The following is a 235,790-nucleotide window of genomic DNA, read 5'->3' as shown; positions in this document are numbered from 1 at the left end:
TCTTATAACAAGCAACAGCTTGTTTCAGTCATGTGTAATTTTCTTCATATTCTTGAAATTCTAGTGTGAGATAAAATGACTGGTTAAGAGAGATGCTTTTTTACAGTGTAGCATTCACTTAAAGGTCCAGTGTATTAGTTTTAGTGGCGTCTAGCAGTGAGGGTTGCAAATTGCAACAAGCGGCTCAATGTGCATTCCTCGGATGTTCCCATTTCCCAAGCTGCGAAGTCGTTCTTCCAACTTCGTGTGCTCTTAAGTGGGTATGTGGAATCAACACGGACGCTACTACAAAGATGTGTTGGATTAGCGTTATCAGAGTGTATAACTTACTCGAATCAAAGTTCTGTATACTTCTTTATGTCCCATGTACACTTTATTTCTCTTTTTGCAATAAAGATTTAAGGAGGAAAAAAATATTCTGATTATTCTGCCCCATCAGTCACTGCTCATCTCTCCCTTTCTAAGCGTGTAGGAGAAGCTATGGTGTCAGCTCTTGTGCTAAATAATTTATGTGGTCCTCCGTTTTTCCATATTTCTCTTCTTTTCTTACTTCTAATAAACCAGTTGACTACTACTACTATTACTACTACTAACGTTATTGTTGTGGTCTTCTTTGTATGTATTCAACTTAGTGACGAAACGCGCTCTGTTGAGCAGTTTTTCCGTTTAGGCTACTGTAGAAACATGGCGGCGGTAACATTGCAACTTCCATGTAAGCGGTCCAGCAGTGTATGTAGATAGAAATGGCATAGTCTGGGGTAATAAAAGCATAATGGTTAATTTTGTAAGGTCTTTATACACCACTGAAAACATAGTTATGTGTGTTATATTTCATTTATTTCAATAGATCTTCCTCAATATTACACACTTAACATTTAAATTGTATTAATATAACTCATCTAGATCAATCCTTAGAGGCATCACTCATCAGAATCTTTGGATATTTCAAAATGTTCAAAATAGCTAATGTCTCTCAGGGTCACTGACAGTCGCTTGGCAGGTTACTGCGGTTCACTGTCAGTGGGACTGTAACTATAATCCACTCTCATGTAGCATCACAACTAAATAAATACTTGTGTTGGTCTGGGAGATGGGGAATGCACCATGGCCTTTTGAAAGCTGTTCTCTTTCCATCAGCTCGCCTGATTTGAAATGGCTTGATTTGAAATGAGCTTCATTTGAGATTGGCTGTGCCCTGTGCTGGCTCACTTACGCATGCAGGCATGATAGTGCAAAGGCAAACAAAGTGGCCACAAAATACCAGCCACTGCCTATCACATCTGTGGGTCCCCACGGAAAACTGTTTTAAACAGGCGAAACAGTCCAGCCATTCACTTCAGCTATGTTCTTCATTCTCTGTGTTCCTCTAGATATGCTGCTGCCATTTGTCACACATGTTGTTGTTGTTGATTTTCCAACATGGATGTGCTTTCCTCAGGAAAAAAATGTGTTCCCTCACAAGTGCCAGCACACACAAATACACACACACACACGCACACACACACACACACACACACACACACTGTACAATGTTGTTGCATCAATCTTGACACCTCATCTGTTGTATCTCACACAGAAAATCTGATTCCTCCCCAGTAACAGCTCACAGCTTTCCTTGAGACAGTGGTAAACTCCAACTGCAAATTGAAACATGAAAAATACAACCAAACTGCTACTTGACGCATAGCTGTGTCTGAGCAAAGACATCAGAGGATAGTGTTGTGTGTCACACCCATAGATCTGATTTCTCCCCACAACAAAACCTCGTTTGTATGTCTTTGTGTATCTTCTAGCAGCTGAAATATTTTTAGGATTTCACCACAAAAACTTAAGTTTCAAAATATATTATTCAAAAAATAATATAACTGTAGCATCTACAGCATATCCAATACCTGTAGTCAGGTTATCTGAGTTGTTATATGTGTTGTTAAAAAAACAATACTGGTTAGACCTCAGAATATTAATAATATAAAAATATTGTAATCTTATTACCCAAGGGACAACTCACTTAGGAATATTGCCTTGAATCACTGGCATAATTGGTCTCCTCCAGTCTCACTTTGATGTAAATAACATTAGCAATTTTCCAGTCATTTTGCATTGATCTTCTACTGCAGAATTCTGCCCCAAGAAGCAGCTGGAAATTGAATGTCTTAAACTGGAGATGTGAAGGGTGCATTTCATTCAAGTTGTCAGTGCTGCACTACCTGAAAGATGCAGCGTTGTTGGGATTGATTTTGTGCCTTGCCAGAGGCAATTTCCGTCCACCATATACTGACAGAAATGAGCGCATGAACACATGCACACACATTGCATTTGATGGCCGATGCAGCATTGAACATTTACATTATGACTTCACATTATACTGTAAACTGCCGCTCCAGGGCCAAGTCTTTATCAGAGTGTTTGCTTTCAAAACAATTCTTTTCATAAATCCACCATGTTACTTGACAATTTGACTTTTGTTTGGGATATGGTTGTTAGGGTTTGTTCTATTATATGTTCGTAACTCCTTTCTGTGTCACTACCTGTGACCTTCACCACACTGATTTGGAAATATATTGTTTGTACTTCCTCTGCAAGTCCTTGTTTGGAATGAATAGCTTGCAAGCGAAAGCACTGCTGGTAGAAATTGTAATTTGTTTCTCTGTCCTTTCTCTCACTAAGTTGGCTCCATTTGAGAAACTGATTATGAACATTACGTTCATTACATATGGTCAAAAATGTATTTTACAGCACTAGATAATGAAATAATAATCATTTACCACATTGTGCTGCAGATTTTCTTACAAAATTAATGGAAATAACTAATCAATAATTATGACTGCTTGCTTTTCCTTGCACACATGAAAAACAGTTTATAAATCACAAGATAGTATGAAATCACTCTAAACAAAAGCGAGCTAAATATGTGAAGGGGAAAAGCATTCCACTATAATTTTAGATCACTGGCTGATAAAGGTCATCTTCGTCATCTTCATATTCAGCTGTTGGAAGGTAATTAAAACAGCTATTTACATGCAGAGCAAAGTCATTTTCACCACTAGTTCTCTGCTCTGCCTTTTGGCTGATCGCATCACACTGCTAAATCCTTGAGCCCATAAACCCAGCCATGGTATATCATGGCATTAGAAAATACCCTGGGCACATTAAAGATTAGTTGGGATGAATAGAGATATAGAAGCCAGAGGTCTCATACAATTTCACACTGGTTTTAGCATGTGAAATTCTTCCCAGCAGCCATCACTCTGCCACGAGTCCCCTGTGTGCACAACACTGTTGCAGTATACCTGTTCAACCCAATACCTAAACAGGGAGGAATCCATTCCTTGGTATTAATAACATTATGGTAAGGATCTCTGTGGACTTGGTGCCTGTTTTCAGGTGTTCATTACAGCCTGGCATTGCTGCAGTTTGTCCATAAGCAAAATGGGAGGCAGGGTGACAATAGCCTCTGGAGCTGAACAGAGTATAAATATTTTCAAACTTAAAGAGATCATATTATGCTTTTTGGCTTTTTCCCTTTTTTTGTGCATGTAATAGGTTTGCAAAGCCAAAAGTCCACCCAAAGGGAGTTACCATCTCCAGCAGAAAAACTGCTCCTGAACTGCCTGAAAACAGCTCAGTTGTAGTCCAGCCTTTACTTCCGTAACCTATCTACCGTGACTATGTAACATGCGTCATAATGCTCGCCTAGCCAGTGTGGCACGCCCTTAAAATGCCCTAGTGTGGCATGCCCCTCTGAAACGTCTTGCACCAGTCTAGGTTGCAAAGCTGGTATGAGTTGTTCTGCCTGTGTTCTGGGATCATGTGCAGCTGAACCAAAGCCACAGTTAGGGGAGACCGGGTATGGTTGTAACATTTTTTGTTTCAGTAACTATAAGTCACTGAATTTTTTAGCTACAGTTCTCAATTTTTTATACAAAGTATCCACATTTGTTTGCTACAAATGGCACCCATTCAATCCTCTAGAAGAATACCACAGACCTCGTAAGTTGATGTCAAATGCCATATGTTCCCTTGTTACAACCTACACAATAGTAGGTTGCAACACATACTGGAGTAAGTTGTAACAATCACACAAAAGAATCAAAAATAGATGCCACACTATATGATATGCTTCCAAAACAGGTAGTTATATAAAAGAACCATGTTTCTCTCTTGCTGTAATAGACTTTGTCTGATGACTCATGCGCATGTACAGTATGTGCATATAAATTTATCTAAAGAATAAACTTACTTAAGTATACTTAATAAATACTACTAAAATTCAATAAATTAAAGAACATCTCTGTACATCCTAAGGTCTAACTAATAAGAGGTGTGTGTGTGTGTGTGTGTGTCAATGTGTGTATATTCCCAAATTATGCTTTTCCACATTTAATGACTTTCTACAATGTTATAATGATGGATGTTAAACATGGACAAAGCTTCAAAAAATGAGGTTAATGTATTTAAATTTTCTGCTTTTAGATTTCCTGCTGTTCTGAACACTGTTTTGAACTGCTTTTTCTACCACGGTCTCCGTTCTACATAATATGGAGCCAGGAGCTGGTGTTCCATATATGGGCATGTATTCCCATAGCAACAGCCCAGCAATGGCTCAGTCCAGGACCGTTAGATAAGAGAGTTACGACACTCCCACTGACTTCTGTTGGAACTGTGGAATGCGGAAGTAACAAGCGTCATGGGGCTGCCGACACTGAATAGTTCCAGTGCTGAGCCCTGTTCATTTCAGTGTTTCTGAAGTACGCTGCCTGGTAACATTTTAACTCATTAGCTGTCCTCTCATGAATCTAGTCAATAGTGGTATTTTATGTAGCCAGCTTTAGTCAAGGTTTATCGGAAGATATTAACTGTTAGATTATATAATTGCAGCTAGCTAACGTTAACGTGAGTAACATTAACACTTAACCAGCTAAAGTTACCATACCAAGATGTCAGTTTGCCAATATTTACCTCAAATGTAAAGTTATTAGTTAGTTAGCATACATCATTTATCTTTGGTTATTAGATTTGTTGTAACACAGTATAGCAGCACTTAGTTGCCGCTGTAGTAGTAACGTTACACGTGATTACGATGAACGGTAAGTTAGCTATCTCAGCTAGATAACATCAGAATCAGAAGGAGCTTTGTTGCCAAGTAGTGTTTTACACATACAATGAATTTGCTGTGGTGATAAGGTGCTACACGTAGACAAACATACAGTCAACATAAATAAATGAAGAAATATATAAATATGGAATGGAAGAACAACGTTGCAGATATATACATGTGCATTATTCTGGGTCTCTGCCGTGCAGTAGTAACGCAACGGAAGAGAATACATTACTTCTGCACGGCACACATGGCTAGCTTGTATCTAGCGAGGTTGTTCCTTGGTTAATTCAGTCATTACACACAATGTTTGTTAGACAGTGCATCGGTGACGGGTGATAAGATCAGTGGCATATGATGACCGAGGTCATATTTTGGACATCTGTAAGATAGAATACAATGATTTATTTTGCACACAACTCCTCATGTTAATGGCTCCCTGTGACTAATAAAGGTAAAAACGTGATACTGTAGTGATTCAGAATTATGATGAAAGTAGCACATGTACACTGCTGGTGACACTTTGATCTAACAGTCCCTTGTGTGTAAAGGAATCTATGAATAGGCGTTTGTTTCAGGTGTATGAACACCTGATATATCTATACCTAGATAAAGCAAGCCTCAAGTTCCAGCTGTCAGACAGCTGAGATTTAATTTGCAAGGCCGTCCAAAATCAACTATATGTGTGTGTTGTTGTTTTGTTTGTTTTCAGCAGGACAGATTTTGAGCAGAGAGTGGAGCGATGACCAGGCTGATGGAGCTTGCAGAAATGTCTGTCCACCAACCAGGGCACTCTTCAAGTTCTGAACCAGATGTGGGACATCTGGCATGAAATATAGCCCCCTGTGTGGTCTTGCAGGATGTGAGAATTAAAAAAGTGTTTCTTTGAAGACATCACATTCAAGGAAAACTTACCTATCCTCCTTTTGCACTGTTTACCAAAACTTCTTTCTTGACTTAAACTAAACAGCTTCTGGCATTCATTGATATTTACTTGTTGTGCGTGTGTATGTGAATGTGTCTTAACATAACATGAGAATGTCAGTAATTATGACAATAGAAGCATGAGAAAAAAACATCTCCATACTGTAATGTATTATACCTTATGGGAGCAGCCCCCCTTCCCTCCAATATTAAACAAAAAAATGTAATTCAATTTAAAGGGCTTTATTGGCATGAAGGTTTCAAGAACAGTTCATCAAAAGCATCAAAATACAATTTGGCAATACACACAGTATACAGTAAGTTAAAAATGGACATGTTATTAGTTATAAAACAAAATACAATGTGAATGGACAGAAGAAAAATTAAAGTTTGGTGGAACTCGTGGATTTTGTAAGGCATATCATCAGGTGATTAAACAAACAAAACAGGTGCTAATGATCATACATTCAGTATGTAGGTGGAAACAGCCTAACTCAGTTTACAAGGTAAGAGAAGACAGTTTACTGTCAGAGTCATACTGATACACCATGGCAAGAGAAAGCACAGTAGCCAGACACAAGGTAGAGCTACTGCATCAGCAAGGTCTTTCCCAGGCAGCAGGAGGTGTGGACTTATCAGTCAAAATGTGTCTGTGTCCTGGTTAATAGTTTAGCCTCTGTTTGGGGAAGGGTGAAAAGGTACATTAGCCATAATGAAATGAAACCCCAGTTAACAGTAATGTTATGAATCGTATTTAGGTAGGTAGTTAATTCATTCAGTAACCATCTCTCTAGTTACATTTCAACAGACCACACTGTGAATGCTGTCTGTCCATCACTCCCAGGATAGAATACACTAACTATAACTGTAGTCAACATCGTAATCAATGCACATTATGCATTAATATTTCCCGAAAATTGCTGCAAATTAAGTCGCTGCTGTAAATGTGTAACGTTACGTTATGGGAACAGCCGCTTTTCCTTCCAAAATTAAACACAAAAACTGATTAAATCTGTGTCTCCGCCACTCTCCAGAACAAATGTCATTATATGTATGTAATGTAAGTGTCAACTCAGTAACCAGTGTCATATTTTGTTAATATTTACCGATAATTGCTGTAAATATAGCTGCTTCTGGTGTCCATCCCGCCTAAACCCATGCAAACTGGTTGACAGCGCTGAGTTGTTTGGAACTATGGAGAGCTACATGAACCAAGTGACCGCGTAGCGGCGAGATCAAAAAGTGTCGTAACTCTCTTATTTAACGGCCCTGGCTCAGTCTGCCTGTTCTGCCCAGCAACAACAACAGCCTGGTAACATGTTTCAGGTCTTGGCCAATCAGAAGACAGTGGGCTTTGAGAGGGAGGGCCTTAAAGAGACAGGAGCATTTGCAGCTTGCTTCACACAGAGGCTGAAATGAAGCCCTACATGAAGATTCTCACAAGCTGCCCATATACTTTTCTACCCTCTCCACCAGCAGAGACTGAGTATGGAAAAAGTCGAGCGACGATACATACGCCAACATGTGTACAACATGTGAATGGGGAGTACTGGTCACAGTGCTGACAAATTAATGCTGGTACCTGGAGTGCGGGCTTGGTGGGCCCAGACTGCATAGGGCAATCTGGAATCAAGAAAGTACCTAGTTTTATGTATCGTGGATGGTTGTAACAGTGTTACAACCTACCCCACCCCTGTCAGCCAATGTTTAGCTAGCTGTATTACCATAGTAGGTTTGATATTAGAAAAGAAAAAATCCATCACATGTTGCCTAAGAAACTATATTTCAATCTAATATAAGCCAAACAATTCTATCTGCAGGAGTATAGATACTAAACAAAAAATAGTCTTGGTCAAAAACTTTACTTGAATGAAATGATCACCTAACTCCTATCTTATCTCTATTTGGTGGAATTGGTGTTGTTACAACCTCCCCATGTTACAACCATACCCGGTCTCCCCTACCGCTGAAGCAGCTTTGTTTTGGATCACATTACCATGCTTGTCAGGACCCGCCGTACTCTGCTTCTGATTGGCTAGTAGTTACTGCGCATAGAAGTGAGATGCCTCACTCGGTAGCTAACACGGAGCATTCAACACACAGGGTGAAAAGAGGGGCTGCAGCAATGTGCAGTAGGAAAAAATATGGTGTTTTTTGAAAACGAAACATTGTAAACCTATTCTGGTACAACCCCTAAATAAAATAATGAACCTAAAAATGAGCATAAAATTACGTCTTTAATGATTTCCAAAACCAGCACTTGTAAATGCACAGCTAGCAGAAATTCAAACGCATAAACAGCACATTTACCCAGCTTTGTCGCTCCCACAGAGATGAAACTATTGTCCGCTTAGCTTTGCACACATGCTGCATTTTCAACAAAGTGAATTATGAGGCAGAATGCTTGTAATCAGATCAATGGGTTTGAATTATTGACCGTATGGATGCCATTATACCATATTAGCTGGGTAAACTCAAGCAAATTGAATTGCCCAAGTAGCTTAGCTGTGACAAAGTGATTTATGTAGTTTTCAGGAGTTTTGGGCTGCAGTGTAATGTAAATGAATGTGGTAGAGAGCTGGAGTGCTCCCGTGTGCATTGGGCATTGTTTGTGGTGTCTAGAAAAGGTGTACACAAAAATTAAAATTCAGTCCAAATGCTCTCCGCCCTCTCCTTCTTATTGTCAACACAATCACAGTGTAAACGAGTTGACTATAAAATAAGGAGTGACTCCTCCAACTGCATGGCACTTTAGAACACAAGTTTTTATGTTAAGATGCATCAACTGTCAAATAAATCTGCAATGTCTGACATAAATCCCTGTTTCAACAAAATGATTATTGACATATGTCTTTGACATACCAATGATTGGTTAGATTGAGTAAGACGATTCTCACAGATGTCTTTCAAGAGAATTTACTGACTCTTATTAAGAAATTATCCTGTCCTGTAAATTAAGCTTGAAAAATTGCTCCTTTCCTAATGTAATTGGCCAGGAGATTAAATGACCCGTTAACAGTTTATTGACAGTATTTGTACGGTTTGCAATAAAATGACATAGATATTGATTTTCATAAAGCAACAATAAAGGATGCTGTAAAGTACATCCAACCATATAATGACATCGAAGCTGATGAGATTTGATGGAGCTGTTTAGGCTAAGGGTTTATATTCTTGATGTAATTTATCATTTTCAGCATGCAGCCCACATCCTCCACTGTTTAACACCTGAGTGTTAGAGCCACACAAGGTTAACAAAGCAAGACATCATTTTCATTAGAGAAGCCACTTGAGCTAATCATAGAGAGCTCTAAAGTGATTATATCAAAAACATAATTAATGTCCTTGTGACGTCAAGACATCATGTTTGAAATTGGACAGCTGCAGTAACTTCAGCAGACATATACTTATGATGGAGGTCATTTTTGTCATTAGGAGTATGGAGCCAAACCTTTTATCCTAGCACTGAATGTGGCTGCTCCATAAATTTGATACAGTGCCAACGGGCAATCATGTCCTTTAAGTCCATTAAGCATTAACCACCAAGCACGCCTGTGGTTGTCTTTTTGATGACAGTCTTGGATTGAATAGACTGAGCGCATTTCAGGTTCACATATATATTCCCCCTCAGGCAGTAAGAGAGGGGAGTCAGATATTATCTCCTGTTGATGCTACAGCCTGCATCAGCCTATACAGTCAGCCTCCAAACCCCCAGGAAGAATGCCTCTGGGCTTGAGTCCTTATCTATTCCCAAACGCAAAGTCTTTATGTTTCAGATTGGGGTTTACCACTGTCAAGGGATCAAACACATTAGAAACAGCTTTATCTTCATCATTTCTGATGTTTGTTTCTCCAGTATTATATACACACACGCCATGCAGCAACCCCCAAAACACTTTATTAGAAATGATCTTTAAGAGAGACTGGTGTGCTTCAGCTGATGTCATCCCCAAGTAGGTAAGAGCAAGTACTGATTCGTTAAAATAAAGTATAGTTAATTTATGCAAGACTGGCGACACAAAAGGGTAACTAGAAAAGTAGAAAAACTAGAGTGAGCTGCTCTTTCTTGCCTTCTTTCTGATCTTCCAGCTTAAGAGAGCTTCAGACAGGAGGAGCTGATTGGCGATGATGAAGACACTTGCCTGGCTCCCAGCCTGTTCAGCTTCAGTCTCGTCAGCCCAAACAACCCAACCCACTGCAATGACTCTCAGGCAGTATACGGAAGAATGGAGTAATGCCAGCTAGCCTGCTCCTGGGGCTCTTTCCATCCAGCCGAGACAAGCCTGAGTAGCTGTGGCAGAGACTGTCCCCAACCAAGAGTAGCCTCCTATGTTTTGGTGCTCACAGATGGCAAACAGGATGTGGGTAGTGTGCAGGCCACCGGCAGACTAATGGAAGTTGAACACCGATGTTGTGAGTCAGATTTGGACTCAATTTGGATGTGGACATGTGCCGCGAGGCTAAGCACCCACTGTCCTCTGTGGTTCTCTGTGTCACCTCACAGCAATTCACCCAGAGTGTATGTGACTGCATACACGCCATGGCCGAAAAGTCTTCTCCATGCTTTTTGTCACCTCTGTCAGATTTTCTAGCCATCCCAGCATGCCTTCTAAACCCAGGTGAGAAGGGCATCCTACCGCTGTGGTGCAGGCCATCTAGGGCATTCATGTTCTGTCCACTGTTTCCTCCTACAAGGCAAAATGACTGTCTTTTTAAAAGTTATATAAAAAGAGACCCAATGAGCAGCCCCATTGACTCAGCGCTCTTTTTCTTAATTCTGATGCGAAAGGTTGTGTAATATTTTACTAGAAGGTATATTCGTCAGCCATCTCCTCTTATTATGTAACATCTGAAGAAAAAGGTGCATTTCAGCCATTTTCGGAAACCAGATTCATTTGAGCTATCTGTGCATGCTCTTTTGAAACCACCAATTGGCGGAAAGTAACTAAGTACACATACTCAAGTACATGAGTACTATTTTGAAGTACTTGTACTTTAACTTAATAATTCCATTTTCTGCTACTTTTCTACACCACTGCAACTCAGAGACAAATGCTGTACTTTGTACTGTTACTTTGTGGATTGAGACCAATTATACAAAATATAATCAACAACTAAATGTATTATTATAGGTTAAGATAAGAGAAGTCTTTACTGATGTATTATTGCACCAAGAACTATCATCCAATATTATAATAAACATTATTCTGAAATGATCTACACTGCATAATGAGTACTTTTACTTTTGGTTCTTTAAGGAAAGTTTGATATTAATACTTTTGTACTTTTACTTAAGTAAAATGTTTTGAATGTATGACTTTTACTTATAACAAAGTATTTTAACACTGTGGTCTTGCTAAGTAGAAGAAGAAGTTGGTAAGACGAGTACTTCTTCCACCGCTGCCCATTGCATTTGTATACACCCTTCTGCAGATATGTGACATGCCATAAAACACATAAAAAGTGTTTTGTATAACTAAAACCCACTAGCTTCAAGACCACCGACACAAACAACAACATCTAATTATGTATGCTAGCATATGCAAGTTATATGCAAAATGTTAACTTACTTACAATTTAGAGGTCTGCTGCATTGCCTGAATATTCTTTTGTTTCTGTGTTTTTTTTATAGCCTACAGATGCATTGTTGATCCAAAGACAAGCTTAGAGGTTCAGTGTGTAAGATTTAGTGGCATCTAGTGGTGAGGGTTGTGAATTGCAACTAACTGTCCAGTCCACTGCCCCCTACGCTTTCAAAGGGTGTGGGACAGCTATGGTGACTGACACAGTACAAAAGGTGTCTCTTCTGAGACAGTCAAGAAAAGAGGTTTCTTTAGGTATATTTATTAAGAAATTATATTTGCTTAATAATTCAGTAAAACTATATGTTATTGTGACTTGGCCACATGACAGATAACATGGAAAATGTAAGCCAAGAGTGTGTAACATTGTTTCTGCACCACAGTCCATTATTAACCACACATTAGATTAGAAGTTTATACAAACATTGACAAGGGAAACACATTCATTCTCTCTGTGATTATGTATCGTCACCAAAACTGTCCACCAACAATAATATGGTGCTTTGATAGCGGCAAATAATATAAATAAATAAATAGGTACTTTGATAGTGGTGCTGAAATAGATCATGAAAGCAAAGGTTACTCACATAATCACTTCCTCTTTAGTGGTTTTAGTGGTATCACTGCCTGATACTAGAAGTAAAACAAGAACAATGTAGTGACAAAACACACTCTGTAGCACTGTTTGTTTGTATTCAGCTACTGTAGAAACATGTTGAAGCAATGTGGCAACGTCCATGGAAGGGGGGACCCGCGGTTGTGTAAATATAAATGGCTCTTTATAATGCAATAAAAACAAAATGGTTTTATTATGTAAGGTTTTTATACACCACTGAAAACATAGTTATGGATCTTATATTGCATTTCTGTTGATAGATCCTCAGAAATATTACACTCTGAACCTTTAATTGTGCTAAAATTTCTTCTTTGCCCTGTTGTTTAGCCAAAGTCTGACTTGATGTTTTCTACACATATCATAGCTATCACTGCTGCTGCAACAGTCAGAACTGAACACTGATGTGTAGTGTGCTGGCAGTCACTGGGATTCAACTTATAGGCTGCAGCCTCTGACCTGCTCAAAGAATGGGACCATGTAATCAGCCATAATGTGACAGTGGAACGTTGGAGGAAATTGGGGCTTTAATACCTGTCTTTTAGTCCACAGAACTAGTTTTTATTCGAAAGATTATCGAGTTCTTTCACTTTTGGTGGTTCATCTCACTGCCTTTGGAGAGGCAGTGAGAAAATGCTGATCCTCAGTGGGATCTGACCTCACATTAAAGATCATTGTAGGTGATTTTATTCAATGTCTAACATTATGCATAACATTAATGTTCCATTCACTTGTAGTACCACTATTTGACAGATGATTATCAAAAAACATCCTTCAAAAATAAAAGAAATGTGTTGATAAGTTAATAAACTGCTATAAATGAGTAATACTCCTCTTCATTCACAAGAAATTAGCTTTCCCAATCACATACTGCTTTTTTATATCTTGGACCAGCTCATGTCTCATTCATTCCTCATTCTCCCTCCACCTCTCTGTTGTTCCAATTTCCTGTTTTCCCCATCTCCAATTTTCTTTCACATTCTCTGTTCAAATGTCAAGTAGCAGCTGCCAGTGCCTTGCCATTGCAGTCTGCGGTCATAAATCTGGGCTAATTCTCCACCTCTCTTCCATGGTGTATAAATCTTCTCACTCACAAGAGCACTGGTCCTTTTTGATAAATGGGCTAGAGAAAGTGGTGGATGCCAAGCAAGCTCCAGTAGAGCGCATAGTCCACCAACACAAACAGAGAAGATTCAGTGTTAAAGTTAGCTGCAGCATGTCTGTCTTTCAATTCATTTGGTGCTTCCAAATGCTTCTAATGTAGAAAACAATACAGAGGTTTTCAAGCTTCTGAGACTCAAATGCGGTGGAACAGCTTAATTTGTTTTCTTTTTGGTCTGATCTTCTTTTTCCGATGTTTTTTGTGATTTAGGTTGGTTCAGAAAAAATGCACCTACAGTGTTTTATGCAAAAAAAAATACTAGAATATAATAATAAATAGAACCATATAAACCAATTTCAAGTAATTCACACACTAAATGAAGAAAAGATGTTGAGGTTAGCGTACAAAGCCATGAGCAATGGTTGAAGCTTGACCGAGTGTGACAGTGGATCGTCTAATTGCCATAACAACACATGCGTCAAGGATAGTTTGGTACAGAAGGCTAGTTTGTTGCCACACAAGCGCAGCCGTGAGTGGGTGTTTTTCTTAATGAGAGGGCTGGGCATGAGGATTTGCACAGCAACTAGCTAGAAAACAGATGTTAATTTGTGCTTCATTAATACCAGCTGCTTATAGGCTCAGTTGATCTCCATGTCAACACACATTACCAAGTCAATCTTGCAGCTTGACTACTTGCTGAGAAACCAATCATAATCGATCTCCGTGTCTCACCGTGGGCAAGAAAGAGACAGAAACACCCTGCCAGCTTGTCAAGTGCCAGAAACACTTCTTAAAAAAGACATCTTGATGACACGGTCCCTTGGCACACTCTGGGCATTTGTCCATCACTTTGAACAGTAAATGAAAGTGCAACAGATAACATCAGTCATTATGAAAAGCCTGTCATGGCACCTATCCATTGCAGCTCTCAGTATCAACTCCACCTGATACTTCACAGGTGGTGATGGAAATACTGTAGTCAGTCTCCAGCTGGCAAACTGAGAGAAATTGTTGTCTGAGCTGAACTGATAAATGACACATTAATGCTTAAAAAGATACATCACTGTCTTCAACATGTGAAGAGAAGATAATTTAGTGCCTGTTGACCAGAGAGTGCCCTGGTCAAGAGGCACTAAATTATCTTATCAGCAACTGCAAGATGAGTTCTGAAAAATATTGAAAGCCTTTATGCCACGTGTCGTAGGTGTATTTGGAAATTTGACACATGTAGAGAAAAATCTTCTTAGACATATACAAATCTTTAACATAAAGTTTGCCTCATGTATGCAATGTGATATTTCAACTGAAAAAAATAATGTCCACATTAGTCTGTACAGTATGTTACCTGGGTCTATGAAGAGAACAATGTACCAAAGTAAATGGGACTGCAAAGGAAGGTGTGACTCCAGAGATGGTGTAAATTGATGACCACGGCTCACAGGCATCACTGTAGACCCAGCCGTCCAGTCTAAATCAGGATAGCCAAACAGAATAGGCCACTTATTTATTAAATATTTAGTTGTGATGGAGTGATGCTCAAACAAGGCTAAGCTAAGCTAGCAGCTCTGTGAAGCTGTACTTGTGCACAGTGGTGCTTTGAACTGAATATTAACTTAAGCATGCTAACATGCTAAAGATGACAGTGTTAACATGCTGGTGTGAAACAGATGTCAAACACAATGCTACAGCTGAGGCTGATGGGAACGACAATACTTTTGCAGGTATTCGTAAACCAAAATATTCTCCAAAGAAAAACAACAGCATCAGCAAATGCACATGAAGGACACGTGCCAATCTTCATTTCCTAGCGACAGGCAGCATTGGTTTCTTTTTACCATAACCACAATCATTCTCTAATCTTAACCATGTAGTATTAATTTTGACACAACCATAATTAAGAGCATATTTTAACCGAAACAATATTTTTTTTTTCAAAGTGATATTTTGACCTTATGATTGTGCTAGTGACATTAAAGTCTTGACAATGTATTCAATAGTTGTTAATAAATTTAAGTAAAAACCAAAAGTGTCAACTTCATGGTGTCACCAAAGTAATTAGGAAACATAGTCTGGAAACCATGAATGACTGTACAAAATGTCATGCCAATCTATCAAGTAGATTAAACATATAAGGGAAAAATTTGACCTGCTGGTGACGCTAGATAAAACGTCGGGGATTGCCAAAGTCATTGGGATTCATCCTTAGTGCACCATAGATATCTGTACAAAATTGAACGGCAATCCATCCAATACAGGAGTTCTAATAATAAATGGTACCTTTACCAATACCTACAAAGTCTCCTCTCTGCTAATATTCTTTCCCCTTTTTCTCTTCTTTTTATTTTCTCTTTCACCCCTGTATGTGACATGCTACCTGCCAATTAGATCTTGCATCCCGCCCAGCTGATAGCAGTGATATAGAGATGCGGTGTGCTACAGCAGAGCCCTTGGGGGATGGCTGGGGTAAAATATGAGTGTCTTGCCAATCTCGATCAAATGCTGGAGTCGCCTGTTACGCAGTGTGCCCTCCTCGCCACCGTATATCTCCCAGCACTGCCACATCTTCTCCGACAAGTTCAGTAAATCTCTCACTGTTTTTACTGTTTAAACTGTTACTCATTGCTTATACTGACTCATCCTCCCATGGCAGGTTGTGAATGAACCCCGCTGTTGGGTCCAGTACTGAAGTGATGGAACTTTAAATACTCATTACCTTTATTAACTATCCAACATGTGATTTTTCAGGATCCTTCTTAGTCCTTAGAACGCACAGATTTGAATTCTGGAGCACAGCAAATCACTACTTTCAGAATTCAGAATGACTACTTTCATAGTCATGCTCATTTCAGATTTATGCACTTTCTTGTGTCTCCTACAAATAAAATGTTGGCCCACTCATAAACTCAATGCTCCATAGCACTATTTTAGTAGTCAAAAATGCCTCAGGGTACCTGTAAGTCAATGAAAAATAAAAAGCTCTAATTACCACTAGTCTCCCCTGCGCTTAGAGTATATCAATGCATCCCAATGTGTTGACAAGTTCATACAAGTCCATTATATAGACACGGTGTGTGTTTGTGGCAGGAGTGTGTATGTATAAGTTGGTATCTGCGAGTGTAGAAGTTATCAGCAGCAGTAATCTAATTATCCTGACACTAAGTGAAGGGCAAAAAGGGATTATGGAGGTTAAGTACTGCATTCCATTAGTGGTCTGACACTTATCACCCTTATCAATTCATTATTTATAATTATCATGATATCAGTTGAAGAGACCAACAAATTCTACTGGTGTGTAAGAACCCAAAACTGTGCTGTATGGTGCTTTGAATATAAGATGCTCGAATCGCTGAAATAGCCTCATTTCCACATTCACAACAATTCCCTAACAGGATGCGCTGCAGCAGGGGAAGCTGGGGATTAAGCTGAATTGTCATTGGGGTTTGTATCGCTGCATGAACCGGGGAAGAGAGTCAGAATGAGTGGGAGGTAAAAAAAAAAATGTAAGTCGCCCTCGGGTGCAGGGGGGTCTACTTAGCACATGAATAATGTAATGAAATGGCTGCCGATTTATTTTACAGTAAACACACCCTTTTGACAGAATGTCCTCAGACGGCAAGTGTTTGTAGGTGGTTGTGTGTTATGACACCTCTGTACATTGCTTGCATGCTTGTGTGCACATCAGTGTCTGTATGTAGTCGTCTGTGTATGTGCCATCGAGTGATGTTTAAGTGTGAACCCTGCGCGAGGTGCAGGCTGAGCTCATCACAGGTGAGGGCCGTGTGTGGGCTGCTGTCACCTGTCCTCCATCATTTCACCTCCCCTGCATGTCCCCGAATCTCACGGCTGTTTCATGTCATTCATTAATGAATGCCCCAGGGCCAACAATAGCTCACTACAGCCTTTTATTACTGTCACTTCACTCTCAGAGCCGTCAAGGTCAAATCTGCTTCACTGTCGTTCACCTGTCACACTCAGCTTGCTGACATTTGTGTTATAGAGAGCAGGGAGGAATGTGTGTGTGGGTGCCTAAAAAAGAGGAAGAGGGTGAAGGAGAGAAAGAGACAGAATGACAGAGAGGAGAAGGAAGGGAAATAATAAAACGTCAGGAGGGCTGCAGTGTGAACAGATGTAGCCTGTTCTCTGTCCTTGATTAACCGTGATGAGTATAGCTCCTATGAGAGTACAATATGTAAGTAAAATTATAACGGCAACTTGTTTCCTGGGGAGAATGTTTAATCACAGTGGGTTTTTTGGTGATCAGTTTTCAAAGACAGTTGAAGACTTTATAATGTTAAATGTTGCATCTGTCATAAACTGAAGGAGAGTTATTATAACTTTGATCAATTAACTTTAATTTAATTTCCTGTATGATAAATTTTGTACTGTATACACTATACAAAATGTAATGTGGACTAAGGCTCTGGTAAAAGACTGGTGTGAACAATGAGGTTGAAAAAAAGAAATATAGAATGAAGGATGAAAATGAAATACAAGTTAAACTATGAATTAAAATGTCTCAAACACTTGAGTGCAAATATGCAATGTGTATATACACATATGCATATATACACTAACCGGCCACTTCATTAGGTACACCTGTTCAGTTGCTTGTTAACACAAATATAGCTAATCAGCCAATAACATGGCAGCAACTCAATGCATTAAGGCAAGACAACTGTTCGGTCTCACATCCATGACAACAAAAATGGACCTTCAGATCACTGAGGAGCCTGTCTTTAAGGCTTTAGACAAAGAACAAGCTAAAGACAAAAAGGACAAGGCCATGCGGTTTGTCTTTTGCAAAGGGGTCAGAGAACAATGGAAAGCCCAGACGGGCCCTAGTCAGTTAATTCACAGCTACCTGTGAACTCTAACTTTAAAACCAAACCAAAGGTTTGTATTGGCCGAAGCTTCCAGGGGGCAGAGTAATCCCAGGAAGTACAGCCATTTTGTGAACAGAGGCTATAAAACCAAGGGGTTAAGCCAGAAATCGGACAGTGAGAGCGAGAAACTATATATAAAAAGAGTGAAGCCGACCAAAGCCTGCATGGAGGGATCCATGTAGGCCCAAAAAGGATGTCAAAACCCTGTGACTTGATGGTGATACCTTGCTCGGTGTCATTACTGGCCATTTTTTTCTCTTAATAAAATAAGAGCTGATCTAAGCCGGAATTGAACTTGAAGATTTCTCTCAAAGGAAGAAAACTCTGCCTCTTCACCATCAAGTTGTTGATCATTGACCTATGCTTGAGTTGAATTTTAAGAAGTCGTTGCCTGTGATTATTTGTGTATAATGTTGCAGTAAGAGTTGGTTACCATGGCCAGTGTACGAATTCACCCTTCTTTGTTTATATTTGGCTCATATTTGGTTATTGGCATGAACAACATGAAAGCATGGATCCATCCCGCCTTGTCAACGGTTCAGGCTGGTGGTGGTGTAATGGTGTGGAGGATATTTTCTTGGCACACTTCGGACCCATACCTGGGTATTGTTGTTGACCATGTCAATCCCTTGATGACCACAGTGTACCCATCTTCTGATGGCTACTTCCAGCAGGATAATGCACCATGTCACACAACTCAGATTATCTCAAACTGGTTTCTTGAACATGACAATGAGTTCACTGTACTCCAATCCAATAGAGCACCTTTGGGATGTGGTGAGTGGAGATTCATTTCATGGATGTGCAGCTGACAAATCTGCAGCAACTTGTGATGCTTTCATGTCAAGATGGAAAAGTCTCTGAGGAATGTTTCCAACACCTTATTGAAAGTATGCTACAAAGAATTAAGGCAGTTCTGAAGGCAAAAGTGGGTCCAACTCGGTACTAGCAAGCTGTATCTAATAAAGTGTCCAGTAAGTATATATACTGTACATACCATAAACACACAGATATATGTATAGCACTGGCCTGTATGAATCCACATTAACTGGTTAGCTGTGTGTTTTGACATGAATGTGATTGGCTTCAGACTGATTGTTGTAATGATGAGCAGGTGTTACAGATGTGACACTGCAGGATCTGTTTTGCATGTCCTGGGAAATTCCTAATTTGTCACCAACCTTCAGTGTGCAAAGCAAGTGCCTTTATTTGATGTGTAAAATGAGGATCATTACATCGGCACATTGTTTTCTCTTTAAAACGTGTCTTGGAGTAAAAACAAAAAAGTATTTTCTGTTTCAAATAGGTTCAAACATCTGGTTTTAGTAACTTTATTTTTCTCAGAAACGTGCTGTTGTTGTAATTAAATCAGTGTTTCCTCACTTGTGTTGCATTGCTCATTATCCTTGCCTACAACCATCTCGATTTTGAATGCCCCATGACAAGTGGGCCTGAGAAAGAGCTTCTCTTTTAAATTTTTATGCTCAGAACAGAAAAATGCTTCTTCTGTGTTACGAGGATTTGGGGTCTTTGTTAACAGAGAACAACTCTGTTCGTAGTGACGTTGTCGTGCTTTTTTGCTTTTTTTCTCAGAAATTGTTGTTCAGGCTGGCTTCATTCCTTGTCTTGTGAACTTTGGTGATGATGGAAAAGACTGGAGTAACGCCTCAGGGGGCAAAGTATGACATCAAGCAGTGTATATAAAAGTTGGTCAAAGTGCAGAGTACATCGGCAAGTACTGCATGTGGAAAGAACTATGGACTTAACACGAGATAGCAGGAACTTGTACGATGTTCTATACAGGCTGACAGTCAATCAGCATCTTTTTCTCCATAGAATTCATTTTGTATACACATCCTCAATTCCAATTCTCGTCTTGAAAAGAGGACCATTTTCCAGACAGTGATGTCCTCCCATAACTCGTCTCCCGGTGTCTGTGCGTGTTTTTAACAGGCAGACCCATGGGGCTACAGTCTAGCAAGCCTTGCAACTTGTGCCTACAAAGTAAGGACGAATGTAGACCGGCTGGTGTCTGCTCATGTGTGTGTGACAACTGGAGATATTGCTCTGACCGCTGCTGTGACATCTGCTGCCAGATGTGTGTGGACGTGTGCTCTGGCTTGTGTTCAGGAGACTGCAGCTACACCTTCTGTGCTTTCTGCCTCCGCCTGGCACAGAACTGTGTCTCACTTTTGACCACCCAGCAAACTGAAACATCAGAGGGACAACGTAAGTCTCTTATTCATAATGCAACCATTATACCGTGATCTTCGGCTAACCTAAATTGACCCTGCATGTTTTAATCTGGCTATGATGAATCCAAAACAGCATGCCAAGTGAACATGTGACAGACATGTGACCAAACCCAAAATATACCTTGATTTTAAGAGCCCGTAACTATAGGTAAATTAAATTTAGCTTTGGCATTTTTGTTTTGTCAGCTCCAGAGTCTTGACATATGCTGTGGGATTTTAATGCAACTAGGTCCATTGTTTCATCAAAGACAGGATTAATGCCAATTTCAGCTGCACTGTAACTAAATTAGGAGATATTTCATTTGAGCTATTTAATCCACATTGACCTCTAAAATTTCTGCCAAGCGCACTATGGAATAGATCCAGCCATTTGTATTGTTTGCTTCCAAGTGCATTTCAGTGATAGTGTAAGTGCATTTCAGTGGCGAAGAGCTCTTTGATCCCAAGACATGTCAACAATAACAGAAGTCTCAATGCATTTAACTACAAACAGTAATCGCTCTCTAACTAAAAGGGTCAACACAGGCCTGTGTATGTAAATCGTCTAAAGATAACTTGAGTTGACCTGTCAGTGTTAAATCTAAGTTTCAACAAACATGACCTTAATCCCCTCTATCACATTGCCAGGCTATGTTTTTTTCTTATGTTAAATAGGTTTTGTTCTGATGTTGTGCCTGTCACTGGGTTTTTCTGGGTTTTGAATAACCAGTATAGTGCTCCTTCACTCTGTGCGCGCTGATATGGTGACAAAAGAACAGCACTGTGCTGAGATGTATGAGGAGCATTGTGAGAGAAGAAAACTGTTCATTTTCTGAGTGCAGTATTTAGAGGAGAGTAAGTCCAGAAACTGAGCTACCAGCATGGAGGAAGAGCACTTAAGTTCAGGGGTGATAAAGGTCTTGACCATTAGAGTACCATAGAGAAAGAGAATAAGCATCTCTCCAGATTTCTGAAAGTGATGATTTAGTCTAGTGTTTTGTGTTAATTGAGATCAATTTTCCAAGTAAAAAGGAAAGGCGTTTTTGTGATGGGGACCCTGAGGTCAGTAGGACAGAGTGGATGAGGAGCAGCAGAGCAGACAGATCCAGGGCGTGACCATCTATTGTGTGTGGGGGAAGTAGACATGTTTGGTGTGTCATGTGGTGTTAAGTGAATAAGCTACAGTCCCAAAAGCCAGATGTTTTAAAAGTGTGCTTGACTGCTGAAGCCAACAAGCATCAAAGGGTTTGTTTATTCATCTATTGGTGTATTAACAGGGACACTGTCATGGCTTTGGTTTTGAGTGTTGTTATTTCCTGTTTAATGTTCACAAACTCCTCTTGAGTCTTGGTGCACTCCTCTCCCTATTTCTGTGTTTTCTTGTTGTCTTCATTGGATTATGTTTTTCCTTAAGTCTTTTCTTCATTTATTTTTTTTCCTCCTCTTTTATATTTATTTGATTAACTGTGATGAATTGTTGTGTGTGGACCATGTTGGTGTTTTGAATAGGCGAACAAATGCTATATATATAGCCCTAGTTTAGTCTAGTGCCACTTGCATATTGTGACTGACCTGGGGTCATAGTGCAATTAGACTCTGCCCATGTTTTCACTGACTTACCAGTTTATTAGGAACACCTGTGCAATCTGCTGCAATTCTGTGCAACAACAGCAACACTAATTGGATTTCTCTTTCCCCTTCCTCTTCCTCCTCGCAAATCAAAAAGGACCAAAGAGTGATTCATAAAGGTTGTTGACAAAGGCTTCTTCAGCTTACAAACAATAAGCATCTGGCAGCATGAAATTCCATAGGGCTATTTGACCCCCTCCATAACCTACAGACGACAGCAGTCAGTGGAATGATATCTCTCCTTTGCATCAGATTGATTGACAGGAATGTATTGAAGAGAGTCTGACTGCTTCCTTCCACAGCGACTGTGGAGCCACACTTTGGACTGCTGTCTAATGAAGATGAGGCTGAGAAGCACAGAGACTTTGACAGCGGGTGTAAAAAGAGCTGCAGTGTGTGAGTGACTTGTAAGTTCATGAAATCTTTTGTGTTAGAAGACAAATAATGTATTTATATCTAATTGTTTTGTACTTTAAAATATAACGTGAATATTTGAATTCAGTCAAAACATAATGTAGAAACATGATTTGCTGATGGACTACCAGAGGTATTACAAGTAGTATTTGTGTGTTTTTGTGTTTTCAGAACAATGGCCTTCACAATAAGCTCAAGCTAATCACCGCTATCATAGCTGAACAAAGGCTCTCTGAACAAAACAAGCTTTGCTTCTCTTGGGTAACACCAATGTGATGGTAGAGACTGTATACTACTTAACACTCATGTCACCACATTTCCAGCCCCATGCTGCACCTCATTTCATGCGGATGGATTTATTTCCTGTGTATCTGGGTGTTTTGGTTACAAGAAAAGGATAACTACTTCATCCATATTTTTCAGCACAGGACAGAGACAAACAGGATCCCCTCACACCAGCCAAGCCAAAGTGTTGCAATTTTCACATGTGGAAGATTAAACTACAATGTGGAAATAGCCTCATCCTGGCACACAAATGCACTACTTCAAAGCAGTCGTAAGATTGTTTTGCACTTTGAGGCAAACAAAAATACAATTTGGTTGCACACAGTGTACAATCTGATATCTCCTTGTAAGATAAGGGAGCCTGAGGACACAAGGTGCAATTTGCTTCCACTGAATTAGACCTTTTTATTATCCTCCATGAAATTGCTAGTTTATGGGAATTTAAATGATTGAGTGAGACATGTCCCAGAATCGAAAGCTAAGAATAAGGTCTCACGAGGAAAATCTATCAACAGAGTGCGATGGGCTGTGTTGTGTCCCCAACTGTACTGATCTCTGCTCCTGTTTTTCTCCTCCTCCTTGTCCCTCTTGACTCTGCAGTGCATTTAGTCTAACTCAAATTCGTTTCCCTCTCAAACTCAGAGGATATGTCGTGTGGCCTAGTTTACTCCTTGAACTGACCTTATCATCCTGAAAAGTTTTGCGTGTCTATATTTATAACATCTGCAGTAAATCCTGGGAGTCCAAAACAATTTGTATAGACTTTACTCACCTTGATTGAGCAATTGTCTCTGACTGTGATTTCATGGTGTATATTTTTGTTCTTGCTTATTTGCTTTAAATATCTAGGGAGTAGAGGACTAAAATGTTGAAGTCTTGATTTAATATCAGAAGTCCAGTAGGAGCTCTGATGGGAACTGAAATATTGTTCACAAATTTTGCACTGAGATCAATAAAGATTGGGTACTACTGCAGCAAACCTGGAATATTTTGTGTCAAAAGTATTTTGTGAATGTGTCTTATACTGTATTTATCCTTTTTTGTTAACACTGGGTTGAGTCGTCATCTTGTACAGTGTGGACTTGTGCACCATATCTTTAAATCCCGCGTCTCAGGGGGCCTGTCTTGAAAGATGTGTTCAGTTACAACCAGCAGAATGTTGGCACACATCATGCTAAGATAGAAAGTCAGCGCGAGGCCCCAAATAACTGGGGATCTGCCTCAAAAAAGTGTAGTGGGAAGAACACAATTTGATCTCTTGTGAGGATTTTTCCCCACCTTTGCTGTCTTTCATCTTCTTCCCTTTTTTTTTCTGTCTTTGTGGCTGAGTGCATTTCTCTCACCTCGCTCGCTGTCTGTGTTCTCTTCACATGAATTGCATTGCTTTTAGTGAATGTCTCCTGGTTAGGTGTGGAGAAAGGTATTGTGTGCTCCTGTCAGTCAACTAGATTACAGCTCTAGAGGATCCTTATTGCTCACCCTCCAAAAATAAGAAGATGGCTCCTAACTTTGTCGGCCAGATATATCTGAAGGTGTTTTTTTTGTGTTTTTTTTTCATTTTGGGGGTTGGTAGTACAAAAAACTCAACATGAGAGATAGAATTGGTAGACTAAATCTGAACATGATTCAACAAAGCTGCTATCAACGAATCCTAACATACTTTGTAACCCTGTATTTGCAAACATTGCCTGATCTGAAAAGCTCAAGACAACCAAACAGGCACGTCATTCAAACCTTCAGTTCTTTTTCATTTTATTTGTTTTGCAGCTCTCAAATTATATTTTTTTTTCAACAAGAGTTCTCTGTTCAACACGCCCACTGAGCTTTCAGCAGATTGGAAGTGATCATGTGAGGTGTACAGTAGCTTTGCTCGGTCATTGGCACTATGGACACACCACGCTTATTGCATGGAAAGTGATTTCAGCTGGCAAAGAGTTTATTACTACTCATCAGGTCAAATCAATTCTTCTGGTCAACACAAAGTTCACTCTAAAGAAACAGCATGAAGCCCCTTGAATGGCCTTCCTGTTTTCATTCATGATCTTTTAGTGCAAGTCTGGACTTGCGACTTTGAGCATTAGAAATTCTCTGGAGCACAGCTCCACCTCATACATTCTATTATGATATGAAGCAAGTAGTGGCTTTAAAAAAAAGGACAACGGTGTGTGTCCAATCTCAGTTGTGAGAGTGTGGAGGTGGGGTGGTGTATGGTCCCTCTCTTTTTGCCCTCCTGCTGCGCGTCAGGTTTTGAGATTCTGGAGATGTGCAGGTGAGACCTGCTGAGGATGGGCAGGCACAGCTAGGAGGGCTGCAGTTTGGGGAGGTGGGGGGTCAATTAGTTTTTTTTGTTATATATAGGAATTGGATTTTATTTTTGTCCACTCTGAGACCTCCATCTTATCCTGCAACACAGTCCTCCCACTCAATTTCCATCTCACCATGGAAAAAGTGGGGCGATATAAAGATGTGAGCTAGAGATGGAGAAGAGTCAGAGATGGGGAAAAAGGAGGGCAAGGGAATAGCAAAAGATACAGGCAGCGAGATATAGGGGAGAGAGTGAGATGGAGGGCGGACAAGGTGGCAGCACACAGATTTCAGTATTTCCAGTGCACAGCTGCAAATGTCTTGACCAGATTTCTTACGATAGCTTTTACTCATGTGGAGAAACAAACTATGTAGCTATCACACTCCAGTAAATTATTTACTTTGAGCTGTTTTCTTTTTGTATCAAAATATATACTGCTGAAAAGTAATGCATAAGAAACCAGCAGTTTAAAAAATGGTATACAGGTTGTTTGAGAAACAAAAATATAATCAGTTAAACAGTATTACAGCTTTAGAGATTGTGTATCTAATGTGTCTTTTGCCACTTAGTATTCGAAACATGGGTGTAATGAAACAAAGCCAGCCCTCCCCACTCTCCCCTCAGGTGGAGAGACGGAGACACTCATTCGTACATATAAATAGTGACAGACATATTGCTCATCTTGGATGCATTACACGTTGTGATTTGATAACAGGGTGGTCAAACAAAAATCTCTGCACTTCAAAAGCATTCCAGATCCTCTCTTTGAAGAATCTACAATAGAGAGTATTTAACAGATTCACCAGCATGCACAAAAAAGAGGGGGGGAATCATTAGCTAAAAGTAAAGAGAGAAATCAATGAATAGAAAAAAGCTTTAATAGCGACAGTGGGATGGGTTGTGTTCGGTTGGTTTGCATTCATAATGTATAGGTTGACAGCCCATTAGACAGCATTAAAAGGAAATCAGATTCTGGCCTTCCTCCAAGGCCATTAGCCAGTGGGGTCAGCCTGAAGACAAACTGGTAATTGACCAATAGATTCAGGTAAATTGCAGGTAAATTGTTGGTCCCTGGGAGGAACAATTATTTTGTTAATTGCATTTTTAACGGTGGATGAGAGGATTTTGGATTACAGGTGCGTAATGGCAATGGCCGCAGTCCTATTCCTTCCAGTTCTGTAAACACATGTCCTCGCAGCTCAAATGCAAACATCACAGTAATGCAGACACACCATATTATAGTGCATTCTGAGATGTTGTATTGGAGGAAATAGAGAGCCTAGAAAGATGTGAATAGAAATATAAAGACGTGGCTTTGGAAAGCATTTGTAAGAGAGAATGGACTGTTATATGTTCTGCATCAACGAAGGGTCAGGGTTTGTTCAAGTAGACGTACACTGAAGTGCACTGAATACAAACAAAACCTCAGGAGCCCACTGTCACTCACATTAATGGACACTAACAATAGTAAGGTCAGTGGTTTTGTTTGTGTGTGTGAGAGAGAGAGAGAGAGCGGACGGAGTCTTGTTAGTGGCTGCTACTGGCCTGCAAGTGTGAATTGATAAGCATGCTTGACTATGGTGTGGTTAAGCTTTTGTAAATTATTTGTTGATAAAGAGCCTTTTTTAATCTATTGATGCAGGCACATGGTTCAGTAATATTGTTAATACCAATGTGTGTTTAAACTAATATGTGGGTGTAGTGATTAATTCACCATTTCTGCTGAGTCTTTACCGGGGTAGAAAATCAAAACGACTCTAATTGTATCTCAGCAAACATGTCAATAAATGAAGTACAGTCTACAGAAGCTTCTATAGATATGTAAAGTACCTCTTTCACATAAACCATAATGCAGTATAAAGTGCTGTAATCATCAGTGACAGTTTTTTAGACACTGTAAAAAATAGTGGGGATTCGTGGAGAAGCTTTCACTTACAATACTGTAGCTTTCTTTCAGTCCGTGAAGGACAGTTAGTATGCCGAACACATCCACTAACAGCTGCCGACAACGGTTGTTCACAACACGTGCCAGTCATGTTACAGAGACTAAGTGAATTTCAGGCGTGGTGCCACAGGACTGAGTAGGAACTTGATCTCACAATAATGTGCAGGCTTGAATTTGATCAAAGCAAGAGAACCCAGGCGGCAGCTAAACAATTACCGTGGGGAAATCGGATCTGCACTCCAGAAGCTTCCACCTCCCTGACCCCTCTGCAGACAGACCCTCCTGGTCAAACATGGAGCAGCAGCCTGGTTGATGGGGAGGAGGAGGAGGAGGATGAGGAGGAGGGGGGTGGGAATGTGGACGCAGACCCCTTACCCTGTAGGTATGACTTTCGACAGTGGAAGAGACCTGCTGCTCAGTTATAGTGATGAACGACTTTGCCTTCCCTCTGATAATTGCTCACTCAGGGGCAGAGAGAGGTCCATTAATCAAAATGAGGTGAGGTGCTGTAGGACTCCTCCACCTATGGCAGACTCCAGCATGCCTCAATAATCCCGGGGCAAACCCGGAGGCATCGGCTTCAAAGGAATCTGGCTGGTCAGGACTCTGTCATTCTGCGATGACAGTCAATGCCACCACCTGACGGTCTGCAATCTAACCTGCTGAACAGAGCAGACACAGGTGGGAGAGGGGAGGGGTCTTCATTAAGTGACAAAAAGTAATGGCCCCTAAGCCTAAACTTGCACAATGCGCCTATGAGATTGTCACACAGACTTTGTGGGCATGTCTGAGAGTGAGATAAGGGGAGAGAGACCGATAAATGTGAGACAAAGACAGACCGAGAGAAGAAGAAGTGGGAGAGCCGTCTCCCTCCTGCTGTGACAAATTGAGGAAATACAGTGATAGTAAAGGTTTGCGATTGATTCTTGCAATAATGCATCATCTGGGATGTCTGTTTGTGGGTGGTGACAAAGTATTCATGTTTTATATAAACAAAGGAGCGGATGCAGCCAGATCACTTTGTCAAATCCATTAGATCAAGGTAATGTAATCTTGTTAGAGGACGATTCGGCTCCTTAAGTTAGAGTGACAGGAAATCTCAATCAAGGTCACAGTCTCATCTGTTTTGTGGTACTTCAGTGCTGTGATTTAACTGTTTGTGCAAGTAGAAAACAATATGCACAGATGCATAGCCAAGCTTTGCTGTCTTTGTTTACATCTCCTTCTGTTATACTTTGATTTACAGTATATGGGCGTTGAATGCTAGAATGCAAATTTTGTATTAACATTAGTTCTGCCATCATTCTACTTTATGCTGTTTTAATGCCAGACAAACTTTTGAGACTTATTTCTTCATGTGGGTTAGTTATTGTAGCAACTCTTCAATGCAGGTTAGTGTCTCCTGTAAAAACAGTATTCAAAATATCCCAGTCAGTTCTTTTATTGTTCTTAGATATTGACCAGTTCAAAGGACGTGTGAGCCTGTTTTGCAAACGTGTTGCAAATGTGTTTTTGTTATTATTAATTTCAGTACACATCCCTTGGGACACATTTGAACTTGAGCAACAGCTCAGGAAATCTTGTTGTTGTGTTCAAGCACATTTCTATTTTATCAGTGGACCATGGTTTCCAGATTTTATTTATGCAATATACAAAGCACCATAATCCTTGACCTAGACCTTGCATTTTTACCAACAATAAAACCATGATGCATCAAAAAAAGCAATTGTATTCTGGCCATTGTAGAAACACACATAGCTGTAAATTATTTTTTCAATTACTTAAGTTCAGTGGATGTAACAAAATTAATAAACTTTTCTAGAAGGTCAAAATCCTAATTAATGTCATTAAGCTCGAGATGACGAAAGTAAAATGGCTTTTTAATGAAGAATAATTCTATTTATTTCCCTGAAAGTCATTTTGACCCTGCTCATTGGAACTGTTGGGAATGTGAGTTCATACACACTAAAAGATTACTGAGCAAAAAAGAAAAATAAACACATTTTCTAACAAATTGTGGTCATTTGCATGATCCATTTCTAATATTTACAGTCAATACTTTTCAAATAACAATGCATCAAATGACAATGTGAAAAGGTTCGCTCATAGTGATGAACCTAGAGAATTATCACCTGAATCGGCAGCTCCTCTCAGCTTTATGTAGCTTTACAGCAATTTTCAGCACACTGTTCAGCTGTCTGGCTGCAACTTTATTGTTGTGGTTCACTCTCACTGCTCTCCTAGTGCTGTTTTTAGGTGTAGCAGGCAGCTGTTTTCTCCAAATAAGCTCTGATACACCCATTGTACGCTGCCAGCACCAAATGGCAGACAGACAAAGTTAGTGACTATCAGGTGAACACAGTTACCAGCTAAGGAGTCAGATATTTACCTCAGTAGTTTGTAAGAACAAAAACAAAGCTGAAAGAGAGTCAATTTTGAACTGACATTAGTGATGATATGCAGGGGCAGATTAGCCATCAGGCAATTCTGGCAAATTCCAGAGGGGCCGGACCATTTGTTTTAGAGTGGGCCAGTCAGATGTGTGTTTCCCACACATAGGCTTTAAAGAGGTGGTATTATGCTTTTTGGCTTTTGTCCTCTCCTTTATTGAGTTATATATCTTTTTTGTGCATGTAACAGGTTTGCAAAGTGAAAAAGCCCAAAGTCCAGCCCAAAGGGGGTTCCCATCTCCCACAGAAAGCTCTGCTCTGAACCGCTTGAAAACCGCTTTGGCTCCACTTGCCTTTGTTTGGGTTTCCATTGTAGAAATGTTGCACCTGTACCTGCTTCCACGTACTTTTTTTTGTATCACTTCACCTCCGTTGAGGTTCCAAGCGAGCTGAGGGATACTAAAATGTAACATGAAAACACGACAGACTGCTGACTGGTCAGAGAGAATATTCAATATTCACTGCATCATCATTGCGTGCGCCAGACAGGTTTCGTATGGAATTTCATCACTTAAACGCAGCTGGAAGATTTTCATACCGCTTATCTGTCTTTACATTCTGAGTAATATTGAAACGTTTTAACCGTAGATATATTTTAAGAGCTGGTGTGCATGTCGCATTGAACATTATGTCGCTGCAGTTGTGTGTGGCATCGCTATGATGACAAGCTACATACTATCTCTGGCTACTATCTGCAATGGAAAACAGAGCAGGGCCGAGTAGAGTCTATCGATTTGCGCTATGGTAGCATTTTTCGGCAAGGCAGCATAGATCGTCAGAACACCGGCAACAGTTCAAAATTTAGTCCTGATGGTAAGATGTGGAACAATGATGTTGTGTGGTTGTGGACTTGAGTAACTTATTCCATCTACTAGGTTACGGTCGCTGTCTGAAGCGACTTTGATTTGGATCACACTACCATGTTTCTTACGACCCGCCCTTCTCTGCTTCTGATTGGCTAGTAGTCCTTACCTGGGAACTCCGCATGTGCAACTCCCAACAAAGATTTTGTACAAGTAAGATGCATCACTCTGTAGTTCAAGAGCGGAGCGTACAACACACAGGGTGAAAAGAGGAGCTGCAGCAATGTGCAGTATGAGAAAAATATGGTGTTTTTTGAAAATGAAACCACGTAAACCTGTTCTGGTACAACCCCTAATTAAGATTTTGAACCTGAAAATGAGCATAATACCACCTCTTTAATTGGGCGGGCCACTCAGGTACATTGACGGCCGCCCGTCATATATATATATATATATTTGGTGACCCATTTAAGCATTTTGCAGAGGAATATTGACTGAGTCTTTTACATAATAAGACTCAGACAAGGTCGATATTTTACAAGCACAGACCTGGTAAAGCAACAATGAACACATTTATGCAGATGTAACTGGGTACAATGTTGGTTTCGGTTTTGATAGGCTTCCTCATTAACAACCCTCGGAATCGCAGGTCCACTGCTGATGGAGAAAGTCCGACTAATACGAGGAGAGAGAAAAAGGAAGAGGTAGGGCAAGCCTCTGTGTTTGCAGTAGAGGTGTATGTGCACACATGTGTGGGAATATTAGAACTGAAGGCAAAGAGAACAGATTCAAGTAGGCTAGTGAGTAAACACTAAAATAAAGGTGAAGAATGAAGTAGAATTAAAATGATTACATAAGAAATAACCTAAGCTTCTGGAAATAGAAATATGCTGTCATTCTGTGGGAAACTGCATATATGTAAATAAATTGTTTTTACAGGACAACGGTGCATGGGTATAATAAGAATATGTCTAATAATAATGATAAATATAAAGCATTTGACCCAGTTGGCAACGGCAGGCCTGGTCCTGAGATGGGCTGACCAACTCAATTAGGTTACTTAAATTGAGACATTCAGTCCAAATTAAACACTTCATCAGAGAGAGTAAAACATAATCTGATTGTCTGTAAAGTTACTTGTTTGTCAGAACAGAAAACCATAATCCTTTCTACTTCTTTACCAGACTTACTTGTTTTTATTAATTTGTATTCCAGTGTTGAGAGCAGTGTGTGAGAAAACATTTTTATGTTTATATCCTATCCTGTGTTCATGAACTAGGATGTTGCTGGAATCAGTTCAGCCAGAGACCCCTGGTCTTCTAGTACTAGTGCCGTGAGGGAGGATGCTACTGTGGGCCTAGCAGAGACGGGGAGGAGTGTGGTAGAGGTAGGAAGAAAACAGTGACACACAAATGTTCGGTTTGTAATTAACTCTGCAGTAAAGAAAGACAGTAACAGCAGACAAACAGACAGAGAGCAGACTCTTCAAACTCAGATGGACAGTGATTGTTTTAACTATATTTGTAAATTTATTGTAAACGTGTGCTCTTAAAAAACTATTAAGCATTGTGTGCCGGTCACATACATTAAATGTTACAAATCTGTTTTATCTCACCGTCTGCACACAAATGTAGCCTAAGTAGTGAATGTGTGTTCGCGAGTGGGGCTGCGTGGTAATGTAGGCTGGTGTGGCTACAGTGCCCAAGTAGCTAAACAAATCCGAAATTGCAGGATTGTGATGATATAACATACTGGTATGTTCTACCATTAATTGATAACTCTAGTTTTTAGATAATGAGGGCTCATAGATTGTGAATACATGGTGGGGATGACTGAGCCCAGCAGATTTCAGACCCCCGATCAGTGGTGTGAGATCACCCCTTCACCTCAAAAGCAGCTCCCACCAATCCTCAGTGACAAATCTTACCATTCATGTCAGTGGGAAACAGATCTTATCAGCCTTCCCAGCTGAAGGTTGGCATACTGATCCTGGACCACCACCTCCCTCAGGTTGTGGAAGCCAATGTTTTTAGATGGGTCTGTGTGAGTCTACATCACACAGCTGGTCATTAAATGAAAATCAGTTCCTCCCATCTTATCCTCACACACAATAAACTACCTCTACCGTTCCTAGCCAATCTTCAGGCCCCCTGCCTATTTCACGGTCCAGTTTATGTGCTGTGTGTGTGTGTGTGTGTGTCACTCCTGTCCTGTCCTGTCCCCACACATCCGCTATAATGAGAGGCAGGAGAGGGAGCATTGGCTTCAGGGACTCACAAGGGACCCCACATTATTGTCCTTGCATTATATAGCCGATAGTGGTTTATCCCTGTATTAGCACTGCCCATCACATTAGATTTAACATCAGCAGGGTGATTGAGACCTACAGAGTAAATGTGCTGTAATGGGCACCATGCTGAACACTAATAGATATATATGGCTCTGATGTCACACTGCTATGAAGAGAGATCATACATATTACTCGTTCCCCTGCTGTGCCTTTAGTCCATTCTTTTGAAACGCAAAAGTAGATGGAAGAACTGTGCTCTCACACCACACCACAGCTCATCTTCCAGACAGTTGCATGAATTAATTGCAGACCGGGGGCTCACAGCGCTACCCGCTCTTCACTCGGAGTGGAGATGTGCTGTGGGGCTGCCAGCATGTCAAGTCATAGCTGTCTCCTACATCGGAAGTCTTCCAGAAACTTCCACTAGGTGTGTCCATCCAGCCTTTCCCGTACTTTGTAGTCATTACATGGAGCATACACTTCAGCTCTCAAAGAGGAATTAAATCTGTAGCTCGTCAGCATCTTATTCAACTAAGATGCTCCAATCAGCTCCTGCTCGATGCTCTGTTTGAAGCTCTGTGGGATCGTAGAATATAATTAAGTGATTGATCGTTCAGTTGTATGCCAGACATCGTGCCACATGCCTCTCTGTCAGGCAGCAGGGCTTTGACCGCATGTACAGTCTGAACCTGAGAATTAGTCAAGAAGAGTGATGGTGTGTTCAAGGTGAAAACTAACACATTAGTGTATGCTCATCTATCTTCCTTCTCTCATTCACAGGATCATGGCACTCGGTGGAAACATGTTCCCCACTAACTGTACCCGCCAAAAACGTTGTGTTGTTTTAAAGCTAATGAAGACCCATCTGGCTCAACTGTTTTCAAGTTGCAAAATAAAAATACTCAGTGAAACTTTCTGATAAGCCTTCTCTGTGCTGTACAAGGGTGAATGTCAAGGCTAACAAACTGCGCTAACCCCTCATTATACAGTGGCAAGGGGAATCTATTACCACACCAAGTGTTAACTTGTTTTTTTGCTATTGTTGATGATGGTGAATACATAAATTGTCTTGTTGTTAGCTTTTCTAGAAAATTGGAATTGTCTTCTTAGAAAGTGAGAGCATATCAGTTCTCTGAATTGGTTTGCCAGTGTAGAAGCAATCTGTGACCATAGTAAATTAAAAAAATACACAGTATATACAGTATATGAATGATGATTATGTCAGGTATAAAGAAGCAAAACAAAACTCTGCAGCATGTAATAAAAGTGAGACCATGTAATGTAATGCGTGGCCGGTATCTGTGTATCAGCAAGGGAAGCGGAATGGTTATCATTACAGGCTTCTCTCATTTGCCATTGGCCATGGATCCGTTCTCTGCAGCTGTGGGCACAAGCACAACACACACACACACGTGTACATGCACACATAAACAAGAAAAATTGATTACCACCTCGTCCTGATTGCAGCCCCTCTGTCTTCTAAATCTAAATTGCAGCTCTAGACACAAAAGCAGCCCATGCAGCTGAAGCACACTAAATCAATCTCTCCCACTCTCCAGCTCTTTCAAATCAAAAGTACAACCTTTTGTAGAGAAGTGAAAAGGCCCAGAATGTAAAATATGCAGTGTAGGACAACACTGCCTGCATTCTATGACCTTGTTCTGGAAGGTAGAAATCTTGTGTTTTAATGTCCAAGGCTAATGGATTTGCCGAGAAGAGCCACATGTCAAGACTATTTTGACTAGACTTCAAGATGAGCAGGAAGATTAAAATTACAACTTTCACCAAATGCTCTTTGTTTGTTGTCCTAGAATAAAGTGGCATTCTTTGTCCACCTACAGTGTTTAATTTTCCCCTAAATGGAGCTTCATATATTCCCTCCTAGAAACAATTGGACATTATTCCACTAGGAACCCTATCTGTCTAATTACCCACTGACTTTACACTCCATTGATTTGCATCCTTAGCTATTCAAATTATACAATACATTGCATTTTAAATACTGACAAAACTACTTAATATTCAGTGATTAAACTCACTGAAGTATATCAGCAGTTTTGAAAGTACATATCCACTATCGAATACTTTAGATCCACACTCCCATCTTGTGGTGCTGATTCAAGAGCCCCAGCCACCATTACCACTCCCTCCACTCATTACATTTATCTGGCATCAGCAACTCATTCACCACCTTCACTTTACCACTGCATTCTCTACACTGGGTCCCCAATATTGTTTGTCACATGTGTCACAAACCAGTCTTTAATATGTCCTTATCCGTCACTCAGACAAACCACTTAACATGAGAATAAATGAGACCTTGTCCTTAGTAGGGGCCATTATGTGTAATGGTTGTCAGCTGTTTGGAATGCATTACCCATGTGGCACTGAAATGCTCTCATTTGTTCCCTCGTCTAGTTTAGCATTCGAGTGTATATACGAGCACTCTCTTGCATATTCAATAGTGAATATTGGAGAAGTTGCCAAGCCAAATGGCTTTCTGTGATTTTTCTGTGATATGAAATGTGCACAGTGGTCTGCACTGAAAATCCTTACTCAAAAGTAAAAATTTGACAAACTTAATCAAGTAAAAGTAAAAAAAAGTACTTTGCCAGTAAAGTACATGTTATTTTGTGTTTTAATATTATTTAGCGTGTGCAGGTCAGAGATCTAAACAAATCATTTATGCAAGCCCAAGCAAAGTCTCAATTCTCTTTTTGGAATATGTGTTTCATCCGCTGTGATCAGGTTAGCAATAGCCACTGAGCAATATGGCTATTTCTAGGAAATGCACTTTGCTTTGCATGTTGATTATTTTTAATTTAGCTATTTCTGTTTTATTCCTTTGGTTGCTTTTATGTTTGTTTGTTTTTTAATTTACAGTATTCAGCATTACTGACTTTGAAAAGTATGGGGAAAAGAACAGCATGGTCAAATCTGATGCAGTACAATAAAAGTTTGTGTTTCTGAGTATTTCTGATTTTCGGTGAAATTCTTTAGTGGTTCTTTGGTGAAGAAAGAAAGCAGTTCCATAATAGATGTACTAATTTGTCTAGTCTATGTGCTTAGTGTAGGTCTTACGTCATTGACATTTAATGGGCACTGAAATACCTCCACACAAGAATAAAATGAAAAAATGAAACTAAAAACTGTCTTAGCAAATGTCTTTTTTCCCTTATTTTTTCACAGTATTTCATCAGGACATCTCAAAAAGTGTAAAAAGTGCAGATGCAGGGTTTATCTCTTTTAAAGTCATTTTTGGAGAAAAATAATACACTTCATGCTGTGATATGCTTGCTTGCTTTTTTTTACCTAAACTTAAGATACTTTATCGAAACTCTTAACACAGCAACACACCTACCTCACACAATTGGCCAAATAGTACATTTTCTGCTCAAAATTTCATTTTGTTCTTTAAACACCAACTCTACATTTCAAAATGCAAAAAAACGTTCTCTGCATACACAAACTCTATCAAAACACAGCAAACCTGACTCAAAATCAAATCATTCTGTCAAAACACTCGTTTTCTTTCCAAGAGGACCAGATCAATTAATCATAGCACATCGACTTTCTAAATACACACAGTTGATGGCATTACACCAACTGCATTACTTTTCATGTTTCACCTCTACCTGCATACAGTAGACAATGAAATCCATTGTTTTTGTAATTCAGTTTCCTTTTCCCTTCATTTTTGGCTTGAGGGCTGAATGTTTGCATTTTTTGGCAACAAACTATGCAAAAATGAATGAGTCATTTGTACTTTTTAGAATGTACAGTAGAAAAAAAATGTAACTCCAGAAAGTCCCCTTTTTGCTGCATTGTGTATGTCATTTAAAGAACTTCAACACCTGCCTATGTATCTGGTTGAGATTGGAATAGCTGTGGTTGATCCAAATTACAATAAATCAGCTATTTCTCAATGTTTCAGTGATATGTTTAATCAGAAATTCTCATCAGCTGTTTCAGTGTAGATTTTGAGCTGCTATTGTAGCAGAAATAGAGGCTTTATACATTATTTAAGGTTTGGAAAATTATATCTTCATTTCTGACATGTGTGTGCAAGCATTTGTAAATAACACAAAAAACATCCACAGTTTTGTTATTGGGAAAGTACGTAAAGAAAAACTTTGCATTTTAGAAATGGATTAATTGACTGCATATTCTGTAAACAAAATGAATTCTGTTAATTGTATGGTATGAACAGACGTATGAACAGAACAACAGATGTGGTGCTAAGTGTGTTTAGAGTTTTGAAAATGTGACTACAGATTTAGTGTAGTCACATTTTCACATTTTTTAAAACTGTAATGGTGAATTGGTTTACATTAATAGCTGTACTGTGTATTTTGTTGTTCATTGTGTAATGATCGATTGAAATGAAGATATTTGTTGCGCTGTTGGATGAAAATATATGCTTTTGTTGCATGCTTTTAATGTTTTGTAAGTATTTTGGAAACAAAATGTGTCATTTTGGAAAGCCACTTTCAGTTTAGGTCCGTGTGTGAACTTATGTCTAGTCTGAATGGACAAATCCATTAAAGCCAATGAGGAAAGCTATAAGTAATTCTATTTAATGAATGCCGTCAGGCACTGCTATAAAACAGATAGAATCCAAAGCGAATTAAAGGGAAAAATAATTTCTATCAAAAGAAAGCCATGCTCTGCACAACGAGAGGATTCTCTTTATATATGAGAAACAACCCGGTGATCATCTACCTTAGATGTTTATACAGTGTGTAGTCTAAATTTGTTCTACAGAGACTTGGGTGACAGCTCATTTTGTTTAATATAGGAAAATGCAGTAGATAACAGAGTCCAAAGAAAATAATTAGTCTAGTAAAGAGTAAAAGTATAAAAAGGAACATCAAAAAGGTTTCACGTTCCTAAAAAAAGATACATTTTTAGTTACTCATTTGGGTTGCCGGTGAGATACTACCCATTTTACCATGAAAACGTGTGTGTGTGTGTGTGTGTGTGCGTGCATGTGCATGCATGTGAGTGGGTATCACTAGGTTGTTGGTCCAACAGCAGTGGAGATGATGGTTTTGCTCAATGTTTTACTTTTATTATTTCACCTGCCCAGGGACTACAGATGGAACCTGGTATCTAAATCTGGTAAAAAGTATTTTGCACATGGCCTTTGATGTAAATACATTTAATAGACTAAACTAATAACTAAGGCTGAGAGGTGTCATTGAGAGAAAGAGCATATTATCGTCTGTGATAGCCCTCTCCAGTTACTCTTGCGTGAAGTTGCCTCGGTGTTTCGGAGCACTCATCAATAGTGACAGCAAGGACAGTGCTTCTACCAGGAATCTCACAGTCCTTCCTCCATTTGAGTGGCAATTTCGCTCACTTTTCTATTGCTACTCTGTTCGACACACCTCAACAAGCTGCACTGAGAATGTGTTCTCAGAAACCTCTTGAATGAACCACACACATACAGTAAGAGTCTTATTAAGTAAGATGCAAGAATGATAACAGTCCCATGAAAGAGTATCAATGTGGTATGAAGCCTTTTTACGTAACACTTCACAGTATGGTACACAAACTCCTGAGTAGTTAACTAACGAGTAAGTGAATCTGTTATGAATTAAGATGCTACTCACTTGACATACAGCATCAGGCAGAGACACATCAGCAATACAGCAGATAATTATTAATTTAAGTACATTACTGTAAACTCACAAAAATTCGTAGCTTGAAGCAGATCATCTCCATGCAGTGTTATGTGGCATTGATAAGAAGCAAATGAAAATCAGTTCTTGGATAGCCTATAAGCTTAAAAGGTTTACAATAAGTGTGGATGAGAGTAGCAGCAGCTTAAACTGTAGAACAGGAGCTCAATGAGATGTAATTATGATCAGAACAGTGAAGCAAGCTGTCACGTATTGCTTTGAATTGAAATATTTCTCCATTAGCTGAATATGAAGTGTGCTAAGAAAAGGTGAATTTGACTACCTATTCAATAATGACACAGGCTATTTTCAGTTTGAAGCGGATATTTGAGGAAAATAATTATGTAAATGTACGAGAAGGCAGACAGTCCTAAAGCCAACATACAATATAACCCTATGCAAGCAAAAAAGTGTTTGTAGAGATCCCCCTCAAACATGAGTATTCATATTTCACTCAGATATACCGTAAATCAACAACATGAAAATATTACAATGCATATGTGAAACTACAACCAAGATACATATAAACACTGCAAGTACAATAAAGTAATTCACAATTAATGCTTCAAGTGGATGGCAGCAGAAATCAACATCCATCAGAATGCAGGGTAACAAGCAGATCTGCAGGAGAGGGATAAAATGTGGTTTGGCCTAGCTTATAGCTTTCTGATATTGCAGAGTACATAAACTCTGTGGTCACTTCAGCCTGAAAGTGCACTAGAGCCCTACGGCTGATATGATGATCAACCTAGCTGCAGCAGCAGGCAGTGCAGCTTAAACTCAAGTACGCCTCCACAGAGACATCACGCTTAGCATATATGAGTTAACTTAAACATAGAATGGTTACCCTTTATAAAGGGTGTGCATTAATTAATGGTTTTAATAAATAAAATATGCCTTAGATAATTTATAAGCCATTTAAGGTACCATAGAATGTGGGGCAATTTGCATGTAAATCGCTCTATATTGCCTACAGATTGTAATGTCACTTGGAGAACAAGAGCTTCCATGACAATATCCTAGTGTATGGACTTAGATGTAATGGACTTTTTTCATGTAAAATCCAGATGATGTGACATTTATTGGCTAGCTTACCGTTTGCAAGTTGCTTTTTTGGCTGGCATTGCTTATAATATCTTGTAAGTATCTTGTATTTAGTAAGTTGTGAATGCTGAAATAAGCTTTTTATGATATATTATTTTGGTCTTGATGCCCTGCAACTCTTTTCCAAAAGGTAAGGGTCAAACAGTCCATTGGAGGTGTTATGTTTACCCAAGCGCAGGCACAGGAAACAAGGAATTTGGACCTAAACGCAGACACCAAGGCCAAGCAGGTACAGTAATAGGTGTTATGTGAAAACCATCCAGCAATTAATCCAAAATTAATACAACAATCCAGGCACGGGTGACCGGTGAAATCAAATCAAATCCAAAATCCCCAATAAATACAAAACTCTGTCAGAAAACACAGGATGGGAAGCAGAAGAGACATGAAACGCAGACAATTCGACAAATGACAACGAGAAAATGCAGGACAGAGAGGGCAGGGTGATTAGACACAGATGGGAACATTCAATCAACACCGAAAGGAAACACAGTTAGACAAGGACACCAGGGGCAGACAACTTCAAAATAAACAGGAAACATAAAAAAATAAATAACTCCAAAGCTGTGAAAGGAGGGGACATAGCAAGTTTTATGCTGGACGAGGATGTTATACAACCTGGCAACCCAATAGGTATTATTATTATTAACAACTTACAAATGTTCTATAAAGCATTAAAAAAGTTTATTAACTAATAATAAAGCCAGTAATTAATGTTTATAAACCCTTTACAAAGGGAGACAGAACGTTGTACTGATGTAGCTGTTATATCAAGAGCAAAGCAGATGGCAGAGTACTAATAGTTTAGATGGAAAACAAATAATAATTTGATGAAATAAAACAATTTGAAAATTAGCACACATCAAAAACCCTATTTGCAGTAAATAAAGTGTGTCCGACTGCTGACTGCAGTTGTCTAGCTTAACTATCTCTGTTTAGTTTCTGATTTATTCCTAATATGTTTATTGATAACTTCTCAGGGCTTTGTAAATGTATTTTTGGTGTAATTTGGTTATCTTATTTTGCTTGCATACATAGTTTATTAAATATGTCCGTTGTGCATAGGCAGTGCTAACAAAGGTAAGGAACTTAAGATTCAGCTACTGCAAATATTGTATGGGATGTTGTACTGGTTGTCACTCTCACAGGTCCTTTTGATTTCAGAAACCACTGTAATCCTTTGCCTTTACTACATTTAAAGATTGAATTAAGTTACTGGGGGTATCAGAGGGAACATTTTCTTCACTAGCAACCAATAAAACCTAAAGCTTGTACTTTATCTTAATACCTCACTATCGCATCTTCACCGAGGCCAGATAAACAAACCAAATATTATTGCACACAAGGAGCACCCTCTCCTTTTCTTTGTGTGCTTTGTTTGTTTCCACTCCATGGATCCACTAGATCAATACAATGCTGTTGCAATTATTACCATCAGCAACCATTTGGAATGATTGGATTTGCTCCAAAGGCTGAAAAATATACTTAGGCTGTATCATATGGTCGACTTTGCACTGCTGTAAATCTGTAATTGGATAAATTGCAGGCTAAGAAAGCCATTTTCAGGGGAATAAAAAAGGCACAAGTGTGTGTCAGTTTAGTTTTTTTCTCCTCACAAAAATCATTACTGTATGAAATAGCCCTTATAGCACTGGGCAGCTGTATAAAATAATAGTGTAATTATGACATCAAAGCTACTGTCTCACATACCCCCAGTGTCTGAGTTTCTCAATTTAAATGCCTAGCCACACACAGAGTTGAAAAACCCAAGCAGAATAGAACAGAAAGTCAACAGAGTACGTCAGCGCAGGGATTGATCTTGGGTAGGACCACACTGAATGCTTTTGCATGCTGAACAAGAATTTTACCCTAGTGGAAAAAATAGAGGTTACAGAATAGAGGAAAGACTGAGGTTCAAGGAAACGTTCTTGTCAGACAGAAAATGAAAGACCTCTATTATAGTTTGTGACAGAACAATAATAAAAAGTGTACACGTTTTGTCCATAGACTGCCCTTCATCAGCATATGAGAACATGACTCTTCTTGTTGCCCTCGGAGCACTTTGCAAATCTGTAATACCACTGAAGATTTTACTTCCTCTCTTTCATTGCACTGTTTTCTAATGTTCTGGGGATACACATGGCTCAGAAGTGTTTACATTTAGCTTCAGTAGAGAACCGCCACATGAAGTATTTGCAGAGCCTTGTTTTTGTGTTTTTTTCACTGTTTGGAGATGTCCATGTCTAATTTTGCAAGCAAGTGGAACAATAAAATATGTTTATGAAGTCTAACGAAACCTAAGGTGAGAAATAAAAATAAATAGATGTAGTTTACTTTGCAATGGTGACACTTTAGGAATAAGTTCTAGGGATTCAATTTAATGCACAGACAGAGAGTGTAGTCTGATCATTCCCCGTGCTTTTATTTGCAAATTTTTAAGTCACTTGAACTACTTTGACATTTCATTTGTTCATCCAATCACTGACAAAATAAATCAAACACGGTAGGAAAATTTTCATTAATTTACCAAAGCAAACTCCTCCATGAAACATTACTTAAATAGACAAATCCCCTTGATCATAACATGCAGCTATAGCATCAGAGGGACCCTGGGTATTTCAAAGTGGCAATATCCTGGGGATTGCTGCATTGATATTACACTTTAATGCAATCTCAGGAGCCACTGAGCAGCCCAGTTTGATTGGATAATACGGGCACATTGAGCTCTCAGGCATAAATCTTCATTCATATGTATAAATCAGTCAAAATAGAGCATGGGGATTTGAGTCACAAATCCAAAAAAGCAATAACCATGAAGGAGGAAAAGTCCAATACAACACATTTCCACATTTGGCTTGGAAGGAGCCCAGTAGTATAGGAAGTAGTAGATAGGACATGAGGCTCTTCAAAACACTTTTAAATGAACCAATCATCCCTATGATTGTTATGGAGACAGTCAATCAGGAGGTAAATCCACCGCTTGTTGAGGACACTTGAGCACATGATGAGGAAGAAGCAACAACTATATAACCCCAAGGATGGTAGAGAGTGTTATTTTCTTTCTCTTTTTTTTCATGAAAATAGCATCTGCAAACCAGTGCACATAGCCAGAAGTGCCTTGGTGTGCCACGGCATCTCATACATTTCTTATTCTACACATTCGGCATCATGGAAGCTTTTATGAAAAGGCAGGTTTATCGGAACGTCCAATTGGACTTTTCTGTAATTCAAGTTACGGGTGTGACATGATTCTCAAGGCAGTTCCAGTGAGCTCCAAGCGAAACATAGCTGCCCACAGAAGTCAAGGTTGGAGTATCACCTGCTCCTAAAGGAATATTTGGCCCACAATTTGAAATTCAGCAGGTTTTTTTTAAAGTTCTGTACAACATTATAATAAAGTCATTGGAATACTGCTGACCTTGAGACTCACTAGTATATGACTTTATTCCTTCCCCACTTTTAGGTTTACGGTGCAGTCTAAGTTGCTTGACTTCAAAGTCCTCTTTGATATGTATTTCCTGTAACATCAATGCCCAAATGGCTGACCCCAGAGACTGTTCCTGATGAAAGGCCCAAGAGAGTAGTGGATCTGATCTATAAGCCATGGTTCATTAAGATTAGATCTCACTTTATGGACAGTATTATGCACAAAGGAGCACTGTGCAATGATGGGTTGAGATTTTGCTCTCCAAGGATACACAACCTGAGGACTCCAGTGGACAGAGTAGAAGCATGAGGTTCTCAGCCTTGCAGAAAAGTGCTGGGCTGCCATCTAATGGTTCAGCTTCATCGTCTGTGTAGGGAAGTAGCTTTTATCCAAATACTTTAAGCTACCAGAACTGAATACATTTGTAGCAAATCCTCTACAGGAACCAAAGCCCAGCAGTGCTGGTACAATATTTTACAACGTGCTTTATAAATGGAACACTCAAATAGTTGAGTTTAATTAGACTCAGAACATGAATTGGCCTGACTGCAAGCAACTGTTAATAAATAAGACTTTAGTGGTCTTACCCTCCTTGGGGTACAAGTTCACATGGGTATCAATGTGATTTGTTAGTGTTACATGTTTCTCCAACACCGAGATAACAAGAATAAATGAGCAGCAGGCAGGAAAGCTTGATACATGTAGTGTAAATTAAAAAGACACAGAGAGGTGTTTTTATTCATGTAATTCTCTTTTTCACATTGGTCCCTCGGTTCAAACACTGAGTGTGATTGGCACTGCAATCACCGGAGAGTTTTCTGGCATGAAATCCAACTGTTTGTAAATGCAGAGCATGCAGAGCGGAGTCGAGAATTCATATTCATACAGTGCATTTCAAGTGTCACCTACTCAGGGTGTTCAGACTCCGAGCACACTCTCTTGGCACTCTTGCCGTGGAGGTGCATCAAAGCATTCAAATAATTACAGCGGTAGCCATATATGAAGATGGTTTAGCTTGCAAGCACACCGCGCTATACACCACATAGATAAAACAACTCTTCCTCAGGGCAAAATGCATATGACATATTTTCATCTTCCCCTTTTCTACAAATGGACTTCATTTTATTTGGTTGATTATCCAAGGCTTGCTATTTACATTACTGCGTGATGATATTGTAGTGGTCTGTTCTGTCTACAGCTGTCTGTTGAATCTGTTTTATTTCCCATGGGTCTGCATTGTAAATAAGATTTAGAATCTCAAGAAGATAATCAAAAGATAGAAAGCATTCATAGATCTAATTCAGATGTGGTGTGCGCCGTTGTGGAGGCATCATACTTTTGCTTTATAAACAGAAAAATAAACAGACCTACTATACTGGATAGTAACAGGAAATGTATGAATCAGAGCCAGAGGTAATGTTACCCCACACAGAAAGGTTTACTTTCTGAAAGTAAATCTGTCAACCTGATGTGAGTGTATCAAAGCAGTGGACCAGTGAAGCTATGGAGGACCTTCGGGGATGCTCGGACTGTCCTGACTGGGATGTTTTCAGGATTGCTACCAACAGCCTGGAGGAGTTGACAGAGGCTGTGATGTCCTAAATCAGCTTGTTTCGGGACTGCTGTGCACCATCACACACTAGGATGAGGTATAACAATGACAAATCCTGGTTCACAGCTAAACTCAGACAGGTGAAGTTGGGACAGGAAGTAGCGTTTAGGAGTGGAGACAGGGCAGGTGTTAGTGAGACAAAATATGGGATTAAACAAGGTGGTGTGTAGGAGCTAAATGTCTGTACTCAGAGAGACTACAACACCAGTCCTCATCTAACAACTCTGTTTCTGTGGAAGGTTTTCAGGCAGATCACCAATAACAAATCCAAAGCTCCCCACTCTATTAATGACTTCCGCCTCGCCCACAAACTCAATGAATTCTATTGTAAGGCAAGGCAAGGCAAGTTTATTTGTATAGCACATTTCAACAACAAGGTAATAATAAGTGCTTTACATAAAACATAAAAGCAACAGGGAATAATATAATATATATTAAAAAAAGTTTAAAAGCAACATAGGGAAATTGAAAAAATACACTTTAAAAAATAATAAAAGTTACAGTGCAGTGTACAATCATGGTTAAAAGAGTTAAATGAAAATGCAAATAATTGAGTTACAATTATTTTGAAAATTATTTTGAATAAACAGAGAAGTACACTTAATCTGCTCTCTCTAGCGAGTCTGTACTTGGGTCCATAGCAATCTTTGGGTCCACTGAAACTCCAAAAACCCTCGAACACTACAGAGAAACCAGGACATGTCTGTCCGCAGGCCACTTTGATCCAGTTATACTCTGGACCCACCTGCGCGTTTACAGATGGACAGAGGTTCCTGCAAATCACTCAGGCGCGAGATTTAAGACCACTTCCTTCACTCTTCAATCTCACTCCCATTATCTTTTCACTCAATTAGCTACTCATTTCTCACTGTGTAAATATTCAATTAAAAGCAATGGTAAAAAGCTAAAAACAAAGAAAAAGAAAACAGGACAGTAAAGTTACAGTGCAGTGTAAGTTATCAATCTACTAGTTAAAGGCAGTGGTAAAAAGAAAAATCTTAAATATTTAATTAAATGCAATGGTAAAAAGATTTACGGAGCATAATAACTGAATGCTGCTTCTCCTTGTTTAGTTTTAACTCTGGGGACAGAAAGCAGACCTGCCCCAGACGACCTGAGAGGTCTGGATGGTTTGTAACGAAGCAGAAGATCAGAAATGTATTTTGGCCCTAAACCATTTAGTGCTTTATAAACTAACAGCAGGATTTTGAAATCAATTCTTTGACATACAGGAAGCCAATGTAAAGACCTCAGAACTGGAGTGATGTGATCCACCTTTTTGGTCTTAGTGAGGACTCGAGCAGCTGCGTTTTGAATCAGCTGCAGCTGTCTGATGGATTTCTTAGGGAGCCCTGTAAAGACACCGTTACAGTAGTCGAGCCAACTGAAGATAAATGCATGGATAAGTTTTTCCATGTCTTGCTGAGACATAAGTCCTTTAATCCTTGATATATTCTTGAGGTGATAGTTGGCTGACTTTGTAATTGTCTTAATGTGGCTCCCCAAATTCAGGTCTGAGTCCATGACTACTCCAAGATTTCTGGCTTGATTTGTGGTTCTTAGCATTACAGATTGAAGCTGAGCACTGACTTTCAATCGTTCCTCCCTGGCTCCAAAAACAATAACTTCAGTTTTATCTTTGTTTAATTGGAGAAAATTCTGGCACATCCAAGCGTTGACCTGCAATACAGTTACTCAGCACCCGTATGGGATCATCGTCCCCTGGTGAAATAGTTATGTGTGTCATCTGCATAATTATGGTAACATATTTTGTTGTTTTTCATAATCTCAGCCAGTGGAAGCATGTGAATGTTAAACAAAAGAGGCCCCAGAATGGAGCCTTGGGGAACTCCACGTCATTTTTGACAGCTCAGATGTGTGATTACTTATAGACACAAAGTAGTCCCTGTCCTTTAAGTAGGATTCAAACCAGTTTAGTACTGTGCCAGAAAGTCCAGGTTTTCAAGTCTGTCTAGTAATATGTTGAGGTCGACTGTGTAAGACTGAAATTCTGCCACTGTCAATGTTTAAATGTCATTGAAGACCTTAACAAGAGCTGCCTCAGTGCTGTGGTGTGGTCGAAAACCTGACTGGAATACATCAAAACAGACACCAACACCCGCGCCTCCAGTCACCAGTCTGTCAAGCAGGTGAAACCACCCTCATTGGGCACATCTGTGGTAGGGATGAGTCTGCATACAGGTAGGAGATTGACCATCTGGTGACATTTACGATCTTCTGCAGGATCTTCTGCAGGATATTCTGCAGGATCTTCTACAGGATCTTCTGCAGGAACATTTTCCATGGTTGTGGATTTCAGAAAGTGCCCAGCCCCATCCACCCCCATCACCTTGTGTGACTCACCAGCCAACACTGTGGAGTCCTGCAGATTCCTGGACACCATCACTATCCTGGACCTCAAATGGGAGCTCAACAACAGCAGAGGGTGTTCTTCCTGGGGCAAAGGAAGTTCAACCTTCAAACACTGATGGTGCACCTTTACACTGTTCGCAATCATTGCGTCCATCCTCACCATCTGGTACACTTCTGCCGCTGCCAAGGACAGGGGGTAGACTGCAGCATACGCCTCCAGGACTCTGAGGCAAGCAGGAAAAAACCAGACACAAACTGTTTCAGCTGCAGCCCATCAGGACCAAAACCTCACACCACAAGAACAGTTTTTTTCCATATGCAGCTTGCCTCATCAACGAGTCCCTGGACCCCCAATGACACTACTCAAAGGTAAATATTTTACACATCCCTGCACAAACTGTAATTTAAATATTGTACATATGCTTTATTATTATTTTATATTTTTAATAGATCCTTCACATCTTTATCATGTCAATTGTTATCTCTACTTACTATGTTTATTGTTATGTACCAAAATAACAAAGCAAATTCTGTGTATGTGTAAACCTACTTTTCAATAAAGCTGATTCTGAAACTGACACAGCTCCATGCTTTCTCAGTTACAGGCTACAGTACAACAAGACAAAACAAAGACAGTCCTGCACAACAACTGTTGCCTGGCCACCAATATTACTACTCATCCCAAGTCAAAAGAAATAGGAACAAAATGTCTTATCCCAAAAATTTCTACATTTACAGAAAGGTGGCAAAATATTATTACAATACTTTTAATCAGTAATCAGTCATCTGTAAATCTATTAAAAGCTATAGGTAACGTTTGAGAAACGAGGTACCTATTTTGGAAGTATCAAAAAAAATCCCAAGCCCTCCTGTCAAGCCTCCCCTAGGAGCAGGTAGGTAGGTGGACAGGCAGGTAGGCCAGCCAATCATTTCATTCCAGCACGATTGGACGTGTTTACAGTCCTGAGACAGCCACAGATCTTTTTACGTATTTGTGTAATTTTATTTATTGATTGCTTTCGGGAGATAAAGAGAATTTAAACAAGTATAACAAAAATGGTTTTGAAATAAATAACCCCACCTTTCAGTTTCAGAAAATGCATCAAAAAAAGTAATAAAGAATCAGTCGTTTCTACATCAACATACTACAATTTAAACTCTGTTTGGGGGAACAGGACAAAACATTGTTAAATATTTTTAAGTGTTAATTTCATATTTCGAACATGGTATCATTCATTTGAGTTTAATTTTATAGACATTATATTTGCACCTATTTCAATGTTTTGTCCGTCAGCCGGCCGACTACAGCAGGAAGATTTTATACCGTTTAAAGACACTATGAGACAGCAGCACATTAGAAATGGTGTCAACTTTCGCCATCAGCAGGCTCTTCCCAGGAGTCAACATAGCTACATAACCCGAGTCATTGCTATGTTATGCTATACAGCTCGGCTGCACTGTTAGGCGTCTCTGCAGCTATAACCATCTGCTTAAGTTCACATAATGATAGTTATTTGCGTCTGTGCATTAGTCGCTTACCGTGTTGTATTGTGCCTTACCATGCCACTGCACCAAAAAGTGCCACATGTGCCTGAACTTGTTGATAAGGAAGTTGGTTAAAAATGTTCCAGCAGAAGATCCTAAAATAAATTCCTGCACGTTTATTACAGTTAGCGTGGTAATTCTAATACAGGTGTAAATTCAACTTTCACCGCTGAAAAAAGCATCACACTGTAAAGAAAAGCAGAAGCCAACACACTGTACAAGTAAGGGGCTGCAACATCTCATTACCATGCTCATTACTGTTCACCTCAGTGCGCCTCATTGTCCACAAGAGGTCAGACATTAACAGCATAAGTCATTAATAGTGCACTAACTACCCCTTCCACTTAACACCCAACACATCAGCTGCACTTTGAGGCCAGGCAGGGTGCAGAGTTGTTTTTTTTGTTTGTTTCATTTTAACTCAGTTTTATTGTGTAATCAGCAAACTGAATTTCCTCGGAAAAACAGTGATATGTGGGGTGGGAACAATCCACTGACATCCATAATGCGCTGTGTGATCAGCAAATCTTTTTGGCATTTGATCATTTTAATTGTTCATTTTTGCAGTTTGGTTAAGTTTTTTTCAGTGCAGAGGGTCAACATATTATTGTTTAAGTTTAAATATTCCACGGGCCCACTTGACTGAAAAGTTGTTGTCACGCCTTCTCTGTTAAAGGGGCAGGTTCATATTTTCACTCGATCCGTTTTCTCTGACACAAACGCTTGGCCAACATTGAATCTGTATATTATTTAGTAGTTGCGCAACTCAACGGTTCACACAGAATTATGGAAACCGGAGTGAGAAGTAGTAATATTCAGCCTTATACTGAATGTGTGATGGCAAAAGAAGAACTTCCTCTTTAATATTTTGTGGTGATTGTAACCTCTACTGAGGTCGCGTTTATTTTATTTTTTACTTTTCGGGAAAACGTGGGAGTCAAGGTCTCAAGGGGAAGCGTGCTGTCAGCGGTTCGGTGGGCTGACATTACAAGCAGGAATGGCCACTGCAAGGCTTGATTACGTTGCTCCGTGGTGGACATACTGGCTGCACAATTTCCCTCACTTCAGTTTCTTTTTCCAGTCGGTAGACAGCACTTTCAAACCGGAGGAGGCGAGCTACCAGCAGGTTGGTAACCGTACTTGCGCGTAAAAGCGCACGTAGTTACAAAATAATCTCACCGGGAAAACTAGGGCTGTTGGCAATTTCGAAAATACAATGGTAAACAACATAAATGTACACTACTACAAAAAGTAGTCTTAGACAAACTGCTACGTTGAGTTCTGAAAAAAAAAAAAATAAGATTTATTTTTCATTTGACCGTTTTTGTGATGCATGTAGTTCCCTTAAATGTTGCAAGTGTTGGTCCCAGTGGCAGGAAGTAATAACCCATACTGTACTGTAGTTCTCACATGATGACACATGACCCGTATTAATTGGACTGAAAATATTTCAGGTGGTGAACAACTATCTACTGTATCTAGGCTATATATGTATTTGCATAAGTGTGTACACACAGTTTAGAGAGATGCAACAAATCCTTTGTTTTCTTAAGCTTACTCTTTAGTGCACTTAAACGCTCAGCTTCGTCATTAATATTACCCCAACTACAGCACTCTTTTTAATGCAGTCTTCAGTAAGAAAGTTAAAAAAAAAGAAAAGAAAAGAAAAGTAAAGACAAAATCACACTGGATGACTCATTCTAACACTATAAACAACACATTCCCTGGAGGAGATGGCAGTGGTCGGCTCTGTCCCCCATCCTTTTCATGAAAAAAAGACATATCTAAAACAAGGAAATTATTGATCCCAGTGTATATAGAAAAAAATAAATGAAATAAAGTATTTACATTTTCCAGAGTACATTTGTGGTCATTTGCAGCTGTGTAAATGTCCTGACCTGTCATGTTTTAGTGATGGGGACAGACTGTGGGCAGCAGGAGTCATTATGGATTGGGGGGGGGGGGGGGGATGTTAGTTTTGCCATATTTTTTCATCTGCAGTCCATCACTTCATTATGTTTATATTATGTCTGTATGTTTTATTCTCACACACACAAAAGCCACATGATATCACAGCAACATAGTTTGAGCGGCGTAAATGTAATGAAAGATCACTAATGAAGTTCATATGAGTCAAACTATCAACACTGCATTATTTAATTTATTCCAACAAAATACAAGAAAAGCTTTGTGTTAATTTGCTTAACAGAAAACACTGTTTCCAATCTAATTTGAAAAATTGTGGACATATTGACTTACTGTATGAGGGTAACATTGCATACTGATCTCATTTTGAAATTGGAAAAACGATCCCATGAATCCCCAAGAAATATGAACTGAGTTTAGAAGTTTTGTGTGTGTGTAAGTGCATATCCATGCATGCTTCTTCTGCCCCAGTGCATATATGAACACGGAAGCCATTTCCCAAAACCTCCCAGATCTAGCTTTTGTCTATAACTGTACTTCTTCATGTGTCAAGATCCCTCTGGGTCATTGAATCCCAGCAGTGTCGCACTGGCCCAGCTGAGCACCAGTCAGTGAGAAGTGAAGCCATGTCTGCAAAAACTGTTCAGGGCTGACAGCCTCTCAAGCCGGAAAATAACTCAGGTCCTCATTTGACATGCTATTGTCTTTTTAAGGAAAGTAGAAAGTGCAGAGCAGACAGTTCTTGATTGCTGTTTAATTAAACTACTTTATACAAACATCCTTTTCGGAAGATAGCTGATCAATGACCTTCCTGTCAATGACCACTGATACTGTAGTAGTTTTCTGTCTCTTTCTTCCTCCCTCTCATGCATCCTTATTGCCTTGGAACCCGGTGGAAATTGAAGTGCCTTCATGTCTAATTACAAAACGATGGAGTGGAAAATTAGAGGAGAGAGCTAGCAACACTGTGTGTATGAAGTGCCTGAACTGAGTTATAGTGAAAATGTAACCAGGGTTGAAACCACTGTAACTCACAGTTACACACTCTTACTCTACACACTGTGACTCTTGGCACATCAACAGAGTCCTCAAAATTCCATGATAAGCAAGGTTTTGGCCTGGGTCTTAATCTTGGTTTGTAAAGAAATGTCAGTGATATAGTATAGTTTGTTTGTCCATCCTGAGATGTTTTATGTCACTTTGCCTCAGGTTAAATGTCCGGTGATCTGTTGTCTATTTGGAATATATTAACTAACCTAACTGATTAGTGAAACTAAGCAAAATATGACTCAACATGATGTAAAATTGAAACAAAGTTTGAACAGTGAAGAACTTTGTTAGAATATTCAAAAGAATATCATTTAAATTCAGCAACAGTTTCATTGTTGTCCAGTTGGAATAATTAGTCACATTGTAGTCAAGGAATAGATCTGCTTAGTCAGTCAGACCCAGACGTTCTGAAATTGTGGGTATTAAAACTTAAGTGCAAATTATTTGCAAGTAAAACCAAGGTCAAGCATTTTTCTTGAGTGTCTTTAAACTACTGTAACCAAGAGCTCAATGTTTTGAGTTGGAGCCCACAACATGTTCCTAGTTGTGATCAACACTACAGGGGAGCCCCATTTGGGATTTTTTTGATTCCAGTGTCAGCCAATACCAATATTTGTGCAGCAAGGTAAACACTTGGTTGGGGATTTGCTTTATGATGCTTCTGCACAGACAACAAGATCAATTGCTGTGTATAAGGCCTTAAGATAGCCTATGCCATGGGAAATAAGCTGAACCATACGCATGTTTGCTCAATAAAATGCGCAATTAAAAAAATAGAATAGTAAAAGAATTATAAACTGATTGAATGCAAAGAATGTTATCCATAGTACAATCTGCTGCTATTAAACAATTAAATTAATTTACTATGTAGTGATAAAAGTTACGTCTTTGAGGAAAAAAAAAAAATTGGAGAACCATGTGGATTTATCATGAAATAGTCATCAGTGTTTCTTTCCACTCTTCAGGCCAATTGTTTTGTACACTCAGAAATCACAAGACTGAATGAAAGCCATTGTGTCACGTGCTGCTTCCCTCCCCACAGCCTTGGATCCTTTCTGTTTTTCTCTCAGCCACAGTCTGTTTGCTGTGGCACTTCGCAGAAAAATCTAGATTCTCTGTAGGCTCTCGTCCCTCCAAGACCACCAACTTCTATGTCCCTATCCCCTTTGCTGTAGAGGCAGTGATATTGTTGATCAGTGGATAGCTGCATACTAACCTCAAAAATATCTTCACGCATTTACTCATTCAGCTGACACTTTTATCCAAAGTGACTTACAATTGCTATGCATGTCAGAGGTCACGCGGCTCTGGAGCAACTAGGGGTTAAGTGTCTCGCTCAGGGACACAATGGTGGATGTGTCACCATGGGGAATTGAACCTAGGTCTCTCACACCAAAGGCATGTGTCTTGCACCATCACCACTCCACACGTGAGTGTTGTTTGATGCTTGAGGGTTGTTTTCACTCGAGCTGCTGACCTCGAGGAGTGGGGTCACGCAGCCTGACATTCACCACATATAACGGCTCTCTGCCTCTTTAAAGATATAATTGTGGATATAGTCTGCTGAAAAGTTTTTGCTAGACTTATTTTTTCAATATCAAATGGCATCATGGTGTTGACTTTAACTGATGCCGTTTTTGTCTTTTGCCTCTTTTCTCTCTCCACTCTCTTGCCTCAGTCCTTGATCATTCTAGCGTGTGTTGGTGCGGTAGGTCTGGTTCTGAGCCTTCTGGTCCTTGCAGTATACCTGGTCTGCCTGTGTTGCTCCCGCAGGGAAACAGATGACGACACCAAAAGGCCTAATACCTGCTGTGTCACCTGGGCTGCTGTCATCACAGGTCTCATCATATGGTGAGTCTGTATGATTAAATGGTCAAATAAATGCCATTGTGTTTCTTGTTGTACCACTAAACTCACAGATACACACGAGATTACCTTGATCACTAACTACGTATGGGAATTCATGAACTGAATGCTGCTTTTTAGATTTTTGTTTGGGGGGGTTAGTTTCCTCAGATAAGGGACACAAGTTAACAATATTGTAGGCCATAACAAAGAGTGCTAGCAGCTCCTCTTCCTGCTTTAACCGCGGGTCAACTCCTTCTTGCTAAAGAATACAAATAAGGCTAGTTAAGCTGGCATATTTCTGACAGCAGGGCCCCCTGATCAGCTGATGGCTATAGGTGATCCCACAGCTAAATCCCTCATCTGACTGTTCAGCTGACTTTGTCTTTGGCCGCTGATTGCTCAGCATGGTCCATTTTAAATGCAAACCATAATGTTGCAGTGTTTGGATACTTTGCTTTTACAATATATTGCCTTGTGCTGCTTTGCTCCATCGCTAACTGCTAATTATACATACTCTACCAAAATCTCATATTGCCAAAGCTTGCACTATATTCTGTAAGTATCTCGGTTGTACTGCCAATTTATGGAATCGTAAATAAGCAGCTAACGTCCATAAAACGTTCAGAGCCATGTTGCTAGACATAAGTGTACTTTTATTTATGATTTGGAACAAATGATCTTGGCTGAAATGAAAGAGAAAGACAAATTAGTATCTCAAAAGGCCTGATTAAATTTGCATTCAGATCCAGATTAAACTTGTGACATTTATCCAAGTGTTGGGCTTAAACTTTGTTAGCTTTCTCTGTCCATACTGAGCCACCGCTACAGCACACAAGGCCTGTTGTAATGCTAAGTGACTGGGCATGATGCTGTTTAGCAAAGGAGCTCTGTTCTCTAGCCTCTGCTCAGAGCTGTCATCTCTCACTGTAGAGGTTTGTTCCAGTAGATTTATTATTTTCAGCTCAACAAATAAACTACTGCATACGGCATCCAATTATATAATCTGGGTTTAAATTAGTATGTGGTTGAACAGATAGTCTTTATATTATAGGCTAGGTTTTGTGGTTTGGAACAACCCTTTTTGTGTTGTCTGATTCCTCTATGTTTTACAAAGGCATTTTTGTCTTTGGCTTCAGATTGCAAAGTTGTTCCTTTTGACATAATTTTAATGTTTAATCCTATCTGCCTATTGACTGGCATTGTTATTGATTTAAGTTTTGAGTTGAAGCAGCATCATTGAATTGAAAAAGGCTTGTCCAGCAACACAAAGATATGCATATCAAACACAAATTACCTTGTAGAATATGCTCAATCATACCTATTTTTGTTATTTTATTATCCTCAAAAACATGTAAGGACATGTGATTTGTATTAGCTATGATGAGTAGAAATGTACTTGTCATAAAATGAAGTACTTATTGTTCATCATATTACAATTTTTCATCACATTACCCAATTTCCTTTTTCCAGCTTTTAATTCAGCATGATATTCAAGAAGAAAAACATCTCTGTTGTACTGCTGACCTCAAACAGAAAATGGATTTACAGCCACTGCACCTCTCTTGATGCTTATTTCTGCCCCAGGAGAATGAATGGGGTAAATTAAGGTTAAACATAGAAAACAAATCTAATTTTCTAGAAATCCTTTCACCGTGTGTCAGTCTCTGTTAACCCTGATACAGTTTATTAAAGCAGCAATTCACTGGTCTCCACAGAATCAAGGCATTTATCTGTTATTACGTGTTCATCCAGTGTGGCCATTTGCTTCAGCTCTCAACATGTCCTGAATACTAAGGTACACTTCTTCAGTCATCACAAACTCTGGAAAGTGATCCATGGAGGAACATGGATTGGATTGCACATATGTTCCAGTCCTGTTGCTTATTGTGTTTGTTTCTTTTAACACCTTGAGCTGCTGCAGATAGCCTTTTCCAAGGCCACAAGAACACTGCTGCTCCCCTGGAAGCTAAACCTGTGATGTCCTGTGCCATTGCTGTTTTATTACTGTGTCATTAGTGGGTCTTTATTGTCGCTGACATGTCAGTAGGTCAGCTGCAGGGTTAATGAAGAGCTCAATGTCCAGGCCGCCACGCTAAAGAGGAACACAAACAGGCGCACGTGAAGACATTTTCGCTTAGGGGTGCTGCATAGTAGAAATGAGCGCATGACACGACTGTATATGGGCACACACTTACACACTTTCCTTCAATACAGAGTGGGTACAAGCATGGTCATATGAGGTGACCGAGGTCCGGACCTCCGTAATTATATGTATGCAGGCTATGTATAAATAAAATCACCTGAATAAAAACCATTGATAACACAATCTATGTAAAAGTAGGCCATGTGGGCGCAGCTGATTATACCGTCGCCACCCTTATTTCAACTTGAATATCTGGTCCACGCTCAGTGTCCACACTTGGGAAAACACATGAAAACCTTGTGCGTGCAGTAACTGAGAGCACTGTGAATTTCGGGGTGGGTAAAATAGGGTGAAGCATCTCCCCATTAAGACAGACGCTGTGCCCATTTATGCGCGGGGCACAATCTCCCGAGACGCCGACAGGATCAGTCAGAATTTAACGTTAATTAATATTTTGTGTTCTTCTCCACACCCGAAAGGTCTCACACACAGTAAAGCAGACCTCCTCCTGATCAATTCTGAGCTCCATCAGAGGATCTTAACATTTCAGAGGCTAAAAGTTGAATTCTGTTTCCTCTGTCTGTCCTGTCAAGTTTATAACTACAGTTTATAGTTTTGCTGCATAAATGTCCCACGGCATTTGCTGTGACATTACTGCGCATGGAAACGTTTAAAATGACTGACAGCAGCCTCTCTAATCATGAAAGTAAACCATTAAAGAAAACACTCATACATCAACACAATAAAGAAATCACCTGGAAAGTTAAAAGGACCGGTAGAGGTGGGATAAATCTGAGAACATAATTAGTTGAGTTGGGGGCTGGTGGATGATTTATGTGTACATGCTTATTCAGATAGGCCTATTGTCAGAGCCAATCCGTGCATCACAACAATGTAGCTCCTATAATCGTGACAAAACAGTACAAACAGCTGCTGACGTCAAATTGTTAGGCTGTAATATCAACCAGAGCATCCTCTGAATTCAGAACTGACCTGCTGTATAATTATTATAATAATTCAGTTTTTTTTAACTAGCTGAATAAAGTCATTTTGATAACCCCATCCATGTAGTTTGGGCACAGGATTACTGTAATTGCATCTATTTTTCTGCTCAGTCTGTATTGCACAGGGCATGCCCCCAGTGCCCCTAATCATAACCAGGGGGATCTGGTTTAATGGAGGAGATACAGGCATTGGTTTTAATTATGCTTACAAGGTTACAGTCCAGGATGCTGGCGGACACAAAATGAAACACACACACATGCACATACACCTATACACATAATGTATTCACAGAGAAATATTGCACACACCCTGACAGGATGTATTAGATGCTAAATTAAAATAAGACTCCACATCCTCTCTTTGCACTTACCTAACTTCCTTCATTGTCTTTGTGTCACTGCAGAGGATGATACATGTTAACCTGTCCATATGTCTACCTGGCTGAGGCTGATTTTGTGGTTTTGCAGCACAGATAGTGTTAACAGTCTTGGACTGGGACTGACAATAGTTACCCTTTTTGTGTGTGTGGTGTACCAGAAACAGCAATCCTGTTCTGACTTTCTGCTATGTGAGGTCTGAATGATGAGCACACACCTCTGGCTATGAAAACAGACCCTAAATGCGGGTCAACGTGTTACAAACCTCCAACCTTTGAATAGAGTGGCCTGACTGCAATCGACTATGATGAAATTGTATCATCGCAGTCAGCAGTGGGGTTATACTGATTCCGGGGGATGGGACACAAATCCTCCCTATTACAGAGGCTCAGGCTGCTGGAAGGTGGGAAATAGGGATGCTGTGCATTCCACTGTGATACATTTTCCGATGAACTGAATTCTGATGTGGTTCTAGCCATGAATGGGATAACAAATTTAAAGTTAATGCTGAAAGTAGAGGTTTGATATTTTAGTCTGAGAATCTGCATTTGAGAGAAAAGGGTATAAGCAAAACAGATGGAAGTACTAATGGATCGAGGGAGGGATCATAAAGGAAGAAATATGACAAATATGAACATTCTGTCTTTCACATATCAGCCAGGAGGAAGTGATGAGTGGAGAATGTAGCATAGGTGACCAGACTTAATAAAGACTTTTGACAAATGTAAAAATGACTCATAATCTTATAACTGTTTCTTAAAATCATATTGTGTGCCTAACCAAAAATGCCTTCATTTATTCAAGAATTTGTTGAAAATATTTCAGTTGCCGGTAGCATGTTTTAGTCGATTATTTGTCGATTATGAAAATACAAGGTTCAATGGTATGAATAAGAACAATATAAAGCTTTTCCTGGCAGTCTCAATGTCCCCCCCCTTTGGGAAATTATGAATAACATATCTTTGTCTTACTTGTCATGTAATAACCCCATGCAATCCATAATGCAGAAGCACCATGGTGAAACAAACAGGGAATTATGTTTATTTATTTATTAATTTAATCTGAATCTCTCCTTTTTTCCAGTTCTGCAGTAGGAGTAGGTTTCTATGGAAACAGTGAGACCAACGATGGGGTGTACCAGCTGACCTACTCGCTCTCCAATGCCAATCACACATTGGGTGGCATCAACAATCTGGTGAGAGAAGTCTCCCAAGCTCTCTACAATGTCCAATCATATCAGCATCGTTGTAATAAATTTTTTTTTGTATTAGTTACAATTTAAGAAGTTTCCGGTTTAATCAGTGCAAGTTGACCAGGCAATTAATGTGTCAGTGTTGTAAGAAATATGAAAATGAATGAATAAGTGCTTGTCCCATGACAAACATTATGGCTTTTTTCAATTAGCAACATTTTTTTTTTTAGCCATGGCACAAAGCTGGATCTTTTCATGGCTTACTCCACTTAGGCAACAGTGATTTACAGCTGGTAGACACCAGAAACTCTCCTGTATGAATGGGGTGTCCATCTGTCTCAAAGCGGCACCTCACTGTGGGGGGTCTGTATCTGCTTTTTGTCACAGTGAAGGAACTGAGGTGACTGGTGCTGCCTCAAGGTTTGTAAATAGGGATTTTTTCAAAACTACTCCTGACCTGTATTCAGGGAAGTTATTTGGGAGGCTTAGTGTGGTGGAGGGGAGGAGGGATAGGAGGATAGGAAAGAGGAGGGGTGTAAGGGAGTCAGAACAAGGCCCTGCAAGAAGCAGTAATCACAATGAGGAAGAAGGGGATTAACTCCCATCTGCAGTGCATTAATGGATGTTAAGCCTCTCCTCTTCCCATCTCTCTCAGTGTTACTATCTACAGTGTGTGTGTGTGTGTGTGTGTGTGTGTGTGTGTGTGTTTGCATGACTGTGTCAGTATCACACATCCACTTAAAGCCCTCTTATACGCCCGTATTGTTAATGTGTGCACACAAACAGATTTGTCTGCACGCTTTCATTGTACATATGTATGACACAACACAACAATTTTGGGTCATGATGGATAAAGGGATACTTACAGTTAATTACAGTCCTGCAGTTAATTGTACAGTCATGAAGGTTTTAATGTTCCCTTTCTGTTGAAACTGTTTTATAAAAGGTCTTGATAGAACTTTATATTCATTTTTGAGGCTCTATTTAGTATAGCCTCATTAATTTACATGTGGTGGTCAAAATATTACAAATAGCCTAGTATAAATCTATATAATTCAGCAGCATCACAGACATCAGCCTTCAAAATGGCCATACAGTTGAATCATTACCTCTCTAAAGCAGTTTCAACAAAATGATAACCTAGTAAAAAGCAGTATATATTTCAAGGCTGTTAAATTAGACTGCACTTGGTTCAGCTTGGTGTAACAAATAACCTGGAAAAGAGGTGCAGTTTGCAGTACAGGATTTTCTTTGTGCTGCATGAAGTAAGTGGGATTCAACTTTAATGATTTCACATCCTTGCTTCTGACTTTCTCTGCTGCATCTTGGTATTGATTTGCTCCTGTAGCATGATGTATACTATGGCTGCACGCGAAGCATAGATGTTCCCAAGGGAAACAAATGCTTTCTCACTTGCAAAATCGTAACTTGATGTAATCTACTCCTCTTACAGAGCTGATGAGTTGGCTGGCTGGCTGTCCACCCCATAAATCCAAAGCTGCCTTAGTAAAGAAAGTAGAGAACACATCTCAATGCTTCACAAGGCTCCTTTGAAGTTAGTGATATACAGTAGCAGCTGATTGGCTCTACTGATGGCTTGTTGAGGCTCTTCTCATCTCAAAATATGCACTCTCAAACTCTGTGAGGGATCGTCCTGTCTCGTAGAGAGAAAGATTTGATGAGGAGGGCTATTCTGTCTTTTGCCACTGATGGGGGGCGGGGGGATGGGGGGGGGGGGGTAGATTGTTTGCAAGCATTCTTTATTTCCGCCTTATTCCCAGTGTTCAGCTTGCAATATGAAGAGATCTTCAGTGCTGCCAGGAAATAACGGATGAGAAAACATGGCAATCATGCTTTATCAGAATATGCGCTTTAAATTTACAGACAGGGTTAGACATTTATATATAGCTCTTCATCTTTGAAAGTGAAAGCTGTCTTGTGATTCTTCGAACAAAATGATTACTACTTTCTGCACCATACATCACTTCCCCTGAATGTCACTCCTCAGTGTCCTATTTCTCATTGTATTACCTTGCTTGACTTTAAAACGCTGCGATCACATATATTGTTTTATTGCCACACTTAATACAGAAAATCTCAGATCCATAAAATCACTGAATGCGTCCAAGCAGAACGCTTCAGTTACATGTGAATTGGGACTTGGAGTACTGCTGCTGTGAGAATCAAATCAGTTAGTCTCATTTAACAGGCGTGTCCAATATGGAGGAGCCTCCTTGTGACCCGCTTTCAGTAAAAGTGAGCTTTAATCCATTTTAAGAGAAGACGGGGCGGTCCAGATTAGGGAAATGTGGATCACCCAGAACAGCTAGCTGATGGATCCAATTTCTCACACTCAGGCATACTGTCTTGCAGATAAGATTCGGGCGTTGTGGCAGGAACTGTGAGAGATGATGAACATAGAGATGGAGAGTGAGAGCAGTTTACTGGCAATCACATACTCTTCCCTTCCCCCCATGGGAGTGCTGGAGTGAAGCAGGGGCCTGTATCTTTGCATTTCTCCACATGGATACTCTTTTTGGGGGCTTACTTACAAACCATCTGAAGCATCCACTCAGTAGAATTTAACCAAGAGTGTTTGAAACGTTACAGTGTCAAGGAGACTGAGTTTGTATATTCTTTGTGGTGAGTTTTCATCGTGTGGGAATGAACAGTCTTACTCTGAACACTTGAATGTGTTAAAGATGCCATGGGTATAATGGAGAAAAGATGATAGATAACGAAAGTGTGACTGCTTCAAACTACTTCAGATTACAATACAGATAGCAACATCTGTTCAGAATTAGTGGAACCACATACTCTGTGTAATGCTAAATATACTGTGGTGTGGGTCGTAGGTGTCCTCTTGCTAAATGTTTGTGAGTTTACGTTCCTCACAGTAGGCTATATTTGCTCTTCCTAGAACTAAATATTTCTGTAAAAAATTGTTAACCTTATAAGGGAAATGCATGAATTCACATTCTGGCAGAGATTAAGATGAAAAGATCAATACCAATTTCATATCTCTCCATTAAATACAAGACTACTGCCAGCATCCGGTTCGCTTAATTTAGCCTTCAAGACCGTCCAACCTGCACCTCTAAAGCTGACTAACCCTTTGCTTGTTGCCTGCTGCTGCTGCTGCTGAGCAAAGAAGTAGTCTGGCATGTAACCCACTGTAAAAAGGCAAATTGTTGTTTTCACCAAGCTAGCTGTTTCCCCCTTTTGCTAGTCTTTGTGGTGAGCTAAGCTAACTGGCTGCTGGCTGTATATTTCTGTCATTAAGCTCCCCACTAGAGAGCCAGTAAGCATATTTCCCAAAATGTTGTACTGTTCCCTTTAACAAAAAAGAGAAAACAAATTATTATTCTTTTAACTATGTATACTCATGTTTTCACAAATATGAATGCCGAGTGGATGCTAAGCCTTTTATGCCATAAAAAAAGAAAAAAAAAATCTATTTTAGGTGGGTAGAGCTATTTTGTGATTCTCAGTGAAATGTGTGTACGCTAGAGAAACAATATCACGATGTCAGCATCAGGCTAAAATTGACCTGTTTCGAGCTCAATCGATGTTGTGAAAGTATAGGTGTTTACTGTATCACACTGTTTTTGTTCCAACAGAAAAGTAAAATGTATTTACTCTACTCCACCATGCCTCCTCCCACTTTGTTCTCACTATCAAAGCCCCCTCTGATAACAGGTCTCCCCGGTATTGTTATCAGTAATCCACTCTAACATTGTTTACCTGAATAAAACACATGGTTGAAGAGAAAAGTTAATCTTTTCTCGAGGGAGTGCTCTTTTGGTTTTTTCACCTTTCTCAATGTTTTCAATCTTCTTTTTATGAATATCTGTTTTTTATGAATTTATTTATGTTCCTGTTTCCTTTTGACCCTGTTTTCTTGTTGACTTGTCTTCACCTTCCCCCTCCCTTTTTGTATTATTTCCATTTCCATTTCTTCCATTCCATTTTCTTATCTTTCTTTTATTTTTTTAGGTTGCCGGATCTCTGAGCAATGTGGAAACGCAACTCAAACAGCACCTCGAACGTCTTGATGAAATCTTTGCTACAAGGGCTGACTACCTCCAAGCTTTGCGCTTCATGCAGCTGATGGTCAACAATGTCATACGCGAGCTGATTGCTCTGCCAGATATCAACAGCGCCAATGTTGACTTGGCAGCCATTGCTGACCAAACAGCCTTCATTGAGTATTATAGGTAGGTGGAGCATTTGTTACTCCCCTAGGGTGATTGACATTATTTCATTCCATCTGTGTGTGGTTGAAGTAAACATGCTGCTCAGAGTGGGACTATAACTGATCCCGACCAGACACAGAGCAGATGGGATTTTATTGATCTCCCCTCCGGAACGCAGACCGGAAACGCTATTTTTCCTGATTGCTATATAAATGAAAGCTGAAATTGAGCTTATTGCCCACTGTGCAGTTTGAGTTCTAACGCTTATTGCTCTCACAGAATGTTCTGCATGGCAGAGTGGCTATTAGACCATAAATGATCTCCTTACCAGCAGACCATTGCTCACATTGATTGCAATAATTATTTTGACATAGTTTTTTCTTTGATAACTATGTTCTTTTAAAACAGTGGTTCTCAACCTTTTTTGGTAAAAGATGTTTACTATGTTCCCTGAATATTGTTGAAACACATAATTGAATGACAAACAACATATTCATTACTTTCCCAGGTAATAAAAAAAGCCATGTGAAAAGTAATTATATTTAACTAATAAGTGAATGTTCCTCCCAGAAACTGTATGTGAAGCCAGAGACTGGTTTCACGGATGGGGCACTTAATAAGTGGGGGATATGGGTATGGTCCTCCCCCAGAAGATTTTGAGCATTAAACACTTAATTTCCTGCATTCTGGTGAAAATGCTCCAATTTCTGCCTTTTCTGCACCAATTTATGGTGGAAATGTCTTATTATATAAAGGGAAACACAAAATTGATGTGGCAGGTGACAATTCAAAATATATAATTATAATAGAAGATAATGTAGTGAGGCTCTCAGGCATTCTTTATTGCTTTTAAATATTTTTCTCCTGTAGATCAACTTATTTAATATCATCCTTGTTGAGTGACATGATTAAGTCTTACCACCTCTGTTGTCTTTTGTGGGGAAGTAACCTATTTAAATGTTTTGTGGACCCTTTTCATCTCGGTGATAAATTAATCCGTTTTAATTCAGTTATTGACTGGACTTTATTAGCTCATCTTATCATATCATAACTCAGGGTTTCCCACAGAATGACAGTGTAACTGTGGCGCAGCTACAGCATGCTAGCCTCGAAAACCCAGCTGTAGTCTAACATTAACTTAGCTCTCCTTATTAGCTAGTCTCCTTACATGCTTGCTAATAACTTTTTTTAAGCTGGGTCTCCGACATTGACAGTGGAGTACAGATTTGTGCAGCTGTGTTCATGAGGGAGGAGAGAGAGAGAGAGCAATCAACTACGCCTATTTAAATAGGCCTAGTAAAAAAAATCAATATGTGGCGGTCAGCGTTGATATCATGGCGGGCCGTATGGGAGACACTGTAACTTATCTACTCATGTTCAAAACTTTGTGCACATTCAGAATCTCTCCCACTATCTGTGTTCTCTGACATGTAAAGAAAAAAAGTTGTAATATTAGGAGACTAATGTCATTAGCCTATTTAAAGAGAATTCATAATATTTTACTACATGCCCTATACTGCATTACGTTACTGATTTGCTGGAAGTATCCCCTCAACCGTCTAACAGACACAGAACTGGATGAGACGAGGAGGTGCTCATGCCAGGGGAAAACGAAACTAACCGACACCTGTGATCAAGCAGAAATTTCACGACAAATGTTCAGCACCTCGGATAAAGTGCCGCTTACGATCCCCAACAGAGCAAGTTAGGGCTTCAGTTTTTAACATTTTAATTTTATAGCCTACTGAAACTACTGTATATGTCCGATTTGGCACAAACTGTCTGCAACTCACAGCGCGAGGTGAGTCCTCGTCACTCGCTGGTGTCGCAGCGAAGTTGCTTTCAGGGTAAGTCCGACAGCGGAATATCCCTCTTGTAAATGTGTAACCACTGAGATAACAAGACGTTCACAGTGTATTCCTCAAAGAAATAAACACTTTTCCACGGTAATACCAAGAAAGAGAGCATCAATTTTACAGAGTTTACAGAATTTACACAGTTAACGCCATGTGGTTAAAATTTTACAGATGATACTCTGACTTCCCGTTTCCGTGAAGGCAGCACGGAGCTGCACCACAACTAGCTGAGGGAGAACAAATACACCTTCTCGTCCAGTCGTAGTGGATTAAACTGGCAGGTTTTAATGTGGCAGACCACAGTTTATTAGCAAGTAGTTTAAACTCGTATTGTTGTGAATCTTTGGTGTAAACTCGCCTTTCCAACTAACAAATGCCCCCCAAAAGCAGCTCAGTGCCCCCCTTTCCTAAATATTGCTTCCAGCGCCCCCCATCGTCATCAGAACGCCCCCTGGGTGGCGGTACCGTCCCTGCTGAGAAACACTAAGAGAACTGTGAACAAGTATTTAGAGGCCACAACTGAAAAAAAATAACAAACCCAGTTATCAGCAAAGTAGTCCAAATGAATAAAATATCTAGCATTAATTCTGTTGCGGGGTACTAATTTATGAGGCTCCAAAGGCTACTGCTCCAAACTGTGAGTGTAATTTGAAAGCTTCTGTAGTGTGTTTTATTTTTTAGCACGTAAAACTTCAGAGTGCTGTTTTTGCCATTAAGGATCAAGGATTTGTACCCATCATCACTGTACAGTAAGAGTAATTTGGCCTAAATGTGAAGGAAACGCTAACACAAGATAGTTTTGGGTAGTATGATGCCTTTTGCAAAAGGACTTGTGTGATACACATTATAGGCACAAAGTTAATCAGGGACTAGGGCTTATGTGGATGTGTGAGTTGATGTCCTTGCATCAGATTCATCCCATAACACCTGTCTGTCTCAGTAGGTTGTAGTAGAAGTAAGGTGCAAAGTTTAAAGCTCTCATTTTGAAACGCATTAAACACTACACACTGCTATTAATTCCTCAGCTTAGTTTAATTTAACTGTATAACCCACCCTACTCTTCCTCTGATTGGCTTACTGTGCCCCTGATTGGCTTACACTGATATTCTTACCCTAACCCTAATCTCACTGCTCTTGCCTAAACCTAACCAATCCTACCAACGAAGGCAATGGATACCAGCCACTCAATAGGGCAGGTCATGACTTCACCATCCCACGAAATAGTGGACAGTACAGATACCTTTCAGTGCATATACGACATGCCAGTTCTGCAGTACAAATATAAAGGTACAGTGTTTAAGAAATGGCCAGAACATTATCAACAGAATGGTAAGAAGTAACAGTTCTGACATAATGTCAAAGATGTATTGTGTTGCATAGATATCTACTGAAGTTAGCATGCTAACCAGCTACCCCAGACCTGTGCCGTCTCATAATACCACCTAAAGAGGTAATAGTCTAATAGTATTCCTCAGGTCACGATAATATAGCCTCCCCCCACCCATAGTTTCAACTGGGTGATGTGTGTAAACCGCGAGTTACACAAGCTGTCTTTATTAAATTTTCTCTCTTTCACTAAACTAATTGCCTTATTAACTCATCGTAAAACACACTCCACGCGACAGAAACAAAATAAAACTCACTAAACCCGTCTTTGTTATTCTTTCCAGTGTTTCCACAACCACCAACTATGGTTTGGTCGAAATGCAGAGTTAGATGTAAAAATGTTGTAGTTCTACACACTGTTGCAGCTTCTCTGATATCCTAGTGTCCTCTCACTCCTCTAACCCCTGACATCTCTCCTGCCCCCGCCTGAACCCGCCGTGTCTTCAGCGTCCCTGGAGTCCTGGCCAGCGTCATCCGCCAACTGTCTCTGGGCGGTGTTCTGCCCCGGACCGGCTGTGATCCCTGGGAGGCTGCTGAGCCCAGTTCCATTTGTTCTGGAAAATAAACCTACTAATACTTAATGTGTTTAATTTATTTGTTTGATCATTACAATTTTAAGTTTTTGATATGTAACTTGCATAAGTTTCCATATTTTCTTATATTATACTATATATTATTGAACCAGCTATGGTGATAGCATGACATGCTGACTCCTGGCATGACATAAGCACAAATTACCAAAGCTGTATTCCTGCTAGTGACCTATTCCTATCATTAATTTCAGGCACATATTCCCACATTATGTGTTGTTCCTGTCCTCAGATTTTCTTTTGGACTGCAGTTGCCACTTTGTGCATTCTGATACCAGTCTCCCGGGTGTTGATTGGGTTTCATGAAGCCACTGGGCTATGAACAACCTGTGGCAGAGTTTTACTGATGAGCAGCACAGGTTGTGGCCAACCCAGTGTTATTTGAACAAGGGGAAATATGATGCCATTTTGTTTTCCAATATTATATCTTCCCTTACCTCTCCTATTCTGTTTCTGAATTCATCCCTGTCCCTGTGCTCAGAGAAACAGGTCTGTTTTCTCCATTCACATTCCGTCTTCTGCAAGCTGAGCAATAGCCAGTCTGCAGTTTATTTTCAAAGTATATTGGGGTACCTCCAGATTCCTTCATATAGCATGAGTGATTCATATTATTTAGTGACCTTGGTGTAGACATTTACTACAGTATGGGAGATACGCCACAACAAGTCCATGTCAATATACAGCATGTTCTGAATTCACCTGTTTGCGTGACATCCGGAAAACCTGTGTTTTCGGTGATTGCTAAAAGATGTACAATGCTGCTGGGGCTTATGCAGTTAAGAGTCATACATAGCATTCAAACGTGTTTAGTTGGTCGGTCAGAACACACACACACACACACACACTTCAAGTCTGGGCTGACTGTAGGCCATTCCTGTGAAGGACATTTTCAATGCTTAAAAAATTAATGTATATGGATTTGTGGTGTTGAATTATTAAGCCAACAGGCTGGAAATTACCTGAAACAGATGGGCTCTAACTACGAGACAAGAATGCTGATGTACGGCACACACAGATCTCACACATTCAGTCCCGAACATATGTTGAGCCAGCACTTCCTGAGGCGTGTACATGTGCTTAAAGTCTGCAGGCTGCAAGCAAAAGAGATCAATCAGGATTGTTATACTGATGCTTCACTTTCCTGCCTCGTAGATGGCTGACATATCTGCTGCTGCTGATCATGGATCTGGTCATCTGTCTGGCCATGTGCTTAGGGATGGCCAAGCAGTATCGATGGCTGCATATCACGTAGGTACCCTGAGTGTGTATGAGGAGGTATTTGCTTTTTTTTTCTGTTTCTGAGGCAAACTCTGTTCTAATTGGCCTCTGCCTGGATCACAGTCTGCAGACAGACAGAGAACCAGGCAGCCTCTCTGGCACCATTTAAGTCACTCCATTAACGGCCCCAACGATACCATTACAGCTCCCAATAGCATTGACAATGACAATGCCCTTACTAATACAACCAATAAACAACGTTATAGTATTATGCTCAATCAAACTGACTGATCAGTTTGTTGAATGCCATTTTTATATTCTCAGTCTATATCAAAACAATAGAAAATAAGTTTAGATTCCGAAGCTGTGAAAGAAAAATATTAAAAGGAGGAATGTTTGTTTTAGTCAGTTGCAACCAGTAATTTAAATCAACACTGATGTCTGACAAGCAGATCCACTGTCCAGACTTCCCATCCCATTTGCCCAATTTAGTGCAGCCAGCGTGTCAGTGTTAGCAGATGATGCTCAGGATCGCTCTTCACATCCCTCTTTGATGGGTCTCACTAATGCCTATTGATCGTACAAGCAGGGTGAGTCTGCTCCCTTAACTAATTATTAAGTGCTCTCTGGCTGCTTTAGTGGTGCTTTCAAGAAGGTCCGAGGAGTGAATTGAGAACAGAAGCCCTCTGCAGCCCTTTTAACATCAATCAGGGGACCGTTCTAATTCACAGCACTTTTCTTTAGCTTCTGCCACTGGGTCACTAAGAAATTGTGGTTAATACTGGGGAGATGTTCTGATGTGTCTTTCATAAACCACCTCCGCAGTGTTAAGACCAACAAAATAGGAGGTTTACAAACCAAAGCTTGTGGCAGTTTTTGATTGACAGTGACACAGTGCACAGGGACTGACAGCTAATACAGCCGGTTAAGGTGTTGCTTATGGAATCCAGCAAAACAGAAATTACAAAAGACGGTTGAAAGTCCCTAGACTTCAAGTAGTATTGTCTTTAGTTGTGGCCTTGTGAGACCTCTCTTGAACAATTCTTATTTCTGAATAGAATAGATCTTTTTTTTTTTTGAGTCTAGAGCTAACAAGTGAATTTAGCAAGGAGTCATGATAAATTGAATGTGAGCTGTGTCGTCTAATTTAAGATGCACCAGTACAAAGCGTAAGTTGGGCCTCTGTCGTCAGGCAGAAGGAGAACAATTCCAACTTATTCTGAAAAGAGTAAATCAAATTAACAAGGGCTGAAGATCATTGGTACAAAGAGAAACTGATTCATCTGCTTCTCCCCATGTTTCTTTGTTTTTTTCTCCCTGTCACCCACCCACTTCTCTCTCATTTGCTGTTTTCCTCCAGGATCATGGCTTTTGTAGTGCTGTCTCTGATCCTGAGCTGGGCCTCACTGGGAGCGGGCACTGCTACTGCTGTGGTGAGAAAACAGTTTTTAAAACAAAAATCTTTCTTTAAATCTCGTCACACTTTGATTTATTTTTGATTGGACCCTCAGACGCTCTTGCAAACCGCTTGGTTCTTTTTTAACCCACATTGAACCCATTGACATCTTGGTGGGTGGGGATGGTTCTTCCTGAGGGTTTTACAACAAATAAGCACGCATTCTTGGACATCTTTCCTGGTATAAGACCGTCTGTATGTTTGTTTAGTTTACAGCTGGTGCTTCTCTGTGGTCAGTCATGCAGTAAAGCTGATTACAAGTCCCCTGCCTTTTAGGTTAATCAACCCTTAGCACCACTGATGTAGACAAAGCTGTTCCTAGCATTAATTACTAGCTCTGCTTTCTTCAAAATCTCTTCTTTCGTTCTGCTCAGCTTTATTTCTCATTCGGCCCTCCTTATTTCTGACAGATTGTTCTTGCTTCCTGTCCGTACACCATGTGTTCAGCACATCTGGGCTAAGTGTGTTTAATGGAGTTCGCATTAAGGACGCTGTCTGGGGAACAAAGAGTAACCCCTTGCTCCCAGGATCCTACATCCCTCGTGTCCACTGTTTCCTCTCCTCAGTCTCCTTGCCTCCTATAGATTATCCCATCTGTGGATTATCCCACAGGATTTTACATCTGGACAGCTGTTTTAAGTGAGGCAGGGGGAAGAGAGAATGAAGCAGAGGAGTATCAGCTGATTTTGAACTTGAAAGTAGATGTGTATGAAATGTAGATATCTCTTGTAGTTCTCAGTGAATGCAGCACTTTTATGCAGTTGCAAAATCAGATTACCAATATCCTGGGCTGTGCCTGTGGCTTTGTTTAGCTCATCATAGAAGAAATTACCCTGCAGTAATACCTCAGACCGGCTTATCCAGAAATGTTGAGTATAGCTTGTCTCTAGCATGCATCTTTCTGTCAATGTCAGACTGTTACATCACAGATGAGCAGTGGTAAATTTGCTCAATAACTATACCTGCCTAGTTATTAATAGGTTGGCCCAGTCCTCCACACAAAAGTGGAATATCAAAAAACACAGAATTTGAATTTGAACATGGGGAAGATATGAAAAACAAGTAAACTTGTTGTACCTGTGCTTCGTTATTCAAAAACTGCATCATGCAAAAACATGGTGGGCCAACGCTAGGCGGTGTCCTAGAAAATGCTCATAAATTTATACATATTTAATGAGACGAAGCATAAACAAAATGTCCCTGCTAGTATAATGAGATGGAGATGAAGGGTAACATCGTAACAAGTGCCTGACACGTTGCTGTACACTTTTTGCTGAAAACTGATGTCATGTGAACGCAGTCCAAGTTAGAAATATGTTGGTTATCTGACACTGAGGTGGAATGAATCTAACTATAAAGATAAAAAAAAAATGAAGATTTGGTACACGTATTCCCATGTGTTTTCATGTCACTGACATTAAAAGCAGTGGACACAGACTGCATGAGGAATAAATGGCATGAGGCTTTGACGTTTGATTCTGCAAGACAGATTTGTTGATCCCTTTGAATGTGATTAATTTGAACAGCAGCCTGTTATTAAACCCTAGATGTTAATTATGCATGTGTGAGAAATGATTCTGTTTAAGTTCTGTTTTTTCTTATTTGCCCTTTTTTACTGCCTTCTTTTTATGTTCTAATGAAGACTAAGCACACAGAGACTTCTTGACCTTGACCCTTAATTTTAGTTTATGCATGCACATCAGCAGCTCTCCAAGGACTAAAGAACATAAAAATATTTAGTAGATTTCATCCTTGATCAGCAAAGCACGGCCTGCTCTACATGGGCAATACAGCCTGAGTTCTGTTGCTACATACCACACTGTGCTTGTTTTGTGTGTGTGTGTGTGGAGGTGTGGAGGTGTGTGTTAAGTGTGTGCATGCTGCTGTATGCATGCATGCTTGCATGTGACTGTGGGCATTTGTGTGAGTACTTTAATTTCACAGGCTCACCCTCTGCATGATGTTAGTTCATGGCTCAAATACATACCGCGCTCCTTTTTCGTCTTGTATACTTGCACGATTACAACATGTTGTTGTTTTCCTACAGGGCACCAGTGACTTTTGTGTATCTCCAGACAAGTTTATTGTTAACCAAACCAAGGATTTCCTCAGTGCAGGTAATTTATCTCTACAAATAGAATTCCAAAGATAGCAGATCTCTGTCACTGAATGTTAAGACGCGACGCTAATCTCTCTCCCCGTCTCCCCTTTTCTCTCACCCTCCAGATGTTGCTCACTATTATTTGTTCTGCAGTCCGAATCTACCTAACCCTTTCCAACAGGTATTGACAAAATGTCCAAAGTCTCAACTGCCTGCTTACACATGTTGTTGTTTACTGAGAGTCACACACTGGAAAATGTATAGCTATTTTAAAATGAGTTTTTCCTTGTTAGACGCCAGGCAGCAAGATTATTATCTGGCTCTAATCGGCTGCTCTGAAAAATGAGCCCCTAAAATTAATTTAATTACTTAAAGTGATAAACTTTGAATATTCCTTTTTCATATGTTAGTTTAAAAAAAAGCTGTGTGTTTTACCCTGTGCATAATCTCTGCCTTGGGCTACTCTCACTATCAACATTTGTAGTGTTATTTATTCAATTTACTGTATATCATGCACAAAGGCAGCTACTGCACATGGGCAACTCATGTTATCCTGATTTATTGTTGTTATGTTTAAATACATTTAGACAGCTCACACCTTCCAAAGAGGCTAATTATTGGTGCTTGAAATGCAGGTGCATCAAATATTGCCTAAGAAATATCTGTAGAGATGACACAGCTGTCACACCAACAAAACCTCTTAAGTGTGAGCATCACAACCCTGGAATTTAATCCAGGGCTGCCAACGCAGCAGACATAGACGTATAACCGTGTATAATGCGCACAAAACTCCAGTTGTCTTTCATTGTATTTCTCAATATGAATTGGTTTACATTGCATGTCTATTGCAAACATGGTGTTGGTGCTGTAATGCAATAAAAAAGAGGCATCAGGCTAACAGTTAAGGTCATCTTACTGCATATGATGATGATGCGCACCAGATGATAATGTGCGGTGGTGACTGGTAAACACATTCATGAACAGGACGAGGAAGTCAGCCTCCATGATCACCTAATCTATCAGTGAACCCATGCTCCATCTTCCCACCACACACAGGTCAACACTTGCTTATGTATTATAATATATATCCATGACCAGTAATTATTAAAACGCACATGCTTAGTTATCATTGCAGTATCCATTTAAGGATTAAAATGATGCTTGTTAAGTAGGTAAGGATAATTCTTTCTCTGATGGCCTAGTTGATATAAATATTGCTCTTTTGTTTGTGCTTGAGATTGGGTGGTAGGAATGGGAGGAGAGACAGTGACTGGTGGGCGAAGGATAATCTGGGCCTATCTGTCTGGAAAGAAATGTGTCCTCTGTTAAGCGCATTATAAAGCCGTCCTTAACACCAAATTACTTGTTGACATGCCGCTTTTAAACAATGCTCTCCTTAATATGATCCTGTCATTGTTTGTGTGTGTGATGTTGGTGGGTGATTATGTTTTCACAGTCTTTGACAATCTGCCAGCGTTCTCTGACCACCATGCAAATTCAGATCCAGGGCTTACTGCAGTTCTCGGTGCCTGTCTTTCCCACTGCTGAGGTAAGTGGCTGGCTGACAGACTATTACACCAGACTGTGGAAAAAGTGTGTATCATTCTCTCCTCTCTTTTAAACCTTGTTATACAGAGAGACCTTTTAGGGATCCAACGACTGTTGAACTCCACCGAGTTCAGTCTACACCAGCTAACAGTCTTGCTTGACTGCCGCGGGCTACATAAGGTAAGGTCAGACTTCGATCAGGACACTTTTTAATAGAGCCGCTTTGTAGCATAGCTCAAAGCCACTTAGAGGACAACTTGACTGATTTTCAACCTTATCTTTATGTACTTCTTATAGACTGACATTTTATATACACCATTTCAATTGTCAGTACATTCTGTATCTGCTAGATAGGCTCTATTCACCACCCCCAGTTTTTCCTCACTTTAAAGTCTAACTTGACTTTTGCAGGTTTTCTGATTTGAGAGAGATTTATCTGTAAAGAGAATAACACCTCTCAGTGCTGAAATAGGTCTTTCTTGCTGTGATTGTAGCATCTGATGTAGGCTTTTAGATCAATAGAGCCTTTGTATGACAGTTGTAATAGTGTATACTGCATGTAGGTGTGTCATTCTTTAACAAAAGCTTAGAGATAAGGTAAGGTGGAGGATGGATGGGGGGGGGGATCTTCATTATTGTCACATCAGGCTTCGATTGGGGACTGTATTCACAGTGTCAGGGAGGTAGTTTGGTACACAGGAAGGTCAACATGCATGCCAATAATCGCACTACTAGTACTATTTACATTGAAAAGGGAGGATGCTGTAATACACTGCTCTATGTTTAAAAACAGTGACAACACACAGCCATGCAAATGTTAAGGCTATTCTCTGGCCATTACTCCATTATAAGAAGCAAAAGAAACTAAGAATGCATTTGTAACATGAATTCCATGTGCTTTTCAGTTGTTATCTCAGCTGTGAAAGGCAGCAGTAATTTTTTCCCCTCACAGCAGCTGCATTAAGAGAGACAGTTCCCATTTAGAAAAGCAATCTAACATTATTTCTAATATAGACTTAATCTGCCCTTTTTAAACTAATCACTTTGGTTCCAGTCCACCTCTTGATCCATGCCAGTATCACATTTGGAGATTTGAAATTGTCAGGTCATGTTTAGCCTTGTTTCGGTCAGGGTATCTATAAGTACACCCATGTCATGTTTTTTTTTTAAACCTCATAACCCAAATCATCATTTTTTAACTTGAGTTTATGGATTTAATCTCTGTGGGTTTAGAGGAATAGATTTTCACTCATAATGCTTTGAAGTTCTTGTTGAAAAAACGACTGTTATTTGTGAAAGGGTTCGGGTTTACTGGACTGAACTGACTGTGCTATTAATATATACCTTTTTGTCTTTTCTTCTAGGACTACCTGGATGCCCTAATGGGTGTGTGCTATGATGGGGTGGAAGGACTCCTCTACCTGTCTGTGTTTTCTCTGCTGGCTGCATGCACACTCACTGCCATGCTCTGCGTGATGTTCAGACTGTGGACACTAATGGGCAGCAGGTCAGCACAGAGCAGCCCCCTTATCCTTTTACATACTGTCTGGAATACGCTCCCGCAAGGTGTCATCGCATGCACTCTCTCTGTTTCTGTCTTTGTCTGTATGTACCACTTTCATCCAGAGACAAAGAGTATGATGATATAGATGAAGAGGACCCGTTCAACCCCCAAGCACGGCGGATATCCTACAACCCCAGAAGGTCCAATGTCCACAGTTTCTGTAGCTTTACCAGCAGCCTCGGGAGCCAGCCCAGCCTTCATCCGCCTCTGCAATCTGCTTCTAATGTCATACCACCTCCAGAATACATGTAAGATCAATCGATGACCACAGCATGTTAGTACCTGTTTGTATTAGTATCTCTTACCACCTTTCCTTCCCTCTCTGTCACAGGAATCAGTCCATGCTGTTTGGAGGGAGTCCTCGATATGAGAACGTGCCGCTGATAGGGAGAGGATCCCCACCTCCCTCGGTGCGTTGGCCCTATGAAGCTATAGTGTCCCTAGTGTGATGACAATGATGGCACTACTGACCTCAACACTGATGCAACACTAACAGCAAGCATGCATAGCAGCACCATGACCATTTACTACATAAACACTGTATAGAGCCTCAGGCTGTCGCCACAAATGAGGGGAGTAATGCTGCTTTGTAAGTGATGGAAGACTGCTCTCTGCTGGCCATTGAATGCAGTGCACTCATTTTAAACCCAGTGCCATCTATGCATGCATGCAAACACACACTCACTAATAAGCTCTGAGCACATGCACGTGTCCTTTTCACCACTGCCTTGGATTGTATTTCTAATTCATACAAAGTATTGGTTAAGACTAATGCATACATTTATGTATGTGTGAAATAACTATGTGTTTTTGTTGAATAAAAACACATAGGTTATCTAATTTTAATGGTAGTCTGTAAGCGTGCGCTGTGTCTCCAGAGCTGAAGCTAGATAATAGATAACACTGGTGAATCCACAGTTAAAGATTCTTTCAGGTGAAGTTTCTCTCTATTAACTTTTCTGTTTGCGTGGCTGACTCAAGTGTTTGAACTGTGTTCACAGCGTGCCAAAGACTTGAAACACCTTTTGAGAGAGAGAATGTGGACCATTGTTTAAAATTTAACAAGTTTGCCTCTGTGAGATACATTTTTATTTGTTGCTGTAACAGAGATGCTTGGAACTATGGGAAAGATATTTGCAGTAAATCGACTACACTGCAGTGTGTGAATCTGCAGGGAGAAATATGTGTAGTTTTGTTTTGTTTTTTGTGAATCAGCTTTTGCAATGCATTTTACTCACGCTTTTATGCAAGCAGTTTCTCAAGGAGGTATCTAACTGGTGAATATAAACCAGTGATTTGTAACTAACCCTTTTGTTATTTTATTTTTATTCTCAGACTTTTAAAAGCCGTAAGTTTTCTGTTGTATAACTTCTTCCTGATTTTTTTGATTTCATTTCCATTCCACTCCTTGAAACACCCTGTGGAACATACCTCTGTAATGACGCTTGCTATGCAGGATGTTCTAACCTATAACCCAAAGCTCCATACAGTACCTCAGCTGTGTGACCTTTGACCTTCTGGCACTGTTTTATCCACAGTGTGTTACATGTGAGTGTTAACTTATTCTGTGATCCCTGACTCATGCCTTCTGTCTGCTATTCACCTGCTCTTTAAGTCCTTGCTACCATCCCCTGATTCTACAACCTCCTAATTAAAGAGCAGCTCATTATCTCCCCAAACTTAGATCTCAAATCACACCATTTTAATATTTCATTTGACATTTTAGATTTTGTTGTTTAAATGCAGATATGCTAAATTGTGTTTCTCAATCATCTCCCTTGCAGTATTCACCCAGTATGAGGACCACCTATCTATCTATGACTGATGCCCAGATCAGACACTTTGGGACTGACTTCCAGGTGTAGCCTGCTACCTACTGAATCCTTTTGAGAGAGGTACTGTCTGAGACTGAGTTCTTACCAAGGAGGCTGTCTTCGTGGCATAATCCTGTTTACGGGAGCTGCAGCCTGCTGTCCCAATCTGAGATATGAAAGCAAACTATATGAGGCAAATACCTCAGTAACACACCACTGCAGCGCTCTGAAAGCCCTGCATGCACTTTTGAACAGAGTGCCTGTACAGGTTCACTTCAAGACTGTTGTTGATGTTGTCATGATGTGTGAAAATACTGTTACTGCAATGTAAGCATTCCCATGAGCCAAATCAAAAGCGTTTGAACTGATTGAATCAACAAACAAAAAAAAAAAATTTGTTTTTTCTTATGTTCCGGTGGCCTGCATGGATATGATCATCAATACGGTCAGTACCCATAGACCGTCCATCATGGCATTTAGATTTTTTTCAAAATCCCTACTCTGTGGCAGTAATTTATTCCCTCATATATTAGGCCTTTGTGTAATTTTTAATGGTGCTATATGAAAATGAAACAACATATTTTCAACTTTTCAAAATATTAACAGAATGTCTCAGTGAAAACCATACCAAATATTGTAGTTTTTTTGTTTTATTCTTTACTTTCTAGGTAAGTAACTATCACAGGTTTAATCATCTCTTTGTTCAAGTTGTATTACTGAATTGCAATATATGACCTGCTGATCAGGGATGGGTGAAATTGTCAGAGCTGATGGGTTTATTAGGGTTTTGCTTTATATGGAGACCAAATAGCACACACCCCCAGGCCTAAATAACCACAACAGAATGGGATTCAATTCGCCTGCAGGCATTTATTACAGTGTTGTTACACAACTGGTACAGTATGAACTGAATATACAAACATTTAATGTTTGTTCTCAGTCCTTCAGCCCTCATTATTTTATGAATGAGAAATTGTTCTCATCAGTTTTGGAGTAATCTGTTGTATGCTGTTTTCTGTTTTGGATAATGTATCAAACTAAACCAATGTTTGACCATAAATGCTGTATTCAGATTGTGTGTTGTTGTGTCATTCTTCTTTATACACAACAAGTAATCATTTACGACTGATTGTTTAATCATTTACTCCCTTTCTGATAGCCTAGAATCACCTGTAGTAATGGGATTGGGCTAATTGGGATACCTGATGATGGGGCACATGGGGCAAAATCCTTAGCCAGTACCATAAATGTGAAAAAGTGGTAGAAAATGCATCTCCAGAGATGTTAGAAATGATAGCTCTTGCAGGGAGCAATGGACTATGTCTTGAATACATATTATAGGGCAACTTAACACCAGACTTAAATAGTAGTGTCCTCTCTGAGTGAAAGTCTGTTTCACTTCTGACCACAAGAAGCATTACTGAATACTTCTTCCACCCCTGCCCAAATGTGATGAGAGGTGTCCTGGAGAAGGCTACATCATTACATCAAGGTTAGTTAGTTGAGTTTCTTATCGTTTCAAAAAATCCCTTTGTCCTGCTGCCTGAAGAAAAAGCATCAAGCGGCAGAGTGCAACATCACCAACAATCAAGAATTTAGTTCTTGAAGTGCAAGTGACACACCTGGTATATCACAAGGATTTGTTTATCAGAGCTGTACTGGAAGGTACGAAGTGAATTACTGGATGACTGCAAAAACAAAGTTGTACGGTCAACCGGAAACAAATGTAAACTAATTGTGTCCAGCTGTGATAGATGTAAACACTATTAACAGAACCACCCGCAGGCTATAGCCTCCTCCTGTTTTCCTTTTCAGCTCTGGTGGGTAAATTCAGAAGATTTTGAAGAAGTGTCGAAATCGCTGTCCAAGGTGCTGATCCCAGTACCATCGGGCAGTCGGGAGCTCTTAGGGCCTGTAGGTCATGCTGACAGCTATGTAACCTACTGTTTTATTTCATTTATTTATTTATGGCTGACAAGATTATCATTTCAGACAAATATGTTATATTAGTAAGCTTGGCGGCGGTGGCTTCTGCTGGTTTTGTTGCGTTTATTGTCACAACTCATCAGCATTTTATTTATTTTTTATCTGGTCACCGACTGCAGGCCTAACGTATCTGTGCTGCACATATATCGGGACAGTTGTGATATGTCTGCTTTATCAGGATGCTAGTACTGAGACAGCTGAAGCAATGTCTGCATGTTTATCTGACTTTGTGACTGGCGCGAAATCAAGTACTAACAGACTACAGGCTGACTGTACTGCCTCGCTTGCCGTAGGAAACACGGAAAAACTGTGGACATGGTGGTAGCGTAGCCAGTTAGCCTGCTAGCCGGTTGAGGCTGTTTATTATAATGGAAAAATGTTCCGCGAAAGGCGATAATTTGTCTGTTGATAAGGGGGGACGTGGAGGGCATGTGGCTAAATAATGGGAAACGTTTTTGGGAGAAAGAGTCGACCTTCTCGTGTAACTGAACAAGACAAAGCCATTTTGGTGAGCTGATAGCTGTTATAGCTGTTAGCAGCAGATTAGTCCCGTTACCTTTTTAACACAAGTGTTAGCTGCACAGCGCTGTGGCCACTAGGGAACCTGTTTTAATGTTAGCCGATGTTATTCACCAGTAAACAGACTTCCTTGGCTGGGACGAAGTGTTCAGCCCCTGTGTCTGTGACAGCAGAAGTGGGAAATAGAAACCCCTGTACACTGCAATGCAGTACAAACAGTCATGCAACACATATTTATATTATATATATATATATATGTTTTGACACATTGTCAGATATGTGATGATTTAATTCTATAATCGTTTGACTGTCACTATCTGTGTGTCTATTTTTTGCACATCAGTCCGCTAAATACTTTTAAAAATATTTCTGACTTCTTTCTACAGCAATTGAAGCAGCAGAGAGATAGGCTGAAGCAGTACCAAAAGAGAATCACCCTACAACTGGAGAAAGAGCGACTTCTGGCAAAGCAGTTGCTAAAAGATGGCAGGAAAGAGTAAGTTTAGCAGAAAAAAAGAAGCTAGTATGCCGTTATTATTTTACCCCTGAAACAATATAACCATGTGGCGTTAGTCACAGCACTATGAATGCAGGAAATGTAAAAAAGTTCAAGGTTATTAGGTAAAAATAATACATATGTTTGACCTAATTGCAGCTTTAACCTTTACTGCTTGAAAATACTGTATTATATAAATGTGTGGTGTCCTACAAGTAATGGTAGTTAAGGACACTGTAGTAGGTTTTGATTCAAAACAACATTGCATGCATTATATGACAAACTGCACACAGATATTGACACTTTTGAAATCTCCTTAGGCAGCAGACCCCTGTCCTCAGTAGCCTCATCTGTAATTGTATCATTGTTTCATTCTGAATACCTTAGAAACAACATACTCTTTGTTGTATTATGTTTTGCCTTTTGTATTTGTTATTGCAGAAAAGCACTGCTGCTTCTTAAGAAAAAACGATATCAAGATCAGCTACTAGACAAGACTGAAAATCAGATTTCAAACCTAGAGCACATGGTAAGTTTTGTGAGATTACACTGATTGATCACGTTTTAAGTCACCGAGTCGCAGCAAAGGGAAGCATTAGGTTTAAAGAACAAGAAAAAAGGTTCAGTGTGATGAAATTTTTAAATATTCTGCTTAATCAACCTGAAAGCTGTAGTGTTATTTCTGATTTCTTACTGCTGTAATTCATCAAGCATGATTTCTTCAAAATCCAACCTTACTCTGAGCTGCAAAATGTGTAGAGAATGATAGGTGGTGCCATTTTCTTTCTTTTCTTCTTCTTTTTTTTTTTTAATTTCTTTTTTTTTATACAGTTTATGGCTGAAATTCAATGTAGTCAGGACTTATTTGTGTTGAAATACTGTATATAATATAATGGCCCACTATGTATTCAATGTTGTATGAGGGAACTACAACAGAATAGCTATAAATAATAGCAACATTTTTATTTTTGTTTGCTTGTGATGCATGTCTGTACTTTTGCAATTATATTTTTTACACGCCTAATATTTGTCAACAGGTTCAAGATATTGAGTTCATGCAAATTGAGATGAAAGTCGTCGAGGGGCTTAAGGTCGGAAACGATTGTCTGAAGAGTATGCACAAGGTAGATATACTTTAGTGTTGTTTTCCTGCCTTTTGTGTTTAGAAACGTACCGTTCGCATTCATGTGATAATAATACCCCCGTTGGCTCTAGATATGTGAGTATGCACAATGTCCAAGTTTCCACTGATAGGCACACTTTCTTTTATTGAGCAGCGGAGAGAGCTTGTGGTTTGTGTTAGCATCGCGGGTGCACATTGTTTGAAGATTAAAGGATTAAGAGGCAAAGCCATGAGTACAGCGGGTTCACTGCTGCACATCCTTGGATATAGTGCACAGATCTTGCTCAGGAAATTTCACAAGCCAGCCAGAATATGTGGAAAGCCCCTTTCATCCTAAACACTTTTCTTCTGTAATATGGGCGTCCTTTTCTCGTTTGTGACAGCTCATGTCGATTGAAGATGTGGAGAGAATCCTGGATGAGACCCAGGAGTCAATTGAATATCAAAGGGTAAATGTTTTCTCGATGTCAGTCAAGTCTACCTGTACAGACATATTTAGGATATATTTGTCCAATAATTGTTTACTAAAACCAGTATTGTATGTGTTTATATATAAGTTACGAGCTTGATATTGGATAAAATTCACTAGCGTTGGACTATAAATATTGTTTTTTGATTCAATTTTAATTATGTTGTATTTGACCCTTAACTAATCTTATCATTTCTTCATATTAAAGTATACTATATGTGTATATAAAGTCAGCAAAAAACAGAGCTGTCACCGTGCTGTCAGCTAACACATTTTTTTTGCTCCTGCAGCAAATAGATGAAATTCTGGCTGGAGCCCTGACGCAGGAGGATGAGGACGCTGTTTTAGCAGAGCTGGAAGCTATCACTCAGGTGGGTGTTAAGCTGCGAGTTTAACCTTTTTTAATGCAGAGAATGTTTGCTGAGCCTGCATGCTTTTTTTTCCTGTAAAACCCCATTTCCCATTTAGAGTTACGCACACTGAGGCCTGGTGTAACCACAGGCTTCAGCCACTTTGCGCTTCCCCTGGAGCAACGCCGTGGTTAAAGCCGTGATTCAGAGTTGAGTCGTGGGGATTTCATAAATACAAAAACTGCATGTTTGTATTTTGCCCTTAGATTTGTACAATATCCAGGAGAGGAATAATTCTAGCAAAGTTTAGAAGCATTTCGAAGGAAGCAACAATATCATTATTTGTGTAAAATAACAGGCTGTAGAATTGAAACAGTTCAAACAATCATAATGATTAAAATCTCAGCAGATTTCTTCTTTTGTGATCTAATTATTATTCCAAATGACACACACCCTCAAGACTACCAGACTACACAAATGATTGTTTCACTCTTGAACACGTACAGAGATTCCAAGTCTTCTCAATTTGACAAAAATGGGTGTAATTTTCCTTGTTAGAAGTTTAGTTTATGTTTTGGATGTATTTAGTGACTTAAAATGGATCATTTAAAATTGTAACCAAAAGCCTTTCTCAGTTGTTTCTCTTGATAATTTATCCCCTAAATTCTAAAGCTTGCATTGACAAAATATCAACTTTTTGGGAACTACAAATATGTTTTTAGCTTGGACACTAAATATGTTTGCGCACCTTTAGTTGGTCAGCGAAACCGAAATAACAGTGAAATTATTGTTACTCTGTCCCTTCTCCTAAAACAGGTAGAAGATGTAGCACTTCCAGAGGTCCCCACTGAGCCACTACCCGAGGTCCCAGAGGCGGCTAAAGCTGAGCCAGGTACAGCTAATTTTCTTATTTCACACCACGGAGCATTCCTTTACACACTTGTAGTTAATTAATGCCAGACTGATCATATTTACTTTACTTTGACTTTCTTTTCTAGAGAGGAGAGAAGCAAAGAACAAGCCAGACCGAGAGATGTTGGCAGCCTAACAGACTGTAGGCTGTCTTTGCACTGATGGGCACTTCAATTTCAGTATTTCATCCTTAATTGTTAGAAGATGAAGGTGCAAACATTTTACAGGATCAGCACTGTGTCTATACTCTGGTTCACCGCTCACCTAAGTGTCTACATAAAGGACATGAAATGTTTTATTCCTCTATCTGACTATTTTTTAGATGTTTTACACATTCATTCAGTTGTTCTACATATTAAACTGAGCTGTGACAACAATATGTTTTCTAGACTTTTCTTTCATAAACCTATTAATCTTGTTCTTGTTCTCTATTTGAAACTGTGTTAAATAAGTTAGCATCTATGGCTATTACCATGGAGACATGTTGACATGCTCAGTTTGTGTACCGTGCTTTCTCCAGAAGGGGGCACCCCTTGCTAGTTTTCCTCCCCCTCTTGACTTCAGCAGTATACAAAACAGGTGTCTTCAATCACATCCCTGCAGTGAAGTGTTTGTGTGTGCTTATTGACAGAAAGTAGAAAACTCATGTTGCAGAGATGTGGGAGATGTTTAGACAAGAACGCCAATATAGTATTTACAATCGTACACTAAGTGGGCACTTAGACTCTAATTAGTATTTACAATGAAGCTAACACAAATTACCCACTGTAAGAAAAACATCACCTATGGTGTTACCTTTTATACAATCTATGGGTGTTACTGAAAACAGAGTATGACTTGCTTGCAGCCTTATGCAGTGCAGTTGTACATAAAATATTTTGTAAACAGAAGACAAACTTCATGGCAACAACTATACTGCACATCATTGTCATGACAGCTTGCACAAAGGCTTTAATGAGCAGAGGCATTCACCACACTGGTTCTCTGAGATCGCTGATTTGCTCTGAAGACAATGGGCCCTTACACCTTTGTGTAACCTTTGCCTGTAGGCTAATTGTTTTATATGTATGCAAATATAAGCGTAGACTGTTTCTCACCCTCATCATAACACAGACTAGAGGTGTTAATTTAAATGAGTAAATATATAATGTACTAATAATTTTCCAGTATTGAAATATTATGTAAATTGTAGATAAACAAATGTGACTCTGTAAGGGGGGGGCACCAAATCTGCACTTTGACAAAAATGGTGCTGCGTTATAATGCTGTAGGAAATATTGTATTCAGCGTTTGAGCGCGTAAGTATGTAGTGTGGAAACCATGTCAACATGGAAGTCCTTTTTATTAAATGTCACTGACCGTCTTTATAATGTCCCTTTTGCTAAATGCTAGCCTTGATTAACAACTTTAGGCTATTATTTTAAGCTACAGTTATTTAGTTTCAACAATGTTTTGCGAATAAGTACATCCGGCAATTCGTCCAGCCCACAACCGGTGCACGGGTTGTTTTTATTTAAATATTATAAGGATAAATTTTATACTTACGCGACTGACATTTTTATATTCTGAACTTATGCTGCGCGTCTGAGATTGCGAGAATATGAAGCTCCCGAGGAGTCCGTGAAGGCACCAGCGGGCTGTCAGCTGCGGAGAGGGAAGGTGTGTTTAGTAGGAGTGGGGTTTCGGGAGAGAAGTAGCGTCTGTCTCTCACGGGCGCATTGCCTCGCCTATTGTTTGTTCAAACTCGTGTATATACCCATTCCCCCCTTTCACGCGGATACACGTTTAAAGGAAAAAAACGTTTATGGTCCTGGCTGAAGATTTCACGATGTCTCGCACCGACGAGGTTCACCGCATGACGGAAAATGTCTATAAGGTAATGTTCAACTAATGAATAAAGTTTTGAGACGCCTAGGATAATATAATTTAAGTTATCGGGCACAGTTTCACCAGACTTCATTAGCCAGTGGACAAGGCGCATTTAGACGGACAGGCCTAGGTTTTTTTCTTCTTCGATAATCTCTTTAGGGAGAGGCGCAGTAGCTCAGTTGGGCGATTTATTTATTTTGGATCAGTTTCCAAGTGACCAAAATGATCTCTCTTCCATTTCCATATCTCTTTGCGCTTAAGTTTGATTATTAAGGCACCGCCTCTCACCTAAAATTGCCCCCATGCTTACAAATCAAAGTCACGCACAGGCTATTCCTACATGCAGGAATATGTTGTACTCCTGTAGTCCACCTACACTGATAGTAGGCTATTCCAGGGATACTGGTGGGTTTCTGTAGCCTAGTCTCTTGGGGAAATGGTAAAATATCGCTTTCCAGTAGTCAATGTTTGTCGGGCAGAGAAGGTTGGGCTTATATGTTGCAACAAGTAGGCTTAAACATTTGCCCTCACATTTGCATTCAAACCTGTGATACATGAAAAAAAAACCCTGTGTGAACTTGGCATGCAATATTGTTAAGCCCCAGTAGGCTATACTGGAAAAAAAACTTTACCTGTAAAAAAATAATAATAATAGAAGGGATTGCATCTAATGATTATTTTTTTTGAAGATTGATCTCAATTATTGTTTTCCTAGGAATTATTGATCAAATTCTCGCATTCCATTTTATCTTCATATTGCGTGTGTTGTCCAACCAGCAGTCCAAAACCAAAATGTATTCAGTTATGCAATGGTTTAAAATGAGTGGCTATTAACTAACAATGACTGAAAAGTTGAATTGATTATGAAAAGGGTTGCTGATTTAACTTTATATGGAACACCTACTCCATCAATCGACTCATTGTATGTTTCCTAATTCATTTAAACTTACTTTGGGCTTTGGTTCACTGGCTTTGTCTGATTTCAGAGTTGCAGGCATCTACTCATGGATTGCTAACAAAGCTTCATGTTATGGGGGCTCCACACCTGTGTCTTGTGATAATCTCGGGGTCTCTATTATGATTAGAACTCACCGATACTAGAGGAGACCTCTTTCAATATATTTAGTCAATATATTTAGTCATTATAACCCCTAACAGAAGGCCAGTAATGCTTAACGAGAGTAGCTCCTCATTCTCCTTCAGGGAATAGACATATATCAGAAAGGAGGTCAGATGAGCAGAGAGCACTGACTGACTACTAAATTGGACGTGCTAAATTGGTCACTCAGCCTACAGTGTATCTTTATCATTGTGAATTGTAGGCCTATGCAGTGCTCTGTCAGGGTTTGTCTAAGTGTTTATACTTACTAATGCTGGTTTATCAACATAGACACACTGTAGGTGTCTGGATCCCAAACCCTTGGGGAGAAGGCTCCTCTCACGGTCTTGCTTACTTCAGTTCAAGTCCAGCAGTGGGGCTCTGTCACTGGGGATGAACGCACCCCGTCAGAGTCCTGACAGCCAGGAATGCTGATGGGGCAGTGGAGTGGAGAGACGCAGTCCCTCTTCCACACTTGGGATCTGACCTCTATCAGGTCACAGAGCGCGTTTTCTAAAGTCACTGCTTATTTGGCACTCCTCGTGCTTTCTTCAGCAACCCTGCAGTGTAAAGGCAGCTTTTTTTAATGTGCTTTAATATTTAAAGAGAGGTTAAATTTGACTCCTGCCATATCTCAGGGGTGAAAAGCATCAGTCTTTCAAAGCATGTGTGTTTTTAGATGTTTATACCCTCAAAACAAAATGGATGGTGGTTTATTGTAGGGCTAGCCGGTAATCAGCATGTTTCGTTGCTGAAATCTGCTGCTATTAGTTTGGATGCATAATGACGCATTGTCTTAAGTTGAAGTGCAGACTGTCAACTTTAATTTCAAGGGCTTGTCAGCCACATTGGGGAAACAGTGAAGCTGCAAGGCTTGTTGCATATGTATTAAAATTATATAAAAATCATAGGACTTATGTAAGTTATTGATATTACGCTTATTAAAAGTAAAGCCCCATCTTTAGTGACACAGACAGCAGGGCACATTGGTTGGGCATTTCTTACCATATTGCAGATTGAGACTCAGGGTTGATGTTAGGGTGACTTGTTGTAGCTTCTTACCTTTTTATTATACAGTTGCTAATTGTTTGCACTGATGATTAAACATAGAGACTTTTATGCACTGCCAAGTGGCTGGCTGGCTGTCACCGAACATTAACTTTGGGGAATATTAATGGCATTTTAACTTTCATAACACCGGCTGCCCACAGTAACCCTGCCCATTTCTCTCTCTTCTCACTCCACATTTAAAATGCCTCTGTAGACAGTAATTGTGCGTGTCTGCTTTGTATGCAAGCAACCATCTCCTGAGGAAAGAGGAGATGTAAAAACATACGGCGGCTGCAAAATCATTGCAGCCAGCAGCTGGGCAGATACTGAGTAATCGCAGGGGAGAAGAGGGGGGTAACTGCACTGCTCTGACTCATGTTAGCCCAGTTGAGTGTGTGTGTTTAACAGGGCTGGGAGTGTAGGCACAGTGAGGGTAAGACTGGAGGTTCAGAATCTCCCTACAAGCATTGTTCCCTTGGTAAAGGCCAGAGGCACTCCTTAGTTTTTTGAGATGACTTTATCTGAACAGGGGAGTCAACCCTGTAAACCCAACAATTCGAGCATGATCCTCTGACTCACTTCAGTTCTCCTCCCTCACATAGACAGGCAGTTCCAGACGTGGATGTCTAGTCATTCCCCTGGCTGACAGGGTGAAACAGATACTTAAGACTGACACTCAGTGCTTGCATGTTTGTGTATGTGTGTCTCCTCTCCACCAGCTGGCCGTGTCACTGGTTGTCCGATAGAGGTGGTGGCCCTGGTCAAGCCTCTTAACATTCTGATGGATGAAGTCTGAGCACTGACCTGGTGGGGGGGTGAACAAACAGATTAATCAGACTAGAAGCTGAAGAAGAATGGGGCTGTGTGTTAAATCCGGAAAAAAAACACCTTTTTATTGCAACCATGATTTCCGCCGTAGACCTTTTAACTTTTAAGAGTAAAGGTTGTGGGAAGTTATGTGGAAGCGAGACGGTTAAACACACCCTTTAACACAATATAATTTTTACTTGTATTTATCCAGAGGCTTTGTCATAGGAAGTGTGTGTGTTCTGTGCCCAATATATGCGGTGCAGGTTTTAAAACACACCCAGGCAGGTAAGGGAATAGAAGGGTGTGTCTTGTCTCTACCAGCCCTCAGGATAACACTCATTTTCCCATGCAGAGGCACTCCCTAATTGTCAACACAGCATGGAAAACAGCGAATGCCATTTTCTCAAATGGCTGTTATGAAGAAAGCAAAATAGGTGGTTGACGTCAACTGGATCAAGTGTGATACTCAGTGCTCTCTGGTTATAGGATCTTCATTGTGTCACGGGTCTGCTGCAGTACGCAGTTTGATAAAACCCTGATCTGAAATGCAGCATTTTTTGCAGACGAGACATTTTTGTTACATAATGGGTTTCTCTCTCAGTTGGAAAATTGTCGTGACATTCACTACACTCAAATGAATGATATTCTGATAATGATAAGAGGACTACGGTTTCACCACAATCTCATGTGGGAGATCTGAACAGGTGGTCTCTTAGCAACAACGTGCCATTATTCTTATGTGTTTCTGTCATATCATTGTGCTAAAAGACTTGCAGTTGGTGAAGGGCTGGAGAAGGCGAGTGAGAGGGAGAAAAAGCGATGGAGAGGGGGGTTACGTAGTGTGTTTTCAGAAAGAGATAAAAGGGAGATGTTGAACCTGTCGTAATTGAGGTAAAAAATACATCATAAAATCCCCATAACGGGTCCAGTGTAAACCCGCCCTGTCTGCTGTCTATACACTGCTGTGGATTTCCCCTGTGGTCTTAAATTAAGAAGTCATCTGGAGTCACTTGATTGAAGATGCCATCCATCACTTATTTACCCTTTTCTCTAGCAGTATATCACATCAGGCGCCACTTGCCTTATAATACGCAATTTAATTGAGTTTAAAATGACTTCAGCTCCTGAACATCTGCCTCCACGAATATAGTGTTTCAACAAGTTTATGCCTGCTGGTGCCCGGGGCCTTGAAAAGATTGCATTATGCACTGCAGGAGATATCATAACATTCATTGCCTGTGGAACAGCAGATTTGTTCCCTGTGCCTTTGACTGCGATGCAGAAAGAGGACTATTGCTCCATACACCCACCTTCTCTGCACGTCCGGGGGCGGATGGTTTAGAGACATTCTCTCTTTTCTTTTACTCATCACTGCTTTTTTTTTTTCAAGGACGGAGACTGGAGATGCTCAGTGCTAAATCCAAGGCTACACTGTTTTGAGTAACGTAGCCTTTGCTGATAGAAGAGGTTGATTTGAAGCCACCTTGTTAACATGGCCATAGTCCAAAATATTACCTATCCTTCACAAAAGTGGAACACAAGGATATTCTTTACTTTATAGAAAGCATTTAAATGCTTTATTGTGGGGGTGGAAGAGAAGGAGATGAAGAGAAGGAAAAATAGATGGAGACATTCCACATCCTTGTTGAAATAGTCCCTAATTACTGTGGAGGGTGAAGCTGTAATTATACAGAATGAAAGAGACACACAGAAGCAGAGACAGAAAATTTCACTTGGTACTGTGGCAGTGGACAATGGCCTTATATTTATGGGCCATGGGCTGCAGTTAACATGCCTGTGGCTAGTGTTACTGTATGCTTCTGTGGCAGATGTTGCTACTTTCAGTAGCATTGGCTACACTACACCCACTAGGAAAATGAGCAGGCAACCATAGTGCTTCTCTGAGCCCCAAACCAGTCATGCTGTTGTACAGAAAGTAGGAAATTCGACTTACATAGCCAATGGTTTGGATGTTCATTTTGGTGAGGACATTGTCAAGCAGTGAAACTTTGCCATTGGGCTGTAAAGTGACTAATGCAACAGACACGCTCACTGGAATGGCACACTCTGTACTTCCAGTTCATTTTTTTTAATGTAATATCAAAATGCATTTACATCTCTAAATTAAGGGATGTTTCTGCTTGCTCTATTAACTGGCAATATAGTAGGATGTACATTTTGTCTCAAGCTCACTGAGATGCATCAGGATGAAAAAGACAGACTGTGAAAAATAGTGCCTCCTCCATGGCGCATTCAAAGTGACTGAGCACTGTAGGACACTTAAAATGGGAGATAAAGATGTATTTTAAGTTTAAATTTGTTGTCCACAAGGTACATGGGTTTTATGTTTATTTTGTACTGTGGTGAAACCTGGATGTTGCAAGAAGGAGGTCAGTGGTGGGACCCCCACACAATCCATCCAAAATTCATAAACACCCTTCCTGAAAGCTTTAAAGCTGCTAAGCAATGCTGATATCCTCTTCATCTAACCAGTAAAGTAACCCAAACTGAAATGAAGTTTGTCATCTTTGCATGAGAGTAAAGCATTGCTCTCCTCAGCCAAAATGAGTGGGTCTAGCAAATAAGTCTGGGTCTCGGTTGCTGTGGTAACCAGTGCCTGTGCTGGGTTAGTTGAGTGGCTGACGGCTGGCTGAGTGGACGGGTCACACTGGCTGCAGATGACAGCAAAGCAAACAAACGCAGTAAATAGTTGATCTCTGGCTTGCAAATTATTTGTTGTGCTCTGGCAGCAGGAGACACTGCAGTTCGAAGGTGGGGGCAGGATAAAGATCCTTGTTTTTTTTTTTACTCAATCACCTGAGACCCCTTGTATACTATGGGACCAAACATAGTCATCAATCCCAAGTCCAGTTGTGATTTGAATCGGACAAAACTGTGTCTCTTGGCTGTATTTCGTTGGTTATAGCGCCTAATAATATATCTGTTGGTGTTGGGCTGGGCTAAATATCGGTATAATAAGGTATACCGATATTATTTCAAAAGAGTTGTAAAATTAGACAATACCGTTTATCCCGATATAGTTTGATGTTGAGTTAATTAATGTTTGGTAAAGTCCTGCCAGCATTTGCTCCCCTCTCTCCCTCACCACGCAGCCATCCACTCACAACGTCTCCAACAACATGGAGGGAGACACAGAGCCGGTGAAGACCAGAAAACAACCGTTCAGTCAGTGAACACATACACTTTACTTCAGCGGGCCGTCCAGGTATATCTGGTGACATATTGTAGCATTTTTCAGAGAAACAGAGTCATTACGTTACAAGTCGCGACACGGTGGATATTTTACAAGCACCGACCAGCGAGCGAATACAATAGTGCACATGTAATTTGTTAGCTTCCACGTTGGTTTTGTTTTGAAAGGCTAACGTGCGGCGCAGCTCTGTTGTGTACTGAAACGCGGGAGTAAAAGTCCAGACGACAAGTTCTTCAGTTCACCAAAGTTACCGTAGCAGACATATAGGGAGAGGCCGAAAGAAGCGGGCCACACTGACGTGTTTGCAGCAGAGGTACGTTAGGTCAGGAGTGTGAAGAGAACTGAAGGAAGCAGATATAATACGTGAGTGACACTTAAATAAGGTGGAGAATGAAATATAATTAATACGGTGAAATAACAAACGAAGTTCTTCCAAATACTAAAAACCTGCCCCTAACCCCCCCCCCCCAGCCAACTTAGCAGATATATATTTTATGCATTCACCAAAGTGTAACGATTGCTTCTATGTCCACATAACGTGGCATGCATTGTTTTCAATGTGTTGCCATCTCTGAGGAAGTTTACCCACGCAGCCCACATGAAAAGCTGATATTTGCCTCCTGCGCTGCAAGTTAATGAAAGGTTATTACAGTGATAAGCCCGTTTCTTTTTCAATCCAGTCCAATTAAGCTGGAGCTCACAGACCAAGTCAGTCTTGCGGCACAGAGAGGAAAGGGCATGAGGCGTGTAAGTGGTCAAATGCTAGTAAGAGGTGATTCAAGATTTGTGGTGATGAAAATGCATCCTTTTGCAACAGTTGAGTTTCCTTGGTTAGCATAGATGACATGAGTCACATTGGACATTGATCCTTTTTTAGATAGGCAGAATCCACAATGAGAAATGATGCAATCTAGCTGAAACTTTCTGTCTTTCTGCTGTTATTTCTATGCTCACAGCTTAATTACAGAAGACGCAGCAGAAGAACACAATTATTTGACGGAAAAATTTACACTTAAACATGACAGGGGAGCGTGGATATACTTATCTCGGTTCTCTTCAAGATTCTGCCGAGTCACGAGAGTCAATGTGACAAATGTAACGACAACCCACAGTTCAGTTTGAGTTTGCATGACATAAGCAAGATCATTATCTGTAACATGAGAGCAAGTGCCGAAACTGTCAGTGTTTGCTGCACCAACAAACAAATAATTGCCTGTTCTCCTTGTGAAGTTATAAGAAGAATGTCTTTTGATCTGACAGTATGGATCCCTGTCTGTGTTTGGCATGACTGATATACTCTGTACTCCTCTGTAACAAAACAACTCGAGAGCTCCTCTCAAATTGCACAGTCTTCTCTCTGCTCACTCTTTTGAAAAGTTTGCTCTACCTCAATACAACTTGGAAAGGACACAAATATTCACGTGGTGTTATTGGATTTGATGTTCCCCTTGGCTTCCACTGAAAGCACATGCTATGCCTACTGCAGTATTAGTAAGGCTTTAGGAATGCAAGAAGGACAAACGTTTTCATGGCATCCACTCACAGTGTATACCTGCATTTTTCTCTGAAAGAAACGTGAGTCTTCTGCTATAGAAAGTTCTCTAACCTGTCTTAGCTTTATTGCAGTAAGAAGTTGGCTGTGTTCCAAATCCCCTGCTGTTGTGTTGCCCCTTCAATACCTCATGAAAATGCCACTTTACTGCAGGGAACTGATGTTAATCTAAGATGGTCTGATTAAACGGGAAGTTTGCCACCGTCCCTTGCGATGAAATGGGAGAACTTTTATTTTGGAGCACAATCTTTAAATTGAATTGGCATTCTTCTGGTGAAATGTAATACGATCTATGTGGAATGCAGCCCCTGACAAGTGGCTGTTGTCTCTCCAATATAGCACACAAGTCTGATATTCTCAGTTATGACAGCAGGAGGAATAGCTTGAAAATATAAACAATTTATGATTTGCTGTGACCAGCCTTGGTACTAAATTGACTCGTTTGGGAGAAGAGCCCAGGATGACAGAAGTAAACAGCTGTAAAGTGTGATCTAGACTGGCCTTTGACAAAATACCCACACATACTCCACATATTGTCTGTTTTTTTCAGTGCATTTAAAAGTAAAAAACAAACAAAACAAACTAAGTTTTTCATACACTATGAAGTAATACATTTAAGTCATAGTTTTTGTGTGCTTTTCTGTGCTCTCTGACCTTAAACGCCACATTTCAGTAACAATCACAGAAAATCCCAGCTGTCCCTATTATGCATTCAAGATTGTTTAAAATTGTTCCTACATGTTCATTTTCTAATTATTATTAGATATTTACAACATGCTCTTGAAGGCATCAGGATGTTTTTTTGACAGGTTGATTGATCGATCAATCTGCTATTGTGAGCTAAGTATGTGTACAAAGACAGCAACCAGAGTAAAGAGGGGAACTAGCCAATCTACTGCAGGACCACAAAACTCCCAGCTTTACCAATCAAACTAATATTGAAGTAATAAGTTTATAGACCATTCAGACTTTCTCTAATCTGACCCTTTTGCACTGTTAATTCTGGGTGTGCTGGTCAGACTTGTTCAGGCATTACTAACCTGAATGTGCAACAGTTCCTGTGTTAATGTTGAAGACATACATAAATTGCATTAAAGTGCTTTATTGCCAAGAATTTTGGAATCCTCTGATTAACCTGATACTGTTGATGCGAAGCAAGAGATTTGAAATTACACGGCTGCCCTGAGGCAAAATTAAGTGGCATTGATTTTCACTTCATTTAATTGTTGTTAATTTATTGTTAAAACTGATGAAAATGTTTACTTAGCTTTTAACCTATTTTCAGTTTCATAATTAATGCATCCTTTAGCATCACACAAATAATGATATCAAAACATGATTATGGCACAATTTGCAGTTTTCCCTTTTAGACGTTATGTTCAAGCCTACTGTAAATGTGTAACTTGGGCAACACAAGGTTTCACCCAGGAAACTGTTTAGCTGAGGCAGTGAGACACCCAGACCAGATCCTGACATGCCTGTTCTTGGTTCGTCCGGTTTCTCATCAGTCAGCGGAGTCAACCAGCCGGGAGATTATACTGCAACCTGACTATTTTCTCTTGGCACAGTAATTAGTTGATGCCAATGCTGTTTTCTACCTGATTGAGACTGATCATAAACTCACACCCCTCCTTATCAAGGGTGTGTGTTGTCATAAGTCCATCCGCACATTATCCTCTTTCTATACATTCCTCCCTGATTACATCATTAAGCTTGGCTGCCTCTGCTGCCTGTCACAGCATGACATGTACTTACAGTCCTTGCAAATACAGTAATTGGTGGCTTTTAGTGCTCATCTGATCCTGAGCATTTTCTGGCCTGGGGCTGGTTGCCACGTAGAAGAAGGAATGAGGAGGAAGGAGCGAGGGGAAGACGAGAAGGAACAGATGATGGCATCCTGGCTTCTGATTGCGCGTGATTCCCCCTGGTTCTAATCAGCTGGTGTTACTTTGAAATTACCCCCTTCGCATGTCATTACTGTGTGTGTGTGTGTGTGTGTGTGTGTGTGTCAGAACAGAATTAGCACAGATGGATGAATATCCCATAGTTTAAATCAACAATTTACTGACCTTTTTTCAATTGCTACTTCCACGCAGAAGAGAAAATCATTTGGTTAGGGCGCAGGGAGAAATCATTTAAATCCTCTTAATAATGTTTTTTCCTTATCTGAAGCCTTTATGCTTGTGCTCCGGAGTTCTCCATATTCTTCCCGTCAAACAGATTTCATTTTGTAGGAGACCTTTCTCTGCCCTCCTTTTAATTGTCTGCTTTTGCCCCAAGTGCTGATAATGAATTCATTCAGTTCTTCATGTAGGCAGTCAAAATGAACAGCTTCTCCATTGCCGGGAAAGGAAAAGATTACACTTCAGCTGTGACATATTTTGTTTTTTTTCAATTTTATTTTATTTCTCTAATTGAAAAATGATACAGTGGAGTGTTTGAATGGGAAGAGATATATAGCGCATGATTTAACATGTTTTGTTGTCATTCTTAAAATATTCTGTGATTTGCAATTTCTCTCTCTTTTTCTCTTTCTCCCCCCCCTCCCTCCCCTTCACACAACTTCAAGTGTCTCCTGGCCCCATTTCCCAATTAGCTGCCACAATTAGGGTAAAAATGTAGTACAAGAGAACTGGGATGACAAATTTAGCAACAATGGGAAGAAATGAAGGAAGAAACTACCTCACTGTTGTTTTTTTCTCTCCCCTTGTCTGTATGTCACTGTAATTTATGTCTTATATAGTAGATATATCTGTGGTTATTCATTTCATTCTTTATGTAGAGTTGTTCCATGACTGCATGTATTTTCTGTGTGTGTGTGTGTGTGTGTGTGTGTGTGTACAGTATACGTAAGAAAGGTGGCCGAGCCTGTATCAGCTACCTTTGGCCTCTTCAGTGGGAGAGTGTGCTGTAATGATGCTGCACTAGGCTTTGCTTTCTTATGTAATCCTCCCACCAGTTTGAAACACCACCACTTGTTATAATACAGCCTTGCATTAATGTAGGGTTGTGCAGCACGAGCACATGCATGGATTCTTTGATTTGCGCACATTTGTGTGACCGTGTCCTCGTCAATGAGATGCACTTACATCAGAATCAGGCAGCGCGGAGAAACATTTAGGAATAAACATTTCCGTTGCGAGGTCCTGAGGGAAGTGTTAGTCTTTTATCTTCCCAGAGGCAGAGAGAGTGGGGATACCTTTTTTTTTTTTTTTTTTTTTTTTATACGAGAGATGTGTGTGTACTTGATAATGGGATTCTCCCCCAGTTATACTCCTATCCTTCTAGTATATTAGACTAGCAGAACCCGATGGCAAATAAAGGGAGCTAATTTAAACATCAGTTGCTGTTAGGACAGTTTACAATGCTCCTTCTGCCGTCTCTTCGTGATGGCTTAAGAATATGTTTATGTAAAACAATAAGCTGATGCGATGCCCTCTGTAAAAAGCAATTAGTTGTATATTTAGGAGTCTGTAGGACATTAGAAGTTTATCTCCAGTTGCTCATTGTGTTCCTGGGAGCTGCTGAGCCGGTACACAGTGGACTGTCTATGAGTTCATTTAACTTGAGAGCTAGACCCAGTTAACAGCGGCGGAGAAACTTAACTGGAAAGATGGGGAGTTCAGCCAGCCATGGAAACCCGAAATGGACACTTAATTCATGTTTTGATTAACAGATCATATTATCTGCATAAATGAACCAATTAACAGTGATTAAACAATACAAACATATGAGGCTGCATATTTTACTCTTGCAGTTGGTAGTGTCCGACTACAGCTTTTTCCTGTGATCCAGTTCCAGTTTTTGCTTTAGCGGCTGTAGAAGCAAGCACAGTAGTGCTTTGTGCATAGTAAAATAGTTACTGTTGTGTCGGTGGTTTATGTCTGACTCATTGGTATTTCTACTGTAGGTGTGTTATGCTGCACTCAAGCCACTTGAACTATGACTCTTGACAGGATACACACCACAGCAAGCACGCACACGCATACACTGTCCTATCCAAATCTTGGCTCTCATTAAAAACAAAATACAGACAGCAAGATGAAGGCAAAAGCCAAAATGCTGAAGTCTGACTTAAGATAAGATGGATGATTTTCAGTATGAGCTGCCGGGATTGTTTCAGGTTGACACCGGTGGCATCTTGCCATATTATTTTGCCACAGTGTGGATCCAGGCTAGAAGTAGATTAACTGTTCTCCTGCAGTATTGATGGTTATGTAGGGACTGCTACTGCAGCAGTCTTGTGGTTGTCTCTCTGTCCCCTGGCTGTTCCTGACTAGCTGACTGGGGACCGGCTAATTGGAGGAAGCCCTCGAGGTGAGCAGGAGGAGGAAGGAAAGAAGAGGTAGAAGAGAAGTAGAGGAAACTGCTGTGGTGGGAGATGTCAGGCATCATGCATTCTCTGCATTTACACAGACTCCGCCTGCAGCGTAGTGTGGTACTGTATCTCCACGGTAACACTATGTATTGCTGCAGCAAAGACAAAAAGTATTTTCATTTTCATTATAAGATACCTGCATTATATAAAGATGGAAACATTTTTCATCGTTATGTCATACCAACTTCTCTTGTTAAAATAAGTTAAGTTGTTACAATAGCTTGGTAGAAGAAATGTTCTACCCTCATTTACAGTATTTTACAGTAAACGTTAATGTTATAGCAGTAATTTAAAGTCTACATGCTGATGAATTATGGTCAGCAGAATCATATATTATGTTTATCTGTAGAATCTACTCTGCCAGCAGAGTTCTCTACCAGCAATAATGAGCCTTTGTGTTCATCATCTAATGCTCTAGGGTAACTATATGGATCCCTGTCAATGCAAATTTCCCAGTCACTTTGTTTTTAGTCCACGAGTACCTCCCCCACATCTGCCACCAGCATCAAATCCAGCTTCTCTCCTCCCTAATCACACCTGGACTGTTTTACACTGATTTTGTAACAACTGAAGGGTGTAACATTAGTTTGAAAAGTTATCATATTCTGCATTGCTACATTCTTTCATCCTCATTTTGCCAGCTACTCAACAGCAACACATTATGATTAAGATGGCCCTCATACTTAGTTTAATCATTCTAGAAATGTGGTAAATATACTGTCTTTACTTACTCTGCATGTTTAACCCAGAATACTAATGAACATCACATGCTGTTGTATTCATCAGGGATATAAGCTATACTTTAAGGAAGTAGTCGTATGTTCAAGTTCAGTGTCTAGTACTCTTTATTATGAGTAGCACATTATGATTATACCTTCTCACTGTATCCCCAAATACATAAAAAAAAATGCAGTAAAAAAATTATAACATAAATTTTATGTCTTATAGCAACAATCCTTTTTACGTCACGTGTCCATTCTTAATTTTTTACATTTTAAGATGGTACAAGACATCAATTAATCAATGACAGAAAGCGATCAGTTCATCAAACTTGCTGTTGGCAACACTGCATTTAAATTTTTCATATAGCAAAACAATACCATTAATGTTATCGCTATAGTCACAAGTTCACTTGAATACTATCCCAGCATAGGCTGGTGTCGCATCAGCTGGCCATAGTTTGCCATCAAAGCCATCAAAACTTCCACTGAAGTTTTGTCTATGTCAGAAAGAGAAAGCGAGGCAGGAAGTGGGAGAGAGAATGAATACAGCAAGGTGTAAGTCTTTATTCCGTGCCCTTGAACCTTCTCTGCTGATAAGAGAAGCAGTCACCTCCCATGTATTTCTTGTTTTCTCTTTCAGACCATCATGGAGCAGTTCAACCCCTGCTTACGGAACTTTGTTGCCATGGGGAAGAACTATGAGAAGGCCCTCGCCAGTAAGTCCTTTTTTTTCATTTATTTTCTCTGTGCCTTTTGCCCTAGATTTAGGCTCACAGCCAAGCCAGCCCCCCCAGCCTTGGTGTAGGTAGGAGACAGACTGGTAGGGACTCACTGAGCCATTAAAGACCCACTTTGCAGGATTGGCTCAACCCAAGAGACTAAGAGGCTCTGCTTTGCGGGGCAGGGGATGGAGGGACACACTTCCCACCCATATGGTGCAATCACTGAAATTATTCAACACCAGAAATGCCAAAAGGTCTTCATGGCTAGGCCTGCTAGATCTGGATATGGGCACGTTCCAGGTTTTCCAACACAGCAGTCAGTCGCTAAATCTCACTTTGGTGTGGTAAGTGTAAAAGCAACAGATGCATACAACTGAGTTATTCGAACTTCCTACCAAACACAACATGTTATACAAGTCCCCTGACAGCATGATGAGGACGCTATAGGTGCAGAAAAAGAAGACAAGGGATATGATTTCTGCCCTGATGAAGAGATGTGTGGTTCTTCCTCCTTCTCTAGAGGGAAGGATGAGTGATGGATCAGTAGCTCTTAGATGTGCCCCTCCCCTACCAATTGTCTGTCTAGCTTGCAATCAGAAATCTGGTAATCCGCTCCGTCTGTCTCTGTGAGCCCCTCACCACACATTTCATTAGACACAAGTAAAGTATCCATATAGATCCAGCTTATCTACTCAGCCACCCTTCAGCTGCACACACATTCTCTCGCACGCTACAGATGTAGCATCAGAAAGAAGAAAGAAAGTGGAGATCACTTTGAAAACTGTTGTAGCTCCCACCATCCCACTTGTGCAATCCCCCCTAAAACACACACACTCTCGCACACTTTTATACTAATTTATGCAGGAGGTCTGTTTGGCACAATGAAGAGAAATCAACAGAGATGCTCTGGAGGGGCTCTGCTCTCTGTACTCAGGTGTTCCCCCAACAAGAGAGGAAGGAGGAAACGCATGCCATCTTCTGCTTTTGACTCAGCTGTAATTGGGATTAGCATTAGCATATGTCCCTCAGCCTCGGCGCTGAGCTGCGAGGCTTCCAGCCTGGGAGACTTCCTCTATCGCAGGCTGCATCTGTCTGCTAGAATTAGCCTGCCCCTGCCAGGGTATTGTTGTAAATGTGTCTCTCACCTGGCAGCTGTCTGCAGGCACAGGACCCATCTGTCACCTGGACCGTGGTTGAATTCACCTCCAAAAGCAGGGGCCATTATTCATTGGAGATGGGCTGATTGGCATGCTGTATGGCAGTTGGGCAGAACTCACTGGAAGCTGACTCTGCCCTTTGTGACCTTTGTTGGCCAGCACAGCTGCAGTTGGAATAATAGGGACTGAGGTGGATATTGATCTGGGCCATGTTGATCTTTATTTAGCCAATGAGAGAGAAGAGGAGGTATGGTTGCTGATTAAGTTTAACCTCACAAATTGTATTTGTGTATACTCAAAATCTAGAGCAGAAGTCAAGCATCTTCTGTGCACATGAGCACGTGTGTGTGTGCACAAATCTGTGCACACATGTGACATCTTGTTTTAGAGACCCTTGAAGTTGCTTGTATATTAGTGGGGGGAAAAAACGATTATACATTAATAATCATACATTTTATTTATAGGCACCTTTTTGAACACTCAAGGTCACCTTACAAATCATAATAAAACAGTACAGCAATAATCGATAAAATTAACAACTATAATTACAGTGCATAAAATCAGGGTACAAAACAACTGGAAACAAAGATCGACTAAGAATGATCACGTGGCATATGCCAGTTTAAAAAGATGTGTTTTCAGGCGGGATTTAAAAATGGAAAGTGAGTCAATGTTGCGAATGTCTGGTGGAAGAGTTCCAGAGATGAGGGGCAGAGCGGCTGAAGGCTCTGAACCCCATGGTGGTCAGACAATAAGGAGGTACAGTGAGGTGAATAGAAGAAGAAAACGTAAGAGTACAGGTGGGTGTGTTAATATGAAGGAGGTCAGTAAGGGAGCGAGATTATGAATGGCCTTGAAGGTCAGGAGCAGAGTTTTGAAATCAAAGCAGTATTTAACTGGAAGCCAATGAAGCTGCTGAAGGACAGGAGTAATATGATTAATTGAAGGGGTTCTGGTGATGATACAGGCAGCAGAGTTCTGAACCAGTTGAAGTTTATGCATGGATTTGAGAGGAAGACCCAACGAGAAGTGAATTACAATAATCAATGCGGGATGTGACCAGTGTGTGAACAAGAATGGCTGTACTAGTGGGTGAGAGAGATGGTCGGAGGTGATTAATGTTACGTAAATGGAAGTATGCAGACCGAGTGATATTATTAATGTGAACTTCACACCCAGACTGTTGACCTGAAGGGAGGGGTAAACTGTGCAGTTGTCAATGGTAAGAGGAAAAACTGTCCGATTTAGTCAAAGTGGATTTGGTGCCAATGAGGAGAACCTCGATTTTGTCGCTGTTAAGTTTGAGGAAGTTGCAAGAGGACCAGGATTTGATTTCCGTTAGGCAATCAGAGAGGGAGGTGGGTGGGAGAGATGTGGTAGATTTGGTGGACAGGTAGAGCTGGGTGTCATCCGCATAGCAGTGAAAATGGATGTAAAAATTTTTTAAGATATGGCCAAGAGGAAGCAAATAAATGATGAACAAAAGAGGCCCTAAGACAGAGTCCTGGATAACACCGGTAGTGACAGGGGATAGCTCTGATTTGAAATGTTTGAGTTGGATGAACTGAGTGCAGCCAGAGAGATATGATTTAAACCAGTTCAAGGGTTTGTCAATGAAACCAATAGAGACTAATCTCTCAAGGAGGATGTTATGAGAGGTGGTGTCAAAGGCTGCACTCAGATCAAGGAGGATGAGAATAGTTAATAGTCCGGAATCAGCTGCCATGAGAAGATCATTGGTGGTTTTTACCAGCGCTGTTTCTGTGCTATGGCAGGGACTGAAACCAGATTGGAATTGTTCATAGAGGTTATTGTCAGACATGTGTGCATGGACCTGATCTGCAACTGTTTTTCAAGAATTTTAGAAAGAAAAGGTAGGTTAGAAATAGGACAGAAGTTGTTGAAATTGTTGGGGTCAGCACCAGGTTTCTTAAGTATAGGAGTTATTGCAGCTGATTATAGAGACAAGGGAACAATACCAGAGGGGTGAGAGGAATGTATAATGGTAGTTATTTGGGAAGAGAGTGGGGGTAAGCAGGCTTTTACTAAGACGGTAGGAAGAGGGTCAAGCTGTCAAGTAGTTGATTTTGAATTTCTAATAATGTCCAATATTTCAGCAACTTGAAAATGAACGAGAAAGAGGTGTCGGGGGAACTGAAAAAGACAGACTGTGAGAGGTATTTGCTGGTGAATCTTGTGCACTTTGGAATAAAAAAAAATGACATTAAGGGGTTATAGTAAGCAGATGAGTACAGACGAGGCGCGAGAGAGTCCGGTGGTCATAGTATGTTGTTGACCATGGAGAACAGGGTTCTGGTATTACCTTTGCCTGAAGTGATTATATGTGCATAATAGGTAGATTTGGCTGTAGAAACAGCATCTTTGTAGTGGAGAATGTGGTTTTTGTACATTTCTTGGTACACAGCGAGTCCAGTTTTCTTGTAAAGGCATTCCAGGCGACGATCTTTTACCTTGAATTGGCGTAGTTCTGATGTAAACCATGGGGCAGAATGGGTGAAGGAAACAGTCTGAGTTTTTAAAGGAGCAAGAGAATTTTTTAATCTTTTGTAGGCCATCGTTGTAATGAAAAAACAGATCATCAGGGTTGGAAAAACAGTTTTATAATGGGGAGACTGTCACTTTCAGTAGAGAGAGTGTTTAAATTAATGTCCTTAATATTTCTGAAATGAAATAATACGTGGCAGTTTTATTTTGGATAGTGTTAAGTTGCCATTAAAAGAAATTAACATGTGATCAGAAATGGGGAGGACGGCCGCAGTGCAACCATGAGGAGTGACACCAGAACAGCACACAAAGTCCAAAACATGACCTTTGGAGTGGGAAAGTGAATATGTTGCTCCAATCCAAAACTGTCTAGGCAAGAAGTAAATGCCCTTGTGTATGCATTAGAGGTATTGTCCATATGTATATTAAAATCCCCCAGCAGTATTACGTTAGGGGAGAGTGAGCAGATAAATGTGAGAAAAGCAGCAATTCATTTATAAATGATAATGATATCAGTATTGGGCTTGGGTGGACGATAAATAGTTGCCACTATAGTTGGAATAGGGCCGTTCAGTTGTAGGGCGATAGATTCAAATGAACCATGAGAAGGTACAGAAACGGGTGAGATTTTCTACTTCTCGCGGTATATTATGGCGAGACCTCCCCCTCTGCCTGAGTCACGGGGTTGACAGATGTAAACAAACCCAGGGGGAGTAGATTCATTCAGCTGTGAAAAGTCATTAGGTTGTTGCCATGTTTCAGTTAAACACAGAAAATTAAATTTACACTCAAAAGATCCTGGAGGAGAGGACCCTTGTCCGTTAGAGAGCGGGTATTGAACAGTCCGAAGCTGACGTTGTAGTCATGTTGGATGTTGGCGTTAGCCGACTTGGCTAGGCTGGCTATGACACTGTGGTCCACTTTTTGTGTGGAATTCTTGGGGGGATGACGAGTAGAATACCAGATGGTACAGGTAAACTAGTCCAAACAACAACACCGGATAATCTAATCAAATGCCGATGTGGCCAGATCAGACGACTACTACTACTTTTCAAGAGTCAGTTAAAACAGCATGAGATCAGTCCAGAGTGCATCAGTTAAAAAAATCAAGGACAGTTAAAATTAACTAAAAAAGGGGGTCGGAGAGTAGCGGCAGCTAACCGCGCCAGCGTTCACGCTCACTGAACAATATTATAAATGCAACACTTTTGTTTTTTCTCCCATTCATCATGAGCTGAACTCAAAGGTGTAAGACTTTCTCTATGTACACAAAAGGCCTATTTCTCTCAAATATTGTTCACAAATCTGTCAAAATCTGTGTTAGTGAACACTTCTCCTTTGCCGAGATAATCCATCCACCTCACAGGTGTGGCATATCAAGATGCTGATCAGACAGCATGGCTATTGCACAGGTTTGCCTTAGGCTGGCCACAATAAAAGGCCAATCAAAAATGTGCAGTTTCACTGTATTGGGGGGGGGTTGACATAGAGAAAGTCTTTGAGTTCAGCTCATGATCAATCGGGGAGAAAAAAAAGTGTTGCTTTTATAATTTTGTTCAATATATGAGCAAACAGGTAACCCCATTAGATAATGAAAGCCATTTACATTGTTACATCAGTGGTCATCCATATGGTCACTGATCAAAAATAGGCCTGGAATGAAAATTGCCCCAAATTTGACTTGAACACCAGACATAATTTTAATGTGTAGGGCTGACCCCGAATAGTCGAAGATTCGATGCTTCGATGGGCAGGGCCTGATTCGACTGTCAATCTCCCAGTTGAAACGAGGATCATGCCATTTTGGTGAAATGGGGCTGCTCAACGTCTGATTTTACATAGAACAACCAGTTTTCTCCCTTTACTGCCTATTACGGTATACATTTCAATATATAATGTTGTAAATAAAAAATGAGAAAAGGGGGGAAAAAAACTTTTAATAAATGTTGTGAATAAATACAGAATTGTAACCCTAATCCTCAAGGTAAGGACCATCAGTGTGCATGTGTAGGCGTAGGGGTGTGTGTGTGTGTGTGTAGTGGCAGAAGAGGAACTTGCTGTAGAGACTTCACTGTTGTTGTGCAGAGTTGTCTGCACCTCACGGGACGTTATGATCATTTATCACCGTTGATGAACCACAAAGAATATGTAAATCCTTAGTCGGGAACAGCCCTAATAATGTGTGGTACTTATAATGGATGTAGCGATAGAAAAACTGTCAAAAACATGGGGGGAGTGTTTCCAGTTGTTATCTGGAAAAAGCTACATTAATTCAGGCTTTGCTGAATTTAAAGTGTCCAGGAAATATACTACAATAAATATACTAAATATACAGCCCTTTAAATGTTAAACTTAATGCTCACAAACAATAGTGCTAATAAACAAACTTTCCTTCTCATTGTAACACTAAACCAGAAACAAAACAGAAAACTCTTTTCATGCTTGTGTGACATCCCCATTAAGCAAAGATTATCTGTCAGGAAATAATTTCCCCTCTGCAATCAACATGCAGAATGCCAACAAGATGATGTTGAGTAATTACGTAGCGACATCAGTGTTGCCTTATTTTCTGATGGCGAGAAGCTGTGAGTCACTACTTGAAAAGCGTCTGAGGAAAAACAGAGCTAGAAGGAGGAGAGTGCAAGTGTGACTGCTCACAAATTTGCTTACACAAAGCGAAGCTGTGTAATGGATTGTCTTTTCCAAAACTGTAGAGACACACTGCACTGTAACTTTCAACTTAATCACCATCCTGCTTTCTCTTTGTTCTTGCTATTCTAGATGTGACATTTGCTGCCAAAGGCTACTTTGATGCTCTGGTCAGAATGGGTGAACTGGCCAGTGAGAGTCAAGGATCCAAAGATTTAGGTAAGCGACTGACATATACCTGATGATCTCTGTTTATTGCCATCTCTGTTTTTCTTTCTCGGTGTTGGCGTTGGTCACACTGGCCTTCAATCGTAGCATAAGTCCTTCATACACACACATCATCTAACATTAGCTTTCTGTGTCTAAATTGGCAGGGTAAGCTAAGTTGCATTCAGAGAGAAATGTGTGGGTTGATGCAAGGGGTGTCTTTTTTTTTTTTTATTAGAATTTTTACTGAATCATTTCAGTCCTAAAGCAGTTTGTTGTTTAAGTGTGTCCAGGTGGAAATAACTTTTTTTTGAATTTGTGGGCCTCCCTTTTGACAGAGCAGTATCATCAGAGATAGAAATAGGTAACAATTACGAATGCAGTACAGTCAGCACAGCGAGGTGGGAGATGAGAATCAATTATTTACAACAGTACAGACGATGGTAACGTGTTTTCATCAGAGCTGACGATTGATTTTGGCATTTCCAGTGTAATATGTATTGATTCTATGTGGAAAAATGTATCATGATACCAGATGTCAGAAGTTATACACCTGATATGTGTATTTCATGTCAATTGGGGGGGGGGGGGGGGGGGTGTTCTGGTTAAAAATACAGAGGTCAATTGGAGAGCCAACATTTGGTCCTCTCATAGTGAGTAGTTTCCTAGGTGATCAGTGTCTATGAGTGTGACTGTATTTGCTGTCACCAGCCCATGGGAAATCAGCTCCTATTTGAAGAGATTCCCTTTGCACTGATTGTGCTTTCGACTGTCTAATCTGTGTAGATGTAGCTGTTGATTTGATGGGCCCTTTGTTGCAGTGGAGCGGAGATCCAGGTTGGGTTTGATCCAGGCCATCCAACAGAGACTTACATGAAAGTGCTCTCAGGATGTTTTATTCAGTAAGCCTCTCTCTCTCGATCTCACAACCTGTGAGGTTTCCCATTGATTCCAAAGTTTACGGCAGTATCTCCATGTTGAACTGAGCCTCGCTTACAGTAGCGGGCTCTTCCAAGCCAGACATCCTCAACTGAAAAAACGAAAAGAGAGCAACATATACGTGATGTGACTGACAACTGGGATAATCTCTTCTTTTGGCTTTAACAGCAAGGAATTCTACATTTATAATAAAAGAAATCTATTTATCCATCCATCGGCCACTTTATTAGGTAAACCTTGCTAGTACCGGGTTGGACCCCCTTTTGCCTTCAAAACTGCCTTAATTCTTTGTGGAATACTTTCAACAAGGTGTTGGAAAAATTCCTCAGAGACTTTGGTTCATATTGACATGATAGCATCAGGCAGTTGCTGCAGATCCATGATGCGAATCTCCCGTTCCACCACATCCCAAAGGTGCTCTCTTGGATTGAGATCTGGTGACTGTGGAGGCCACTGGAGTACAGTGAACTCAGTCATATTCAAGAAACCAGTTTAAGATGATTTGAGCCATGTGACATGATGCATTATCCTGTTGGATGTAGCCATCAGAATTGGTACTACGGGGCCCAAAGAGTGTCAAATTTCTCCCACACCATTACACCACCACCAGCAGCAGCCTGAACCGTTCATACAAGGCAGGATGATCCATGCTTTCATGTTGTTTTACGCCAAATTCTGACCCTACCATGTGAATGTCACAGCTGAAATCGTGACTCATCAGACGAGGCAACATTTTTCCAATCTTCTATTCTCCAATTTTGTTGAGCCTGTGTGATTTGTAGCCTGTTCCTACCCAACAGGCTGTGGTCTGTTGTATGGTCTTCTGCTGCTGTAGCCCATCAGCTTCAAGGTTCGACATGTTGCGCATTGAGAGGATGTATTCTGCATACCTTGGTTGTAACGAGTGGTTATTTGAGTTACTGTTGCCTTTCTTTTGTCATCACAAACCAGTCTGCCCATTCTCCTTAGACCTCTGACATCAACAAGGCATTTCTGTCCACACAACTGCCGCTCACTGGATATTTCCGCTTATTTGGACCATTCTCTGTAAACCCTAGAGATGGTTGTGCATGAAAATCCCAGTAGATCAGCGGTTTCTGAAATACTCAGACCAGCCTGTCTGGAACCAACAACCATGCCACATTCAAAGTCACTTAAATCCCCTTTCTTCCCCATTCTGATGCTCCGTTTGAACTTCAGCAAGTTGTCTATGTATATATATTTATTGTCAGACACTATCAAATGTGTTTACATCTACGTCTTTCTATCCGTTTCTGTCTGTGTTCATCAAGCTGCTCTGTGCAGTAATAGGTTGTAAACAAAAGGTTGAGATGTAGCGAAAGATATTAGCCCCTGTTGTTCATTGCCTGTGTCCAGTACTATGTACCAGCACGCCCCTGCATGCCACTGTGGCTCACATGGGAAGGATGAGATGGATATTTTCCAGCAACCTGCATCCCCCCCCCTTCTTAGATCTGTGCCCTAACCCTGACCTCCTGTCAAACCATGTGCAGGGGTGCGGCCCAAAGCTCAGAGTTTCCTGTTTGGCTGGTGGTGGAGCACAGAAATATCCACAGATTGAAGGAAAAGGGCGAACTGGTGGTTAGCCGTACAGACCACAGAACTTGGATATGAGAATATGCATATGAGATACTGCTTGAAGAAATCAATCTTCACTTCATTTCTGGAATAAGCTTTTAAAATTCCTATTTGTAATTAATCTTGTCCTAATCTTATTTGTTTTGAGAGATGTTGCCATGCCTAGTATGTTAACTGAATCTCTTTCTCTGTAGGGTAAACCCGATCATTTTATTCCCCACAACTTTGTGTCTCAATAGCTATTTGATGGAGATTTAAAAAATAACATCCTCAGGATGCTCAGAGACTCAATTGTGGTGATGTTGCTTGCTTGTCCCATTTTTTTTTTTCTCTACCCCAGCTCTGTTTTGCTGTCCAGATTTGAATCCTATGGGCATCAGTGTAAACATCCAGGATTTTCCACACTTGTAATCAGTCACATCAGTCACATGATCAGTTGGCAACATGTTGATGGTATGTTCTTGAGGAGTTATTGACTTGACTGACTGATTATCCTAAAAAAGGATAAATATTTTTTTCTGTGGCCTGTCTTGCGCATGCCCACACTTCCTATGCGTGTATGAGTTAGAGCTCTTGTTGCACCTCTTTAAAGCCTGTTAATTTCATAGAGGCTCGCTAAGAGACGGGCTGCAAATGGTCCCACCTACACACCTAAGAGTCGGCAGCTGCTCTCCATCTCTTTCTTCTTCCTTCCTCTTTTTTTCCCCTGCTGTCTTCCTCTCTCTCACATGCGTATGCACACTCTCATGCAAGCATGCACGCACACACACACACACACACACACACACATTACCTATGTTGCTGTTTTTCATATCAACAAAACAACATGCATTAAAACCTTTGGAACACAGTATGTTCCCACGGGAATCTGCCCTTGTGTGTATGGCACTGTATGTGCATGTGTTTGTGCCTATTATACTTACATGGTTGTGTACATTTTCGATGCAAAATCAGTCATTGCTATGTGTTTATACAGTATGAGTGCTCTTTTAATCCACTTGTATATCTCCACCCAAAGAGAGTCTCACTCTCACTCCCCAGCCCCACTACTCCCACACACTCCCTCCCACATCTCCTCCTCTGGTTTGGCTAATCATCGCCTGTCACTTTGCCACCCACATGCACGCACACACACACGCTTACACACACACCTGCTCTCCCTTCCCTCTCTTTCCCTTCACTCCCTCTCTTTCTGCTATCCTCCTCCTCCTTTTACCCCTCTTCATGAAGAAGGAGTGAGCACTCATTACCTCAGTGACATTTGTGGCTTTTCAGCCCTTCTAGGGGAATACAGTAAACATAGTTTCTGTGGGGCTGGATGTATTTACGACACTCTGAACGGACCAGCTCTGTTTTATATTTCTCTGAACTAAGAGGCTTGTTATTTACAACCATACCCAAAGCCAGTTAAGCAGTGTACAGGTTTGAACTCCTCCTGAAATTCCTAGTATTTTGATTTGTCATCATTTCTACCGAAAACAGCCAACATTGCCTTTTTTACAAAAAATCTGATAGCTTGCATTTAAGTGTTTTATGGTTGTAAATTTGTGTGTGCATTGCACATTTTCCCATTTATGGTTTTGAATCCAAAATTTCTCCTGACATTACTTCTCAAATGGTTTAGTTTCATGATTATCTGTTTAGCCCGGCTCACTAGTTTCCTCACTTCCGCGCTGGTGAAGAGAAGAACAAGAGCTTAGTTCACTGACAGGGCAGCATGGCATGCAGTGGGTCAGATGGGTGGTGGATTTCAGGAACACCACCACCCACTGGAGTACGAGGCTCGACCTGTTGTGCTCAAATTTACCTCTGTCCCACAACTATAATGTCCTGACATGTCAGAATATATACATATATACAGGTTATTATAAAGAGATTGCTGTCAATGGACATGTTTTACAACTCGCTAGTATGGTCTGCCTGTGCTTGTAGTGTCCTCAGGTGAAGTCAAGTACAGAGCAGCTCTGTGCTTGGCTGGGTGTGTTCTATTATGTTGTCCTACATGGTGTTTCACTGTTGAAAGTTTTAAATATTAGCGTGAAAGTCAGACTACAAACTGAGTACTAGCCTAATTCTAGCGCATGTATAGAACACAGATATGTACAGTAGACTTTACATTTGCTATGGCTTTCCTCCATTCTGTCCTCTGGTTAACAATTAAAAGTAAATTCCCTCTCGAGCCATTCGGCTGATAAGTCTGTTTTCAAGAACATGGACAGGAATGTGAAGTGCTTACAGTTCAGCCTCCCCAGCCAGAGGCAATCAAATATCTTTCTCCCCTCTTATCAACGTCTGTAACTTTGCTAATTGCCTCTTTTTAATTATGTACATGTATGATTCAGCAAAAAGACATGTCTTTAGGGAAATTACATGCATTAGAGGGGGGAAAAAAGGGGGGTCGTATAAAACTCTAGTCAACCAATTGATTGCTTCGGTTGACCACCAAAAAATATCAAAACCTCATACCCCTCCCAATAATTACCTGAGGGGGGGAAAAAAAGGATCACATAGGGACAATGAGGCTCCAAACTGATGTCGCATAATTTTCTTTTTTAGGTTAATGGATCTGGGACCATAAGCATTACATTTCTGCTGGTAAATGGATGCTGTCTAAAAGGCTAAATGACATGTTTGTTAAGAGCCAAGGTTAGAAGTGGTGGTTGAAGTGTTAACTCTGAAATTCCATATTTGAATGAGCGCCCACGAGTACACATACCGTACACATGCCTACCCCCCCCCTTCCTCTCTCTTCCCCTCTCTGTCTTTAGTCTGGCCTACCTCTCTCCTCCTCCAGCACCTGTCCCTGTTTAAATGAGAGCAGAGGAGCTCTTTTCTTAGCTCTGTGCCACCATCCCAGGGGTCCCTGCCTTCTCCTGCTCTATTTCTGAGACACGCACTGCATGATGGGAAGCCAGTGGCCCCCACACTCTCCATCTACACACATTCACGTTGCCCTTCATTTGTTCGGCAGTGACATGTGCTGAAGGTGAGCTTAGATGCAGCTGGGATGGACGTGTTCGAAACTGCAGACAACTCTCTTTTGCTCTGTTTCCTTTGGACACACTCCAGTTTAACACTCATAAGAAGAACTGATCCATTTACATTCTGCACTAGTTAGGCTGGTATGGCGCAATGCTTAACATCGCCACATTCAGTGCCAAGCTAATGTGAAAGTGTGATCAAACCAGTATGTCCACATTTTGGGTGATTTGGTGTTGTGATGTGTGCAAATCTACATTTTGCGGGTGTGTGGGTTTTAAATGTTGTCTGTCATGATTATGCAGGAGCCCCTAAAGTATTTGGAAGTCATTTCTTCAGTGGAAAAGCGTGAGGTCTGATTATAGAATAGAAATGTCATGATTTTATAATGTCAGATCTGTGCTGTGTTTTGTGTATGTCCATTGCTTTCATAGGACCTGTGTATGTGGACCTTAACTTGTATGCGGACCTTAACTTGTATGCCTACAATTGTTTCTCCTTACCAGTTCATATTCAGAGTTGTGCACTCTGTTTTTGGAGACACCCAGGTTTCTTAGGGCTAACTGGCTGGATTGAATAACACACAGCACACACAAGAGCCCCTCCTTTAAGTTGCCATACCTCAACAGGTAGCTGCATGACTCTGCTGTTTTTATAATTGTCTCTGCTACACAGCTTTGGAGAAAACGGCGCCATCATTAAGGCTTCACAGCGGTTTCTTTTCTGCTACATTGAAGGATCACATGTTATTACTTCATTCTCAAGGGATTTTCTCCACCACTCCACTTTTTGCCTCCCTAGCTGTTGCTCTCTCTCGGCCTGCCTGATTTGCCCTAGAACACAATCCGTTTCTCTTTCATGTTAAGCATTCTTCACTTTGAACTTCTTCTTTGCGACAAAGTCTTTTAGGAATAAAAGAGCAGAGATTCCACTTGTCACAAACATACACACTGTCACAGTCATAGTAACTGTTCCTGCTCTTAATCCCGTTGTCTTTTTTGCTCATCTCACCATTATTTGACTTTCTTTCTCCCTCTTTTCTCCCACTCTGATTGATTTTACAAACTTGGGAGAAACAAAATGCTTGTAATTCGTCACTTTTGCTTTCACCGACAAGGAAAAGCAGATACGTTATCATTTGTGCTCCAAGTTTCTCTCATTAATGACTGTTGTGCTTTCACAGCCTGTGCCGGTTTCTGTACCATTAAAATCTAGGTTCCATCAGGGGAGACATGTTTATATTTCATGAGAGATATCATACAAGACAGATTTGCATTGCCATGAAGATCTTTTTATGGAGCAGTTACCCCTAGAGTTGCACAACCAGATTTCATGACCTCAGCATCATGATAAATAAACCAGCAACCACTGAGATATGTTCTGGACCAATTAGCAACTCAACATGCAGAAGGTTAAGATATATCACCTATGCAGCAGACAACTGTTAGCTTATGCATAACAAGAGAGCAGGAATTTATGAATTGGAGAGCTGACACATTGTAAAATTTTTGTTCTGTGTTAGCTTTATGTTTGCTTTAGCTCAGTAGATGCCAATAGGAGTCCTGCTCCATTTCCATTTTTTTCCATCATTATTACTCAAAGCTAGAAGACAATACTTGGGTTTTCTGTTCCTACTTCAAGCTTATTGGGTAACTTCTACTACACAGTAGTATTTAATCTATACGGACTGAAAACTGCACTTTTATGTTTCAGCATTTTGCTGTTATAAAATGTGTTGTGCGGTTGAGGCTGCTTAACAGCAGCTTAAAAAGAGATTTTGGCTCCCTGATACCAGCTGGTTTGGATTTGCTACATAACCGTGTTATCCAATGCAAGATGATCAACAAACTACCTGAGACAGTCTTAGTAAGTAAGTGAGTAAGTGTCAAGATTACTTGCAACTGCACTGTGTCCCACTTCTCTTTGACGGTCTTACATTTCTCCCGTTAAGCCCAGATTATGGCCTAAATGAATGACACCATTGCTGGACAAACTTATATTAGGACAGTAGGTTGAACAGCTGTGAGGCTGAGCTTCCAGTTTTAGTAACATGTCATATGTATCAGTCGTCTTCTCCCGTGAGAGACTCTGCGAACGAGCAAAGTGGGAAAAGGGTCATCCAGTTGACAAACTACAACGAGAGAGCGAGAGATGAACTGTAAACTTAAGCTGCCCTTGCTTCCATATTAACTGTCTTTAAATGTTGTGATATGGGGAGTGCACTCACACATGTGTATACAAACGCGCACACGGTCACCCAGACTCTCAGCTATTATCGCCGTCTCGCACATTATCCCACTGCCCCATTATAGTTGCCCACTTGTTGTTTCCCTTGTGACTTTGCATGCTAAGTAGGCAGATTAACATCACTGTACTGTTTAGGCACGCATGCGTACTGTACACAGACTCCCCAGGTGGGGACTCAATCCATTTTCCTCCCCAGGGAAGTGTACAGTAGATGCTGATGTAATGATAGCTGATAGCAAGGGTAGAGATCTTTGGACAGTGTTTTGTAACAACACTTTGCAGCCGCTGCCCCTCATCTTGCAACTTCTCCCATGGCAACGACCCTAGCATTATCCTGCTTCCATGACAACCCATAGTGAATCCAGCTTGACCTTCACCAATGATTCAGTGTCTCTCCATCCACCTCCATTCTCTTCCTCCCTCTGTCTCTCTTGTTCTCTCTCTTTCTCTCAGCATTGCTAACTTCCACTTTTTTTTCCTGCTCCATAGCCCACATTGTGTTGTTCTGTTTTTTGTTCTTCTTTCCTTTTCTTTTTCTTTACCTGTGTGGGTGTATCATCGCTTCTGTTACACAAGCAGTCAGTACAGCTACACAAGCTGATGTCATGCTTCAGGGGACAGTCTGTTCATATGCACTGGAGTCCTGTGTCTACGCTTCCTTCTCTGAATCAGTGGTTTAAGCTAGCAGGCATGTGGCTGCTTGTTGCTGAGCTGCAGGTGCAGATCAACCTGAGCTCACCTCCCCACAAAGGAACTATTGTTTTCTCTCAGCCAGGGACACAGGCGGGGTTGAAGCGAGCTGGGAAATATTGACACAATACTCACTACTTTTGAGCGTGTGTGTGTGTGGTTGTGTATCTATGAGTCTACATTATGTGTGTTTGTGAGCTTGTCACCGTGGCTAGCGACCTGTCTGTCATGCCGCTCTTAGCTGCTATGCGGATATCCTCATCAAGCTGGCAGTTCTTAAGACTAAGTCTCACAGGTGGTGTCGTGACTGCCAGATATTTTTTGCATGAAACAATAATGTTACACAACGTGTTCAAATTTTCCACGTTATGGCTCTTCATTGATTCTTGATTGAATTCTCTGCAGTTAACTGCCCCTGAAGGTTGCAGTCTAATTTTCTGTTACTGTTGTTGTGTGATATGATATCAAAGTTGCCATGGTAACTATTTGCATCTCCAAAGTGTGAATACCCGCCCCACCCCCACCCTATGCTTTGGCATCATACATTGAGCAGTAATGAAACTGCCGATGATGAGATCTCTCATAGATTCATTCATTTTTTACCTTTCTGACTTCTTGTAGGCACCCTGTCCTACTGCCGGTTCACTTGAGGTGTGTGTGTGTGTGTGTGTGTGTGTGTGTGTGTGTGTGTGGAACAGTGATGGCTGCTCATTTGTTAATTGATCCAGCTAGTTGAAGCCGCCAACAGAATGCAAGGGTTTCTAAGCCTTGAAGGGCTGTGATCAGGGATGAGTATCTGTAAGCTGCTTAGCATGCCTGCTGGGAACTGACAGGATGCTTTGGCCTGCTTCTCAGCTCCTGTGAGGCACAAGATCAGCAAGCAGGTTGCGCCATGGACAAAAGGCCTCGCTGTCTCGGGTATACAGGAGTTGTAGGGGCAGTGATTGCACTGAATTTAGCAGGTCATTAAAAAAAAAGAAAAAAAAAAAGTCCCCTTAACACTGTTTGAATCTGCACACACTTACTTGTTTCTGATGATGAACAGGTCAACAATTTGGTTGAAATAGAATTTTACTAGTTGGACATTATTTCTGCTGACATCTGCTTACAACTATTACTGCTTACATTATAGTGTTATAAACCATTTATTAAAAGTTTATATACTGCTTATAAATGCAACCGTAAAAAGGGGAACTTAAAATGTTAGTGACTTTTAATACAAAAATCTCACTTTATTGATTAAACATTTTTCCAGCCCTGTTTTTTGATATCGATTATTAATAATAATTTATTTATTTAGAATTTTATTTTTTGGAGCAATTAAGTCAACTCTGTCATGGTCACTTCAATGTCGTGTGTCTGTCGCAATTTGCATTGTACGTGCTGTCTGTCGAGACGGAGACCACTCCAAAGCCCTTTGGTTTATACCGAAACCATTTCAGCGCAAGTTCTGATTTCACGTACGAAGCACTTTGAGATGTACTCTGACAGGTTTGCCTTCAAAAGAGAACACACCAGGGGGGTGTGGATTGAGATGAAGAAAGCCTGATATAAGTGTTGCACTGAAGTGTGCAGCTCCTACTCAGCCACAAATGTCCAGAACCTACTTTTCTATACACAGTAAGCTAAATCTAACGTCTTTTCACTAAAATTAATATAGTTATTTGAATTCAATGGAAGTATGTTTTCTGAATAGTTGAATACAATACAAGTAAATGACCCATATGTAATATCTCAGACAGAGCTAAAGCCAAGGGGCTTTGGACCTTCTCATTTTTCTGTACATGCAGATCTCACACTGTCTTTCCACCAGGTGTTTATGTGTCCTTCGCTCAATGTAGCTCTTTGTGTTCCTTCTCTTGACAATGCACTGCATATTCAGAAGAGGCAGCCTGTAGGTATATGACAATGACATACTAGCTGCATGACCCTCCTTATCTCTTCCCTTTTGGTTATTTTCCTTTTCTACTCCTTTTTGTGTGGAGACTTTAACCTTTCTTTGTTTGTTTTGTTTGTTCTAGAAATCACATTGCCTGACATTAAGATTAATCAAAGAAAGAAAGGCAATATGTTTTGATCTCCACAAGACATCAGTACTTACACGCTTGAAGAACCAGAATTTAATTTTAAACATTTTGTCTCCCCCATTTCTCGTACATCACTTTTGTTTTCTGTTATCTTATACCAAAAAATGTATTTCCATCATGTTCTTCATTGTCCCAGTTACAAGTCACTTGTCCCATATGTTTGTGTGTCTTGTATTACTGCATGAGCTTTGCACGCTGGGGTCTCTCTTGTTTCTCTCTCTTGCTTTTCATATTTCTTCCTTTCCTCTCTAGTTTCCTGCTTTTGCTCTTCTCTGTTTTTCTGCACTAGGAATGCTTGTGCTGTTGAGTGTTGTTCATGTGTTTTCTCCCTGTCTCCCTCCTTCTCTGTGCAGGGGATGTGCTGTTCCAGATGGCTGAGGTCCACAGACAGATCCAAGTGCAGCTAGAGGAGATGGTTGGTATTCTAAGCTCAAAGGGTTTTTGGCTGTGTGGTTCAACGCTGCAGCAGTCCCTGTAAAACTCTATGTAAAAGGTTAGACACAGCAGCAATTTACTGCAGCATAAAACAGTTTAGTTTGGCGGCGTGGCTCTTCTCTGTGATGCTCCACAACAAATTTGTCCAGCCGTGTCACAGATTTGTCCTTTAGATCTCGAGCCCCTGCAAGCAGTATATGGACTACATGATAATTAAATGAACATGAACTCATATTGAATGAACGGACATGCTGAGCTCATATAAACCCAAGCTGCTAACACAGGGGGTGGCTGGAGAAGTCTAGTAAGTTAATTGAACAGTGTGGCATTCAGGGTAAAATGCTTGTATGACGAGTTATCCACAGTCATCATCAAAGTTATTAGTGTCGGTGCATCGGTGCTCATCATGTGGATGCCCTTGAGCTAGGGCTCCCTGAGTTCACTGAGGCACCAGCTGCCCTCAAAGGAGAGGTTTATATTTTTTTATATTTATCTACCCACATGCTCATACTCACTGTTCATTTGTACAGTATGTAAACCTTCCTCGTCCCCATACTGATCCTCCAATGTCCACCCAGCCAGCACGAGTCCGATCTAAGAAATCTGGAACAAAACTGATAAAATCCTCACTCTGCAAAAACGCTTTCAGCCACTTTGAGCTGAATTAGCTGATTGAAAGGATTATTTCCCCCCAAATCCAATCTTTTTAGTATAAGTGTGTGAGATAGATATATACATCGACAGATAGATAGATATATAAAATTTGCTTCTGTTCATTTAACGATATAATTTAAATGTAGAATAAATAGTTACCTGTTGCCACGTACTTTAACCCTAAGCACATACATTTTAACACTGTTACACATTAAAGCCTGGGAAAACCTTCTCAAAAAGTCAGCAGAGCTTGAAAATGTTTGTAGCCCGCTCTTCAGGCAGGTCAGTTTAGTTTATCTGGTGACTAAATATTGTGTCAGATAGCACTGAATCAATCAGAGAATCTTCACGGGACTTAGTTGCTAAAACTTTTACTAGAGTAACTTTGACCTCTGTATCCACACGCAGCGTCTGTCATTGGTTTTGTCATTGAAATAACTATCATAAGCATTTTATTCAACCGTTTTTGTGCTTTCTCCGCAGTTGAAATCCTTCCACAACGAGCTGCTCTCTGAGCTGGAGAAGAAGGTGGAGCTGGATGCTCGTTATCTGACTGTGAGTATCTGACTGGCTCGCACTCCCAAAGCCTGAGGACAGCCTCAATCCAATAAGTGCACTCCATATTTTAGCTCATATCAGTCCTTTATATTATGTAACGTCAAATCTGCTAAGGCCTAATTTGACTGAAGTAACCTGTTCACCTGTGTCTGTTAACATCTGGATCAACGTCTGTCTTCTACTCACACGTCAAGGGTAGACTGATTATAATAAACCCCTCCTGGAGTGTATGTGTGTAAGCACTGTCGAGCTGGTCTACATGTGATATCTTTAGAATGAGTGGGTTGCAGCCTGAGTATAGAGCAGCACTGCTGAGCGTTGTTTTGGGGGATGGGATAATGTTGCCATTATTGTATTATATTGTATTGTTGGAAGGGCCACGCTACGAGCTGCTTTGGCGTATCGGCACTCACTCACTCTCTTAATGTAATGTTGCTCTTAAAATTAAAAGGGGAACAAAAGTTGGTTGTGAGTCCTTTTAGGCTCCTGGCCTCTTGACTTAATGGGGAGATGTCATGTTGAGTTCAAATGAAAACCATGAATGTTAATGATTTCATCTTTGACTCCATACACATGTCAAATTAGTGTTTGTTGTCTAAACTGATATGGAAAAACATATGGAAATGTGGCGTGCTTCTTACGTTAGTTCAGATGCATCAAAAAACTTCAAACATTTCTGTCTTGGCGCATCCCTCAGGTTTTAACATCAATTACTTTTAATGAATTTCCCACAGTGATAATAGCAATCATTTCGCTTCAGACTTTGTGAATTAATCATCTGAAATTTCCACTCTGTTCAAAAAGGCTCAATGGAAGACTTGCTGTTTTCCAAGACTGAAGTCAGTGTTCTGCTCCCAGTGGTGCATCCCCCTCTGTTCTCCCTCTGTCTCGATCTCTAAATTCTCTTGTCTCACATAATGGCTTACCCAGGGTTATTACAACACTCTTCAGTCATTACACAGAGGTCACAATTTGGGTCGTAAATCTTAATATGCAAAAACAGCCTATAGATTTCCAATGAAGAGGAACCTCTCCGGCAGATAAGCTGTAAGAGGCCAAGGGCCATCCACTGTCCCCTGTGTTTCTGATCAGATTTAATCACACTAATTGTCTGTCTGCAGTAGTGGCCAGGGTTAAAGAGTTGTGGGTACGGGCTTTGGCAACAAAAGCCAACAGGCTTTTGCTTTGTTAATTAGGAGGAACATTCCAGTTCTGAGGCGGACGCTTGGAATATTATCTTGTTTACCCAATTTGACTTGGCAAACTAAAAGCAAACTTTTCACAATAACCAATTGTGTCTTCCCTAACCACTAGTACACCATATGATATATGTGCTGCAGACTGTCCCATGGGGAATCTTGGTTTCTGCGAGTTAAATTGTAGATATGAATAGCCATATTGGGTGTACCGCTTTACCTCAAAGACTAGGAAACCTAACGAGCCAATTAATAGTTCAGAGATGAATTTGGAAGATGAATCAATAGTAGCTAAAGTTCAAATGTAAAATTCTAGCAGTTTTTTTTAGTTTATTGTTGTGAGGACGCTAGTTGTTTCCAGTTCAGCTCAGACCTACAGATCTAATACCACTCGGCTCTGCTATGAAATCCAGACACTGCATGTGTCATACTGCTCGTCCTCCAGTGACAACAGCAGCTTCTTTTCAGCCAATCAATACCTTAAGGACACCTACATCCTCAGCGTCTACTGTATGCAAATGTGGGTGGTGAACCCTCATGAATGAGCTCTCCTCTGCCTATTTTGCATCGTACAGAAACCACATGAGCTTTGTCACACCAGACACCAGTTACTATAGCAACAGAGCTGGTACAGCCCGGAAGCAAAGTTGTTGTTCTCAATAAATCAAAAAATAATTAAACAAGAAAATTAAATACATTATCTAAATAAAGTGGCTGTAAAAGGACCAGGCCACTTTCTTTGCGTGTTCAACAAATCAAACATTTGGTTTTTACTTGGCCTGCTGCCACTGATTTCTGTTATTTCCATTATGCTAAGAAAATCAACTTGAAATATGCTTGAGATGGGTAATCAATTACGGTGCATGTTTTTAAGAGACACAATCACAAGAGGCGTTGTTTGCGAAATAGAATCTGGAAGACGAATAATGAACAAACATTGTAAATAATCATGTTAATTTGCTTGTTTCTTTAATTAAAAGATTGATTTCAAAGCCTTCTTAAGCACACCAACAAGGAGTTTCCAAAACAATCCCTGCATGCATCTGCAGTGGCACACAGAAATTATGTAACTAACAAAAAATTAAGGTGAAATGTTCTGATGGATTACATATCTAAAGCAAGTTTCAAGGCCCTGCAGGGTGATTTTCGTACTGTAGTGAAATTAGTTGAATCCAGTGGCTGTGGATGGTATTAATGGTATTCATTTCACCCAGGCTTTTTAATTTGTGTTTCTAAATTTTTGTTTGTTTGTGCTTTGCCTGTTGCCCCACATAGGCTGCCCTGAAGAAATACCAGGTAGAACACAAGAGCAAAGGGGAGAGTCTGGAGAAGTGCCAGGCTGAACTGAAGAAGCTGCGCAGGAAGAGCCAGGGCAGCAAGAACCCCTCTAAGTACGGAGAGAAGGAGATGCAGGTGAGCCTATTGATTTGTTTTTAACAAAGCCTGATTTTCTCGGAATTAAAAAACAGAATGAAAATTGAAGAGATCCCATATAACAATCAAATATGGACTGGGCCATTCAGAATTGCATGTCTTCCATTGTGACAAGCTACTGTAAAACAAGAAAATAGACAAAACACGCAGAAATGACAAAAACAAAATGTAGATAATTAAAATATAAACACACTCAAGCCGGTTCGTAGCACTGCTGCACTTCATTTGAGCAGAGTTTGCATGTGGGTGACTGTTGGATTGGAGATTTGTGAGTCTTGGTGCAAAATAATGACTTTATTCTTCATAAAGTAAAGAGGATACACAAAACTGCAAGGATGGGGGTGGAGGCAGTGGCGACGAGGTGCCCTGAGTGGGAAGGCAAATAGTGGAGGTTTGATTATGAAGTCTGCGCCCTTGCCAATCTTTCGTACATCCACACACATACAGCAGTTACGGAGACACACGCATGGAAATGATAAGTCAGCTACACTGATTGATGGACTGGAAGAGTACGTATTTACTTCAGCCAGTGTGTTTCGGTTCACAGCTTTGATCAGGGTTTAAACAGAATGAATAAAATTTATATATTCACCACAAAATAGCTGACTCGATTATCCAAAGAGGAGTAGATAGATGGCAAATTTCTTAGGGTGGTGTACCTCAAACACAGAATTTTCAAAATAAAAGCTTATATCAGAATATTATTAATAAAGATTTTTACATTTTGCCATTTTTATAGTTATTTGTTATTCATTTTCCTACTCTGTATATAAGACAAAAGACATTTTGCGTGGTGTTGTTTATTATACCGTATCATGCTCTGAGTTTCAGTTTCTGTGGTGCATTTCAAATTTCTGTGTTTTTAGTCAGAAATCTCTTTTTCTAAGGACACTGAAGGTCCATATGATCAGTCATGTGAAATATACTTTGCTATGTTGGAAGATGCTGTACAGATGGATAGATATGTTTGGGAATAAACGTCTGTTTTCAAACGAAACCATGAACATGTATTATTTTGGTACGGGTGGTTAGGTGACAGAGAGGACATGCTTGTTTAACTGCTATATATGACACTATGTTTAAGAACTATGTTATTTGCAAACGTTTTGGTCTTCAGGAGTCAGACAGCCGACATTTACATTCGCATTTAGTTTTGTCAGTCGACCGCCTCCTTGACAGGGGGATTCGTGACAGTCTTCTTTCTCCACGTAGTCACACACACGCCTGCAAAGATGCAACATCTCTGTGTTAAACCCTATAGTAGGCCTTAAATCTGGTGGTGTTGACAAGTTATTTATTGGTTTACTCCTGTAGCTGTGGTGTTGATGTGAAACGGAGAAAAAAATGACTCAGCAGAAAATGGCAACAGTGTGACTGCTGTTACTTCACTTCACAAGGATTTCATTGGAAGCTGGAAATCTGACTGCCAGCAGGGATGGGATCAAAAAACTAACAGGTCAAGGCTTGCAGGGTAATTACTGAGCTGCTGTTGGTCTTGCTGTTAAGTGTGGCCAGCCATGACCAATCGATAGTTGGGCCAGAAACATGATTCTACCAACACTTATAGGTACAACATTTTGCAGAGTTCATTGGGTATGAAAATTTTACTCTTTTTCTACCCAGGTTGTAGAAGATACTACTTGTCTTTCCAGGGCTCTAAGTTTATACAGTGTCACACACACAAACATCTGCCCCTCCCTGTCTGGGATGACATGGCAGTGCTGGATTGATCTGACTGCGGTGTCATATTGTGTTTGTTCCACCGTGTCAGGGATGCCACGAGGAGGTGTTGTATGAAGTGTCATCGTAAGGCATCAAAGTGGCCAGTGTGTGCAGCAGTCCAGTTTGGCAGGCAGCAGGGATTGGGATGGGTGGAGTGTTTGAGTGCGCTAAGCCAGTAAAATCTCAGTCAAGAATGGCAAGTTGTTACATGTTCCTGTTGGGTTTCCCAGGATGACACAAAGCACAATTTGATGGATAGAAACAGGAATGCAGGAGTCTTTTGTTGCAAACCAGTCCGTTTTGCCCCCCCCCCACACACACACACACACACACACACACACACACACACACACACACACACACACACACACACCACAAAAAAACATGGAAATAATGTATTTCTTTAACTCTAAAAAATGTTGTTGCACTAACCTCCTGACAGCCTTATGGGTAATGGTGCTAATTTAGAGTTTATCTTGAGGAGTTACAAAAGACCACAGGGGCATTAACAATAAAACCTCTGAGGAGTACGGATGTGCTCAGCTAATACAAAATATCTTGTGTGCAATGATAAAATTGTCATCCTACTGGTGGCTCCAGAAGAAAGCTCATTCTTTGCAATCTGCCAAATAGATTTATCTTATCTTATTTTTTCTAATTGAAAGTTTGGCCAGATGGTGACAACAACTGAAAGATCACTGGTTCACTGAAAACTTTGAGTACCACGCCGTATTTAATTGCCAGTAATTCATCCTGTTCATTATAGTATTTTGCTGTGGATCAAAGTAGATGTGGCGACAGATGCACTGATGCCAAACCACTAACAAGAAACCTGGTGCATAGAGAACAAAGAGTGGTAGCATTACCACACACTCTTACTGAGTCTGTTCGATGGATCACTTTTGCCCGTCTGTGCGAGCTCATCAGGCTCTGTACTCATACAGTCGGTTAGCAGGGAAAAGGAAAATCAATCTCTCACTTTCACTGATCATATCATGGCTGTGGGCGTGTGAGAGAAAAGTCAGCTCGTTTGTGCCAGAGTCCCCCGGGAAGGACGGCACACAGAGAGGGACAGAGCCCTGCGCTCCCTCAAGACCTGTGCTTCACAATGACAGCCTTCTACATAGAAAGTGCTTATGTAGCGACCGACTACAGACATGTCGCCGAAGAGTGTTTAGTTTGATTTGTGCAGACGGAGAGGCAGTTGAGAAAGTACAAGTAAAAGTTGCTAAGGCAAGCTCGACATGTCCTCCTCCTCGCCCTCCTCCACCACATCTGTGTTATTTTAGCAGATGAGAGGCTCTAACTTTTCTTTTTTATCTCTCCTCTCTTTTCATTAAAAAGTAAAGTGTGTCTGAGGACAGTCTGGCAGCGAACACAGATGGTGGCCGCATTTCATTGATCTGTCTCCCTCCTTCTCTCTCTCTTACACTCTTTGCTGTTGTCTCTCCCACTTCTGTCTGTCTTTCCTCCCCTCCCTTATCTCTCCAACCTTCAGACACTTCCACTCTGCCGTCTCATCAGTGGGTAAAGCCCCTGCCAAAATGCTAATCAGCTCATTATGTAGTTCAGTGGAGTGGACCAAGGTACCTTAGAAAAGCGGGTTTCATCTAGATGAACTTGCATTGTATAGGTTGTTAATAAGAGCCCAGACAGAGATGGAGAGAGACGGCATTCGGGATTCAGTATTAATATCTCAAGATGTTTGATAAGCTCAGGGTTTTGTCCACTTGGTGACATAAAAAAATGAAAAGTGATGCCAACCTGGAATTGTTGATTCATACAGATGCAGGAAAAAAAGGGGTTGTTGACGTGCAAGTGCACTCACAACAGATTCATGCAGGTACTGTAGGTGTAGATGCTTTCTGTTGTGCCCTGAAGCATTACGATACGATACTTTTGATTTCAAAGAGCGCTGATGATGAAGGAACAGAAGAGCAGACCTAAGCAGCTAACTGTGCAGGAAAAAAGCGCTTTTGAATCCCCACAAGAATGAAAAGGAGTATAAACAGTGTTGTTTTGAATCCTGTTGTATGCCTTGCTTTTGGAAGTGTGAGAGTCCCTCCTTTCCCAGTGCTTGTAATCACTGGAAACTGTATTGGTGCTCAGTGCAATAGACTGGAATAACGTCACATGCAGTTTTTGCTGGGGTATTAACATTTTGTCAAGTGGACACACAGATCAGTTAGTCTGAAAGCGGTGACGTGTAGCAGGTTTCATTTATATGTATAACCTTTGCAAAACAAGTCATTTTAGCAGTGATGTAACCTGAGGTCGCTCAGATATAATAGAGGCTGGTGTCTGCCCGGGCTTTTCCTTCTGCACCCATTGTCTTGGGTTACGTAGGTGACCTTTTGAATGCTTGGAAAATTGGGCCATGTGGATTTGACAGGAGGAGAGGGCTCGTCACCGTGTTGAGGCGATGCTCAGCTCTTTAACTGAACGCTGTGCCTGTAAAGAACGAAAGCAACTAACTGAACCAGTTTCCAAGTGGTTAATTTGAGCTTAAGGTGTGCAGAAAGAACAGAATAAGGTCAGGCTGCTCTCGGGAGAAAAATGCCTTCATCATCCTGTCGTCCCTCGCTTGCTTGATTTGACAACTTGGCTCTGTGGGTTTGTGTTATGATGGAGGAGGATTTCTTCCCATTCTAATGCTAAAGGTCATCCCTCAAAATGTTTGTGTTCAGTATCATTTAGCCACTTAAAATATTCATTTACATTTACTCATCAGACGCTTTTATCCAAAGCGATTAACATTTGAGGAACAACATACAAGCATCAATACAGTAAGCGTTCTACAACTGACAATGCATTCTAGTAAAAGCAGCAATGAATACTAGTAAGAGCTATTTGTGCGTGTGGCATCGATGGGGTAAATACCTAGGGAAAGAAGTAAGTGAAGTATTCCTCCATACTTGGAATTCCAATGATTAACCTTGTGGCTGATGGCAGTGTGGAAGTAGTGTGCTCTGGTGGTTACTAAATGAATTACATCTGCACTGTGTGGTGGCACCACAGGAACTTCCATTTGGCTGCAGGGAGGAACTCCAACTTAATAAATGTAGTCTTTTTATCAGTCATGTGGAATATTACGTGAAACTTTCTCAAATGTACTGTAATGTTTTGGGAATACTGAACTTGAGGAACTATTAATCACACCGCACCACCACCAACAACATGGATTATGATCATTTCTTCTCTCCTATGGCTGAAGCTGAAATAGCAAAAGCAACGGAATCATCGATGCAGTGTTTGTCTACCATATCCTGATATTGGGTTGAGATGGCATGTGTCAGCATGTTAATCATTGCAAGAATTCAAAACGAACTGTATTTGGTGACAAGTCAGTTTGTCTAGCAAAAGAAACGTGTGTATGTGTATTGCATTCTGGTTAAATTTCATACCCACATAACAAACTTCAAACCAGCCAATACCCCAAAGAAGAGTTCAGTCTGGGTCAAATCACTTCATGTAAATATAACACTCTCTTCTAGGTCAGAATTTATCAGCAGATGTTGCAGTATTTAAGCCATCAAACTGGATGCAGTCGACCTACTTTGAGACTACAGTATCTAAAACTTTTAGCTACCAACATGCAAACTCTGCTGTTTGTAAATACCGGGCCTGACATGTACATGCACGCTCACAAAAATCATCTAAGCTAAGCCACTTCCTCTTCAAAATAATACTCCTCGTAGCTTCTCACCACCGTTACTGACATTACACATTGTGGATGTGTGTTTTTGTCAGTGAACTTGGTGAGACATTTCCCATGCTAAGACAAACCCGACAGTGCTGGATCTCCATCCCTTTCTGTTGCTGTTACTCACTCAGACACACTTTAACACACCTGTTATTGTCTGACATGTAAATTAGATTTGTGGGCCTTTGTGAGCAATTCCTACTCCACACTGCAGGACCCACAGTCATAATTGCCTTGCCCTCGACAGCGCTCGACAGGGAAAATCTGACCAAGGAAAAGTTACTGCGTAAGGCTCTCTCCTCGCACAACTATTACCACCAAGGTGCACTTAACCCCTAATTGCTGCAGTGGAGCTGTGCAGCGATTGGCAGTACAATACTGTGCTGTACTAAGCAGTTACAGAGTGTGAATATATATCATTTTGCGAATGTGAAGCAGAGGGTTATTTAAAAAAAAAAACTTAACTTAAAAAAAGCACTTTGATGTTAGATAGCTGCATGGACATTTCCTTGTCAGACCTACTGTCCACTGGCCTTGCTTACTACAGTAAATGTGAAAAGTGGCCTAAGATATGAAGGACCTGCAGTGCACTGGTAACCACAACTTCCTTCTCACCTGTCCATGTATCCTTGTGTGTTTCCCATCAGTTTGTGGAGACCATCAGCAGTAAGCAGACTGAGCTGGACACCTTCATAGCTGAGGGATACAAGACAGCCTTGTCTGAGGAGCGTCGCAGGTACTGCTTCCTGGTGGACCGCCAGTGTGCCGTGGCCAAGAACAGCAGCGCCTACCATGGCAAGGTGAGTCCAAGTGCCACTTGACCATCAACAATGTATAAATGAAAAAAAGTATTTTCTGATAAGGGGAGACATGGATGACAGAATTAGAACAGATGGGGATATATTAATAAGTGTTTACAGCTGAACTTTGTTGCAGGAAGTCACAGCTAACTCAAGAAGACAGCCGTTTAAGTCAATACTGCTACTTTAAAGCCCCTACAAAAAAAATGGTTTCAAAACTCATTATTTCATTATATCCATGACTAAATAAGCAAAAATTTAAGTTAAAATTGAAATTAAGTGTTTTCCACTCAGCTAATCTGCTTTATCAGCCCTGTGTGGGACAAAAATGAAGCCAAAATATCCCTTACATGGGCGCTGGGACACAGTAGTGATCGGGGTTGGAGCCGCGGTATCAAGGTGGTGGACTCAGTCGTAAGCAGGGCTGAGCTGTCCATCATAACTTGAAATAGCATCAAATAACTAATTAAAACTTATCAGAAAACTTCACTTGTGAACTACCTTAAATGACAAACTGTCTTTCGGGAAAAATATAGTTGACAGGCTTTGATTTTTTTGTTTAACACCTGTCATGAGAGCTGTCATGCCATCCATCTCTGACAGAAATACACAGTGTCATGTTTTCCTAACCAAGCCCCGCAAATTTAACCTGAAGTCCCATAAGATTTTATTTTTTATCTTGTGCGGACCAAGTTATTATCATGTGCGCTTATTCCCACAAGATAATCTTGTGTGCGCAAGGTATTAACTTGTTCCCACAAGATAAAAAAAATAATAATAATCTTATGGGACTTCAGGGGTATGTACAAATTTGACTAATAGTCAAACATGGAAATCTCTCATTTGAAATAAGAAAACCTGTTGAAATTTGGCAAAAGATAGCATATTCATGTGGGATATCATTGCTCATATCAAGAAGCTGATTGAGAAAATTGGTTGTCATGGCCTTCAATAAAGGCAATGCACAGATATGAGTTTATGGTCAGAATCTGTGTTTCTTTTAATAATGTGTTCATCACCTCAGTAACTAATCGAGCTTAACCTGTTTTCAGATCTTTCAACTAATCGGGAACACATTTTCTGCCAATTATATTCAAAAAGAAAAATGTGCAGAGCTTGATAGTTTAATTTATAAAACTTAGCTTATTATATATATATAAAATATATATATATAAACTTAGCTCCTCTTTGCTCTGATGTTGATTCTAGCCAGCTACTCCCCGTCTGTCATCTGTTTTATTGAAAACTCACCTACTATAGACCTTTTTGTTCAGCGAAAAAAGCATAATAGAAGATATATAATTCAAAGTTACATTAGCTTTGACCGCTCATAGGGGCCTCTTCATTTTAAAAATTCATTAAGACTGTAGACAATGCCCTGCTGACAGGTATATCTGAAGCTATAATCCATCATTGCACCTTTTGAGCGTCTGGCCACATTTTTGTGTAGAGAGACGACTTTAATAGGAGAGGGCATCATAACAGTGTTGCGGAAGATGGACTGAAATTAAAGCTCAGTGCAATGAGCAGGATGAGAGCTGGTAATGATGGTTTCTCACCCATATTGTTTACAGTCACTAGAACATTTTATGATACCTGCTTGTTGTTTTTGCATTGTTGTTGACATTTGAAGTAAAGAACCTTTGAATCCAAACAGATTTTCCCAGGTATCATACCCATCAAAGGTAGTGTAATGTTATTAACCAAAATTTAGTCAATTTGATTTCCTTATACTTGTTTTGTGTATGTCTCTGCATGTGTGCTACAAATGCATGCCTATCCATTATCCAAGCATTTGAAATTCTTGGGTAATGGAGTACATCAATCTCCTGGGATTACTGGTGGGTGTGAACTGCCAGCCTGTGTGTGTGTGTGTGTGTGTGTGTGTGTGTGGACTGTGCTGCCGCTTCTTTTTTCAACATGGAGTCTAGTCATTAATCAGGATGGGGGTGTGCGTGGGAGGAGTTCACCTTCAGCAAACTGAAGAACCCTTCCGTGTGTATGTGTATGAGAGAGGGAGACAAAGAGATGGTGAGAGCTACAAATTGGCGCATACAGAGGGACAAATCTGTCTGTGTTTTGTATGTGTGCATGCTTGTATACTGTACAGTCATACAGAAATGTGTGCATTCCCGTCGATCCATTGACCTCTTATTTTCATATATATAGAAGAACAGCCGTGTCCACAGGCTGTGAGACGCTCAAATGGGCACCTCGGTTAGTCTGTCCCACATCCTCACCCACGCAGCGCATTATCATTGCTGTGCAAAGGCCAGTGGTCAGGGTTACAGAGTGAGGAAAAACCTTTAGAGAACTGAACTGTTTTTAGTTTGTTTTTTGAGAATAGGGAGGAAATTGAAGGTTTAGCAAAGAAAATTTTTCTGGTCACATCACTGCTACATCAATATGTCTCTTCTTTATTCTTTCCTTCCTTCTTCCTCCAGGGCAAAGACCTTCTGACCCAGAAGATTCCAGTGTGGCAACAGGCTTGCTCAGACCCCAACAAGCTGCCAGAGAGGGCCATGCTCCTTGCCCAGCAGATGGGCTCTGCCGCCCTTGGGGGCACAAGCCCCCTGCACACCTCCAAATCCAACCTGGTCATCTCAGACCCTATCCCTGGGGCCCAACCTCTTCCTGTACCCCCAGAGCTGGCTGTCTTTATGGGCAGTGGCCTGGGACACCCAGCGGTAGGTTTTAGGGAAATGAGTGGCTGATGAAGGCTAAAAATGTCCATTTTATTTATTTATATTTGTTCTGTGTTCAAAAGGAATTAAGATTTTGGTATTTATTTATTCATTTTTTGTGTCTTTATTTCTCATAGTCAAAAGAAGCTAACTTTAAGCTTGAGCAATTACTTAATTTTAAATTTAATTACATACTGTAGTCTTTGATATGACATCACAAACTTAAAACTTATTTTGATGTGTCCTTGTTTTTCTTAAGAGAGCTGAATTACTTAACTGGAATTGCTTTACTTCTGCCCCCCATAAAGATGCTAATCAGACAAACATCTCTCTAGTCTCACTTTAAAGATGGCACTAAAGTTAATGGGCTGTTTAGAGTCTACATTTCATGCTGTGCAGCAGCTGACAGGCTAGGCTTACATGAACTCACCAGACTTCATTTCTGCAAAGTCAACTCCAAAGTTATAATTTTTTGTTTTTGTTTTGGTTTTTTTTTTCTTATCAAGGTGAATTAACATTAATTTAGCAGATTAAGTAATGAAGTAATTTTACTATAGTGTTGCACAGGTGAAGCCATTTTCCCAATTTGACTTATTGAGTCCATATGTCCACTTGTTTATCCCAGAGGCTGATGGGCCCTGATGGTATGTCCATGGTCAATGGGACAACAGGAGTCCACGGGGAGGAGTATTGGACAGATGGAGGGACTATGTCCGTGTCCCAAGTCAGGCCTTCATCCCCTCAGACCCAAGCGCAGGGCCAGTCCCAGGCTCAGCCCCAGAGACAGGTCAGCGACGTCTACTCCAACACCCTCCCTGTCCGCAGGCCTGCCCCCGCCAAGAACAAGAACCCCGTGGGTAAGATATATGAGCACTGCTAGGAATTAATGAGCAAAAAAAATCATAAACCTATTCCTGTCATCATTTTACTTAAAGGTATATTGTGGAGCATTTAATATCACATAAATGGTTGCAATCACTTCCAGTTTGAGATCACCTACCAACTTGTATGTTAAATTACAAAGCTGGTTGCTGCTCTTCAGCATGTCAAAGGAGGACCAGGTAGAAGTACAACAGTAGAACAAACACTTGGAAACAATATTTATGAGAAATGTTGGCACAACATAGACTACCAATCATCTCCACTATAGTTTCCTTTGTTTATGGTGATTAGACAGTGAGTGTCAGTCAATCTGGCAGTGATGTACGGATGTTTAGAAATGTTGCCTTCAGTTAGTCAGAGCTTATGTGACCCTGGTGGTCTGAGCTCGTAATGAATTTCAGGTCTGACCATTGTTTCCATCTGCATACTCCTCAGGAGAGACACGGACCCTGCCCAGGTCCAGTTCCATGGCAGCAGGCCTGGAAAAGAACGGGCGTTCCCGTGTCCAGGCAATATTCTCCCACGCTGCAGGTGACAACGGCACCCTGCTCAGCTTCTCTGAGGGAGATGTCATCACCCTGCTAGTGCCTGAAGCCCGCGATGGCTGGCACTATGGGGAGAATGAGAAGAATAAGATGTAAGTAATGTATTCATTCTATTTTCCTTGAATCCATAGTGTGGCGACTGTCCCACATGTAGGTACTAGAAATGTAGTATAAGTATAACACGGTCATCACTTTTCTCAGGCGCGGCTGGTTCCCATTTTCCTACACACGTGTGCTCCCTGAGAGCGACAATGAGAAGCTCAAAGTGAAGTATGTAGCATTTTTCTATCATATGCTATAGTCGTAAATCCAAATGAGCCCAAGTCTGAGGCCATTGTTTTCTTCCCTTCCCAGTCTGCACCATGGGAAAAGTAGCAGCACAGGGAACTTGTTGGAGAATGATGGATCACTGCCCACACCTGACTATGGCCTGACCGCCCGACTGCTTGCACAGAGCCTAGCACAGACCCGCCCACGCCCCTACAGCATGGCAGGCTTCGGCACACAGGTAGATAAAATTTAACGTGCTGTATCCACCAGCACTTGTTACTCTTGCTCTGTTAATTTGTAGCCCCCCATCTGGTTTAGTCTTATGTTGCATAATTGGATATGAGTAATCCTGCAGTAACATTTGATGAGTTTCTGCTCCCACCTAGTGTTTGTATGCAAGTACAGCATGTTCTTCAATCCTAGCTATATAAGCAGACACAAGTAAGAAATATTACTTGTATCTTTTCAGCCTGCTATTGAGGATTATGATGGCCGCTTTGCCACAAGGTAAGTGCCTTTTCTGTCCTGCCCTGTAAGTAATGGATGATATGACTGCTGCTGCCATCTGAATTGTTTAACGTTGATAGTTTTTAGAATTAGTGACCTATCAGAAGAAGACATGTGAGCCAATCACCTTAGATAAATGGCATTTCATCTGAGTTACTACATGCTCAAGCCACTCAAGCGACAGCAAGGTAACTGCTTAACATACGCAGTGTCCCAATTAAATGCTACATACACATTCTAAGCATGTTTAGAGTATGTTGTGTAATGGGAAAATTTTGTGTTCTCTAAAAAGTCCGGATGGATCCTAAAACATGCTTGGTTTTGGATTGAGCTGTTGATGTACACCATATCACCATATCGGCACATATCGCATCATTTTGTGTTAGAATAAAATGGTGAAGTACACTGGTTTCTTAACAAACTACAAAGACTATTCTATGACATTTAGCATACTGTAAATAAATACTGTATACATGTGGTAGGGAAATAGGACACTTGGATTGGATAGTTCCACACAGTGTCACCCTCATGTACATAGTTCAAGGGGTATTTAGCATTGTTTGTTGCAGATTATTTATAACAATTATTCAGTAAGTCTATAAAATGTCAGAAAATAGTGACAATCACAATTTCCTAGAGCCGTCTTCAAATTACCTGTTTTGTCTGACCAACAGTCCATATCTATTTGAATAATCTTCACATCTGAGAAGCTAGAACCAGAGAATGTGTGACTATTTTGCCATGACAATTGATTTGTTGAATAATCAATTATCAAAATAACTGGCAGTGAATTCTTTTGTCAATCAACTAATCAATTGATAGAATCAGAACTAGTGAATAATATAGTAAGGCTCAAGCACTAGATTTTATTTTGCTGTAGTGTTAAAATCCCCAAGTCATGAGATGTATGCACAGTTCTGAAAATATATATTTTTTACAGTGTCTTCTTTGTCTTTTGCTCTTTGCTCTCGCTTATTTCACTTTTAAAATTTTTTTTTTTAAATAGATTTTTAAAGTAATGAATGCAGTCAAGTGGGGTCAGTGTCCTAGCTTATTGTCTGAGTGCTCGCGGCCCAGTATATTTTCACTTTAATCCTATCAAGTCCTTTGCTGACTCACCAGGGATGTGTGAGGTTAGGGTTAGGATTTATGCTGTGCCTGTTTCTGTCCAATCAGGGCGTACATCCTTGTGTACATGTATATAAATGTGTGTTTGTGTGAGAGACAGAGTGGGAGGGGGGGAGACAGTGTGTATGTGACCTTGTATCACTGTTTGGTGGAGTACATGTTGTGACAGTAGACATCATGCTGACTTCATCTCAGTCATCACTGCTTGTCAGCCTGGGGCTTTGGGCACCAGTGTCAAGCTGTTTTACATACTCTTGTCTGCTCTGAATGTGTTTTTTTCTGTATCAGTATTTAGAGACAACACTGTCCTGCGGGGTGTAGTCACCCCAAACAGACTAATCTGACACTACATCCCTCCAGCTAAGGAGATGACTTGATTTTCTCATCAACTCTAACTTCTTGGGTTTTGTCAACTTTTCCGCGACAGACAAATATTTACTAAAACTGCTTGATGTAGGCATTAATATCCAGCCAATACACTGATCTGGATTAAAAAGTGTTGATGAGGGAATTAGAAGTCTAATCTTCCTGATCATGGCAGGTGTGTTTGGAGTTGTAGGCGGGGCGAGGTAGATTTCCCGACCCCCACCTACATATCTCCTAAACTCTACCCTGCCTCCTTGTGCCTGTCTTGTCTTTCTCCATTTCTCTCTGAGTGTGTCCGACCTGGCAAGCTTCCTTCTCTCTTTGTTCCACAGTGACAGTCCTGATGGCAAATTGATTTCGACTGTGTGAGAACAGACATACAGACAGACACAGACAGCTCCGGATAGCACAGGGGCCTCTTCCTCCCCATCTTTCCCTCCTCTTAGCCTCCCTCCTGTCCGCTTATCTCCACCTCTCCTCCTCTGCCTCCACACACACCCCTTCTCCAAGTGGAAGAGGCCAGTTTCATCCCTCCTTTCTGTCCTCTCTTCCTCCCCGGGTCCCTCCTTTCCTCCTTCCATCCATCCTGGGGGCTGCTGCTGGTGGTGTCGGTGTGGACAGTAGCGGTTGGTGGGTGGAGGATTGCGTTGAGCGAGAGAGCCAGAGCGGGGCCTACCTGCTCGGCATGCAGCGATATGGACTCTGAGTACTCTATCTCTGATCACAGTCCACCATCATGGACTGATCTCTCAAGAGACTGCCTTTGCTACTGCTTGTCTTTCATGCATGTACATGGTTGTGTCATTTTGTCAAACTAAAGGACATGTTCATGTACTGTACAAGTGCCAAAAGACTTCAATGTGGTTGTACTAAAGCCACTGGCTGAATGGCCTTCTTTTTTAAGCACACGTTAGAGTTCCCATCCAACACACACGCTCATAAAAGCTTTGCTCAAAGTAAGGCTGTGCAGCAGATTACTATGTTTCTGTTCTGAGAGATCCCGTAGGTCGCGCTGTGCTTCCTCGTGTCAGTGCTAGACTTGATTTTCCGTCCAGAGGTTGTGTGTCATATCTGCCTTACTTTGCTTCTTTTTTTTTTTCTATTAAGCACATACTTTATGGGCAATGAAGCACATTTTCAAATTGAGCTTCAAGAATATACAGTATATATAAATATATATCTACATATATAGATTGTTTCCATCAGTCCACCAAATTGCACTGTATTATGATCATTGCAAAAACATGTTTTCCTATAAATTTTCAATTAAACTTTCCACCCTCGGCCCCACAGAAACTTTCTGCCACTCTTGGCCAAACTTACTGCCAAAATTGTCAGTTATAATAAAATGCCGTACTCTGATAACCTTCAGTTTGGTCGTTTTCTGAAGCTACAGCGAGTTTGGAGGGGTCTGTAATCTTCTGTTGCGTATCCTCAATAACAGCTGTGAATTAGTTTTAGGTTAAATGACAACCACGGCTTTTGCAGCTCTCAGTGTTATTTATGATTGTATTCCCTGAGTGGCTGTGTAGTTTTTGGTCTTTTTATTTAAAAAAAAAAAAAAAAAAATGTCCTTGTAAAAAGAAAAGTGTTTATCTTATGCATGCTGTGGAGGGAAACCAGAAAATGTGATACTGAAAATTGACCTTGAATGTATGGTGACTTTTTACAAAGGTATTCTAAATAAAACATAACTCTATATATTAATAAACGGTTTGGTCTGACGAGAAATCTGTTCTGTCAGTTCTGACATTTTCAGTTTTGTTGCACATTTTCCTTGTTTCTAAGTTATGGCTCTGAACTGATTTTCTTTCTCCCTTAAATGTTTGAATTAATTCCTTTTTTTTTTTCTTTTTTTTAAAAAACATTCTGTGTGAATCTTTTCAAGCCACAACTGTGTTTCAAGCATGCAGTTTCATCCCCTCCCCTAGTAACACCCATAGCATCTGTGCTGCTCTGTTTCATTGTAAAAAAACAACCGAGTGTGTCAGTGTGGTGGTGTTGTATACAGTATGTGCATTATGATTACGTGAACTCTGCCTGCTTATCTTATTTTTTTGGTTGTATTTCATACGTTTGGCTTATGTTTGATTTGTATTTGAAACAATAATGAACACAATTTAGCAGACAAAACTTCAGAACACCAGCCTGTTGACTGCATTGCATTTCCAGTAGTGTTGATTTCCACTAAGGCTCACATAGTTTAGGATTTAAAAAGGAGCATACAGTGTATGGCATGTTGAGCATGCGGTGTGTACTTCTGTTTTCCATCCCTCATTTCAGTTAAAGTTATTATTGTCAACCTACAGTATGCTCATCTTGCACCAGACTAACCAGCAGTGTCGTTACAAAATGTGACCCATGCATGATCTGAGAGGTGAGCCATTCAAACCCAAAGGTTCTCTTTACCTTCCAGTTTGGGTCCAGAATTGTCCCGGTTCTGAGGGAACAGGACCTCCGTAAGTCATGAGCCTCCATTGCCTTTCAGCCAACCAATCACTTTTCTCCTTCTCTCTTGTACTGCCTGGTTCTCTCTGCTGTCATTGGCTGTCTGGCTGCAGTAGGATGCTGGGAATCACTGGTCTTTTCTGTCCTTGGGCCTCCATGGATGTGGCAGCATTTGGTTCTGTCAGTCCTGAAGGCCTTGGGTTGTAAAAGAATTACTTTGATTTTTTTTTGTGTGTGTGTCTGTATCACAATATCACACAGAGGAGACACTAACCCTGCATGCGTGCCTTTTTCCCCATATTTTACTAGAGTTTTCTCACTACATGCTTGCTAAAACTCACAGTACTGCAACTGTTTGCTCAACTTAGTGTAAGAAACAAAAAATATGGGAAGGCCGATTTTCTTTTGGGTGTGGTTACGTAGTTTACCATGTATCTCTCTAAATGTGGTCATGTTTTCAACCTAACGGTCACTGTTCCTTGTCTCACCCCTCCTCTCCCCACAGTGACCGTTCCCTGGAGGTCTACCTCCGGCCCACCTTCATTGATGACCGATCTGCACCCATCTTCTACTAGCGGCCTGCTGTCCCCCTTTGTCCACTAATGGGCCCTTTTGAAGGGGAGAAAGAAAAATGCTAACATTGACATGTTTGAGCTGTATGATGTTAACACAAGAGGGCCCAGAAGTGTGATTGGGGGGGGGCGGGGGGGTTCACCTCAAGGAACATGTTACACTAAGAATATAGTTTCTCTGCCGTGGAAATTCACTCAGAGAATTTCCGGTTAATCCTCGATGTTTTTGCAAACATTTCCACAAACATTGAATGTTTCAGCCTGAACATTCTAGTGCAAGTGTGACAGTAGATTTTATTAGTTCTTCTCTAGATCACACGAGGTGTGGTTAAGGTGTGGCTAATAGGTTTTTACTAGTGATGCAGTCACATTGTTATTATTTATCTGCACTTCTACTATGGGATTTCAGTTTTTCTTCAACACTATACACTGTAAATTTAATTTGAGGATTATTTACATTAATGGGCAGTGAAGGCACACGCTGCATTAGTTGTTTTAAGTGCGGCTTGAGGGTGAATGTAAGATGGTCATAACGGTTTTCAGTGCATCACTGTAATATGCACTGAAGACAAAGTGTAGGTTTGATACTGCCACAGATAGCTAGCACTGAACAGTTCTTGAGTATAAGTCTGCTTTTGTTAAGTGATATAGTACTATATATTTACTAGTTGTGATACAGTATACCCACATTTTCAATGTGGGAACTGTGCCTTTCTTCTATTTTTTTTTTTTGGTTTGTTTTTTTAAACATATGCTTCATGCAGCATTGACCCAATCATTATGTAAACTGGTTTGAGGGCGTATGCATCAGTTTAACTTGTATTTTTTATATTCCTGAAAATATAAGTGGGATTATTTCAATATTTGTGTTGGTTGCTTAATGTCAAGATTTTTTTTTTTTTCTTTAATTCTTTTGCTTAACAAGCTCCAGTACAGTGCAATTGCAATTCCACCAAAATAATACAATATGTTGAATTGCTGTTCTTTCCTTTGCTTTAAATTTCAGTAATATCTAAGCTGCCAGATAGCCAAGAGATGAAATACAGTGCATACATAATGGGTCTTTTTTATATATACATTTGCTTTGAGGGAGTGGTAGCTTATCAGATAAGGTACAGTATTATCATAGCTTTTGATTCTCAGTATTATACATTCATCTGAGAGAGAAAAGCTTAGAGCAGAGGCATTTATAACTGTATGTGATGGAAAAGCAATGTGTAAATGAGCTGAAATGCCTCTTAGACTGCAATAAATCAACAGTTACATAATGAAAAGTAAATTTTCCATGGGTGAGTCCTTTACACTGAGTGGTATGATCAGGCTTTTATTACACAGCTCATTTGGGCAGCAAAATGCATTTTTTACTTTTTATATAGCTTTCCATTTTGTCCATTTGTCACTCTTGTCCCTGTTTGTATTATATCTGTACTGTACAGAAAGTGCATATAAATTATCTTGTCCAAAATAAATCTAAATGGGCACAAACCTCATACTTGCATGTTTTGGTATTTCATGTTTGTTTTGCATACAGTTACCCTCGACATCAATGCAGATAAATATATCACAGACACAAGAAGGGAAAAAAGTATTTGGATTTATTTGTTTAGGATAGTACAATAGCAATGAGTGAGGGGGGAAAATGGAAACAGCAATGATGTTACTACCGGTGCACAGAACAACCCACCTCACCTTCTGTGAAGATGTCTACCACTTTAGCCAATAAGCTTTGTAATATCTCTTTGGCAAATTTGAGAGACTGTCATCCTGGATGGCATCTTTTCAGATTTTACAAAAATACTAGCAACGTTTTCTTTTCTTGCTGAACTTAAAGGGCAAGGTGAGAGGAAACAGAATTGGCACTTGAGCTACAGAAGAGGGACAGGGGGAGGGAGCTGTCGATACAGCAGTAGTAATTCAAGTCAAGCTACCTGCTACATGTTGATAAAACATTCATACAATATGTGATATGTCATATTTTGAATGTCTTTTTGTTTTTTGTACACCTCAGACCCGGGCATTCAGCACAAATGTAATAGAATACACTATGTATGAGAATATGGACAAGACGTAGAAAATATGCATAAAGATGATACTGACATTCAACATATATGGCATACTGACATGACACCACTGAATTGTGTTGAAACAAATCTCTATCCCTTTGGTGTCCTCCTATTGCTAATGAAATATAAAATAAACAAAGCTAATATGCCACAAAATAAAGTGAACCTGTAGCTGGCACCGTGGACACAAATAGGGAAACTCACATGTTTAGATATGTCCGTCCAGGATGGCGAAATGCAGAGTCATCACTTCTACAAATAAAGACCCAGTTTGGCTATACAAAGTGCTTCAGACAGATATGGCAACTGTAGACATATGTTGTAGGTCATCATTAACCAGAGTGAGTGAGTGACTGAGTGGTGGTCATAATTAGGGAGCAACAACGCATTGATTTCCTGTAGTATGTTTCCAATAACATGGCATACCGAGTCCCACCATCAATATGATTTGGATATGACTTGGATTAAGAGACTAATTAAGTTTCAGCACCTTCATCTTCAAACACGATCACCACCACCCACATTATAAAAGTCCAATTTTGTGTTTGGAAATCCACCACAGCTTATGTAACAAATCAACAAGCATTGTTCTCTGGCTCCAACAATAACAACTGTAACAGTCTTTTAAAATGCCAAATAGCAGATGGACCAAGGCAGCAAATGAGAGGAGCAGCTATGAAGCCTGTCATTTCACTATGTTTTTCTCCTTTTACCTTTATTTATTTTCTTTAATAATTAATAATTCACAAATGTAATGACCTGTGCGGTCATCAACAGGAACTGATGCTTCATTGAGCAAGTTATTTTCATATACTGTATGTTAAAAGTAATATACTATTTCTGCAAACAATATGATCTGATTTGTATCCACTATCAGGTTGTCATACCAGCAGCTATCGCTCGTCACAAGATTAAACAACAAAACAAAGTGTGCAAATAATTGAGGGTCTTTCACTAGAATATGAGGCACTGTCTCATAAAAGGTCACCAGGGTCAGATGGCCCAAACGTTGATAAAAATAAAACTCTATAAAACATCTAGATAGCTTTTCTGTGGCGAGAAGGGCCAGGACTCATCTTCCTCCTGTGAGGGCCGTAGAGCACTCAATCTTTCGGACTATCTTCACTGTTCCCTGTTGGAAATAATTGATTGGAAATTAAGTATTGCAACGTTCATTGCAAGAGAGACTTAACAAATTGCTTAAGAGATTCTCTACCCAAAAACATTCTTTTTCTGTCAATTACTTACCTCCTGGTGTGCTTTAAAGGTAGCTTTTAAAGATTAGCTTTTTTGTTCCCCATAGAGAAAATGTGTTTCAGAGACAGTAGATTCCAAGGTTTTTACAGAAGGAATAAAATAGTATACTTCTCAAAACCACTTTTAATTAACTTCTCTGCTCAGTATATTTACACTTGGTGTGCTGCAAACTATCAAATATTTACCAAAATATCTCTCACTACACTGATTATGTATTGTGTTATGTTAGAAAGTCGCACAAAAGCTACAACAGTGAAGGACACAACTTCCATTTTTTACCAGCCACATGTCAAACCTATGTAGGGTTGGTATTTTATGCTAAAAAGGTTTGTTGGTGGAGTATCACTTAGGCATTATGTGCACCAAATTTTAGAAAAACTTCTTATTTGCTACAATTTTAAACTCCGACTGAAATAACGTTTAGTAAAAAAAAGATGTCAGTGTTATTTTAAATTTATGATCAATTGTTTTTTATTAAGTAAGGGAAAGGGTTTGGGGAGGGAAATAAGTACACAAACTTGCATTGTAGCTTACAAGGCATGGGCAAACGGTGTGTCTTTATCAGTGGTATTGCAGAGTAAGAATCAAACCAGCACTTAATTTCAAGTTCAACCCGCTAAGATGCAGTATCCATGTTTGTGAGTTAGATAAGAAGTAGACTTTAGCAGGAAAGTTAATGTGGGTTGTTGTTCACAGTCTGCAGCACTTGTGTTGTGCAGCAGGCTGCCTTCTGGTTCAGCGTGATGACCTGCCTGCTCTGCCTTTGACAGAATTGTGGCATTACTGCTTTTTGCAAATATGGTTTAAAATGAAGCGATATAATTGTCCATTTGGGAAAAAAAAGGTTCTAAAAGTTTAGTGACAGCTGGACTTGGAAATATTGGGTGACTGGGAATTTGAGATCATATTTTCAGTGTAAATAATTTAACAAAACACAACAGTCCAACTTTGTATGAAAGACCGTTAATACAGACCTGTTGCCGAGCCCATGTGGGGGTCCGAGACATGTGTGATAGAGAATCGTGAGACCATAAAACGGTTAAGTGCTACAGCTACAGGTTTAGGAGGCTCAGGGCTGTTGGAGGTGGATGTGGGTGAGGACCGAGGCTCGGGGATGGTGTCAGGTGAGGTTGGGCGGGGCTCAAACGAGAGGTCATCTTCCCATTCATAACCCCCACCTGAATGCACACAGATTACAGTTAAGACAAATCAACTAGGGTTACTCTGTAACATTTTATGTACTTGAAAAACTCACCCTCTTCTGAGTTGTTCCCATCTGTTTCTTCAGAAACACAGAACGTTTCGCAGGATTGAGAGTCAAATTCAGGGTCAGGTTGCAGCTGGTGGTCAGAGGTTTTTTCCTCTGGAGATTCCTGCCCACTGGACTCTGAGAAGGTGTAGTCTGCCAGCTCTCCTGTGGGGCTCTCCTGGAAGTCATGAACAAATATTCTTCAGTCACCCTAAAGAAATAAAATAATGCACATACTGCATTTGAGCAGTTTAACGTGTCATACCTGGTCAAAAAGAAACACTGTAACATCATCAAAAAAGGACACCGCTTTTTTCTTCCTCTCCAACTCGTCACAGAAGGACTGGGTGAGCAGGGTGGGCATCTTCAGGAGGCTGCGGAGGTGTCTGGCCCTGCTGCAGTCGCTTACCACCACCGGCACTGTGGTGAAATCCTCCTCATTCTCCTCGCTGTCTTCATCTTGGATGTTGTAGGTCCTCAACTCCTCATCAGACTCGCTGTCATCGGAGTCATCTTCCTCCTCCGCCTCCTCCAGCGGCGCTCGCACGCTTTCTCCACACAGCTCCAACAATGACGAGGAAGAGGACAGGTCAGCAGGGCCGTTGGATTCGTCACATAAGCTGTCCTGTGAGCCACATTCCTCTGCATCTATGTCCTCAAAATCTTCCTCATTTATTCTCACCCCCTCCCTTCTGTTCTCCAGCTCTTCCTTGACATGGTTGAATTCTGGCAGCTCCTCCTCCTCCGTGGATCCATCACCATTTTCATTTTCTTTGGGGGCCTCATCTCTGTAGTCAGTTATGGTGGAGTCAGAATGCAAAGACTGGAGAGAGGAACAATCTTCTGCTCTTCTGTTCCCCTCGTCACGGTTTCCCGATGCCTCCTGTACAGTGGAAGAGGATTCAGACCCAAGAGAGGAGCTGAGCTCTGAGGGAGGCTCCTCTCCTGAGGGCTCTGTCTCCAACCCGAGATCATCACCTGCAGGGGCAGACTCTTTGGTCAAGCAGCCGCCCATCTGTGGAGGAAACGGTGACAACATAGAAAACCCAGGGGTGGGAAGGGAATGGGGTGAATTAGGGTCATCCTCCAAGAGATGAACCAAAACACAACTTTTGATGTGCCTTAGGTTTGTTAAATGTTCCTTGTTGTTGAATTGCCTTTTGACACAATCATCATCCCGGATGGAGCTCAATTTCTCAGGTGGGAATTCACGGTTACTTGGACCTGCATAGAACTTGCTGCCTTCATCTTGAGGGGTCCTCTCATTTTCAGCATCATAGTCAGAGAAATAGGCTGAGTCCCTGTAGGGGTTCTTATCAGTCAGGCCCTTTAACTGCAGCTCTGATGTGCTTGTGGATGTGCAGATCCCTTGGCCCAAACCCACCTGCAGAACTAGTTCAGGTTCTCCACCCAGCCTCGGGCTCCTCTCACCACCTCGGGGATCTCCAAGCTCTTTGAAGAGAAACTCTGGAGATTCATTGTTCTCTGTATCATAACCACTGTCCAGGGACTTAGGTAGGACAGGGGTTCCTATGGGATCAGGACTGAAGGCCTGATCACAGGTGCTTGCCATCGATGAGGACAGATTAAGCGTGTCTACGGAGTCAGGGGTTCCATCTGCATTCTTCAATGGGCTCAGCTCTTCCTCCTCTCCCTCAGCATAGTCCAGGTTGAAGTCGGCAAAGATCCCCGACGTAATATCTGTGATGTCATCGTCATCATCCTCACTGTAGTCACCGAGCTCAATCAGGCTAATACTGGAGTCTCTGACACCCACGCCACTGTCCAACGCTCTGCTACTTTCTGATGTCTCTGGATAGTTCAGCCTCTTGTCTCCCAGCCCAACAGAGATTCCTGTTGAAATCCCCTCCCAGATGCTACCTCTCTGCTTCACTGACAAGGCTCCTGTTTGACCAGTCTGAGGCTCCTTGAAAGAGGATGGGGACTTTGTATTATAGCTTCCCTCAGGTATCATCTTAGGCTCAGAGTACAGTCTCTCTCCATTAAGCACCAATTGCTTTTCATATTTCACCTCATTTCTTCCACCACCATCTGTACCTCTGGTATTAATACTTGAGCTGGTAAGAGAATCAATACTTCTTAGATTGTCTGCAGTTAAGTTCCTTTCCACTTGAGTGGCAGCTTCCTCTCTTTCTTTGTGACATAAGTGAATGTATGATCCTAATTCGATGGCCTTGGTAGCAGCGTTACAACCAGAGTCTCCTCCTTCTGCTTCCAAGGTGCCACAGGACCTGGAGCTGTGGAAGGTTCTGGTGGTGGCCTTGGTTAAAGACCATAATTCTGTTGTGTTAGAGTGAGTAGTATATTGAAGGTCCAGATAGCCGTCATGCCCACTGCCTGTCTGTCTGCTGTCAAAGCTCAGGCTATTATTGTTTGCTGAATAGTTTGAGGTCCAGTTAGTGGCCTCTCCTTCAGAGAAAAGGTCATCCTCAATGTCTTCACCACTCCGCTGGCCCACTAGCAGGCCGTCATCTGACCCTAAATCAATGCTAATGTGGTTAACAATGGGCAGGGTCTTCCTGAGGGGACCCATCATATTATGGCAGCTTTCATTAACTGTGCTATGACCTGTGCTTGCTTCAAGGTAGGGATCACAGAACCCTAAGCTGGGGCTGCTGGCTGCTTGTGACAAACTGCGTGGGTTTTCTAAACGCCCCACTGGATGGACAAGGTTTGATCTGGACTCTGGTGACGTATCCAGTTCAGACTGACAGGATTGGTGACGTGTCTCGTATGTGGATGACTGTTCACAGTATGCTGTGTCTTCCTGTCTGGATGAGAAGCAGTTGTGGGGGTGGCCTGACTTTACAGGGCTGGTGCTGGATGCCTGTCTCAGCAGTGGCTCCATGGTTAGCTGGACTGTGGGGCTTGAATCAGAGTCATCAGCAGAAGATTTAGTGTTGTCAGCAGTGGACCAGTAAGCACTGGGCTGTGCCGTGGATGAACCAGTCCGACTCTCAGAGGACAACCTGCTGCTGCTGGCCTCCAGTCCTGGGCTGAAGTCCACCATGCTGTCCTCAAGGTTAATGTTACACTCTACTGGTTCCTCTATGCGAATGTAGTACTCGCTGCTGACTGAGGGACTGTGGGCACTCAACACTGGGACCACACCCGGGTGTTCTGGTTCATAGTAGGATGGAGATATGCTTGAGGTCAGGCTTTCACTCTTGCAGCCCCCTGAGCTGCTTCCTTTACATGAATAGTAGATATCCTGGTAATGTGGGTTCCCCTGGCCCAGTGGCCCACTGGTGGAGGAGGAGCAGTAGGGCTGCTCAGCTCGGGCCTGCTCCCACTTGTACTCAAAGTTGAGACCATGGCTGGTCTCTGTGACAGTCAGTAGGTCATCTCCTGTGTCAGAATGGAAGCTGTCAGGGAAGTGCTCCAGGAGGGGGAAGGAGGACGAGGCAGAGGAGGCCAGCTCCACTGCCTGAGTTTGGTCTGCACCGGGGATGTAAGCAGAGGCAGGTGTAGGGGTCAGGGCTAAGGCTGTGGACATAGCTGTGTGGGAGGTGCTACCAAGCAGGTTGGGTCTCAAGGTATTCCAGCGTTGTTCAAAATCTTCCTCAGCCTCACTGGAGCCTTTGGCACATAAGTATGTGACCAGAAGGTGTACTTCCTCACTGCTGGGTCTCAGCTCTGGCTGCAGCCAGCAGAACTGCATCACCTCATACCTGGACAGATATGACAGAAGGCAAAGAAGAAATCAACAAGTTATAACTATGTTACTCCGCATGTCTGCATATCGGTTAGGTCAGAAGAACTTATTAATATCTTAAGATATAGATTTTTATGTAAGGAGAGAAATATTCAAAAGTTAAAGAAGTGATTTTAGACTAACAACAAGTCAATATAAAAGAAAACTTTCTTGCAACACCTGATTCTTGTGTTTGTCTCTAGCCAAGACATAGAGTATACGAAGGAAATGCAGTGCAGGTGTAGTTAGAAGATACTTACATTCCTACTTGTGTGTATGTTGTGTGTGTGTGTGGCTCCTCAGTGTTGGTACCAAGCACGTTTAATTTAGCGAGTAACAATTTTGAAAAATAAATAAGTAAACCCAATATTTGGCTGGCTTCCCAGGTGAAGATGAATAAGCTGATTCAACACTGGTTGATGCCAAGGGGATCATAAAAAATACGGAGAGTATTGATCATGCCCTTGCTAGCAAAGAAAAATGTTGCTACAGTGGACTGATGCACCACCATAAGCAGAAAAAGATTTTAAGAACAGGACACACGTGCTCATAAGAAATTAATTGGTCAGTGAGACCTGAAGGCTTTGTAATGTCTAAAATGATATTCTGTTCGCCTGTGCATGTACAGTATGTCTACCCGAGTGTGTGGGCATGCAACTATGTCTCACCAGCGCTCAGCCATGGGGAATTGGAGCTGGGGTTTGGGTAGTTTGAGCTGCTGCTCCTTCACAGTATATGTCAACACCTGTCTGTCAGAGTAGTGTCTGTACGGCTGGTTTCCCAGCTCAAACAGCTCCCACACAGTCACCCCCAGTGACCTGGAACAAGCAAAGAAATCATTAAGTGTGTTCACCACTCGTACCCCAGATATGACAATGTCCCAAACAAGCTGTTCAGTTCATAGAGTAGCCTTTCTTATGTGTTGTCACAAGTATCATTGTACTGTTTGTTCCCATTTTTATACACACCATATGTTGCTGGATTTTGTTTGGTCAACGACCAGCAGGTTTCCATGGACCTCGTCTATGAGCTCAGGTGCAATCCAGCGCAGGGGCACCCAAATCTGGTCTTGTGTAACATAATAGTCATCCTATAGAACAAAAAAACAAACAAACATATTTGAGTACTGATAAGGCAATAAGATAGTAGTAAGCAGTAAGCAGTAGTGCAATAGAGACATTATCAACAGACAGTCTGACCTTATATCGGTTGTGAGAAAGGCCATAATCTCCGATCTTAACTGACATTTCTGAAGTTAGCAGGCAGTTTCGCAAGGCCAGGTCGCTGTCAAAACAAAGGAAACTGTCATCTAATATACAGTACAACTTATTTATTTTTGTACTTTAAAGGCCCTGAAACCCTTTTTTTCTCAATCAGCTTCTTACTAGGAGCAATAAAATCGCATGTGAACCGTTTTAGGTTTAATTTTTCTATAGTTTGCTTGAAAAAAAGTGATGTAGGCACATAATTCCATGCACCAACTGGGATTTAGAAACGTTTTAATCAAAATGTCTACATCTGTGGGATTGTTTAGTTATTTTGACAGGCCATTATTAGTCAAACTTGATGGATGATTCCAAACTTTAACATTTGTTGCTTATTTATTTATGTTATAGAGAAATACTTTGAAACCAAGTTTTCAGGGGCTTTAAAGTGTTCCTGGAAATTATATGACTATTATTGCAATATGTCAGTGAATAGGTCTCACTGCATTCTGATTATCCGACGTAGCATCAAATGTGTACATGTATTATATCTTCTCACCTGACCATGTAAAGACACAGACTAAACTAAGTCACTTTGTTTACCACAAACAGGGAGCACTTTCGCCTGGCAGCCACTGATTGGTTGCTATGGCAGCCACCGCATGCCTGAGAGAGAGCGAGATGGGGCTCGCCCCCGGCAACAAAATCACTGATGCTGGAGTTTGTGACAACTACTCAGGCAGCACCAGGATGTTGTTGCAGGGAGAGACCAGCAGAGGGCGCACAGAACATTCAAGTGGATTCTTCCTTTCAAGGGCATTAACATTCAGGTTGATGAAGGTAATTATAACTGGACTGACTGATATACTGCACCTGTGTATAAAGTTGTATTTGTGGAGGTGCACAAGCCCTGAGGCAATGTCACACGCCATTCGCTGGAGGATCAAAGGGTCAGGAGTCTCGGCGTCAGCAACCCGACAACTGCGCAGGTAGCTCTTCAGATCACCCTGAGAGAGAAAGGAAATGAAGTTGTTAGCTGCTCTGGCAGTTTATGAATAATCCACACAACAATGCACCAAGAAAGTGAATAATGACTTGTTTGAGACGGACTGAATAAACATAATTTGATCATTAAAACGTGTCCCACCAGAGGGCAAAACTCCATGACCAGCAGATAAGGAGTGACCTCTGAGCACTGTGCCAGGCACTGCAGGAGGGCAGGGTGCTGGAGGGTTCTGGAGGGGGAAACAGGACTTTGAGTAGGTATAAACGCACAAAGACCGTACATAAAATAAATTATCTGATCACTACTACGTGGTGCTATTCATTTGTTGAAGGGCTCTGCTGTGCAATCTCTGATATTTCAGTGAACTGACCGGTTTGGCTGCACCTCCTCCAGGAACTGCATCTGATCCTGGACACTGGCACTGGCCTTCAGCTCCTTCACCACCACCTGGGTGGTGCTAAGGCCTGCATTGACCTCGCCCAGCAGAACCTGAGAAGTACACATAGGAGGAGGACTTTTATAGCAAACTAGGAAGGGAGAATGTGCGATAAAAAAAAGCAAAAGAAGAATGAGAATGGTGTGTGATCACATCTAGGAAGTGTTACAGCAGCATGCACCATCCAGTAAATTGTGAGGAATTTACTGTGACTGTGAATTTCAACTCTTCTCCCATGGACTCAACACCCTAACATGAGTGCCAACGATTAGCCTCGCTAGAAAGAGATAATCATCACATTACCCTCGCATTCCACACAGAGTGGAAAGCACATTGGAGTATAGTTAGTACAGTGAGGACAAAGGCAGTTGAAACACCTTAAGCAAGTATTCATGAGCATAACGGCGGTGCTTCTGGACCCCCCCAAAAACTCACACAATACGTGCTTGGATGTATGTTTTAAAAACAGAAACATCTTAGTTTTACCTTGCCGAACCAGCCATGTCCAATCTCCTTTAGATAGAGCAGGCTATGGCGACCGAGGTCTGATGACTTCAACAGCTGGACTGGGAAGGAACAGTAAGAAAGACATAAGATTCCTTATAGATGGGAAAAATAGACAGTTATAGCTGAAAATAAGTGATTAAGGGAAAGGAAACAACAGAGATATAGGACATATTTCAATATAATAAAAAACAGAAGAGAATGGACAGAGAAACATCACAAAGTTAAGAAGAGAACTCACTGAAGAGGCGAGAATGCCTGAAGGCAAATAAACCCAGACTGTAACACCCCAGCTAGATTAAATAAATATCTACAAGCACAAGGGTACAGCCATCACACACAAAAACACAAATTCATTCTGCATATTATACTAAGTCGTGCACAAACTGAAATACCTCCATGGATCCTCATATTTCTGGAAATGTGATGATGACGATGTTGGAGCGCTGGAGCGGCCAGCCACTCTGAGCACCACGAAAGGGACTGAGTCCGAGTCCCAGGCAGGGGTGAAGTACTGGTTCAGAGTGTGAGAACCAAGAGCCCGTGGCCCCAGTCCCAACCCCAGGCGTCTTAGCTTCATTGTGTGTATTTGAGAAAGAGCCCACGGTCGCAGTGTGTGTGTGTGAGAGAGCCTCGGCAGGATTTAACCCTCCGAGCCCTTGAGCAGCTGAACAAGCTTGCCACGCTGCCTGCACCGAGCTCATCCTCCAACTGGGACACACACAAACATGCATACTGTCCTCGTCTGGAGCTCTCCAGCTGTCAAGCAAACACCGAAATCCCAGGTTCCTATACAGACTACATTTAAACCTACAGTAAACTGAGCGAGATATGAACTTCGAGTCAGCGGACCAATCTGTCGACGGCTCTGTGCAGGAGGACTTCTGCCCTGGGTGCTGGGATTTTCTGCCATCACACCTGATGTGACCGTCACGCATGTTGGTAGTGTGCCGTTTGACGCGCCAGCTCTGTGTGCAGCTTCAAGACACCCGGTAATGACATAAGGGCCACATAATGCCCCCCTGTCACCCAGGACAGCAGCATTCCTCAGCCAAACCGGACACAAACACTGCTCTGTCAGATGCAGAAAAGACCTCTGTCATACACACTCACCACCCCTATCTGAAGCCTCCCCTCCCCACTCTTAGGTCCTGGTGCATGCCACCACCCTTCCCCTGTCTCTCCTCATTCTGTCACAGACCCCTCACTGTATTCTGCCCATAATGCCAGTCCTCCACTGGTGCGTTCCACGGACGTTTCGGCCCGGCCTTATGCTCACCCACTGCCCAGCCGGCCTAAATCAGGGCCATTGTTTAGCTCGCTCACTCACACGCTCACGCTGCGTCTCCTGGTACCCAGTGCACCAAGCACACACACACAAAGCCACGCAAACACTCATACGCAGACACACACAAGGCCCATTCTCCACTGGAACGCTGGGCAGAGGCTGTCTCGGTGATAACAGACCCACACTTCTCCAACCTAACCCCCCGAGCCTCCACCACCCCTCCCTCCCTCCCTGACAGAGAGAAAGAGAGGGAGAAATTCAGAAGTGGTATTATTCCAAATGTGGAATGTGTGAGTGTGCATTCCCGTCCTACTCATGGCATTCCCAGAAGATGGTAGGGTCCAGGAAGACCGTAGGTCTCGGTGGGCCCGTGGAATGATACTAGTACACACAATTGCTTTACACACTCGCTTTAAAGTATCGAGCCTCTGTAGTGGGAATGAAAGCTTTACATGACCTCCTGAATAAAAGATTAGAGCAACAAGTGAAAAGCAGGACTGTCAGATCACTGAGTTATTCACTGATTATTCATAGAGTATAAACTACATAACTGATGCTTTTGTTGCTGGGCTCATTTTCATGATGCGCTTGTCAGTGTGGGGGTGGATAATTTATAACATGTGCATGATGGTAATATGTACAGAAGAGCCTGTTCAGTCCCTGTCCTGTAGCTTATTGATTTAATGCTTTTGAAATATGTAATCATTCCTGCCATTTTCTATCCTCTCAATCTTTTCACATTTTTGCACTCTTATGACAATTCATCAGATATTAGCAAAGCATTGGAAAGGCTGCGAATATGAATCATTTCCAGTACTTCCAATAAGTCAGTGTGCACAATACGTGTATGTAATGAAGATAGTATAATAATAAAACATGTCTTTACATAAGAAAAGAAGAACGAGTGGGAGACCATTTTCTCTCTCTTCCACGATCTCGTCTCCTTTCGCCATTTATCCATTCCTCGCCCTGCAACACCTGGGCCAATCATACAGCCGTAGCTATGGAGGACAGAGGGGAGGCTAGTGATTGGCTGCAAGCCTGAAGCTGCCTTGGCCAATCATTGCTGGAGCTCACATCCTAGGATGCTGAGCCCTCAACTCGCCTCCCTTCTGGCTGAGCACAGTGCAGCGCAGACAGCCAGTGAGTCATGCAGGGAGAGGCATTTTGAGCACCCACGATCTGGCTTACACTGAGAATCTCTCACACACACACACCACATACATGTCCATACAGATTTTAACGGGCTGGGTTTGATATAGAATACAAATCAAACACACCAACCTAGTATGAACGTATACCGAAAGGAGTTGTGTTGATGTAATGTTTCTACATTTACAAACACACCAGAAATATTGTACACCAAGGTTACATCAGATTCCTTCCTCTCCGGGCTGCAGTTTCCACATACATCGCAGCACTGCAGTAGGTCGATTTCTAAATGCATTACCCAATTGATAAATGTCTGTCCCTTGTTGAGAGAAAAAGGGCAGGAAAGAAGAGACATATGATACAAGATAAATGAAAGAGGCCATGTCTGTTACAACTAAGGTTTATCTCATCCAAATCAACAGAGCGAGTAACATGATCCATAATTCACACTTATTTGCTCCGGGGAAGTAACAACCTTTCGTAATAGTCTGTTAGTGTGGCAGATATTCACTCTTCCTACAGATCTGGGAATTAATACTAACTATGCAGAAACTGTATGCAAAGACAGAAAAGAGAGAAGAGGAGTGAAAAGACGATAGAGAAGAGGAAAAAAAAGAAATGAAAAACACAAGGAAGCAAATAAAAACTAAACTGAAAAAAAAGTCCATGCAGGTATTACTTAGAGGCGTCATGTGTTTACGGTGTTGTGTAGTTTCTTACTGGATCTGCCAGGCTGTTTGGAGACAGGCAGGGAGACCTCAGTGAGGGGAAGGATGTAGACCTCAGGGCCATTCTGGGAGGAAGGCGAGGCCAGGGCGGAGAGATCTGCCTGGTACTCCTCACCCTCAGTGTTTTCAAACTCCTGGTGTAACGACACATGCTGGAATTAGTCATCCACTTGCAGCAATCAAACCAGTGAGACGGTGGGAGACAATGGTTCAACTGTGAAGGCATTCAAATGCCCTGAAGCACTACCACCTCACCGTCATGTACATTGTGGGGTGTATTGTGTGTGTCATTGCAAAGACGCTGTAGGGGGAACACACTAATGTGTGTGTTCAAACTGCATACACAAAGCCTTTCTTTCTCTCGTACTGTTTTATTCTATACACTCACATATACAACACCAAGGCTCTTATCATAGAACTTTACATACTGCAAATACTGTAAGTAGAAAAAAGGAATAAAACAACATGACTTCACATACCTTGTTACAGTTTCTGTTTTTGTTTGAGTAAAAAGTACATTTTGGTCTTAGCCAGTACTTTCACGGTGACTCAAGATTTCTAAGAGTAAATGACTCCAGCAGCTCATATGAGAGTTCTACATGTTCAATTATAATTGCATTATTGTTCCATATTTTCTTATGCTCCTTTGTTTCTTTTGCCTGTTTGCAAACTGGTCCCAGTAGGTAAACCTTGAAGAAGAATATACTCCAGTCACTCTGGGCTGTGAGTAGGGCTGAACTGTGTTAATTGAGATCCCAGTATTTTCTTGGAATTCTCATCAAAATCTAATTTACTTTTTTTTCCTGGAAGAAATGCCTATAGGAACCCTACATGTGTGTGCTTGTCACCAAAACAACATGCGACAGATTTTTTCTTTGCAGCCACTGCAGCCAATTATGACCTCCGGTCAGCACTAAAGCTGGCCATACACTCTCATCTAGTCAAAATATTACAGATGGTTTTAGAATAGTTGAAAACAGAGGATCAAAGGATTCTTCATGATGCACGTGTTTTTTCTATAAAAAAACTGTGTACCAATTGCTGTTCTGCTAAAAATATCGCCTTATCATCTAAAATATGATACAATACTAACATCAGAAAAATTTAATAAATGCTATTTTATGAATATCTGTGGTTTAGAAATCACATCCTTTTGTGGTCCTGGCTCCACAATGGTTGAACAACCTTCAACATCGGGACAGCAGAAACAACTTCCACTGGCATGCTTTTTATTGACACATCTTGTTCAGACTGCACCTTGGCCCATCAAAAACGTATCTCTCTCTCTTTTATTGTTTCTAAATGTAGCACTTGCAGTTCAGCATTGATAAAGTTGATGTACTTGAGTGATTCTTGCAGTTTTTGGGTTAAATTCACTTATTGTAAGTTGCTTTGGCACTACATAAATTTAACTACTTATTTCTTGCTTGAAATCCTGTTTTTTTTTCAGGTATTGCTGGCTGCAATCAATTACCTCGCTCTGACTAAGTAATAGGCCACAATTTCTCTTGAATTAGTCTTCACTATGTGCGATGGATTGGCGACCTGTCCAAGGTGTACCCTGCCTTTTGTCCGTTGTCAGCTGGGATTGGCTCCAGCCCCCCGCGACCCTGTACGCAGAATAAGCGGTTGACGATGGATGGATGGATGGATAGCCTTCACTATTCAACACAAACATTGCAAGTTAGTGTAACGAGCTTGTGATTCACACAGACTCTCATAACAGTCGCAACTGTCGATTGTGAACAACAGATGGTCAGAACAATAATATTACAAAGTATTGTGGTAAAAATTATAACATTTTTATTTTATTCCATTCAAATAGGTATATACCAAACCTATGAATAGAAACTAAAGTAACCAAGGCCACACCAGCACTGCCACCAGTGACTGAAGTGCTTCAGTTATAATCATTTCTTTGTCTGTATCCTTTTTGAAATTTATAGCAGACATGGAAAACCTCTTGAATCAAGGCCTCTGTGCATCAAATACATCAGGTCCTTAAGTCAAAGCCCCTCTTGTTGCTGTCTTGATCGTGTCCTACCACATGAAGCAACGTCCCATAACAACTCAAGTCAAGCTTTTTAACAGTTTCTAAGACAGTGGCTATGTTGGAAAACCAGGGCTGGCAATTGTGCCCTGTTCACAAGCATTGAGCCATGCACCATCCATCCATCCATCTGCTGGCTAATAACTATTACTTGTAACAAGCCTATCTCCTACTTGCAGCAGCCAGAAAGGTACAGAAGGGAGAAAATGTGAAGAGAAAACAGGAGGAAATGAGAACAGCGGAGAGCAGGAGAGTGGATTGCAGGCCAGACTAATATGAAATATCTGAATGGCTCATTGTGTATGTGTTTATTTGTATTTACATGTGTCCTAAAACACCAGTGTGTGTGTGTGTGTGTGTGTGTGTGTGTGTGTGTGTGTGTGTGTGTGTATAGGAATGTGTGTTTCTCATTCAGGAGAACCATCTGCCACTCTCCTCAGAGCGAAGCATGAAAGCGAGCACCTGGCTGTGAGTCAGCGTTGCATAGCTCCCCAGAGAGCCTTCGGTTTAGAAAGCACTTAATACGCAGCCTCAAACTACATGCTCCAGTAAGAGCACTGTGATGGAGAGGAATAATGAAGCTTTTTGGATGGCGCAGTGGTGCAATTTGCAGTCCCACACCAATGCACACCTCACAAGTGAGCTGCTGAGTGACGATCTGCTGCCAAAGAGGGGGTAAAAGAGTGGGAACCTTTTAACAATTATGTGATGTTTGCTGCCAAACTAAGAGAGCAAGATGAAGATTTGATGCTTAAAGATGAAAATGCATCATCCATTATAGCAGCTTTTCTTGTCTGGAATTACAATAAACTATGATCAGGGCAACAAGCAGATGTTTTATTCACTAAAGTCCCAATTTGTTGTTGTGTATCGTCTAGCATAACGCAAATAAATTAGAATATTTTAAATGCAAATTGCATGAGAACTGAAAATTGTGCTCCTCTGACAGAAAAGATTCCTTATTAGCAACCACAGTTACAATCTGCTTTCTTATTATTGTAATCTTTTCATTGCCTTTTCCTCTAATGCCACCTTTGACTCTAATGAACTTAAACTAATGAACTTAACGTCTATAAGGGAAATTCCTGCATGCTACCTTTGTCCAACAAGTGGACTCTCAACAATGATAATGTGCTAAAACAATACAGTCAGGGTGGCGTAGTGGTTCCTAACAGTCATTCTCCCCTGCTACAGTGTCCTTGAGCAAGACAATGAATCTTCTCCAGCTCAGGGGCTACAGGGTGCTGCGCGACAATATCTCTGCAGGAAACAGTGGTGTGATATTGGTCAACAAGGAATAAGGTGGGGCTCCGATTGATTGCGACAAAATGAATTACCTGCTGTTTTAACAACTGGAGCAGTCCATCTGTCGTTAGTCTTATCTTAGTAAAAAGCAGGCCAGTTGAACGTAAACACAGACCTAGAATCCCACTGTTCCTGCAGGTTAAATTAAAATACACTTTCATGTAATGAGGCACAGGTGATCTGGCATGGGAACGACAGACGTGAGCGAGCACACGTCAACCAAAAGTCAACCAGAAGTTGTGAATTGTGCCTCTCTACACTGTGCTCATTAGTGACACGGTTATCCCGCTGGTAAGTATGAACGCTAAAACGTGGACCCCGCTCTCGCCACATACATTAACAAGAAACAAGCTCCGCTCTTATCCTCTCTCCTGTCCTCCCCTCTGTTTTCTGCAGCTCTCTATCAATACTAAAAAGCCGTTTCATTCCCTCTACCCAATATATATTTCTCACATTAATTTACGGAATAAATTATGGGGGCTAGGAATATTGTGGATTCAAGTAATCTTAACAGAAGGCTCTGCTGTTCACTCGGGGCTGTAATTTTTGTCTATTCCCCAGCTTAAAGAGTTAAAACATTAAAATGTATGAGCAAAATTAAAATATATTTTGATGCCAATGCCATAATATGAGCAGCAAGTTAATGAGACGACGACAAGGAGCAGCCAGTACAGCGGCCCTAGAGTTTCTTCTCCCTCTCCCTCTCCATATGCCCCCTGCCTGCGTCGGTCTCTGTTAGCCCTCGTCAGGCCCTCATATTAGCGCTGATGTTTGACACAGCATGGCTGAGTCATGCTGGCAGCCGAAGGCAACACAGAGACAGTGTGTGCCAGCCTGGGATGGGTAACGGTACTTGGTTGCATCACTTGCATATAATGAGGCAACAGTCGTCAGCAAAAGACTTCGGCATTTACAATATACGTATATATATGTGTGGGCAGATCAGGACTGAAGTATGAATATGATCATGATCCTGGGAACTAGTTCTAACTTGGTACAAAGTGCTTTCTCTACCAAGTTGGCTTCAACCATTAGTCGTTTAATTGATTAGACGAACAATAATCAAATGCTTATTTAAGATATTTTTTTAAGCAAAACATACAAACATTTTCTGGTCCCAGCTTCTCTATTGTGAAGATTTGCTTTTCTGTGTCTTACATGAAAGCAAACTGAATATCTTTGAATTTTGGGTGGTTGATGATGACAAAACAGACACATGCTCTCTCAAAAATTATGATGGGCATTTTTCACGGATTTCTGACCAAGTAGAGAAAACAATAGTTTGCAGATAAATCCATAATCAAAATAATTGTTAGTTGCAGCCATACATTTTACCATTACGTCTTTAATGTATCTGAATGTGTTTCTAAAGCCAAAAACATAAAATGTCTTTCAGTACACCAGGAACTCTTTTTTTTTTCATACAAACCCTCGATTGACAAGAAAACAAGGGGCAACAAATTATTTTCAATTTAATTTCATTTAAAATGTCAAATATTTTCTAGTTCCAGTATTTACCTTTCACTGTTTATCCTTGTAAAGTGAATATTTTAGAGTTTTGGATTGTTTGTTAGGCATAGCATTCACCAACAGACATTTAAAGACATAAGCTTAAGCTTTCAGAACTTATGGGCGTTTTTTGACATTTCATAGACTGACTCATTTAACGATTGATCAAATCACTTATTACTTGACAATAAAGTAAAGGAATAATCTTTATATGCAACCCTTCTTGATTTTAACCATTAATTCACCCTCTATTTAGTGGCACATAAAAAATATGTTAAATGGCAGTTTATTAATAAATATGGACGACTTTCAGATTAGATTAGTTTTTCTCATGTATGTAGGCCCCCAGAAAAATATAAGTTCCATTTCTGTTGTTTTCATAACTCACTGACCAAGATTCCCTTCCTATTCGGGCATCTACAGTGCACACACAGTTTGTGCTCTCCTCACCACTTCCAGCAGGGGGCAGCAGTGAGCTCACCTTGAAGCCTATGTCGCCCTTCTTGCAGCAGAGGCAGGCCAGCATGAGGAAGACGAAGGTGAAGAGGCCAGAGAAGGAGACAGCTACCACCGCCAGTGACGAAGGCCACGACAGCTCGCTAAGAGGCGCCCCGTCTGCAACATCAGAGGATAATGCTAGTGTTAAAAGGGTGGAGCAGTGCGAAGATCAGAAACTGCAGGGCCATACAGGAAATTAAAAACAAAATAGAGACAAAAGGGATTTGTATACACACAGATGGTTTGTGACCATCTCACTTGCAGCTTGAAGAAAGAAGCCTCATCATTAGCATTCTCCTCTGCTTCCTATTCATTGCTGGAATCTGTGAATAGGCCCCTGTGGTTTAATTGCAGTTGCTACTGTGCAGTCTGAGTCATGGAGGCTAAAAGTTTGATACCACCCATGAACACAATTACTGCCTCTGGATAATAATTTAATAAAACAGCAACAGTGTAGGTGTAGTGGCTCATTCTGTCTCGCTGTAAACAACTGTGATGAATGAAAATGCTCATTGTAAAATCTATAATCTGATTTTCATTTCCTGCAATGCCCTGCAAAATTGCCCTTAAAGCAACATTTGCAATACAAAATATAACCCAACATATATTTAACTGAAGCTTTCTGGAACAATGCACAAGCCCAGCACACAATGAGATGTGGTTATGTTTGATTGCGAAGCATTTTGAAAAAGGTCTAATTTAACCGCAGTGTATCAAAAAGAAAGAGGTTTTATGTGGGTCTGTGACCAATAAACAGAAAGCAAACATGCATATTGGTGATTGTGTGTAATTATTGCCCCTTTGTGCAAGTTATTCCCAATCTGTCATTGTCATTGTTTTCTTGTGTGCATATGTGCAGCACACAGTTTGTGTCAGTTTGTCTTTTAGCCTGTAGTAGCTGAGGACAGGCCAGAGGGCCAGATGTCACAGTTTGGAGCTCCATATAATCTTATTTACAGTTTTAGTCCTCCTGCCAGCATAGATGAAAGAGGAGAGAGAGCAAGAAAGAAAGAAAGAGGAAAGCTGAGAAAGGAAGAGATTGAAATAGACTGTAGGAGAGGTTAAGACAGACACACAAAAGCATGCAGAAACAAAAAATACTAGTGATACTAATACTAGTACACCTGTCAAAACCTTCACTGAACACATTCATTTAAATGTCAATACTCCATGTCTACATGACTTTTCATTAATCTCCACATCAAGGCCCACTGCATTCATCTTTAATCAAATATTTGTATACGTGTAGCTTTCAACAAAGGGTTGAGAGACTCAACCTCAATCAATGAAGTATTGGACAGTAAGTGGTTATTTTACTACACCACCTTGCACACCACATTGCCTGCATTAGCCGTCCACTGGGAGCTATGAGGAGAGCTGTAGCCTCTATCTCATAGGACACCTTTGGCGAAAATACAACACGCAAATATAGTTTATCTTACCCTCATTCATTTTTAATGCTTTAAAAAGAGCTAATGGAGCTGCAGAGGCTGAGATATCCTGACATTTAGTCCATACTATGGGTCGATCTCTGAAGATGCTAAGTCCTACAATGCACCTCAATAACATCTATCAATAGATTCTCCTGGCCAATTAAACAACAATAAGCTTTATTTATGTATGCACATGTCTATAAAAGTCCACGCCCCAAGTTTGAAACACAGATTTAAACACAGAATTAAAAGTGTTAATTCTCAAGACCAATAGAAATAACCCTGGTGACATCACTATCACACCATCAGGGTTATTTTCTCATACTTTGACAGCTCCCTCCCGAGCCACAGAAGACATTAGTGATGAAAATGATCTCCATGTGTTAAATTGGCAGAGTCTTTATTAAGTCTTTAAGAAGAACTTTCTCTTTTTAAAGACAGTAAGTGCATTATTTCTAGTTTTCTCATGTTTATATGGAAATTATTTATACACCTCTGTTCTAATTTTTCACTCTTAACAGTTTTTTTTCCTAAATATGCTCCTCTTTTATTGTCCCCTCCATAAAAAAAAATCCTGAAACACAAGCACTGCACTCCAGGGCCCATTGGGGAGTTGCAATGTGTGATGCTTGTGTGTGGGTACTTTTCTAGCTCACTGACAGAGACACAGCGGCCCTGACCCATTTGGCTGTGGGGAACATACTGTTCCAGACCTGGCAGTTCCTGCGGCACAAACAGCACTGCTCCAACCGAAGCTTGACCCTTAGGTCACAGTCACAAAGCCTATACTCACACATGCACAGGCAGAAATTCACACACATGGGCAGACAATGAAAACTGGGAAAATGTACCCAGGTTCCTACTTGAAACCTGTAAGAACTACAGTGTGTGTCTATGTGTAGGCACTGACCTGACAGCACATTACCATGGTAACAACCTCGCTGCTAACACACATTAGTTGATTGGCATTTACAGCGCAGTAAACCTCGTGCCCCCTCTTTATATCCTCACTTTTGGAAGAAGAAGCCACGTCCACAGGCACTCTCTCCCATTTATTTTCCCGTATTATGCTGTTACAGCTTGTGGTAGTGTGTGTGTGAAAGTGTCTGTGAAGTGGAAAAGAAGGCGATTACCAAGCTAAACCAAGCAGTGCCCTTTCTAGATCCATCACATACCACAACACACAGCCTGAGTGGGTGGTGACAGGACACATTGTGTAGAGGCTGACAGGGGAAATAACAATGATGCTTTGCTTCCAGTGTGCATATTTGCAGCTTCTTTGCAGTCCCTTTGGTGTCCGGTCAAGAAGCTAAGGATAAAATAAAAAAAACTTCTATAAATATGCATTTTTCCTGGCTGCCTGGAAGTCTGTAACCATTTGTTTTAAGTATGCTGCATACAGGTACCTTGGGGGAGTTATAAACTGAACCTATGGATGTGTAGATGGATGGATGGACGTGAGGCAGGAGGGTGGAGTAGAGAAGAAGCACACTGAGCAGATGGTGCCAGAAACAGTGATGACTCAGGGCTCACTGAAGGACACAACATAAAACACACACACACATGTTGTAATTCCTGGATGAGACTATTAAGTCGGCTGTCATGATATCTCTGGTTTCTGTCTTTTTTACAGTGTAATTAAATTATTACACATCATGCTTCTATTATTTTTTTTTTTTAGCAATGATCGTCTCCAAACGTTGCTTGACATTAAGGTTTAAAGCAGCAATATATAACTTTTCAGTGTAATCTTGTCCACTACCTCCACAGGTGGTCACATTCCCACCACAAAACCTCATTTATCATAATAAGCTGTCTAGCCTGAGGCTGAGGTAACTAGCAACTGTCATCAAGGTGAACCTGAGCTCTGGAGAGTGTCAGGTTTGGTGACGATGTGGAGGTATGTCAGCTTCGCTGAAGATGTTGTGCAATACAATTTGAATGAGGATCATCTTTAAGCAGGTGTTCCGATCGGGAGAGAAAAGCCCTGCATTAAAAAGCTGTGTTGGGACAGTGTGGTTTCCAGCACAAGTTAGACTATGAAATATTATGCAGGAAGGTTCGTAGTTTGAATAACAGATACGTGAGTTTAAAGGTTTATCAAATGCCAAAACACTGCATAGTGGTTTTTAATACTATGAGCAAAGAATGTGCAATCATGGTGGTAATAATTTTATCTTTCTTTAACAGTAGAAATAAAGCACTGACGAAACAAAGTAATCTGCCAGGAATGTGCACCTGGAATGTATTTGCTTGGTCAATGCAGTGCCTGATTGGCCAATAAAGTGCGCTGTGTTGCAACAAAGGTTGAGCCAGGTTCATTTTTTTTAACCAGACCCCCACTGAGCCAACACAGTGGTCCCATTCAAATGAATAAGGGCACTGTGTTTTCCCATGCAGTGCTGATGTCTGTCTGAAACCATTGCTCTCTTCTGGATGAATGACAGCTCACTCAATCCAGGTTAGGGGCAAGCAACTGCCAAGTGGAGGAGTTCAGATATTTATAAATGAATTAATAAGTAATGACAGCATTAAAAAAAAATTATGATCAGTTCCAGTAATGCCAGCGTATCAGATGATGGCAGTGAAGTGGGAAGTGAGATGTAAGGCAAAGCTCTCAACCTAGTGGTCAACCTTCCTTTTAATCCTCACTCACAGCCAGAAGCTGTGGGTAGTGATTTAGATAGTAATTACCGATACAAGCACCTGATATAAGGTTTTTCCTAGTAATTGCGACCTCAAGCCACTGTTACTTTGAAAAGAGGAGGAAGAAATGTTTAAGTGCATCATTGGTTGGATGTAGACTGCAGTGCAGACACAGCTTTGGGAATCCCCCTAAAGAGAAAGTTTCAGAGATAAATTTGTTTGTGCTACTCTGCGCATCATTTCACCACCTTGACTGCCCCCAGTCAACACTTTGAAAATGGATGAATAGGAGGAATGGAGGAATGAAAATCTTCATCTAGCCCCTAATTTAGCTTCACAGTTATTTTTTCTCTTGATGCATCATGCAGTTTTTGGTATGCCTATGATTTCTCTGTAGTGGGACAGCTTGACGTAAAATGTATCTTTTTGCATGTTGTAGTGAATGTCTAATGTGGTCATCCAGAGGAAAGTAAGTGGCACCATTTTCATAAGTACGACATTTGGAAAATCCATCTCCCAGTCTCTCTGAACAACGGTGAGAGACTGACGACCCGGGGTCTTCCATAAATATTTGAGAAGCACACATTACTTCACCAGCTGCGCGGCGAAATGAAAATAAAGCACTTAAAGCCAGGCTCATACCCGCTTTATTAAAAAGCTGTCTTCAGGACTAGAGGAAAATGAGAAATGTCCTGACAGACAGGAGGCGAGAGCAATGGAGTCACCCTGCAACCCCCACAATTCAGGCCGACAATGAGGAGTGCGCAGTGGGATAAGGAGAGGGAAATGCTTAATCCTTACTCTGGTGTAAAGAGACATAATGAAGAAGGAAGTCAGTGCATTTTGTATATTTCCCAAAAGTGAGACTTCAGTAAAAGTCTTGCTAAGCATTACTTTGTACTTCCGTTCTGGATCACTCAACTAACATGTGACTCCTTCAGATTGGATTAATGTCTGTAAAGTCTGGCTTGCACTGTCAGATGATGGCCGCACAGTTTAACACCAGACACCAGGCGGAGGGATGCCCATTTCAAGTCATCAGTGGCAGAAAATAATAAGCAGTGTTCTTCACAGTCACAAAACAGCTGATATTGCACATTTATAAACATGCATATAAATTATAGCCATAAAATGTGTCTGCTGACCACATAAATGCAAGAGAAATACAGATAGAAATGAACTGAAGTAACTAAAAGTAAAGCAGTGAGAGTGAACATGTAGAGAGATGAAAGCCCAAGGAGGAAGCAGGAAAGCTACCATGGTGAGTGTGTATGTGTGTGTGTGTGTGTGTGTGTGTGTGTGTGTGTGTTCATGCGTGCATGAACGAGATGAGAATGTAGTGTGTTAAGCCCAGCCACTGAGCTTTTCATGGTAGATCATAAATAAAGCATGCACTGAGAGGTTGGGCTTTCTGTTGCTGTGCAGCTGTAGCGGGCAGCTGAAGCACGTCAAACATCAGGTCTATTTACCATGCGTAACTACCTGGTCTACACGATAGAGCTCATCATGCATTCAACAAAGCTGGTCCAAATGGCACATGTGTCGGAGAGGGAAAGAGAACAAACAGGACAAGGATGGCTGTAGAGAGAAAAGAGGTATTTTTATTCAACGCAGAGTCAGGCATATTACAATGCCTCCCACACTCGCATCAAGTCCGAGGCAGATCTATGTGTTCGTATTCACACACAAGCCTAAGAACATGCACCCACACAGAAAGCCAAGTCAAGGTGTTGCACTGGGCTGCACAGAATAACTTTGGAGTTTCTGTGGTAACAGAGGCAAGTGGGCTGTTGTTTCTGCTCTTGATAGCAACAAAATCCACGAGGAGCAGCTCCAGCAAACCAGATATAATGTTGTATGATTGATACAGAAGCAAATGTCTCCCTCCATGTGACATGCTGCAGTCTAATCCCTCTGCAGTCTTTCTCTTTCTTACGGTATGGTTGCTATGCATGCACAAATGAACACAGACGTCCACACACACACACACACACACCACTTCTTGTTTTTGACCAAGAGACGAAGTAATGACAGTGCTGCAGGGGGGGCACCATGCCAAACTACACACCACTGCAATCAATTTGTCTTGAGAAAGAGTGAGGGGGAGACAAAGAGAGGATAAAAAAACAGTTGAGATACATTTTCAACTGCAGTTAGTATTAAATAGATTGGATACAAACAAAATACAATCAAATACATTATGCAACCTGTGTGTTAAGTTAAAGACTCCAGTTGCTGTTGATGGATGATGTGGTTGTTTCAACCTTCCCATCCATCCAACAGCACATACCATGATTTGTCTGACACTTTATTTAAAGTTAGAGAGAATCTTTAACACTCAGATCCTGCAGTAAAATGTCTAGGTGGCACTAATGACCAAGCTGCATGGAATATACTGCAAAAAGACAGTGGGAAGTTTTAGTCTGTGGCCCATTAGTGTCATAGAGGGCTAGCTGCCGGCATTATTTAGCCAATTAACTGCCCTTCCACCTCCCCTCAACGCTCCAAACGGGTGCACATAACACATAGAAAGAGAGAATGTCTCAAATCTCTCTGAGCATGCGTTTGCATTCAGGACAGTGCTGCAGGGGCAAACAAGCTCCTCCATCTGTCCTGCCTGGGCTGCACCAAGGGGCTTCCAGCAATAACACACACGCTCACACAAACACAACGATGCTGTAGGAAGAACGGTGGGGAAGTGCTAGATAGAGACGAGACGTGTGACCTTTAGGTTTAGATTTACAGGTCAGCCATGAGGCAGCAAGAGCAGAGCAGTTGGTCTGAAGCAAAGAACTTACACACGGTATATAAATTAACATACACACACGCCGTGATCTCTCAGAGCTACAAAGATATTTGACTGGTAGCTACTGGATGAGAGGTGCGGCCTACAACAGGCTTATCTGCAAAAACAATTCCAGTTTTGTCTGCCTTCCTGCATATCAGCCAAGATAAATATTGATTCTGCACTGCTTTTGTGCGTGTGTAAGGACAATTATTACAATCAATTGTTAGCTCAAGTGGTTAGCTCATCTTTGGTGTCAAGATGTTATTTAAGCACCTGTTTTAAATATGACTTGTTCGATATGTATTGGCATCTAGGGATGCAGTATGTTTAGAGTTAGTCCACATACGACAGCCATTGGGAGAGCTAAGGGGCAGCATTGAAGGAGAAGTCAGCTGTGCTCTGACATAGCCCGGCTTCCCAAGAGAAAAAAACGGCCGATAGCAACCCCCTGCTAGAGGCTGCATGAAGAAGGGAGAGATCATGAGTTAGGATGGAGGGAGGGAAAGAAGATGCTCCGGAGAAGGAGGGAGAGCTAAAGGAGAAGCTGTAGGGTTGAAAAGAAAACGGGAGAGAAGTAGAGAATGAGGTGCATCTGAATGTGATGAGAGTGGGATGAACGTAGAGAGAAGCAGAGGAACAAGCAAAGCTCAGGTTTCCCCTAGGTCGGGCGTAACACACACACACACACACACACACACACACACACACGTGCACATATATATATATGATATAGATATGTCAGTCTAGGGAAGGGTTGACACCAGAGGGAACAGCACAACATGATTAATGGCAGGGTGCGGTATCCTTCCCCAATCTACATCCTCTCTGCTGTTCTCTAGTCATGCTCTCTTTGAATGACTGCAGATGGCAGAGAGATGCGCTGGCCTGCAGAGCCATGATAACTGTCATTAACTGGGAGTGAGAGCCCAGGAGGACCACCATGGATCAGCATTACAGGCCTGTCATGTCCATTCCCTGACAGCCAAGGGCATGCTGCAGGAAAGAAAGGGTCTGAATACCAACTTGTCTTTTTGTTGTGTGGTTCTCTCAAGTTCATTTCACAGATCAACTAACCAGGGCATTGCTTGTAAAGATGCTAGTTGTAGCATTTAACAGCAATAATTCATGTATTTGAGACATCATGGTGATTGATGGTTGCAGAGGAGACTGGCTTCTGTTCTGCATTTTGCAGTGTGGGCCGTTTTTTTTTTCACATTTTGAAGGAAATTTGCTGAATTGGGTGATTACCATGCAGCACAAACAGACTCAGCTACTGTTCCTTCTGCACAAGTGGAACAAAAGCTGTTAAGTTGATCACACTGGCAAGCAGACACTTGAATGGAAATATGTTTATCCTCTTGAGTCAAGTAGGGGAGGAAACTTGAGTATGGACGCAAGGACCCTCTTTGCTACAGGGAGCAACACGGTTTATAGGACATCTAAATTTTGAATCAATTTAACTATGGCAGAAAGATGTATAAAGACATGTATAAAGACAGAAAGATGTATAAAGACATATATATATATATAAAAAGGACAAATATATGAATGCATCTTTGTCCTCTACTACTGTAGTAGTTTTCTCTTAACTAGATACAAATTTTGAATCACAAAATATTTTTTCTACAATCTTTCTATTATTTTGTCATACTGATTGTCCATACTGTAATTTTACTATGTGCACATGATATCTATTGCGTGTCTTTCTGTCCTAGGAGAAGGATCCCTCCTCTTTTGCTCTTCCTGAGGTCTCTTCCGTTTTTTCCCCATTAAAGTTTTTTTTTGACGGGGAAGTTTCCTTATTAAGGAAAGTACCCTGTACAGATTGTGAAGCCCCTTCGGTCAAATCTGTGACACTGGTCTATATAAATAAAATTGACTTTTCTTGAGTACACGATTGGAGAACTTCTTCAACACTCAGACAATAAATGATATTAAATATATGCCCAGCCCAAGTTTTATTGAAGCTCTAACAACTCCTGACTTAACTCGTATTAGTTTAAATCCTACCTAAAATGTTCCTATTTTTCTTTAAATATTTGGCTTAGCAGTAATCCAAAGTATAAAGTACTTACGTAGGTATAATTATTTGGTGCCTTTCATATACCACTGCTCTCCAGGCAGGCTGAAAAGGAGTCAATTCCTAGTTTTTAATTCATTTTTAATTCGTCTTACTATTGCTTTCCTTAAAAAACAATTTGTTACTAGCATGAGACAAATTGTATTTTGTCATATTACAATTTACAAAGCAACTATACTATACTCACTAAATTACACTATTATAGAAATGCATAATACAATGAATGCAACTTTTTCTTAAGACAAGACTGTATATACTACCATCTTTAACTACAACATTTGCACACTAGAGAGAACACAGCTCTGTGCACACACTCCAGGAAGGGGTTATCAGGCCCACATGTGTTTAGGCCTGTGCCTGATAAACGCAAATTAGATGCATGTGCAAACCATATGCAGACAAAGAAATGTGCACTTGAGATGACATTTCAGCTCGAGTCTCATGATGCAGACAACAGAAGTGTGTGTCCATTTAAATGGAGATGCCTGTGTCTGTGAGTGTGTGAAGAAAAAGTAAAATACAAACATACCTGAGCAAAACAAGTCAGTGTGAGTTATCAATGCTGGCACCAATGCACTCTTTATTCTTCCCATATTTTTCTGTTTTCCTGATGCTATTGGTAGGCGCATACTCCTACCTATACCTTTACCTAGAAATTAGGCTTCGGATAGTGCTTGTCATACGTGTGCATTCTACCCAATATGAATAATTCAGAACACAAGAACACTGTATGTGCTTTTCTTCCTTGCCATTTTATTATCATCATAAACCATCCCTAAAATCAGCCCACGACATCTCAAAACTAGAAAACCTCTCCACTTCCATCCACCACCAAGTGAGGTGCAGCTGAACGGCTCTCCGAGTGCTCTAGCGATTAAATTCAACAACAAGAAATGATACTCTGTGACAAGTTAAATACTGCATGGGAAAATGAAGCATGCAAATGTGCACACACAAGCCTTTGACCAGTGTAACACCAAGAAACCCCACTTTGCCCACATCATCACACAGAGAGTACATAGAGGAGACATAGATGGTTCCCCTTGACTGCTTAAATCTACTTCATTCTTATTCTAGTTCCTCCAGAGGCAGACTTATGTAACTAAAGTGCTTGGTGTTACACATAGAGAGATGAATAATCAAATAGTCGGCAGTGGCTGCCTGGCTTGCACTGACCGAGTCAGTGGGAGGAGCTCAGAGAACAAGTCAAGATACCGTTTTTTAAATCTCTTCTCCGTTATCAGTACCTCCCTGGTTATAGCCTGCAGTGGTGTGTCCATGTGATTGCAAGCGCACATGTAAGATTTCTTCTATGTGGAATGTGTGTGTGTGTGTGTGTGTGTGTGAGAGTGACTACATTATCGTCCATAACATGCACACTAGCTGCTACTGCCACCTCCAGGCATCAAAGGAGACTGCTGTGTCTCCCACAGTGCTGCATTGTCAGCTAATTGGTGTATCAGTGATACCCTCCAGGTCAGTCTGTCTTCTGTTTGCCCTGACAGTAAAGTGATGCATATTAATTCTGTTCTTGGCATGCAGCCAGATTTTCAAAAAGCTAACCTTCACACACACACACACACACACACACACACACACACATGCTACCTCTCCTGATGGGGGACCTGTCCATGGTGCTGAAGCAGTAGTAAACCAGGTGCAAGCAGCAGTTGTCACTAGTTCAGAATGCCACACATACTGGGCCGTTTTCCCCCTGGCAAAGTGTGTAGCCGATGTGAAGTCCAGTGCACTCAGGAGATCAAAAATCCTGCTACGGTGGGTCCATTCCTGATGATGTCTTATATAACGCCATTGCAATGTGACGACTGACCTGGCCCCATAGTTGTTTTCTTCTGTCTGGGTGTGTTTGCAAGTGTGTGCAGAGGTAAAGCACACTTTGTGTTAACGTAGGGAGGAAGTGCAGCTATGGAGGGTGACTCGAGGGTTGCTACAGTTCAAACGTTTGTAAATTTAAGTGTGTTGTTTTATTAATCTACTCCTTGGCCTCACAGACAGCATATTCAGCAGCTACAGCTGACTGAATGCTGTTTGTCTCTCCCCTTTAAGGGACTCTAGCACTTCTCTGTCCTCAGCACTGGCCAAGAAAATGATTGGTTCCCCCTCACACGCCCCCCTCCATTGCCTAGACAACATTGATTCTCAGTCTAATTAAGGAACAGGATCGCTAGTGAGGTGGCTCAAATGAGAAATGTAGATCATTATGACAAGGGAGTGACAATCCAGACCCCATCCTCTAGTCCAGCTACATACAAGCTACATGTGTGCCCACTCATGCCCCTCCCTCCACCTGAAACTAACCAATCCCAATGCATGTGCTGATTCCATCCTAACCTGTCACCAATGCTATTCATTCAGCTGCCGTCAGGCCAAGAAAGAAAATATCACTGTTTCACTGCACATTCCTAAAGGGGAACTTTTCCTCCTCCAGGAAGAAAATACCAAGACAATTACATTAGAAGATGCCCCAGAAGAGCCACAGTTAGCAGACATTCTACCCATAATTCAGCTGGGAACCATTTACCTTGCTTCAAATTAAACGATTACACTCTGCTGGTATCATATTTTGCTGCACAGAACCAGGGATAGCCAGCTCAGCACCCACTACATGCTCCATGGCAAGAACTGCTTTTGTCGTGGATTTCCAAATATCTAAACACTAAACAAATCTCTGTTTCTCTCTATAGGATATATGTTAAGGCAGAGAAGAATATTTTCTGGAACAGGTCAAGCATTATTCATGAACAAATCCTTCAAAGCTGTTATGTTGTATCAATGTACTATATCAGTCTTGTCATCAGTGATCTGGATATTTATTTATTAATCTAAAGGTTTTGCTTCCAAAAACAATATAAGTGATGTAAACATCAGTTCTAAATATGAAAATATAATCAATTGTCTTGCTATGGTGCTTTACACAACGAAGCTTGTTTTTTGATTTGACTATCTATTTCTTGCTATTCTATTGTACAATGTAGAAACTTCCCAAATGCACAGCGACCAGAAAGGCTGTTTGACTTTAAATAGAGGACCCTTTTAGTGTCACAGGAACAACAGAGAAGAGACGCAAAGAATGAGAGGTGGGGAGTCACAGGAAGGTAGATGAGGGTGGAATAATTGTACAGAGGTATCACAGATCAATGAGAGTGTGCGGTTTGGGGAGGACAGATAGGGCCTGAAACCTGAGAGCAATGGGACTCACAGTCATTTGTATGCTCAGCACACTGCGCTCAGCGCAAGGACTCTCTCAGTCCTGTTTACACTTGCACACAGTTGTTTATTCTGCTCTAATTCAAGCACTAACATGGGCTTGTTAGCACAGCCATGACTTCCTGTTCAGTGGTCCCGTAGCACTGCAGCAGCACCTGGGTTCTACCATCACCCCTGATACCCAGGGGATGATTAAATACTGCATGCAAATGGACACAGAGAACCACAACCTCAAGCAGTCGAGCCATACACCTCTGTCAGCAGGTCACCTCTGTAATGTTATCGCCAGTTACCACGCACACACCCTGATCATAGCACACAGTACCCACATGCACACACTCAGCTGCAGGGCTGTAGGACTGCAGATTCTGTGCAGGCACTTTAACCCTCTTGTCACCAAGCTGTGACGGTCTGAAAGTAAAACATACCTGAGCTAAATCTCTTGAGGTTTAGGCTCACTGTGGTGGTGATTATGATGATGGTGGTGTTCTGCCAATATAATGATGGCTGTGATGATTAAGAAAATGATGTATAGGCCACATGATTATTGCGCCAAGACACAGTGGATGGCCTTGCTTCAAACACCAGATTCAGAGGAGATCACTCAGCTTGATTATAAAGAAACATAATCACCAGCAGGTCGGCAGCAAATGGATAAACGCCCTCATTCAAGTCATTCATCCGTTTGACCCTTACCTGTATCAAAGTGGGAGCTGAAGGCAAAGCTGGGATTGAAAAACGCCGAAGACATGACAATCACATATAGGGCAAAGACCATCCTCCTCGTTGCGTGCCAATAGACAGGAAACGCCTAAACACGAAAAGGTCAAGAATAAATTCCCGACTCAGGTGCGTTTAAGATTAAAGTAACCTGTAGTAGAAGCACTAATGCGCAGCATTTTATTCCATCGCACTTCACAGAGAGCCCTCCGAAAATCCTGCTCCACCTTTAGCAGGAACAGATTTGGAGACAGATGTTGACATTTTACCACATCTGTTAGTTCACTTGTATGACAACAAAATCCCGTCTCGCGCCTTCTTTCATTGGTCTGGTTTTGTGTAGCCTACCTACTCGCTCACCCGGTGAAACGCTTATCCGTTATTCACACCAGTTTTATACTCTGTTGGCTGCTCCAAACATTTGGTAATATCCCATCTGTGTTCCTTTCAGAATAAGTCTCTTGCTGCTCCGTGTCCTGTATTACATGTAAAATGCCGTTTTTAGGGAGAACAGCTGGTTTGTTTTAAAAAAGCTGCGTCTGTCAGCGATGCGCATTTGGGTTTCTGCTTCGGTACAGAAAGACTGAAAGACATCTTGCACCAGTGTCAAGCAACATAAAGTATACACGTACTTCCGTTCACAGGTTTCAAAATAAAAACATATTTATGTACAACAAGGCTAATGTTTTTATTTTATTTTGAAGATAAAATCGCGTAGTTATCCGGCTTTCTCTAGCACACTTGACGCAGCCATATCAAAAGGTATCGGGCTGGTTATCGTGCGTTCATGTGGAGTGTTAAAGTTAAATCTGGGGCACACTGGCGTCGCTATGCCTCCTATCCACTGTGCCAATAGTCTGCGGAGAACATCGTGGGCAGATTGTTCTTTTGTTGTTAAATAAACGCCGCCGGCAGCTGAAGGCACTATCATAATCGGAAGATTTAATTTTCAAGCTCATTTTTAAGATGCAGTGGGAAGGTTACCGAAAGAGACAAAGCAGATTATGAAAGTTGCTAATGGTGACTGCCAGAATCGGGAAAACTGAACTGAGCGACTTGTGAACAGGTGAGGAATGGCAGGCAGCAGGTGATGCTGATGATCTTAAAAGGTTTAGAAGGTGAAACATGGTGAAACAAAGTTAAAGATGGGTTGGTAATATACTTATGGTATAGGTAGCCTACTTAAACTGACATGCCAGATCAGTCAGCCTACCTTACATTCATTCATTTAGCTGACTCTTTTATCCAAAGCAACTTGTTAGCCTATATATAGCCTATGTCAGAGGTCGCAGGCCTCTGGAGCAACTAGGCGTTAAATCTCTCAAACACCAAAGGCATGTGTCTTTTCCACTGCACCATCACCACCCCACCTACATTTTCACTCCACATTATTACCGTGAGTGTTGTTGCTCATATTGCATTTATACCTAAACCCCCTCCTCCCTCCCTCTCTCTCTCTCTCTCTCTCTCTCTCTCTCTCTCTCTCTCTCTCTCTCTCACACACACACTGATGTTTGCTATTGGCCCTCTGCTGGTTGTCAGCAGTAAAGGATAAGGATAATCAACTTTATTGGTCACATACAATTTTACACACAGTAAAGTGAATGCAAAGCTTGTCCTCTACATTTACAGTGTTTTTCAAGGGTGGTATTATGCTCATTTTCAGGTTCAAAATCTTAATTAGGGGTTGTACCAGAACAGGTTTACATGTTTTAATTTTCAAAAAACACCATACTTTTCTCATACTGCACATTGCTGCAGCTCCTCTTTTCACCCTGTGTGTTGTACGCTCGGCTCTTGAGCTACAGAGTGATGCATCTTACTTGTACAAAATCTTTGTTGGGAGTTGCACATGTGCAGTTCCCAGGTAAGGACTACTAGCCAATCAGAAGTAGAGAAGGGCGGGTCGTAAGAAACAAGGTAGTGTGATCCAAATCAAAGCCGCTTTAGACTGCGACCGTAACCTAGCAGACGGTATAAGTTATTACCAGTCCACAACCACACAACATCATTGTTCCACATCTTACCATTAGGACTAAACGTTGAACTGTTGCCGGTGTTCTGACGATCTATGCTGCCTTGCCGAAAAATGCTACCATAGCGCAAATCGATAGACTCGACTCGGCCCTGCTCCGTTTTCCATCGCAGATAGTACCCAGAGATCGCGACGCCACACACAACTGCCGCGACGTAATGTTCAGTGCGACACACACACACCAGCTCTTAAAATATATACAGTCTACGGTTAAACGTTTCAACATTCCTCAGAATATAAAGACAGATAAGCGGTATGAAAACCTTCCAGCTGTGTTTTCCTCTGCCGTTGTTGCTGCAGCGGTCTGTGTGACGGTGGGAGCACACGCTCCTCCTTCGTGTTGGCACAGGAATCCCCTGCATCTACTCGCGGAGCTTCTCAACTCCAAAAATATTCAAGCACATTTTTGTTACACCATCACTTCTCGTAAAACTGTCAACATTCGAAATCTACACAGCTTATTTCTCACCTCAAAACTTCTCAGAAGTAGATTTAGTGATGAAATTCCATACGAAAACTGTAAAATATAAAACAACTTTCTGTTGCTGGCCTCTGTCTGGTGCATGCAATGATGATGCAGTGAATAGTGACGATTCTCTCTGCCCAATCAGTAGTCTGTCCTGTTTTCACATTATTTTTTAGTATCCCTCAGCTCACTTGGAACCTCGATGGAGGTGAGGTGATACGAAAAAAAGTACCTGGAAGCAGGTACAGGTACAACATTTCTACAATGGAAACCCAAACAAAGGCGAGTCGAGCCAAAGGGCCTCCACTCAGACTAGCTTGGTTTGAGGGCGTGCCTGACCCTGCCAGCCGCTTGGCAAGCTTTATGACGCATTTTCATTGTGATGTCACAAGTAAAGGAAGTGAAGGGCTGGACTACAAACGAGCTGTTTTCAAGCGGTTGAGAGCAGAGTTTTCTGTGGGAGATGGGAACTCCCTTTGGGCTGTTTCACTTTGCAAACCTGTTACATGCAGAAAGAAGATAGTTAGATACTATATAATTCAATAAAGGAGAGGGAAAAAGCCAAAAAGCATAATACCACCACTTTAAGATACTTTATTTACACAGCAACACACCTACCTCACACAGTTAGCCAAATAGTACATTTTCTGCTCAAAACCGCATTTTGTTCTTTAAACACCAACGCTACATTTCAAAATGCAAATAAACATTCTCTGCATACACAAACTCTATCAAAACACAGCAAACCTGACTCAAAACAAATCAGTCTGTCTTTCCAAGAGGACCAGATCAATCAATCATAGCACAACCACTTTCTAAACACACACATTTGATGGCATTACATCAACTGCATTATTTTTCATGTTCATGTCAAGAAATCCATTGTTTTTTGTAATTCACTTTCCCTTTTCTTGTAAACCACCCTACATTTCTGGCTTGAGGGGTCGAATGTGTGCATTTTTGGCAACAAACTATGCAAAGGTGAATGAGTCATCTTTACTTTAGAGAATGTAGAGTAGGAAAAAAGTTTTATTCGCAACATGAAATTGCAGGGATCAACATGTGTACAAATACGTTTACGTTCTTTCTCGGCCACTATGTTCCTCCTATGAACACCGTCTGGCTCTGCCATCCCTGCACACAAAGCAATCTCAGTCCCGGCTGTTCTCATCTGTAACATTATGATGGTGAAACAAACTACCACATGCCATCAGAGCAGGGGTGTCCGTCTCTAACTTGAAAACTCATCTCTTCTGAGAACATTTCTTATAACATCACTATCCCCTAACCTCTGCACTTCCTGTGCTGTTCTTCTTCTATCTTCTTACAGTTATCTTGTATTTATTGCAATACAATACTTCTTTACCCTATTGATGCTGGGAGTGCTACTGTAAAAGCTCTTACTAGTATTTATTGTCACTTTTGGATCTCTTACTGTATTGATGCTTGTTGGATGTTGTTTTCCCATATATAAGTTGCTTTGAATAAAAGTGTCTGCCAAATGGGTAAATGTAAATACACATTTACATTGAAACAAAAAATGCACAGAAGGGATAGAAACAAAAATGCCTGTTCTGTTCTAATCCCTATTATCTTCAGCCTTTGGCCACATGTTCTCATCCACATCACATCTAATGTCATCTCTTGCTATGTACCTTAAACAGAAATACTTACTGGTTCAGCTATTCCTCCCTGGCCCTCTGCCTCTCCCTGGCCCAACTATTCTTCTCCCTTGTTCAGACATTATTCTTTCTTTCTCTCCTCTTCTGTGTTGTTATGTATCCACATTGGATAAACTCAACTCCAGAAAGTCCCCTTTTTGCTGCATTGTGTAAGTAATTGAAAGAACTTCAACACCTGCCAATGTCTGGTTGAGATTGGAATTAGCTGTGGTTGATCTGTTTTACCCAAATGATAATAAATGAGCTATTTCTCAATGTTTCAGTGATAACTTCATTCCGAATTGCTTATCAGCTGTTTCAATGTAGATTTTGAGCTGCTATTGTAGCAGAAGTAGATGCTTTATACATAATTTAAGGTTTTTCATTTGTGACATGTTGTGTGCTAGCATTTGTTAATAACACAAAAACATCCATAGTTTTGGTATTGGGTAATCTTGTACGTAAAGAAAAACCTAGCATTTCAGAAATGGGTAAATGACTGCATATTTTGTGGAAACAACATGAATTGTGTTATTGGTATGGTATGAACAGACCGATGTGGGGCTAATTGTGTTTAGAGTTTTTGATAATGCGACTACAGATTAGACGAAAGGATGTTAGCGGTTGTAAAAAAACTGTAAACCATCCTAATTAGGAGCAGTGGGCAGTCATGACAGTCATGATTGTACAGCGCCTGGGGAGCAGTTAGGGGTTCAGGGCCTTGCTCAGGGGCACCTTTGGCATTGGTCCACGCTGGACTGGCAACCCTCCGGTTCCCAAGCCAAGTGCCAATGAACTGAGCTAATGCTGCTAAAGCAGACAAAGTCATTGTGAGGCCAGACAAAGGACCGTTTCACTTTGTGTGTTCTTCTTTTTTTTTTTTTTAATAAACTGAATTGAAGACGCAATTGCATAACATTTTATAACACCTTCTTTGCATGTATGTTTAATCTGCACAACCTTATTTCAATAAGTAAGGGGCAGTCTACAGCACAGGCAATTGTTGTTCTTTTAAATGCACACTAGAGGGTAGCACTGGATTACTATTATGAAGGTACAGAGGGCAACACACCTACAAAACTAAATTAATTTCACCAGAAGTGAGAGCTCATATTTTAACTCCTCTCTCTTATCTGCAGGATCCACCTGCAGGCCTCCTGTCTTAATTTAGCTTCATGTAAATTAAGATGTTAAATGTCAGTTTTCTGTAAAAGATTATACAAACTTGGACGTATGGCATGAATCCCAATCATAAGGAACTGGTCAAAGTAAAAACCCTATTAAAATAAAACTTTATTTTCAGATGCTGATATTATAACATTTTTGAGGGGGTCGGGGTAATCACCTACACTGATAGTAATGATGACACGCAATATTTAATATAATAACACTTTGTCAAACCATACAAATGTAAGCAAAGCTCCTCCTCCTGTCAGTCACTCTCAGTTTCAGTGTTGTATTAAATTGCTCCTCCAGCACCTCCTCTCCTCATCCTTCAAACCCTCTAATCTGTCAGCAGTAAGCTCACTTTCCAAGTTACAAGGCCATTCTCAACACACACTGACACCATGCTGGGGACCCTCTGCACTCTCATCACTGCTCTAACATGTAAGGAGGCTGACTTACTGCAGCTTTGACCTCATGTTGGATTCATCAGTCTGTGTGTTTCTCTTGACTCCATGTCATCTTGTTGTTTCCAGGTGTGAGTGGTGTGACGGTGGTGACACAGAAGCCTCCTGTTGTGACGCTGAGGAAGGGAGAGACAGCCACCATGGACTGTGATGCTTTAGCTGGACCTCGCTGGTATAAACAGATTCCAGGAGGAGTTCCTCAGTTTGTAATGAATTATTATCACAGCTGGAGCTCTGCAAAATATGGCTCTGGTTTTTCTTCTCCCAAATTCACACCGACTCATCAGTCAAACACAGATTATCGTCTGACCATCGCCAATGTGGAGGAGGGAGACTCAGCAGTCTATTACTGTGCTACATGGGATGACAATGTTAAAGAGTGGGTCTCACAGTGATTTACACTGTGACAAAAACCTCCTCACAAACACTTCTGCTTTTTGAGTCTGTAGCAAACTTAAATGAGGTGGATAGATGTGGGGGTAATTTCCTGTATTCTGGTGACTTTAACAAGTGGTTTAAAACTGGCTACCTGTGCTGTATACTATGAGTGCAGTACATTTACCATAACAGACAGTTAGTTTGTGTAATTTCCTGAAACACAAACATATTTAGGAAAATGTACCATGTGAGAGTTACATTATAAGAATATATATATCTAATGTAATAAATCTGCTTTAAAATGATTTTGGCACAGGACATTGTCACATACATGTACTGTAGTGGTGTAAATATTCCCCTGGAGCTCTGGGGCCCGGGGCAGTTTCCTGCTTTGAAAGTTTGGTAATCCAGCCTTGTTGATCACCTTTGACATGTCCTGCAGATGCTTCAGTGATGGCATTGTTTCTTAGGGCATTACCACTTCCTGTAGGTCAGTGAAATAGTGTGTAACCATCTGTGTGTTTCTCCATGTCATCTTGTTGTTTCCAGGTGTGAGTGGTGTGACGGTGGTGACACAGAAGCCTCCTGTTGTGACGCTGAGGAAAGGAGAGACAGCCACCATGGACTGTAACCTGGGGACTGTTACAGATCATCCAGCTCAGTGGTATAAACAGATTCCTGGAAGAGCTCCTCAGTATGTCCTGAGGTTTAGTTACAACTGGAGCTGCAAAATATGGCCCTGGTTTCTCTTCTCCAAAAGTGACATCAAATCATCAGTCAAACACAGATTATCGTTTGTTCATCAACAATGTGGAGGAGGGAGACACAGCAGTTGATTACTGTAAAACATTGGACAGGTCTGTTAATATGTTCATATCACAGTGATTTACACTGTGACAAAAACCTCTTCACTGAACACACTCACTTCTGCTATCTGAAGTCTGAAGCCATTTATTAAGTACTGTACAATATACCCATGCTACATGGGCAAAGAGGTTAATAGGATTATTCCTACAGAATTATAAGTATTGTTGGTAATAATTTCTCTCTTCACCTCTTTCTAACTACTTTCTTTTTGATCTACATCCAGATAATCTGTGCATTAACTTCATGATAACTGATTCCAAGGGACAGAGGGAAGAGTACCTGTACCAGAAAACATTCCCAACCCAACCTGTGAGGAGGAGCTGCCATATGAACACAAGGCCCCTGTGTTTTTTTCTTCTTGAAAACAACAACAAGACCCCGTAACTGGGGTCTTCAAATTAGCCATTGCCTATATCCTTTATGTGTATATGTACGCTTAAATTTTACAGAACGTAAAATTCTAGTATGTAATCCTGCTTTGTTAATCAATTATATGAATATAATCTCTCATTTTATGTATTTTGAATTTAACCTGTCTCTGCACGTGGTTGGATCATGTGTCCACACTGATGGTCCTGCTTTATTGTGTGACTCTGGGTATGTACAAGCCTTGTGAAGAGATAGACTTCACCCTAGAGGTTAGTGTGACCCCTGCATTGTTATTAGTGGACCCTGGCAGTAGGGTTTACATTTACTGTGTCATTAACGCCTTTTAAATAAAATTAAAGTGTTCAATCTGCATTTTCTTTCTCTCCTTGAAAACACACGACTATAAACGGTTTAATACCGTTTACCTCAGTTTATTGTGAATGTCATTGTGACTTCCTGTGCTGTGGTCTTTCATTGGCTACACGGTCTATTTGAAAATAAAGAAACTAAATGAAACTAAATGTAAATATTGATAACTTAAAAGGCTAAAGATAATCAAAATGTTCTTCTGTATTAGTAATAATGATAAAGTTTACATTTTTTCTTTTATCATGTATGTCCAGATATTTTTCTTCACATTCTTCATGGTGGAAATGCTCATCAAGATGGTGGCCCTGGGAGTCTTTGGCTATGAAGAAAGCTACCATTGCAAGAACTGGAACAAGTGTGACTTCTTCATCAACTCATCAAAAAACACATAATTTTATTTTTCTCAGTCACCTTAGGAAAGGATTTAATTTCTCAGTTTTAAAGCCAGCATGTGCTATCACAGCAGGACTCTTACTTTCAAACCAGAGAAAAGTTTGGATAACTTGGAAAACTTTTTTCAATGATCAACCTCTCTTCATATTCAGTATTAGAACGTTTGTACAATTTATGCAAAATAACACTCTTCTCTGCAACTGTCTCTTCAGGGCGTTCGATTATTTTCTGGCTTCTCTTGCGGGTCTGTCAGTTGCTCAGGCCAATGCGAATGATCAAAAAAGTTCAAAGTAAGTCATTTAAACAAAAGCAGGACTTTTTGATTGATTGATAGCTTTATATAGAGAGACCCAAAAAACAAAAAGGTGGTGAGCTTTATAGTTCCATACCACTCAGGCCCAGGTGTAACTCATGCCGCTGATGACGACCTCCCAGAACCACATCCTGCAAGACAAACACAAAGAGACAGGACACAGACACAGGACACCTAGTGCCTGGGAGGGGTCGTCACAAAGGCTGGAACGTGAATGTATGTATGTTCAATATTACAAATTTATTTTCCTGTATTTTTAAAGTGCTAAATACTAAAAATTAATTCTGATCTTTTTGTCTTCATAGGTGTAGGGATGCAAGCCTTGGTGTCAGTACTATTGGACACCATACCAATGCTTGCAAATGTTCTCATCGTCTACCTAGGTTGTCACGATGAACAAAGATCATGTTTTATGTAATGGATGCTTCTGGAGTTTTGTATTTTTTGTACGTGTCACTTTTGTAAGTACACACTTAGTTACAGTTTTTCTTAATTGCTTACTATAACCAGGCTTTTGAACTAAAATTTCAAAACCATAACTCTATTTTTCAAAAAGCACACCCATTTCTCTAAACTCTACACACAAATCCTTTAATTTCTCATTGCCTACACCATGTGGTCATTGAGAAAGCGCTGACATTCAGTATTGTTCACTCAAGTCAGCACAGGTTGAGCTCGATTAGCACACAGCTACCCAGGTGGAAACAGAAACAGTCATTGATAACACACAAATCAAAACCTTCAATAGATAAAGAGCCAGAGTCAGCAAGATTGAATGATTTTGAGTGGAAATCTTTGACCTGAAAATAGGATATTTGGGGAATTTGTGGAAGTTGTGGATTTGTTTAGAGTTTCAAGAAAAAGAGGCATAATAGAAATGTGTTTAAGCAATCGAGAAAAACTGTAACAACCTTATTTTGTTTTGGTATTCTTCCAGACTGATCAATTTTGGCTGGGCTTGACATAAGGGTCTGTAAAGCTGGTTGTGTAGCTTTTCCCTGTTAGGTCTAAATTAAATTGAAGGCAGTAACACCAAATATTCTCATGTTGCTGGTGCAGTTTCAACAAAGCAGACTTTTGGAACCCTTGCTCTAAATAACCACTCTTTACTTACCAAACCAGATCGTCTCCTTTATCATGCTGAACGTTACCGCAGTCTTCATCAGCACCAACTTCTCAGAGAACATGGAAAGGAAGGCAAAACAGCATTGTGTTGCCAATATGTCCTTCAATCAGTGCTATGGCACGTTAACCACCTGGTTGCCGAGGATCTCCCATAGATACAACAGTTCAGTAACTGTAAATGTACTTTTTTGAAAGGAACATTTAAAACATTTTGTTATGTTTGTGGTCAGTCTGCAGTGGCATGTGTGTATAAATAGCCACTTTTCACTTCCCCAACCAGATTGGCTCCTTTATCATGTTGAACGTAACCACAGTCTTTCTTAGCAGCAATTACTCAGAAAACATGGAAAGGATGTCAAAACAGCATCGTGCTGCCAATGTGTCCTTCGATCAGCTTTATGACAAGTTAACCGTCTGGTTGTAGAGGATCTCCCGTGGATACAACAGGTCAGTAACTGTAAATGTACTTTTTTGAAAGGAACACTTAAAACACTTTGTTGTATTAGTAGTCAGATTAGTAGTCTGCAGTGGCATGTTTGTATAACCATGCAAGATTATGTCCAAAATATCGGTTCAAGAGAAAAAAAAGGAGAAATAAAAATGTATTAAACATACTCTATTTTCAGTTATTGCTAAGTGTTTTTATCTATATTCTACTGTATTTATTTTATTTATTATTATATAGTATTACAACTACCCATAGGAAAGCAAAATGAGATCTCATAGTTGTTTCATTCTTTTCTCCCAGACACAAATGAGCTGCTTTTAATACCAAAGTGAGACCAAAGGCCTTTTCTCCCACTTCTCAAATTTATCTCAGGAGAAACAACCATATCAAATCTCATTTATGTCTGACTCTGATCAAAACAAGAGATCTCTAACTGATCTTTAATAAGTCCTGAACACTGGACCATGAGATCAGAGAAAGAGCTCAAAGAAAACTCAGCTGTTATCTCATGATTCTTCTCAAATATGTCTCAGTTTTCTCATATTGGCCTCAGGAGCAAAAAAATTCACCTCTGTCTTACTCTAAAAGATCTCTACAGTATCTTAAATTAGTGATGGACAAAGGGAGGCTTTATGAAACACTGAAACATTTGAAGCAATTGTGCCGGAATTGTGTCGAGGCTTCGAAACACTTCGACACTCGTCTCCACGGTGACATCTACTGGTCACTTTTGATATCGACACATCTTGGTAGCGGTTTCATTGAAACAATGACTGACCAGCGTTTACAATTCTAAACGTCTTATCAATACATGACCAACACGATTTCGGGGAAATCACCATACAACAAACAAACAAATGCCTTCAGATCGTCAGAGACAGCAGATGGGGAGTGCAATAAAATATTTTTAATAAAACACATCTGTGTGTTGTTTAATAAGTAATCACTCATTTAGCTAACGCTTTTCTCAAAAGTAAATCACAATTGCTGTGTCAGAGGGCGCACCTTGAGAGCAACTGGGTGTTAAGTGTCTTGTTCAGGGACACGTAACACAGTGGGAATCGAAACGACATCTCTCACACTAAAGGCATATAGCTTAACCACTACCACACTGAGCTCCTCTCTCCTCTACTTTCTCTCCCTCTGTATGCAACCTCATCCCATTATTGCATGTTACTAACACAACTTCTCCCCTTTCCGGTAGTCTTGTGCTTTTTCGTCCCTCTCCTCTCTCCTCCTATCACTTCCTGCAGGTGTTTCTGGCTCTGGAGCTGTGGAGTCTGGATCTGTGGCTGCGGGTCACCTGCTGCCCCCGTGTTCCTGCTCGACACCCTCTGTTGCAACAACTATTGTTACTAGTCCTCTTGTTATTATTGTTATTGTAGTCATTAACATTATGATTGTTATCATTAACACTACTATAAATATCCATACCCTCTCTTTTTCTCTCTGTTCCTCTCTTGACCCCCCCCCCCCCCCCTCTCTCGTCGTCTCTCTCTCTCTCTCTACCTCTCTCTCCTTCACCCCCAACCAGTCGAGGCCACCCTGAGCCATGGTTTTGCTCGAGGTTTCTGCCTCTTAAAAGGAAGTTTTTCCTTGCCTCTGTCGCCTAGTGCTTGCTCTTGGTGGGAATTGTTGGGCTTCTGTAAATAACATCATAGAGACCTGCTCTTTTATGACAAGCGCTGTGACATAACTGTTGTTGTGATTTGGCGCTATATAAATAAAATGAACTGAATTGAATTGAATTGTTACTGCTGGCAGGCCCACTTGGCTTGGTCCGGGCTTCGGTGGGAGCAGAGTAAGGTAGCTCGATGGAATAACTTGGTCTTGGTTCTTGAATTAAAATTGTGTAACTTAACTGTCTGATAACCTTTAACAAACAAAACAAGAGAAAATAAAAAGCAAGTTAGTTGCTGGAAACGAGGGAAAAGCCAGGTTGCGGCGCTTCGCGTGTGTGGCTTGAAATGAACAAAGAGCTTTCGCGGCAAGCCGGGCCGAACTTCTTAGGGCGTTGCTGGGAGACACGCTGAGCACGTGCCGAAGCGCAGGGGAAGAGTGAAGAGGAGCCAAGAGAGATAGTGAGCGCGTGTCGCTGCTTTTGTTTGTTGGGGCATGGTTCCCCGGAGGGGCTTGGCTTTGTTTCCCCTGAGGGCTTGTTTCCAGTTTCCTGAGAGACTTTCTTTTTAACTTTTAATGTCTATTCTAAAACCTATTTGCGAGTGTTGTAATCAAATATAATGGCATCAGATTATGAACAGGTAAATAGTGACATTTCTACATTAAAACGGCATTTCAGAACGATGGCATGTAATACTTATTTTGTCCTCTTGGGGGAGCTCTGGTTCCATGAAAATAGCTTTGATTACTTCTTTAAACAATCATTTGCTCAGGAGCTGGGGAATTTAGTTATTTAACATTAAAATTGAGCTGGAAAATTAATCAAGTAGTATAGGATAACATTTCTTTATCATATCATTTCTAAAGGAAGTGTCAGAAAGTGTTGGGAACAAAGCATTGGTTACAACATAAAATGAAGAAATGTCAGGGATCCTTGCTGAAAATTAAAACACTGCAAAATTAACTTATATAGATTCTTCTTTTCAACAACATCAACAACAACATGGTAACATAACTACTCAAATGGAGTGGAGAGACCTGTTAAGTAACTTAAAGATTATTTAATTAAACAAGGTAATGCTTTGAGTTTTGAGAAGACCGTATTCCTTGTTTACACAAAGGAAATCAGGGCAGTGTCTTTCTCTGTCGTCTGGAGTTCCTCACGCCTGGCTGTGAAAGTGAGGATATCCTTTGATGTGAGGTAATTAAACAAAGAGGAAGGTCAGTTGCCATGGTTATGTGTGTGGGGGCAGTTTAGGGTTTCCTGCCCTCTCTTAATAAGAGTTCTGATAGGCTGTTCAGGAGAAAGCTCATTTCTGGTTAGTGTTTCTTTGTCATTTTAACAGTCAGGCACCGAGCCTTATCTCTGCTGCTGCCAAAGGTGGCCAGTTTTACAATCGAACTGCCCAGAAACAGCACTTAGTTGTTGAGGGTTGATATCTCAGCCCCTCCCCCTCTTTCTAACAGGGAGAGAGAAGGAATTTGGATTCTCCAAATTTATTTGATATAAAATGAACAAATCCTTGATCACAACAATTTGTTGCTGCTGGTTTTCATGTGGAAATACTTTACCGACTTTAAGTGCTGAATACGACCATAAAATCGGTAGCCTCGTTCTGCGGTCTACTGCTACTTCTCTGTTTCATTTTTAGGCAAGTCAAATCTTTGAAATATTACAGGGATCCCAAATGCTTTTCTATTTGTGTAATAATTATCCACATCAGGATGCAGACATTTTGATGATTTTGACTGAATTTTCTTGTTCCTTGTCAGTGTACTGGGCGACACAAGACATCATCTCTGACTGAAACAATGTTGACAGCCTACTTATCCATGCTCACAGTGTTTGAGATTAGTTTTTGACTTCCCAGTTTGTGCCATCCTCGTTTTATTACATTATCATGCAATTTGTGCCTCAGTCTCTATCTTTGTGACTCTCTTCTATTAAATCTATCAATCCAGCTTCTGACACAGAAGGACTGGAATCTAGTCAGTACAATGCCATGGCCGCTACCTCCCCATGGGCCGCTCTCTACTTCATTGTGTTTGAAAAAAATGTGTTACATATATATTGCACTGTACAACGTTAGCAACTGCTCGGCATTAGCTGGCGAGCCAACGTGGCGCTCTCTGTTCAGCCTTTCTGATGTTGACTGTTTACAGCCGACATCCTTTGAATCTAGTTTGGCCTGACAGGCCACACATTAACCTTTAATGTTGTTCTGTATTGTTATGTGGAAGTTAAGTTGGAGTATGTGTTGTGCTAGGAACCGGAGCGCACAGAGCTACATCCCGACCTGGTTCCTTCACACAACCAGAATAGTGGCTGTTCCAAGCAACATGGGATCTCTGTATGAAAGCGGTTGTGTTTTGGATTAAGTTCGCTCATGAGCTCCATATTAAATCCTACCATATTAAAGCAAGGTTATATCACTACTTTAAAGGGACTAGATGTAGTTTTTCCATAAATCACTTATTCTGCCCAACAAAGGCAAAGTGCAGTAACTACACATTTGGTCGAAATTGAGTTAAGACTTGAAATGGGCTTTATGTCTTGTGACAAAGTCTCCTACTTTAATTTTGCCTCGTTTCAGAGAAAAATCCAAGCTAATACCAAGGCAAACTGCAATAAGTGATGTTACTGCGCTCTGGCTGGCTTTGTTATTTTCCCAGCTTTGACACCGCAGATACTGCGGTCTGCCTTGGTAGCCTAATCCCGAAGGGGATTGTAATACTGTATGCCCCGATCGTAACACTCCCTCACACAGAACCAACAAGCCAACCAGCTAATGTTAGTTTACCATAGAGACACACCATAACGCAGTGCGGCAGTAAAATCATTGTTGAACTTGTGTTAAAACGCAAATATCCAAAGGGTAGTAAGGAGGATAGCAAAATGTAAATATCTAACATTAGCAAGGCAAATGACAGCTTTATAATCAGTTACCATTAGCTAACTAAGTTGGCTAGCCAGCCACTTGTAAATCAGACAAACATTTTAGCCTGCCTGCTCCCTTGAAGGCATTTACTCTGACAGCATAATCATAATCTGATTTAAAATCGCGTTGATGTTTTTTGTTTCGGACATCTCTTCACATTTCAAGTAGCTATTCCAATTGTTACTCCTTCAAAAGTTAGCTGGCTCCAGTAAAGTTACGTTGGGCAGTTAAAGTTAGCTAAAGTTAGCTGTGCCTCCTCAGGAAAGTGGACCAGCACGATTTCTGTTTTGTCTGAGTTCAGCTGGAGGAAATTATTTGACATCCATTTTTTAACTTCACAAAGGCAGTTGTTAAGTGAACTCAGCATTCCAGGGTCTGTGGATCTGACGGGCAAGTATATTTGTGTGTCATCAGCATAAATATGAAAAGAAATGCCATGTTTATGGATAATATGTCTAAGGGGAAGCAGATACAAGGAAAACAAAATGGGTCCTAAGATCGACCCCTGAGGCACACCATATTTAACTGGACAGAACGAAGAGACATAGTTGTTTACAGACACACAAAACTTCCTATTTGACAGGTAGGATGAAAACCATTCTAGGGCAGTACCAGAGATCCCCACCCAGTGCCTCAGTCTGTCTAACATGATGTTGTGATCAATGGTGTCAAAAGCAGCGCTAAGGTCCAGGAGTACAAGGACTGAGCACATGCCTTCATCAGCAGACATTAAAAGGTCATTGGTGACTTTAAGCAGGGCAGTCTCAGTGCTGTGGTACTTCCTAAAACCAGACTGAAACTTTTCAAATAATTTGTTATTTTCCAGTACAGTGAGCAGCTGTTTGGACACAATTCTTTCTAGAATCTTTGCAATAAAAGGCAGTTTTGAAATTGGTCTAAAATTTTGATGGAGGGAGGGATCTAAACCAGGTTTCTTTAAAAGTGGGTTCACGCAAGCCGTTTTAAAATAATCAGGGACACAACCAGTAGATAGGGAGCTGTTGAAAACAGAGATCAAATGGGGCCCAACAGAATCTATTACTTTCAGTAAAAATTTTGTAGGTATTACATCAAGTGGGCTGGAGGACACTCTCATTTGTGATACTGTTTTTAAAAGCTCAGACAAGTCGATGGGATAAAACTGGTTAAAACTCTCTTGTTGCTGGTGAGGAACCTCTAAGTAAGAGGCCGCGGGGGTAATAGAGGCTCTGATTGACACCACCTTATTGGTAAAATAAGATAAAAACAATTCACAGTCATCATTACTTCCAGCTGAGGCACAAGGAGGGGTTGGGTTTACCAGCTGATCCACAGTCTTAAACAAAAACCTGGGATTGTGTTTATGTGTAGTAATGAGTTCAGAAAAATAGTGTGACTCGCATCCTTAACCATGTTATTGTAGTTAATTAATAAATCCTTCAGACTGAGGTAATGGACTTGGAGACTGGATTTTTTCCATCTGCGCTCTGCTTTCCTGCATTCCCTTTTCAGGCTGCGAATGCTGTCATTTATCCAGGGTTGCTTACTAGGTTTAGACGTAGGCCTAACCTTTAGAGGAGCAGTAATATTTAGTGACGACAAGCAGATATGATTGAAGTGATCGACCAGATTGTTGGTGTTGGAATCAGACAGGTGTTGGCTTTGGCTCTGAAAGAATGCACAAAACATTGAAACACTTTGTTCTTTAAAGATGCGAGAACACACGGAGCTCGGTGAGGCGAGTAACAGGCGAATCACAGCTAAAAACAATACATCTGTGGTCAGATATGGTCATGTCCACTAATTCCACAGAGGAAATGCTGAAACCCAGGGTAAAAACCAAGTCCAGTGTATGACCACGGTTATGTGTTTGCCCTTTGACATGTTGTTTGAAGTTAAAAGAAGTGGCCATATTTAAAAAGTCAGTTGCATTAACATTGTTGGGGTCATCAACATGAATATTAAAATCGCCACAAAGAACAATTCTGTCAAAATTTAAAACCAAAGTAGATAAAAATTCAGGAAGTTCTGATAAAAATCCTCCAGGCGGTTTTGGGGGGCGATAAATTATAACAAATATGATAGGTTGCAGCCCTCCAACTTTAAGAGTGAGAACTTCAAAGGAGTTAAATTCATCACAGCGTACTTGATGACATTTAAAAGTTTTCCTATACACGCTCACTAGCTCACCACTGACCCTCGGTTGACTAAAACAATCATATTGAGGCGGACATAGTTCAGCTAGCTGGCTATAGACATTCATTTGCAACCAGGATTCAGTTAAAAACATAAAATCTAGATTTGCAGACAAGATAAAATCATTTAAGATAAAAGTCTTACTTGACAGAGATCTCACATTGAAGACAGCCATTTTAAATGAGTTTGTTTTGGGTGCTGGAGTTGGTGCAGTTGTCCTAATCCTTAAGAGATTACTGTTATTTCTTTGTGGGATGTGCACATTTCGGTTTACTGGTCTATGCGTGATGATGACAGGAATAGTCTTTGGAACAGTGCTGGGAGCAGACGATGGAGGACAGCCAGTGTCCCACACTGTTCACATGTGAAAATGTCTCACCATAATTGCCCTGTTGAACAGTGACCTGACCAGGAAACAGGCCCTGATGGGAAGCCACTCTGCTGCCCATGCCGCATCCCCGGTGGGGGGAGGCAGAGGCAGACACAGTCTCCGGGGGACGTGGTGGGGCAGCCACACCCATGAGCCCTTAACCATGCCGCTCCCCCGACGAGGGGGGAGGGCAGGGATAGGCAACAGAGGAAGGATGGTCTTTCTGCAACATCGGAGCCAGGAACAGCCACCAGGGGCAATTCGGGGTTCAGTATCTTGCCCAAGGACACTGAGACACGCAACCAGGGGGAGCTGGGGATTGAACTGCTGACCTTCTGATTAACGGCCAACCCGCTCTACCTCCTGAGCCACAGCCGCCCCATCCCCACAAAGCAAATGTCCGCTGTCGTGGGCTCATACAGTTTGTGTGGGGAGGGGTGTGTGAAGGGACCTCTGATCGTGAACAGAGTGTACTGTTTGTTGCTTTGAGCATCAAGCTGCAGATTAGCCACTTGGCTAACATTAGCTATTCGTTAGCTCAATGTTAGCTTGCCTCGCCGTGGCAACCTAGTAGCGTCGAGGCCGGCGTCATCGGAGGTCAGATGATGCGTGGGTGCGCAGAAGGGGTAAACCCAATAGCAACAGCGAGGCCTATACGAAAAAGAATCTTCTGTTCTTATCAAAGAACAGCTGTATGTACTGTAACTGTACCTCTTTGACCAACACCACTGTGACTCTGATGACCTTTTACATACACAAAAAAGTAGATAAAGCTGGTTTTGAGCCAGTTTCTGACAGAACAGTCGGACTTTCACAGTGATTGTACATGCGCTGAGCCAACGTTCTCATTTGTTTTTTTACCACTATTTAATTTTTTTTATAACTTTTTATATAAAGATCTATGGTCTATGGAAAAGTCCTGAAAATGTTTAAATGTTGACTTACTTGAAACTTTTTTGATCAGTTGCATTGGCCTGAGCACCTGACAGACCTGTAAGCAAATGCCAAGAGAAGACAGAAAATAATCCAACACCCTGAAGTTGTCCGAACATTATTTTTTATTTAATTTGTTAAGTAAGAGTTCTGCTGTGATTGAGCATGCCGTCTTTAAAAGTGATTAATTAAATATGATGCTTTTGTTCCAGTTGTTAAGGTAACAGTCTCCATGGTCAAAATACTGAAGATGAGAAATTATATTAATTATATTCATTAACTCGTATAATTGATCAACAAAGGAGGATTACATACTAAAATTTGACATATTGTAAAATTGAAGTGTACATATTTGGTAGCAGTAAAAAAGTATATAGCCTATGGGTAATTTTAGGACACCAGTTACGGGGTCCTAAAGAGGTGCTATGTGTTTACATGGCAGCTCCTCCTCACAGTCTGAGTTGTGAACTTCTTCTGGTACCACATCCTTCTGCCCCTCAGAATCGGCCATCATGAAGTTAAGGCACGGATTATCTGGACGTAGGTAAAAAAAAAAAGTGGTTAGAAAGAGGTGAAGAGAGGAAAATGGAGGGAGAGACATGGAGCGAGGAAAAGAGATGAAATAAGATACAACTCTTCCCAAAGCAACTGGGACATGATTTCTGCAAAGACATCTTGCTGTTTTTGTTTTCTCTGTGGGGAAACTACACTGTAGGCTTTAACAGTGAAGTTATTTAATACTTCTGTGGTATGTCTTTTCGGCGTTGCACAAACTGGGAAAAACTTACCACAAACAAAAAAGTCAATAACTTGCCTTCAGTCTGACCACTGTCCAGTATCACCTTTTCTACAGTCTGAGTATAAACAGTTTCAGCCACACATTCTAGAACTCGCCGTGGGAAATTAAACAATATTGGTTTATTCGTTACTCTACCACATTTAAAAAAAATACATTATACAGTCCAGACAAGTCACCACATTTCAAAACATGCAGAACTTGGGTTTTTTGTATTCAAACATTACTGGATGCTTAGCATCTCCTCCCAGACATTTTTTTTTTTACATTTGTCTCAGTGCAGTATTCTTTGCCTTGAGATTTCCAGTATGAATGTTGAAAGGTTTTGCCATAAATGGGAGCTCTGGCTCTTCACGAGACGTCTCCATTGTGGAGGATGTCGCAGGACAGGGCAACCTTTGAACAGAATTTGGGCCTAACCTCCAGTGCCTTGAATAAGGTGCAGGGGTGTGAGATAAATGTAACTTGCGTGATCCCATGAAACTGTCGCGGCCGTTCTCACGCACACGCCTGCCCGCTGCCAGAGTTGGAATGTCAGACTTTTTCCTACAGTTTATCAACAGACAAAGACTGATCTGCTGTTTGATCTGAGTTTCCTGAATAATATAACTGTTTCTTTAACAGTTAGGCCACCAGGTCTTAAACAGGCAGCGACCTTTGCTGCTGTCTCTTATTCATTAAAAATAATCTATTAACTTCAACTGAACTAATTTGAAAGTTAATAGTTATATTATTTAGTTATAGACTCAATTATTTCATGTTGCGTGTTGCACATTTAGCGTTTGAAGTTTGGTAAAACATTTATACAAAATAATTGTTGTTATAGAGAGGTGGCAATGGAGCAGTAGATTAGACACTTGTCTTTGATTCCCACTGCAACACATCCACCAAATAAGTTATTGTCATGGGTGCTGCTTTACCATCCATGTTTTAATAGAGCCGCGGCCAGTTTTATCGGGGTGTGGGGGGTCTCAGTATATTTTCCTGCTTTTTTGCCCTTTGCCAATCACATGACTGAAGGTGGCCTGCCACCATGCCTTTGTGACCCAAAAGTCCTCTCCATTATGGAAAGGGCCATGCCCTGCTTTCCATTAAAACGTTCCTGCATCCTCCTTGTCCAAAGGGGTTATAATTGAAATTGAAAGCTCAAGACAAGGACATTAACAGGGTTGTTTCTTTAAAGGGATACTTTACAAAACAATTTTAGTTAAATTCAACAAATATTTCCTTATGGGTTGTTTTTATGGCAAAAACAGAGCTGCTCGGAGTGAGCAGCAGGTGGCGGTGGCACGAGAATGTAAAGAAACAGCGGTACATTCGAACATGGTGGACTATACATATATACTGTACACCTACAGAGCCTGCACCTGGAACAATATGTTAAAGGTCCAGTGTGTAATATTTCTGAGGATCTATTGACAGAAATGCTATATAAGATCCAGTGTAATCAACGTGGATTTTGCATTGTTTGTAAATTCTTGTCGACTCAATAAACTGCTATATCAGAGTTGGATCTGTTTGTTTGTGTTTCATTTGCATATTAATATAACATTCACGACTGCCATTATTGTGTCACAGTCTAATATGCAAAGTACATTGTCGTCTGTTGTAAACTTTGTGCAACCAGCAAAAAGTAAGCCACCAGTGTTCAGTTTCCACCTTTCACTGGCCAATCTCAGAGCACTATGCGGTCTGGGTGGGTTAGCTGGGTTATCTCCGTGACCCAGTGCTTGGGTGGCCATAGTGGCACCACCAGTATCAGTGACAACCCCTGCTCCCTGACTCTGACAGGGCGGGGAAGATTAGGCTGAGAGAGGGAAATGCATAGAGCAGTACCCTCGGCCATGGTACTAACAAGAAAATCATAACCATTCATGCACAAAAATTACTGTAGGTTGTAGTTTTTAATTCTGTTTAATTCTTACTTTAATATGTCTATTTAAATTATTCATTTACAATAAAAGTACAACACTGGTTGAGGTTGCCTGCAAAAAGTTAAGACATTAGAAAAATCAGATAAAATTTGCAAATGAAACTGAGTTTTCATCATCTGTCAGTGAAGCATCACCTCTCTACTCTTCTCTCTCTTCCTTCCCAGGATGCACCTGCAGGCCTCCTATCCTTATTTATAGCTCCATGTAAATGAAGAGGTCAAGTGTCAGCTCTCTGTACAATCAGAGGGAACTGTCTCTGACTGGAAACACACTGATGGTTTCATTATTAACATTTGGTCAATCAGAGAGAGTTTACCTAATGTGCTTGAATTATGTTCATACGTGCAGAGCCAGAGTACATCAGTATATCCTACAGTAGATGTTTATTATTAAAATATGAAAACACATGTAAAATTCCACCTAAAATGAGCAAATATGACAATTCAAAAACTATAAACAATCAGACTGATGAATCATTTATTTGAAAGTTAGGAAAGAACCAAATCTATGATAACAAACTCATGATTTTGTAATATCAGTGGGGAGACATTGCCTACACTGACAATAACAAAGACAGAAAATACTTTTCCCTTTACAGAAGATAAGAGACCAACAAATGTGACAAATCATGCAGATGTGAGCAAAGCTCCTCCTCCTGTCAGTCACTCTCAGTTTCAGTGTTGTATTAAATTGCTCCTCCAGCACCTCCTCTCCTCATCCTCCAAACCCTCTAATCTGTCAGCAGTAAGCTCACTTTCCAAGTTACAAGGCCATTCTCAGCACACACTGACACCATGCTGGGGACCCTCTGCACTCTCATCACTGCTCTAACATGTAAGGAGGCTGACTTACTGCAGCTTTGACCTCACGTTGGATTCATCAGTCTGTGTTTCTCTTGACTCCATGTCATCTTGTTGTTTCCAGGTGTGAGTGGTGTGACGGTGGTGACACAGAAGCCTCCTGTTGTGACGCTGAGGAAAGGAGAGACAGTCACCATGGACTGTAACCTGGGGATTGTTACTAACGATGCTGCTCGCTGGTATAAACAGATTCCTGGAGGAGTTCCTCAGTATGTAGTGAGGTTTTATCACAGCTGGAGCTCTCCAGAATATGGCTCTGGTTTCTCTTCACCCAAGTTCACATCTACTCATCAGTCTCAATCAGATTATCGTTTGATCATCAACAACGTGGAGGAGGGAGACTCAGCAGTCTATTACTGTAAAACATGGGACAGCTCTGTGAAAGAGTACGCATCACAGTGATTTACACTGTGACAAAAACCTCCTCACTGAACACTTCTGCTTTTTTTCTTAACAGGTAGTGAAGCCATCAGCCAATGTTTTCATGCTTTAAGAAAAGAACAGAAAATATGTTTACTAGTAAATGTTAACCTCTGAAACACAAATTATCATATCATATTCTGTTGTAAAAATCATTGTGTCTTGCCAGTTATCAGGCAAAGTGTATAAGGTTTGCAGCAGATTCTCATTTGCTAACTCTAAATACAAATAATGTGATAAATCTGTGCGGTGCACATGTGGTGATGATTGTTACAGAAACACTAGTTGCATTTTTCCTTCTTTCATCTTGAAACCAAAAGTTACAAACACTTACAGTTATGTCTTGTACGGCTGAAACACAACCAAATGAAAACGTTACATTTACCTGACAACTTGTCATACAGATTTAGTGATTCATGTTGTGTTTCCAATGAATGAAAAGCTGGAGCCTACATTCATATGGAGCATGCTACTTCAGTGAGAGGAAGTTATTACAAAAAGGTGATAAAAAAAAGAGATGTGAGATAAACAATTAAATTAACTCTATGAGCTGCTCATTACAGAACACTGTTTACACACACTTATGTAACTGTGGGAAACATGAATCCAGATTATATTTACTATGTAATCATCTGTATTTGCTAACATAACACATAACATGTTTAACAGAAACAATTGATGAGTTAATAATATTGATGAAAAGTAAAGAAACAGGATTCAAAATACAACAAGAACCACAAAAATATCACTTAACGTAGTCTAACCATGTTCCGTACACAACGATATTTTGACCTTTTCCCACCGATCGCTGAATAAATACTTCCAGGTTATACATAAACTATACACTCACCTAAAGTATTATTAGGAACACCATACTAATACTGTGTTTGACCCCCTTTCGACTGCCTTAATTCTACGTGGCATTGATTCAACAAGGTGCTGAAAGCATTCTTTAGAAATGGGCCATATTGATAGGATAGCATCTTGCAGTTGATGGAGATTTGTGGGATGCACATCCAGGGCACGAAGCTCCCGTTCCACCACATCCCAAAGATGCTCTATTGGGTTGAGATCTGGTGACTGTGGGGCCATTTTAGTACAGTGAACTCATTGTCATGTTCAAGAAACCAATTTGAAATGATTGGAGCTTTGTGACATGGTGCATTATCCTGCTGGAAGTAGCCATCAGAGGATGGGTACATGGTGGCCATAAAGGGATGGACATGGTCAGAAACAATGCTCAGGTAGGCCGTGGCATTTAAACGATGCCCAATTGGCACTAAGGGGCCTAAAGTGTGCCAAGAAAACATCCCCCACACCATTACACCACCACCACCAGCCTGCACAGTGGTAACAAGGCATGATGGATCCATGTTCTCATTCTGTTTACGCCAAATTCTGACTCTACCATCTGAATGTCTCAACAGAAATCGAGACTCATCAGACCAGGCAACATTTTTGGTGAGCTCTTGCAAATTGTAGCCTCTTTTTCCTATAGTATTGGAGATGAGTGGTACCCGGTGGGGTCTTCTGCTGTTGTAGCCCATCCGCCTCAAGGTTGTGCGTGTTGTGGCTTCACAAATGCTTTGCTGCATACCTCGGTTGTAACGAGTGGTTATTTCAGTCAAAGTTGCTCTTCTATCAGCTTGAATCAGTTGGCCCATTCTCTTCTGACCTCTAGCATCAACAAGGCATTTTCGCCCACAGGACTGCCGCCTACAGGATGTTTTTCCCTTTTCACACCATTCTTTGTAAACCCTAGAAATGGTTGTGCGTGAAAATCCCAGTAACTGAGCAGATTATGAAATACTGAGACCGGCCCGTCTGGCACCAACAACCATGCCACGCTAAAATTGCTTAAATCACCTTTCTTTCCCATTCTGACACTCAGTTTGGAGTTCAGGAGATTGTCTTGACCAGGGCCACACCCCTAAATGCATTGAAGCAACTGCCATGTGATTGGTTGATTAGATAATTGCATTAATTGAACAGGTGTTACTAATAATCCTTTAGGTGAGTGTATATGTGTGTCATCATCATTTCTCCCTCTTTTATCCCTGACCAAGGAAGAGAACCCCCGGCCGTTTGTTCCCGAGAGATTTCAGTAAGTTTGCTAGGTGCGCCCACTGCGCCTGCAAGCTACAGCCCAGATATAAGCTTTAGGTGGGGAGACAACTATAGCGGTGAAAATGTACATTTCAATTGGATTAATGCTTCTCACAGTACTATAGTCTTTATGAAATGATTATTATGTTATCACAAGTCAATAAATATATTACCTTTTGTTGAATAACTGCTTTGAAATGGGAATTCTTACGTCAATTCCGGACAATGGCCGCTTGGCGCCACTTTCGCACTGAGACAGGCAACAGAGACGCAGCATTTCTGTCAGCACAGACGCTGTTGCGTGCACTTGCGTGCAGTGATGATTATATTTATAATATTTTAACATTTAAAATTGTCATTCTTTAATAAATCAGCAATTAACTATAACTGAATTGATTGTGATGTTATTTCATAGCCAACTTTTCTTAAAAACTAATGTAATGTTTATGATACTGTTAAAAAATGATAGGATGTTATTTAATAAAATGTCATACATCAAATGATAGTTAGTAATTTTTATTCAGTTTTAGGTGTAACATAACATACAGTATGTTCATTTCAAAGGAAAATAAGAAAAGCAAGAGGAGGGAAAGTGAGGAAATGTCAGGCAAGAAAAAGCAGTACACAAAGCTAGAAAAGGCAGTTGAGGAGGAAGCAAGTCTACCAGCAGCAGCAGACCACCAGGGAGCACATTACAGTGCACTGCTGCGTGAGTGCAGCCGGGGAAAGCATTCCACCCTTCATCATTTACCCTGGCTGCCTCCCAAGTAATGCCTATCGGCTGGATGGGCCTCACAATGCCCTCTATGGGATCCAGGTGAAAGGGTACATGGACTCTGAGCTATTCCTCAAATGGCTCTGTCATTTTGTGCAGTATGCTCCGGAGGAAAGACCTATCATTCTAATCATGGACCAACACAAGACACATGTCTCAAAAAATCTAATTATGTACTGGGAAAAATAAATAGAAATTCTCTGCCTACCTGCCCACACCACACACATCCTACAGCCCCTGGATATTGCTGTCTTTAATCCCCTCAAGACTGCTTCCTCCACCATGGCTTCCAGGATGGGTCTAGTGCGAGGGGATCTTGTGGTCAGGAAGAAGTTTTCTTCTCTGCTGAGGAATGTTTACCCCTCTGCTCTCACTGCCCAAAATATTAAGGCTGGGTTCCGCAAGGCAGGCATCCTTCCTCTGTCCAGGGGGGCTGTGGACACAACCCAGGTAATTTTAACATTAATACAATGATAATTAATCCTCTAAGTTACTTGCATTTCTTTGTGGTATGCTAATGAGTAAATATGCTTTACTTTCTTAGGTGGTGAGAGTGCTCCCATCTGCTGACCAAAGGGATGCCACAGCATCCATCACTCCAGCCACGCCCTCAGCCACGGCATCCATCACTCCAGCCACTCCCTCAGCCACGCCATCCAGCGCTCCAGTCACTCCCTCAGCCACGCCATCCAGCGCTCCAGTCACTCCCTCAGCCACGCCTTCCATCACTCACGTCACTCCCTCAGCCACACCATCCAGCGCTCCAGTCACTCCCTCAGCCATGCCATCCAGTGCACCTGCTACTCTCTCACACACAACCAGCAATCCACCTACTGACACACAGACATCAGCCACTCCCTCCACCATTCCAAATTCACTGAATGCTTACAAACAAAAATTTATTTATTTGCAGTGACAATTAAACACAAAAACAGAAAGTGTTCCTTTCCCTGGCTCAGTGATGATATCAAACAATTAATGAAAGACAGAGACAATGCCCTTAAAAAAGCCAATAAGTCAAAACTATCTTGTGACAGACAAAAATTTGCTTTGTTACTGAATAAAGTGACTTTAGAGAGAACTATGAAAAGCAAAGGCAGACTTTTTTTATCACAGTTATTAAAAACTGTCATGGAAACTCAAAAGCTATTTGGGAAAAGATCAATAAACTAACAGGTAAAACTTCTTCCAGTAATAATTCAATACAGCTAAAGAACAGTGGCATGCTTTTGCAGGATCCATCTGCTGTGGCACAGACACTAAACGAGTATTTTGTTGATTCTGTTGAGACCATAACCAAAAGTTTCCCCGTGAAATATAACAACCTACCTGTCATTAGTTCAGATTTGTTAATTGAGCCCCCACTATATCCAAAATCTGTATCCATAGCCGATGTGGAAAAGGCAATTACACAGCTTAAGTCTTCATGAGCAAAAGACGTGTATAGGATGGACACACTCATGCTAAAACAAATAGGTCAGTCAATTATGGGTCCACTAACACATATCATTAATTTGTCACTAGATCAAGGGAAATTTCATGAGCCATGGAAACTTGCTAGTGTCATTCCCATATTTAAAGGTGGTAACTCCCTTCTTACATCTAATTACCGACCTATTAGCATTTTGCCAACAGTAACTGGTTGCTAAACAAATCACCAATCATCTTAATTGCAGTTATTTTCCTTTGCACTCAATGCAGTTTGGATTTAGGGCTAATCATTCTACAGAGACAGCAACATGTTATTTTTTGGAAAAGGTTAAATCAAATATGGACAAAGAAGGGATAGTGGAGCAATCTTTTTAGACCTTCGTAAAACATTTGATACAGTCAACCATTCAGTTTTACTGCACAAACTTAATGCATTTAATTTTTCCTCCAAATTCATTAGCCTCATTAATTCATACCTTTCATCTCGTTCACAAAGTGTAAGAATTGACCAATATAATTCTGCCCCCTTACTATTATCAACTGGTGTTCCACAGGGTTCAATTATAGGTCCAATTCTTTTCAGTTTATACATTAACGATTTACCATCTGTGTGTAAGAACTGTGACGCTTTGATGTATGCAGATGAAACAGTTATCTTGGCACATGGAAAATCCACAGAGGAAGTTGCCTCAAAACTAGAGCCCATGTCACTGATCTCAACTTGGCTTGAGCAATCCTGTCTGCAATTAAACATATCCAAAACAGTTACCATGTTCTTTTCAAAAAACAATATAAATATAAAACCCGAAATTTTAATATCTGGAGAAAGATTACAGGTCGTCAGAATACAAATATTTAGGATTACATATAGACTCAAATCTCAATTTCAAAACTCACATCAAAAAAAGTTAGTAATAGGATTAAGTTCAGTCTAGCAAACTTCAGATTCATCAGAGATTTCCTTTCAACTGAAGCTGCTAAATCATATTTCTTTTCCATGATTTTATCCCACATAACATATTGTTTAATAAGCTGGTCCAATAATCACTCTACAACAATAAAACCATTAGAAACATTTTACAAACAAGCATTAAAAATACTGGATAAAAAAACATACAATTACCACCACTGTAGTATTCTGAGGAAATATCAGTTACTTACCTGGGACAATCTCATTAAATTCAAAAACATCTGTGTGACCTTTGCCAACTGTGGTTCCACTTCGAATGCGCTGGGGTGGAGGAAGTGCCCCACACGGAGTGGCTTTGCCATAAATGTTGTCTGTCCACATAATCACACACACACACACACACACACAATGTAAATAAGTTTAAATAGTGCACACACAAAATGAACACATCCTACTGCTGAAATATTGACAATTTCTAGTTGTGATTTTTAATCAGTTTAGTGTTAATTGTAAATAGTAAATATATTAAATAGTGCACACACACACTCACATATGCGCACATACTGTACACATAGTAGCCTAATCATTAAATTATTTAATTTTAAGTTCATGGTTTACATGGTTTAGTTACTTTCAATTATTATTTTTTTAAACAAAAGCAAATGGTTTCCCCTCCTTCTTGTTCTTCAGAAAGATATGGTAATGTTGTTGACTAACGTTTCACATGGTTCATGCTTAACGCACGTGGCATAATTAACATCACGACACAATCATGCCTAACTCGCATGGTCGTCTAGCTTATTAAGCAGTAAAGTTAGCCTACTTAACCTACGGTTTAACAAAAATAAATGAATTCACCTTTCTTATAGATTTCAATAGTATACTCTTCTGTTAAAAGAAATAAACAGCTCAAAAATGATCCGTTTAAAGTCAGTTTTTGCAGTTGAAATCAAGGTATGCGCTCTGTACGGAACACCATTAGCAGCCTGTACGGAACACCATTAATGTCTGTGAGCATCCGAGCACAGGTGGAGGAGGCACTTTTCTCAAATACTATTGGTTCAAAAGACATCAGTCAAAGAATAGACAGTCTAATGGGTATTCCCCCAGAGAATGAGCACACAAACTTGTTTGTCTGGCTCTCACCAACAGAGGAGTGGCTGTTGATGGAAAATTGTATGGAACATGGTTAGTCTACGTTACTTACACAAATATTTCTAAAAGTCTGATCTTTCACACACAGTTGAACAATGATCAAATAAAAGTAATATATGATCTGACAGTTTGTCTAGATTCTGACATTTATGATGTTTCCAAAAGATTCATCAGAATAAACTGGATAAACATTCAACATCATAACTTAGATTTTATTGGTTAACTGAAACATAAAGTAAACATTTATATTCAAACTAAGTGTTCCTCATGATTTAATCCTGTTCACTAGACTTATTTACAATCTGAGGAGTCCACTCTATTAAACTCTAATCATCAGCAGACAAAAATTAATTGTTCTTTTGTTTGTTTTGTGAAACTACATGATATAGTTGGTTTATGATTGAAAACAGCATTGGGTGTAGAAGCTCCTCCTCTTCCTCCACTTCTGCTCTCCTCAGTGTCTTTATAAGCTTCAGTCTCTCTTCTCCTCACACTCCAACCCTGCTCACCTCTCAGCTGGACAGTAAGGGACGCTTACACCACACACTGACACCATGCTGGGGATCCTCTGCACTCTCATCACTGCTCTAACATGTAAGAGATTCTTCTCATTCCTTTTTCCATATTTTCACACAGAAACCTTTCACTCATGTATTTTTCTGTGTATGTTGACAGATGTTGATGCAGTGAAGGTGCTGACCCAGACGCCTGCTGTCCACACAGTTTCTACAGGACAAGAGGTTGTTCTCAACTGCAACATTGAGCGATATGATGGAAATTATGTCAGTTGGTATAAACAGGTTCCTGGTGAAGCTCCTCAGTTTGTTCTGAGATTTCACCATAGCGACAGTTGGATCAGGATTCTCTTCAGACCGTTTCAACTCTAAAGCCTCATCAAACATAGATTACCAGTTCATCATTAAGCGGTCAGAGGCAGGAGACTCTGCTGTCTATTACTGTGAGACATGGGACAGCTCTGCTTCTGTAGATGTATCACAGTGATTCACACGGTGACAAAAACCTCCTCACTCCGCATCAGCTAATGCTCTCTATAACTACCTTTTATGGGGATTTAGAATGACTTCAAACCAGTTCTCTAAAACTTTCTGTAAAGACCATTTTCAAACAAAACATTTATTCACTAATCTCTCTCCACCAAAGAGTAGAAGTAATTAAATTCAGTGTTTGTTGTTTTCTGTTTCATTTTGTTCTTTTCATTTACAAAGGACAGTGTAGTGAAAAAACACCTATTAGAGATAAACACAGATAAGCACAGAGATTCATTCTTGACTTTGAGGACAAATACATGTGGTAAACATATCAATCAGTAAGTGGACCTTGAGTTGAGAATATTAAACCCATGTAAACAAAGATGAGTCCAAAAATATGTCATGTCATGATTTTCTACTTTAAAATCGGCGTCAAGTTAAGCAACAAAATTTGGTTATACTTTAAAAAGGTGTTTGGATTTAAACTATGCTGTCCATGTCAGTGGAACATTTTGAGAGAATTTATTTAACTATAATAAAATGCAACAGGAGATAAACATTTGTTTTCACACTATCCCTCGCTTATAATGTAACACTAATATTTTAGACCACCGGCCTCTTTCACAGCTCATAACATTAATTGAACATTTTTTATCATCTTGATACTTAATGACTATTTCTAATTTTATGAAAACTGCTGATAAACACATTTTTCAACTGATTACATGTTTCATACGTTTCTAACAGAAAATGACTCATTACTTTCTTTCAGGGTCTCCGTAAAACACATTAAATACCATGGATTAAAACATCTCTATATGTGTGATTGGTGCAGGCAGCACCGCCCCTCCCAAATACCAAATCAGCCTAGATTATTTTATATGTAGTTGTAATTGACCTCAAACATAAGAAATGTCATCATCAGACGATACTGTAAATTATTGGCAAAGAAAATTAATCTGTTCATTTATAGTCCATATATCATATGTGATGGCCCCCGTGTGATCCAGTGAGGATAACTTACTGTTATTAACCGTCTTTGTTCTGTTGAGGTGGTCAACATCGGGTGCACAGGTGCACCTGTGAGCCAGTGGAGATAAAGCTCCATTTGGTCAAACTCTTCTCCCTTTTCTGCAGTCCAAATGTCAACCATGGCCTGATCACCCTGACTGCCACATCTTACTTTGGGTTTATTTACGTTACAGAGACACACCTTGCACATTTACGTAGTTATGTTTAATTCACTCTTTTGTTAAACAAAATCACTTTTTGATAATTTACGCTGCCTTGTTCCCTCTTTTGTCATGGCCCATGAGCCAGGTTGTGACACATATTAAACATGAAATATTTCTTTAGTTGGTGTGACAACGAAGCTTTATTGTCATTTCTGTATTTTATCACATTTATCAAATGTCCAGTTTGTGGCAAAGGGAGAGGTAGGATGCTATCATCTTCATGACCCTTAACTTCAGCAGCTGTTCTGTCACGATTATAGCAGCTGAATTGGTTTGACACGCGAATCGGCTCGGACATTAACGGAACTTATATAGGCCTATGCGCATTAATCATCCATCCGCCCCCACCAACTAATTATTTTATCAGATTTAGAGAACAGCATCTGCATGTCCGTTTTACCCCGACCTTCACCAGTCCCTGTAGCTTTCCAGGCGATTTCTTTCTTGTAGTAAGAAAGATGTATGAGTGTTTTCTTTAACAATTTACTTTGATGATTAGAAAGACTGCTGTCAGTCATTTAAATGTTTCCGTGTTTTAGCATCCGTGCAGTAATCTCACAGCAAATATCGTGGGACAAAACCAAAAAACCTGCAGTAATAAACTTGACAGTGCAGAGAGAAGAAACAGAACTAAACATTCAGCTTATATAGTCCATGTTTAGACTCTGATGGAGCTCAGGGTTGATCAGGAGGATGGCTGCTTTACTCCAAACATTTTTACTATATGAAACTGGACTCTGTGTGAGACCTTTTGGATGTGTAGAACACAGAACATCAATTAACATCAGATCCTGACCAATCCTGTCGGCTTGTCGGGAGATTTATTATTATTAATTTATATTGCTGTGGCTCGTGCGTAAATGCGCACAGTGTCACTGGAGAGACGCTTCATATAGCCGCTATTTAATGTTCATTTTTACAATCCTGCTGCCCATCCATCACATTCAATAATAACAACAGTGATATCAAAGTGTAATGACATTAAGCAGTTAGGGTTAGCAGCAGGGTTTAAGAGGCGCTACACACAGACAGTTTGATCGCACATTTGATTCTTTTTAATAGGTACGACTTATGAATACAACAGGAACAATGCTCCTTGTATAGCGCCTTTCTAGTCTTTTCGACCACTCAAAGCGTTTTTACACTACATCTGCATTCACCAGTCACACACATTCATACACTGAGCCTAAGTGCTCAAACGGAAACTAACATTCACACTCACTCATACACTGGTGGAATAGCCGCAATTCGGGGTTCAGTATCTTGTCCAAGGACACTTCGACACGCAACTAGGGGGAGCCAGGGATTGAACCGCCGACCTTCCGATTAACGGCCAACCCGCTCTACCTCCTGAGCCACAGCCGCCACTGCAGTGTCCTGCTCCGGCTATGGGTTGGTCCAGCTGCTTGTCACGCCTCTTGTAAACATCACAGCGGCTGAAAAGATTTCCGCAACGGATACACCGATGTATCCTCACTAATAGCTCCTCCAGCAAGCCTCCTCGATCCTCGCTCCTCGATGTGTATTTTAAGAATTAAGATGTCCTTCAAGATCGCGTGCTGAGATCGATTTCCGGGTCACACGCTCGAGGATCGAGGATCAAGGAGTCGAGGAGACAGAAATTTGGGAAATGAGAAAGGCCCTTGCTCTCTTGTCATCTACAATGGTAGCGAGCCAAGAACCTGTTAAAGGTAGCTAGACCACATCAAGATGGTGCGATTAACTGTAGACAAACTGACCTCAAAGATGGATGACAAGGTTTTCTCCTGAAGTCCAGCTGCAACGCGACAGAGAAACATGAATAATTCATCAATGAATGGAAGTTTTCACTGTGGACAAGGTGTATCTTCTGCTGTCCACTGTGCCTTGGACCAGTACACAAGCCTTGAAGCAGAGGGGTAAACTGACTCCCAAAACACAGTGAAGACCTCCTTTGAGCTGAATCTTGTGTAGTAACGAAAGTCCTCATCTGTGATACAAAACTTGAAAATCAGTGGCTGCTGCTTCTTAACTGTCAGCTGCTGGATTTCCATTTCTAGAGACAAAACTTGGAGCTCCAACTCTTGAATTCTCCGTGTGGCACCGTCCAGTTTACCTTAAGGGAAAGAAAGAGCATACACCTTGATAGATATCACTCATCCATCTATCTATTTTCACTGTCTTCATTACTGGATGCTGTTGGTGAGCTTGACAGTTATTCTTGAGTCTTTGGGCCCGCATCAACCAAAGCGTTTATTGCCAGCTGAAAACACCAGCTGCTCTTCTGAAAACGCCTAGCAGGGAGCGCTAGCTGGTGTTTTTGAGGCGCAGCATTTTTTCCTCCTGCTTTGGTTGCTATGATACATAAAATCTGTGGTTGCAAGTAGTTCTACCGAACTTTACTGGATGTAAAAATGTCAACACAGAGCAGAGTACTTGCTCTGGCTCTTGCTCTGTATGAAGAGAGGCTGAAGCAGGTAGAGAGAGAAGATGAACTGGCCATATGTGGGTTTATGATTTTGTGGGTGAGGAAACATCTCGGTGAGTACCACCGTTTGGTCCAAGAGGACGAAGCCCGGTTCCAGGATAGTTGCTACGGTGTGGTATTTGTCCCGCCCCTCTGGCGCTGTGATTGGATAGCTGGGTAAAAATTGACAGTGAAAAGCGCAGCGTTTTTCCCCAAAGTTGAACATTTTTCAACCCTCTGCGACCAGAAAAAAGCGTTCAGCGCCAATCATCTGTGCAGTCCCCTGTGTCAGGCATCTCCTGGGAGTCATCCAGGCCAGCAGCACCGAGATGCTTTCTTGCTCGTAGGTAAACCGACTCACGAACTTGTGAGCCTCCCCCTAGATGTGTGAAATATGTTGAGACACTTGATTGTCACGACACATTTTTGGTTATAATATTTTAAATCATCAATCACCCAATCATTCCAGTGGAATCTAGATGCCGCTGCTCCTTGTTCAATCCAGATTCTTCCACTGGCTGACGTACTTAGATCCTCTGGGGCAAAGTGCTGACTACATATGTGGGTGCTCCCACGAAGGATTTTGAAACTCAGCCCCTCATCTCCCCTGATCGCTCTCACCCAACAGGCATGTATTTCTCCGTCCACAGGAAAATAGTGGAAACTCAAATACGGACTTTTTCGTTTGTTATTGGAACAACAAGGAACACTGCAATAACAATGTCTTGATGACTGTGCCATGCTTGTTGGGTGGGCTGCTGCTGAGAAAGATGGACACAAGAAGAAAGTAAATGGAAATTGTTTAGCATTTAGCTTTTAAGTCAATATCTAAAATGCTGTTCTAAACAACAGTGTTCGCAGATGTCAGTGATTATACATTTATAAAGTAAACTTGTTAATGTTACAGCACAGACATCAGTGTATATTTTAGCTACCGGTTGCTAAAGTTGCTGCTAGCTAGCCTACTTTCCAATTTGAGGCTGTTTCCTTTATATACAGTCTGGCTGTTACAGAATGGTAAATTGAAAATGATCGATAACGTTACTATGGTAAACTAATTTAAACACGTATATACCTTACCTTTCGCGATTTTGTAATGTTGATGAGCATCTGTGCATTTTCCAGAGAAGTCTCCGAGGTGAAAGCACACCGGAAGTAAATATACCCCGCTTCGAATCATACCGGAAGTTGTCTGACATAATTGTGAAAAGGGCCTATTAGAGCACGTTAGGCCTACTTCTACTACTACTAGTCAGAAGTACACTACACATGCAGCACTGAGTGTCTGTTTGTCATTCAAACTGCTATAGTAAAACTATGAACAGAAAAAGCTCACCCCTAATGAGTTCCACAGAGCACCTGTTCTTGCAGAGAAATTGCTAATGAACTTGAGTAATTGTAAAGGGTGGTGTGAACACAGATTTTGGCTAAAATATTTGTCATTGTTTGCAGTAATACTATGCAAACAATGAAACCACATATAAATAATCTATCTACAAACATTTCTCAATTTAGTTCAACACCATTTTTATGATTGGTCAGTAAATATATTTATGTATTTATTTTTTCAGTTTTTATTTAGCCTATTGTTATTTCTACAGTATGAAAGGATGCAATTCTATAGATCAGTTAAGCAAAACACATCCTGTCCTGTGTTTCTCTGGTAGCCTTGTTTATTATTTAATTCATTCTCATGTTTAAGTTTACTTAGTATCTGTCTTGTCTTTTATCTTGGTTCTTAGTTCTGTATTGGCATTATTTCAGTTTAGTCTGCCTATAGTTCCGTTTAAGTTCTGTTCCTGTTTGGATCCGTGCCTGCCCAAGTTCTTGTCATATTATTGTTATCTGGTGTTTGTTTCGTGCTCGGTTTTTGTCTGCCTGTCTAGTGGTGTTGTAATCTCTGTCTGATTAGTTGTTCACTTGTTTATGATCATTCTGTGGTTTGAGTTCCAGTTAGACTCTTGTTATGTGTTCACAACCTTTAACCTCTCTGCGTCTCTCTGCCTGCCTGTGTCTCACTAGTTTCATCCTGGTCGCCTGTGTTGCTCCCGCCCTGCTCGTTAGTCCCTGTGTGTATTTGTTTGCTGTGTGTCTTCAGTCCTTGTCGTGTATTCACTGTGTCCCGTGTTGTAGTGTTTAGCCTGCCTTGCTCGTCGTGCTCATCTGTTGTCTGGATTATCACCCTTTTTGGATTTCTGTTGGATTACCTTTTTTAATTTGGGCTGTCCGTGTAAGTGTGCTCACTCTTGGTTTTGCCTTTAATAAATATCCTCTGAACTGTACCTGCTCCTATCAGTGTCCTGCATTTGGGTCCACCAACCTGTTCCAATACACCCAACCCTGACACAAAGACTACGTTCAGCCTGCAAGCCAATGTGACCCATATCCGATTTTTTTGCCCATGTTACTCAGATCTGATCTTTTTATGACAGTGTGAACAGGCCAAGTCACATGGAATCTGAGCGTTTCCAGTTCGGATATGGGCCACTTCCATATGTGGTCCAAATCCGATACAGAGCGGATCTTTTTAAAGCCCCTCCAGCCAGTTTTAACTGCCGTTTTTGGTGAACGTTCTCTCTCAAACAGGGAATGGGGGTGTGGTTAATAGTCGGACGTAATACATTACCATGACAACCAAAAACTGACCAGCTGGTGTGTTCACTAACGATATGCTGTGTTAACATCACTACTCTCTGGCAGGAGTAGATATTACTTAGCCATGATAGAAACTAATGTGCGCGTATCAGCTGTTATCAATCATCAGAGGTGGGACCAAGTCATTATTTTACAAGTCTGAGTCAAGTCTCAAGTTTTAGCACTCAAGTCCCAAGTCGAGTCCCAAGTCCAGACCAATCATGAGTGCCAAGTACGAGTCAAGTCTCAAGTCAAGGACAAGTAAGTCCAAGTCAAGTCCAAGTCTTAAACTTTGAGTTTTGAGTCCTGAACAAGTCATAATGCGCTCTTCACCAAATTTAAAACCATTTAAAAAGTTTTTAAAAGTTAAAAATAAAACAATGTATTGAATGAAGCATTAGCCTGTACAGAAAGAAGGCAGAGGTGCAGCTTCACACAACAAATTTCATGAATTAAATTAAATGTTCATGTAGGGCTGCTAATTATTTTGGTCAATATTGAGATCAGAATTAGGCTATTAAACAGGGTTACTCATTGCCTTAGGAAACATTAAACTATTGAAATGTAATACCTGCTTTTTAAAAACTAGGCTACTATATATGCATTACTCCAAAATCCCATCTAGCCCATGAAATGAGAAACAATAATCCAACATTATTAACTTAAAGCAGCATCTAGTGTACAAAAGGACAACAACAGCACAGATTCCCCCAAGTTGACAGCTTTGGGTGACGGATGGGTCACTGAGGGGGCTCTGTGTGCGTGTGTGTGTGTGTGTGTGTGTGTGTGTGTACACGGAGGGGAGCAGATCAGGTGACAGGTGATCTACTCGAGTTGACGAAGTTACGTTACAGAACGCTAAAATAAAACCGTGTTGTTTTGTCGGGAGATGCAGTGACAGAAACCAGCGCTGAGAAAACTATAAATCGCTATGACGTTAGAAGATGCAGACACAGTGGATATTTTACAAGAACCGATCAGGTAAAGCAACACTGAACGCACCTTTTAGGGAGGGACGAGAGCCTCAACTGTAAAGGAAATGAGTGCTCTGGGTTTATAAAACAAGTGTAGTTGTGAAACAGCACCCAGCGCTATTATCGTTTTATCTTAATTAACTTGTTTTTATAATTGGTGGAAGCAGCTTTAGCAACAGCTGCAGCAGTCTCTCTACAGTGTTTCGACCTGATCTTTCTTTTCTCCGTGAGGTGGGGGAATTTAGAAAGTTGCGTGGTGCTACGTCCGACCCCCAGCTGTTGTGCATTAGCCTATGCCTAAAATTCCTCCAGCCCAAGGGAACGATCATGAACCGTTCACAGCGCGCTGGTAGTAGGCCTATGTGATGGCAATTCGAGTTTTCAAATGAACAGCTCAGGCAAACACTTGTCTTTCTGTGAGTTTTATTCAAGTCTTCTGCAGAAGGACTCACAGCAAAACACATACACCGTGTACATGTATGCTCGAATGAGTGAGGAGAGCTCTGTGAGCCTGTTATTTATCCAGCTTTAGAGACACATTGTCCCTGAAGTCTGGATAACACAGAGAACAGAGATATTTTGACTGTTACGTTTACACAGATTCAGTGCCACATCACAGTCCAGGGTTACATGCAATATGTTTTGAATTCCCATTACACCTACTAGGCTACACAACCCATTGTAGGTCCCCAGATTTGTCGGTCACTGGGGCGCACAGGGACAGGGACAAGAGATTGCGGAACGGTCGGGCGCGCTGGAGGAAGCCACACGCTCCAGTCTAATTGAGCACCGCGCTATGTTGATGCGCTGCACTGTTTTTTATATCATAATTTAAATTCGGGCATGGGGAGTGTCAAGCCAGCTTGATTCAAAAGGCTCAAGTCCAAGTGAAGTCACGAGTCTTTGCTGTTCAAGTCAAAATCAAGTTGCAAGTCTTCTTTGATTTTGTCAAGTCGAGTCTAAAGTCATCATTTTTGTGACTCGAGTCTGACTCGAGTCCATATCTCTGTCAATCATACAGTCGATGGTCTTGTCACCGCTGCACATGATGACTCCCACTACATTTTATGGTGCGCTTACTTTACCGCAGGGATGTGGTGGGTGCCTCCGCCGATGCATTGGTAAAACGGCTGTCAGTAAAATGCATGTTGCGGACTGTACATAAGACGGTGGCAGGTGAAAGTGCGACACGTTTTCTGTCATCTGTCATCCAACACCGCACGCACAAATGCCTTTATGAAAATGAACAGCACACTAAACCAAGAGTAGGAAACTAAAAAATAAAATGAAGACCCTCTGTTAGCTAACTTTCTGCAATAACTATGCTAACTAACTACACCTGGCTAACTACAACTTAGTTAACTTAGCTAACTAAACTAGAAAGACAAACCAACAATCAGACACAGAGAGACATACCTACTGTAAGTTCTAAGTAAATTACATGATAAATTGGTTAGATAGCTCACAACGATGTTTATCGGTTTGATGCTCTGACTTAACGAGGCGTGACGGTGTGACAGTTTTTTAAGGAGGCATGACAGTGCGCCTGCGCAAGCTTGGAGAATGACATATGACTAATGGAATTACTATAGTCATAACTTTTATCAAAAAATATTTGGCAAACTATGTGGGTAATCAACATTGTAAGGAAATACACTGGACGGGGGCTTTAAATGCGACCTCAGTCTGGACACTCAGGTCGCATTTGATCCGACTTTGATGTCACTGTAGAGCAGCAGTTCTGCTGTAGACGGAGCCGCGCTGAACGAAAAAGCTCCACAAAAAGCCATTATTAAATATGTAGCTCTCTTCCTTCTCTACTTCGCCATCATCTGCTCACAAATTCCCTTTCTTATACCTAAAATCCACCGGACCGGGGCTCTCTTCTGAGTTACGTGCACCATAGACTGTATATACAACGCTGACGTTACTTCAATCAATCAACATTTATTTATATAGCACTTTACAGCAACCAATAGGTGCCCAAAGTGCTTTACATCAACCAAGAATAAACAACACAGCATTCAATAAAATTCAAGAAGAAAACACATGAAGCATAGAAAACAGTAAGTCAGATAAGGTTGCCTAAAATCATCAGAAGAGGGAAGTTGTTGCACCACTACTGCATATTAAAAGCCATTCTAAAAAAATTTTTAAGTTTTGATTTGTAGTGTAGTGGACCAACAGTGTGGATTTGTGCATGTTATAATTTAGAGACTCAACTTCTCTTTTCTCTCCCAGAGAGAAACGAGGGGGTAAAGATATCAACTTTCAACAGACGGCTGAAGAGACCCAAAGGAAAAGGTGAAAGGTTGCTTCCCCTAAGTGCTATTCCGGGGCAGTTGATCGTAAAACTGGCCACTTGGCAACAGCCGAGATAAGCCTCTCGGTGCCTGACTGTTAAACTGACAAAAGGGACATTAACCAGTGATTAGCGTTTCCCTGAAATAAGTATTACATGCCATCATTCTGAAATACTAACCTTTTAAGGTCGAACTACGGACAATTGTTTTCCTGTTACCAAATGCTTAAACTTAGAATGGTACAAACGTTTGACCAATGAGGTTTGATTGTGGGAAAATATTTGATTATAATACGCGCAAATAGATTTTCTTTTTCTTTATAGACATATTAAAAGTTTAGAAAGACAGTCCCTCGGGAAACCGGAAACAGCCGCCCTGCGGGAAACAAAGGACTGCCCTCTGGGGAACCACGCCCCAGAGAACAAAAAAGCGACACACGTCGTTCGCTCTCTTCCTCTTCGCTCTGCTCTCTGGACGCTTCCCTCTCATATGGCGCTTCGGCACATGCCCGGCTTGCCCTCTCCCGGCAACACCCTAAGAATTCGACCAGCGCAACAGTCTTTGTTTCGCTTGAAGCTACACACGCGACATCGATTTGTCCCAAAGTTCCAGCAACTTTACTTGTTTTATTTTCTTTCTTTTGTTTTGTTAAAAGTTATCAGTCCATTAGGTTACACTGGTCTAATTCAGGAACGACCAAGTTCCCTTTTAAGCTTTTTTCGTCGAGCTAACCCAGGTTAAAATTCCATGGTCCCATTTTTTTTCTCATTCACCTGAACACACCACCAGACACACCCTTGAGTCACATGGTAGTTTCAGTGAATGCTTTCAACTTATCATAACGCTCGAGCGCGTTTTAAAAGCTGAGGTGAGTTTCCCCAATCAGTAGTGTGAGGGGGAAGCCACGGGAGCAGCTGCATCGGTATGTCTCTACACAAACAATGCTATTTTTGCTTATTTTCCATCTTAAATGTTTGTTTGACTCCAGCATGCGATTGTGTATTTGTAGTGCCCACTTCCGTGGTCTTTAGAAGCCGACTGGTGCCGCGGTGTGTCGAATATCTGTGGGAATTGGTGAGTCTGTTTGTTGTGTCCACTGGCATGTTGCTATTAGCATTATCATCCCTAGGTATTTTAATGGGATACTCCACTAGCTCAATGCTAACAGCATTAGCCATCTCAATGTAATTCAATGGGCTGTGGTGGCTGGTAGCATTAGCAATGCTTATAGCATTTGCTTTCCATTGCTCCTATGAGTTTTTATTGGGTTCAATGAATGATAATGCAATCCTAGCACTTTGTTTTCAATGCTATGGCTTTGTTTAAGTATTTAAATGGTTATTTACATACTGAGTGACAAGATTATCAATTGTATTGAATGGAATGTTATGTTGTAAATAATCCTAACATTTCTGGGTGTTTATTTACATGCATTTAAGTACTCTTGTACAAGTTGTTGTCATTTAACAATTACTTATGCCATGCTATTATGTACACATAAAACATAGCTAGTAGATAAACTAAATAATGAGTAGTGATTAAACCATGGGTCCTGTTTATTTAATACAGTCCAGGTGAAGCCAGTTGCGGGTCAGTTGATGGCGAGCTGCTACTACTACCTGGAACAGAACCTGCCCCAACAACCTCATCGCCCCCTGTGGGTTTGGTAGGAGGCTGTTGCAGCTTTGCTCACTCCCTCCACTCATTCTCACACACGGCCATTCAGTAAGCCTTGGCTTATGGACTATTTGCGTTCCACGGATCATTCTCGTCATTTGGACGTAGCGTTCATCTTTCATGAACAAACGAAAATGTCCTATACTGTGTTGTGACTGTCCTTAAATCTGAGTACTCCTCAATTTGTTGCTGTATTTTGTCTTTCTGTGAACTAATGAGTCAACGGAACTGAATTTCCTCAAGTGCACTTTATCAAAACCAATGTTTCTGCAGATTGTAAATATATTGGGTATTCAATCACGTGGTCTCGCCAGCGACAATGAAGGACACCTGGAAAAACAGCCGAATTGCCAGACGGAGGGCGGCCAACACTTGAGGGTTTTTCTTCAGACACGGAGAACCTTGGAGAATCCCCTAGCAAAATGCCAGGATCGGGCAGCTAGCGTGGGACCCGTGCAACAGGCCAAAGCAGGCCGCCGACAAGCAGTAAGACCTGTGGTCAGGGATGTCCCATAGTGTTAATATTGTCTCTTTAACTCCTAAACTCACAGCTTACACTCATTACTTCTCCTCTGCCGTATGAGTCAAATGCTTCCCAGAATCAAACCTCCATTCTCATTGTTTATTTCTCTGACGTATTTAACCACTTTTTTATATCACCTTTAGTTAGTCAATAAATTCACTGTAACCAAGGAATTGTTTGTATTGCTTAAGTCCCTGCCAAAAGAATTTACCCTTTAGATATGAGACTGACTTAAGATAATTGAGTGATTATTAACTGATCACTGGTGAATAACTGTAATTATTAAAAGCTACCTAGAGGTCCGTAGACTCTAGGTTAATAACTCTGGTGGTGCCCCGCGAAACGAGGGATTTATAGATTAATGTTGTCTGAATATTAAAATTCAGAATTGGGTATTCTCATAAATTTATTAAAATTCATAGGTAGTTTAGACATGCTACAGATTTAAAATGAACAACATCAGTTATAGTACGAATGTCAGGGGGGCGCTTGTTCCAGAGTTTTGGGCCAGCAACAGCGAAGGCCCGATCTCCCCACTGTATGTACCTGGACGTCGGGACTTCTAAAGTCCGTCGATCTGAAGACCGCAACAGCCAATTTTTGCCCACCCAAAGTTAAAAGTTCGGGAAAAAATACTCCGGGGCTAGCCCACTTAAGGCTTTGAAAACAAACAAACAAAATCTTAATCAATTCTAAAATGCACCGAAAGCCAGTGTAGTGTAAAAAGAACGGGAGAGATGTGTGCACTTCTAGATGTATTTGTTAAAAAGCGAGCAGCAGCATTTTGCACAAGTTGAAGACGTGAGACGGATGTTTCACTTGGACCAACATAAAGAGCGTTGCAATAATCTAGCCTTGAACTAATAAAGGCATGGATAGCCTTTTCTAGATCGTGCCTGTGAAAAGGCTTTACTTTAACCAGGAGACGAAGTTGGAAGAAGCTCGTTCTGACAACATTGCTTCTGTTTGTCAAATTTCATGCTACAATCGAATGTCACACCCAGATTTTTGACCGTTTGTTTGGCGCATGAAGTCACCGTTCCCAGACTTAAAGCGGGATTGTTTGACATGAATTTTGTACTGAAGATAATACTCAGTTTTGTCTTCATTCAGATTAAGGAAGTTCCGAGATAGCCACAATTTAAGCAGGCAGTTTAGTGCAACACTGTCATTAGGTTTTATAGGCAGATAAATTTGCAGGTCCTCTACATAACACTGAAATGACAGGTTGTGCTTGTCTATTATAGATATATATATGAGAACAGGATGGGGCCAAGAATTGAACCCTGGGGCACCCCGCAATAGAGAGGAGCAGATGAGGAGAAATCACCCATTGTCAAATAGGAGCTAAACCATTTAAGTGCAGAGCCTTGAATGCCTACAAAGTGCTCAAGGCGTGCGAGAAGGACTGCATGGTCCACTGTATCAAAAGCAGTCCAACAGCACTAATAAAGTAGGATCCCCAGAATCTACAGACAAGGCAATATCATTGTGAACTCGTAGCAGTGCAGACAGTGCTGTGATCTAAAACCAGATTGAAATTTTTCAAACACTGCGTTCTGTTATAAAAAGATTTGTAACTGTTTAAAAACTTTTTCCAGCACCTTCGAAAGAAAGGGCAGATGTGAGACTGGTCTAAAATTGGACAACACATTGGGGTTGAGATTAGGCTTTTTTTAAGTAGGGGCCTAACCATAGCATGTTTAAAAGCATCTGGGACAGAGCCAGAACTGAGACAAAAGTTAAAGGCAAGGAGAATCGACCCAATGGCGCTAAAAACCTCCTTCACCATCCTGGCGGGAACAATGTCTAAAGGACAGTTGGTAGGTTTCATGTGGTGTACGACCTCAGTGAGCAACATCAGAGAAACAGGCTTAAATTCCTCAAACACAGCAGAATGCACAGGAGCAGCAGGTACAAACACTAAAATCGACCCTGGCTGACTGATGCTACTTTATCAATAAAATAACAGAGAAACTTCTCACACATACAGAGAGAGAGAGAGAGGTGGGGCAGATGCATTGTCCAGCGGCAGAAACTGTAATGAAAAGAACATAAAGTTGTGAACACTTGTAATAACTCGGGAGAAATGTGACCCGTGAGAGGACAATGAAAAACGGGAGTCTCCTGCGCACTAACCGGAGCTGTGTTGCTCCTTGTTTGCTTCTGTAGCCTGCAACAGCGTGCTGCGTGTGACCGTGTTATTCTTCTGCGCATGCGGGTCACTTTCAGGCCGTGGACAGTTCACACTGGAGTCTGATATGGGCCACATTTAAACAGTAATGTGAACTGTCAAACAAAAAAAATCAGATCTGGGGATTGAATTGAGCATTAAGGCCTGCAGTCTGAACATAGCCATAGTTGTTTATATTCTTCATTAAGCACTATATTGATAATTAAATGTGTATTAAATAGCCTATATCTCTCTCTTATTAAATTAATGGCTGTGTCTGACAGTGTACCTCAACCTTAAAAAACTCGTACCATAATGTAGGCATGTGATTCATTTACATTGTAACAATATTTCTTAACAACTAGGCAGCATATGAAATCCACCATAATCAATTAGAAAATTAGTAGGCCTACGTTTTATTAAGTCATTACACTGGATCGGCATGCTGTCACATGTCTGACAGGCCACTGTGCACCACACAGAACACTGGCTGACAAATTGTGCAGTTTGGCTTGATACTCATCAAGTAGGCTATTTGATTTTTCCCACCCTCGTTGTCGTTGGTACTTTAGCATCCGCTTTCATTTCAGAGGTGACACGGGAGATTTCTCGAGTTGCCGCCGCCGTTGTTTCAGCTCGACTCCCTGCAAAGACACCTGCCCTTAACTGACACCGATTGGCCCTGAACCTGACGGTATTAATCAAACCAACAATGGCAGCAAATATTACCCAATCGGGTAGAAAAGGAGAGGTATTCACAGAATACGGGTGGGATGATTTGCCTGGGATGCTGAATTAAAGACAACTCGGAAAAACAAGACAATGCTATTTAGTTCTCAAATATGGGACGATTCCATATTTTAAGGGACGGGCTGCAACCCTATTAACATTAACATGGTTACCTAGCTAGCTACTGCTAAATGCTGCGAAATAAGGCTAAATGTTAGAAGCGAATGCTAACGCTGTGAAGCTAATCGCTACCGCTACAAAGCTAATGCAAACGCTACAAAGCTAATGTTTCAAAACTAAATGCTAATGCTACAAAGTAAATCCTAATGCTACGAAGTAAACACTACAGCTCATTTCACAAGCTAAACGCTAATGACCCTTCCTGATAGGAAGCCATTCGCACCACGGCATGCACGTGAGCTTGCCAAGCGGTGCGCTGCGCTTTGCTCGACACAAGCCATTGGAAAGAACAGGTTTCATAGCATAGTAATGCCGTCGTTGCAGTCTGTTTGAGAGGCCTATGACGCTACAAAGCAACACTAACGCTACAAGCTAAACACTAATGCTATGAAGCTAAAGCATGAAGTTAACACAAAGCAAATCGCAATGCTTCGAAGCTAAAGCTATGCAGCCAACCAACACTGTAAAGCATGCAATGAAGCTAACGTAGCAGGGCTAACGTAGCTAATGCTGATACGTAACTTACACTATATAAGTTACGCAACCTACATAACTTATTAAAAGCTAAGTCATATTATTTCACGTGGGAACCAAACGGCTTGGGTTACCTCTCGCCTTGCCTCCTCTGCAATTCTGCGGTCTGCTGCATAGCACTTTACCATTCTCTCCTCTAGGAGCCAATCACTGCAGCAGCCATAGCTTCCTTTAAGTACCCAAGACTATGAGTGTTGGTCATCATCTGTCTTTGAATGCTACCTTTGGCCCAAGAATCAAGCTGTTTTCTATGCTCAAGGGCCATACGCGTCATAACTTCTGGATTTTTATAATACTTAGCAATAGCAACTCAAACTAGCATGTATAATTCAAATGGCCTCACTCAGGTCATCTGGCTAATACGTGTTCAGTTGGGTCCTCCTGCTGGCACTTCCACGTAGCACATGAAGGGCCGGGTAGGTTTGTCGTGGGCGTTTGGGAGTCCCTACTGCTGCTCTCTGCCTCGGGCTTTCCATGTATGGACATGGACGGGCAGCTCTCCCTACTTTATGGCTTTCCACGTAGGCACGTAGAAGGGAGGTGTGGTGTTTTGGAGGGTTCTGTACTGCGGTGTGCTCTCCCTGCCTCATTCTTTCCACGTAGGCGGGTGGATGGGGGAGATCCCAGAACAGAGCCATACCGCCAAACTAAAATGCGGAACTACAATTCCGCAATATCAGTCTTTGAGGAAAGTTGTCCTGACTGAACTTTAACTGTTTTATGTACACTCGCTGGCCACTTTATTAGGTACACCTGTTCAATTGCCTGTTAACACAAATAGCTAATCAACCAATCACATGGCAGCAACACAATGCATTTAGGCATGTAGACGTATTTCAGAAACTGTTGATCTACTGGGGTTTTACCGTAAACCATCTCTAGGGTTTACAGAGAATAGTCCGAAAAAGAGAAAATATTCGGTGAGCGGCGGTTGTGTGGATGAAAATGCCTTGTTGATGTCAGAGGTCAGAGAATGAGCATACTGGTTGGACAGAAAGGTAACAGTAACTGAAATAACCACTCGTTACAACCACAGTATGCAGAATACCATCTATGAACACACAACACTTTGAACCTTTAAGCAGAGGGGCTACAGCAGCAGAGGACCACAGTGGGTGCCACTCCTGTCAGCTAAGAATAGGAAACTGAGGCTGCAATTAAAATTTGGCATAAACAACATAAAAGCATAGATCCATCCTGCCTTGTATCAACGGTTCAGGCTGGTGGTGGTGTGTAATGGTGTGGGGGATATTCTCATGGCACACTTTAGGCCCCTTAGTACCGATTGAGCATTGTTTAAACACAGCAGCCTACCTGAGTATTGTTGCTGACCATGTCCATCCCTTTATGACCACAGCATAACCATCTTCTGATGGCTATTTCAAGCAGGATAATGCACCGTGTCACAAAGCTGAAATCCTCTCAAACTGGTTTCTTGAATATGACTAAGTTCACTGTACTCCAGTGGCCTCCACAGTCACCAGATCTCAATCCAATAGAGGACCTTTGGGATGTGGTGAGTGGAGATTCACTTCTTGGATGTGCAGCCGACAGATCTGCAGCAACTGCGTGATGACAATATCGACCAAAGTCTCTGAGGAATATTTCCAACACCTTTTGTTGAAAGTATGCCATGAAGAACTAAGGTAGTTTTGAAGGCAAAAGGGGCTCCAACCCAGTACTAGCAAGGTGTACCTAATGAAGTGGCCGGTGAGTGAACTTCTAACTATGTGTTGTTTTAAGTGCTCTTGCTCTTGTAAAGGATAATAATTTATATGTTGTTGTATTTAACTTTTCTCTATTTATCAGAACTTTTTTCCGTCTTTATGCTGCTACAACACCCGAATTATCCCTTATTTACACACAGAGCAGTGGGATCTCCAACAACAACAAAACACATGGTTTACACTGTTATAGGCCAAAACATACAGCCTCAGGAGTCCACTATAGCATGAGCTATTTTTCTGTGTAATTTCATCTTTAACATTGTATCAATTGGATTGGTTAATGTTGTGGAAATTATATTCCTGGTGAGGGGCTGAGCAAATAATTGAGTTACAACAAACCGTTGTCTTTGAAGAATTTATTTAATAAAAGAGAATAAACAGAGAAGTACTACAACACAAATCAGTTGGACCAGCTGTCACTAACGTCTGGCCCCGAGCAAAGGGATGCATCATCATTTACACAGTCTATGTTTCTATGTTTTGGGGAACAGAGATCCTCTCTCGGCCTTGAATGAACATTCCAGGAGAGGAACAACAAGAGAGGGAAAGCACCAAAAACAATCTCACAGCTCTGACCTAAACCCTAGTAAGTAAAGGAGAGGAAAGGTTAAGGATTAAAACATACATGATAATGATAATAGTAAAAGAACATACATAAAAGATTAAATGAAAGAGGACACAATTTTCTGCCATAACAGTTAATTTGTAATGTTTGAAGATTACTTTTGGCTGCAACTAGTTATTATACTGTTATGCTGTCTCTGCAGTCAATAACACTCATGTAAGTTTAGCTTCATTGTCTGAATGATGCTCTTTTGAAAGAGAAAATTTTCATCTTTAACATAGACAGACTGAATTCACTGATGAAATCTGGATTTTTAACATCTCCACTATGAAAACAAAAAGGATGTAGCAGAAGATTCACAATCAGTCCTGAAGTCCAGCAGTGTTTTGGAATATAAGCAGACTGATGAAGGGAATGAGACCCTGACAGTGAAAGTTGGTCTCAGCAGGATGTTTCAGTTCCTCTCCCCTCATTAACGAGAGTCAGGAGGTTTTTTGTACAGCCATGTGTACAAACTGAATCACTGTGATATTTGGACAAGGCACCAAGCTGATTGTGACAAGTAAGTACTTTTTAACTGATCATAAAACAAGAGATTTTCTAATTTGAAAGAGTATCAGACATTATGTTATCAATACTAAATTTGTGTGCTTGTTTTGTTTATTTAACTTGAAAGGTTTAAGGATAGCTTACATTTTAACTGAATTTTGCTATGATCATCTGTGTTTATTGGCTGTTTGGAAATTGTTTGAGAATTGTTCATATTTTAAAGTTATAGATTGTTAGATTTTGTTTTAAAGAGTAACAACTGTTCATATTGTAAGTGATAATTTGTAAATGTGTTGGAAGATTTAAAATGCTTTTCTTCTTCAGTTTCACTTGTTATATTGTCAACATGACTAATAAATGAATCTGTTACTGTCTTGCCTTGCATTAAATATTAAATTCCTAGTTGTTTGATGAATGTCCTTCATGTGTTTTCAGGCTCCAGCCTCCCTCCTCCTGTCCTGACAGTCTTCCCTCCGTCCAGTGCTGAGCTCCAATCCAGCAAAGCCACTCTGGTCTGTCTGTCCATTTTGCCCAGTGAGTCTAAGGGTTTTGCAGATGTGAGCTGGTTGGCTGCTGGGAGTCCAGTGAGCAGTGGGATCTCTACCAGCACCGCTGTTCAGCAACCAGACAAGACTTTCCAAATCGGCAGCTATCTGGCCATCCAGACGTCAGACTGGAACATGGATAAGGTTTACACATGTAAAGTGTCTTTGGGCTCCCAGACTTCAGAGAAAAACATCAACAAGTCAGACTGTCCCACTGAAGAATAGTAGAGGAGCAGAATGACCATTTCAAACCTGCTTCTTTACTGTTTGTGCTGTTGGCTCATTACAAGGTTTACATGTTAGAAAAGATGTGTCTGCATGCTTGTAATAAATGTTGTGACAGTTAGGTGGAGACGTTGTATCAGCTTTGCAATTGCTGCTTTTTCAAAACTCATTCAATAAAATACTGTTACCCAAAACATTTTTGTATTTATTTGTATTCTTAAACATAATTTAAAGCGATAATGTTCTACAAAATGTTATAAACTTTACTAGATGTTTTTTTTCACCTGATGTTCATCTCACTGATAATTACAGTTAATCAGGACAAATAGATAACAGATACATTTCTGTTTAACTGTTACTTAAATATGTATTTAAATTCATAAATTACAGAAAAACACAACAAAGATTAATATCACTTTGCCTGGTTTTAGTTGCTTGCAAAGGTTAAGACGTTAGAAAAAATTGATAAAATGAGCAAATGAAACTGAGTTTTCATTTTCTGTCAGTGAAGCATCACCTCTCTACTCCTCCCTCTCTTCCATCCCAGGATGCACCTGTAGGACTCCTCTGCTTATTTATAGCTCCATGTAAATGAAGAGGTCAAGTGTCAGCTCTCTGTACAATCAGAGGGAACGGTCTCTGACTGGAAACACACTGATGGTTTCATTATTAACATTTGGTCAATCAGAGACAGTTTATCTCTAATGTGTGTGAATTATGTTCATGTGTGCAGAGCCAAAGTTTATGGCCTGCAGTAGATGTTTCTTGTTAAAATTTTAAAACACGTTTAATCTTAAAATAAAAGAGCAAAATTGACAATTTAAGAAACTCTAAACAATCAAACTGGTGAAACATTTATTAGAAAGTTAAGAAAGAACCAAATCTATGACAACAAACTCATGATCTTTTAATATAAGTGGGGAGAAATGGCCTACATTGACAATAACGGAGACAGAAATTATTTCAGACTTTTCCCTTTACAGAAGATAAGAGACCAACAAATGTGACAAACCATGCAGACGTAAGCAAAGCTCCTCCTCCTGTCAGTCACTCTCAGTTTCAGTGTTGTATTAAATTGCTCCTCCAGCACCTCCGCTCCTCATCCTCCAAACCTTCTAATCTGTCAGCAGTAAGCTCACTTTCCAAGTTACAAGGCCATTCTCAGCACACACTGACACCATGCTGGGGACCCTCTGCACTCTCATCACTGCTCTAACATGTAAGGAGGCTGACTTACTGCAGCTTTGACCTCATGTTGGATTCATCAGTCTGTGTGTTTCTCTTGACTCCATGTCATCTTGTTGTTTCCAGGTGTGAGTGGTGTGACGGTGGTGACACAGAAGCCTCCTGTTGTGACGCTGAGGAAGGGAGAGACAGCCACCATGGACTGTAACCTGGGGACTGTTACTAACAGTGCTGCCTACTGGTATAAACAGATTCCTGGAGGAGTTCCTCAGCATGTAGTGAGGTTTTATCACAGCTGGAGCTCTCCAGAATATGGCTCTGGTTTCTCATCTCCCAAGTTCACATCTACTCATCAGTCTCAATCAGATTATCGTTTGATCATCAACAACGTGGAGGAGGGAGACTCAGCAGTCTATTACTGTAAAACATGGGACAGCTCTGTGAATGAGTGGGTATCACAGTGAATTACTCTGTGACAAAAACCTTCTCATTGAACACTTCTGCTTTTTTTCTTAACAGGTAGTGAAGCCATCAGCCAATGTTTTCATGCTTTAAGACAAGAACAGAAAATATGTTTACTAGTAAATGTAAACCTCTGAAACACAAATGATCATATGTTATTCTGTTGTAAAAATCATTGTGTCTTGCCAGTTATCAGGCAAAGTGTATAAGGTTTGCAGCAGATTCTCATTTGCTAACTCTAAATACAAATAATGTGATAAATCTGTGCGGTGCACATGTGGTGATGGTTGTTACAGAAAATTAGTGAGTTGTATTTTTCCTTCTTCATGAACAGCTCCAAAGATCATCTGGAAACCAAAAATTACAAACACTAAACCGAATGAAAACACTACATTTACCTGACAAAATGTCATACAGATTTAGCAATTCATGTTGTGTTTCCAATGAATGAAAAACTGGAGTCTACATTAATATGGAGCATGCTACTTCAGTGAGAGGAAGTTATTATAAAAAGGTGATAAAAAAGTTTTACAGAAACAACTGATGAGTTAATAATACTGATGAAAAGTATAATAACAGGATTCAAAATACAACAAGAACAACAAAAATATCACTTAATTACACATATATTACTAAAAGTCTGTTCTCTCACACACAGCTGAACAATGATCAAATAAAAGTAATATATGATCTGACAGATCGTCTAGATTCTGATATGTCTAATGTCTCTAAAAGATTCATCAAAACAAACTGGATAATCATTCAACATTATAACTAAGATTCTATTGGTAGAAAACTTAGAAAAGTATAAAACTGAAACATGAAGTAAACATGTATATTCAAACTAAGTGTTCCTCATGATTCAGTCCTGTTCACTGACCTTATTTACCATCTGAGGAGTCCACTCAATAATAAACTCTAATCATCAGCAGACAAAACTCAATAAGAAGACATGTTTGGGAACAACAGGATTTGAAATAGTTGTTTTTAAATGATTCGCGTTTTGTGAAACTACATGATGTAGTTGGTTTATGAATGAAAACTATGTTGGGAGTAGAAACTCCTCCTCTTCCTCCACTTCTCCTCTCCTCAGTGTCTTTATAAGCTTCAGTCTCTCTTCTCCTCACACTCCAACCCTGCTCACCTCTCAGCTGGACAGTAAGGGACGTTTACACCACACACTGACACCATGCTGGGGATCCTCTGCACTCTCATCACTGCTCTAACATGTAAGAGATTCTTCTCATTCCTTTAATAGCCCATATTTTCATACAGAAACCTTTCACTCATGTATTTTTCTGTGTATGTTGACAGATGTTGATGCAGTGATAGTGCTGACACAGACGCCTGCTGTCCGCACAGTTTCTACAGGACAAGAGGTTGTTCTCAACTGCAACATTGAGCGATATGATGGGAATTCTGTCAGATGGTATAAACAGGTTCCTGGTGAAGCTCCTCAGTTTGTTCTGAGATTTCACTATAGCGACAGTTCACCCAGCTTTGGATCAGGATTCTCTTCAGACCGTTTCAACTCTAAAGCCTCATCAAACATAGATTACCAGTTCATCATTAAGCGGTCAGAGGCAGGAGACTCTGCTGTCTATTACTGTCAGACATGGGACGACTCTGCTTCTGCAGCTGTATCACAGTGATTCACACTGTGACAAAAACCTCCTCACTTACTACTTCTGCTTTTTGACTCTCTGACATATCAAATAATGCTCTCTATAACTACATTTTATGAGGCTTTAGAATGACTTAAAAGAAGTTTCCTAAATCTTTCTGTAAAGACCATTTTCAAACAAAAGTTTACTCACTAATCTCTCTACACCAAAGAGTAGAAGTAATTAAATTCAGTGTTTGTTGTTTTCTGTTTCATTTTGTTCTCTTCAGGACAGTGCAGTGAAAAACACCAATTAGAGATAAACACAGATAAGCACAGAGATTCATTCTTGACCTTGGGGACAAATTTATGTGCTAAACATTTATATTGATTAGTAAGTGGACCTTGAGTTGAGAATAATAAATACATATAAACAAATATAAGTACAAAAAATATGTCATCTCATGATTTTCTACTTTAAAATCAACGTCAAGTTAATCAACAAAATTTGGTTATACTTTAAAAAGGTATTTGGATTTAAATTCACTATGCTATCTATGTCAGTGCAACATTTTGAGAGAATTTATTTAATTATAATAAAATGCAATAGGAGATAAACATTTGTGTTCACACTATCCCTCACCTATAACTCAACACTAATGTTTTAGACCACCGGCCTCTTTAACAGCTCATAAAATTAATTTAACATTTTTTATCAGCTTGATACTAAATGACTTTTCCTAATTTTATGAAAACTGCTGATAAACATATTTTTCAACTGATTACATGTTTCATTTGTTTACAACAGAAAATGACTCATTACTTCTTTTCAGGGTCTCAGTAAAACCCATTAAATACAATGGATTTAAAACATCTTGTGTAGTCAGCACTGTTTATGCAGCACCACCCCTCCCAAATACCAAATAAGTCTAGATTATTTTAATTGTAATTGACCTCAAACAAAACGTCATCATGTGGCAGAACATAGTGTACAATATTGGCAAGAAAATTGAAGCTGTTCATTTATAGCCCATATATCATATTAAACATGAAATATTTCTTTAGTTGTTGTGATAACAATGATTTATTGTAATTTCTGTATTTTAACACATTTATCAAATGCTCAAGTCCAGTTTGTGGCAAAGGGAGAGGGAGGATGCTTCATCATCTTCATGACCTCTCACACCTGGAGAAGCAGGGAAGCACTGTGAGTCATGATCTTTAAATCTTCCAGTGCTTTCAACACTTCCCTCCCCTGCCTTATAAGGGAAAAGCTGGCAATGTAACCTGGATCATGGACTACCTCACTGGCCGGCCACAGCATTTTCAGAGTTGATGGCAGTGACTCTGAGGTTGTAATAAGCAACACTGGCGCACCTCAAGGAAGCGTACTGGCACCGTTCCTCGTCACACTCCACACCTCAGACTTCCCTTTAACTCTGCTTCCTGCTTCCTTCAAAAGTGTTCTGAGGTCTCCTCCATTGTTGGCTGCATCAACAAAGATGAAGAGGTGGAGTACAGAGGACTGATAGATAGCTTCATCACACGGTGCATCAACAATCAGCTGAAGCTCAAAATCAGCAAAACCAAAGATCAGGTGGTGGACTAACAGAGGAACAGGATGCCCACTGTCCCAGATATCAATGGAGAGGACATGAAGAGGGTGGACTCATAGCAGTACCTTGGGGTCCAAATCAATAATAAACATTGACGCCCCCGTCAGAAAGGGACCGATCAGACTTTCCTTGCAGAGGAGACTCAAGTCCTTTAATGTGTGCAACAGGCTCCTGCAGATCTTCACCCAGTCTGTAGAAGCCAGTGCACTGTCCTTTCCTGTGGTGGCATTAAGGGTGGTGAGACGAGCAGACTCAACAAGCTGGTCAGGCTGAAACTGGACAACCTGGAGTCAGTGGCGGAGACAAGGGTGAAGGATAAAATCACAATCATCTTGAATGACCCTTTCACCATCTTCATGACGAGCTGGGGCAGATGGGGATAATTAGGTCAGACTGACTTTGGTTAAAAGTGTTTTTTGCTGCAGAGTTGTTTATTTTTTTATGAGAATAAATGGATGAACATATCCGACTTTAAGTTTTTATTTTACCTTATATCATTTCTTTTAAGTTACTGCAGAACGTCAGCTACACGCGTACTTAAATGACCACATGCCCCATCACTTTGACCTGACATGGACCTTGCTGCTACTAACCACACTACTGTTACTTTGCTTGAGATTGAACTTTTAGTTTACTTGCAACAATACAGCATGTCAGCTTGCCTTGTAATTTTGAGTTTATTTGGTCTTGTAAATGTTCTATTTGTATTATATTCTTATCTTTGTTTTATATACACACACTGGCCACTTTATTAGGTACACGTGTTCAATTGCCTGTTAACACAAATAGCTAGCAACCAATCACATGGCAGCAACACAATGTCACAAAGCTCAAATCATCTCAAACTGGTTTCTTGAACATGACAATGAGTTCACTGTACTCCAGTTGCCTCCACAGTCACCAGATCTCAATCCTATAGAGCACCTTTGGGATGTGGTGGAACGGGAAATTCACATCATGGATGTGCAGCCGAATCTGCAGCAACTGCGTGATGCTGTCATGTCAATATGGACCAAAGTCTAAATATTTCCAACACCTTGTTGAAAGTATGCCAAGAAGAACTAAGGCAGTTTTGAAGGAAAAAGGGGGTCCAACCCGGTACTAGAAAGGTGTACCTAGTAAAGTGGCCGGTGAGTGAACTTATAACTATGTGTTGTTGTATTTAACTTTTCTCTATTATGTCTTTATGATGCTACACCCAACACCCAAATTATCCCTTATTTACACACAGAGCAGTGGGATCTCCAACAACAAAAAAAAACACATGGTTTACACTGTTATAGGCCAAAACATACAGCCTCAGGAGTCCACTATAGCATGAGCTATCTGTGTAATTTCATCTTTAACATTGTATCAGTTGGATTGGTGAATTTTTATTGTTTGAAGATTACTTTTGGCTGCAACTAGTTATTATACTGTTATGCTGTCTCTGCAGTTAATAACACCCATGTAAGTTTAACTGCATTGTCTGAATGATGCTCTTTTGAAAGAGAATATTTTCATTTTCAACATTAGACTGATGAAATCTGGACTTTTAACATCTTCCCCAATGGAAAGAAAAATGATGCAGCAGAAGATTCACAATCAGTCCTGAAGTCCAGCAGTATTTTGGGATATAAGCAGACTGATGAAGGGAATGAGAACCTGACAGTGAAAGTTGGTCTCAGCAGGATGTTTCAGTTCCTCTCCCCTCATTAGTGAGAGTCAGGAGGTTTTTGTACAGCCATGTATACAAACTGAATCACTGTGGTATTCGGACAAGGCACCAAGCTGATTGTGACAAGTAAGTACTTTTTAACTGATCGTAAAACAAGAGACTTTCTGTTTCTGATCCATATTAATAGACAATTATGATTTAATTTGTCACAACTTGTTAAAAATATGCAAAATATTGTTTAACATCAATGTATTGTCTTTTGTTTTTCAGATTTGATACTAAACAGTTTTTGCAGTCAAATGACAGGCGTGATCATGATATTTAATTTATATTCATAACTTTTGATAAATTATAACATTGCAAAGCCATTCTTGCTATGTTAGATTATCTGTAAAGATTATGTGACATTATGTTATCAATTCTAAATTTGTGTGCTTGTTTTGTTTATTTAACTTTAAAGTCTTAAAGATAGCTTACATTTTAACTGAATTTTGCCATGATCATCGGTGTTTATTGGCTGTTTCAAAATGTATTTTTACTTTCGTCGTTGTTGGTTTGTTATGAATTTGTTTGCAACATAAAAATTAGACAGAATCCATCATCATATTTCAAAGTTATAAACTGTTAGATTTTGTTTTAAAGAGGAACCACTGTTCATATTGTAAGGGATAATTTGTAAATGTGTTGGAAGATTTAAAATGCTTTTCTTCTTCAGTTTCACTTGTTATGTTGTCAACACGACTAATAAATTAATCTGTTACTGTAATGCTTTGTATTAACGATTAAATTCCTAGTTATTTCATGATTTTCCTTCATGTGTTTTCAGGCTCCAGCCTCCCTCCTCCTGTCCTGACAGTCTTCCCTCCGTCCAGTTCTGAGCTCCAGTCCAACAAAGCCACTCTGGTCTGTCTGTCCAGTCAGTCTGGTCCTTTTGCAGATGTGAGCTGGTTGGCTGCTGGGAGTCCAGTGAGCAGTGGGATCTCTACCAGCACCGCTGTTCAGCAACCAGACAAGACTTTCCAAATCAGCAGCTATCTGGCCATCCAGACGTCAGACTGGAACATGGATAAGGTTTACACATGTAAAGTGTCTTTGGGCTCCCAGACTTCAGAGAAAAACATCAACAAGTCAGACTGTCCCACTGAAGAATAGTAGAGGAGCAGAATGACCATTTCAAACCTGCTTCTTTACTGTTTGTGCTGTTTGCTCATTACAAGGTTTACATGTTAGAAAAGATGTGTCTGCATGCTTGTAATAAATGTTGTGACAGTTAGGTGGAGGTGTCGTATCAGCTTTGCAATTCTTTCAATAAAAAATCTCTGAACAAAAACATTTTTTGTATATATTTGTATTCTTGAAAACAGTTCTACAAACTGTTGTAGCCTTAACTAGATTTTATTTTTTTTCTGACGATGATCCCACTGATAATTACAGTTAATCAGGATTCCAGACACATGATTCTTTCTTAACTATGTATATTTAAATTCATAAATCTACATTGTTATTATATGTTGATTTGTAACAAAAGCATAACAGAGATTAATATAACTTTGTTTGGTTTTAGTTGCTTGCAGAAGTTAGATACAAAGCAGATGAAACTAAGTTTGTACCCTCTGTCAGTGAAGCATCACTTCTCTACTCCTCCTTCTCTTCCTTCCCAGGATGCACCTGTAGGCCTCCTCTCCTTATTTATAGCTCCATGTAAATGAAGAGGTTAAGTGAACTGTCTCTGACTGGAAACACACTGATGGTCTCATTATTAACATTTGGTCAGTTTACCTCTAATGTGTGTGAATTATGTTCATGTGTGCAGAGAGAAAGCTTTTATCCTGCAATAGATGCCTCTTGTTAAAATGTGAAAATTGTGAAAGTCAGATTTATTTATTTTTTCCCCTCCAACTCAAGCAAGCAAAAACTGTATTTGTAATTGGATTGGTGAATCCCTTAAAGAAGTGAGCAAAGAAAAAAATCAATGAGAATATTAGGGCTGTCCCCGACTAAGGATTTACATAGTCGAATCAGAACCATCAAGTACTGCCTGTAGTCGACTGATGTATGTTTTTGTGCACGGCGATCGTGAGCCGAAGCTAAACTTAGGCTTATTGTTGACCATTTTTCTCTCTCTCTCTCGCCTGCCATTCACCGGTCTTATGTAGAGTTTTGCGTGCATGCCATACTGCTAACAACTACATGCACATTGCAGTTCCTCGCAGGTCCATTTCAAGTAGCCGGCTTAAAAACGATATAATATTCTTTGTGTGGTTCATCAACGGTGATAAATTATCTGAAAGTACCGCGAGGTGCAGACAACTTGGCACAACACAGGTGAAGCTGCCGTCCATCTCTTCAGCAAGTTTACTGCCACTAGACACATACACCTGGGCCATTCCAGAATTGGAGGACAATTTAGGCATTAACATTTTTGAAAAATTAACCCTTTATTTAGTAATTTTCTGTTATGTATATAAGAAAAACAGGTAATAGACCATAAAATAAATTGATTCATCCAGCTCAGGCATCAAAGGTGCACTATTTATTAGATGTTTTATTTATTGTCTGCTATGCTTGGCGCAACCCTGTTACAGATACTCAGGAACCTCTAAAAGTATATTTTAAAATTTTTGTTTAATAAATCCTTTACCATTAAGTAAAGAAATTCACATTTACATTGAATACTCATTTAATCTTAGATAAGACTTTACTTATATTAATTTACGCAACTTTTTTAATCTATCTTGCCCAACTTTTAAATAGTTACAAGGTTTGTTTTACTATTTGCTGAAATACATTATGCATTAATTATTCAAACAATTCAAAGGACAAAAGGGCACACAAACCCTTGTGAGCTGAGAAAAAACATTTAAGATTATTTTAATAAAAATGATTGGGCTGCAGGCTTGAAATTGCGCAGGGTTGCGCAAAGTAACAGGGTTGAATGGATTCATTACTTTTGATTGTAGAACACGACATAAATGTGACAAATAAATACTCAGAACCACAGTGTTATTTAAATAAGATGTTATTTAGCTTTCCAGTAAAGGATCAACAGGATGAATAGGACCGCAAACTAGATCTGATCAAATACTCAATGTACAAACATAGAAGAGTCATATTAAAGTAGACAGACATCCTGCCATTAAAATTATTGAGTTATCAAAAACACTCATGAACTGATCAATATTTAAGAAAGTTGATTTGTTCAGATCACGTGGCTGGACAGACTATCACATCTCTCTCTTGCGATGGCCATGTGGCTCAATAATCCCATCCAGGTAGCTGATGCAATCTTAACCAGCTATTGTTACCTGGTAGCAATAAAATAAAAATATTGGAAATTTATTCTCAAAAATATGGTAATACATTTAAAACATGTACATTATGCAAAATTATACATAAATTTAATGTTATTATAGATAATAGACGGGTGAACTGAAGGTGATTCAACCCTGTTACTGTAGTGCTAGTTAGTGCAGTTACCCATGGTACTAGCAAATGACTTGTTGCCAATTCCACTGTGTCTTGTGACTCACTGTTTTTTCTCTTCCTTTTACAGGCTAAATGGGTTTCGATAACAGGGTTGCATGCATTTTGTGCATCAATATTATTATTTAAAATATATTGATGATTTCAAAAAATGTTAAGAGACATATATCAAGAAATTTACACCAAAAAAATAGATTTAAAACTTATTTTAACTGTTATATTTGACATGAAAATTGGTCATAAAGAAGGTGGGACAAGAGAAAAATGTCATTTTAGGGGGTGCTAGAAAGCGATTTTGAATTATAAATTATATTTTATATTTCTATAACTATATTTACATTTCGTCTCAGGACAAGTATGATTTACACAACAGGTGCATGTTTCAGTATTTTGCACATTTATTATTTGAAATTTAATGGGTGTGACAGAAAATGTCCTCCAATTCTGGAATGACCCGCCTACACATGCGCGCTGACGACCGAGGGTTAGCGTTACAATATTGGATTTATTAAAGCACTTTAAAAAAATGTATTGAAAGTTTTATTCTTTTTACATGTTTATTTGAGCGGCTGAAAGAAAATGGCGAATAACCAAAGACCCCGCCGATCTTAAGGGCTACCAATTGCTCCTATCCTCCTTCTCAACAAGCATCAGTGCTGCCAAAACTATGTTCTATAATAATGGAATTAGCAGTGCCACTGACTCAAGGCCACTTTTAAAGCACTACTAAAATCCTCCTCCACCTCCACCACCCACAAACTTGTCTGCTGATACCTTTGCTGCCTTCTTCACAGGCAAAATGGCGGCTATAACTAGCCAATTCTTTGAAACATTCACACTCAGCCATTGTAGTAGTCCTACTACATCTTTTCCTCTGCCCTCCTAGGTCAGTGGTTCTTCGCTCTCCTCGTTTACTTTACTTTAAAGTATCAGAACTCTTGACCCGTAGCCGTCCAACTACATGATCACTGGTCCCAATTCCTACGAATCTCCTCCAAGCCATCTCTCCTACCGTGGTCCCGACAATCACTCATGTGATAAATACTTCTCTGGCTTCAGGAACCTTCCCAACCCTTGCTCAAAAAGCCCTCCCTTGACCCAACTCAAGTTGAGAACTATCGACCAGTGTCTCTTCTACCATTTTTATTCAAAACTATTGAACGGGCAGTATTCAAACAGGTCTCAGAATTCCTCTCACAGAATGACCTTCTAGATCCATTTCAGTCTGGTTTTAAGAGTGCCCACTCTACTGAAACGGCTCTTCTGTCTGTAACAGAAGCCCTAAGGTCAGCTAAAGCTGCAGCCCAATCCTCGGTTCTTATCCTGCTTGACCTATCAGCTGCCTTTGACACAGTCAACCACAGGATCCTGCTATCCACAATCTCAGCAACGGGCATCTCAAGTAAATCACTCCTGTGGTTCGAATCCTACCTCTCGGGGCGTTCCTACAATGTTTTGTGGTAAGGACAATTATCCTCCTCCCACTGCCTCTCCACAGGGGGGCCCCAATCTCAGTGCTAGGGCACCTTCTCTTCTCAATTTACACCACCTCACTGGGGCCGATCATTCGCTTGCATGGCTTCTCTTACCACTGCTACGCAGACGATACACAACTCCACTTATCCCGCCAGGCGATCCCTCCGTCTCGGCACGGATCACGGACTATCTCTCGGACATATCTGCATGGATGAAGGCTTCTCACATTCAACTAAACCTCTCTAAGACTGAACTTTTGGTCATTCCAGCCAAGCAATCTATCCACCATAACATCACACTACAAATTGACTCCTCAACCATCAATCCAACCAAGGTGGTGAGAAACTTGGGTGTCATGATTGATGACCAGCTGTCCTTTTCAGACCATGTTGGTGCTGTCTCCCAGTCATGCCGCTTTGCTCTATACAACATAAGGAAAATCAGGCCCTACCTCACTCAGTACGCCACCCAGCTTCTGGTACAGGCCATGGTAACACTTCCTCTTATAACACCTCTAACTCCTAACCTCTAACATGCACGTCCTGTGCTCTTCTTCTTCTATCCCCTACAATGATCTTGTATTGATTGTACTTTTTTGTTTTGATTGCACTTTTTGTTAACTCTTACTTCCTTCCCTAGGTATTTACCCCATTGATGTTATATGTACTATGAGCTCTTACTAGTACTTATTGCTGCTCTTACTAGTATGTATTGTCAGTTGTAGATCTGTATTTGATGCACTGTTGATGCTTGTATGTTGTTCCTCAAATGTAAGTTGCTTTGGATAAAAGCGTCTCCCAAATGAGCAAATGTAAAATGTAAATTTACAACATTAAACATTGAAATGTATATTGTAATAGATTGTACATTAACTTATTGGGAGAAAACTGGTAGTTCTATGTAAAATCAGACGTTGAGCACCCCTATTTCATCAAAATGACATGATCCTTCTTTTGTTGTGAAGCTTTGACTTTGAGATTGACTGTCGAATCAGGCTCCACCCATCGAAGCATCGAATCTTCGACTATTCGGGATCAGCCCTAGAGAATATTAAAGCTGCAAGCAGCGATGAGTGGGCCCAAACACCTCCTGTACGTCGGGGTGTGCCGCACCCATGTAGCTGTTGCGTGGTACGACTTCCTTTAAGTCGGGGTGTGCTGCATCTGTATATCCGTTGTACATTCTGTCATTTTGACCGGAGTTAATTAAGCACAGCCGTTGAATAGTAGGTGACACTATCATTGTCTTTGGCTTGTCTACAGGGCGGGACTTGAAGTTAACACTGCACATATCAAACAGGTGATGTGTGGAAAATATCTGACGCTGCGGTTGATGTGTCAGTTACTACTTCAATTCAAAATGGCTGATTTTCCGTGGGTTTAAACCCAGCAAGCAATAGGCATCATTTCACCGTCTAGGTTAACTATAGATTTGGTTATGGCGTTTTTGCCAAAATAAATTGCACGGCGTATGATATTCCATCATGTAAGCAAAGTCAACAGTGATTACAAGGTTTTTTGTTTCATTTCTTTCACATGTTTTATGCGCAGCTTGTGCGTAGCCACGATTTAGCTCGTAGCCAGAACAGCTATTTGTAGCCCACTTTTAGTCAAAATAGTCAAAAATTATTAATAGTGGTTTTTGCCCAGGCAGCATGTGAGATGGTTGATATCCCATTATTTTTGCAATGTCAATAATATCTACAAGATATTAAGTGTCCTTTTATTGACGTGGTCTATCTATAGCCACAATTTAGCTCTTATTTGGACAGGCTACATGTAGTCTGCTTTTAGTCCACCTGGCGAAATAGAGGCAATCAGTGGTCTAATATCAACGGCTTGGCCATGCCCTGATTCTGACCAAATTGATTACATCAGGTTTTCACCCATGCAGCTGTTGAGGTGCGTGACATCATATCATCAAATGCAAGTAAATGTTTCAAACATTTAAATTATGTTTATTTTCACAGTAACGTTCACTGCATTAACTTTCATTTTAATTTAAAACAAAATGCAATTACTATTTTCAACCGCTACATGGCAGCTATAGCCCTACTGAGACATGACTACTGGCAACGCGAGACTTGAAAGTTAGAATACATCTGGGACGGCCCTGGCAGACATCAGAGTTGCCAGATCTCACGATAAACATTTTTAAACGAGGGATACGTTAACATTTAGGCCTTTCAGCGAGCAACGGCAAGTTTACTGCAAACACTGGAAGCGAAAAGACATTTACTTTGGTCTAAGTATCTGTATCTTTGTTTGACATGTCTTCATGTAGGAATCGTGACATTTCAGCGGGTAACAGTGTAGAATAAGGCACGTTGTATGATGTGTCCCTAGGGACATTATTCAGATTTACCATGCATATACATGTACTTTTCCTCTCACATACACATATGAAACCAAACTCATTCACATACTATACTGAAAAGCTCACACACATACAAGTGAAATACTCTCACACACACAACTGAAACGCTCTCACACACACAACTGAAACGCTCTCACAAACACAACTGAAACGCTCACGTACATACAAGTGAAATGCTTTTACATACACTACAGAAATGCTCTCACACACACAACTGAAACGTTCACACAAATACAAGTGAAATGCTCTCACATACTCAAGTAAAATGTATGTTGTATAAAAGCATTTCAGTATGTTGTATGAGAGGATTTCAGTTGAACAGGAAGTTGTTTAAATAAAAGCACACATCTCACAATACAAGCGAACAACTGTTGATCGTACAACGGCATTATGTTTATTGATTCTGACAAGCATCGGCGCAAAGTTTGATTTCTTCCAAAGTATATGCTCAATTTCAAACTAATCAGATGGGTCGGCTTTAGCCCACTGCTAGTTATCAAATGCCAGCACACCAGCGCTGGGAGGCGCCATAGGGAGGCTGACCAGACAGACTCCTGGCAGAGCTACACTGTAAATGATTTTTGTTGTTTTCACAGTAGTATTACTGTATTTCCAACAGTTTCTTACTGTATAAGATTTGACTCAACAATATTTAGTTTAACATCAGATATCATGAAACTTTTATTGAAACTTTCACATCAGACTCTTCCGGACTGGACTGGACGCGTTAAGTTGGCGCTTATGTTTTGTGTGACGTTTTACACGGACTCTTCAGTGCGGGGAGTGCAGCTGTATGAGAGCACAATTGTTAGAGCCTGTACTGGGGGTCTGTCTGTCTGCTGACCTGGAAGCTGCTTCATCATTAATATCTTGTGAGTGGTGAAAGAAACAAAAAGTGCATAACTTTTACCGTGGCTTTGATGTTCTGTAACGTATCTGGCAAATAGCCGCAGCTAACGTTAGCTAGCTAGCTAACGTTGGTGTGGCAAAGCTGTCCTGTTAGCCTGTCAGTAAGTTAGAAGCTGATTAAATTGACATTAATAGCTTAAACAAAATGCTTGATTTGCACATTTTATTTTATAAAGAAGATAGTATATTTAGGATGAAGGCCAAAATTACCGGAACTTTCTATGTTATTTAATCGAGCTGTGAGTCTGACCTTGGGTGTTTTGCATGTAACGTTAAGTTAACATTAAAGTGAATTTATGTTTGCAGGCAGTCTTCTTGATTTTTATTTTAACTGGCTTTTCTGTTCTTATTTCCACAAGGCTGGAGCTGAGCCATACTGTGGGACCAAGACCATCTTCAGGATTTCAACCTGTAAAACTGTCTATTATTACTAACTAACATAACGTTACCATGGCCCATTATTGTAGTACGGCCCACTAAAATTACTGGATATATTTACATTTGGTTAGTGATTTTTAGTGGATTTAAGATACTCTGAACTTGGTTTTAGCCCCTTGCTATAACAAACATTTTACATGACAGCTAAAGATGAGCTTAAATAGATAAATAAAATGTAAAACAGACCTGTATTATGAGTTTAAGTTATGATGGTCTAAGAACATTTAATTTATTATCCATCTTCAGAAAGTCTTAGAGAATAATTGTGAATATCACCAAAATTGTGTGCCTTGGTCCTCCTGTCACTAGAAGTGAGAGTAAAAGTGTCCAATTTTTCCATTGACTCCCATAGTAAAATTGGATGGGAAAAAGTCTCCCACAGTATCTGTACTCTAACTTATAGATAGGAGGGCGATGATTACCTTTTTCCTTGAATATAAAAAGACTTGACAACACAGCACTAACAAAAGTCATGTACGTGTCCCATACTGTGTCTGAGTATTCTGATGGAGTCCACCGTACACCTAAATTCTCATTAAGTCACATTCAAAGGTATTGATTGTCTTGTGTAATCAGAGTGCAGAGCAGCCTTCATAGATTCACTCAAAGGTGTTTAGATAACGTGCGTTCGGCATTTTAGATGAATTTCTGTCCCAGTGATTGATTTGTTGTGTTGTTGTTAATGTTTTTTGCAGGACAATCACAACTGCGGTCATCACTGCCGCTGCCCACCACCACCTCCACCTGTCTAACTTCACCAACATTACTTCTCCAATGATCCCCACCCAGAACACCTACAGTGAGAAATTGTTTTGTGTATTGCAATGTGTCTTGACAGGGTAACTGTTACGGGGTGTGGTGTGTGGACAGAGAGGACCCAAATGCAGCACTCTGAGGGAAGGAGGTTTATTGAGGGAAAAAGGGTGAGAGGGACTGGAGTGGAGGGAGAGGAGGACGTCGGGGAAGCACAGACACGGGGAACTAAGGAGACGGGGCCAGGGAGCCAGGGAACACAGGGGCCGAGGAAGCGAGGAGAGGCGGGGGAACAGGGAGGACGCCGTGAGGGAAGTCCGAGGAGGAGCGGGCCAGTGGATGGGCCCAGCTGAACGGAGGACGAGGGTGAGTGTACCTGGGAGGGAAACAGAGAGACAAGGTTAGGGAAGACAGCGACAAGGCACAGGGTAAATGTGAAAAAAACAAGAAACATGGAAGCCTGAACACGGAAGTGGCACCGGGTATGGAGCAACGACGATCAAGCGAGGATGGTGTGGAGAACCGGGGTTGAAATACAGGCAGTCATGAGTTGATTATTGGCAGGTGTGGCAGGCTGACGAGGTGGCTGATGGGATGCAGGTGCAGGTAGTTGGCTGGGCTCAGGAGCAGAGGGAGAGAGAGCACACAGGGGAGAAAACACAGGGAGGCAGGCAGAGAACAGGAAACCAAGGAAAAAAGCAGAAAACGATAAAAAGAAAAGAAAAAGAAAAGAAACTGATAAAAAGGAGAAAAAACCAGGACACTCACCGTCAGCCGGGCTGCCACCACAACAGTAACTGTGGCTTGGTTGAATGTTCAGCCAATTTTCTGGAGTTTTGATTAGTTGTTGCTTGTTATTTATTCTGATGATTTTATATATTGAGAATGTCATGTTTAGCATGTGGCAAGATGGTTGATGACCCATATGTTTTACTAGTTGGATGGAAAAACATAAGTTTCAGTATTTTCTTATCTTGAACCTGGCTTTTCTAGTCTCTGTGGCTAGTTATAGGGAAATATTTTCGGAGAACCCCATACCCCATTTTATACATTGATTACAGACTGCCTATGACATTGTTAGACTATCAGTTTCAAAACAGATGTCTTTATATATATATATATAATGTGTGTGTGTGTGTGTGTTATTATGACTGTTTTGTTCTACTTGTGCAATAAACAATCTGGTTTTTGTGCAGTTAAGTCTTTCTTATTTTACATCAACAGCTAAATAACCATATTTTATTGGTTATACAGTAGTATTGTACAGTAAATACAGTAATATTTTCACAACAGTATATTACTGTACTTGATTAAACAGTATGCCAAGAAATAACAGCATAATACTGTACTTCGTTAGTGTTCGTAGAGTTAGTTAGTAGAAGGAAATACAGCAACTACTGGATAATTATTGCCAGTAAGTTACTGTTAATTCGACATTAAACATCTTACAGTGTAGAGAAGGAGAAATTCTTTAAGAGACAAATGTGACATTCACTAAGAAGTTACATTAAAAAAAAGAATTATCTGTACACTGAATAGTTTTGAAGCTCTATAGATGGTGTCATTTATTGTGACCTTTGAGTAGGTCTTGTGGATATTACATGTTTATTGGCTTACTGTATAGCGTGTAGTGAGGCAAAAGGGTGAAAAACATTAACTGATAGAAAGCACGTATTTGTTACAAGTGCATTCGATCAGCTGATTGTTCATTTTTGCTCTGTGTGGGCTACTTGCCTGAGAATACCTCAAGAGTTTGCAACATTGCAATTGATGATATCTAGTGGGGTTCATAATTTCTCAGTCAGCAGGTCATTCTTTGTTTAAGCACTTTACCTAGTTTTGTTTGGATTTGTGCTCATTCTCTTGTCTTTAAACTAGACTTACTGTACATGAGAGCAGCAAACAAGGCACTCTTCAAAACCTTGTTGAGTGTAAGGCTCCTATGTTATCTTCAAGTATAAGGTACAATGTTAAAAAACTGCATAACTATTTCATCTTCTGACCTTTTCTGACCAAGGTCAGAAGACGAAACAGTATTTCACTTTTCTACTCATACTAGACTGCTCTCCCTTAGCAAAAGAGTTAAGCTTTAATATTCGATGTTTTATCTGTGTTGCATGATGAGCTGGTTCTTTCAATTGACAATCAGAATGTAAAATGAACATTTTCAGTCAGTAGTAAAGACAAAATAAGTCTAAAGTATAAATATATTTACAATTTATTGCAATGGGAACCATAAACCATTTTTTTAATGGACATAAAACACAGATGTTTAAAACCACAGTGGACGATGAGGAGATCCAGTGCTGCTCTTCCTAGCAGGGAGTGGGAATAGAAGTAGAGAAGGCCTTTTAATGCCTTAATAGGCCAAAAAGTGGAAATAATAACTATGGCTACCATTATGCAAGCAAAATAGCTCATATTACCATATTTAACTTAACATTAGCTTACCATTGACTTATTAAAAGAAACACTATAATCAAGTGACATCCAAATTATTGACTCATAACTAAAGTTATGTGAAAATCTGAATTCAGGTTTAATTGATTTGCTTCAAATAGTTTGTTAGACATTTAACAGTTAGAACTTAGTTTAAAGCTGATTCACGTTTAGACAATTGTGGTGTTGCAAACCACAATTACAGTAAACACTTAAATAGTAAATACTCTCGTGTCCTGGATGTAACATAAATGTGTGGCCTCCCACTCTTCCCATTCCCAAACAAGGCCAGCACACAATAAATACAATTTAGCAGTTTTTATTATACATCGGAGATGAGCAGTGCCCAAAACAACAACCAAAACACTAAGAAAACCTAATACTTTCCTAAACCCAAAACCAAAAGCTAAAGAAAAGACAAAGCTCTAAAACTAGGCTTCTAAGTCCAAAAACAGGAGAAAACGGTGCAAACAAAAAAAGGGCTTCTCACTCCTACTCACTGCTAGTAGCTGACACAATATAGCTACGACAAAGGAAATTGCTTCATAGCAACAAAAATGGCAAAGCCAACAAAACCAGGTTGTCATAAGACAATCAGAAGGACTACGATAAACTACTTACAATCTAAGTTGAATATAGTCACAACCGTTCACTATGTACAATAAACACAGACATAACACACAGTACTCAGGTAGGTTGGGAATGGCAGAGAGGGGAAGAGTTCCTGTCAGTGGGGCTTAAGATGGCTGCTGTCATCCAGGTGCCCAATCAGGAGGCTCCAATCAGCTCAACCGGACCAATCGAGTGTGTCCACCTGTTCTCCAGTACCTGCATACACTCACACACACACTCTAATGGAGGAGAACAGCTGACAGTGCCGGGAGAGATAAACAAACAACAAAATATGACCCCAGGGTCATAAAAATGTCAATAACATATAAATCATTGTTTAAAGTTTTGGTGAATAGCTTTAATGTTAACTTACCTGAAGTGCAAGCTGGGATCATTGGCTGGGACCAACCATAGAATTTCACTTGTATGTGTGTCAGGTTTTCATTTGTTGTGTATGTAAAAGCATTTCACTTGTATTTGTGTGAGCATTTCAGTTGTGTGTATAAAAGTATTTCACTTGTATGTGTGTGAGCATTTCAGTTGTGTGTGTGAGCTTTTCAGTTGTGTGTGAACGTAATATTTTCAGTTGCGTGTGTGAGAGCATTTCAGTTGTGTGTTTAAAAGCATTTTACTTGTATGTGTGTGAGCTTTTCAGTACAGTATATGAATGAGTTTGGTTTCATATGTGTATGTGAGAGGAAAAGTATATGTATATGCATGGTAATTCTGAATAATGTCCCTAGGGGCACCTCATACTTCTGTGTCACCACCGTCACACCACTCACTCCTGGAAACAGCAAGATGACATGAAGTCAAGAGAAACACACAGACTGATGAATCCAACATGAGGTCAAAGCTGCAGTAAGTCAGCCTCCTTACATGTTAGAGCAGTGATGAGAGTGCAGAGGGTCCCCAGCATGGTGTCAGTGTGTGCTGAGAATGGCCTTGTAACTTGGAAAGTGAGCTTGTTGCTGACAGATTAGAGGGTTTGGAGGATGAGGAGAGGAGGTGCCAGAGGAGCAATTTAATACAACACTGAAACTGAGAGTGACTGACAGGAGGAGGAGCTTTGCTTACGTCTGCATGGTTTGTCACATTACAACATCATGATCGGAAAAAGATTTCTGGCAGTTTTATTATCATAGACGTTCTTATTTGCTCACTTCCTAATAAATGGGATTCAACAAAAAGAAATTGAAATCATTTATCATCAATCTATTTTACAAGTTTTTCACATTTTAATAAGATATGTAATCTTTGTCTCTGCACACATGAACATTATTCACACACTTAGAGGTAAACTGTCAAATAATGATAATGAAACCATCAGTGTGTTTCCAGTCAGAGACAGTTCCCTCTGATTGTACAGAGAGTTGACACTTGACCTCTTCATTTACATGGAGCTATAAATAAGCAGAGGAGGCCTGCAGGTGCATCCTGGGAAGGAAGAGAGGGAGGAGTAGAGAGGTGATGCTTCACTGACAGAGGATGAAAACTCAGTTTCATTTGCTCATTTTATCTGATATTTTAAGGTCTTAATTTGTTGCAGGCAGCTAGAAACAAAGTGATATTAATTGGCTCTGTGTTGTGCTGTTATTGTAAATTAACTCAATAAAGATGTAGCATTA

General features: G+C 40.7%; 6 protein-coding genes, 2 long non-coding RNA genes, 1 pseudogene and 1 gene segment (V, D, J or C); 9 read left to right on the top strand and 1 right to left on the bottom strand.

The window, feature by feature from the left end:
* Positions 1–22,104: 22,104 nt before the first annotated feature.
* LOC119890669 lies at positions 22,105–23,750 on the top strand. The gene is made up of 2 exons (XR_005442273.1): positions 22,105–22,472; positions 22,651–23,750. It is a non-coding gene; the product is annotated as an uncharacterized LOC119890669 (long non-coding RNA).
* Positions 23,751–48,994: 25,244 nt separating this feature from the next.
* LOC119890657 (protein tweety homolog 2-like) lies at positions 48,995–76,646 on the top strand. 2 transcript variants are annotated; one of them, XM_038702025.1, is made up of 15 exons: positions 48,995–49,428; positions 52,957–53,129; positions 57,735–57,846; positions 61,840–62,060; positions 67,024–67,119; positions 68,450–68,522; positions 70,593–70,662; positions 70,772–70,827; positions 72,103–72,195; positions 72,282–72,374; positions 73,559–73,701; positions 73,821–74,006; positions 74,090–74,168; positions 75,215–75,306; positions 75,543–76,646. In XM_038702025.1, the coding sequence occupies exons 1-14, from the start codon at positions 49,300–49,302 to the stop codon at positions 75,269–75,271; spliced, it is 1,581 nt and encodes a 526-aa protein (XP_038557953.1). In that variant the 5' UTR covers positions 48,995–49,299; the 3' UTR covers positions 75,272–75,306; positions 75,543–76,646. The 2 variants fall into 2 exon arrangements, with proteins under 2 accessions (XP_038557953.1, XP_038557945.1); XM_038702017.1 differs by lacking the exon at positions 75,215–75,306 and having other exon boundaries at positions 48,996–49,428.
* Positions 76,647–77,852: 1,206 nt separating this feature from the next.
* Positions 77,853–81,804, top strand: LOC119890645 (charged multivesicular body protein 6-like). The gene is made up of 8 exons (XM_038702008.1): positions 77,853–78,066; positions 78,464–78,573; positions 79,015–79,102; positions 79,611–79,697; positions 80,080–80,145; positions 80,456–80,536; positions 81,332–81,407; positions 81,514–81,804. Exons 1-8 carry the CDS (start codon positions 78,001–78,003, stop codon positions 81,561–81,563), a joined length of 624 nt encoding a protein of 207 aa, XP_038557936.1. The 5' UTR covers positions 77,853–78,000; the 3' UTR covers positions 81,564–81,804.
* Positions 81,805–83,087: 1,283 nt separating this feature from the next.
* baiap2a (BAR/IMD domain containing adaptor protein 2a) lies at positions 83,088–135,296 on the top strand. Of its 8 annotated transcripts, none has more exons than XR_005442265.1 (15): positions 83,089–83,303; positions 96,762–96,837; positions 103,287–103,373; positions 114,256–114,317; positions 115,475–115,546; positions 118,021–118,158; positions 124,252–124,404; positions 126,849–127,091; positions 127,714–127,945; positions 128,406–128,607; positions 128,717–128,785; positions 128,870–129,023; positions 129,255–129,292; positions 133,096–133,245; positions 133,740–135,296. XR_005442265.1 is itself a non-coding variant. In XM_038701988.1 (15 exons), exons 1-14 carry the CDS (start codon positions 83,232–83,234, stop codon positions 133,228–133,230), a joined length of 1,626 nt encoding a protein of 541 aa, XP_038557916.1. In that variant the 5' UTR covers positions 83,089–83,231; the 3' UTR covers positions 133,231–133,245; positions 133,740–135,296. The 8 variants fall into 8 exon arrangements, 7 of the variants coding, with proteins under 7 accessions (XP_038557889.1, XP_038557880.1, XP_038557916.1 ...); XM_038701988.1 differs by having other exon boundaries at positions 133,203–133,245; XM_038701961.1 differs by having other exon boundaries at positions 83,088–83,303; positions 131,411–135,296.
* Positions 135,297–135,380: 84 nt separating this feature from the next.
* On the bottom strand, positions 135,381–167,255 carry aatka (apoptosis-associated tyrosine kinase a). Of its 2 annotated transcripts, XM_038701929.1 has the most exons (14): positions 166,643–167,255; positions 153,755–153,888; positions 148,402–148,543; positions 145,224–145,303; positions 144,672–144,790; positions 144,443–144,530; positions 144,169–144,302; positions 143,290–143,374; positions 143,059–143,180; positions 142,759–142,908; positions 138,641–142,067; positions 138,382–138,553; positions 138,101–138,304; positions 135,381–137,001 (listed from the first exon to the last, which is right to left on the bottom strand). In XM_038701929.1, exons 1-14 carry the CDS (start codon positions 166,722–166,724, stop codon positions 136,973–136,975), a joined length of 4,968 nt encoding a protein of 1,655 aa, XP_038557857.1. In that variant the 5' UTR covers positions 166,725–167,255; the 3' UTR covers positions 135,381–136,972. The 2 variants fall into 2 exon arrangements, with proteins under 2 accessions (XP_038557857.1, XP_038557865.1); XM_038701937.1 differs by lacking the exons at positions 148,402–148,543; positions 153,755–153,888; positions 166,643–167,255 and adding an exon at positions 145,637–146,359.
* Positions 167,256–172,329: 5,074 nt separating this feature from the next.
* Positions 172,330–173,468, top strand: LOC119917842. The segment is given in 3 exon segments: positions 172,330–172,436; positions 172,529–172,850; positions 173,387–173,468. Coding segments are annotated over 3 exon segments (444 nt in total).
* Positions 173,469–188,177: 14,709 nt separating this feature from the next.
* On the top strand, positions 188,178–215,349 carry LOC119890570 (immunoglobulin lambda-1 light chain-like). Its single transcript, XM_038701903.1, has 4 exons — positions 188,178–188,322; positions 188,413–188,740; positions 214,365–214,396; positions 214,819–215,349. The coding sequence occupies exons 1-4, from the start codon at positions 188,283–188,285 to the stop codon at positions 215,151–215,153; spliced, it is 735 nt and encodes a 244-aa protein (XP_038557831.1). The 5' UTR covers positions 188,178–188,282; the 3' UTR covers positions 215,154–215,349.
* Positions 195,686–196,672, top strand: LOC119890580 (annotated as a pseudogene).
* On the top strand, positions 206,745–207,585 carry LOC119890590. The gene is made up of 2 exons (XR_005442261.1): positions 206,745–206,800; positions 207,296–207,585. It is a non-coding gene; the product is annotated as an uncharacterized LOC119890590 (long non-coding RNA).
* Positions 215,350–216,234: 885 nt separating the features above from the next.
* LOC119890555 (immunoglobulin lambda-1 light chain-like) lies at positions 216,235–223,008 on the top strand. Of its 3 annotated transcripts, none has more exons than XM_038701875.1 (4): positions 216,235–216,372; positions 216,465–216,790; positions 221,769–221,802; positions 222,503–223,008. In XM_038701875.1, exons 1-4 carry the CDS (start codon positions 216,333–216,335, stop codon positions 222,826–222,828), a joined length of 726 nt encoding a protein of 241 aa, XP_038557803.1. In that variant the 5' UTR covers positions 216,235–216,332; the 3' UTR covers positions 222,829–223,008. The 3 variants fall into 3 exon arrangements, with proteins under 3 accessions (XP_038557803.1, XP_038557818.1, XP_038557811.1); XM_038701890.1 differs by lacking the exon at positions 216,465–216,790 and adding an exon at positions 218,115–218,440 and having other exon boundaries at positions 216,274–216,372; XM_038701883.1 differs by lacking the exons at positions 216,235–216,372; positions 216,465–216,790 and adding exons at positions 217,911–218,029; positions 218,115–218,440.
* Positions 223,009–235,790: the final 12,782 nt, after the last annotated feature.

Source organism: Micropterus salmoides, unplaced genomic scaffold (assembly GCF_014851395.1).
Source record: "Micropterus salmoides isolate LMB-PRFRI ecotype aquatic unplaced genomic scaffold, ASM1485139v1 Ms_hic_scaffold_10, whole genome shotgun sequence".
Classification (NCBI taxonomy): Eukaryota; Metazoa; Chordata; class Actinopteri; order Centrarchiformes; family Centrarchidae; genus Micropterus; species Micropterus salmoides.
This window is presented reverse-complemented; position numbering and strand designations above follow the sequence as displayed.

Bases quoted from the DNA above. Each gene is read 5' to 3' on its own strand.
- baiap2a (XM_038701952.1), top strand. From the start codon at position 83,232: ATGGTCCTGGCTGAAGATTTCACGATGTCTCGCACCGACGAGGTTCAC. The intron at 114,318-115,474 runs GTTGGTATTCTA...CTTTCTCCGCAG, and splicing joins AAGTGCAGCTAGAGGAGATG to TTGAAATCCTTCCACAACGA. The intron at 129,293-131,407 runs GTAAGTGCCTTT...CGGTGTGGACAG, and splicing joins GATGGCCGCTTTGCCACAAG to TAGCGGTTGGTGGGTGGAGG.
- LOC119890555 (XM_038701875.1), top strand. From the start codon at position 216,333: ATGCTGGGGACCCTCTGCACTCTCATCACTGCTCTAACAT. The intron at 216,791-221,768 runs GTATCACAGTGA...TGAATCACTGTG, and splicing joins ACAGCTCTGTGAATGAGTGG to GTATTCGGACAAGGCACCAA. The intron at 221,803-222,502 runs GTAAGTACTTTT...ATGTGTTTTCAG, and splicing joins CACCAAGCTGATTGTGACAA to GCTCCAGCCTCCCTCCTCCT.
- LOC119890645 (XM_038702008.1), top strand. From the start codon at position 78,001: ATGGGAAACGTTTTTGGGAGAAAGAGTCGACCTTCTCGTGTAACTGAA. The intron at 78,067-78,463 runs GTGAGCTGATAG...TTCTTTCTACAG, and splicing joins AACAAGACAAAGCCATTTTG to CAATTGAAGCAGCAGAGAGA. The intron at 79,103-79,610 runs GTAAGTTTTGTG...ATTTGTCAACAG, and splicing joins TTTCAAACCTAGAGCACATG to GTTCAAGATATTGAGTTCAT.
- aatka (XM_038701929.1), bottom strand. From the start codon at position 166,724: ATGGTCTTTGCCCTATATGTGATTGTCATGTCTTCGGCGTTTTTCAAT. The intron at 148,544-153,754 runs GTGAGCTCACTG...TCGTTACACCAG, and splicing joins AGGGCGACATAGGCTTCAAG to GAGTTTGAAAACACTGAGGG. The intron at 138,305-138,381 runs GTGAGTTTTTCA...GTGTGCATTCAG, and splicing joins TGGGAACAACTCAGAAGAGG to GTGGGGGTTATGAATGGGAA.
- LOC119890657 (XM_038702017.1), top strand. From the start codon at position 49,300: ATGGCCACTGCAAGGCTTGATTACGTTGCTCCGTGGTGGACATACTGG. The intron at 57,847-61,839 runs GTGAGAGAAGTC...TTATTTTTTTAG, and splicing joins TGGGTGGCATCAACAATCTG to GTTGCCGGATCTCTGAGCAA. The intron at 68,523-70,592 runs GTGAGAAAACAG...GTTTTCCTACAG, and splicing joins CGGGCACTGCTACTGCTGTG to GGCACCAGTGACTTTTGTGT.
- LOC119890570 (XM_038701903.1), top strand. From the start codon at position 188,283: ATGCTGGGGACCCTCTGCACTCTCATCACTGCTCTAACAT. The intron at 188,741-214,364 runs ATCACAGTGATT...AATCACTGTGAT, and splicing joins AGCTCTGTGAAAGAGTACGC to ATTTGGACAAGGCACCAAGC. The intron at 214,397-214,818 runs GTAAGTACTTTT...ATGTGTTTTCAG, and splicing joins CACCAAGCTGATTGTGACAA to GCTCCAGCCTCCCTCCTCCT.